This window comes from Macaca nemestrina, chromosome 6, assembly GCF_043159975.1.
Source record: "Macaca nemestrina isolate mMacNem1 chromosome 6, mMacNem.hap1, whole genome shotgun sequence".
Classification (NCBI taxonomy): domain Eukaryota; kingdom Metazoa; phylum Chordata; class Mammalia; order Primates; family Cercopithecidae; genus Macaca; species Macaca nemestrina.
Window position 1 is genome coordinate 32,582,259 of NC_092130.1, and position 287,480 is coordinate 32,869,738.

Below are 287,480 nucleotides of genomic sequence, written 5' to 3' on the forward strand. Positions count from 1 at the left end.
TAGGGAGTGGAGAAATGGGTCTGCATCTGCAGGGAAATGTGGAGTCAGTGGAGGGTTTGGAACCTTCCAAACCATGTTTTTGAACTCATGTTGGGCAAAGAGGGAGAAACTGATGATGCAAGAAGGTAGGGGATAATTATAGATGTAATATGACCAGGTTCGATGACTAGAAAGTTTAATCTCCCTAGAAAAGCTTTCGTGTTACTTATCTTATTTTATTTTATTTTATTTTATTTTATTTTATTTTATTTTGAACCAGAGTCTCACTCTGTTGCCCAGGCTGGAGTGCAATGGTGTGATCTTGGCTCAGTGCAACCTCTGCCTCCCAAGTGCAAGTGATTCTCCTGCCTCAGCTTCCCAAGTAGCTGAGATCACAGGCCCCCACCACCACACTCAGCTAATTTTTGTATTTTTAGTAGAGACAGGGTTTCACCATGTTGGCCAGGCTGGTCTCAAACTCCTGACCTCAGGTGATCCACCCGCCTTGGCCTCCCAAAGCGCTGGGATTAGAGGCATGAGCCTCCGTGCCTGGCCTCATGTTATTTTTTAAAAAAAAAGCTTTCAGAAATGACACTGTAAGCATGCACAGAAGCAGTGGATGGTACGTGAGCATGTGGCTGGGACTCCAGCAGCACCTACTGCTATTGCTCTGATGCTCCTCCCTCAAGCATACACCTGTGGCATCACCTGAAATTCTTTAATTTCAGTTGACAGAGAAAAAAATAAAGGAGGTGTGATTACAGATGGCTTTGCATATTGTGCTGGAGTTAGACTAGAAATGCACGATGCAGAATTACAGCCCTATTAAAAGCTTTTGTGTTATAAAATGAAGAAAGGAGTCTGCCCTTTAGAATATCTTCTAGTGGTATGTTTGTTTTTTCTACTTTTTCTGGATAGAGTTGGCTCAAGTTACTAATATATACTACTTCATGGTCAGTGTATATAATGGGCTGGCCAGATCATCAGATGCTTGGGAAGAACACAGCTGAAGATTTGGTAACAAGGAGAGATCTGGGGAGAAAGTATATCAACCTTCTCAGAATGAATATAGGATAGGAGGATATTTGTGATCTATGTGAATACTCACTCAAGGGTACCCACTGCAGAGGATGTTCTCAGTAATCACATGGACAATGCTATGCTCTGCAGATGTCAGCCAATCTCTTTCCCCAGGCACCCTAGCAGTCACTCAATTCAATCAGGTAAAAATTGTCCATGGTAGTAGGGATGAAAGCTGTGCATTGGCTCAACAACATGGATTTCACCAGGGCTGACCTGGCTACCACCACTGCTGAATATCCATCTGATCATAGCAGGTGTTGATGCTGAGTCCTCTCCTCAGGGGACCAGACAGCTACTTGGTGTTACATTGATTTTACTAGACCCCTTTCCTAATGGTAGGAGAACAACTTATCATCACTAAAATACATAATTATTTTGAAAATAGATTTCCCATTCCTGCACACAGTGCCTTCATAGATACTCTTGCAAAGGAGTTATTTGGAATCTTCATATTCCACAGAACATTGATGCTTTATTAGTTTCCTATTGCTGCTATAAAAAATTACCACACACTTAATGGCATTAAACAATACTGTTTTATTCAGTTACAGTTCTGGAGGTCAGAAGTCTAAAATTATTTCATTGAACTAAAGTCAATGTCAGCAGTACTGGTTTCTACTGGAGTTGAGGGGAGAATCTGTCACCTTGCCTATTTCAGTTTCTAGTGGTCCACCTGTGTTCTTTGGATTGCTACTCCTGTTTCCATCTTCAAGTTCATCATTCCAGCCTCTACTTCTGTCATCATGTCACCTTCTCCTCTCCTGTAGTGGTACCTCCCTCCGACCGCCTCTTATAAGAACACTTGTGACCAGGCGTGGTGGCTCACACCTGTAATCCTAGCACTTTGAGAGGCTAAAGCAGTCAGATTGCGTGAGCCCAGGAGTTCAAGATCAGCCTCAGCAACGTGATGAAACCCTATCTCTATGAAAAATATGAAAATTAGCCGGCCGTGGTGACATGTGCCTATAGTCTCAGCTACTCAGGAGACTAAGATGGGAGGATCGCTGGAGCCCAGAAGGTGGAGGCTGCAGTGAGTCGAGATAGTGCCACTGCACTCCAGCCTGGGTGACAGAGCAAGACCCTGATTCAAAAAAATAAGAATAATAAAAATAAGAACACTTGTATCATTAGGACCACCCAGACAACCCAGTATATTCTCATCTCAAGATTCTTGGCTTAATTGCATATACAAAATCTCTTTTGCTATATAATATAATACATTTACAGGTTTAGGGGATTACTAGGTAGACATATTGGGGCATCACTGTTCAGCCTACCACAACTGGTGACCAATGAATGTATTCCGTAGAAAACAAAGTGGGTCAATGGGCTGACACTCATTAAATGTACTGATCTTGCCATGTGCTCCATTATCCAGAAACACTCGGCTCTGCAGAGCATTAGAATGGCCTACTGAAGATGTAGTCATACTGCTTTCTGACTGAAAACACTCCCCAACCAGCCTGGAAAACATAGTGGGGCCCCTGTCTCTACAAAAATAAAAAAAACATAGGCGGGCATGGTGGTGCACACCTGTAGTCTCAGCTATTTGGGAGGCTGGGCAAGGGGATCACTTTAACCCAGGAGATCGAGGCTACAGTGAGCCACATGTGTTCCACTGCACTCCAGCCTGGGTGACAGGGCAAGACTCTATCTCAAAACAAACAAACAAACACACACACAAATAAACAAACGAAAACATCCTTCAAAGACAAAGATGTGATGCTGTCCCAAAGAATGTGGTATATTCTTTGAACCAGCAGTCAAAATATGATGCTTTTTTTTTTAATGATTGCCAGATTTCACAGTTATGGAAATCAGGAGATAGAAGTATACTCAATGACCAGCTTGAAAATTTTCAATTTCCTGGCCCTATAAATTTAAGCTCTGCTTCTTTTAAGGTCTTAATTCCAAAAGGAGAACACTTCTACCACATGACATGATGGTTTCATCGATCTAAAAGATAAGACCATCACCTGGCCTTTTGAAGAATCCTCATGTTACTGAAGCCACAGGCAAAGTGAGGTGACTGATCTCTATTAAGGGAAAATACAATGTTCTCCACAATGGGACATGGTTGACAACATATAGAACCCAAAAGATTCTGTGAAGTGCCTCCAATAATAAAAGTTAATGGAAAACTACAGCAACTCAACCAAGAGTAGAATGGGAGAAAGGGCCACTGTCCATTAAAAAAGAAAGCACACATCAACAGAGGCAAGGACGTGGTACTGGGAACTGATGCCTATTGGTACCCCCTGCTTACAGTGTAGAATGGTGATATAACAGAGCTTCTCAAGGGCCAGAGCAGAGGAACACGTAAGGCATGGGGAAGCAAGCATAAGCATCAGGGCAAGTCATCTTCAAGAAAAATATTGTCACTGTTCTCAAAGATATCATCCCTGTGGTACAGTTCTCAGTCGTTTCACATCTCTATTCCCAACACGCTTCCAAAGCCTGCCCCAGTGTAACATATGCAATTACTTCTCTGCATCAGTCCTGCTTTTCCCTATCGAGTCTTACCACATAAAGCTACAGTTCTACTGCAAGAGAGGGAAGCACATCTCTACAGATTGTGTCTTTAAGAACTAACGTGAGTATTTCACCCATCTGACTAGGAAGGAGGAGGCTTATCAAGTGATAGCTTTAGAAATCTAGATAGAATTTTTCTCCCAAACATTCAGAGTCAAAGGCCAGAAGTTACTTACCTAATGTAAAGTACTTTCAATTAGACATACTGGAGAGAGACTTGTATCAATGATGTTAAGTTGTGAATGACAAAAGAGAAATAATTCAACCTCTTCTAAGGAACATGTGTGACACTCCCTTGGAGTGTCACCAAGCCAGGCTAGGACAGAGAGTGAGGCCTCCAAACGCCTAGGTAGCACTTGCTTTCTTGAGACAGCATTACCTGGGGATCAGTTTCAGGTGGTAGGCAAAAAGTTAAGGAAGAGTTTGCCACTATGGCAGAATTAGTTTAGCAGTGGGAAGGTCTAATGTTTTGGTCTCAAGAGAGGAAACTGTGAATTTACCTAGAAAGGGTGAAGATTTACCCAGCAGATAACTCTGCCTTTTCCTGTAAATTTACCTAGAAAGGGTGAAGTTTACCCAGCAGTTAACACTATGGCCCATGTAACCTGGACAGCCCTGTATTGCCCAGCACAAAGTTACTCTTAGAACATAGAAGACCTAGGCAGGAAGACCTGGTGGTGTTTATGAGGCCCACTGTGGCCTTGCCACCAGCGAACCAGAATAAGAGATTTTTAGGGACTGCTCCTTTTTCTCTCTTCGAAAAGGAAAACAGAATATTGGGCATCGATGGAAACATCAGCCTCTGTCCTCCTTGACTTCTGATGTCTACCCTTGGACATCCACAAAATCCCAAGCTGTCTAATTCCCCTTGGAAATGAAAAAGTAGAGAGGGGTATGCACTTAAGTTTCTCCTGCATGATGCCTCCACCACCTTACAGGAACTGGTTAAACATCCCCAGGACAATCATCAGCAATTGCCTTTGGATGCATAAGGATTCCTAGAATCAGTTGCTCCCCCTGAACTTGGAGAGATGACTTTACGTGTAAGAAAATGAAAAGCACACAAATAGGGGCATTGAGGACAACATTGGACAGAAAAAGTAAGGTAAAGGACCCAGCAAAACAAAGAAGCATTCAGGTAGGATTTTCCAGGCTCAGATCATACTCACATCAAGGTCAAGGCCATTTTTAGTGTTCCCTTCCCTTCATCTCAGCTAAGGTCTGTAATTCTCACTGCCAAGTCCCAGGTTAATTTAGGCATGCACTTGATGCCGCTTCTAAACTCTTATCTTTACCTGTTCATCTTGCTGTTTTCTCAATATTTGTGGCTGGATGTATCTGCTGTCCCAGGCAGACCAAGTTTAAGACACGTACATTGGTCTCCCAGATCAACTTAATTTAAATGGGTATGTCCTCCTTGCCACAAACAAGAGGATTTTGAATTGATAATCCAGGAAAACTGGAGTCACTTCTCCTAGGATAGAGCTCTGCATTTATTTCCTAAAAGCAACTGGTAAAGAACGATGCATGAGCCAAGGTTTTCATTTCACCATATGGAATTAAAGGAGTTTGCATTCCTTGTTGCTATGTCTCTCAGTCTGTAGTCAACGGAAAATATATTTCATTAGAACAAGAGGGAGCTATTTAAGTTACCTCTTTGATGTTACTATTTATGTTAGATCACAAATTAATCTAGTCTTTGATATAAAATCTAATATTTCTAAAGCCATTACGTAAATACAAAATTACCAATTTTCAGTACTTAAACCAGGGATGATGCATCTCTCCTAAAACATACGAGAATTTTCTTTTTATCAGAAATACTGGTTCTCAGGCCTTTGAGATTACTATAAATATGAATGGGAGACTCTGACTAAAAGGCTTCTTTTTAAAGATTTGCGTAATGTTGTCTGGATGGTATTGCAGAACCTGGATCCTGTAATCTGCCCCTATCTTTAACTTGTTCGCATTGTGTTTGCTTGCCTTGACCTACTGGTTAGTCTTGCTCTCACTGCCATTTTCACTGGAGTCTTTCTTCCCATGTGCTTATTTGTAGGAAACTCTTCTCCATTCCAGACAACATATTCTAAATGCTCTTTACTGCACCATACTTGAAGAATGCTCCTTTTAGCATGGACTTTTCTAAAAATTATATCAGTGCCAATGCAGTAAGATTTATAAGAGGATGGAAAATGCAGAGTCTGGTTGTTTTTATACTCTTTTACGTAAGTAGGCTCTACAAGACATTTGAACTATACTTTACTGAAAATAATTACATCAAAATTTGGTCAACAATGCAAATTGTTGCTGGACCAAGTCCAGTGCTAAGATGATACCCCAGGCATTCAAAAACTCATCTGAGCACTCTTGTCACATACGAGCCATGAAGCAGGAGCGTCAAAGGGAGAAAACATACATCTCATCTCTTCTAGCGCCTGCTTTACTTATTTACTCTTAACTGTGTGCATTTTCTTTATTCAGTCATTTATTGGCTGCCTTTATCTTCCTGGGGGAGTTAACCAATTACAGAAACAAAACTCTTATTTTATCTGATTAGAATCAGATTATGCATTTTGGTAGAAATACCTCAGAAGTGATGCTGTGTCTTTTTCAGTGCATGATGTTAAGGAGACACAGGGCCGGGCATGGTGGCTCACACCTGTAATCCCAGCACTTTGGGAGGCCGAGGCAGGTGGATCACCTGAGGTCAAGAGTTCAAGACCAGCCTGGCCAACATGATGAAACCCCGTCTTCACTAAAAATACAAAAATTAGCCAGGCGTGGTGGCGTGCACCTGTAGTCCCAGCTACTCAGGAGGCTAAGGCAGGAAAGTCACTCATCACTTGAACCCAGGAGGCAGAGATTGCAGTGAGCCAAGATCACACCACTGCATTTCAGCCTGGACAACAGAGTTAGATTTTGTCTCAAAAAAAAAAAAAAAAAGAGAGAGAGAGGATGTCTGTTCATTCTACTCTTGGTGATGTTAACTTTGATCACTTGATTAGAGAGATACAGTAGCCCCCTCTATCCCCTAATCCGGGGGATATGTTCCAACACCCTCAGTGGATGCCTAAAACTGTAGAAAGTACTGAACCCGATATATGGGCATACTTCAGGGATGTTACAGGTTTGGTCCAGACCACCACAATAAAGTGAATATCAAAATAAAGCAAGTCATATGAAGTTTTTTTGTTTCCCAGTGCATATAAAAGTTATGTTTACATTATACTATAGTCTATTAAGTGTGCAATAGCATTATGCCTTAAGAAAACAATGTGCATACCTTAATTTAAAATATTTCGTTGCTAAAAATTGCTAATGATCATCTGAGCATTCAGGAAGTCATAATTGTTTGCTTGCCTCGGTACTGATGCTGCTGACTGACCACGGTGGGAGTTGTTGAAGGCTGAAGTGGCATGGCAATTTTTTAAAGTAAGACAACAGTGGAGTTTGCCACAACCATTGACTCTTCCTTTTATTAAAGATTCCTCTATAGCTACCAATATTGTTTGATAGCATTTTACTCATAGTGGAACTTCTTCCAAAATTGGAGCCAATCCTCTCAAACTCTGCCACTTGTTTATCAATTAAGTTGATGTCATACTCTAAATGCCTTGCTGCCATTTCAACAATGTTCACAGCATCTTCACCACAGGTAGTTTTCATTTCAAGTAACCACTTTCTTTGGTCATCCATAAGATGCAACTCCTCATCTGTGAAAGTTGTATCATGAGATAGCAGAAATATAGGCACATCTTCAGAGTCTACTTCTAATTCTAGTGCTCTTGCTATTTCCATCACAACTGCAGTTATTTCCTGCAGTGAAGTCTTGAACCCTCAAAATCATTAATAAGGGTTGAATCAACTTCTTCAAAACTCCTATTAATGTTGATCTTTTGACTTACTTCCATAAATCTTGAACGATCTTCATGGCATCCAGAATAATCAATCCTTTCCAGGAGGCTTTCATTTTACACAGATCCTTCCCAAGAATCACTATCTATGACAGCTATAGCCTTATGAAATGAATTTCTTAAATAATAAGACTTGAAAGTCAAAATGACTCCCTGAACCATGGGCTGAAAATGGACATTATGTTAGCAAGCATGAAAACAACGTCTCCTTGTACATCTTCACCAGAGCTCTTGGGTAACTAGGTACCTTGTTAGTGAGCAGTAATATTTTGAAAGGGATCACTTTTTTTAAGCAGTAGTTATCAATATTGGGCTTGAAATATTCAATGAACCATGCTGTAAACAGATGTGCTGTCATCCAGGCTTTGTTGTTTCATTTCTAGAGCATAAGCAGAGTAGATTTAGCATCATTCTTTAAGGGCTCTAGCATTTTCAGAGTGGTAAATGAACCCTGGCTTCAATTTCAAGTCATAGCTGCTGGCCCCTAACAAGAAAGTCAGTTTGTCCTTTAAAGCTCTGAAGCCAGGCACTGACTTTTCCTCTTTAGGATGTTCTAGGTGGTATCTTCCTCTAATAGGACGCTCTTTTGTCTGCACTGGAAATCTCTAGTATAATATAGCCACCTTCATCAATGATCTTAGCTAGCTAGGTCTTCTGAGTGTTTTCCTGCAGCTTCTACATAAGCCCTTGCTGTTTCACTTTGCACTTTTCTGTTATGGAGATGGCTTCTTTCCTTAAACCTCGTGAACCAACTTCTGCCAGCTTCCAACTTTTCCTCTGTAGCTTTCTCATCTCTTTCAGCCTTGTAGAATTGAAGACAGTTAGGGCCTTACTCTAGATTAGGCTTTGGCTTAAGGGAGTATTGTGGCTGGTTTGATCTTCTATCCAGACCACTCAAACTTTCTTCATAATAACATAACAGTAATAAGACTGTTTCACTTTCTTATCATTTGAATTTTCCTCAAGCACTTTTCCTTTGAATTCACAACTTGGCTAACTGTTTGGCATAAAAGAACTAGCTTTAAGTCTATCTTAACTTTTGGCATGCCTTGCTCTCTGAGTTTAATCGTTTAAGTAGAATAAGAGTTACTTGAACACAAAGACTGCAATACCGTCACAGTTGATCTACTAACTGAGAGAGCTACTAAGTTACTAACAGACAGGTAGCGTATACAGAGCAAACATGCTGGACAAAGGGATGATTCATGTCTCAGGTAGAACAGAGTAGGACCATGAGAGATTTCATCATCCTGCTCAGAATGGTGCACAATTTAAAACTTATGAACTATTTATTTCTGTAATTTCCCACTTGATATTTTCAAACTGCAATTGATTGCAAGTAACAGAAACTGTGTAAAGCAAAACTAAAGATAAGGGGGAACTCTGGTACCAACTAGGTTTCTTCACTGTAAAGTTATTGCTTTTCTCAATATGAAGAATGGGAGGGACCTTGTGGAGATATAGTCTGAGACTCTATAAATATCCTCTTCCTCATCAAACATTCACCCATTAGTTTTAGCATTCATTGATGATTCATCCTTAGAATATTACTATGATGTTTGCTAAATGATGATTTCCCAAATGATGGGTCATTCCTTTTATAGTTATTAGTTGGCATTTTGCTGTAAGAAAAAGCTTTCCTTTCCTCCCTGTTTATTTCATTTTATTTATTTATAAAAGAATGGAGTCATGGATTCTAATTTTATTATATGGTTTATATTCCATTACTATATTATTATTCTTTTTGATGCCCAAACTCTTTTAGATTTTGTGAATGCCACTCCTTTCAAGTTGATTCCTTTGACTTTCGAAGTGTTTCCATCTTTCTTTAAGTACTTCTTTACTTTCTACAATAGCAAGGTGTTCCAAGTTCATTTTATCTTTATTGCCACAGCTCTGGAATCAACCATTTGTCCAATGAGTCCTGATTTATTTCCTTTTAATGAAGTATGGCCTTTAGAATTCATGCTCTGGATATTGTTGTCTCATTGCTACCAGGCCCTCTGAGCAGACAGAGCTGTCATATACATGTCAGCAATCTCTGTCTCTCTCACTCGCTCTGTCTCTTCCTCCTTCATCCCCCCATCTCACTACTGACTTTTGTTCACACAAGCGATCTATGAGTATCTGTTCCTCCACAATCTCAACAGAAGCTGTTTTTATAATAATCCGATCTCATAAGACAATTCCCAATGATCTGTTCTAGTCATGAAGGCCAGACTCACACGGATCTGGGAAGAGGCAGCAATCACTGCGCCGCATAAAAGTGGAGGCACAGGGTGACTAGATGTCACCAAAGGGCTCCCCTCAGTGTGGCAAGTTATGAGTGAAGTTCTGCCTATAGCTTTTAAGAGAAGACAGGCTGAGTGTTTCCCAGTAAAGTTTGTCCATCTGCCCTAATGCATACGGGAGACATAAAAAGAAGGGTCAGCACAAATCAGAGTACAAATTCTAAGATAGACATGAACTCTTGTCTCAAAGACTGGTCCCTGATAATAAGCTTTGGATTACTGACACTTCCTCCAAGCATGTCTGCAGTGCTCAAAGGTGGCTCAATGGAAAAAAAAAATCTCCCTTTAAAGACTGCATCTTAAAATTTTGCCACTAAGAAAATTTAGAGTGGAAATGGATCTTGGAGAGATGAGAATGTATATGATATAAAGCAAATGGTTCTATTATTCCTCTGTGGTCTGTCTTCAGTGAGATGATTCTTGGCCACCGTAAAGGTCCCGTGAGAAGGCATGATCTGAAAAGATCCTGGCCTTGATGGTTAGAGTTACAAAGTTCTGGGGACAGTATTGGGAGAGGTGAGACTCAGCATTTCATTGATTAACTTTTAATTGAACCAAAACTGGAGAAAAGAGTTAAATGAGATGTCTTCTAAAGCCTTTTCATTGGGGAAGAAAGGTGCAATTCTAGGTTCCAGTTGCAGTTCTCATCCACATCCAACTGCAATTCCCCAAAACTGAGGGTTTTACAGAAATCCTGATAACAGTCATGGAGCCACTTCTCTATTGAAGGTGTGGATGGAGGAGAGGACAGTAGGAATATCAGTGACACATTACTCACATATATGTTAAACAAAAAGGAGAGGAATAGCATTAGGATTCCCCTTTAAGTTTGGTCCCTCATACTAATCCCTGGATTAAGAAATTACTATGAATTATCTTAGTAAGATGTTACTAAGAATTATCATGTACTTGGAATCGTTAGTCTCAATCATCATCATTTTCTCATTCTCTGTTTTATACGTGGGTTTGTCTGATCTGAGAATAGGGTCAAATAGAGGAAAGTATGAAGGTTGAGGACACTGAATGAAGCAAAGAATTAGTTTGTAATAGATTAGTTAAGGCTTAGATTTTTTAAAAATGGGAAGCACGAGAGATGTTAGTAGCCTAAGCCTGAAGCTGCTTTATCTTGGTCTCATACAATCTGCTTCTAAAATCTCATTTATAGCACCTTATTCAGAATAATCCATGGGACAGAGGCTCAAAAAACAGAATTTAATATTTATTACAACCTTTTATTCAAGAAATAGGAAACATTGTTATTATGATCTATAAAAGGCCAGGCCTTTGATTTGGTCTAATTTGGTCACGGAGGCCATAATTAGGTATAAATTATTCTTTCTAAGTCTGATATCCCATACTTAAGTCTAGGACATGAAGACTTCTCCTTCAGGAAAGGTACATAAAACAAATGTACTCTTGTCTCCATACTTATGATCTCTGCATAAAGTCAGACCCAGGCCATTTTCCAGAAAATTCTGGGAAATTGGGACATTGTATAATGCAAAGCACTTTTCTCTTCTGTGACTTCTCTATGCTATAATATCCCAGGGCCAAGACAGAGATGGTTGGAAAAATGGAGAAAATATTAGGAGATCCATTGCATCTGATTCACACTGTGTCTTAATTCCAATAATTAGATGTTTGAACCAGGTAGTCATTAGTCACACTGTTGTATCAAAAGGAAGAATAAAAATATACTCCTGATTGTGAAGGCCAGCAAATCTTTAGAATTACAGTGGAATTTACATGATTCTCAATATGCTATATCTTCTTTTGCTCTTATGTTTAAAAAATTGTTCCATCTTACAAAGGCAGATCACAGCTTCTGAGAATCTGGGGGAAATAGTAATGAAGCCATGTAACCTATTCTTCCTTTCTGGGTCTCCACTTACTCAGTGACTATATGTAAAATAAGAAAGGATTGGAAATTGAGCTATTTGGAAATGCAGAAAGCAGTGACGTTTTTCTCACTCAGTGTTAATTTGCTCCTAATGTAGTGACTTTGAAAGCCTCACCTAGAATAATACGGTAGGCTGAAAGGGGAGGGTAAATTCACTATTCATAGCATTATTACACACCAGAACTTTCAGGGGATTTATTACACACCAGGCCTTTCAAGAGATAAGAAGATGGCATAATAACAGAACAGTTGACCGAACGCAGTGGCTCAAGCCCGTAATCCCAGCACTTTGGGAGGCTGAGGTGGGTGGATCATGAGGTCATGAGATTGAGACCATCCTGGCTAACACAGTGAAACCCGTCTCTACTAAAAATACAAAGAAAATTAGCCAGGCATAGTGGCATGTGCCTGCAGTCCCAGCTACTCAGGAGGCTGAGGCAGGAGAATCGCTTGAACCCGGGAGGCAGAGGTTGCAGTGAGCCAAGATCGTGCCACTGCACTCCAACCTGGGCAACAGAGAAAGACAATGTCTCAAAAATAAATAAAAATAACAGAAGAGTCTTGAATTTTACCACTGATACTCTGCTCCCATATTGAAAGCCAAGTATTCAAAACTCTGGAAAAGGGCCTGGCTCACTTTCCTACATCATAATATAAAATCTCCATATACAAGGAGTTGGGATGATGTAAGTGACTCCAAGAGTTTCTCTGTGGTGTAAAGTCTGCTGATTCTCTGCGTTGCCCAAAAGCACAATCATCATAACTCTGTGGCGAACAATGACTACATAGTGTTAGGCTTTGCAAGAGGAGCTTCCACTGAAGGGACCCTGGAGAAGCAGGATCCGCAGAGTTTACAGTTCTGTTGAACAGAGGAGAAGCATGAAGTTCTGAGCACTGAGCTGTGAAGGGCTCTGCCAGACAACTCTAGACAAATCAAGGGGAATTTGTGAAGCAAACATTTCTCTCTTTTTCTTCCCATTTCAAGAAACTCTCTTATATGAAGACAAACCATAGGATTAAGAGGAAATACAGGCATGAACAAACCATACAAATAAAACCGTCTGTATTTTCTACCACTGTCCCGCTGCGCTCTAATGTAGAGGCAATGAAGCACGAAAAGTAAAATGATAGGGATGTAGCATGGTGCTGCGCTGTGTTTCTACAGCACGCTCGGCTTACCTGTTCTCAAGGAAGATATGAAAGACTGGATAAGGAATTTAACAAGAACTATTTGAGTGGCTCACACCTATAATTCCAGCACTTTGGGAGGCCAAGACGGGAGGATCACTTAAGGCCAAGAGTTTGAGACCAGCATAACCAACATAGTCAGACTCCATCTCTGCAAATTATTTGAAAACTAGCCAGGTACGGTGGTGCACACCTGTAGTCCCAGTTACTTTGGAAGTTGAGGCGGGAGGATTGCTTGAGTCCAGAAGTTCAAGGCTGCAGTGAGTTGTGATTGTGCCACTGCATTCCAGCCTGGGTGACAGAGAATGACCCTGTCTTCAAAAACAAAAAAACAAAAACCCAACTATTTGCTATGTAACCTCGTATCTCAAACCCTGATTCATCTGGATGAATGAAGAAGCTATTCACACTGAAAGACTACATTCCTGTTGCATATATTCCCTAACTGCCCTCCACATCTTCCACTTCAATGTGTCTCTTAAAGTCCCCAAGAGGTTTATTATACGAGCTCAAGAATCAGTGTATCAGCCTCTGGCCTCTGCATGTAAGGACCTGCCCTTCATCAGCGCCACCAAGCATGCAGCTGCTGTTGCTTCTCAAGCACCTCACACATGGTCTGCTGGGCATCCCGTCATCCTGCAGGAGTCCTCATATCCTCCGTGGCACAGTGGTCGTCATATTCACCCAGGCCACCAATGTCCCCAGTCCTTGTCAGATCAAAATGCTTAGCAGTCTCTTTCAAGGTAAAGAGAATTCACTCTCACCTCTACTTTATGCTGTCTTAGAGAAGGAGAAAGCTCTTTCCTCTGTATGTTAACATTTGTGAGTGAGGTAGGAACAATCCTCTTCACCTTCTTCTAGAAGAGTTGTCAAAGCAGGATCTCTTGGGCCCCAGTGTGTGTGTGTGTTAAGTAGAAGGGATCTTTCAGTTTCCACATAGAGTACAGCATGCCTCACACCCCCAGTGTCACTCAGTCAAGAGTGGCTCAGCGTCCAGTGCGTTGTCTACCTGAAAGCATTGTTTTCATCCATTCTCCTTTTTTGCTCTCTATATTTTGGTTATGTATCTCTTTGTTATAAATGTATAGCTGTAAGATGGAAGGATATTGTGAGAGATGAAGACATTGCTGAAACAAGAACTCCAATATGTAACTTTGGCCATACTGTGATTCAGCAGATGGGTTTAAAACACAATCTGGCAAGACCAAGGAAAGTTAGGAGAAAGGGTATGAAACTGTATTTCTCCGACTTCAGGATCAGATAATAGTGTCCTTAACATCCAGCGTGAGGTCTTTCACAGGTATAAGAGACAAATATTCATCAATCTGTTGATTCAGGTGATACAAAGACTGGCTATCATGACCTCAAAAAGTCAACCACTGGCTTAGTTTATTCAAGGTCATAAATTAGATCACTCGTATGTATAAAATTTTATCTCAAGTTTGAAGTCCAAGTGAGTTGTACAAATAAACCTGCTCTTGTCCTCTTATTTGTACATTTTCTATAAAAATCTAATTTCTCAAATGTACTTTGGGTCAGTTTTAACACCTCATTAATTAATTAATAAAATTATTGACGTGAGTTCATTTTGTATTTGCCTAAGGATCTTGGTATTGCCATTTTTTTTTTTTTTTTTTTTTTTTTTTTTTTTTTTTTTTTTTTTGAGACAGAGTCTGGCTCTGCCGCCCAGGCTGGAGTGCAGTGGCCGGATCTCAGCTCACTGCAAGCTCCGCCTCCTGGGTTCACGCCATTCTCCTGCCTCAGCCTCCCGAGTAGTTGGGACTACAGGCGCCTGCCACCGCGCCCGGCTAGTTTTTTGTATTTTTTAGTAGAGACGGGGTTTCACCGTGTTAGCCAGGATGGTCTCGATCTCCTGACCTCGTGATCCGCCCGTCTTGGCCTCCCAAAGTGCTGGGATGACAGGCTTGAGCCACCGCGCCCGGCCGGTATTGCCATTTTGAGAATTATACTTCAGCCAGAGTTAAGAGTTTAATAGATTCATTTGAGAAACGGATTGGAGTTTTATTAAGAATTGAGAAATGTATTAGAAGGAGAAATGGATGGTGAGAAACAAGAAGGAATTTGGACTTAGGGTAAAAGAGGTTTACAAGAGTTAATATGAGGAAATCTGCTGCCCTGAAGTCTAAATCCTTCTCTCTTGGCTTGGCCCTGCCTTTCTTCCAAATCCTTCATTCAGGATTAAACCCACTAGTTTCAGGCATCTCAGGAGAAAGACCTTCAGCTTGTAGCAGTAGCTAAAGCCAAGGACATGTTAAGCAAAATGTCCCATGAGGAGGCAGTGGGGTAGTAGCAGACACAGAGATCTCAGATATTAGCTCACAAGGTTTTGTGTCCTTGGCAGGGAAAAGAAAAACAACAACAACAACAACAACAACAACAACACAAAACACAAAACTCAAACTCCTTCATTGTGCATTTTTTCTAACATGGAAGTGTTGGCTCCCAATTTCACACTTCGGATCAACTGTAAGAATGAAATCAAACAGTAATAAAATGCAAATACAGGATATCAATATTTAAAGGAAGCTGGCTCATAAACATGTGAGACAGATCATGAAATCTGTAAATGCCACATTCCGGCAACCCTTTTGTTCATCAGTCTCTCTGTACCTGGCATATCTTTCACAGGAAAATAAGTACTTAGCTGTTTGAGGTACCTAAAAGATTATTTGGGGGTCTTGAGGTGGGAGGTATTAGGAAAAATGTTCGAACACTTGGGGTCCTGAAGGAAAAGACTAGGGCCTTCAAGGCTTTCATAAGAAAGATTCAGATCTGGGGGAGGGAGTTATATAATAGAACAGCTGGAACTAAAGAGACCCTTCTACATGCCAGATGTGTGCTCAGGCCTTTACAAACATAATTCATTTAAATCTCCACTTAATAGCAAAGGCAATTATTATCCTGGCCTCACAGATGAGGACAATGAGGCACAGAAGATATAGTTACAAGGTCACATATTTAGAAGGTAACAGGATCAGGAGTGTGATCGAGGAAGAGGCCAAGTTAGCTGTGGGAGAAAACGCGTTCTGAGTAGATAGAGGAAGGCCGTTTCCTATTGGCAACCCACTTCTAAGGTCCTTGGGAACATTCTGAATGAAAATCCAGGGCCTCACCTGCCCTTTTTAGCCAAGTTGCTTTCATTGCAGCAGCGTAAGTTCAGTGATGGTTTGCCTGATCCACTGACAAGTTGTTCATGCCTAATTCACAAAAGCACTAAACCTGGGGAGGCATGAAGAGGAGTCCCACAAGTTGAGCATTTAGAACACCTTAAGTTTCCTCACATTTTCCCAGAGCCAGAGCTCTGAGGCCTTTCCTCATTACAGAAGGTAATAACTGAACCTTGACAGTGTATCCTTTCAAACGAAAGAAGTTAGCTGTCTACTTAAAAGTAATCCCTGACACCTCCCTCTCCCTCAACCCCAACATCCAAACCCTCAGCAATCCCCAGAATTCTACCTCTAAAATGCATTTGAAACAGTCCAGTTTTCTCCATATCAACCCTAATCTAACAAGTATCATCTCTGGCTTAGATTATTGTAGTATGCTAACTGCATCCACTTTCACCCATCACCAGTTCATTCCCACAATGCTTTAACCCAAATTTAAATTCTGCAATGGCTGTTCATTGCAATTAAGAAACTCCAGTTAACTTACAGTGGGCTTCACGGTGCTGAATAATTTGACCCCTGCCCACCTTCCAAACTTCCCCTCATGCCAATTTCACCCTTACTCACCATATTTCAGCCTTCAAAAGTATTTCTCATTCCTAACATTTTCTTCAGAGTTCATCCATCCACATGAAACTCTCTTTTCTCAGCTCTTACATGATTGGCATAATTCAAATGTCATTTCTCAGTTTGAATGTCACTCCTCAGTCCTTCTTCATCCTTTCTTTCCTTGCTTCATAGTACTTGTGAAAATTTGCTACTATTTTAGTGGTTTGATTTTTGTTCTTTGGCTATCCCACACGTTTGACTCTAAGCTCCACAGGGGAAAAGCTATGTCTGTTTTTTCTCTGTGCAATGACGTGTTTATTGTACTCTCTGGCTCGTGTTCTCTACTCCCAGTGATGTAATAAGACATTTTGAGTTCCTAAGCACTGTAAAAATTATGAAAATTATGGTGCTTCCCATAAATGACTAAAAATAAAAACTAAAGTTACAATAAAACTTATACATATACTGAAATTAAACTGGCTTTTATTTGTAGAGTTGCTGATTGTAAAATCTTGGAAAAGGTCATTGAAACAGAAGTTTTCTCATTTCTTTGGCGTCCCTGATTTTTTGGTAACTTAAGCCCATGTATTATCTGCCATGGTAATATACAACTGTCCAGGACCTGAAAGGGAAAAACTCCTTCTCATTTCAGCCTCAGAGCAAAGGTTTGTATTATCATGTAAATCTCACTTAATAAATCTGAAATGGAGCAGTAGTTACTGTGAGCATCATACCTCTTTTTTCTACTGTTAGAAGAATTAATCCTTTGGCCTGTTTTCATTCATTCTTATCTCATACAGCTTGTCCATTCCATAGCTATTGACAAGCCCTAATCCCCTTAGTAAATTAACAGAAGAAAAATGGAAGAAAGAAGTTCTGTGTTTACGTGTGTTGGGAGATGGAGAAGGCAGATTTTTTTGACAAACATGTAGGTGGCACATAATGGGTGCCATGTTCTGTGCTAGGTATTAGGATTAAACAACATTTGACCAGCATGCCATGTTCTTTCACATATCAGGACCTACATGCATATTCTAAATCACCTGCTCCCATTTCACCCCACAATCTCTCCAGTAATATCTTCCCTGGGATTCCAAACTACATTATACTTTTATTTTATCTGCTGTCAGAGCTGCCTGATTTTCTTTATTGTAGTGCTCAACATAATTTATTTTAAGTAATTATATAAGCTCTCTTTCCTCTTAGACCATAAGCTTCATGAGGGGAGTTCTCATGTTACCTGACTCACAGCTACATCTTTGGTACCTAGTAACAGCACATGATAGCAACTAACAATAAACATCTCTTAGATTGAGTAACAATAAATGAATGGATGAACTTTAACCTTGACCTCAAAGGCCTTGCACTAAAATAAGAAGGAAAGACAAATAAAAGAATATTTACCATTCACCATGTAAGTGTAGTTAGGATGTGTCACAGTACAATGGGAACCCTAGCTTCAATGCTAACCCTCGTATCAGTGAAGATACCCTGAAGGAGTTAATGGATACATTTTAAAGGTTGAAGAGTTGAGGCAACAAAGGAACCTCAAGAGGACATAAACTGAACAAACACAAAAGTGTCTACTTGCTATGCAGGAAGTCGTCTGCAAGATCATCGGCCATGAGAGTGTAGAGTTCATAGGAGAGTTCTTCTAATATATTTGCTTACTGATACTATTGATAAAGGATATACAATGAGGTCAGAATGAGATCCTTATTCTTAGCAAACTCAAGAAGATCCTTACTGCTTATATTTAATGTTCTCTGTAAATGTATAATATATTAATAATCTCTCATAAAGAAGGCAGGGGACAAATAACAGTCACTTATGAATGCCTTTGTTTTTGCCCCCTTTTGGGGGAAATCAGGCTTTTGATGAAGTGTGACATAAGCATCTCCAGAATTCCTCATTATCTCTTGATAGCTGGTCTGCAGCCGTAACAGCAGCTTTTAGAATAACCCCAAGTGATCTGAGTGCTTTGGAAACATCCAGAAAAATGTGCTAGGCATAACCATAGTTAATAAAATTGTGTTTATAACAATACTGATATGATTTATCATTTATTACATGCCAGGTACTCCTTAATATTTTGCACACATAAACTTCAAAAACGACTCAATGGGACCAAAGACTTCCAAGAACCCTGGGAGTGAGTCTGGACTCACTGAACTCAGTCGAGGCTTCATATGAGACAGCAACCACAGCCAACTGTTTAACTACAACTCATGACAGGCTGTGAGCCAGAAGCTCTGAGCTAAGCCACTCCCAGATTTCTGCCCCGCAAACACTATGAGATAATAAATGATGTTTCAAGGTGCAAACAAATCCCACAGAACAATAATTCAGTGAGGTAGGTATTGCTATCATGTCCTACAGATAAAGAAACTGAGCCATGGAGAAATACAGCAACTTGTCCAAGGTCACTCAGAAAAGAAATTGTAAAGCCTGTACTCAATCCAGGAAGTCTGTCCCCAGAGCCCACACTTTGCAGCTTTCTCCCATTATGCTGTGGTATCTCCTGAAATTTTAATGCCACTTTTGGAGCCAACACCCATACCCTGTACTTTTTCAGACATCTCACGGAATTCAGAAGTCAAAGTTGGAAAAGTCCCAGGAGAGACAGACAGTTTGGTCACAATTAGTACTATTGACCAAGAAGCTCTTAGAGGAAAATCAGTGTTGCCCAAAGAACACCATGCCTACCCACTGAGGACATGTTAGATGACTTTGAACATACGTGAGCAAACATTTTTACTTTCATAACTGTGTAGTTTTAAAATCTGTGCCAGATAAACATTACGTTAACATGCATGTGTGCTAAATAAGGTAATTAGCATAATTATCTAAGTAATTAGAGAAATACCAACAATATATCTGAACAAACGATACTATATGTATTATTATATAATTATATGTATAAATGATAGAGCCATGATTCAACGCAGAAAGTTATTCTTTTATTTATTTACTGGTTTATTCTTCAACAAATATTTATCGAGCACCTAATAGGGCCCAGACACCACTCACAAACAAACATGGAAATAAAAATCCCTGCCCTTTCATAGTTTATGTTCTGATAGGGAGAAACAGATAAAGAAATTTAATAGCGCCGGGCGCGGTGGCTCACGCCTGTAATCCCAGCACTTTGGGAGGCCGAGGCGGGCGGATCACAAAGTCAGGAGATCGAGACCACGGTGAAACCCCGTCTCTACTAAAAATACAAAAAATGAGCTGGGCGCGGTGGCGGGCGCCTGTAGTCCCAGCTACTCGGGAGGCTGAGGCAGGAGAATGGCGTGAACCCAGGAGGCGGAGCTTTCAGTGAGCCAGGATCGCGCCACTGCACTCCAGCTTGGGTGACAGAGCAAGACTCTGTCTCAAAAAAAAAAAAAAAAGAAATTTAATAGCACCAAAAAAACAGTATATCACTAATATATAATATAGTACACATTATAGTATAGCATACTACATTAAGCAATGTTATATTATAATATACTGTATTATATTATCATAGAATATATTATTAATGTTAATTTTCTATACAGTTATATAGAAAAATAGAGCATGGTAAGAGAGGGGATGGTAATAGAGAGGTGTGAGTTTTAATCTTTCTTTTTAAATTAAAAATTATTATAAATAAAGCTGAAGTCTTTGTTTTACTAAAAAATTTAAGAATTTGTTTTCATTTCCTTCCCATGGGTCCATTATCTTTACCATAACAATTTTCATTTATGTTTTGCTGAAGTCACAGAAACATTTCATTTAAAAATGAATAAATGGCAAATCAAGTAAATCATAATTAAAATAAATAAGGGAAAACTATCAATAAATAATGATAACAGTGCTGCCTGGATATGACCAAAAACAAATGAGTAAGTTGTATTTGAATGGTTAAATTGGAGATTTCTTCAAATAGGAAACACCAAACTTTTCTCTCACCAGTTGACCCTTGACCAATTGTTTTATGTTGATGGGAGGAGTGGAAAAAACTAGAATCACTTACCCCTAGCCATTTAGCTCCTAGCACTAAGGACGAACCATATGGTTATAGTTTATTAACTATAACCATAGTTAATAAAATTAACTATTTAATTAACTAGACAGTGTGGAGGGTTCTGTCATCTAGTATGTCACAACTTCTACAGCCTTCAGCTCCCTGGTCTGCTTGCTTACAAGACCATCTCTGCGGAGAAAGCAGAAGATAAAATACAGGAATACTGAAAGAAGAGAGATGATCACATCCCATTCCTTTATGTTACACGTTACACATAGGTGATGCTGACTTGGAAGTGTTTGCAGGTTGTGTGGCTGCCGAGGCTTTGACAGAAGACAGGGGACACTAGCTGCACAAAGGAGGTTGCAGGCTTTCCCACCAAGTGGATGGAAAGCCAGTGTCAAATGCTGGGGAAGTGCTGCAACTCTTTCCCTCATCACCTAGTTATCTTCAAGCCGGTTTTATTAGAAGAAGCCCCTGACATCAAGAATGACACTATGCAGGAAAAAGTCTTCTCACGTTTTAATATTAGTTACTTACAAATGAGTAACAACTAACCGTAGCTACATCTATTGAACATTTCCTATCTGCTAAACACTGCACATTTTACACACATCATCTAGTTTAATTTTTGTAATGACTCATGAGGTTCTGTGATTATTTCTTTTTACAGATGAAGAAATGTAGATTTGAGGAAGTTAATAAATACGTTCCAAATTATACCTATAGTAAATACTGGCACTAGGAATGGTGCCTAGGTCGTCTGACTCTGGAACTTGTGTTAATTCCATTTGAACCTGTAAATAACTCTGTGGATTAAGAAAAAAGATTATTTCCATTTTATGGAGGAGTGGCAGAAACGTGTAGTGGTTAGGAGAGCAAATGTAAGTGTTAGAAGAGCCCATTTTGGGGAGGCCAAGACGGGCGGATCACGAGGTCAGGAGATCGAGACCATCCTGGCTAACACGGTGAAACCCCGTCTCTACTAAAAAATACAAAAAACAAAACAAAACAAAACAAAAAAAACTAGCCGGGCGAGGTGGCGGGCCCCTGTAGTCCCAGCTACTCCGGAGACTGAGGCAGGAGAATGGCGTGTACCCGGGAGGCGGAGCTGACAGTGAGCTGAAATCGCGCCACTGGACTCCAGCCTGGGCGACAGAGCGAGACTCCGTCTCAAAAAAAAAAAAAAAAAAAAAGAAGAATTCATTTTGATTCTGGCTCTGTCGTTTATCAGTTGTGAATTTGGGAAATGTATCTAACTCCTCTGAGATTTACAATGTCCTCAAATATCAAGATGTAGAGAACACTTAATCTCTTAGGGCCTCTCTGTCTTTGCCATCATCATCATGGTTATTACATATTTTGGGTTTTCTCACCTTAATTTTTTCTCCTACCTGAAATTGCCATGTTATTCCCCTTAAACCCTTAGATTAAGAGGTGGCTACAATGTACTACTATGCCGTTAATAGTAAATATTTATTGTACACTTACTACATGCCAAGAGCTTTTAGCGCATTATCTCATTCAATCTTTACAACCCCTGCACGAGATAAATACGGGTGTCATCTATAATTATGGTTAGAAACAGAATTCGCCTACAACTGGACATTGCTGACCTCACTTCCCCTTTTCCTGCCCACCACCCTGACTGCCAACTGACTTTGGAACTCCAAAGGGGCATCCATGAAAACGACAGGAATTGCCTGCAGGAAAATGAATGCTCTAGGAGTTTGACTCTAAAAGATTGGGAACTGTCCACCAGCTGGTGCTACTGAGAATAGTGGTTGTTGAAAGGAATTTCGGTCTCTATCCCAACTTACTTTTCCTCAGGGAAGCGTCAATTTCCTCCAAGTCCTCTTCAGAAGGGTAGCTGGAAAAACAGTGAAACCAAGTAACTTACCTGAGAACAAGCCGGGAGTAGTGCAAAGGAATCAACCAGATTCTTAACCTATTACAAAGTCCAGGCACTCCGTTTGCTTTCTAATAACCTTGTTGCCTGGTATTGAGTAAAAGATGCTATAAAGCACGAACACGTTTGGAAGTAATAATAATCTGCTGTTATGTGACATAATTTTCTCCATATTTGTTATTATTTTTCTGATAATAAATTTCATACATTTTATTGGAAAACCACAGAAAATGCAAAAAATAGCTAAGCTGTTACGTATGTTTCGATCTAAATTTCAATTAAATTTTAATTATTCTCTCCCCGTGCCTAACCACCCTTACCCCATTTTTTAAAAGACCTGGAGTCCAGGGTAGGAGAGATCAAGAGCGTCCCAGAGGGCAGCAGCACAAATTCTCTCTCCCCTCCAGACCCTGCAGCTTGCTTCGCCCATCTCCCCTCCCGCTTAGCTTGGTCGCTTATCATTGGTCATTGCCATGGCAACCAGCAGCTGCCGGGCCAGCAGCCTCTACCGCAGGAGGGGTGGGGCACTGGGGGAGGGGGAGAGAGAGAGGAGGAGCCAAAGGAGGTGTCTGCTGCAAGTTCCTGGCTGCTTCCGAGCTCACCCCATCCTCCGAGAGGGAGGAGGCCCAACTGGTGATGCTGCTGCTGCTGCCGCCGCCGCCGCCTCTATTGCTGATACTTTAGCGGGGCTGGAAGGGTGGTTCCTATTCGCACCATCGCCAACCAGAGACAGAGGGGGAAAAAAAAAAAACCGGCAGCCGCTGCTGATGTTGGGTTCGGAGGCTGCATCCGACTCGGTCACAAGGAAAATGGATTCAGTTTGCATCTCTCCCTCCTTTAAACAGCTTCTCCGGGTCTCAGCATGGTGAGTAGGAAACAGTAGGGCTCCCTTCTTGGTTTAGCGTGTTATTATTTGACCTATGTATACATTTCTGGCCTGAACTTGAACAATGACTCCCGTGCCACAGACTAGAAGGGGGAGATGTGGAGACAGAGATGAGGATGGAGGGAGAGGAACGTTGCCAGGAAGAGAGAAGTGAGAAGGCAACCGCTTGTGTTTTAAAAAAAAAAAAAAAAAAAAAAAAAAAAAGGTGTTCTGATTTTATCTCTAACTGGCTCAGAATGCAGACTGAGCCACTTGGTGCCTTTTTCTCCTAAGCTTAGCAACAGCATCAGGGGTTGGAAAAAGAGCTAACAACAAGAAGAGGGTGTTATTGAAAGGAATCATTTCATTTGCAGCTCTCACATACAGGGTTGGGCCTTCTTCAGAAATACATTTGGTGTCTCATAAGCTTCTCAGACTCATTATAAGGTGGTTTTGCTTATTTTATTGATTGCTTAGAAAAAGTGGCCCCAGAATTTGACATTTTATTTTGTACTCTTGTTGAGAAATCATTTGCAAGACCCAGTTTTATTTTATACGTAGATTTGATTGTGAACTTACACATGTATATCTTATGGATATATATATCATATATACACATGTTACTTAGCATTTATATTGCATTTATGAAGCATATTTATATGTAGGGTGTGCTTTGCAGTCATTTTTATGGTTTAGATATGTCCTTGCATGCCTGGAAGTACTTGCATGTTTTTGAAACTATGCTTCTGGTTTATATTATTATTCATTGGCTTTATTTGGATTAATGTGAAATTTACTCTGGTTATTGTCTCTTAGTTTCATTGTGACCAATTGGAACAGATGCCTATGATTTGATCTGTGTCACAGAACTAGATGCAAATTCGTAGCCTGCCTCTTTATTTTTAATTGGGTTTGTGGGGGATGATATTGAGGACTCCGAATTTACAATGATGGGAAAGGGAGGTGGCTTGTGGTATTATTTTGTATCTAGCATCTTACCAAATCAATGTTGAAGCAAATCAGTTTTCTTGAAATGCCACCCCAACCTTTTCATGTTTGTGCCTTGTATCCCAGGAAGCACAGCTGAGCTGGCAGGTGAAATGCATTCATTTTATTTAATAGTGCTGCTATCTGCTGTTCATTCCTTCAGTATCCAGGAACCATTTTACAGTTCTCTCAAATGTTGTATTAAGGGTCTCCTTCTGTAAATAAGAAAGTAGGAAAGTAGGATTGTTTTGAAAATCTAGGTATTCCTAAGCACCCTAGCCCAGCCGTTTCCAAATTAGTCTGCTTATACAATGAAATGAAACCAGGGAGTGAGCAAAGCTGAACAGGAGAATGTGTGGCTTGTAGCTGAATTGGGCTGGGGGGGGAGGTGTGGGGGGGGTTGGGTGGGCTATTGTAATTTACAAATGCTTACTGGGATCTGCTTGACCTTTTATTATGTCAAGGTTTTAAAGCAGCTCAGGAGACTAAAGATCCCTGAGATGAGGAGGTTCCATTCCCACTCAGGATAATGGATTTCATTGAATTAAAGCCAGAAAAAAATATGTAGGTAGAGTGTATTAGTAGTATTACATTTACCACATGGGCTATTATAGTTTTATCCATTAGTCTCTTCTCTAACAATATCATTGTCAGTACAGACATTTTTTACAATGTAAAATGACAATTATTTGGGGCTTTAGTCTGGCATCTGATTCTACATACTCCCCCCACATTTATAATTTTCACATGTGTTTGAATCGGGTTTATAGTTTAATTTGTCTGAGAATAATTGTTCTATTTGGCTTATACATGAGAAGGGCCCTTGGGGACTTAATTGTGCATGTCCTCATAGCATGTCATATATTATAGATCCACAGCTTTGTAAACTCATGCTACTTTGTGCCTAATTGTAACAACTATATGAAATAGGGCAAGAAAAGAGGTACTGGGCTTGTATGTTATAACAAATTGTATAACACATTGCATCCTGAATCTTTTAGTGATAACACTTGACTTCCAAAAATCAAAATGTTAGATATGTCTATTGTACACTTAAAAAATTAAGATTTGTAAAATTAAGATTTGTTGACCCCATTTCATGCAATGAAAGCAGATATCCTGTGGCTTTGTTTTTGTTTCTTTCTTGTTGAGTTTTCGTTTGGAGGTGGTTTTATAGGCAAAGTTGGTACAGTTTGAACAGAGGCAAATCCCTTAGGTCATGTGCTTAAAACTCCTTGTAGATAGCCTGTTTCAGCTATGTGTCTGCTGTTACCCTGATAGAAATACAGGTCTAGCTTTTGACCCCAGTCTTTAAGACAACTATATGACCTTTGCTAAGGGGCCGCTGAAAAGTGAACTGTGTTTCAAGCACTAGAAGTTGAACTCTCTGCGGAAAGATTTTTAAAAGCTAGGATTCGTATGTAACAAATCTGCATGTTGTGCACATGTACCCTAGAACATAAAGTATAATAAATAAATAAATAAGCTAGGATTATTTCATTTGGAGAAGAGAACAATGAAATATGACAATCATTTGTTTCAGATAAGCTGAGCATGGGGCATAAGCATAGGACATTGCTTATTGCTATTTTTTGAAACTTCAAATGTGGTCAATGGGCTTCAACTTTATGAGGAATTATGAAGATTAGAAATATAAAAATGTAGAAGTTCCTCATAGTAAGTGTGAGTAGTCAACTGGCTAATCAAATAAAGCAATGTACTCTTCTCTCATCAAAACTGCCAAAAGTATGACCTAGATATGCTTTTGTCTAGGATGGACTAGATTTCCTTCTCAAGAACTTCTCTTGCTTTTTCTAGAGTGAGTCATTTATTTAAGAGAGTACATTAGTTGTTTAAGATCAGGCACTTCTAGATTATAACAGTAAGACTCCATTTTGTAGTTGGCTTCTAAATTACAGGATCTAGGTATTTGTAAAGAAATCAACTGATCATCTTCCTAGAGAAATTTACATGTAATCCTGCCAGAATTCAGGAAACTGAACATTTACCTGTTCATAAGAGCCCTTCTTTCTCAGCAACTTTATGGAGTGTGATGTCAAATACCTATATTAAAATTATCTCATATTGTATAGTTAATTTTGAAAAATGTAATGTGTCATTTAATGGGGTCTTTATACAAAATAATTCAAGAGCCATCAAGTTGTTTTTTTAAAAAAACAAATTATATGAAAGATATATACAAATTAATGCTTAAATGTGCTATTTAACAAACTAATCTTCCACTCAAACACTATCTTAAAAATGTCATTCATGTTAGAATATTAAAGTTAAATATTTTGATTGATATGTAAGACTTTAGTAAAACTTGTTTTAATTAAGACACACACTAATTAATTTCTCACTTTGTAATAGGACGTTTCTCATTTCGGGTGACATCAGAACATGTTTTGATTTTATGTACCTGCTGCAAGTCGGCTTCAGGATGACTTAGACAATATTTGCAGAGTGAAACAGTTTTCTACATTTCTTTTTGGTTCATGAAAAGTCAATACTTTGTTTCTCATGGTTGGAGCTTATTGTGGAAGTTTTAACATAAATAACGCAATGATGGTCTTTTACTGAAAGAAATACGTTAGGTTTATACTTGGTTGTTACTCTGTGAAGTGTGTTACAATTCCCTCTGTTTACACATTCCACTATTTTTCTATCAAGGGAAAATGTGCTTTCAAACAGGATAAATTAATCAATTGACTAACAACTATTTGTAGAGCTTTCATATGACTAGCAGAATTTGCATGTGCTAGCAAAAAAGAATTTCCTTGGAGAATATAAGATATACATCCATGAAACAGTTAGTGTTGAAAACAATATAGTTGTAATTAGTACCATCACTTCACCATATATTAATACAAGTTTTCATAATTCTGTCATTTTTCCATTCTTTTTCATTTTATATTCTATCAATTTCAATTTATATGCTATCATTTCAATTCTATCATATCAGCAAAGCTAGTGTCATAGTAATTCTTTAAAATAAGTGGAAACAGATTCAAGGAGGTTAGAATTGTCCAAATTTGTGTTTGGTAAATGGTGTAACAGGCTGGATCCCTAGTCTCATAAGTACAAGCTACCATAGTAGAAAGGTAGCGAATTATCTTACCAACTTGAATTTTAACTAATCTGTGTTGTGTGGCTCATTTTATTTGAATATTTCAGGTACCAAAATTTGTTCTTTGGCCATATCAAATTGCCAAATACACTATGTGCGTAGGGTATCAGGCAAACAAACAAAAAATGAAAACAAAACAAAACAAAACGGCTCACACACACAAAAAGAGTACTTTAGAGAAAATCTAGGCTTTTTGATATATCAGAAAAACCTAGAAGCATTTGTTTGGGTGAAAATCAGAACTTTATTGGACTGCTATGCATTTATTTTATAAATAAATATTGTTTTTATTTTTAATGACATAGAGTTTGGGAGGTGACCATTGTTTTCTGTGTTTAGGATCAGATTAAAATTCCTGTAGGTCCTGAATCTTGAAAAAATTATGCCACCTCCTACCTATATGTCCTAATTATCTCTCTACCTACACATTCTTAAAAGTAAAAATGATGTTGTTATAAAATAAGTGTACATCAGTTCAACAACTTTCTGGTATTTTCTCTGAACAAATGCTCCTACATTTTTCTGAAATATAAAAAATATTTATTTGTTTTTCAAATATTCTAATTTTCTGGTGTATCTTTTTCTTTATTAATTCCCTAGGCACATACTGGTATAAGTATTTGGTAATTCAGCTCTGGCCAAATAGCAAATTATGGCATTGAACCATATTCTACATTTGGAAAAAGAGTCCTTTATAATTAATTAACTTGCAGTAAAAATGAGACCTGTCACACTAAAAAAATTGTTCTTTAAATCATTATTCACTACTACAAGTAAATTTTGTTGCTTCAAGTTTTTTTATATTTAAAAATAATACATCCTCATTATGGAAAAATGATAATACAGAAATGTGTAAAAGGAAGATGAGAACGACTCATAAGCCTACCATCAATAAATCATTACTGTTAGCATTCTGGAGTATTTCCTTTTAGATCTTTTTGTATATACACACAGAAACACATGCAGACACACAGTTTCATAAATGGATCATACTCTATGCATTGTTTTAAATTGCTTTTGCTTTATGTATAGTGGCCATCTATCCATGTCAACTAATGTGTCTCTACTGAATTTTAAATTTCCGCGTCCATTTTTCTTGATGATTCAAGCTGTTTTTTCCCCCACTTGGGAGTCTTCACACTTTACTTTTAAATACTTCTTATGATGCAGATAGATCCTGCTTGATTTAAAGCAGTCATGAGTCAGGCATTATATTCAGGAAATATGAACTCTGTTACCCTGACCTGCCACTGCATCTTACAATTGGTATTAAATTAACCTTGGTCATTCCTTGTCTGCTAATAATGAATGAAGTCTGAATCCAAGGCAGTGAAATCCCTGTTTGAGGCACGAGGAGTTTCACCAGGTACATGCATCAGCAACAATTAAAAAACAAAAACAAAAACACATCTGTTTCAGATTCATGTTAGTTTTCCCCAGTGTTGTAGTTGTATGTCCTGTAGTTTTATTTTTTAATTTTTAATTTATTATTATTATGATGATTTTGGAGATAGGGTCTCACTCTGTTGCCCAGGCTGGAATGCAGTGGCATGGTCTTGGCTCACTGCAACCTCCACCTCCCGGATTCAAGTGATTCTTGTGCCTTAGTCTCCTGAGTAGCTGGAACTACAGGTGCACACCACCATGCCTGGCAAATTTTTGTATTTTTAGTAGAGATGAGGTTTTACCATGTTGGCCAGGCTGGTCTTAAACTCCTGACCTCAAGTGATCTGCCTGCCTGGGCTTCCCAAAGTTCTGGAATTACAGGCATGAGCCACCATGCTCGGCCTGTCCTGTGGTTTTAACCTTGGTTAAGCAACTCAAATCCTTTATGGGAAGATATTTAAATGACTTCTTGGAATAAACCAAGTGTATTAGTTCATTCTCACACTACTATAAGGACATACCCAAGACAAGTAATGTATAAAGGAAAGAGATTTAATTGACTCACAGTTCTACAGGGCTGGGGAGGCCTCAGGAAACTTACATCATGGCAGAAGAGAAAGCAAACATGTCCTTCTTCACATGGTGGCAGGAGGGAGAAGAATGAGAGCTGAGTGAAGGGGGAAGGCCTTTATAAAACCATCAGCTCTCGTGAGAACTTACTCACTATCATGAGAATAGAATGGGGAAAGCCACACCCAAGGCCCAATTATCTCCTTCTGGGTCCCTCCCACAACATGTCGGGATTATGGGAACTACAATTCAGGATGAGATTTGGGTGGGGACACAGCCAAACCATATCACCAAGATGTAGTTTTGCAATTTTTTTCACTATATTCATTATTTCATAATGAATTCGTGTATATCATAGTTTTCAAATAAAACCCCAGTCATCTGACTCTTTCTCCTTTTTAAAATATGAATGGTTGACTCTTCTTAAACGTTAAGTGTGAGTTTTAAACATAATACCTTGGAGAAAATTCTTTTGGTATATCTCCCATTTTACTCTCTGCAACCTGTGTGTTTCCTTCATAATACATATCTAAAGTTGTAATTACAGAGCTATTTATTTGCTTTCCCTACTCTTCACTAGAATGTAAGCTCCATGAGGGCAGAAAATGAAACTGTGTTGTTCGCCAGTTGTAATGAATGCCTTGGTACAACATGCATGCTCAATAAAGACTATTTGACTGAGTGGCTGAATGAATAAAAGAATGAGGGTCCCCTAAATGGCTCCTGGCGTAAGATTGTAGAAGAGACTTCAACTAGTTGCTCTTTCGACTGTGATTCTCATTCTTTTAATTTGACTGTAAAAGCAAAATGAATTTTATTCATATCCTCAGGATGTTGTTATGATTTTGATAAGGCAAAATCAGATTCTTAAAGGTAATATATCACAACACTTAACAATCCTTCATTAAAGACTGCTCACTACATGCTGTAACATAAGAAAGATTATGAACACTTCCGTGGATCTTTTTATTTTCTTTAAAAAATTGAATTGCAAGTCAGAAATAACAAATACCTTTTATTTCACTGTAATTTATTAAAATAAGTTAGTAATTTAATTATTATAAGCAGCACATTATATGGTACACACTCACAGCTATTGTGCTATTTTAGAAATCTGCTCTACCAAATTCACTAATCATAAACAAATCATTCCATCATATCTCCATCCAAATATTAAGTTGAATCAAAAATGCATCTCACCCCAAAGATAAGTTAAGGCAGCATCTGCTTTCATGAGAGTTTTGAAATCAAATATAAAAAGAGTGACTTGAACAAGAGGGTTAGCTTGGCAGACACATGGACATGCATTTGAACCACTGAGGACAGCCATTTCTATGGGTGTCTAATCTGCTGATATGCTGTAACTTAAGTATGAGGAAAAAGCCTTTGTTGCCTTTCTTTGTTTGGCATCTAAATCAAGATCATGGCACTTACTGCAATTCTTGAATTTCTGGAGTTCAATTTCGGTTAGAATATGCATGGAAAACCAAATCTGACAAATTTTAGCTGACACTCTGTGGCCAGAAAACCACTCGATATTATTTTCAATAAAGGAATTTTGCTGAGATAATTATGACTCTAAAAAAGCCTCTGAGCATGTGCTTAGGAGAAGAGGGTGATATTTTCATCATGCCTTCTTTTCCAAACTGGAAATGTTCCCCTGCAAAATGCTTATAACCACAGCAAAAACCAGGCAATTGTTTTTTACTCACATTTCTTACCTGGCTCTTTCTTATGCAGCACTTCATGGAGAGAGGTACATTCCAAAAATAAACTGAGCTCTTGCTCTGTAGTCATCACTGATGTATATTTAAGGTCCTTAACCTACTCATAGGTCAAGCTTACCTAATTTGAACCTAGTTTCCAAAATGAAATTATTAGGTCTTTTAAATGCAAGAATACTCATGAAAACAGCTCGACAATATTTTAAATAAGTACCATTCTGTAAAATCTAGGCTATTGTCTCATTCTACCAATAAGCCAAAACAGTCAACAAATTTTTATATGATGATAACCAATTTGGAGAATTTCTATTTATATTAAACAATCCATGCTGAGAATTCACGTGAGAATTCACAAGCTGCTAATTCTGCTAATTGACATTGGCAACAAAGAGAGAAGGACTTAGATGTTTTGAAGATATTATAGGCCCTCAACTTGCTTTCTTATGGATTTGCTAGGTAATTCAGATTATGAAAATGGGTACTCTGGAATTACAGGGGTTTCTCCATCATCTGCTCAGTTCTAGTTTCCTAAACCCAAAGGAAGGAAGTATTTTGACCACTGGCTCAGTCTCTGTTTCCTGTTGTCTCTTAAGGAGTAAATTAAGTTGTAGTTAATTAACTATGAAACGGGTTTTGTATTTTGGAGAATATACTATTTTTAGCTATATTATGGAAAACATTAGAATTTTGACTTCCTTTTAAAGCACTTCATTAAATAAAATCATCTATAAAATTTAGAATACAGAGTATTTTGAGCCAGATGCTTAAGCCATTTAGCAATAATGAAAAATAAGTCTCAGCTTTTTAAAAATTGAAGTAACAAGGAATACCTTCCTCCAATCAATTTTACATAGAAGGAATGCTTTACCTGTCTTCCTCTCTTCTTAGCCAGATTGTCCACATTTTTGACCTACAGGGTGCAATTCCACACTCTGAAACAAGAGAAAGGAAAGTATTAGCCTACGACAAGAGAAATCGATCATTGCATCTGAGTGTGACCTTTGAGTTTTTGCGCTGTACAGGTTTAAAAGAGTTTAATATCCAAATGCACACTTAAACATGACTGTTTCATACTAACACTCTTATATGGACAGTATGACTACATATATACTGTTTAATCTCTTTTAACTATGGTATGTGATTTTATATTTTTCTCCTTTCATCCTGCATACAATTTTTGAAATCAAGCCTACATGGTTTAGTCAAGGCCCCTGAAACATAGTAAAGAGATAAGATTAATATTTCTAGCCAGTCACTGGTCATTTGCTAACTGAACTTTCACTAACATATGTATAGTTTGAAAACAAGAACTATCTACATTTATTTTGCATAATCCTCTTGCTTTGAAACATTGATCTTTGGCTGTGTAGTCAACTGTAATCTAAGCAGAATCGATCATTTCTCAGTTCACGTGGTGCCATCACTAACCATATTCTTGGGGTGCTTAAGTGCTGTTTGACTAACGAAAGGATCCTTATGACAGAGAGTAGCTGATGAAGCAGTGGAAAAACATTTCGTTCAAGACAGACTTTTGCCAAATATGCACTTCCCCCTGGGTAAATTTGAAAATTTTTTCAGAGTTGATGCTGACTCATCTTTACTCTTTAGAAGATGTAGCGAGACCCACAGTTTAGAATTTTCTTTATGATTCAAGTAAAACGATTTATTCCAGTAGTTAAGGGTTAGCGCTGACCTTCCTAATAACAAGGACATCTGATATGCTCTGAATATAACAAGTATGAAAGGAACAAAAAAAAAGCAACTTCCTTTTTAAAATTATCCAGAAAATGAGAAGAAGATCTAAACTCTTTGAGCATCTGTTATGCATCTAGTATGCTGAATATTTTCATCCATGGCTGTTTTTGCAGTTCTCACAGCAGGCTGGTGAAGTAAGCATTTTTCTTCCCATTTTGCCAATAAAGATGAAGATTTGATAGGTTAAATTTCATACCCAAAGCCATTCAATTAGCGATTTTTGAACTGAGATGAAAATAAAGTCTGTCTGATTATGCAGCACAGTGGTTACAAACTGGAGCCTTGTGGACTGGACCCAGCTCAAGAAAAGTGTTTGTAAACATGAGTAAAATGTTAGTACAAAGCAATATATGCTCCTAACACAGTATTTTTTAAAACATACTTTTGTCCAAATTTTATAATTTTGACATTTCAGCAGATATTAGAATATCTCCTCCTCTTAGAAAAAAAAGAAAATCTGGCAACACCAGGCCACCTTTCTTCAAGGCATCCAGAGTTGAACTGTGGGTATTCTGGATGGATATTGTGCTACTTCAAATCCCTACCCTGCCCCCCACCACCCCCTCACAATTGATATTTATTGTTCTTCAGGTAGACATTCAGGTTTCATTCATATAGAGGCTGAAAATCGTGAACACAGGAAATAATCCTGCAGACAAACATTTGCTAAAAATGAATTATCTGTATGAAATTTAATGCTTTAGGTCTGGTTTGTGGGCAATCCCAATGACATTTCAACAGTGTAATTTACAGCTTTAAATGTCTCCCCTTATGTCCCATTAATTATTTATGTCTTTCATAATTAGTAGACTAAGGCATTTTTTTCACAATTTACATATGTTTAATACTTTATTTTACAAGTTATAAAAAAACTTTTAATAATTTACATTCTCACAAGAATAAAGGTGGGGTAGATACTATATATTAATATGTATATCTTAGGTCATTTGATTATCCTCATCACATCTTTCCATTCACATGTATCTGTCTCAGCAAATCTATGGTTCCCGTATGTGGAAACGGCAAAATAAATGAAGAACTTTTTCGTTTTGGTGGTAGGGGGAGGAATATGAATAGATAGTTCCTGCAGGTATATTATTATCATCATCAGCAGTACCACAAAAGCTTCATTGAAGACCCTCAAAATAGAAAATATTTACAGGCTTCCAATTGTTAGCCCTGGTCCCTGTCCAAAAGGAACCTATGTTTTTAAAAGGATAAAGGGCCAAATAGAAATGGAATGTTAATGCATGTAACAATTACAGGAGAAACATAAGTAGCACTGCAGTTCCCTGTCCAAGTCTTTATGTGTGTGAACTGTAACTAATGGGCCTAAACTACGAATGCATAAGGTGATGAGAATGCTTTGAATCAGTATTTAATCCTTCCTTTCTTCTCAACATATATCTTTCATTTGATGAATCAAATATAATAACGTTTACATTAGTAAATAGGAACTATGGAGATGTGTCAGTTTACTTTTTGGACTAAATCCAGGTTAAAATATATCTAAGGGTTTCCTTCAAAACATATTTGACATTAATGCTAGTTTTTGTTTTGTATTGGTTTTTATTTTGCTTTACTACTCTTACTAGATACCAGCATTGCACTAAATTTGTTGCCTACCTTATACCATCACACTTTGAAAAAAGTGATTCTATTCTTATTTTATTCATAACTAAATTAAGGCATATTGAGGTCAAGCAAATTAATACTTACTCTAGATCATCCAACTAATGACTGACGGAACCAGATTCTGACCTTAATTCTGTCTGACTGCAAAGTTGCTCTTAACAAATAAGCTAAACTACTTTCCCCTTTTAATGAAAACTTGATTGTGATTCTGAAAATTAAAGTAAATGAAGAAAAAGGCAAATATATTTGAATGCTATTGTTATTGTTCAATATTCATCAAGATGCAGTTCTTGCTAAAAAGGACAGCAACGCTCCGCTTAAGTCTACATTCAAGAACAAAGCCCACATAAACACACTTTCCTCAGTGAAAAAAAGAAAATAAGGGGAGAATGAATCCCAGTCCAAATAGAAACCATTCAGAGATTTTGTGTTTAAATAACTCTTAAGAGACTTTGTGTGAGTTCTGTATATTTCTACAGTATAATCCAGGATTCACTTTTTAAAACAAAAATTTAAATAGGCTTTAAATATATATATTTTAAAAATTATCTGATTTTCCTTCCTACTTTTTTCAAGCAATAAATAAGAAAGAGAAAAATTTTGTTCTGTATATTTGACAGTTCTTTATACTATAAACATTTTCTTTTCCTCTAGATCCAGAGAGCAGTTTCATGGGAATTTCACCTCTGGATAAATCCCCAACTGCAAAGTAGACTGAGCTGTACATATTTCAAAATTTAATGCATGAACAATATAGTTTCTGTGGTCTTATCATTTACATGGTGTAAATTCATGCAACTCAAGACTTTTTTGTTTAAATTTTTGTTTACAGTAAACCGCAGGAATTATGGCAAGAATAGGTTTGGATGAGAGACTGAAATTTTGGTTTGGTTGTCTATCTCTACACCCAATGGGTATTTTGTGTAGACAGCCTGGATTCTATTGTCCTTTCTTTTCCTTTTTGCTCTGGCTCACCAGAAATTGTGTTTGTCTACGTAAACCCATTTAGAAACTCTGACCCAGGTGTAGCAAAACTTTTATTTTTCAGAAGTCCTGTGGAGTCACTGTGGATAGTCAAATATACAGATATATGGATCACATATATGTGATAAGTTAATTGTGACCTATCCCAACTGTGGAATACAATGAAGCCCTTTAAACACTATGTTATAGAAAAATGTTTAGAGGTATAGAAAAAATATGTAAGATTTGTCTAAGTTTTAAATAAGTCAAAAATCAAAAGATAGAATTTAATCCCAATTCTGTGAAAATAAAATTACACAAACATATATACATATGTTTTAAAGGGCCAAAATAGTGCAAATGAAAATATTAAAAGGAATTTGTTCTAGGTGGTAAGTTTATGAGAATTTTTTTCTTTGAGTTCTCTGATTTCCAGATTTACTAAAATGCATTTTACTTCTTTAATTAACAAAATGTGATAAATATTTTTAAGGAAAGATGTTGATATCAAAATGTTTAAATCATCTACAAACCCAAATATTTGACTATCCAGTTTTGCTCCACCTGGGTCAGCAGTTCCACCTGGTTTACAGAGACAAACACAGTATTTCTGGTGAGCCCCAGACAGAAGGAAAAGGCAAGGAGGATAGGATCCAGGTGCTCTACACAAAATACCCATTGGTTTCCTAATATTTTGGAAAAAAAGAAAAGATCTTGTCTCAAAATAGTTTGAAACCCAATAATATAATTAATGCAATTGACATTCTTGTACCTAATTTCTTTAAAAACTAAAAATTTCAATTCTCTCTGGGATATTCAGCATCCTAGTTTCATTAGTCTATAGTGGGTTTAGTTCATAGTAATTATTTGAATACATGGTAATAAGACAAAAATCCAAGTTTAATACTATGTGGCTCAGTCATAATCCATTTTTATTGAAAAGCTCCAACAAGGATTATTACATGACAGAACAAAAATCCGTACACAATCTGCAGAATTCTGAGCTTTTTCCCTTTAGGAGGTAGGCACAGCCATCCTTATCATGAAGGACCTGCTTACACTTTTGCTGCCCTCTCTGTAGTTTAGGTGAAACGAAATCTTTCTCTTCTTGGGCCTAATAATCATGATGACGGTAAGGATGATGGTGACATCTCACACTTTGAGGGTGGGTTCCAGAGGGGCACAACTCTAGGGAGGACTGTGTGAGTGGCACTGCCCTGAGTTGTACAAAGGAGGAGTATTGAATGAACACCTGCTGTGTGCTGGGCGGAGTTCTGATCATTTGACAACCATAATATCTTTGAGGCAGGAACTATTGTACTCCCCTTTGAACCTCTGTATTTGAGGAACTAAGAGAAATGTTAAGGAGTATGCCCAAATTCAACCAGCTAATAAATGGTTAGCCAAATGGCTTCTTCATGCTTGTTTTCACACTAGGTGTATGGGATAAAGATCAGAATCCCATTTTCAAAAGCCTTATGTAGGAAGACCAGTATATAAACAAAAAAGTTAACAATAAAACATTACAAACATTGTGACAGTATGTGTCTCCCCTTCAGCCACAAAAGGACAGGGCCTCAAACAAAATTTTAATACTTTAACGTTTGCCATAAAGATACAGTCTTATTTAAGTGAAATCATCTTTGTTCTTTATTGGGGAAGTAAAAGCTGAATGTGAATTATTTTATAGTGCCTACTTCCTGATGCTGTTTATTACACATTGTAATGTTGTCCATTCAATAGTATATTTTAATACTGTCTGACCAAACCCGTCTCAGTGATTAGTGTTAAAATAACTCACGTCTTATTTTTATGTAAATTATTACCAAAGAGTATCTGTTTTTTAAAATGATGTCACCTAATAAACCTGTTCAATTAGGAACCAGAGACATATTTGAACATTTTGAATGGAAACAGAACTGAAAGTTATATTTTAAGTTGAATGCAAAAGGTATTCGTTAAATTTGTGGCCTTGATTGTAATACAATGAATAATTAAGTTTAAAAATAATTCTAACACCTACGATGGCTTCTTCTAAGTTAGGTGTATGTGTGCGGGAGTAAGTAGTGAGTAGGGAACCTACAAAGATGAATAAAACTGAATCCTAAAAGCACAGTAAGCTGTAAGCCTTTAGGCACTAAAATTTTGGTGAGAGACCCAGAGGCCTTTGTCAGAACATAAGAACATATACAAATTGAGTATCAAATATGTAAAAATCTATACAAGAAAACTAAAGAACATCAATCAAGGCACATGAATGAAGAAAAACAGTAAATTCATGAAAATTGAGTTTACAAACCTGAAAGTGTGTGTGTGTGGGTGTGTATGTGTGTGTAGGGGTTTTGCAACCTGCCTTGCCTTAAAGTTAAGGAAGGATGTTAGTTACATGGAATCAAGCCATGAATGGTCATGATTCAGGGAATAATGTGAGAAAATGGATTTTTAAAATAAAGCGAACAAAACAACACAAAACAGATCACTTTGCAGAGTGAATGGTTTGCTGTGATCAATTTCAGCATGCTTGAAACTTCATCACTTAGGAACTATTAGAAAACAGAATATAAGACTGAAGTAAGAAATTACTATTAAATGCTACAAGGGAAATTATGAACTACTTTTTAAAGATTTTTTTCCAATTTGAAGCATTTCTTGCATGTGAATCTAATGAGGGCATATGCATGATAAATATTGGAAAACACATTAGATACATTGATTTCAGTTACAGTCAAGGCACTCTTTCATTATTTTTTTTTCTCTATTTAATACATAAAAATCAACCCAGAAAGTGAGAAAAATATAAACCTGGAGGGAAAAAGGTCACCAAGTACTTAATGAGAGTATTGATTCTGATTTGCTTGCCTTCACTTTGGATTTTTCTTCTTTGAGCTATGATTATCAGTACTCCAACCCTGGTATTTTTTGTTGTTTTTTTTTTGTTTTTTTTTTTTTTTGAGACGGAGTCTCGCTCTGTCGCCCAGGCTGGAGTGCAGTGGCCGGATCTCGGCTCACTACAAGCTCCGCCTCCCGCAACCCTGGTATTAAATAATCTGTAAACTCTCTTTTGGTGTGTGGTCAAATGCCACTGAGCCAGAAACCTGTACAACTATTGCAAATCCCTTAAATTCTTTATTTTTCTTTAAGTAAAAAGGAAGTCTTGAGATGGATTATCTACAAGGACTCTTCCACCAATGTGTTTATGACTCGGTGACTGTCCATTACATTTTCTGTCAGTCGTTTGTCATAGTAAAGCTTCCCAAGGTAATAAGGCAATATCAGCTTTTTGTCATTTTTCTCTTTCACTCTGTGTGTGTGTATGTGTGTGTGTGCGTGCGCGCGCACGTGTGCATGCGCAATGCTGCCATTCAGTTTAACAAACAGGTCATTACATTCAAGCTATACATCAAACGGTGCATATAATGTGCTATGCTGCCAGGCTAACTATTCAGTCCAATGCATAAAGGAAGTGACTACTTTTTTCTCTGCTGCAGCCCAGATACTGCATCCTTAAGGCCAATGTGCAAGCACAAGGTGAAGGATTGATTGGCAGATCTCATTGAGAGGTTTCTGGTTTATTTAATGGCTTTTGTCAGTTTATGTTACGGCCACTTTCCACTCAGCATTATGAATCTGTGTTAAGTGGACCCCCAAGGTAAGAGCATTCTCTGCTCTGCAAAATATTTGCACTTGCACATTCAGGAAGCCACTGTCTAGCTTTCCCTTTTTAGAGGCCATGTTGGAAGCCAGCTTACCCATATGTGTGATATTTTAATCAAAGGATGAATATAGCTCTCCTTAGAAGGAAAAATCAAATGAAAAAAATAAAAGCTTATCTTTTTCCTTCTCTCCCATCTCTCAGGGCATGTACCGCTGTTGTATAGGGAGTCAGAAGAATATCTCATAAACAGAGAATCCCTTGACTTGACAAGTGCTCTTTTCCCACAGTTGTTATTTTGGTACCAAATTCACTTATCCCAGCTCTGATTTGTTTAGAGTAAATCATTGTGACACAGTGGAAAGGCACAAATTTGGGAATCAGAAATCAGAGTTTAATATTTGTTCAGCTACCAGCTGATTGTATGACATGAGCAGGCATCCTGTCCATTCTTAATTTTTGTTTTGTTAATTGTTAAAAGAGAGAGGTAAAAGACATTACTTATTTTTTTCCTCCTTTCTACAGAAAGGTCTCTTAATTCCTTTGCCTTCAGATATGTAGGCATGTTTGCAAGGTGATTGAAGAAATCCTCTACTGAATCCAAAGTCTTTTTATTTGCCAATGGTAGTGATTACAATTACTTATGGACTTCACTTATTCTCCCATTAGCCCACAGTGTCTCTTTGAGGGAAGTGGGGCAGAGAGGGAGAAGAAGAAAAGATGGGGGGAAAAAACCCTAAGGAATAGATCATAACCCAAGATTGGGTGAGGGAATAGCAGATGCCTCAAAAATGCATAGTCATTTAACCTCTAAGTTTTTAATATCTAGCTACAAAGTATAAAACTGCATAAAATTGCCTTGACTGGTTGGAATATAATGAAGATATAGTGAGAGCATCACAGGATGGACATGTTATAAACGTTTAAGAAATTATCACAGATTAAAAAATTGCAGTGAACTACAAAGATGTTTAGAATATATTGAATGAAAATGTAGATTTGAAAACACTATGTCTATTAAAATTTGTTTGTATGTGCATAGAAAAAAAGACCTAAAGAAAATATAAAAATATAAAAAGTGTTCAGGTGGTGGAATGACAGGTGAATTTTATTTATTTATTTTTCATTTTGTTGACTTGCATTTCCCAAGATTTTTCCAATGAACACATACTACTTGGTTAATATGAAAAGGAACAAACCAAAAAGAACTTTAAGAAGTTGTCTTTACCTAAACATTAGGAAGTCCCTGATGGATATTAGGTAGGGCAAAGTGAGGCTCATATATTTTCCACCTTTAAAGCGAGTGATTCCTTTGTTCCCTTGGTCTTTTTTATTTTAATGTGAGTGAATTAAAGGAATTCACCATAAAGATATGCAGGAAATGAAAACCTTAGGATTTAGACATGTGAAGACCAGCAGTGCTGTCCTGCCATGATTAAAACTGTAATGATACTGAAGGGAAAGCCATGGTGTCATGTCAAGTGGACCAAAGTAATTACATCATCACCATCAGTCAGAAAAAAAGCTTTCTTCATGTCCTATCTACTAATCATCATACAAATTAATACTGGGGTCATTTCTTTTTTGGAAAGTGTGACCAATTGGTTTATATTCCCAGATCTTTTTCTTGTTTTGCAAATGAATTGTGATAAACCATTATTTTCATCTATTAGTATTTATTCAGTACATGCTCATACTGTAAAACTTCTTAGTCATTCCAATTTTTTTAAATGTATCTATTATGAGCATGAATTGCCCCTCCTTCCTTCCTTCCTGCCTTCCTTCCTTCCTTCCTTCCTTCCTTCTTTCTTTCTTTCTTTCCTTCCTTCCTTCCTTCCTTTTTAGACGGAGTCTCGCTCTGTCTGTCGCCAGGCTGGAATGCAGTGGCATGATCTTGGCTCACTGCAACCTCTGCCTCCCAGGTTCAAGCAATTCTCCTGCCTCAGCCTTCTGAGTAGTGATACTACAGGTGTGCGCCACCACGCCCAGCTAATTTTGTATTTTTAGTAGAGACGGGGTTTCACCATGTTGACTAGGATGGTCTTGATCTCGTGACCTTGTGATCCTCTTGCCTTGGCCTCCCAAAATGCTGGGATTACAGGAGCATGAGCCGCTGTGCCTAGCCAAATTGCACTTTCTATAAATTATGGATCGTTTGAAAAGCTTTTTAAATCTCTTTTACTTAACTCATTATCCCTACCATTTTTTGTGTCTTTGCTCCAGCATCCCACCTCCACCCCGCGCATTTTCAATATCCTCTTTCCACAATTTGCTTCTCTAATGTTGCTTTTCCTGGAACCCCAGTATCTATGACCCAACATTTAGACGAATCTTTCACTGGCAGAGTAGCCCAGCACACTCAGACCTCCCTTGTCTGAATTCCTGTCATACTTGTGGTCACTATGGTACTGTTCAGTGCATAATTGTTCTCCTTGTTTCACATGTTCTCATTGGAACATCGAGATTCCTCATCAAAATTGAAAGGCCCTTGAAAAATCTGCAATCCTCCTTCTGTTCCCAGAAGCGGAAGGGCACCTCTGTTTGAGGAACAAATTCTGTGTGCCATGTACTGTGCTAGGTGTTTGTGTATTCTCTCATTTAAGCCTGACAATTACTCTGCTAAGTTGGTATTAATACCTTCATATGTCATGAGAGGAGACTGAAACAGAGAGGTTGTGAATGTTCCAGAAGCTGTGCAGCTGCTTACTCACAGAACGATCCGTCTCTTGGTCTCTAAGTATTTTCCATTCCTCCCTGATGTCTGACTGGGTGACACTTAGGTGACTTTAATGTGGCAGCTCATTTACAACATGATTTAGTTTTCTACCTTTCTCTATTCTTGCTTGATTTAACATAATTGAGGTAAAATCTTGTGGTAGTAAACATTAAGTATAACCAACTCTTGATTATTTCTTTTAAATGACCTTCCCCATTCATGCCAAGTTTTCATTCTTCTCTTGGTATATTCCCGAAGATAAAACTACATTACAGCTCAAAGTGCCTAATTCATTAAACTACTCCTCTATCTCCGAAATTATTATTAAGCCCTCTCCATTCCCTGGGTGAACGAACCTGCCTTCTCTCTATTTCAGTTTCAGATTCCTCTCCACCTCTAAATTAAAATGTTTACCCAATTGTGGAAGTACCAGACTCCAGAGACAAAATGCAAAGAAGAAGAAGCAATGATTCCATATTTAATGGCCTGCAGTGCATCTAGGATATTCAAAAGCCTGTAGTAACCTGACCCCAACAAGAGACAGCAGAACAGAGTTATTTATGAAAAGAATGCTGAGTAGGAAAAGGCTGTCCTTCAACAGTGTGAGCATAGCCAGAAGAAAAAGAAGACAGCCTATAGTTGCCCCTAAATGAACCAGAATATTCCCTGTCTTCTGTCTGTGTTTCTCAATGGAGTGAACTGGGAATTTTATCTTCCCATTAACGCCATGTGAAGAACTGAAAGGGGGTAATTTAGAATATGGAAAACAAAGACTGTCTGAACAGTCTGAACTCATCTATCCAGGCTATTCTAACTCTTCACCTTCCTTTCCAATTTCTCCTCCACTCCCCCAAAATTCATATGTAACTCAGGAGTGAACAAACTGGCTGCCTGTGGTCTGGTGTTTGGAACTGGAGTAGTCTCAGGCTACTGACCCTTTGTTGTAGGTAATCAAGAGGTGATGGCTTGACCAAAGATTTTGTTCAGGGTTAGATAATTCTACACCACATGTATATTGTTCCTTAGAATGGTTGTGTTTTCATTCTCAAACTCTCCTGGCAGAAGTTTAAAGGGAAAAATCTTTCCAGGAGATTTTTGATGTGAACTTGTCAATTCATAACAAAAGTCTTAAAATGACACACCCTTTGGCTGAGCAATCACATCACACTGTTAGGATTACATCCGTGGGAAATAATTGGATAAAAATCACTTTATAATTTATCATCAAATGATTTATACCAACAGAAATTAGGAAACAACCTGTTATGGACTAAAATATGTCCCTTTACCCCCAAATTCATATGTTAAAGCCCTAATCCTCAATGTGACTGCATTTGGAGACAGGCCTTTTAGGGAGCTAATTAAGGTTAAATGAGGTCATAAGGTTTGAGTCCTAATCCAATATGACATGTGTCCTTATAACAAGAGAAAGGGACACCCAGATTGTGCACCACAGAGAAAAGTCATGTGAGGACACAGCAAGAAGGTAGCTGCTGTCTCAAAGGCAAGGACAAAGACATCAGGGGAATCTAAACCTTCCAACACTTTGACTTGCACTTCAAGCCCCCAGAACTGTGAGAAGATGAATTTATGTTGCTTAAGCCACTTGGTCGAGGGTATTTTGTTATGGTAGCCCTGGCAAACTAATATACAGTCCAATCATTAAACAATAGGAGAAAATTACATCAATAAGAGTACAATCTAACATTAGTATATGATGTAACTATAAAAAAGGGTTTGCATCATGTTTGTTGCTATAGAAAATGTTCTCAATATGCTTTTAGTTAGAAAAGGAGGTAACTAAAAAATATACATAGTATGATCCTGTTTGTATACAAATGTATTTATCTGTGCATGTGTGCATATGTGTAAGTGTCAAGAGTTACATGCAACAAACCCTCAAATCCTTCCTAAATATAGTTTTCTTCTTTCTTCTCACCTTCCCTCCTTTCCTTCCTTTCTTTTTTCACTTGTCTGTAAAGCCTATTTTTTCCCAATGAACATGAGTTATTTTTGGAAATATTCATAAGACATAAGTATTTTTATCCCATGTTTTAAAAGTGCCTTTCAAATGTGATAAAACTTATTCAGATTATAAAATTCTTGAGCTTACTAACTACCAGCATCTTATAAACCCATGCTTATAATATCATTAAATGTTTAATTACTTTTATTATCATTATAATTTACCTATTTTCTTTCCCATGACTAAAAGGTCCATTTTTATACCATTTGTCGTATTTATTTAGCATTTTTGAGTGACAAAACATGTAACATTTTTACTGTCTGCTTCTAACACCTAGTCTAGTGTTAAGTGCCGATAATACATACTTACAGAAAGATCCAGTTTGAATATTTGCCCAGTCACTTAGCCACTTGAGAAAGTCACCTAACTTTTCTAAGTGCCACTTTTCTCAGCTGCTAAATATAGAATAGTTATATTTTCTTGTAAGTTTGTTGTAAGATAAAGTTAGATAGTATATCCAAAATAGTGGAGAGGTTAAGGGCAAGGAGTCGGCCATTAGAGTGCCTGGGTTTGAATCTCAGGTAACTGACTTGCTGTATGGCTGTGGACTTAAGGTACTTAACCTCTCTGTGCCCCAGACTCCTCATGTGTGACATGGAAACGGTGCTGCTCCCTACATAATCAATATCATTTTCATTATTAAATACATTATTTATAAAATTCTTATAACAATTTTGGCACATAGGAAGACTATGTAGATACTTATTAAATATATGAAGAATTAATACAGGAGCTGGATTACTATCAGAAGAACTACACGGTCAAAATATAATAGCTCAGGTGTTTTGTATATTTTCAGCACTTTTCTTGTACAATTGGTGGGAACACCTTGATTTAGAAGCATTTTTGAGAATCCGTTACTTTAAAAAAATTCCATTTGGTATAAAAGCAGACACTAAGAGACACTAAAGGAAAGAAGATTCACCCTGCGTCTTTATTTAACATGTTTTTAATTACTTGTGTTTCTTTCTAGCCTATCTAATACAAATATGAGGTCATAGAATTAATGTGTCTTGGTATAGGAACCTAATACTTTTCCCAAAGGGAGAGTGTCCCTGTACCTTTCCAAACCAGCAGGAACCCAGGGGCTCTGGATCCCACCCCTCTCACCTCTCAAGGTCTTTCCTCCTGCAATTATTTGCTCATTCTCTGGAATCATCTATTTCTTCCTCTCAACTGTATCACTCACATCAGCATATAAATAGGCTGTCATACCTCACATCTTAAAAGAAATTCTTTGAGCTTAACATACCATTCAATCATTATTCCATTTATGTTCTACCCTTTACAGCAATATTTGTTGAAAAAGTCTTCTCTCAAAGGTGTCTACACCTACTCACTGCACACTTTCTCCACAGCTGCCCTAGTTGGGCTTCCATTGTCATCATACTACAGAGATTGCATCTGTCAAATCCTTAAACTCTGTCCCTCGATGTTTAATTCTAAAGTCATTTTTTTCTTTCTTTTTCTTATATTGACCTCTCAGATAAGGCTGTTGACCACCCTTTTCTTATTAATGGCTTTCTCTTCATGGTTTTGATAACTACACACTGAGTGATTTTTTTTTTTTTTTTTTTTTTTTTCACTGACTGCCTCTTCTCTTGTCCCTGTTCTACTTTCCATCTCTAAACATTTGGGTTTACCAAAGCTCAGTGCTTGACTTCCTTGTTTTCTAGCTACATTCTCCCCAGGTAATCTCATGCATCCCCATCTCTAGGATAACACCAGTCTGCAGTCATGACTTCCCCTCAGAAGTCCAGGCTCACGCTCAGTTGTTGATTTAACATTTCCACTAATGTGTTTACAAGTCTTTCAATCTTCACAGGGGCAAAGTAGACTTCTTTACTCATGTGCATGCTCCAGCCCAGCACAAACTTGTCCTTCTTTCTCTCCATCTTAGCAAATGGCATTCATTTTTAAAGCCAATTTGAAGAGCTGTCCTTGATTTCTTTCTTTCTCTTATAACTCATTCAATCTGTTAACAATCCTGTTGCTTTCATCTCAAAACATTCCCTAAATCTGGCTACTTTCCCATCTCTATTACCACCTTCCTATGTAGGGCTGCCATCTTCCCCTGCCTGAACCACTTCAGTAACCCACCAGTAAGATTGCCTGCTTCTCTTCCCTGTATGGTAAATTCTTCTCACGTAGAACACAACGACCCTTCTAAACATAATCCTTGTCAAAATTTACCAAATTCTACTAATTGACTTTGCAGACTTCTCTCCTGATCTCTTCCTCATGTCTTCCTCTTCCTGTTAATCAGACACACTTTTCTTGACTTACACTTCTCCTTACCTCGTTAAGTTAGCTGCTTCTCGTCATTCAAATTGCAGCTTAAGTGTTCTGCTTTTTTTTTATTATCATTATACTTTAAGTTCTAGGGTACATGTGCACAACGTGCAGGTTTGTTACGTATGTATACATGTGCTATGTTGGTGTGCTGCACCCATTAACTCGTCAGTTACATTAGGTATATCTCCTAATGCTATCCCTCCCCCCAACCCCTCCCTACAATAGGACCCGGTGTGTGATGCTCCCCTTCCTGTGTCCAAGTGATCTCATTGTTCAATTCCCACCTATGAGTGAGAACATGTGGTATTTGGTTTTCTGTTCTTGCGGTAGTTTGCTGAGAATGATGGTTTCCAGCTGCATCCATGTCCTTACAAAGGACAAGAACTCATCCTTTTTTATGGCTGCATAGTATTCCATGGTGTATATGTGCCACATTTTCTTAATCCAGTCTGTCACTGATGGACATTTGAGTTGATTCCAAGACTTTGCTATTGTGAAGAGTGCCGCAATAAACATACATGTGCATGTGTCTTTATAGCAGCATGACTTATAATCGTTTGGGTATATCCCCAGTAATGGGATGGTTGGGTCAAATGGCTTTTGTGTTCAATTACGTTAAACCTTTTCTTTGTGATTTACTGTTTTTATTTTCAAACATTTGGAATTACTGCCTCTTTAGAGATCTGATAGTCCATTTTCAGATAGTTTTGTTCTATGATTTGAAGGTCGTAGTTAATTCACTAAACAGCCTGAAGTTTATTTTGTTATATGGTATAAACTACAGATTAGGTAACTTTTTCCAAATTATTTTTCTTTGTTCTATGTAACATTCAATTTGTATTTTAAAAGAAGTTATTTTTACCTCTCCTAAAAATTAGCCTTCATTTGCATTTAGCAATTACTATGCCTTTTCACACCGACAGAAATTATTTAAATTATTTAGCTGTGACATTGCCACAGACTTTTCTGTAACTGTTTACATAAAGTTGTAAAATTGGAAACTAGTGGACAATATTCTGATTACTCTAGTGTGTTCTACATGTTCTCATTAGAGGAATTAAACCTCAGAGACCTTCATTATTTATTTGAATCTTCACTAAACTGTGTGTTACTACATTTGACTATTTTACCTAAAATAAAGTCCATGATGAATAACCTTTTAATAGATAAATTTTGCCTTTGTAAGTTAAATAGCACATGATACAGCTTATGCGTGAGTTTAAAAAATGTCATGGCTCATATTTTGAAGTTAAAAACAGGTTAATCAATGTTAGTACTTGATACATTCCAAAAGACAAAAAAAGAAGAAACAGAACATGTGGATTGAAGTTGATTCCATATATGTCAAATTTTTCACCATATTTCTGTCAAATACCACCATAATACTTTAAAAATTGTGTGGATTGATGCGGAGCCTCAGGTGCAACTGCATTATCATCTCAGAAGTTTTTAAAAATCGCTACCAACATCAATTAATATGTGTTAAATTCTTACCATGTCTGACATTGTGCTAAATTTCCACATGCATCATCACATTTCATTATTACCACGACGACTCTGAAAGTCGGTTATTCTACATATCATTATGATCACTCATTTCAGAAATAAGGATACTGGGGTCCAGAGATAACATAACTGGGTTCAGGTTAAAGGGCAGAGGCTGGATTCACACCAAGGACTATTAGACTCCAGAATCAGTGAGATCCCATCCCTGACTCAGTTGATTTGAGTAGCTCTCTTGTCTCATGAAAGCTATTACTTCTGGAAGGTCTTCTTTAGATATTTATACAAATTTAAGGACCACCTTTAATCCTGTGGATGGAGAGTAAGAAGAGTTTTCCTAATGCCACATCATGGTCTCAGCTCTGCTATCAGCATCAAGAACTAAGTAGTGACTTCACCTGTGAAGAGTTCTCCCTTACCCTTGATAGTCCGGTTTACTAGAAAAAAGGTTTGCAGGAAAGTTGCATTATTGGTTCCAGTGGCTACCTCTATCCTTTGGGTTCTTCATTTTTCATAGTCATATTTTCTGTGAATGGCATGGGTCCTACCTGGGTGTAATCACTGTATGGACCTTGTAATGTTTACAATGACTATGACCACACACCATGCCTTCCTTTCCCTTTATGCCTCCATGCATGCATACATTCATTTCTTTCATTATCAGCAACATTAATTCACAGGGACTCTCTTCCTTTTCTCTACCAAAAAAACAGTTTGCTTTAATTGAATGGCATAAATTATGTGAAGGGGAAGAAAATAAGCATTTATTGAGCACCTACTATAAAATATGACAGCATCTAGCACAGTTTACAGAACACAGTACTTTGTAATTGTTGATTTTTCATGTCTTCTGTTCTTTGCCTCCCTACTCTGCACTTCTGGTGTTTTGTTCTCTATTGTGCACCTGTGTTAACAGATGGTAAATCTAGAAACAGCAGCTACCACATGGGAAGGGTAGAGCACGGGCTGTTTATATTAACAGGCCCCATAGGAGGATAAATGTGAGTAGCTCTGCACCTCCATGGTGACTTTAGAGATCTGTGGCTACCCATCCACCCTCCTTTTCTTCTCTTAGTGTCTGTTCTCCCTTTACCTGTCCCAGTCTGCGTTGAGTGGAAAAGAATTCCCATGAGCAACCATCTTAAAGAGATTTACTTGATGTTGTTTGTAAAGCTTTTTGAATTCCTCAAACAAAAGGAAATATAAATACAACACATCATGCCAAGCAAGGTCTTTCCTGTTTAATGTTTTATAACCCTGAGAACTTTTCATGAACAAAGCCTTTTTGAATAGCTCAGAAGGTAACGTCTGCAATAATTCTAAGACTGGGTGGTTAGAATGCTCTAATCTGTGTGTACCAGAGTAAGGGGTGAGGGCAGGCACCTCCCTGTCATTTTTTTTAAAACTGACCTTTACTGACTTAAATGATTTCTCCTGTAAAGTCAACACAAATACGAATTGTCTTTGATAGAATTCTTCTCTCTGATGCTTCAGTCACGACATGAATCTATAAGGTGCTTTGAAAAGAATAATAATTCTTTCAAATAATTGTACTTCCATTTAATTCATTATATTCAAACTATTAGTAGTCAAAGAGAATATTCCTTTTTGAAAAGAATGTAAATATTCCTATTGGTCCCTTCCCTTTGCACTGATATGCTCAGTTATTTCTCCTACTTTCCCATGGATATTTGCAAGTAACCTGTGTTCCTTTTTGTTAGAGCAATACAGGATATACATATATATGCAGAATAAATTAAATGATCTCAGTTTTCACTGTGGCTCTTCAAAGGGAATGTGTTTAATTGACTTATATCCTAGTATCATGGAATGCTCAGATACCCCTAGTCATTCATTATTTGTATAAGAACTAGTTACTTTCAAAAAAGAGCCATGGTCGTTGGCATGGACCAATAGTCTCAACTGCACTGGTAGCTGAGGTGGGAGGATTGCTTGAGGTCAGGAGTTCACTATGAAGTGCACTATGATTGCTCCTGTGAGTAGCAAAGCACTCCAGCCTAGGCAACATAGCGAGATCCTATCTCTAAAAAAAATTAAAAATAAAAGTTAATCTGCCTTGGTTTGTTTCAACCAATTAACAAAAACAAATTACAGAGTTACTCAGAAGAATGGTGCCTAACATTAAATTAAATGTTATTGTTAACATCCATGTATCACTGTTGTGGGTGTTGCTATTGTGTCTGAACCCAAAAGTATCTGAGACAGGCATCAATCAATTTAGAAAGTGTATTTTGCTGAGGTTAAGGATGAGCCTGTGACACAGCCTCAGGAGGTCCTGATGAAGTGTGCCCAAAGTTTTTGGGGTATGGCTTGGTTTTATACATTTTAGGGAGACATGAGACATCATTTTATACATTTTATACATTTTAGGGAGACATGAGACATAAATCAATATGTATAAGATGTACATTGGCTCAGTCTGAAAAGGTGGGACATCCTAATCTTCTTTGTCCTCACTGCCAGTATCCTTATTTAAGAGTGTTGTCTTTTGTCTGGATTGTTTCAATAACCTCCTAGTAGATTTGCCAGCATTTAGTTTCTCCAAAGCTTTGTTCAAAACTCTTGGATTTGTCTAATGAGTTCATTCTTGATCTTGTTACTCTGATTCTTACAAGCATCCCAAAAGTCCTTGCTACCTATGGAGTAACACTCCAACTCTATAGTCATAAAATCTGCACCCAGTTTACTTTGCAAGCCTTACACTGAAATATTCACAGCTCCTCCTCATGTGCACACCTACCCCCAATGCTCCTTGATGCATTCCACTCATAATGGCCTAATCTCTAGTCCTCAAACCACAATATTTTATGTCCACATGTTGCTTACCCTACCTTGTGATAGCGTTTATTGTTTAAAAGCCCAGGCTTTCAAGTTATATAGACTTGGAATAGAAGTTTTCACAATTAGCTATAAGGCCCTTGATAAATTACTTCACCTTTCTGGGCCTCACTTTCTTGATATGAAAAGTGGAGACTGAAAACCCAATCTTAATTGGGTTGTTGTGAGGAATGAGTTAGGAGTGCAATCATATCTCACTCGCGGTAAACTTTTAGTGGCTGTTTGCTTGTAAATGCACCCAAAATGCAGCTCTTACAACTTGAATTCTGAAACTCTAGTCATCCTTAAAGTGAGAGCTGAGTTGCAACGTTTCCTCTGTAGCTTTCCTTAAGCTAAACTTCTCTCAGCTCTGCCACCATGTCCTCATTGTTCATCATCCTTTTATCTTAGTTCCCAGGGTATTTTGTAATCCTTCTACTGCAGCATGTGTCTCGATATATTATTTTTATGGGGCTTCCTCCTCCATTGGAAAGATAGTGCTCCTGGGCGGAAGCAATGGCTTATTCGTTTTGTATCCTGGGGCCCAGCACACATCCTGGCATATAGTAGTCATTCATTAATTGTTCATCAGTTTGGGTTTGTTGGACACTTCAAACATCCTCTTGCTTTAAATGTTTCTCCTTGTTACAAATTAGAGGTTGTTGTGCTGAAAACTGAAAACATAAGCCAATGATAGCATTTTAATCTTCCTTTTATGAAATTGTTTTATGTTGGAACCACCAATAGAGTAACCTGTCTCCATAAACCGAAGGTAGTAACAAGAATTGAATCTTTAAAAAGGGGGAGGAGAAGCATTTAACATCTTTAATTCTAAAATCGCATGGTTTGTTGGCACAGTGACGTCAGTGTAGTTGCATCATTGCATTAGGAGGACTACGGGAATTCATTAGCCACTCAGATAATGTGATTTGGAGTTTCACTCTGGTCATCATCTGAAAATGCCTACAGTGTTCCAGACACAAAAAGTAAGTGCCTAGTGGAACCTTTAGCTATTATAAGAAACATCTTTAGCAAAAAAAAAATGCATTCTGCTGAGCACATAGGCACAATGTGTTACACCAGACTCACCAATAATATTTACTAAGGGGTAGATTAGCTTTTCTACCACAAGGAAGATGGTTAGTACACTGAGGAATCTGTGAGAGGTAATTACTAAGACCGAATTCTTTAATGCCTGCTCTAGAACAATGAGCAGGCATTAAAGAATTTATTTTATGTTTAACTGAGAAACTTCATATTTATAAAATAAACCGGATTTTCAATTTCTCTTGAAAAATCAGACTTGACAATATCGTGTGGTTGCATTTGCACAGAGCAACACTCAGTGGCAGCTGAGGAGCCATTACTCACTTAGGGAAGGTCGTTGCCTTGCCAGTCACCATTATTCAGTACATGGTCCCCTTCACCCACTCATATTTCCTGACTCAACCCTGTAGGGAAGGCATCTGTGCTTTTCATCCTTTCCTCTAAGCCTCAGTTTCTAAATCTGTATGTAGAATTAGTATAGCAGCAACCAGCTTGAGGAACTCTTGAAAAGATTAAGTACTATAACTTGTATTAAGTGCCTTATTCAGTTCCTGAGCCATTGTAAGTTCTCAGTAAACAGTTACTATTTCTTCACTTCAAAACCAATATTTATTGAGCTTCTACTATGAGTCAGGTGCTGGGGTAGAGACAGAAATCTAATTTTGAGCAATTAGAGGCATGGTCCCTACCTTGAAATAGTTTGTGGTTTAGCATCCAAGGGCATGCCAGCTATAATGCCATTGGTCACACAGCTTTTGTTTGTGTTATAGAACAAGGAGGAGATAAAAGTCATTGGGTTGCTTTGCAATTTCTTGTGCTGGACTGAGAAAATAACAACAGAGAGGCCCTATAAAAAGGCATTTCAAACTGAACATTCTCCAACAGTCCTTCGTTTTCACTCTTCCCACAGAGCTGCCCCTCCCCCAGAACTCCCCATCTCAGCAGATGGCCTTCTTATCCACTCAGTTGTTCTAGCCAAAAAGCTAGAAATATTTTGAGTCCTCTCAATCCTCTCCTCTATCTCCCTTGATGTTTAATTCACCAGCAAATTTAGTCGGCTCTTCTTGCAAATCATGTCCTAGATCTCTCTGTCTCCCCATATCTATAGTGCCACCCCGCGGCTTGGTCCAAGCCATCATCACCACCATCACCTCCACCAGGGATAACTGCACAGCCTCCTGCTGCCACGCAACCAACTTTTCCTCCAAAGGACAAGTAGTAAATACTTTAGGTTTTGTGGGCCTTAAGGTAGGTCTCTGTCACAACCACTCAACTCTCCCTTTGTAGCACAAAAGCAGCTATAGACAATATTTAAATGACTGGACACCGCTATGTCCCAGTCAAACTATTTACAAAAGTACGCTGCAGGCTGGATTTGGCCTGTGGGTCATTGTATTATAGTCAGGGTGATCCTTGTTAAAATGAAATATGGTCATGTCACTCACTTAACTCTAACTGCTACAATGATTTCTCAGGCACTAAGTTTACAGTACTCAGTTTGGTCTGCATAGCTCTGTTGATCCAGCACCCCTCTTGGCCCCAGCCAGTCCATACTTCATCAATATTTTTAAACCAAACAAGGTAATTCCATTGATGGGGCCTCTGTACTAATTGCCTGGAATTCGTCTTCCCCGTCTCGGCATGACTGATTCCTCCTTATGTATCAGATGTCATCCCTGAGAGAAGCCTTCCTGATGCCAGTGCAGACTCACTCCAAATGACAACTTATATTTATCCATTCCTCTATCTTATGTTCTTTTCTATAGTACTTCCCATCATCAGAAAGTCTCTTATTTGTTGATTTGGTTGCTTTTATATGGTAGTCTCTATTTTCATACTAGTTTATAAGCTGAGGGCAGACTTTGGCTATTGTTTGACTGCTCTAACCCAGATCCTCAAAAATACTGTTTGGAAGGGAGAATAAATAGATGAGTACTCTCTATCAGTGTAAGCCACAGCAGCACTTAAGCCTGCAGTCCTACAGAACCTCATCCGTCAGGGCAGGCCACAGCCTTATGCCCCCCTCCTTGCCCAAATGTACCAAGTGTGGCTGGCCTAAGGAGATGAAAAAATTTTTCAACCAGAAAGAATTTCAGAAGGAAAAAGAGTAAAATTCCTCTAACAAAGAGCCAGTGTTATTGCTAAGCACACACTGCTTTTGGCTGTGTGGCTGATCTTTGTCTCCCTGTGGCCCTATGCCCGTGCTTAATGTCTAGAAGGAGGTACTTACGGAAGAGACTCCTAATAAAGACACTTTACAAAACAAGGGATATGTGAGGGGGGCAGGGGGAGGGGAAGTAATTAATTTTTCTTTTTGTCTAAAGTGGGGAAGCCAAACTACATCTCCCAAACAGACCACTTGACTTGAAAGAGACACACAAATCCTTTCTCTTAAAAGTCATCCTGGCCGGGCGCGGTGGCTCATGCCTGAAATCCCAGCACATTGGGAGGTTGAGGAGGGTGGATCACGAGGTCAGGATATGGAGACCATCCTGGCTAACACAGTGAAACCCCATCTCTACTAAAAATACAAAAAAAAAAAAAAATTAGCCGGGCATGGCAGCACGCTCCTATAATCCCAGCTACTTGGGAGGTTGAGGCAGGAGAATCGCTTGAATTCGGCAGGTGGAGCTTGCAGTTAGCCGAGATGGTGCCACTGCACTCCAGTCTAGGTGACAGAGCGAGACTCCATCTCAAAAGAAAAAAAAAAAAGTCATTCTGACTCTTAACCAGGAAAATATAACCATCACTTTTATAGGTGGATGGGAAAGAATTTAATACAAATGTTAGTGGATAAGTCTACTTGGGCTGCCGCAATAGAAAACCACAGAATGGGTGACTTAAATAGAATTTTTTTCTCAACAGTTCTGTAGATTGGAAGTCTGATGTCAAGGTAATGACAGGGTTTGTTTCTGGTGAGGCCTTTCTTGCTGGCTTGCCAATGACCTCCTCTCACTAGGAGAGAGATCTCTGGTGTTTCTTCCTCTCTTGATAAGGTTACCAATATTATCAGACTAGAATCCTACTCTCAAGACCTTCCTTACCCTTCATTACCTTCTTAAAGGCCCCATCTCCAAATACAGCCAGATTGGGATCGGGGTTAAGGCTTCAACGTGTAAATTTTGGGAAAACACAATGCAGTTAATAATAGTCAGAAACTTTCAAATGCTGCAATTTCATGTAATATAGGCTTCGTGTGTGTGTGTGTGTGTGTGTGTGTGTGTGTGTGTGTGTGTGTGTATTTTCTGGCACCACGAGTAGTATCTTCCTTGGGAAATGGGTGTGCTTACTCATTTTTTCTTATTGGCTCTCAGATTTTACACCAGTCTTAATCTTGCAGCTCTTAACAAATTAGAGACGAGAGCCTCTAAGTAAGTGAGTATAACATGTGATCTCTCCATGAGAGTGGAGAACAAAGGAAAACCCTCCCCATGGGACCTTTGTCACACATCTTAACAACACAAAGGCGTCATATGGGGAGTGTGTCCCTTGGGTTAAGAACACAGCTGTTTACCACAAAATGGCCTCCTTCCTGCCGTTTCTCACACACTTGGCCCTTTCAGGGCACCTTTCCCAAGTGAGTGTTTTATTTTCTCTTCCCTCATCTTCACTTAAGTTTATTTCACAATGGTTGTGACCTTTCCTGAGGAGGATATTAGATCTAGGCAAGCAATTACCAGGATGATAAGGAGCTATTCTGTAATTATTTTGACTTTTTTAAAATAAGTTTTTATTTATGAAGCAAACTTTGCTGAGTACTTACTTACCATGTATGAGTTATGATCCCAAGTAGTTTTTGTGAATATTCTTTTAATTTTATCAATAAACCTAAAAGGGAAATATTATTCTTATCTTCTATTTATAGATGAGGAAACTGGTTTGGAATGGATAAGTCAAACCAACAAACAAAAACATTTGTAAGTGTGGGGCAAGATAACCAGCTCAATCCAATTTCAGGGCTGAGCTTCTTAACTATTGCAACAGTTTTTTCTCATTCATTATTCATCCGTAGAGAAACTGGACTCAAGCCTCTTGTCATTATAATTTAAAGTGTTGGCATATATGCAAAATATTTTCATGCACCATTTGATTCTTTATAATCCAACTTCCAATGTGACGTTAAATTCAGTCCAACATTTACTAGGCATCCACTACTTGGAAGACATTTCTGGGTAGGGGATGGTGTACAGGGCAGGGTCCTACTCTTCAGGTGACCGACAGGTTGACAGGAGTGTGTGATATATGCACAACTCACAGAGTATCAAGTGACATAGAAGTAGCTATCACTAAGAGAACTGGAACAAAAGAGGACTAAGGGAATAACTTCCACTAGGCAGGATGTTGTTTTAGGTAAGAGCCATGGTTTGACTTCTAGCTCTGTCACATGTAAGCTGTGTGACTGAACACGGTCCTCTAAAGCAAAGTTTCTTCCTCTATAAAATAAGGATTAAAAAGGTTTCCTTTTGCTAAATCTGCTGTAAGAATCAAGTAGGATAATGCATGAATAGTGTTGAGTACTACGCTTGACACATAGTAAATATTCAATAAATGCTAGCGAATATGTTTTTTTTTTTTTTGCTGTTATTGTTTAGCCTGAAGGAAAATTCCTAGATCAAAAACAGACAACTAGTCTGTCTATATTACAGAAAATAAGATAAGAGGCTTCAAATTGACAAATTTATGTGTGTGTTCTAGATGTCACATGTCAGCTATGTAACTTTGGACATGTTTTCAACCTTTTTAAGCTACGGTTTTCTCATCTCTTAAGTGGGAATGAAGCGGCATCGTTCATCTGAGGTAATAACTGAGGTTCGTTGTCTCATGCCAGGAAACCAAGGATGCAGACACATGAAGAGTGAGGTTAAGAGTGGAGGCTTAATAGGCAAAAGAAAGAGAAAAGCTCTATCTTGCAGGGAGAGGGGTCCCAAGCCTGGTCTTCTGGTTCACAGCAAAACGCAAGGGGTTTTATGGATGAGCTTGGGGAGGCAGTGTCTTGTTTAGATAGGACATAAAAGATTGGTCAGACCAAGTGTGCTATTTGCATAAGGTATGAAAAACTGGTTAGGGCTAGGTATGCCATTTGCATGGCCACCCCCACCCTAATCTTTTATTTTGCAGATGGGTTCTCTACCTGGCCAGTGTCATGTTGCCTGTTCCTTTACTGTATGTGTGATGACAAAGAAAAGAGAAGACAGCATCTCCATGTTGAACGTACCTGGCCCTCGGGTAGCCCTTTTCTATTGGCACAGCTGCTGGTATTCATCTGTGCAAGCTTCCAGCTTGCTTATCTACATCTGCAGCTCAATTTTTCAAGCTGCTCTTTGTTAGAAAAGAAATGATTTGGGACTGCTTTTTGTTAAAAGGGAAATTCTGCCAAGGATTCTTTTACCCTCATTATCTGCCTAAATAATTTCTTTCTACCTCCTGTGTCAGGAATAATGAGGACATCTACCTTGTAGCATATTGTGAGGTACTATAATAACAGCATCAGGTATTTATAATTACAATTGGCCATAAACTGTTCTGTGGAATTTATATATATTATTTCACATAATCCTCATAATCACTCTATTTGGTATTAGCTGTATTATAATTATCCACATTTCACACACTAAGACACAGAATGTAAATAAACTCCCAAGCTCATACAGCCAATAAGAAGGAGAGCCAGGATTTGAACACTGGCATTCTGTACTCTACAATACAATGTTATACTTCTCTCATTTTGTGAGACAAGTCTATGAAACCTTTAGCAGAGTGCTCAGTATAGTCTCAGCATTCAGTCATTCAGTCAATGTTCTCAATTATTGTCATCAATAATAAAGTATGGTAAAATAGCCCCTCAGAAAAGGCAGCAGATGAGATGCACCTTGAAGAATATAGGCCAGCAAGTAAATAGTTAAGCAAACCAAAGTTTTGAGAGGATTTTTGTGTTTATACATTCTAGACAGAGTAGATAGCTTGTGCAAAGATACAAAGGCAGGAAAACACCGGACATGTAGGAGAGAACAGTGGGAGTTCAATTTGGCTAGAACATAGCATGAGGGAAGTAGTCTGGGACAATAAGCCTAAAAAAGATAGGCTGAGGTTAAATGCTGGGGCGGTTTAAATAAAATGTAAAGAATCTGGTTAGAGGATATCACTTAGTGATTCTGAGTGGAGAGTCTCTCAGGTAGTAGTTTTGATGGCACCTGGAAGATGGTCTGTGGGACACAAGAGCCTGGGAAGGAGAAGACTAGTAGCAGGCTATGGAATTTGTTCATATGACTTATAATGGGGTCCTGAGGTAGACCAAGTGGCCCTGAGACTGCATCAGCTCAGAGTCAGCTTCTTTCTGTTTAGCTATATCTTTGATAATTACCAATTGTTATTGCCTGAATCCTCATGTTTTCAGGCCCAGCTGTGCCCAGTATTGTAATTTTTATTCTTTAACTGGTTTAATTTACCCTCAGAACAGAAACTCTTGCTGGCTAGGTAGAAGTGACATTTTAAGCACTTTTCTTGCAGGGATGTTTATATGTGTGATGATTTCCATCGTTATCCCCCACTGAGAAATGCAGAACAGATCATTTCTGTGGGTCGATTGCCTGGCCAAGCTCAGTGGAATGGCTTAGTACTGGTCAGCCTTCTCTGGTTGCACCATGGCACTGCCAGAGTTTAAAGGAATCTTGGTTTTTCAAAAAAGCTCCTCGTGACTCGCTGGGTTAAATAATAATAATAATAATAATAAGGCATGATGGTATGTAGGAGAGTGGGGGGAAGACATTTGAGCTTACCTGATCATGAGTAAGCATTGGACATTCTCTGCATGGAGGGTTGGTCCCAGTGAAGACTTTAGGAGAAAAATTCACTCTCCTGCTTTAAAGCACTAACTTACGGGCACTGACTTATTTGGTGACTTCATGTTTTAATTAGCACAATAAATAGTTTATCAATGTTCAAAGACATAGGAATCATTAAACAAACTATGTTAAAGGAAACCAGTGGACTACTAGGTCACCAATTATAAAGTTAAATATGTGAATAGTAGTAATGTTTCCAATGTTATGTATATGAGAATTTCTCAGTAATAACCATTTTTAGAAAAATGAAACTGTGTATTTTAACACTAATAAATGAATGAAGATACTGTGTAAAAATAGAGGAAAACACAGAGCTGTATAATCGATTGACATTTTGGTGAGTATTTAATTCTGCAGTAATGGAACGAGCTATGTTTCTGGAGTACTTTCCATGTTTCAGACTCCATGATAAATGATACATAAATAGAAAATTTTATAAATTATATATTTTATTTTACATATTTGCTATTTACATTTTCTATATTATATTTACATATATTCATTTGTTTACATATAAACTCTAGTTTATAATGCATAAGGGAACCTAAAGTCTAAGAAAGGCAGTTGGCTACAGAAAATTGTTCTGAAGTTCTATCTTTGTGTTAACTCTATTCCCATCTTTCGTGCATGAGTACAACCCAGGTCATCGAGCTTTTTCTAGGAGAGAATTTGATGAGGGAATACCTCTAGTTGGCATGTGTGAATAAAAGGCCATTAAGCATTTCTGGAAGTATGGTAAAGCCCTGCTATGCCAGCATAGCAGGGATGCTCAAAAGAATCTTAAGAAAGTATACCTATTTCCTCTGGCTAAATCTGATGCATGCAAAAGTCTAGTTCTTTCTAACTGCATGTTTACTCTTGGAGTTTTCCAACTTGGATCCTATTCTCTCAAAATTACAAACTTTGATCTCATCTTCCCGGAATTCAGCTGTCTGGAAATTTCTATTTTCAACACCACTAATAATCAGAAATGATAATAATTGTAAATACTTGTGTATATTAGTTAAGTATAATTATATATAATATTGTACTCCTATTAAACCATGACATCTATTTCTATTACACTATATAAAATACACTCATCTTCACCAAAATTCTGTGTATAATTTTATGGATGAAGAATCTGAGGCTTAGAGAGTCTCTGACAAAGTACAAAAATAAAATAACTAAAAATCAGACATTGAAGTTAATGCCCTGTATCATATATTCATAATAACATTGTCCTAAAGATGTCTGCGTCTTTTTCTAAGACACAGCCAACAAAGTTAATTCTTTAATCTTTAATCTCCCAAGAAATAAGAAAGTGCAGAGTGGATGAGAGTCTATTCTTTGCAGTCTCAATGGCAGATGTGATAAATATAATTGCCGATAACAAAGGAGGAGAGTACAAAAGGCCATAAAAATCAAACATGAGAGCTAAAACCTCCATGGTGGTCTGGAGTGATTAGGGCAGGACGGGTATCTTTGTCCTCCTGGATAAATCCTAAGACAATCCTAGGTAAGTGAAAGCAAAGATAATCACTAGTTCTTGCAGTGATGACACAGAGATAGCAAGTCAAGATTTTGTTACTGTTGGCATTCTCTGTTAATAAAGCAAGGAGTGGTTAATCAAGCAGAATCCAACAAAACTCAAAGGTTTGGAAACCTAAAATAATGATCTTGAGTTCTCCAAATTATTTGAAGACAGCTTAGTCTTAAAATAAGATGTTCTTGCACTGGTTAATATTTTGCCGATATGCTGTTCTCAGATCACTGGTAAAGTGTTTGTTAGTGTAGATCTAAGTTGCATCTGCCAAGGTTGGTTTGTTTATGTTTTCCCTTAGGATCTGGTGTTCAAGAAGTACTCAATGACATCTTACAGAATCTACAATAGGTGCTGAGGCCAGACCTTATTTCCTAACTTTTTAATTTTTTTTTTTTTTTTTGAGACAGAGTCTAGCTCTGTCACCAGGTTGGAGTGCAGTGGCATGATCTTGGCTCACTGCAACCTCTGCCTCCCGGGTTCAAGTGATTCTCCTGCCTCATTCTCTTATGTAGCTGGGACTACAGCCACACGCCACCATGCCCAGCTAATTTTTGTATTTTTAATAGGGACAGGGTTTCACCATGTTGGCCAGGATGGTCTCGATCTCTTGACCTCATGATCTGTCTGCCTCAGCCTCCCAAAGTGCTGAGATTACAGACATAAGCCACTGCGCCTGGCCCTAACTTTTATACTATATCCACATAAGGATCTGGGTACACTCATAGAGATATTGTAACAGGACTGAAAGACATCCATCATCCATCTTAAATCTTTATATTTTTGTACCAATCTTTAAATTTTGTACCATTAAACAGCTTATAGTAAACTATGATTAATTTTATATAATAAATATTGTAATTATTTTTGTAAGGAGCACACTGATATTGCTCTGCATCTTTGCTTTAAAACAGTATTAATGGGTTTAATAGGTTTAAAATATGTAACAACTTTCAGAGAATTATTTTGGATTTTTATTTATTTTTAATGCAGCTGGAGGCTCCAAAATAGAAGTGGCCTAGGCCTTACTTGGTCTTGGAGAATCTTTGGCAATTTAATTATTAACCTCAAAGAAGTCCAATGAACTTTTAGGAGTCTGGGTGTGATCTTAATGATGTCACATAAAGGGTCATGTCAGAAGCTGGTGGCTTCTTATAGACATAGTGCCCCCGTCATCATGAAATATGATGCAGCTGGCCAGATAAGACTTGTTTTCTTTTGGTAAGCACAGCTGGGAAAATAATTCAAGAGCCATCCTGGGTCCTCTCCTCAATACCTCTAGCTGCCCTTTGGAAACAGGCCAATTTGCTGTGTTGGTTCATTTATTTGATATTTTTCACTCTAAGAAACAAATGAAGCAACTTGCTTTAACAAGAGAGTGAGAAAAATGGAGGGAGGGAGGGAGGGAGGGAGGAAGGAAGGAAGGAAAGGAGGGAGGAAGGAAGGGAGGGAGGGTGGGAAGGGAAGGAAGGGAAGGAGGGAGGGAGGCGAAAGAAAGCTGGCTAGCTAGCTGAATGCTGCAGGGGAGGGTTATTGGATTCAGGCTTCTGATTAGCCTTGGAAAAATGCCATCCTCCACAGAGGAGCATATTTTTCAATTCTGTTTTTCAAGGCTGAGCCTTTTGGAGAAGAACACCATTAAGAGGTTAAGGGCTTCAAGGGCCTTCTGGTAGCTCCGGAGAATTCACAAGGAAATCAGAGCCAACTCAAAACATGATACTCTAGACCAAAAACAAGAGAAGGAAGACAGATCTCCTTGGCAGAATCCTTACACTCATTAGGATATTCATTATGGTGGAGGATTCACAAATAAAAACTCAAAGTAGCGTTGAACTGTCCAATCAAGCAGCCTATCTGTGAATTATTTTCTGGATAATGGAGAAACAATAAGGATAAATTACTAATCCAGGTTTCTGCTGTATCAAACCTCAACCTAATGCCATTAGTGAACAGTAGATATTTTTAAAATAACAGGGCTATAAGTTTCCTTTGAGATCAAAATCTAATGCCCGTATTTTATTATGAGGGATGCACAGATTCTAATTAAAAGATTTCTCCTCCACAAACACCCACTCAAATACTACTATTCAAGTACCATCAGCAATTTTTGTATCTTTAGCAGGTTAACCAGCCTTCTACAAAAAATGTCACTTCAAATTAAGTGGATAATATGAGCTTTATTTAGATAATGTGTGTGAGAGTGATCATTGGTTTGTCTGAGGTCAGACAGCCTTGGCTTGAAGCCTGTCGCACCTCCTGCAATCCAAAAAAAGAAAAAAGGATCCACATGAGTACTTCTCTCAGTGTCAGTGTAAGGATTCATAAGATGATGACTTAAAGAACTAATACGGAACAAATTCACTTATTTCTCATAATAAGTACTCAGTAAAGTTGATTATGATTACAATTACTATTTGGAATGTTTATCACAGGGAAGAAGCCAAACATTGCAGATTAGGAAGCTGTGTGGAATTCTGAGGGGAATCAAAACTCAGTTCTATTTCAGGTTTCCAATGCTGTAAATCAAGGAGCCTTGTAAAATATCTACTATGTGCCAAGTATTGTGCTAGACTTCTTTTTAAGTCATTAGTACTTACATTTCAATAATTTCTTCAATTCTAACACCGAAATAGTGTAGGGATGATTAACAACTCAGTAAGTTAAAAAAAGAAACGCCTGGAGGAGGGACTAACATCATTTCTTGAAGGACCAACTGACATAACAAATGTAGCATTATGTACAGCTGTTCATTCACATACGTAATAAGCATTTATTGAGCACCAACGATCTACTTTCTTCATCATACCACATAAATTAACCCCCATCTCTCTATTCCCTTATCTTGCTGGACTTTTTCTTTTTAGCTCTTGTCACCTGCTAACCTTCAAATTTATTTAATTTATTTTTTGTCCTTATTGCCTGTCTTCCCTCACAAGATTGCAAACTTCATGGGAGCTAGACTTTATTAGTTGTTTCCCATAGACCTGGCACATAGTAAATGCTTAACAAATATTTCTTGAATGATTATGTAGGAAGGTAGGAATGAGAACAACTTGCTCCTTGCCACAGAAGAGCCCAACAATGAGTTGACTTATAAAGAGAGCACAGTGTTAGCGTAATCCTGGAAGGCAAGTATTGAGAGGGGGCTATCCTACATGTTAGTTGCATTGAATAAACAAGCATCAGGGATTTTGTGACAGCTCAGGATGTCTCTCGTTATCTTAAGGCGCATATTTCAACTCAGCCAAAGTCCCACAAAAAATCCAATGAAAGATACAGTACAATAGTAATATATATGATCCACAGGGCTAATGGGGAACAAAGAAAGAAGGTCACAGATAAAGCAATATCAAAGTAGCAAATAATAGTAAACCATTATATATAAAGTATATAAATAATAGTATACTAATTAGCAGAGTGGTTTTATAGTGGCAAAGCTTTTGTCTTTTAATATAGAGATCGTGTGTGTGTGTGTGTGTGTGTGTGTGTGTGTGTGTTTAAATAAAATCTTAAGCTGGAACTTCTGTTTGTCCAGTATTAATACTATTGTCCCCTTTATTGTTAAGGTGAGGACATAGAGCAGCAAATGGAGTCCATCTTGAGTTCTGTTTTTTTCCAGCAGTTTTGCTGATGCTTGTCCCCATACTTTATGAAGGCTCAAGTATTGATTATACTGACCACTGATTCTAAACTAGTAGCATTAATTCAATGCTTAATTATAGTTTACAGGCTTCCCTTAGAGCTAGAAAGAAAAACACTTTCTTGTGCTTTACTGAAGGAAAATTTTTCCTTTAGTTAAAACCTAGAATGAATATTGCCCATATTTACCAGTTTTCTGTTTAATTATTTTCTTTCATTGAGTAACAAATGTGTTACCAAGCTCCATGGATAAATCAGAGTAAAACAAAGATTTCTTAATATTCTGGTGAATTTAAAAGTGAGCAGAATTTCTTGCTTCTAGGAAAAAGTATATACTTATACCTTTTACCTTCTTATATATTAAACAAGTTACATATATTCACTTTAGAAAAAAGTACTGCAACTGAAGGGAATAGACATATAAATAAATACCACACGATTGTACTCTCTCAAAGAAAGAGTATTTTAGTATATCACATTCTGAAGTTGGAAAATTTATTTTTTTGAAAAGTATGTATCTGATTTTTTTTTTTGCAATGCAGTTATCATTGGAGTTATTTTAAATGTACTCTGTGCAACTATTTACATTTGAAGAAGTACTGAAATTATTTTAGTATTTAGGTAAAAGGTAAAACAATTTTTTCATCAAATGGTATCTTACCACCTAATTTAGCTTAGCGAGCTTATATTTTAGTTGATCAGGGTTTTGCAGCAGGATATGTCTGTAATACACTTCCCACTTCCAGACCTGAAGGGACAGGGATGATCCTGTACTGATCAGCTTCATCCCAAGAAACTGGGCCTGTATGATATGAGGCGTTAGTGGTCTAGGACACGGTGAAAGGCTGAAATATATTCTCTTATTGGGCCTTCTAGCTCTAGCGATCTATGATCATATTAAAATGCCTCCCCAAGTAAAAGAAAGCCACAGCTTATTTTGGAGACAATATTCCTCTTCACCAACCCTTTGTGTGAGGTTTGCTCTTCAAGATGGATTGCAGTAATGATAATAAGACCCTTTCCCCCACCCACTCTATCATTTATCAAGCACATACTAAGTGCCAATTACTATGCTAAGCTTTGGTTTTGAAGACAAAGCCTAACACTGGAGTTTCAAGTTTAGTTTTCATTATGCCAGGGGATTCCAGGAAGATGAGAGAAGAGCATTCACGACAAAGATGACAGGCTTGCTGAGACCCCTCCACACTGCTTCTAAGTTGTCCAAAAGTTTATGGAAATTCAAGTGTGCTGAGCAGCAATGGGGAAGGCCCTTGGGTTGTAGGGTAGGTTCATCAACACAACTACCGGGTTCCAGCCTGGGCAAGGCTCTTAATCAACTCTTAAAAGAAATTGCATGAAATCAGGTTGTCCTTTAGAAACAAGACTATAACCAATCCTTTTGTCACAGCTCCCTAATCTCTAGCAATGTGCAGTCTGGCTGATAATCAATAGATTTTTGTCAGGTATGTAATGGCAATCAGTCCCCAATTTCTTCTTTATATCTGTGATTAGTGTATGTCTTGCATTCTGATTCTATAATTAGACATTACATCTTATTGCTGCCTACATTCCCACTTTACATATTGTTTGGCCTTACATAACATTGGGCTGGGTGTGTCTAACAAGCACTCCTGGTGGCATCTAGCTAAAGCCAGGATGGCAGGTGAGAAGTGTGAATCAAAACAAGGTACCATTTGCTTGTACAAATAAGGGTCTGGTGTCCAGCAAGTGAGGTTCCAGTTGATTTAAAAAGGAGAGAGAGCTGTTTATACCAATAATCAGTTGTACTTTGAACAAATTCAGCTCATGGAACATGAGCGAAAACCCTCTATTTTCATTTTCCATTGCTCTGTTTAAAATGTGCATACTAGACATAGTCTTTCTATGACCCTAGGTGGAAAATGGGCAGGGGCTGTGACTTCTCTGATCAGTCTAGAAAGTCCTGCAATCTCTTTAAATCACAGTCTAAGTTCAGAAATGAGGCTGTCTAGTCCCAGAGGATGATCAGAGCTCATAACTTGATTTAAGTGGGGAGGGATGTCTTCTTGTCTTTTTTTTTTCACCCTCTAGCTCCCTCACTGAAGTTGGAGCACTGGAAAGGGAAGAGGCACAGTAGGACCGAGAAGGTGTTGCTTGAACTGATGCTGCTTCAAGAGGGCTTCAAGCTCTCTTCTGTGAAGCTTCTGTTGCCCACATGAAAAACAAGTTCAAAGCTGACTCTTTTTACCTTGTGTACATTTTGTGGGCTCTTCAGAGGCTCCTCTCTGGGTCTCTGTTCCTCTCATGCACCAGGCAACGTCACTGTTTGGCCAGCCACTCCTTGCTCCGCCGCTGGTTGTCTGGGAGAACACTCCACTTAGATCCTTATGGATAAAGTCCCATTGCCCCTTCCAGGTGGTAGTTTTGGGCATAAGTTAAAACACCACTAGGCCAGCTTTTCTCCTCCTGTGGCATAAAGGTGTGGGGAACCTCACATATTCTTTGACCCGCTAGAGAAATGAGAGCAAATGCAGTTACCCTGCAGATGCTGCAGCACCTTGCCTCCACCGTCCCAGGAAAGCAGCTCGTGCATTTCCCTGACGCCCTCTATTTTTCTTGGTGAGAGTCTGACTCAAAGTCTGTTGCCTTTAAAGTTCTGGGAGACCCATATTAAGCTTTCCCCAGCAGGCTCATTCAAGCCCCTCACCAGGCTTCTGTGAGCAGAGCCCCTTCCCCTTGGTGAGGGTTAAGGAGCAGGTGTGACTTACCATCCTCCAAACTCTCTTTCCCCAAATCACTTAAACAAAACCCTCCTCCCTTTCACCTGCAAAAATGTTATATCCTATATCTTGTTTAAAGATCCTTGGATGAAGAGCCCAAGGGTTATGAAACTGGTTCTCAAAACATTTTAATCCAGTTTCTTTCTTCGATTTACAGAATCTGTTATATCTTGGATCTTAGTAAAGACCTGTGATTATCTCCTGATCTCATTAAATCCTAGTGACGATCATGTGAGGTAGCTGCCACTCATCACTGTTTTTCTTACGGGAAGATAAAAACTTAGTAGATAGATGGGGCAAAAGTTTGACTAAACTTCACCTTTTTGTAGTTTCACTTTTTAAGTTATATTTAGAATATATTGATAGATTATACATTGATTGTGAAACTTTTTTCTGAATCTTTTCAACATGCTTTACTCAGTTACATGAGTATAAAGGATATTTTCAGTCTTGTTATCTTCAATTGCAGTCTTTAAAAAAAACGCACCCTGTTGTTCTACTTGTTATATTTCCATTGACACAGTAAGTTCATTTCAAGGTTTATGCCAGAGGGTATTATTGCTGCTTTTTGGAGTTGAGGTGAACCATCCAGGAAGGTCTTGTTAATGTTATGTTCATCTACAATGGCAAAGGGGAAATACATATATTTTTTATATTGTAAACATTTGTACCAAATAACCTTTCCCTCCCCCATGCCACAACAAAACTGGTTGAACAGCAGATGAAGATATGGAATTCAAAGCTCTGATGGACCTTTTAGAAGAGAAGTTGTGGCTTATGTGGAGTTTGTTTGGGCCTCTGATGGAAGAAAGCTAATATGTTTAGTATTTGTGCATTTTCCTAAAATGGCAGCTTAAAGTTGTGTATCTGCTATTGTGATGCCAATGCCGGTGTTTTGAGTGGGAAAAAAAAATGAGCTCTTTGCTTTGTGCTGTGTACACAAGATTTCTGGAAAAGTAAATAAAAACCCTTTTTATGGCTCACACAGCTTAAGAGTAGCTGTCTCTCAAACGTGTACTTACGGCTGAGCTGCTTTTGTTTTATTCTAAATAAATTGTTTCTTTTGAGGAAAAAAAATTTATAAAAGTAACTGGTTCAAGCTCACACACCTGTTAAGTGGGAGGACCAGTATCTGATTCTGGGCTTCTATCACTCCAAAGCCCAAGCTCTTAATCATCAACTTCATATTTACTAAGACACTTACCATCTTAAATCTAACGTTCGGCATAGGAAGCTCTAAGGTAGTGTTCAGAACTAAATTTCCTGAACTATACATTAAATTTCCATGCTTTGAATTTCCTTATAAAGCACACATTTCGGATTTCTTTTGTCTGCAAGGTAGTGATACTTAAACCCATTATAACATTTTGAAAAAGAAGTATATCTATATATTGCACTCAATAAGATACTTGTAACTCAGACACTTAAACCACCCAACTTAGTCAATCTAGAATTCTGACTGCCTTAGTGAGAATGTTATTTTCCAATAATATTATTTTAAATAGCTAAACCTGGAGGTCTATCACAGCTTGATTGCTTTCGTTGTCAGAATGTATACCTTAAAGATTACAAAAGTAGGAGAGTTTTGGGAAGATCCCACTCAGTGTAACATTTCCAACCTTTGAGGACTTCAACTCTAAATATATATCATCACCATTTCGGTTGAGGAAAATAAAAATCTCAGTGCTATTTATTAGTAAGTGCTTTCTTCATTTCTGTCTATAGGAAAAACTACTTGAATATCTTGGTCTAAAACTGAAAAAATAAAAATTTACATCTTTATTTATAGTCTTGATTTATAACACTGCAAGAGCAGAGTTATAACAAGACTAGAACGGGGCACAAAAAATTTGTGATAATCATATGCTTCTGCTGTATAATTAGTTTTATTAAGAGATATTTTGACATTAAAGTGGGAAGTATTTTCATTCTGCCACATCAGGCAATACTTAAGTCTCAGGAATTAAAATATTATAGCATTCAAAATTTCTATTACAATAAATATTTCTGGAAATATTCTGATTTTTTTCTCTAAATTTGTGTTCTTGAATGGAGATTACTGGGCCTGACATCAGGTAGTCAACCTTGCAGTAAGAAGCATATGTGAACGTTTGTGATCTTATAAATCATATATCTCATGCATGACTAGTAACTAAGCACATCTCAAATCATTATGCCTATCAGGCACAATGTCTATTGTAGAAAACCTCTCTCTTCTTCTCTAATTTGGGAACTCAGTCGGGAAAAAGTAATACTCAGCAAATATATGTGAAGATTGACCCTAAATCCCCTACATTGCCGTAAGTTACCTGCATATCTTCAGTATTGAAACAATACAGGGTTCACTTAAAATTTGTGTAAAAGATACAAATAAATATCTGACCTCATGAAAGTACAGGGTTTTGATTAAATAAACTCTATGATACCCCCTAAATAGATAATGTTCTTTAAATGATATGGATTAATCTTCCTAAAATGCTTCTGGCAATGATTGAAACAAAATTTTGATTTTTTAAATTTTTAATTATTTATTTATTTTTTGAGGTAGAGTCTTGCTCTGTCACCCAGGCTGGAGTGCAGTGGCGCAGTCTTGGCTCACTGCAACCTCCACCCCCCAGGTTCAAGGCATTCTGCCTCAGCCTCGCAAGTAGCTGGGACTACAGATGTGCACCCCCATATGCAGCTAATTTTTTTGTATTTTTAGCAGAGACAGGGTTTCACTATGTTGGCCAGGCTGGTCTTGACCTCCTGACCTCAAGTGATCCACCTGCTATGGCCTCCCAAAGTGCTGGGATTACAGGTGTAAGCCACCGTGCCCAGCCCCCAAATTTTTAATTTTAATTAATCAGGAAATAGATAAACTAGAAGACCCCAACTCTTGAGAATTATAGGCGAAAAACAGTTCACTGTGTTTTTTTAAGCTGGTTGAGAAATGAAGGGTAGGAAAGAGTGTTGATTTATGGGCATTGCCTTAATCTGTCCTGAGGTTCAGAGAGGAGAATGACTTGCTCAGAGTGGTAACAAGTTGAATGACTTTCTCAGAGTGGTAACAAGTTGCACTCCAACCTGAGACCAGAACTATCAAACTACTCACTTCAAACCAGCATTCATTCTAGTCCACTGTGCTGACTTTGTTTCCTAAAGATAGAAGCTACACTGAGCTACCAATAGCAGTGTTTGCTAGAAAGTACAACAGCTAAAAAATATGAAATACTATGCCTAATAAATAGAACTTTGAGCTGGCCAATTATGAAGGAAGACTAATCATTAACAATACATCATTCATCATCCAATTGGTGGAAACTTTTGAAAGATGATGCCTGTAGTAATAAGTGATATGGTTTGGCTGTGTCCCCACCCAAATCTCACCTTGAATTGTAATAATACCCACGTGTCAAGGGTGGGGCCAGGTGGAGATAATTGAATCATAGGGGCAGTTTCCTTTAGTGTTCTCATGGTAGTGAATAAGAATTATGAGAGCTGATAATTTCATAAACCGGAGTTCCCCTGCACAAGCTCTCTTTCCTGCCACCATTTAAGACTTGACTTTGCTCCTCATTTACCTTCCACCTTGATTGTGAGACCTCCCCAGCCATGTGGAACTGCGAGTCAATTAAACCTCTTTCCTTTATAAATTACCCAGTCTCGGGTATATATTTATTAGCAGCCTGAGAACAGACTAATTCAATAAGCAACATTTGAAGAGCGCTTTACCATTTGACAATGACTTTCACATTCTGTAAGTTGTCTCACTTGAATTTCACATGACACACTTTCTTTAAATGAGGGAACTAAGACAGTTTAAGTAATTTGGCCAAGATCTTATTGTTGGCAAAGCTAGCACCAAAACTGAAGTCTGGCAGGAGAGAAACAAATAGAAATAGAGATACCTCAATAGCAGAGATATGACCTAGCATATGCAGATCTCAGGAATACCATTTTCAGGTGTCTCCTGTCTGACCCTGTGTTTGCATTCTTGCAAAACTACTGAAAGAAGGAAGTTTACTCCGCTTCCTGCAGTAGTAGAGCATTTCACTCTTAAATTGGTGTCTACAAGGGCCTCGGGGTACCCCCTCCATCTGTCCACTTTACACAGAGAATAAATCAGACTTTGTTTACAGCCCACTAGAAATAGAAGGCAGTTTATTAGCAGTTTGTTATGATCTACGTGTAGTTTGTAAATCTTACCCCCAAATCAATTCCTGTTGTCCTTCTTGGAAAGCAATCACTTTTGTCAATAACCTTACATGCAAAAATCCTGAAACAGCAATGGTAAATGGAAGGATGGAAAGTTTATCACAAATAAATAAGAAAACAAAAAGGCGTTCCTTTTTTCTTTTTTTCTTTTTTTTTTTTTTTTTGTATTATAGTACAAGTTCTGGGATACATGTGCAGAATGTGCAGGCTTGTTACGTAGGTATACATGTGCCACAGTGGTTTGCTGCACTCATCAACCCATCATCTACATTAGGTATTTCTCTTAATGCTATCCCTCCCCTAACCCCCCACCCTCCAACAGATCCCATTGTGTGATGTTCCCCCACTCTGTCCATATGTTCTCATTGTTCAACTCCCACTTATGAGTGAGAACATGTGATGTTTGGTTTTCTGTTCCTGTGTTAGTTTGCTGAGAATGATGGTTTCGAGCTTCATCCATGTCCCTGGGAAGGACATGAACTCATCCTTTTTTATGACTGCATAGCATTCCATGGTGTATATTTGCCACATCCTGTTTCTCCACATCCTCTCCAGCATCTGTTGTTTCCTGACTTTTTAATGATCACCATTCTAACTGGCATGAGATGGTATCTCATTGTGGTTTTGATTTGTATTTCTCTAATGACCAGTGATAATGAGCTTTCTTTCATATGTTTGTTGGCTGCATAAATGTCTTATTTTGAGAAGTGTTTGTTCATATTCTTCACCCACTGTTGGGAGGGTAATTTAGTTTAACCATTGTGGAAGACAGTGTGGCGATTCCTCAAGGTTCTAAAGCCAGGATATACCATTTGACCCAGCAATCCCATTACGGGGTATATACCCAAAGGATTATAAATCATTCTTACTATAAAGACACATGCACATGTATGTTTACTGTGGCACTGTTCACAATAGCAAAGACTTGGAACCAACCCAAATGCCCATCAATAATAGACTGGATAAAGAAAATGTGGCACATATACACCATGGAATACTATGCAGCCATAAAAAGGATGAGTTCGTGTCCTTTGCTGGGACATGGATGAAGCTGGAAACCGTCATTCTCAACAAACTAACACAGGAACAGAAAACCAAACACTGCATATTCTCACTCATAAGTGGGAGTCCAACATGAGAACACATGGACACAGGGAGGGGAACATCACACACTGGGGCCTGTTGGCAGGTTTGGGAGAGTAGGGGAGGGACAGCATTAGGAGAAATACCTCATGTAGATGATGGGTTGATGGGTGCAGCAAACCATCATGGTACGTGTATACCTGTGTAACAAACCTGCACATTCTGCATATGTATCCCAGAACTTAAAGTATAATAAAAAAGATAAATATTTTTAAAAATTGCTTTCTCCAAAGGGTGAGTAAAGTGCCTGACCAGAACCATAAAATTATATAAAAAAGAAGGCATAAAGAACAAAATGGAAAATGCCAGCACAAAAGGATAATAATTAGGAAAGGCAAGAATGAGGCAGTGCAATAACAGCATAAACATTATAAAGACATTCTTTGTTCTTTCCCTCCCTTGTTGAGCACAGCTCAGCATGGACTGAAGTTGTCCATTTCAGCTTTTCTATCTGAGTTGCTCTCACATCTAAAGTGAATTATATTATCACGAGTAATGTTTTTGTCTATTTTTTGTCCACATTTACTCAATAAGCATTCTTTGATGACAACTGCCTGTCAACTATTGTGCTCATCAATGAGGATGAAATGATTGATACCGTCTCTCTCCTTAAGAATTTCAGAGTTTAATGGATTGAAAAAATCCTCACCTAAACCATGAGTTAATTATAAGTTGTTTTGCACGGCCAATCTCTATCAATTTAAAATTCTGTAAGCATTATAAGGATCTTAATTTTGGATATTTCTTTGAAGGTGCCAGGCAGACAGAAGAATTCTAATACAATGCTTTAAGATCAAATGGCAGAATGGTGTCAGACATGTCAGGACATCATACCATAAAAGATAAACATCACAGCATGAAATTAAGAGTAAAATCAAATGCCAGAAAGACCTGGGTTTAAATCATGTGATCCCAGCTGTGGAACATTGGGCAAGCTAGTCAACCTTTGTAAGCCTTAGTTTCTTTACTGAAATAGTATAGTGATAGCACTTACATCATGGGGTTTTTGTGAGGATTAATGACATCGTGCAAATAAAGTTCTTTGCACCTAGTAAATGTTCAATACACAATTGCTATTATTTTAATAGTAGTATTACCTCATTATTACTATCTGAATACAATAAGCCTTATGTTTTCTCCTATATCCACCATTGAGGCAGACAAGAAGAAATAGCTGTATTTAAATTCTAACACACTCTGTTACAAGAGATGGAGCCATCTCTGTTTTCTGTGTTGATAATTAGCAGCTGTGAATAGAACTCTGGCAGCTCCACAAACGCATGGTAAAAGAGAGGAACGTTAAGAATCTATCCAGCAACATGGGGGAAGGGCACAAAAATGGCAATTATTGTAAATGAAGCCACTAAACATTTTTATAGTTATTTTGGGCATTATAAGAAATACATGGATTCACATGGGCTGCTTTCTTAGATGCCATTTAACCAAAGCTTTATGCAGAGTCTATTAAGTGTGCTGAGAATAATTCACTAAACATAGACTGGAAACCTAAAGGGATAAAAATTTGGAAGGGCAAACTGGGAGTCTGTATTTACCACCTTTCTTAGAGGAAAACTCAGGGATAGAAAAGAGATCACCCATGCAGATTAGAATTTACCTTGCAACTACTTGGCAATATTTAGTTTTAAAAACCCAGGTAATAATACAACATGTTCCAAGATTTTCTGTAGTGATGTTTTGTATGCACAACACACTGATTCTAATTGAAATGCTGAGTGGTTTTCTTCTCCGAGGCTCGAATTCTTGATACATCGTCTGAATATCAAATACCCAGAACAATGCTGCAACACTGGGAGATGTGCAAATAAATGTGTTGTGTCGGGTTTCTGCCATGATACCAAGAACAGCTAATCATCCTCAGCCCCAGATGGCTGGAAACAAAATAGTTTTGAAATCTAGGTGACCTGTTTTTCAAAACTTTTGTTGCAATTGTCTTGGAAGAAAATAATCTGGATAAAAGGAAGAAGGAGGCATTGCTGTGCTTGCTGAGACTAAATCCAGAGGTCTTCCTGGGTAAATGTGACCATTAATTTAAGGGAAAATAATCTAGATAAAAACAATAAGGCATTGCTGTGCTTGCTGGGACTCTAAATCCAAAGGTCTTCTTCCTAGAAAAACATGACAATTAATTTAAGAGATCACAAACTTAAGTATGTTTTTTGAGAAACTGCTACCTTCACAACTTCTGCAAAAGCCTCATTGAGAATCCCTCCAAACAGTCCTCATTTATTCCCAAGGCTTCAGAAGTAAGAGAATTATGTATAATTTATTGTCCAGATCTGGGCACTTTTAGAGCACTGCTAATATTTGTACCAGGACAGCAGGTATAAAGTTAGCCTTTCCCGAGCTACTTGAAATATTACCATTGCTTTACCCAGAAGTGTAAATTACCTCACACCCCGCAAAGGATTTATTTCATCTTTTATGATTTCTTTTTCTAAAAATTCCAAGCAGTGCCTTGTATGGGCAAACCAGATTGTCGTGGTCACATTGAAATTCCTCCCCTTGTCCATCCAAAATAGAACTGACATGGCCCTTGTTTCTGCATCACATTGCCTCTGTGAATCTGGCCTGGGACACTCACCTTCATTTCCTGCCCTTTCATTTTGTTCCAATCTAACAACTTTCCTCAATTTTATTCAGTATCATCATGTTAAGTATAGGGACCGCTGCGACAGAATCTAGCAGTGGGGGAGAGAGATTGAGCTCACCTCCTAATACAGCATGAGCAAGTGGGAATGTATAACCAAGAAGCAGAGTGTGGGTTAGTAGAAGGAAAATTATCAACAGCAAACATCAGCAGTAAGGGAAATTCTGACTAAACTGAACTAATAGGATTCTGGCTTAAGATAGGACAGGAATGGCTGGGTGTGGTGGCTCACGCCTGTAATCCCAGCACTTTGGGAGGCCGAGGTGGGTGGATTACGAGGTCAGGAGTTCGAGACCAGGCTGGCGAACATAGTGAAACCCTGTCTCTCCTAAAAATACAAAAATTAGCCAGACATGGTGGTGTGTGCCTGTAGTCCCAGCTACTGGGGAGGCTGAGGCAGGAGAATCACTTGAACCCGGGAGGTGGAGGTTGCAGTGAGCCAAGATCACGCCACTGCACTCTAACTTGGCAACAGAGCCAAGATCACGCCACTGCACTCTAACTTGGCAACTCAACCTCAAAAAAAAAAAAAAAATAGGGTGGGATGATCCGATATCACATGGGAGGCAGTGGAGGATGAGGAATCTAATCATATATTGGGGGTGATCAGATATTGAGGGTGGAGGCTCTTTGCCAAATTGACTTAGTAGCTTCTTCTTTGCTAAAACTGAATTTTATAAGGACATACACAGATGGACTTAGGACCTTGATGAAAGTTTGGCCAGGCAAAGAATCTTTGTCAGGTTCTAAAACATTGAATCTGCTTACATTCTTTATCAACCTTCTAACTGGCCTGAAATGACTTAGGCTTCACCCACAGTTAAACAAATATAAGTGTATTGGTAGGAAATCACTGAGTGTGCCAGGCTCTGCAGAGACCATTTATTGAGCATTTTCTATGTTCCAGGAACAATGCCAAGCTCTTTGCTTACATTATTTTAATTTAATAATTGGAATCATCATGTCAAATGGCTGTTCTTCCTATTTTACAGATAGGAAAGTGAGGTTTAGAAAGGTTAAACAACTTCTTTGGTCTTGTAGATAATGAATGGCCAAGCTCATTTCAAACCAGGCAGAGCTGACTTCAGTGTCTGCTTCCTTAACCATGACACTCAGCTGCATCTTCTTTGACTCTTGTGTTTCCTCTGTTTTGTTCAGTAAGTTTTGTGGGCAATAAATATTTCACGGAACAAAGCTTTTTATGTAACAACATCTAACCTTGCTTTAACCTTTTGAAATTATAACGGTTTAGAGACATAAGGCTTAGTGATTTTTCTGTCCTCCCCAACCCCACACCCAGGTTTTCACTGATGACACCTGAGCATCTTCTTTTAGTTTTCAAAGAGCTGTCTCCAGCATCCTCTGATTTTATTCTCAAGAAGTGAGGAAGAGACTTAGGCAAGGTTGGGAATATGACTTTATAAATGAGAAAACAGTCACGGAAGAGCTAAATTCTTAGCCAAGGTCATGCATCTGTGACAAAAACCGATATCAGCCAACTCAACTCTTAATTCAGGGACATCCTAACACTATTTAAGAAAGAACTTCCTCCATCCCTTCCCTTCTTCCTGCCTTCTTTCCTCTTCCTTCCCTTCTCCCTTACACACCTTGCATGTAAAACTGTTTCTTCAGGAGTCTCAATTACATCTTACAATGTTAACTCTTAACAACTGTTATTTTTGGTGAAAAACTTGGTAAGCAGGTGATTCTAATTATGTACCAGGTGTGGCACCTAGGACACCAGACAGAAGTGCAGATAAGGTCTGACGCTTTCCAGCATTGCTAGGGGAAATGGCTAATTCCACATGTCCCCAGACTGTATCTAGGATCTAATGGCTCTAAAGCAGGTAAGCTGAAAAATTTTTGAAAGTCAGAGAAGCAGTTTATGACCTTAAACCATTTAGCAAACCAAATATCTGACCTGCATAATTTAGACCAAATGTCCAAATTTTACCAATAATCTTTAAAATTGTCTTTATTTCCCAAAGATTATTTAAGTCATGTGAACTAAAAGGCATTAATTTTTGTTTTCCTGACAATATTTGATTTAAGCACTTATTATTTTTCAGTCAATTAATCAGAGCTCTTTCATATATAAACATCACACACACAACACATATAAATACACAGACGGAAATAGACTCAGTACTTGTAAGATTTTTTTCATTTGCCAGTTTTTAATGTTTCTCTTTAAAACACACGGTTTCTAGGACCTAATAATTTGGCACAGCTGGAAGGCAAAACAGATCCCCCAAAATTAAGGATCCCATTTTTATATTACATCTTGAATCCCAAAAGGACACTACAGAACAAGACAGTGCGAAGATTTTACCATGCATTTTATTGCAAGGCAATGCAAAACCAATGAACTCATTCTGTGATCAGCCCACCCTGATGGAAGCCTTATCTCTCAGTGGAGGGGTGGAGACTTTTCCATACCTGCCAGGTGGCCAAGAGCATGCTTCTCCGATCCAAATGTGCAAAGCGCCAAGTATCCTCTCATAACTGCCATTAGCCACCCCTAAAAGTATATTTCCTACCTAGTTATTATAAATCAAAATTCTCACATAATGCAAAGTAATTTCTGAGACCCCTAAAAAGTCAAAAAATGTCAGATAAGGCAAAGCAAAACAGAGCAGAGCCTTAGATTTTAAGAGGGATCTGTCTGCTTTTAATTCCTGGGGTTTCTTGAGGAAAATAGACATTTTTCCCAAAATGCAGTCTGTGGCTCCTCTTCTGTTTTTCCCAAGCAGTCCCAGGTTGTGTTGTCTTAGGTCCTCTCATGTGTGCATCAAGAGTGGCAAAAAGGCAAAATGGAGAAAAACCATTCAGTCTACTGAGAAGAAAAAAAAAAAAAAAACTTTTTTCCAGAAAAACACAATCCAAGAAGACAATAAAACATAAAGGTCTTTAAAATATACCTATAGCTTGAACATCTGCTTTTAATTGAGCTGACTTTTAACTATAGTACTCCTTAAAAATAAAATCCTTTTAAATCTCTTACTATCCTATGAGATGTTTTGGCTCTATGTTGCCACCCAATTCTCACCTTGAATTTTAATCCCCGTGTGTTGAGTGAGGGACCTAGTGGTAGGGGATTGGATCATGCTCTTCTCATGACAGTAACCTCTCACGAGATCTGATGCTTTAAAAGTGTTTGGCAGTTCCTCCTTCATTCTCTCCTGCTGCCATGTGAAGAAGGCTCCTTCCTTCCTCTTTGCCTTCTGCCATGATTGTAAGTTTCCTGAGCCCTCTGCAGCTATGCCGAACTGTGAGTCAATCAAAGCTATTTCCTTTATAAATTACCCAGTCTCAGGGAAGTTCTTTGTATCAGTGTAAAACCAGACAAATACACCCTACTTTAGCTGAGCAAAACAGCCAATATTTCTGGCTTTTAAATTTTACCGAAAATAAACTCACAGGTGAAACCAATAAGGCTTAACTAAGATTATGACTTAACCATGAATGGACAAGGTCTTTTCAAAGGAGGTGGTTAGCAGTTTTTACAAGATTTAGAATCTCCACAGGTAGCTCAGAAAAACGAAGATTCAAGAAATGAAGCCAGAAGTTGTTCCTGGAGGAGAATCAACAAACGGTAAAGGTCACACAGATATTAAGCCAGAAAGGACCCATTCCCTAAGCTGGGAATTGAACCCTGAACCCAGGCCGTCACTGTGAAAAGACAAAGCCTTAGCTACTAAGCCACAGCACTGGGCAATTTCCATTGCTCTTCCCGGAAGGAATCTGGAGCAGCCAATTTTGAGCTTGCAAAGGCTTTTAACTGCTTGAGGTAATTTTTTGGGCTAACTACAACATAAGTCCCCAAATTCCTGTCCTCTGGATAAGCAGAGACTAAGAGAAAGTACTGCCATATGGTCACAAGGTCAGGCTTCCAAGGACATAAAACAAGGCGAGAAGGAAACTCCATTCAGTTGTTTTTGTTTGTTTCAGGGACCTGCAGCAAAGTTTGTTACTGACCAGCTTGCCAGGCTGGTTTTAAGAGTGGGTCTATGGGGTCCTAAGCCCATGTTCTATCCTAAGGTACTCCTCTTTATGACAGAACAGTACAGGAAGATAAATTTGTAGCACAAAGTACACCAGATTTGCTACAGCTTAAGATGCACCTCACAAATTCTTTTTCCCATTAATCAAAACTTTACAGAGGGGATATAAAGTTATTTTTGCCATTTATTCAACTAGTTTGCACACAGGGAGGCCCAAAGCCTGACTGATAAGAAATTCCTACCCTTTTGCCAGCATACCAGGCTTCTGCGTTCCCTTTCCTTGGGTGGCCCTAGTGACCTGGCTCGCCACACCACAGCTCTGGAGACCAAACCGCTGCACAAAGGAAAATCATCTTTTTCCATTCTGAGCAGAGCAAAATACGTGTGCCAAAACATAGACATTAGCCACTCCACTTAGCACCCAATATTGAACTGGCCAGGCTCAAACTTGCCCCCACTTGGGCCTTGTCATCTTTGATCCACTCAAAGTGGAGTGGAATGATCTTTCCGACCAAGTGTTTCAATATGTGGTGTCTGGACAAGATGGTCACCCTGAGTAACAGAAAAGATATAAAAGGAGAGAAAAGGAGAAAAGCATTGCCTGTGGCAGGGTGGGGAAGGCGAGGAGCTCAGAGAGGCCAGAGAAAGACCCACTTATTGCAGCAACACTGAATCAAAAGCTCAGGTCGCCACTTGTCAGTAGTGAAGGAATCTTCACTACTGTCCCATCAGCTCTCAAGTTTCCCCTTTCAGGAGAAAAAAAAAAAAATCCCCATGTCCAGTTATCCTGTCCATGCCTAATCCTGTCACCCATAGCTGTCAGCAAAGAGTGCAAGGCAGATTAATCCAAAGAGAATAGCAATTAATATCCCATAATGCCAAATCCATTTTTAACAAAGAGGGACTTCACTGAGAGAGGCCTTTAAACCTCTAAATCTTAGGAAGGACTCTAACCTTCCTAAGTTGGGGCTCGAACCCAAGTTTGGTCAAGCATCCTTGCCTTTTATTAGGAGGGGCCTTTAACCTTCTCTGTCTTAGGAGGGACTCTAACCCAATACCATGCTTTACCTGGGTAAAATACACCCCATCACTTATCCAAAGTCAGCCAATTGGTTTCCTTTGGGTCAGGCATCTCCTCAGGGTAGTCCCTTCGCGGTTGCCAGGAAGATGTTGCCAAAAAGGAGTCCCAGTGCAGACCCCAAGAGGGGGTTCTTGGACCTTTCATGAGAAAGAATTTGGGATGAGTCCATAGAGTAAAATGAAAGCAAGCTTATTAAGGAGGTAAAAGAATAAAGAATGGCTACTCCATAGGCGGAGCAGTGGTGTGGGCTGCTCACCTGATTATACCTAAAATTACTTCCTTAATAATTACATGCTAAATAAACAAGGGGTGGATTATTCATGAGTTTTCCAGGAAAGGGGTGGGCAATTCCCAGAACCGAGGGTTTGTCCCCTTTTTGGACCATATAGAGTGACTTCTTGATGTTTGTTTGTGAACTATCATGGCACTGGTGGGAGTGTCCCTTAGCATCCTAATACATTACAATTAATGTATAATGAGCAATGAGGACAACCAGACGTCACTTTCATCACCATCTTGGTTTTGGTGGGTTTCAGTCAGCTTCTTTACCACAATCTGTTTTATCAGCAAGATCTTTGTGACCTGTATCTTGCGCTGACCTCCTATTTCATCTTGTGACTTAAAATGCCTAACGTCCTGGGAATGCAGTCCAGTAGGTCGCGGCCTTATTTTACCCAGCTCCTATTCAAGATGGAGTTGTTCTGGTTTGAATGCCTCTGACATCTTCCTTCCTTCCTTCCTTTTTTAAAAATATGTCTATCAAGACAGTGATTAAAAAGAAAAAGAAAACATCAATCTCCTGATCTAACTCCTTTAAAATCTGTTCAAACTTACCCAATTTAGGAAGACTTTGTGAAGGAAGATAGGTTGGGTACAGTACGATCTTCCTTCTGTATCACCATTGTATTTAATGGACCTGAGTTTGAGTTTGAGTTTGAGCTGAGCCTCCTTTTAGCCTGGTTAACTCAAGGGATTTAGTGTGTCACTTTGAACCAGAATTTCTTCTCATTACATTAAAATGATAATGGCTTTTATTTGATAAATTTGTAGAGGATTTCAGGGACAATACCTATAAAGCACTTAGCCCCATGCCGGGTACAACAAGTACATAACATATTACAGTTTGTCTTTTTATTGTTATTGTATTATTGAAGAAGAGCAAGAAAGACGTAAGAAGATACTTCTATATAACACCTTGCCATATTCTATCAAGCTGCAGGTGGGATCAATTAATAAGAGGAAGACAACAAAAATAATGGTGGTAGAAAATGTATGTTTGGAATGTTTACAGAGGGCATCATTTGTAAGCATATGGCACCTTAGATGGTAGAAGAAAACTACCTTGCATTATAAGTACTCTAGAATAAAAACAAATTTAAGGTCTGGTGCCTTGTATCCGCAGGACCTAACTCAGTGCTTGACAAATAGTAAGTATTCAAAAATGTAGATTTATGAATAAAAGAATTACATAATTTGCTTCTTATCTGTGTAGCCCTATCCTCTTTCAGTGGCACAAAATAAGTCCTCACTGAAGTGTCTGGTTAAGTGAATTACTCTTTATAATAAATAGCATCTTCTGAATATTGAATTTGATTGTATTAAAGCCCCTCTGGAGATGTGAGAATACTTTCCCACGGGTAGTGAAAAATTATTAGGTCTTTTCACCATAGTATTTTCAGATATGTTATACATCTCTGTTTGGGAGTTTTAGACCATTCATTATATTTTGTAAAGCATTAATGTGTCTAGGGTTACTCTCCCTAGGCTACTGTAAAGAGACAGCCATGGCTGGTGGATAAGACAGAACGAGTACTTTTTAAGCCATATGGCTTTCTTTCCTGTAATGTCTAATGATAGTTATACGGACTTCATAGTAAATGAGACAAAAGGCAGAGCTGTAATTGCTAAAAATAACTATGTCAAAAGACACGGAGTGTAGGAGAGTCATCTTGTGAATATTAAAGAGGAATACCAACTTTTTCCTACATTTGACCAATGATAACCTGTTCTAGAAAAATTGCCTTTGATTAGACACTCAGTTTTGAGAGAAAAGAAGTGGTTTCTTTGAAAAGTAACCAATCTTCCCCTCATAGTATTGCACAAAATTCATGTTAATAGCCCAAACACAAACTTGTAATAGAACATACCATCCAGAATGTGCAAAGTCATTGTGTTAAACTTTCCCCCTATTCTCTTTGAAAAATGTCTTTAATCATACAAATGTTTCTTATTTTTGGAAGAGTTATTTGGCATGATCTCTACATGTTAGTTTGAAAAGTATTTTATTTAACATATGTGAGAGGGCTAAGATACCAAATGCCGTGTAAATCAACCTGTTTACAAAAATATATGTGTATCTAGATTTTTCTGTATCTGATCATGTAGGATATATGGTATTCTCTCTAATCTTATGTTAAAATAAGATGAACAGGACATAAAGGCCAAGTAGCTTAGGAAAGCCAACCCTACTAGTGAAATGCAAAATATATACAGTATTCTAACTTTTCCACTATTTCCTTTAGTTGCAATACAGTGTTAATGATGCATGGTTAAATTTTTAGAAATTCAAAATGTAATTAATAACATGATATTCTTATTTTTCATCCGCCAAAAATGCTTTGCTGATGTTGTGTAACTATACTAGTTTTGTAAAAGCAATGTATTCTCTCCTGCAATAACCACGTGAAATGGGGTTGCAGAGGGATTTAAAAAAAAAAAAAAAAGAAGATAGAATGGAAGTGAACTTTCTTTTCTATCTCTAATTTTTTTAAGTGAGATAACTTTTTAAGAACATTAATTACCTTGGCATCAGTAGAACAGTAAATGATAGGCAGTCTTGTTTCATCGAACAAAACACCAAACTTGTCATCTTCAGTATCAGATGATTTAGTTTCTTCTTCATTTCATTTCTAATAATACCAAAATATTATCACCTGCCTTCTACGACTGATATTGTCCCATGCAACTCTTTCATTAGCTACACTTTGCTGGGGCTGGTCATGTATTTTTAAAACCACAGCTCAAATACTCTTCACTCAATGAGACAAAATATAACTAAACTTTAGCTTGTGACGTTTTGGAACTCGTTGGTGCAAATCCTCAAGGATTTAGACATTTGAGAAATCATAAGAGGAATTTTTAGGAAAAAGCTGCTACTTATACACGGAACCTCCCACGTACAAAGCAGGTAATCAGAAACAAAGAAAAAAAGAGTGGAGAAGGGGAGTTAAAAGGAGAAAAGACAGGGAGAGGAATAACTAAAAAGAGCAAGAGACAAACCTGAATCCTGTGATAGCAAGTTATGACAGCATCCTTAAATGATTGCACAGGTATTTATAAAATCATCAAGGTGAGAATTGCAACAAGAAGGAAAATACTAAGAGTAGTCATTTGCAGCAAAGTCGGGGAGAGATTACAAACAGCAATCAGTTGATTTTTTTTTAAATGTTGCAGATACAGAGAAGCCTTTAGGAATCATTCTGTTCCTTGTCTTTAAAATGTCACACCACCAAATACTTTTGTATTGTAAATTATTTATGAACACCCAGAGTAAACAGGAGTGACACCTTTTGAAAGGAAGTAAGTATTTCATAATTATTTTGAAGTACTCTAGGGAAACTGCTTCCTAAGAGGTCCCAGCCATGGGAAACTGTCAGGAAGGTGATACCCATATATCCTCCCACACTTTGGTATGAAAGAAATATGATTTTAAAACAATATCATTAGATATGATATGATGTATGTTATGTCTTGTAGGGTATATGTTTTACTCAGAGATGAATGTTTTAGAAAAAACCTCCTAGTAAGACTATGGACTTGTCTATTTCTCTTTATAATTTGATCAATTTTTCCTTTAAGTTTTTTGAAGTTGTATTAATATATACATACAAATTTAGAATTAGCATGTCTTCCGAGGGGGAATGGAATTTTGTCATTATGAATTATCCTATTTGTTCTAGTAAAATCTTTTTTTTCTAGTATTAATACAACCACCACAGGTTGCTTTCAATTTTGTTTTTATATTATATATAATATAGTAACATGAATAATATATATATTTAATTATTTTATATGTGTATATTAATAGGAAGGCTCTTTAGAGAACATATAATTTTATCTTTCTGTTTACTTATTTTTTTCCCAGTGTGCCAATTTCTATCTTTTAATTGGTATATTTCATTTATCTAAATTTAATACAATTACTGATTTTATATTTAAATCTACTATCTCATTATGTTTTTTGTCTGCCCAAATGGCTCTATATTAATTTCTTTCTCCTTCCTTTATTGATTTATTTTGAATCAACAGGAAATTTTTTAATCATTCAATTTCTTCTATTAACTTAGAAGTTACAGACTAATCTTTGTGTTAATTCTAGTAATTATAACATATTCTTCTCTTATCAAAGAATAATTGTAATACACACATTTATGTTCCTTCCAGCCCTTAAAACCACATTTACTGTTCTTGAATTACAGAATTAGATGCTATCACTTTGTGATTATAATTATACATAAGATATGTTCATATTTTTTAATAATCAATGTTCTTTTACATTTGCCCAGATACCACTTTTCCTCATTCCTTATTTTTTTCTGTATCATTTTCCTTCTGTCTAAATAACATCCTTTAGATTTTTCTTTAGTGCGCATCTAAAACATCTTTGTTTCACCTTCATTCTTGAAGGACATTTTCAGTGGGTATGGAATTCAAATTTGGGTAGTTACTTTCTTTCAGCATATTAAAAATATTCCACTGTCTCCTGCTTCTTATGTTGCTGTTGAGAAGTCAGCTCTCAGTTTAACTGTTTTTTTTTTGTTTGTTTGTTTTTGTTTTTTGTTTTTTGTTTTTTTATAGGCCAGTCATCTATTTTTCTCAGATAGCATTTAAGATTTCCTTCTTGTCTGCAATTCTTGCTGGTATTCATTGGGATTCTTGACTCCATGTACAGATATGTTTCATCAATTCTAAAAAAAATTTAGCCTTTAGCGCTTCCAACATTGCCTCAGCCCCATTCTGTCTCTTGGATTCTTTTAAGGCTCTACTGAATATATGACAGACTTCCAGGCTGTGTTTTGATGTCTTTTACTTTCTTTCTTTTCTTGCATCAGTTCCATCTTTTGCTCTTTCCATGCTTTCGACCTGTTTTTCATTACCTGATTCTTTTTTCTGTTACATCTAAATTCCAATGAACTCATCTATTGATTTCTTAATTTTGGTTGTTACGTTTTTCTGTTTTATAGCTTCTATTTTATTCTTTCCCCAATTTCCTATATCATATCACTTTTTCTATTTTCAGGTTGCCTTTCAAATTTTTCATGCCTGACTTTTATCCCCTGAAGTAGGCATGACTGTTTCACAGAACCTTTGTAATGGCTACAGTATTTGAAGTCTTTGTGTATTTCTGTTGTCTTTTGGTTCTGCTGGTTCTTACTCATGCTGTCTCATCTCCTCACGTGTTTGGTTACCTTTTATTAGGTGTGGAGTATGGTGTTTCAATTATTGCTAGTAGAAGTTATTTGGGTGTCCCAAGTCAGTTGTCTTTTGCTTTTTCCACGCTTGTAGGCAATAGCAATCTGGAATTACTTTGATCTAAATAGAGGGTTTCAGATTGTCTAGGTCACCCAGATGACTTACAGTCGGGCTGCAGTTGTTATGAGTACTCATTTACTTTTGCTTTGCCTTTGCCATTAGAATGTGGCACTCTGAAGTCCCAGTCCAAAACAAGAATAATAATCAAGCCTACCTAGACACCACCTTTTTCTGTCTAGCTCCCATTAGTCTATCAAAACCTCAGTTCAGCCTCTTAGCCATCTCTCCTGGATCAGCAAATATCACCAGAGCAAAAGTCCCAGAGTGCTCTATGTTCTTGGCTGCGGTCTCTTATTTACCCTCAGATCTCAGCCTGGTAATTCTTTATAATCTCATTTGTTCTTTAATGCTTTTTAAAATTTGCGGTTTTTCTCCTAGGCTTTTAAATTGTCTTTACTGGTTGGCGATTGTCCAGAATTACCCAGTCTGCCATTAATTAAGTAGAATTTCATATGTACTTAAAATTATATCATTTCCTACAGCTTTATTACTCATTAAGAAGGGGGATTACCTGTTTCATTAGGCTGTTTTAAGTAAATTGATCCATTTAAAGCCCCCAGAATAGTACCTGGTATACAGTGAATGTTCAATAAAGTTTAGCTTTTATTGTTTTTTCTAATACTGTCACTTTTTGTTCAAAAAATGTCTCACATAAAAAATGGAACCTTGATGTTAGTGAAAGGCTCACATTTACAAAAAAGTCTTCCTAGTTTATAAACTGCCAAAGAAATTAAACAAATGTTAAGCAATTTTGTATTCATATAATTAAGGTATACTAATTCTATGATCCTTGAAATTAAAAAAATATCTGGTCTAGCTGCGTTGTATCATTGCTGGCTCTAGATATTTGAAACATAAAATGTATCTCATGAATTTTATACAATATATTATTAATATTCAGGATGTGGTTTATTTATGGAGGTTGCTGGTTTTAGCAGTTCCTTTTACTCTTGCTTCCCTCCCTTTCCCTTAACATATTTTTGAATCGTTACCCATATTCCTTAAAGGAACCCTGACTTACTAGAATTACTTGGATTTATGAACTCAACAAAGAATTTATTTCAATTCTTAGCATTCTCTAAAAGGTTACTAGTTAGGCTTTTACTTGAGAAAGAGGATGAAAAGTGTCTGTGTTTGAAGTAAAATGTATGCCCTTCCATTTTTGCTTTTAAACATTCATAGGCATAGCTATTCTTTCCATCAGAGTGGAAGGGGTGGGTGCTGGGTGCTGGGTGTTTATGATGTCAAAATTAAGATGGATGAGGGAGCAACCAAGTGAAACATCCAATTCCTAGTTTTAAAATATCCCCTCCCCCGCCTCCACTAAGCGATATTGGCAAAGCAATTTTATAATGTGTGAAAGCCACACAAAGAGATGAGAACGCAGCGCTCTGTAATATTGCTAGCGGAAGGACTCTAAAATTTGTTCCCTGGCCTATTTGCTGCTATTTTTTCAATGGGTTTCAGATGATTTTAGAAGAGTCCTGTATGTAAAATGTCATCATTTTCACACCAAAATAAATCTTACAAAAACAAAGAGAAACAGAAATTTATAAAACAATGGATTTTAAAAAGGCACTGTCACATTAAATCCTGTCATTTAATGAATGCAGAAACTGAGACTTAGAGAGGGTAAATTGCTTTGTTACAAAAAAGAAAAAAGAAAATTGGCTGAATCCTTTCCCTGGGCTGAAGAACTCCCATGGGAACCTTGATCAGGTGGCCTGTGCAGTTATTTCCTGGAGTGGCTGGAAATCATGACTTCTGTGAGTGAGTGTGGGTCGTAGACAAGAAGGGCAGACCAGAACAGAAGACAGGCGACAAAGCCAAGGTGAGAATGTGGGACATTTGGATCTGAAAACAGAGTTCAAAGTACAACATGGCATAAATATTCAGATTCTAAGGCATGAATAAAGCAAGATTCCTTGTAGAATGTTCTAACATGGCATTAAGACTATTTAACTGGTTTAAAGGTGTATAATTGATAAAGATATCTTTATCAACACCATAAAGTCTACATTTCTTAGAAATTTACTATGGGCTGGGTGCGGTGTCCGAGGCAGGTGGATCACCTGAGGTCAGGAATTCAAGACCAGCCTGGCCAACATGGCAAAACCCTGTCTCTACCAAAAATACAAAAATTAGCCATGTGTGGTGGTATGCACCTGTAATCCTTGCTACTGGGGAGGCTGAGGTCGGAGAATCGCTTGAACCCAGGAGGCGGAGGTTGCAGTGAGCCAAGATAGCTCTACTGCACTCCAGCCAGGCAACAAGAGTGAGATTCTGTCTCAAAAAAAAAAAAAAAAAATTACTGTGGGTTACACACTATGAATCTTCTCAAAGACCCTTGAGATCAGTGATGACACTACTCTGTTTTTATCGATGAAGAAACTGAGGCTTAATAAAATTAGGTTGCCCCCAAATCCCATAAGTGTCTCTCCCTTTAGGCTATCTACACTCTTAACCAATATACCCCCTTTGCCTTCCTATTCTTTAACATTTGTTTTCTCTGCCTGATGGAAACATCTGGCAAGAAAAGAAACCTATCCCTGTAATTCACTACTGAGGTCTCACTTCCAAGCAAAGTACCCAATGCAAAATAAATACTTGTTGAATGAACTAGTAAATGAGTAAATTAATAGAGTAAGTCATTTTACCATCACTCCTGTGGACTTGCCAACTACCTCATTATGACTCTAAGAAGCCACAACTACCTCATTATGACTCTAAGAAGCCACAACTACCTCATTATGACTCTAAGAAGCCACAACTACCTCATTATGACTTTAAGACTCTGGGTTAGATGAATGTTTCCCCTTATACTAGACACAAGCATCTGTTTCTTGGCAGTAATGGTCATATTTGATTTTGCCATTAAGTCCTTGTTCTCAAAGTTTTCAGGAGAGTAAAAATTTAAAAGTTAATTTTTAAAGTAGATCTATTCATGTCTCTGCTATTGCAAACTACTGTCACTTAACATGTTATCTGTTCAACAATAGGAAATAATGTTTAGAAAGATTTAAAAGCCTAAGACTTTTGGCTTAAATAAGAAATAGTAGAAAGATTTTTATTCCTCTATCTATTGAGAAACATTCATTTGTTACCTAGACACTTTACTACTTGGAATGCATCCCTATAACTGATTCAGAAATCTGCATCAAGATGTAAAATAATATTGCCTCACATTTGCATAATGTAATTAAGATTTCAGAACTGTTTCCCATCACATCTATCATTTTACGTTTCTCTTTGGCAGAGCCTTGGTGAATTTTGAATTCATTGTGCCATGACAATATATAGTTTAATGCCATTAAAACATTGGTATTGAGGGGTAAAACTACAACCTTCATTTATACAGCACTATATAAACTGCTTTCACATATATTAATGGACCTCACAACAACCCTGAGAAGGAGATAAAGCAAGTATTATAATCTTTATTTTACAGACCAGGAAATGGAGCCTAAGAAGTTAATTGATTTATTTTTGAAGGTCACTCAGCTAGTAAGTCGTAAAGTCCAGACTAGATTCTAGGACTACTGATTTTACAAAGCCTGTGCTCCTTAAATCTTTTTCTTCTCCCTGACATTTTGCGGTATATAAAATTTATACCCCCTGATTTTAGTCTTAACTTTCTTTTTTTGATAGCTAATACATTTGATGGAAGCAGTGATAAAACCATATGTTTCAGCAGAATCTATATATCACAATAATGTTATAAAGCATTCAGAATATGAAAAAAATTTAATATGTGAAACAAAAAATCTGTATGATACCTTGAAGAATAACTAAACCCACCCTGTAATTGTAAGGATGAGTACACTGGATTCCAAGTAAATTAATGATTTGCCCACGTTCAAGAAGGTATTTAGTAAAAGAATTCATAGTGTTGTTCATATTTCCTGACTCATTTATTCATCAACACTCCTTTGGATTTTAAGCCTCTATTACAGGCTGATCACTCTATTAGGCATTGAAGAATTCAAAGACAAGTAGAACATCATTGCCTTTGTATAATTTCCAGCCTAATAGATACATGAGGCATGTACATTGATAAATAAAATGAAATGCAGAGGACAATGGCACCTTAAAGAAAAATTACGATTAGGAGAACAAAAGAAGAAAGACTAGGATGATTGTCTTTTTGTTTGTTTGTTTTTTTGAGGAGTCTCGCTCTGTCGCCCTGGCTGGAGTGCAGTGTTGTGATCTTGGCTCACTGCAACCTCCGCCTCCCGGATTTAGGCAGTTCTCTGCCTCAGCCTCCTGAATAGCTGGGATTACAGATGCGCGCCACCAGTCCTGGCTAATTTTTGTATTTTTAGTAGAGATGGGGTTTCACCATCTTGGCCAAGCTGGTCTTGAACTCCTGACCTTGTGATCCACCCGCCTCAGCCTCCCAAAGTGCTGGGATTACAGGCGTGGGCCACCCCACCCAGCCTAGAATATTTTTACCGCTTGCTTTCTTTATACTCACTTCAGAGTAAGTCATTGATATACAAAATACTTAATTCCGTTTTTTAAATATCTTAAAACATATATACATCAGTATATATACCTATACATATTTATATAGGTACTTTTATAGATCCTTGTTATTATATATAGAAATATTTTTATATGTAATTGTCGGCATGTATTAAGTATAGATGTGCACATAAATATTTTTAAGTGTGTCTGGATTTACATACACAAATACATGCAAGTATGTATAAGAGTCTCATAATACAAACCAGTAACATTCTCATTGGATACTGAGAGCGTCTCAATTCCACTACTGTAATTTAAGTTTTCATAATACAGTTATAAAATATCACTTAAAAACTGGACAGCTCCATAAATCTATTTATGTCATTTATTTAATAAATATGTGAACAAAGCAAGCAAAATTTATTACCACTGTTCAGTTCCTTGAGTTATTCAAAGTACTTCCTTTTAGATTAAACTATCATGCTTAAACATTTTCACTTCTGTCACCAGCACTAACAATTGGATGCATTGAGAGGATGATTTTAACAAGGAAACAAAATGTGCTGTTGAGGTGTAGGTAGTTGTTTACTTTGGGAGAGTCGCTGCATCTCTAAAGTGTAAGGCCAGCTTGCCATGGTATGTAATGACCTGTGTTCACACCCAGGAGGTAAACTGAGCTACATACTGGCTTCAGAGTACTCACAAATTGAACCCAGGAACCCACAATGTTACAAATGGCTTCATGGCTTTGAGGTCTCTCGTAACTGTTGAATTTCTTTGATTAACACATAATTCATTGCATTTTGTAACATTTATTTACTAACATCTTTTCAGGAAAAAACATACATCAGTTTTAAAAAGCATCTCAATTTCAGGAACATTGAAATGTGGTAGGGGGAACAGAAAGTTAATATTAGAATTGAATAAACAGAAGTTAAAACTGTGAATGAAAAATAACAAGATTATAGAACTATTTATTCTGTAGATTATTAAACTAATCATAATTAACATGTAAGTGTTGGTAATTATAATTCCAACCTGTTTCTCCTCCTACATGACTAGCTGTTAATTAAGTCAGTGTTTTGGAATGTGGTGTGCATCAGAATGACCGGGGAGCCTCCTAAAAATGAATGGATGGCTAGGATGCCTAGTCCTCACCTCAGAGCTTCTAGTTCAGATTTATATGGGTAGAACCTAACTGCTGCATGGTTCACAAACTCCTCGGGTGATATGGATTATCTTCAAGCTTTGAGAGTTAATGTCTGAAACTCAATGCTGAGGGAAATATGAATCTTTCTTCAGTCCACATTTCTTTACATTTTTTGTTTTTCATTTTTTGATAGCTTTATTGTTTTGACAATTTTCCATTGTCACTTAAATCTTAGTTTTGTGGAGTTTCACCATATGAATTTAAATATGTAAAATAATTTCATACTCTTTGACTCAATAGTTACATACTTCCCAGAACGTCTCCTAAGGATATCTTTTAGAAAATAGGCAAACATTTATTGATAAACATAAAATAACAATTTAAGTTGCCTTCTTCTCTCACTTACAATCTTTGGAGAAAATGCCAGGACATCATATCCAGCTTAAGCTCTTTTCTAACTGACTTTGTTCAGACCAGTTGATGTAGCCCACCTCAAAACACCTATGTTCTATCCTGTGGAAGCAATTGGTTCAAATCATGGCTCCTCCCTAATCTCCTATTTCAACTCATTTTGCTAAGAAGACTGTGTACTTACTATTGCCGATCTGATTTGCATATCAGTCATTGACTCACCATAAAATTAGTATCAAAACCCACTGTTGTGCATTACATCTACAGTCAGTCAAATGTTTAGGAAGGGTGGTGCATGATGGAAAATGAATATATCTATCAATTTCGGAGCAGGATATGTTACCAGGGAGAGTGTACCAATGTTAGGGATACACTGGTAGCTACATATTTCAGTTCTGGGAGCAACAACATCACAAAAGTTAAGAAAGAAAATCTTATGGGGCCTAGGAGGGGGCTGTGTCACTCTGAGACAATGTGGTATTAATCTAGTATTTCCCAGAGTGTGATGTTAGATGGCACATGAATGGATCTTCCCACATAGTAATATGCTTATTGTAGCATGTACTAGAAAATATTACTGACATATCACAACTTTTAACAGATATGGTGTTTAGGCTGAGGCTAAAATAGCTGGACTTTAAGGAAAAGAAATGAGTTAATTTAAATAGAAATGAATTAAGTAATGTTAAGTTATCATGTGGATATAGTGAAAATTGCGAGGATGCTACAAAAATGCCTAAGGTTTCAGAAACACTGCACTTATTAATAAGTACTAATACTTATTACTACACATCTAATATGGGTCCCAGGCATCACTAAGAGCACGTGTTCATTTCTGTCCCTTCTGGGACTCAACATGTTGACTGCACTTGGTGAAGACTTAACACAGTTAAGTACTTAACACAGTACCTAGAATTATTTAATAGATATTTACATTATAGTGCCTTTTTAACTGCCTGTATTAAAAAGTTCATGATTCATAACCATCAAAAAAAGGCCTGGAAAGTATAACACACAGGTAAACACATCAGCTTTGACAGCAGAAATAAGTACTAATTTTAATTCCTTAGTGACTATCATTCTCTGGGCAAATCATTAAACTTCTCTGTGTCTGAGTTTTCTTATCTGACCAACGGAGACACAGATTGAATATCCCTTACTTGAAATGCTTGGGACCTGAAGTGTTTCAGATTGTAGATTTTTTTTTCAGATTTTGGAACACTGTATTTGCAGCATATTGGTTGAGCATCCCTAATCCAAAACATCTGAAATCTGAAATGCTCCGAAGAGCATGTCCTTTGAGCATCATTTCAGATTTTGGATTTTCAAATTAGAAATACTCGATCTGTAATATTTGGGTAGATCATAATTTTTAGGATAAATGATAGAATATACAAAGATTTCTAGTGATGCTTCATAGTAGGTACTCAATACTAAAGTATTATTGTTATTATTTCCTTTCTTTTTTTAAGAAATGTCTGTTAAACCAGATGACCACAGAAAGTGTTAAGAAAAGAATTTGTAGCTGGGCACAGTGGCATGTGCCTATAGTCTCAGCTGTTTGGGAGGCTGGGGCAGAAGGATTGCTCGAGTCCAGGAGTTTGAATATCTCAATATTTCAGCCAGAATCCCCATGCATCTTCCTTGCCAACCTTGACTAAAAAGCATTGCTGGTCAACTCTTTGTTAGAATGCAGTTGCTGGTTCTCCAGTCTTGGGGAAGATGGAAAAAACCAGCATCCCCTCTCATCCTCTCTTGAATCAGTGAACCAAGGGAATTCACTTCTGTAACAGTCTTTCCTTATTAATATATTTTACGGTTTTCCTGTCAGATCTAAATTTTACTTTCCAATATCTGCATGATATTCCACTGCAGAGTTATTCCGTTATAGATACTAACATTTAGGTTATTTCCAGCATTTCACTACCTGAAGCAATACTATATTTGTATAATGCCATATACAAAATTATTTCACACATGTTCAAATATACCTATAACATAAACTCCTAGCAGAGTGCCTAAATCAAAGGCTATGTACAGTTTCAATTGTTAAATATGTGGCCAGATTACTCTGCAGAAAGCTTGTGCTAGTTTATACTCCCACTAAAACACAGAAGTGTTTCCCCACATCCACATCAAAACAGTCCATTTAAAACACATTATTCATTTTATACATAAAAAATAGAACTAGAGTTTTAAATTGCAAGTCCTTAATTATGCATAATGTTAAGGCTTTGCTTTCTTTCAATGCTTTATGACGAACTGCATAACCAGTCTCCCAGCCATACACTTTATCTGAGGATAGAAGGTCAGAGCACTTCTGCCCTGGAAGTAACCTTATATTTCACTTGCCTTGCAGTTCAGAAAGGTGACGCCCAAAGTAGAGACGGTGGGATGTTGCCACAAGTCACACAGGACCTCAGACTTTTTTGTTTTTGTTTTTTGGGGTTTTTTTTTTCTCTCTCTGTGTGTGTGTGTGTGTGTGTGTGTGTGTGTTGTTTTTGTTGTTGTTTGTTTTGAGACAGGTCTCACTCTGTCACCCAGGCTGGAGTGCAGTGGTGCAATCTTGGCTCACTGCAACCACTGCCTCCCAGCCTCAAATGATTCTTGTGGCCTCAGCCTCCTGAGTAGCTGGGATTACAGGCGTGTGCCACAACACTCGGCTAATTTTTGTATTTTTAGTAGAGAAGGGGTTTCTCCATGCTGCACAGGCTGGTCTCAAACTCCTAGGTTCAAGCAATCCATCCACCTCGACCTCCCAAGGTGCTAATGCAGGCATAAACCACCATACCCAGCCTTATTGTTTACTTAACAACTGACCATTCACTATCTCTGAGTTAAGGGGTTCCTGGAGTTCCCTTCCTGACTCCAATAATCCACTGCTTACGATGCAGAAAACAAGTGACTTTGTTAGAATTTGATGGCTCAAACTCAGCTTGATCAACACAGATTTTTCACACACTCATAATGGGTTTAACTGGTGTAAAAGGCATTTTAAGAAACCGGAGGAAAATTATTCTTAAAAGCAAAGAACATTCTGTTTTGCAGCAACAACGAACATATTCCAAAGAGATTTCACTCATGTATCCTGAGTGTGGCTTCTGATGAGGTAAAATTATCCTGGCTGATTTGTGTGCAGATGTTTGCCTATACCTTGTAATTCATACTCTGCTACATTATTAGTGCTATTTTCTCTTCCTGTAAAATGCTGCATCCTTCAGAAAACAGCTCCAGTGGGTCTATCACTACCTGCTTTCAAACACAGTCAAATAAAGTGCTGCTTTGGAGAAGCTTCTTCCTAACTTCACCATACAGCCTTTCTGCAAAATCAGAATAACGACAGTATCAAGTAGAAATGATTATTGACAGCCAAAGATATTTACAAGTTAAGGAAGTGAAACCTCTGCTTGACTTTACTTTTGAGTAATGACTGGGGAAATTGATTACCAGAGGGAATCCAGTTGACTTTCCATGAAGAAGCTGACTATTAATGGATGATTTAATCTTTTGGGAGAGCGAATCATTTCTCACTCCCTGGTTGTCTTTCCTTTTACCTCGCTCTGCTTCTAATGTTGGAGCCTCCTCCTCTCTTCCCTAACACCAAATTTCCCAGTAAAAGGAGGACAGGAGTGAAATGGAACATACAGCCATGTCCCAAACAATGATGCTTCTGTATGATGTTTCTGTCAAAGATTGACCACATCTACCATGGTGGTCCATCCCGTAAGATTATAATTGCGCTGGAAAGTTCCTTTTGCTTAGTGACATCATAGCAGTTGTAACGCTATAGCACAATGCATTACTCACGTGTTTGTGGTATTACTGCTGTAAACAAATCTACAGCATTGCCGGTCTATAAAATATATCATGTATAATGATGCACTGTATATATTTGATAATGATAATAAAAGACTATGTTGCTTATGTATTTACTATACCATACTTCCTTGTTATTTTAGAGTATAGTCCTTCTACTTATATATAAAAGTTAACTGTAAGACAGCCTCAGGAGGTATTCCAAAAGGCATTGTTAGTATAGGAGATGACAGCTCCATGCATGTTGTTGCCCCTGAAGACCTTCTAGCGGGACAAGCTGTGGCGACGGAAGACAGATACTAATGATCCTGACCCCTGACCCTGTGCAGGCCTAAGGTAATGTGTGGTCTGTGTTTGTGTCTTAGCTTTTAACAAAACTTTTAAGAAGTAAAAACAATTGTTTAATAGAAAAAGTATACATAATAAGATATAAAAGAAAATGTATAGCAGTACAAAAATATTTAAAGTTTAAAAATTTAAAAGTTTATGAAGCAAAAAATTAAAAATTAAAAAGTTTATGAAGTAAAAAAGTTGAAGTAAAAAAGTTTATGAAGTAAACAAGTTACAGTAAAGGCCAGGCACAGTGGCTCATGCTTGTAATCCCAGCACTTTGAGGCTGAGGTAGGAGGATTGTTTGAGTTGAGGAGCACAAGACCAGCCTGGAAAACATAGTGAGACCTTGTCACTACAAAAAAAATTAGCTGGGCATGGTTGCATGCACCTGTGGTCCCACCTACTCAGAAGGCTAAGATGGGAGGATCACTTGAATTTCAGAGGTAAAGGCTGCAGTGAGCCATGACTGCACTATGCACTCTAGTCTGGGCAACAGAGCAAGACTCTGTCTCAAAAAAAAAGTTACAGTAAACTAAGGTTAACTTCTTATTGAAGGACTAAAACTTTTATGTAAATTTAGTGTAGCCTAAGTGTACAGTGTTTATAAAGTCTACAGTAATGTACAATGATGACTAGGTCTTCACATTCACTCACTACTCACTTATTTGCTCACTCAGAACAACTTGCAGTCCAGCAAGCTGCACTCACAGTAAGTGCTCCATACAAGTGTATCGTTTATTTTTATCTTGTATTTTATTGTACCTTTTCTAAGTTTAAGTATGTTTAGATACATAAATACTTATGACTTAACAATTGCCTACAGTATGAAGTACAGTTGCATGCTGCACCCATTTGTAGCCTAGGATCAATAGGCTATTACATATAGCCTGGGTGTGTAGTGGGCTCTACCATATAGGTTTGTATAAGTACATTCTATGATGTTCACAGGATGACAATATTGCCAAAAGATACAGTCCTCAGAATATATCTCTCTCATTAAATCACACATGACTGTATATTATTATCTCTTCTCGAGAGGAGAAAAGTATAGGAGACCTGGATTTTAGCACTAGATCCACTACTCACTCACTATGGGACTTGAGGCAAGTCAAAACAATCTCTGAGGTTCTTTACTTCTTTGAAATTCTAGGATTTTTAATGTCTTGTTAAATGCCTATTGGAAACAAAATTCCATTTATTGCAGAGTTTCCCAAGTGTTTTTGTGAGGAGTCTTTCTTTTGCAGTTTGCCAAAATACAACTCTAATTGACATAAGCAGGAAAGATAATTTATCTCATGTAAATGGAAAGTATAGAAAGAGCCATGCTCAAACATGTTTGGATCATCACTTTCTGTCTTGCTGCCTCTCAGTCTCCTTCCTCCTTGGCTTCTGCTCTTTTCTTTCTTCTTTCTTTTTCTTTTTCTTTCTTTCTTTCTTTCTTTATTTCCTTCTTTCTTTCTCTCTTTCTTTCTTTTCTTTCTCTCTTTCTTTTCTTTCTTTCTTTCGTTCTCTCTCCCTTCTTCCCTCTCTCCCTCCCTCCCTTCCTTCCTTCTTTCCTCCCTCCCTTCCTTCCTTCTTCTCTCCCTTCCTTCTTTCCTTTCTGTCTTCCTTTCCTTCCTTTCCTTTCCTCTTTTCTCTTTCTTTCTTTCTTTTTCTTTCAATTTTTCTTTCTTTCTTCCTTTCTTTCTTTCTCTTTCTTTCTTTATACGTAAGTTCTTTAATGGTGATTTCTGAGATGTTGGCTCACCCATCACCCGAGCAATGTACGTTGTACTCAATGTGTAGTCTTTTATCCCTCACCCCCCTTCCACCCTTTCCCCCTAGTCCTCAAAGTCCATTGTATCATTCTTATGCCTTTGCATCCTCATAGCTTAGCTGCTTCTTCTGTGTTGGTTCTTCCCTTGTGTTAGCAAGGTAGCCACTAGCAGGTTCAGATTAATATTCCATCAACCCCAGTAAAATAGTTCTATCAAAAGTTCTAGAATTGAGTTTCACTAGACAAAATTGTGTTTGCTGTAAGCAATTGCTCTGGATTATGTTTCGACTTTTGTGCCAGGCAGTTAGGAAAGAAGCAGAAGGGAAAATGCAGCTGACTCTACTAAAATCACATGGACTGAGTATGAGGAGGGATGGTTCACCAAAGGCAGTTCTGTTATCAGAAGAATGGAGAGAGAATGTGCAAGCAAAATGAGTGGTCAGTAGTGTCTTAGTCCATTCTGGCTGCTATAACAAAATACCTTACACTGGGTAATTTATAAATGACAGAATTTATTGCTCACAGTTCTGAGGCTGATAAGTCCAGGATCAAGGAACCAGCACATTTGGTGTCTTGTGAGGGCTCATTCCTCATAAATGGCACCTACTTGCTGCATCCTCACATGGCAGAAGGGGAAAACAAGCCTCCTTGGGCCTCTTTCATAATGGAACTAGTTGTATTGCCTATTCAAACATGGTGCTGTATGAAGGAGAAAATTATTTTCTGGCATGGATCCTCAAGTTATCCTTCATGGTGGTGTGTGACCTAAATGTACACTATCTATGTTAGTTGAAAACATATTGTCTGAAAGGCCAGTGCTCCCAATGATCAAAGATTGATGAGGGTCAAGCCTTTGTGACCTATTCACCTCCCAAAGGCCCCTCCTCTTAATACTGTCACTGTAGGGGTTAGATTTCAACATATGAATTTTAGGGAGTTAAAAGCATTTAGACCATAGCAGGTAACTTTTGCTCACAAGAAGATTCTTTTTCAAGTAGAGGCTGCTTTTCATCTTACTTGCACTAACTATGAGGGTAAGGAAAAGGAATCAGCACTCTCTTTATCTTTAAGATATTCTGTCTCCACTAGTCAACCACAAACCAATATCTGATCACAAAGTAATTTAACTTCTTTCACTGCCTCTGGATCCATCCTTCTTGAGTCTAATCCCAGGAAACCTTCTTCCCTTTCCAGGATCATATTCCTTTTATTTATCTTGTTTCTCTTCTTTGAGACTTCTTCCTTTATGACATTGGTCTTCAGCATATTTTGACCTTACAGCTTTTTTTACAAAACAAATTCTTACCGTAACCTACAGGACTCTACATAATCTCATTCCCAGCTACCATACTTTTCTTTTCATACCTTCCTCCAGCCACATAAATATGCCAACCAAATGAATATGCTCAAATATCAAAGACACCATCCTTAGTTTCCACTTTCTGCTAGAATGAAGTAGTGCATGACAGCTCCATGCTTCCACTGAAAACAATTTAAAAAGCCAGATATGTTACAAAAAATATATATTAAAGGCATCCAAGAGCTACAAAAGAAAGGAAGATTAGGGGGACTAAAATTCCAGAAAGGCAAGAAACTTCCAGAGATGATCTGAAGATCAGCTGTTGCTTTTTCCCTCAGAGATTTGCTAATTCCTGGCTATGGTTAGGGGCTGAGAATCTGGACTTGGTTCTGATCAAAGCTTTTAGTAGTGGCAATATGGGGAAACAAATACACAGCTGAATTTCTCCCATGAGACACTTAAAGACAGCTAAATTCTAAAGCTGCTGTTATATCTCCTCAAATATTAGTAAACTTGTCCCAGGCTTGCCTATTTTCTCCTCCTAGAAATTGCATGAGATATATTTTAGCCTTTCTCACTCTGATTTCCATTTGTCTTAACCATGCATATATATTTTAAATATCTGTGATTTTGTTCCTACTATTGAATAATTTCTTTTGGTCTACTTTCTAGTTCACTAAATGTCTCTTTATCTGTATCTAACCTAATGTTTACCATCCATTTAATTTTCAATTATAATTATTTTTTCTCCTTACTAAAGGTTTGATTTATTTTTATAGCCACGAGTTCTTTGTTTGTGTTACTTATTTTATTTTTAATATTTTTCATATTTTTAACTATTTTTAGTATACTTTGTGCTCTGTGACTAATAATTTCAATATTTGAATCTCTAATGGTCTGATTTTATTTCTGTTTCCCTCCACTCCATGAACTTTTCCACTTGAGAACTTTATCTGGGGAAATGTTTTGAGGTCTGTATTAAAAGGGTGTTTCTCCAAAGAGGTTTTGAATTTGCTTCTCTTTGATCACTGGGGTCACTGGCCTTTCAGCCAGTATGTTTTTAACTAACATGGATAGCGTACATTTAGGTCACACACCACCATGAAGGATGACCTGTGACTCCATGCCAGAGAATAATTTTCTGCTTCACACAGCACCAAGTTTGAATAGATAGTTTTCCTTGGTGTTCTTCAGGAAGGGCAGGCTGATTTTAGTTCTCTTTGGAAACCCAATTTTATGCAAGCTTCTTCATACAAAGAAAGTCCTACTCTTGAAACACTAGCGTTTGTTGCCTATCCCCAGTGTACAATAGGCATCACATTTTAGCTGATGCTGTAAGGATAGAGCCATCTGTGCTGTTTGTATTTCTGGAATTCTATTTTTGTTCTGTGATTGGCTTTTGCTATTGTTGTTAATCCAGAAATTTTAGGGTTTTTTTTTATGAGTAAGATGTTTAAGAAAACTAGTTCATTTATGGCTGGGGTAAAAAATGTTTCTTAGTTCCTCTCTATTCCCCAAGCCACTCAGCCCTCATCGACCTCACTTGCCTCTCTCCTACCCTCTTTTCTTGTGGTCTTGCTGTTATTTAAAGGGTCCCTCTCTAATTGTTTTTTTCACCAATGTAAACAACTTCCCAAGATCTTTCAATTACCTTCTTTTACCCTGGAATTCTCTCTACATCTGTTCTTCACCATTTCCACCCAGGCTAGAGCCTGATTCTGTCTTATTTAATGATTGTACAAGTTTTCTTACTGTAACCCATGTTGACTTACTTGAACACAACTCTGCTCATGTCAACACCTACTCAAGCCAGCAGCAGTTCTTTCAACCTACCAAATCAGAACTTTAACTGCCATTATTTTCTTTAAATTTTCTTTACCCTACAGTTCAAATGTGATATGCTTTAGTGTTTTTCCTACCATATGTAATAACAGATGGGTGTATATTTTCTCTTTTATTGATTAGATTCATAGCATGAGCAAAGGCCTGGGGGATAGAAGAGCATAGACCAATTACAGGAAAACGTAGGCAGTGAATAGATCTTACATAGCCAAATCTTAGATAACATAGATTGTGATAAATGAGGTTCGCGCCGGACTGTGAAGAGCTCAGAGCTGAGGAGGTGGCATTATTCTATGGCCCACAGAGTACCAGTGAAAATCCAGATTATTTTGGTACAACCACTTTCCACTTTGAGCAACTCTAAGAAGCTATATTAGTTCATTCTCACGCTGCTATGAAGAAATACCTGAGACTGGGTAATTTATGAAGGAAAGAGGTTTAGTTGACTCATGGTTCCACATGGCTGGGGAGGCCTCAGAAAATGTACAATCATGGCAGAAGGAGAAGCCAACACATTCTTCCTCACAAGGCAGCAGGAGAGAGAAGTGTTTTTTGAAGGGGGAAGCCCTAATAAGACCATCAGATCTTGTGAGAACTCACTCACTATCATGAGAACAGCATGAGGAAAACCACCTTCATCATCCAATCACTTCCTACTGGGTCCATCCCACAACACATGGGGATTGCGGGAACTACAATTCAAGATAAGATTTGGGTGGGGACACAGCCAGACCATATCATTCTACCCCCATCCCTCCAAATCTTGTGTCCTTACATCTCAAAACACAATCATTCCTTTCCAACAGTACCCCAAAGTTTTAACTCATTCCAGCGTTAACGCAAAAGTCCAAGTCCAAAGTCTCATCTGAGACAAGGCAAGTCTCTTCTGCCTATGAGCCTATAAAATCAAAAGTAAGTTAGTTCCTAGATAGAATGGGGGTACAGGCATTGGGTAAATACACATGTTCCAAATGGGACAAATTGGCCAGATCAAAGAGGCTGTGGGCTCATACAAGTCCAAAATCCAGTAGAGCAGTCATTAAACCCTAAAGTTTCCAAATGATCTCTTTGGACTCCATGTCTCACATCTAGGTCACACTAGTGCAAGAGGTGGGCTCATGGCCCTGGGAAGCTCTGCTCCTGTGACTTTGCAGGATACAGCCCCCCTCCCAGCTGCTTTCACAACTGCCATTGAGTGTCTGCAGCTTTTCCAACTGCACAGTGCAAACTGTTGGTGGCTCTACCATTCTGGGGTCTGGAGGACAGTGGTCCTCTTCTCACAGCTCCAGTAGGCAGTGCCCTAGTGGCAACTCTGTGTTGGGTCTCTAACCCCACATTTCCCTTCTGCACTGCCCTACCAAAGGTTCTCCATGAAGACTCCACCCCTGGAGCAAATTTCTGCCTGGACATTCAGGCAGTTTCATACATCCTCTGAAATCTAGGCAGAGGTTCCCAAACCTCAGTTCTTGGCTTTTGTGCACCAGCAGGCTCAACCCTAAGTGAAAGCTGCCAAGACTTAGGACTTGCATCCTCAGAAGCCATGGCCCGAGCTGTGCCTTGGCCTCTTTTAGCCACAGCTGGAGCAGCTTGGATGCAGGGCACCAAGTCCCCAGGCTGCACACAGCAGGGTGGCCCTAGACCCGACCTATGTAACCATTCTTTCCTCCTAGACCTGCAGGCCTGTGATGGGAGAGGCTGCTGTGAAGGTCTCTGTCATGCCCTGGAGACATATTCTCCATTGTCTTGATGATTAACATTTGGCTCTAATATGATTTGGCTGTGTCCCCATTCAAATCTCAACTTCAATTGTATCTCCCAGAATTTCTACGTGTTGTGGGAGGGACCCAGGGGAAGGTAATTGAATCATGGGAGCCGGTCTTTCCTGTGCTGTTCTCATGATAGTGAATAAGTCTCATGAGATCTGCTGAGTTTATCAGGGGTTTCCACTTTTGCTTATTCCTCATTTTTCTCTTGCTGCCACCATGTAAGAAGTGCCTTTCACCTCCTACCATGATTCTGAGGCCTCCTCAGTCATGTGAAACTGTAAGTCCAATTAAGCCTTTTTTTCTTCCCAGTCTCAGGTATGTTTTTATTAGCAGTGTGAAAATGAACTAATACAGGCTCCTTGTTACTTACACAGATTTCTACAGCAGGCTTGGATTTCTCCCCCGGAAAATGGGTTTTTCTGTCCTATTGCATCTTCAGCCTACAAATTTTCCAAACTTTTATGCTCTGCTTCCTCTTGAACACTTTGCTGCTTAGAAATTTCTTCTGCCAGATACCCTAAATCATCCCTCTCAAGTTCAAAGTTCCTCAGATCTCTTGGGCAGGGGCAAAATGTTGCCAGGCTCTTTGCTAAAGCATAGCAAGAATCATCTTTATTCCAGTTCCCTACAAGTTCCTCATCTCCATCTGAGACCACCTCAACCTGGACTTCATTGTCCATATCACTATCAGCATTTTGGTCAAAGCCATTCAGCACGTCTCTAGGAAAGTCCAAACTTTCCCATATTTTCCTGTCTTGTCCAAGCCCTCCAAACTGTTCCGACCTCTGTCTGTTACCCAGTTCCAAAGTTGCTTCCACATTTTCAAGTATCCTTATACTAGCACGGCACTCTCTGCAGTACCAATTTGCTGTATTAGTCTGTTCTCACACTGCTATAAAGAAATACCCAAGACTGGGTAATTTATAAAGGAAAGAGATTTAGTCAACTCACAGTTCTGCATGGCTGAGGAGGCCTCAGGAATCTTACAATTATGGCAGAAGGGGAAGCAAACACATCCTTCTTTGCATGGCGGCACAGAGAGAAATGCCAAGCAAATGGGGAAGACCCTTATAAAACCATCAGATCCTATGAGAATTCACTCACTATCATGCGAACAGCATGAGGGAAACTGCCCCATGATCCAATCACTTCCCACTGGGTCCCTCCCATGACACATGGGGATTATGGGAACTACAATTCAAGATGAGTTTTGGGTGGGGACACAGCCAAACCATATCAGAAGTGTACATGAATGATATCTCCTGAAGTTTTGCAAAATGTTGGTCTCAGTAAACCTTATAGAGAGCAATAACTTAAATATGGTTGGCACTCAGTATATGTTTACTAAATTTTGTCCAACCTCCATAAGGGATATGTCTTCCTAACTTTTACTGAGATAAGGAAAGTTAAGGCTGGTAGAAGCCTGTAATTGGGAAGATCTCCATAAAATATTGTTGTATTTTTGTCTCTCCTTTAAAATGAAAGCAAATATTGTAATATTATGTTCAGCAGATTTTAAACACTTGATCTTTTTGGGCTTTAAAATGTATAATATAATAGAACTATGTGTTATTCTATATAATTTTGCCAGAAAAAAAAGTTTCTATTGTATATAACTTAGTTCTCAGTCTAAGTCAAGCAGTTACATCAAGAGTCAAATCTCAATTTCTATAAATCAGTATATAAAAATTAGTATGGGGGGAAACGTTTCTGAATTTGATCACTTGTTCTCTCTTTCTCTGTCTCTCTCTGTCTCTCTCTCTCTCTCTCTCTCTCTCTCTTTCTCTCTCACACACACACACACACACACATACATACACACCCCTACCTTTCACTTGCATAACAATAGAGGAAGAAATGAGAAAAGCAAACCTTACTTGCTTGCTTGTCAGAAGCTATGGAAGAACATATAATAAATATCTGGGCCTGATGCCCATACTAGGGATGCTGCTATTGGAGAAGTGCCATTGCCATTCAATAATGCCCTAAGGAGGAATCCTATTCATCTGGCTCTCTCGAGACAGGAAATGTGGGAACTGATATAGCCAAGCTGCAGACTAACAGAAGCCATTAATCCAGTGTCCGTCATAAACCTCATCTATCTGGAGTCTATGAAAGGGAAGTCTGGATCCTTGAGAGTCTTCTACCTCGGAGGTAGGTGTGGAAGGAAGCTGGGCAATTGGTGCCATTTTGCTTTCCTTTTTTAGCCTCTCACTACTAAATAGGTTTTTCTTTATTTAAGCTTGTATTCAAGAGCACTTAATTTAGTTGGATCATTGGCAACTGTCTATAAACTGCCAAACTTAGTACAAAAAAAAATCATTCCATAAGAGTCCTGGGTGTTAATACTTAACGCATCGTTAGTTTGTTTTGAGTCTAGCTTGATCATGAATACTCATGCCTAGCAGAAATTTGAGAATGAAGGGAGAAAATCTTTCTGATCCTGCATCTTAAATGGTTACATATAAAACAAATTGGCTTGCTTGCATGTGCTTTTATTATCCTGTGCCTCCAAGTTACTCAGCCTCCAGTGTAGAACCTTAAACAAACACAAAATTTGTCACAATTTGATAAGCTCTGAGCCCATATGTGCATAGTTCTATCAAAAGTACAACAGACTTAAAATTTAATTTCTATGCCTGACAAAACAGTTTAGTTCTCTGTGTTTTATTTTCTTCATGTGACAGTTGTTTTTATTTTCACAGTAAATTTTTCAAAGATAAATTCTGGCTATTCAACAGTAAAGAAGAGTGAATCTGAACAATACCAAGAGACAAGTTTGAGAAAGATGCAGCCTCAAAAGTAGAAGTGACACAAAGGCACATTCAGGGAGACATGAGAGGCCAAATTACACATCAAATTGTAAAAGCTGCAGATGGAAATTGCCAGTCACCAGGAGGGAGGGAGAGATAGGAAGGGAGAATGCCAAACAGCAGCTTTGACAAGCATAGCCTATCAATTTCACCAGACAATTATAGGATCTGTAGGAATCTTGTTGGCTTGTTCATTTTCCTGTACGCCCTCTTTATTTCTCAGGAAGTCCTGACCTGGGGTGATGACTGCTTGTAGTGTAGACAGCCCATCAAGGAGTCCTGTTCCTATTTTAGTTGCCCATGGTGTGACTGTGACTCCACAATCAACCACAAAGACAAGATGAGAGACACCCAAAAAGAGCACAAGCTTCTGGCATCTCCCTGGAAAGTCTTTATCTTCTCTAGCCAAAATGGATTATTAAAGGAGTTTTGTTTGTTTGTTTGTTTTAAACTTGGTATTTTCCCAGTGTAGGCAGTAGTGATTTCCAGCAGACAAGTCAACATTAAATCTGAGGTTGAATGAGAGTGATCACATTTGACACCAGAAGAAGAGCTAGGTTCTAGCCTGGCTATTCTTACACCAATTTAAAAATATTAATTGGCTGTCTTGGGAGAGGAGATGTGGGAATTGCTGTAGACGAGCTGCAGATGAAGAGAAACTATTAATCCAGTGTCCATCATAAACTTCACCTATCTGGAACTTCAAAAACCAAGTTCTTGAAATAGTAGAAAGGATTTATTTGAGAAGGGGCCACCACAGCAGATATGCTTAATTACTTTGATTTTATGAAATTCTATTTATCTGATAAAAAGTTTAACCCCCAAATTGATTGTAATTCTAAGGATTTAAACCATTCAGTTAACCTAAGATTTTAACAGTCGTTTGAAATTTTGACTTGACAGGACTGAAACGAAAGTGCAAAAACTTGAACTTGAAAATCTACCATAAAATAAATTAATGCTTTCAAAAGAAGGAGTTTAAATTCCAATTTGTTTTTTTTTTTAATTTTAACATTTTATTTTGTGCCTCTTACTCTCTTGTCACAAATTAAAACATTATGTTTTCAGCCTCTTTTTTTATTAAAAAATGTGTTTGTGATATCTCTTTGCCACCCTTAATCCCACACATCACTCACCTATTTTGTTCGTTGCTTTCTAATTCTTAAAGATGAAAAGGGAAAATGATTTGTAGTGTGTAGTTCTGATGTAAGTAGGTGAGAAGAGCTGAATGACTACTCCCCATGATCTCATCAAATGTCACGTCTGATAATATTAATGGTGAGAATGTATGGAGGTTTACAATGTGCCAATTACTTTTGTATGTATTTACATGAACAGTATTAGTTTATTAGATGCATCCAAACAACTGCTCTATGAGGCAGAAATTAAAAGCTGGACAGGGAGACGTTAAGTAACATGCCCAAGGTCACACAGTTAGTAAGAGATAAGAGCTGGCCTTTAAGCCTAGGGTCTGACTCCAGAGTTCTTGTCCTTAAGCATAAAGCAACATCATTCTTCCAGCAATTTTTGTGATGTGTGAATATCATATTATATTTATAAATAGCTAACTTTAAAGATAGGGGAAAAGGGTATGATTTTACTGTTTCCCTCAAATAAAAATTGTTTGCAATTTTAGATCATATACAGAATTGGTGGCACACATAATTATGATTGTGCTGTTTGATAATAAGATATAAGATAAAAAGCATTCATTTTCTCTAACAGAAATGATTTGTTTTCATTTTTCACAGTTTTACAGTAATTATCTCAGTGTTAGTGTTGACAGTTTCCCTGATATTATGAACTGTTTTGTCAATCTTATCATTACCCATAGACTTTTAAAAAGACCATTGTTCAAATCTAAATGGAGAAAGAGAGAATGAGCTTTATTATGCTTTCAAATGGACCGTTTCCGCATGTCCCCAGGCCAAAATTACAAGTGCTGCACTCTCTTCTTGTCATTCATCAATCCATTCATTCATTTACTCTTTCTTTCATTTAAAAAATGTGTATCATACTGTTTTTATATTAGTCGTATGAGCAAACGCTCTCCCTACTTTCACAAGTCTTTCATTTTAGTGGTGGAGATAAATATTGATTTTAAAAAATCAACTTTATAACCACAAGCTGTGATACATGTTATTTAGAAAAATAGCTGATATTGTGAAAACATGCACCCGAAGAACCTGGCCTGGTCTGAAAATCTCAGGAAGGTCTGTATTCATTTTCCAGAGCTGCTGTAACAAATTACCACAAACTGGTGGCTTAAAACAACAGAAATGTATCCTCTCACAGTTCTGGAGGCCAGAAGTCCGAAACGGGGTGTCAGCAAGCTTGGTTCTTTCCAGAGCTCTGAGAAGACTATTCCATCCTCTCTTCTAGCTTCCGGTGGTCACTGGTATTCTTTGTTGTTTTTTGATTTGTAGACACAATGCCCCAATCTCTGCCTTCATTTTTACATGACATTCTCCCCTGGATATATCTGTATGTTTGTGTCTAAATTTTCCTTTTTAAAAGGACATCAGTCACCTTGATTACATTTGCAGAGATTCTATTTCCAAGTAAGGTAACATTCCTTGGTACTGGGAGTTAGGACTTAAGCATATCTTTTGAGGGACACAACTCAACCAACAACAGCTTCCTTGAGTCAATGACACTGGAACTGAGATGATTAGAATCGAAGGAAGACAGGACTTTGCAAAGGGAATGGGACATGTAAAGGCCGCAAAACAGGAAGGAGCATCCTGTTTAAAGACTGGAGAGAAGGTCACAGAGACAAACACATGCACAGGGAAACACAGGAGCAAAGGTCTCAAGGAGTCACCCATGGTGCTGCTTATCCGCTCCCACACAGACTCCCCTCCATGAGGCATGGGCATCACAAACCTAATCGCCTTTGCTCCAGGTCTGCCTCCACTGATCAGCCAGCACCCTCATGTGCCCTTGAGTCAAAAGAGAAGCAAACACTCCTCTTCTGGGCTAGACTTTAGGAGATAAAGTCTATGTGATAAAGAATCCTTCAGGGCCAAAGCTTGGGTTGTGCTACGTGAACACAAGGTTTGGGAGAAGGCTTGTGTTAAATCATAGCTTTGTGCAGCCTTGGGTAAGTGCACGATTCTGAGCCCCAGTTTTTTCATATAAAAGATGAGGTGATTATAGCGTCTGCATAGTATTCAAGTACTTTGTAAATTTCAACAATAAAGAGAAAGAATGCTGCTTGGAATAGGGAAGATGAAAAATCCTTGGCCTTTTACGCCTAGCATAGTTCATCCAGATTACTTCACAGTAACAGAAGGAGCTGGGCAGGGTATGCGGGGAAACTATTAATAGCATTCCCCAGTCTGTGTACCGTGGAGGAGGTGAGAAGGTTAATAGTAACAATAACATTTCATCTGTGCACAATAGAGAGAGTGGGAGAGCAAATATTAATCATTTTAATAATGGAATATGTTTACAGTGGTTTATGGGTAACAGTGTTTTCTCATATACAATCTTATGCAATGCTTGTATCTCCTATCCCACTTTTAAAATAAAACTCATGTATTTAGGGGATGAGAGAGTTTTAAAATACCAATCTCCCTATCAGCTAGCACTTTGACTGGAGTAGTTCATCACATTAACCAATCTGGAGAAGGCTGAATGAGTGGGTAAGATGATAACCCATGAGGAGGAGACCAGAATAGAGCTCCAGGCACCTACCCCCAGGAAGGTGGTGGAGACAGGGGAGAGAGGAGAAATCCCATTTTCACCCAGGACCCATCCTGTGTACCCAAAGGGTCTCAGCATTTCCAGAAACAGATTCAGGTACATAATTTGTCAGAGTTATGGTCAAAGTTAGGTTTATCCTGCTGAGGGCCACACAGTGTGCATCACGCAACGGCCACAAAGCGCTGGAGAATGAGCTGCACACTCACCTGAGACACATTCCCCAGAGGGTTTGCAATGAACCATATGAGGCATCCAGGAAGATTTTTTGATCCCTCAATGAGATGGACCCTGTTACCTCATATATCTTTTCAAAGGGTTTTTATGCATGTATGTAAATATAGGTCCATATAGATATGTGTGCATATGTGCATATATATATATATATATATATAATCTCTTTAGTTTTTTACATGAATGACATTATACTTTGGACTTCATTCGTCATCTTGCTCTTGAAATGTTTTGAGATACAACTAGCCTCGTTGGTTCATGTACATCTTCCTATGTGTTTTTAAACTCTTGCATGGTAATTTAAAGACTGGACATACCATTTTATTATGCTGGTCCCTTTTTTTATTTTAGTTTTTTAAGTTTTTTTTAGGGACAAGGTTTCACTCTGTCACCCAGGCTGGAGTGCAGTGGTGCCATAATAACTCACTGCACCCTCAACCTTCTGGGCTCAAATGATCCTCCCACCTCGGCCTCAGAAATACCATGCCTAACAATATTTGTTTGTTTGTGGAAACAGAGTTTCATAATGTTGCCTAGGCTGGTCTCAAACTTCTGGTCTCAAGTGATCCCCTCGCCTCAATCTCCAAAAGTGCTGGGATTACAGATGTGAGCCACTGCGTCCAGCCCAAGCTGTTCCCCTGTACATGGACAGTGCATTGTTTCTAATTTTTCACTATGACAGTGTTGCACAGGTGTGGTCAAGATCGTCATGAAGTCTCTCATTATTATCTTTTAACATACTATATAACTTACATAGTTATCTTGCTGATTTTTTATTTTCACTCTGCTAGAGTATAAACTCCAGGAAAGCAAGGATGTTTGTTTATTCTATCCTCAGCTTTATCTCTAGCCCCTAAAACTGTGTGTGCAGTGAATATTCATTGAACAAATGTGCTATAGCCATACTCTGCAGCCACATAAAGTTATGGTGTAACTATTATCCTCTTAATAGGAGGACAGCTCTCTGAGGGCATGGACACCCTCAGAGTATTTTAGCTGCAGTGCCTGGCACAGTGCCCTGCTTAGAGTGGGAGCTTTATACATTTTAGGAACAGTAACATGTACTGTTTAATACATCATCAGATCAATGTGGCTCTGCATCTCAGCTCAACTTACTGATCCCATGATTCTGACAAACATCTACCTAAAAAGGATTACCATCAGCTTGTGTCTAGTCCTATCACCACCTCCCTTGCTTCCACTCTGGTCTAAGCTGCTACCATCTCCAAGCTGGATTTTTGCAGTTTTCCAAACCAGTCCACTTAATTCCACCCTTATGCTCAGTCTTCTCCTTTTACTAGAGAACTCAGAGCAAAATGTTAAAAGCTAAGTCAGATCAGGGCACTGCCCCTCTCAACTCCTCCTGTGGCTTCCTACCCACTCTGAGTAAAAGCTTAAATCAATGCAAAATGGCCTAAAAAGCACAGCATGGTCTGCACACAACGCCCTCCCATTAATGTCTGCCCTCTAGTTGGCTGCTGTCCTAGCTCACTCATTCCTCCAGCCTCCCTGGCTCCCTGAAGTTCCTGGAACTTGGACGTCTCTGCTCACTGTGGAGCTCTTATACTACTTCCTCACTACCCTGGCACGCTTTCCCCCTAGGCATCAGCCTTTAATCAAATAGCAGCTACTTAGGCTTTCTCGGATCTAAAATCATAACCCCACCTGGATCCTTCCTGTCGACCTCTGTTTGGTATTATTATTTCCCATAGCACATTATCATATCTAGCACAGTGTATTTACTTAGCATGCTTATTGTGTGGGTCTCCAACTAACATAATAGCTCCCTGAGCCAACAATGTATGTCTGTTTTATTTATTCACCGCTGTATCTTCCATACCAAGTACAGTGCTTGGCAGCTATGCAGCGTTCAATACATATTTGTTGAAGAAGCTGATTTTAGAACAGAGCACTTATTTGACACATATCATGCTAAACACTTTACCGGCCTTATTCCATGTATCTATCGCCACCATCCTTTAAGGGTGGGACTATAGTGATATGGTTAAGAGAATGGGTCCTGGAGTCTAACAGCTTAGATTAAATCCTGTCTCTGTTGCTTACCAACACTGAGCAGAAGGTCAATCATTTATCTTCACTAAGTCTTTGTTATGTGAATGATTAAAAGGGAAATATTAATGATTATTATTTATTATTAGTTGCATTTAATCAGACTCTATGAAGCAACCGGTGCAACATCATAAGAAACTTTTCAACCACAACACTAGATTTAGGCACGAAATCCCCTCTTATTTAATTATCTATCTCATGTGATCATTTTACGATGTAATAGTTGTGTTGTGCATACGGTTTTGCAGGATTAAAGCACTCCCTTGTCTGAACCCTATTTCACATAGGAAAAATATTAACTGCTAGTTTATAACCACCCTAAGAAATGGGATTTCTAAGTGAAAAGCTCTAAGCGATTAATTCAATCAGTGCTCAGAACATTATGACAATGAATGATACATAGCCTTGTGTTAAATCTTAATAATGCTCTCTGGACAGCAAATGTGTTTAATGGCCTTACACTTTGTCTTCTAGAGAACATGTCTTGTTTGTAAGCCATCTGAGGGTTCTAAAGGCAATAATAGGTATGAAAAAGAGTGTTGTATTTCTGGTCCTAAGGGAAAGACAAGGACCATGCAGAGGTTAAAACAAATGTTTTGGAATCAGGTTGAACTGATTTTAAATTTTGTCAGACACATCACAGGCTCTCAAAAAACATTAATTGAGTCAATTAATGTCTCCTAGGCATACAAGTTGCATGACATTGGGCAAATTTAAAAGTTTTAATTTTCTCTTTTGCGTAACTGAAAAATGATATCTACCTCATGAATTTGTTTTAATCAGTTAATACATGTACAGTGGTAAATACTGTGCTTGGCATGTAGAAAGATTGCAATAGAGTTATTATTAAATAGCTTCTTTCCATTCTACAGTTCAGAAAATAGAACAGACTTCTCCCAAATTAAATGTTTTACCTGTCATGTGAGATATAAGAATAGACCAGTTTAATACCAGTTTTACATCAGATAGAAAAATGAGCACTTTCTAAATTCTCTCCTCTTTCTGCATCTTACCTCTAACTCCAAGCTAATCAATAGTCTTGATACATCCATAATTCTTACTAAATTTTCTTACATAATATTTACTCAATTCTTCTTTATTGCCAGGACCACAGGGCAAATCCTCTCTCATCTTTCAAGACTCAGCTTAGCCATCCCTTCTGTTAGACACACTCTCTGTCCTTCCCAGGGAGTTGGAGCTCCTCCTCTAAGCACCAGTAGTGCCTGGTTTGCTTTTCTGTTGCAGCACTCATTACAACTTCAGGCCTGCAGTTCGTTATGTACATGTTGGTCTCTCCCAGTGGGGAAGAGTTGTAGAGAGGATTCATAAATCATATATTCAGGGCTGGAAGATGATTTTTAACACTCACTTCAGAGCATTAAAAAGATAATACATGTAAATAGATTTGCACAGTGACCAGCAGTAGTAAATGGTCAATAATGATAATTATGATGATGATTAGCAGTAGTGGCAGTATTCATCTGTCACGGTAGGAGGTGAGTAAGTGGATGAAGAATAGTAATTATCTTTACAAATGCTATGATGATCTAGAATGTTATAGGCCGGGACTCCAGGGCTTTGGAATATCAAAGATTGCTTACTATACAAAAAGAAAACAATGGCTCCCAGAATCTTCTGAGATTTTAAGATATGTAAGAAAAAATTATGAGCCCTGGAGAGATTTGTTTTTTCCTAACAAGGTGTCTATAGACATAACTTAAAATGAGAAATTATAATTCCTAGTTTCCTGTGCCAGGTAATAAAGAAAATGCTGGGAGGAAAATGTGTTTCTCAAATATACATTTCTTACATTTGGAAATATATTGCTCAATTTTTAAGTATATAAATACAATTAATATACTACAGAGTATAACGTCGATAGAACAACATTTGGTTAACTCAATGATAAGTGACATGTCATGCTGTAGTGGTCTATGCTTTGGAAAAACAATATTAAAATTTTGTGGTTTTATCAGTGACAGACTGGATTAAGAAAATGTGGCACATATACACCATGGAATACTATGCAGCCATAAAAAAGGATGAGTTTGTGTCCTTTGTAGGGACATGGATGCAGCTGGAAACCATCATTCTTAGCAAACTATCACAAGAACAGAAAACCAAACACCGCATGTTCTCACTCATAGGTGGGAACTGAACAATGAGATCACTTGGACTCGGGAAGGGGAACATCACACACCGGGGCCTATCATGGGGAGGGGGGAGGGGGGAGGGATTGCATTGGGAGTTATACCTGATGTAAATGATGAGTTGATGGGTGCTGACGAGTTGATGGGTGCAGCACACCAACATGGCACAAGTATACATATGTAACAAACCTGCACGTTGTGCACATGTACCCTAGAACTTAAAGTATAATAATAATAATAATAATAAAGAAGCCTGAATTTAAAAAAAAAATTTTGTGGTTTTAAGGAGTTCTTTACACTTGCCAATGATAATTTCATTTTGGCTCCATTCAGGTACGCCTTCAGCAAACATTTTAGAGTTCCTAATATGAGGCACTGTGCTAAGTGCTGCGGATACAGTGGTGAGCAGGACCAGGGAAATCCCTGCTTCTACAGAACATACGTGATAGAGACATTGAAGGGGAAAAAGCGAATATTACAGGGTATCCAATTTATTTCCTTGAGTGATTTGTACCCTTGAGTTGGGTAAGATATGCGTGAGAGAGGCTGGCTTCCCTGAGAAAGGTAGATTTGAGGGAAAACAGTGCCCCCCAATTGATTTCCAAAAAAAATGATTTATTCAAGCTCCAATCTAATTGACTGCACAGTCCCTTCATGAAAAGAGGCTGGCACACATTCAGAAGTTTGTTCTGGCCTTGTTGATTCCAATTAAGTCAGGTTTTGCAGAGTGGACAATTGTGCTGTGACTCGCTGTGACTAATGGCTGGTTCTCTGTTTAATGAAGAGGAGAGGCACTTGAAAGCCTAAAGCATTTCAGATTAGGAACGAGGTCCCTATGTTTGCATTAATTCCAGCTTTTCATGATGTTATGTCGAAAGCAAGGTCATTGTTTTCCAGTCTCACTCCTAGCTTCGGCTGCTTGTCTACCCTTATTTTCCCTTTGCTCCACTTTACTCACTGAATTCTTCTGTGTTGCTTCCCACCATACCCGCCACCGTGCGCCATTGCCAGAAACATTATTTTATTCTGATTACAGAAGCTATACAACAATTATAGAAATCCTAAGGAAAAGAAAAGCCTCAATTATTTTAAATTAAGATCTCTGATCATCTGCCATTCAAAAAACAACTACTGCTATTTGAACAACTATCTTTATATATATAAACATATATGCTATCTACTTTAAATGCCTTACATCACATTATGTTGAAGTTTATTTCTGTAAAGTGCTTAGAAATTGCTTTCAAATAAGGTGTGGAATAAACTTTTTAAAGTAGGTAAGTCAATAAATAGTAAGAAGATGGTACTGCTTTCCCTCAAATGTGATTTCTCTAAAAGCAAACTGAAGTATTTCTAGTACAGTGTTTCTGGTACAGTTGGGCTTACAGGCTCTGGAGTAAGGCTAGCCATGTTATTATGTACTGCCTTTGCTATTTACCACCTATAGCTTTGCACAATCTGCATTTCTTCTTTTTCCTTAATATAATAGTTAATATGAATCATTTACTATAGTGCCTAGCTTATATTAAGCCCCCTGAAAATATTACCTTTGTTATTTTGAAGCACATGGATGACTCCATTGATCTTACTGAGTTCATTGATGTTACCCTACATTTTTCCAATGTACCTTACCAAGAGTTGGGTATCATCTTCAACCTTTCCTTCTCTCTTTGACTATTGCCCAGTAATGAGCACACTATATAGACTTTTTCTACCTTACATACTAGCTTGAGAGAAGCACTAAGAAGCTTCAGGCTCAAACACATCCTAATTATGTCATTTTGCTAGCACTGTGACTTTGCGTAAGGGATTGACCTCCTATGACCTCGAGTATCCCATCTATAAATGGGAAGTAATAACTCCATGTATCTCATAATCTTGTTTTAAGTATGAAATGGCAGGATGCACATAAATTGCTGCACTGTACAGTGGTCAGCACACACCAAGTGCTCTCTAAAGAGAAAATGTTGAATGATGAAGAAAATGATAATGGTGAGATGAATAAGTTCCTTTAGCTTAGGAAAGAGAAAAACTCTTCTACTCTTCCATCATAATCCAAGCTTCACTTTTTATCTCTGAACATTTGCAATAGATTTCTATCAGGACCTACGGCCTTAATTTCTTTCTCTTTCATTCTGCTCTGCATATAACTTCAAGATTAGTGCTTCTTAGAAAAAAATAGAGCATGCCTCCTCTCTTAAAAATATTTATCACATTCCTAGTAATTATTAAACCAAATGCAAATTCACTACCTAGGCAGGCAAGACATACATAGTTTGCCTTCAGTTTATTTTTCTAACTGCACATCTATTGGTTTCTCAGATTAAACTTCCCATACCAAACATAGTAATCTACACTTTATTCCTCACATTTATCTCCACTTGTCCTACCTTTTTAACTTTCCTCAATCCCTCCTACTCACCCTTCATTTCCCAGCCTTAACCACAAAATCTTCTGTTTTGGTGAAATCATCTATTTATTCAGAAGTATTTTTTCAGAATTTACCTGTGCCCAATACTATATTAGACACTGAGATTTAACAGGGAGCCAGATATAGTCTTGGCCTCATGATACAATTCCTCTTGTTCTCAGTGTGTATGTGTGTGTGTGTGTGTGTGTGTGTGTGTGTGAGTTCTTTGGCACTTAGAATATGCAGGCTTTTTTGGTAGTACATATCGTATTATCTTCAACTGTACCACAATGCCTTGCATATAATTATGGTCTAAAAGATAGTTGATGGTCTGATTCCTGAAGTGATTTTCCTATGGAATTTGGCCTATGTGGATAGGTTGATTACCTTTCATTTGTCAACCTAACAGTCTTGCTTTGAAGATCCCATCAACTGAACAGAAAATGTAGGTGAGCACTGACCCCTGGGACAAAACTCAAAAAAGAATCCTCAGTGTTAACAACAGATCTGTATTGCTCTGTAATTCATTGCTATATTATGTATACCATAGTATAACATAGGGAAAATACTAATAGCCACTTTCTGTTATGTAAAGTATGGAAAATTAAATGCAATTCTTTATAATAGAAGTATATAATATATCCAAAAGCTATTTTATCCAACCTTCATGTACTTTTACTTAAGTAATATTAATCAGTATACATCTTTATATTGAAATTGTTCTGCCTGTTTTAAGTAGCAGGCACACATTATTCACCTATATATAGACATTTCTGCTCATGTCTGACACCTTGAAAAGGTGGCTTTATGATAGCTTTTTTTTAAAAATTCAAGGCTCTTAAAAACAGTCACCAAGGAAACAACAGAATAGGTTATATATGTTTCACTTATGCCTAAAACAGAAAATCTTGCCGTCAGTTATAAATATGTTCTATGAAAGCCACTCCCTCCAATAATTTGGGTATTTTCTTTAACTTTACATGCTAGGGTTTGTTGTTGTTGTTATTTTGGTTTTGTTTTGTTTTTAAGACAGAGTCTTGCTCTGTTTCCCAGGCTGGGGTGCAGTGGTATGATCTGGGCTCACTGCAGCCTCCGCCTCCCGGGTTCAAGTGATTCTCGTGCCTCAACCTTCCGAGTAGCTGAGATTACAGGCATGTGCCACCATGCCCAACAAAGTCTTGTATTTTTAGTAGAGATGGTGTTTCACCATATTGGCCAGGTTGGTCTCAAAGTGATCTGACCTCAAGTGATCTGTCTGCCTTGGCCTCCCAAAGTGCTGGGATTACAGGCATGAGCCATCACACCTGGTCGCCAGATTGTTTTTAGTAACTCTGCACATATACAGCAATTGCCTGCTTTAGGTGGGAGCTCTGATGCATGCTTCTTGCTCTGCCTGACCTTGAATACATAATTGCTTCCCGCTCTGTTTGAGATTTCTCCCTCGTGTCCAATGAAGTTGACACTTCTTACTCTGCAACAGCTGTAAAATACTTTGAATTCAGAGAAAAAGGACAATAAAATAAGACTATATGACACTTAAAGACTTACTTTGTTAAATTCATCCTAGCAAAAGCCTTCTAAATCCAGACAAAAGAGTACCAATACAAGATGACTTACCCAGTGCTGAGGAGTGAAATTAAGCTTGAGACTATGATGGATAGGGGCAAGGATTAAGAAATGTCAGCACATGGCTTAAAGAATAATACATTTAATTTTATTGTTTGTTCCAGTGTTACATCAAGCTTTAACTTTTGCCTGAAATAGCCGTTCAAGGGCTCCTGCAAAATAAAAGAAATTTCCCATAATAAAACTTATTACAAATGGTCTCTGTAGAAATTACAAAACGTATCATTCAATCTCGTGTTTTCCTTGGATCTGGATCAATGTTAATTAGACTGAACTTCATGATAGTCATTGTTGACAGGTACAATGAGCACAAAGATGAATAACACACAGTTTTACTCTTAACTGGGACTTAGTCACCTAAATAATAACTATTGAATAGTTATCGTTCTGTATATATACTGGATTATGGCCACATTCTCCTAACTGTTCTTTGTATACCTGTGTTCACCTTCTTAGTTCGCTCTACCTTCTACTGCCACAGGACTATTATTAAAACCAACATGTCATCAAGTCACTCCCCTATGTGAAATCCTTCAGTGACTACACATTGATTTGTGGATGAAGTCCATATCTTTGACATAGTTTAGACTACACTCTACCATCTGCCACTGCTTACCTCTCCAAGCTCACCTCTTGCCATTTTTCTATTCACTCACAAATCTCTTGCCAGTATTTCTCTCCAGAACATCATTCTTACTCTCTTTTACCTCTAGACCTTCATGCTCAACATTCCTTCTGCCTAGAATATTCTTCTTTCCCACCCTAACCTTCTGCTTGCTGGTTCCTTCCTTCTTATTTTACAGATCTCACTTATATATGTCACTTTTTCTTTTTCTTTCTTTCTTTTTTTTTTGTTTAGACAGAGGTTCATTCTGTCACCGAGGCTGGAGTGCAGTGGCATGATGTCAGCTCACTGCAACCTTGACCTCCCAGGTTCAAGTGATCTTCTCACCTCAGCCTCCCAAGTAGCTGGGACTACAGGCATTTGCCACCGTGCCTGGCTAATGTTTTGTATTTTTTGTAGAGATGAGATTTCTCCATGTTGCCCAGGCTGGTCTAGAACTCCTGGACTCAAGTGATCCACCTGCCTCGGCCTCCCAAAGTGCTGGGATTACCGGTGTGAGCCACGACACCTGGCCAGTATGTCACTTTTCCTAAGGAATCTTTCCTGACTCACCGAGATTCCTGTGATGCCCATCTCTTGTCCTCTGGGTGATTATCACACTGTATTAAATTGCTGATTCCTCCTCTAGGGTGGGCAAATATGCTGTCTCTCTTGCTTAGCACTCACATGTCCTCTACCAGGCACTTCATGAATATCTGTATTTTAGTGAGTTAATAAATTGAAGAATCAGTGATGAATGCTGTAAGAAATATCTTCAAAGTGTAAATGAAAACCCAGGTGAAGGAATAATTTATTCCACCCAGGGTATGGTGAAGAGGTATGAAGAAAAGTGATATGACATGACATTTGATCTAGCCCTTAAAAGATGAGTAGGATGGAGTTCACCAGGGAGTTGAGGGAGGAAAAGGGAAATCAAACAAAGAATTCCATGAGCAAAGTCAAGGGTTTGCTTAGTAGATCAGTTCTGGATGAATACTACTTGCTTTGGATCTCAACTTAGACATTACTTCTACCAAGCCTTCCTGACAGTTCCCCTTAAAGAGGTTGGATGTCTCTTGTATGTGTGCTGAGTGCTTTCTCTCTGTACTTTATGAAACGTATTTCAAATGTGAAGTTTTAAGCCTGAGATCCAAATTATTTATCATGAGTAATAACCTTTTGGTTATATTTATATAGCATTCTTTTCATGTGAAAAAGTGTATTGACTTTAAATAATGTGTAACAACAACAACTATTAGGATGATGTGATAAAGAGAGCGATTTCATACACTAGGAGAGAGAAGACAAACAAAAAGACATACAAATCTGGAAATTTACAATCCAAAAGATGCAAAATTGCTACTGTGCTGAATGTGGATATTTCACATTCATTTTTCTCTAACTGACATGTAATGGATTAAAACTTTTTGACCCTATAGCCATGCCACCACATTCCCTTTATTATGAGAAGGTAGAACTTCAAGGTTGGACTGGCGTAAACAGCAGCCCTCTCTCCTTTATATTAAATTTTTGTGTCAAATTTATGAATACACAGTGTGACATTTTTCCTGCATGGAGAAGGGTTTAAAAAGTAACAGGATGTCACTGCAGGTGACCAGGAATAAAGTATGCAAGTTTACCGCATTCATTTTAAGCACTAATAGCATCTCATTGAAAAACATCATCTTTGGAAAAGAAGGGAGGCTTAGAGCAACTACGAAGGCTTTGTTAGAATTGATATATCCAAATATTAATTATAGAAAAGGGTTGAAGCATTTAGCTTCATACATGTGAACGTTAGCTATTTTATGTAACAGTTGCTTTCACATCACAATGCAGTGGCAACAGCCATATTGGAAACCTTGAGATTAATAATGACTTTATTCAGCTTATAGCTTGGGGCAGAACCAGCTACAAAGCCAAGACCCCTGGGAATACTGACCCTGTCAATGTAGGTCCCATTTCCGCAGAAGCAGAAGCATGAATTTCTTTAGTCTCTTCAGGGATCTCTGCTTTCTCTGCCCTGTCCTTTTAACACAAAGAGGTGATAAATCAGTTTCCTATTCCCTCTCAATTTAAGATGATGTTTAGTGGATAATTCGGTCATAAAAAGAAAATATAACAATGATAATAATAACTTGCTAGTTGTTTTACATACTTTAACTCATTTATTCCTTGAAACAACTCAATGAGGTAAATACAGCACTTTTCCTATTTTACGGTGAGGAAATAGAAGCTTAGAGAGTTTAAGCAACTTCTCAAGAATGTACAGCTAGGAAATTTTATTCAAAGCCAGTTTTTGATTTCAAATGCCAAACTCTTAACTGTTACTAATCACCATTCTATTTTGTAACCCCAGCTGACACCTTTGCCACCTCTGTAGCCTACCGGCAACCAGAGCTGAATCCTGCCCTCTCTTTAGGAAAATGTTATATCTAAGCCGCTTTGGAGACTGGCATGTGCATTTGAGTTGCAGCTCTGCTATTTCTTAACTGTGTAATTTTTTACAATTAACCTCTTTGAGCCCCAATTTCCCTATCTAAAAAATAATAAAAGTAAATGTCTGCAAAGTTTAATTGGAATAGTTCAATGAGTTAATGCCATTGCCTGGCACAGAGTAGGAGCTCCATTAAGGTAGGTAATATCATTCAGGCTCAGCTCAGTGCCACCCTTTTTATGAAGTCTTCATGCTTTATCACTCCACTCTGAGCTACATTCATAGTATTTACTATTCCCTGCTTTGTAGAATTAGTTTTCTTTTTGCAGGTGTTTGTCTCCTCTTTAGGTTGGAAGTCACCTAAGGGTAGGAATGACGCACTTTTTAACATCTACCAAAAGTCAAGAAGAGTGCTCAGTAAATAGTGGCCATATTTTCTTGACCACATGTGGCTACATTTCTAACAAAGAATTGTGTGGTATTTTATGATGTGAGAGTCAGTAGAAAATGTAGTTGGAGGCTGGGCATGGTGGCTCACGCCTGTAATTCCAGCACTTTGGGAGGCCAAGGTGGGCAGATCTCTTGAGCCCAGGAGTTCAAAACCAGCCTGGACAGCATGGAGAAACCCCATCTCTACTGAAAATACAAAAATTAGCCGGGCATGGTGGTGCATGCTTGTGATCCCAGCTACTCGGGAGGCTGAAGCACGAGAATTGAACCTGGGAGGCAGAGGTTGCGGTGAGCCAAGATTGTGCCACTGCACTCCAGCCTGAGTGACAGAGTGACATTCCATGATTGATAAATAAATAAATAAATAAGTAAATAAATAAATAAAATATAGTTGGACATCAGAACAGTATTTCTAGGATATTTTTACTTTCCTGGACAGAGTATACAACCAGGATTATAACCTAAGATCGATAGCATGAATTCATTATTTTTTTTTCTTCTGAAAAGTTGTTTTTTAATTTTCAATTTTTATGGGTACATAGTAGGTATACATATAAATGAAGCACATGAGACATGTAATGTGAAATAAGTACATCATGGAGAATGGGGTATCCATCCCCTCAAGCATTTCTCCTCTGAGTTACAACTCAGTTACACTCTTAGAATCATCATTTGTAAATACTTATAAATTTATTTGATGTTTTCAATTTCTTGATTTTAATACTGCAGTGTTTGTCGTTAAAAAAGAATAATGCTATTATTCACAATAACCAAGATATGAAATCAACCTCAGTATCCATCACCAAATAAATGGATGAAGAGAAGGTAGTATAAAGTACTATTCAGCTTTTGTGACATGGATAGCCCCAGAGGACATTACATTAAGTAAAATAAGCCAAGTACAGAAAGACTAATAGTGTATGATTTCATTTATATGGAAAATCTGAAATGGTCATACTCATAGAGTAGCAGAGAGTGGAATGGTGATTAAGGGGGCCGGTGGGTAGCCAGGTGCGGTGCCTCACACCTGTAATCCCAGCACTTTGGGAGGCTGTGGGGGGTGGTTCACGAGGTCAGGAGTTCAAGACCAGCCTGACCAATGTGGTGAATCTTTACTAAAAATACAAAAATTAGCCGAGAGTGGTGGTGCATGCCTGTAATCCCAGCTACTCAGGAGGCTGAGGCAGAAGAACCGCTTGAATCTGGGAGGCACAGGTTGCAGTGAGCCAAGTTCGCACCACTGCACTCCAGCCTGGGCAACAGAGCAAGACTCCATCTCAAACAAATGAGCAAAAAAAAGGTGGGGAGCAGGTGGGAAGGGAAGAATAGAGAGACGTTGGTCAAAAGATACAAAATTTCAGTGAGTTAGGAGGAGTAAGTCTGGATGGAGATCTGTTGTATAACATGGTGAGTGTAGTTAATAACAATGTGTTCTATACTTAAAAGTTGCTAGGAAAGTAGATTTTAAGGGTTCTCACCACAAAAAAAAATAAGTATGTGAGTTAATGCATATGATAATTTGCTTGATTTAGACATTCCATAATTATACATATTTCAAAACATCATGTTGTACACCATAAATACATACTTTTGTCAATTAAAAAAGAAGAATGCTGAATGGGAATTTTTAGACCTGAAAACTTGTTTATCAAGATTGGATCTGGAAGCTGCCTAAACACTAAAAGATGTGAAAGGACTTTGTTGGGAGTAGATGATTCAAGATGATTTCAGATGGGGCATCCCACTCCTGGTCTCCAGAAGTAGTCTGCCAGGAGAAACCTTGGTGAGGAGGGACAGAGGCTGCGTTTTCCTCTGCTGATGTCACTCCTTTTCTCTCAGTGGGTTCTCTCCCTCAAGAGTTTTCTGCCAGTTCCTAAATAAAGGGCTCTTTTAATATATAAGGTCTCTGTAAGTGCAGAACTTGAGTTATCAATAATTTTACACATCCCCTGTCATTCTTATTCAATTTACGCATCTTGAAGACAGAGCTTACAGGGTATTTTATTTCCTCCACTGTGGCTAACAGTAGAGATAGAAAGCACTCACTAAGTGGTTAGTTCTTGTGTCATGAGCTGTGCAAGAGCATCACTTACATCCCTTCATTTAATTGCCAAGCAATCCAATGTCATAGATACTACATATCTCCATCCCTCCAAACCCCATTTGAAAGATGAGGAATATTGAGACCTAGAGAATTAAGTGATTTAAGATCATACAGCTACTAAAGGCGGAGGTGGGAGTTAAACAGGTGTGTCTGACTCCGTAGCCCATACTTTTAATCAAAAGTTCTCAAAGATGCCTGTGTATCTGAATCATGTGCCAATTACTACATCAGAACCTCCAGAAGTGGAGCTTCTTATCACTAGAGCTCTCAAGTAGATTTTGATGTAAACAGACCAAAGATTCAGGAAGCCCTCCTCTAAAATACTACACTATATTACCTTCTCAGTAAATGTCTGTTAAATGAATGAATGATGCCTGTAATTCTTTCACTAATAATCCATTCCTCCATAAAGGTGTGCTTTTAAGCAATGATCTTCAAAATGCAAAACTTTCTAAGAGGCTGTCTCTAACTTCTCTAATATCTTTATCAGAGACAGAAACCATTACAGAGAAACTCAGCCTCGGGGGCTGTAGGAGGTGCCTGATTAGGGATAGTGGAAGGCCTGAAGAGTAAGCTAAAATTCAAATATTTGATGCCTCACAGTGTTGCCTGGGGATACTGCTGCCTGACCATGCAACTAGGAGCTAGAAACGTAAGGCTCACTTAAAGTTCCCTCAAGTTTTTTATGTTGTAAAGCTCCCACAGAGATTGACCCTTAGTGGAACAAGGCTCCTATCCTTCCTCCTGATAATCTGGTGGGTCAGACATCATCAGTGGCAAAGACCTTGGGGTGTCCAGAAACATTCCGCCTGTGTGCAGTGATACCTTCAGGCAGCCTCTTTTTTTGCACTCCTTCAAGAGTGATGTCCCTTGTCATGGCTGACAGCTTCTGTAGAAGCCTGGCCTTAAACCACTTACACAAAGGCAGCAAGAGTATCCATCAGGCAATGAATGAATACATAAGATGCAGTTGATCCCTACAATAGAATATTATTCAGCAATAGAAATGAAGTATCAATCCATGCTACAACATGGATGAACCTGGAAAACATTATGCTAAAGATGTCACACACACACAAAAAAAAACATGTCATATGATTACACTTATACAAAACGTCCAGAATAGACAAATCCATAGGGACAAAACTAAATAGAGACAAAACACTAAATGGACTTAGTGGTTGCCTAGGGCTGAGAGAGCTGGGTGGAATGACGGCTAATAGGTATAGAGTTTCTTTTGGGGATGATGAAAATGCTCTAAAATTGATTGTGATGCTGTTTATGCAACCTTGTGAATATACTAAAAACCACTGAACTGTACATTTTAAAAGTGTGAATGTTACAGTATGTGACATATCGCAAAGAAGCTGTGAAAAGAAAAAAAAAGCAGCACAAGGAAACAAAAGAGATGCAGTAGAATTAGACTATGAGAATCATGAGATTGCTAGGCACCCATTACAACTGGAGAAGGGTTTGGAAAGTTCTCCTCCACCAGAGGGGTGTATAGGACTGTGGTTATGAAGTTGCTCACCTTAAGGCACCCATAGGCTGATGCTATCAATAACTTCCTGTGATGCTTTTTTCTCTTCTGAATGTGCATCTATTTTTTTTTCACCTTTTCCTTTTCCTCACCCTTTGTGGAATTAAGTTCACAATACTTCCCAGGCTAAAAATACATAAAGTCCAGCACATAATATTACATTTTTAAGTAGAATTATAAATAAAGTTGTAAAATGTATCTATTATGTCTGTCCCTTTGCACATTTTTGCTACAAGCAATTCTGTAGAACTCATAGTCGTTATTTACAATGGGAGAGAAGAAGGTTCAAACCAGTAGTAATGTTTAAAAATTGGGCATAATTCCGTCAATGACTCCATGTGTCAAAGTTGCCACTTTCTTTTTATCTCTTGAGGGTTGTATTACCTCTCACATGGACCATTAAAGCAGCCTAACTGACTTTCTTCCACCATCTTCCATAATACTGACAGTTACCTTCCTAAAATGCAAATACAAGGCAGTCCAGTCCGGAGAATAAGAGCTTGGTTCCCAGTCTCAGATTGCTTAGATTTGAATCTGAGCATCACCACCAATCAACTTGGTCAATTTAGGCAAGTTACCTAATCTTTCAGTTCATCATTTTTCCCTAAATTTTGTGAGAATTAAGTAAGAACAGTATGTTAAGCCCTTAGTCCAATGATGGACTCATTGTGAGCAGTCACTAGCAGCTCTTATTATTATTACATGTATGTTCAAATGCTGCCATGTTTCCTCATGCCTGTAAAATCCACTCCAAACTCCCTAGCTTATCTTGCAACAACCTTTGAAATCTCACCTCAGTCTCTCTTCTTCCATTTCACAACCTTTTCTGAATATACCAGGCAAATTTGTGGCTTCAGGTTTTTGCTCAAGTTCTTTCCTCTACCATTTCATATCTGCATTTTGAAAAGCCTGTTCTTCATTCAAGAAGACAACAATGAAGGGACTATAATGCTATTCCCAAGCTCCTTTTTTCTCTGTATTCCAGCAGCACTTTAGAGGTTTGAGGGAAATTGGCCAAAGAGGGTCATATTTTATAGACAAAGCAAGCAGAACTTCTTAGTGAACTGAATAAAAGACACAAGGAATAAAATAGAAGAAAATATAATTTCTAAGTTTGTATCTAGGACAACTGGACATGTGATTTTGCTATTCAATGATCTAGGGAAACCTGAGGAGAATAAGGTTTGGGGGTACTAATGTAATAAAGACATCTGTATTAGTTATGCTAGGTTTGAGATGCCAATCAGATATTCAAGTGGATTTGATAAGTAAAGTGTTGTATGTATATACAAGTCTGGTGTTTGCATAATGGTCGGGGCTATCGATATAGAACTGTGGGTCATAACTATATAGGAGGCCAGTGGAGGTCATCTGGAAAAGGCCAGAACAACAACAACATTTAGAAATCAAATACATATAGAGAGAAACCTATTTTATATATATATATATACACACACACACACACACACACACACACACGTGAATTTACTCACTACCTACTTGAGCGTAAGTACTATCTTATTTATCCTTATGCCTATTGGTGCTTGTCACACAAATGTTCAGTATGTGCTTGCTGAATTCATTCCAAGACTAAAACCAGAAAAAAAAAAAAAAAAAGATGGCCTCTCAGAGACCTCGCAGCCCTGCACTTTAATAATTTGGCCAGATTTGCAAAGGAAGCATGAAGGACAACTCCAGCATCTAGCACAGGATGGAATGTGGTGGACAGTTCTATGACTGCTGCAGACAGTCTCATCCTTCCTATCTCCTAACCTCTCCCTGTCCCCTTCCCCTAGGGACATACTTCAAAGAGCACAGCTTCAGTGCTCATGAGCAGATGGCACAAAGCCCAGGGTCCCAGCATGCTTGTCAGTGCTAGATACAAGGGTCTTAAGAGAGTAGCAGCTGCTGGAGCATATGGGTGGTCAGCAGGAGTTCCCCTCAGCTCTGGACTGAAGCTCCTCAACACACACAGTGCCCAATTTTCTGAAAGGTTGCACGGGAAGCTTTCTCTAGGATCTTGTCATGTTTTTCCCATTGACTTTAATGATTTAGTGTTCCTATTCTTCTGGGCCCCTTATTCCTATGAAGTATTCAAGAATTTGTTAATCAAATTCTTGATTAACCTACCCCTACCCCTTTTCTCTCCTCTTGCCACAATTCTGATTAGGCTTTCATCATTCTTTACCTGGACAAATTCAGTTGCTTTCTATCTGGTCTTCTTGCATTCATTCTCTCTCCATTCTGCCACTAGAATAACCACACCAAAGTACTGCTCTGTTAGGGCACACACCTGCCAAGAACTTCAACAGCTTCCCCATTGCTTAGTGAAAAAAAAAAGCTTCCAACATTCTAAGCTTGAAATTCTAGGCCTCCCCGCCATCTATCCTTTCCAGGAAACCTTTCCAATATTAGTGCCCATCAACCACATTTGGGGGTGTAATTAATCAGTCCCTATTTCTTCCCACAAATAGTCACTGTGATTTCTCTCTGTTGTGTCTCAGCACCTGCTTTTTTCTTTGCCCAGGATGCTTCACCTGTTTCTCCATCTGTTATCATCTTACCCAATCCTCAAGTTCCAAGCCATTGGTGTCTTCTTCAGTGAGCCTTTCTTATTCAACCCAGATGGAAAGAGAGGTCACTATACTTCTGAAACAATTCATGCCTATTTTTTAAAAAAACATTTATCAGATTATGGATAGTGATGTAAATAGATAGATAGGTGATTGATTGATAGATAGACAGATAGATAAATAGATAAATTTTTTCCCATTGGAACTCTGACTTATTTTTCTATTTCAACATTCTATACCTAGCACAGCATATGGAAGGAGCTCTAACAATATTGACTGATTGAATGAATGAATGAATATATGAGTGACTCAGTTAATCCAGTGATTCATTTATAGTTATTCTCCACTTCTCACAGTTTAGCTATTACATGTAATCCTGTCTCTATACATTGGGTTTGCTTAAAGTTGGGTCTCTCTGCCTTTTCTGGTCAACACATAGGTGACTTCCTTTAACGACCACGTTCCTTATGGTTGGAGTATGAGTGAGTGACATGGAGGAGATAAGGATAGAAGAGGAAGCAGTTTCAGGTAAAAAGAACGCTCCAAGGCATGAAAGAGATATGCTTACAGGTGAAGAATTTTAAGCAAGATATTGACATAATTAGATTAGCTATTTGAAAAATATCACTCTAAATTCATGTACAAGTGAATAGGAGATACTGAGGATAGGAGAGCCTCAGGAGGAGGCTCTTACAGGTAACTCAGGCTGAGAGTAGACTGACTGGCACTTAGACCAGGTCTTTGCCAAAACAATAACTACTATCTCTGCCTCTTCTCAGGGCTTCCAGGGCAGCGGTTGAGGAGACCTTACCAAGGAGCACCACACAGTAGATGCTGAGACATCGTACTCCAGGATAAGAGACAGTAACATGGCAGCACCTGCTTGAAAGAAATTAAAAACCAACAGACTCCATTTAGAAAGGAACAATGTCCAAAAAAGGGCGAAATAAGGGCGAGAAGCCCGAGGCACTCATTGTTGCCCTTCAAGCTGCCAATGAAGACCTCAGGACCAAGCTCACAGACATTCAGATAGAGCTGCATCAAGAGAAGTCCAAGGTGAGCGAGGGCTACCTGAGGCCGTGGCCTTAAGAGCAGCTCTGACTGTCCACATGCAGTGAGCACAGCTCTGCCTGCTGGCCCACCCCAGTGGACTCCCTGCCCTTTGCCAGAGAGGGCAACATCCCCTGTACACATGGAGAGCTTATTGTATGTGGCAGGAGGGAACTGAGCACAGGACACACAGAAAGTGAGAATAGCATGCTCACTTGACAGATCTCAGCCTCCTCTGGAAGCGTGGTTCAGGAAGCCAGATATGAAAATTCAGACAGTGTCCCCCTACCACCGCCAAGCACTTAATAGTTGCATGACCTTGGGCAAGTTCCACTCTTGCCCTCCAAAGGTTATACCTCCCAGAGCATTCAAAGCAGTCCTTCTGAAATGTACCACATCATGTTACTCCAGTGCCCAATACCTTCCACTGGCTTCCTATCTCTCTTAGAGTCGAAGAACTTTCTCTACCATTACAGGATATTAGCTCCGGCCCCCTCTTTGACTCATCTCCCACTTCTCTCTCTCTTGATCACTCTGTTTCCTATTTTTGCTGGATCGAGAGAGAGACCCCAATCACATTTAGGGCCTTTGCACTTGTTCTTCCTGGACAGCTCCATGCTCCTTCACTCACCTCCTTCAGATGTCTGCTCAACCATCAAGTGTCTGACCACAGTCTCTAAAACATATCACTTCCCCATCCTCAGGTCCTCCCCATAGCCTATTCTTGGCTTATTTCATAGCAGTTTATACATTTGCTTTTTACTTGCTTAGTGCAGTCACTCCTCAATCTCTACAAAAGCAGGAATTCAGTTTACTTAGCGTCCCTAGAGCCTAAATAATCTCGAGAACTTAAAATCTCAGTATGTATTTGTTGAATGAATAGAGGAATAATTTAAAGATGATGCATTTCTTATACCTCAGTTTCTTCATCACATCACAGCTATATTGAGGTATGAATTAGACACGTATATAATGTGTTTATGAGGATTGAACAAAAAAATTTATGTCAAGTGCTCAGAGAGCTGCCTGACACATAATAAACTTGCAAAAAAATTACAGCATTGGTGTTCTTTTTACTATTCTCTAGATTTAAGTCAGTTGCTAACTAGACTTAGAAGTCTCTTTACTTCTCTCAATCCCATCGCCTAAATGGACAAGCAAACACACATCTCACCAAGGTGGTGTGAATATCAACTAGGGTCATGTCTAGGAAAGCATTTTGAGATCTCCAGCATTCATAAGATGTTTTTGCTCCCTGCAAACCAGAGACCACAATGACTGCGTAAAGTTGCCTTATTTAGATAATTATAGAGTAAGAAAACATTCTTGATCAACAAGCAGTAGTCACAAGCCAACAAATATATGTATTCAATTTTTATCTACCTCTTCTTCCTTGACATCATTATTAAATTTTAATTTGTTATTTCTCCCCAAATCTATTTCTCCTCATTTTAACAATAATAAGTGTCCTTTGGATCTGCCAAAGCCTCTTGCCCCCTGCCTAAGCTAAACCTTGACCTTAGATAGAGACGGTAATGTAAAATCTGTGAAGGAAATTTTTTAGTTTCCATGAAGCCAAAGGGAACATGATGTCATTTTAGAATAGCATTTGTTTGAGAGTCAGAAGATGTGGGGCATTATTTGTCTTTATCTCTCCTTGGAGATGAATTTAAATGTCTCAGTGTCTCTATCTGTAATTCAGATGACTGAATCTGCTTCTCCATATCTGGGCTTGTCAAGCATCACTGCACAATGGTATAACCTGGGGGACCTGATTAAATATTAAGATTCCTGAGCCCACAATCCAAGAATTCTGATAGAGTAGTCAGGTGAAAACCAGGACTTGTATTCGGTAAAGCAGCCCAGGCAATTCCGATGCACTACAGATGCAGACGACTTCCAGGCTTCGTGTTGACAAACACTCCGCTGTAAGATTCCATCCAGGTCTGACAATCTGTAAACATTTCATTGGCCCTAACTCTCCCTGCAGCAACATCACACTTCAAGGGAGGCAGACTCCTTTAATTGTAGTTACGACAGAGAGGCAGACTCCTTTAATTGTAGTTACGACAGGATGACAATCTACATTCCTAGGAAGAAGCTTGTCAATCTCGTGACTGGGAACCCTAAACTGCTGCTGTTTCCAGAGAACAAACTGATGAGATTCCCAGAAACAGAGACTCTGAGGACTTCAACACTGCCAATACGCCACATATTCAAGCCTTTTAAAATGGGTAACTCTCAAGTTTGAACCAGGCTGCCTGTGTATCTTGGGCCTGGCACTGTTGTCTAAGCCCTCAGGCCAAGCATAATCTCCCCTTCCTCTGACGATTGACTGGCAGCCAGCCTCTTAAATGAGCGCACACAGCCTTGTCCTTTTCTCTGCTGGCTGCCCCTGGATGGCTACCTCTCCTTGGCAGTTAATTACAGTCCCAGCCCAGGAGCTACAGCAAAGTCTCATTGCCTGTCAGCATCCTTCCCCAGAGAGCAAAGGGAATGTAGAGGGCAAACAAGTCATAAAGCACTTTTATTATAAATAAATGTGATTGTGTTTTCAAAAGGGCCAGGTTTTAAGAGAGAGAATATGAACAATGCCTAGATGTGAATTTATACTCTCAGGTTGGCTCTGAGGCTCTGATGACAAAATGACACTTCAGCTACTAGGGAATGCATAAGTTAAAAAGTGGAAACCTTTGGGGCAATGGGGCAGTATTCATCTATCCAGCAAGACAAATAATCCCACTGATATTTACAGAACAGCCATTGTGTATAGAGCCGAATCTTAAGACCTTTGGGCTGATAATATAAACAGCTACAACGTACTGAATGTTTACTATCTGTCATGGGCTGATAAGCGCATTTCATCCTGCCAGAGTCCCAGCTGCTTCACTAGCACCTGACTGGCCTGGAGAAGGTTATAAAACCCCTCTGTGTTCTTCATTTGTCAAATGGGACAATAATAGTATCTACCTTACAAGGGTGTATGTGTGAGTGTTAATTTTTGAGCAATTAGTTTGTGTCAAGCGTGTTAAGTGCTTTCATGCCATTATCTCATTTCATCCTCATTTCCACCTGCTGAGGTGGGCATTGTTATCCCTACTTTACAGATGAGGAAACTTCCTGGCCTATAGGAGGTGCTCAAAATTACTTGTTGAATGAATTTACATGAGTTTTTTTAAACAGCTTTCCCCCAAACCTTGTGGCATAAGTATTGTTATAGTACTCACTTAGGTGAGAACTCTAGACTTGGGTAGAGAAAGGATTTCCAACCATGTTTGTCTGCTTCTTGGAGCAGCACCCTGAGCCACTAAGTTGCGGTATTTGCCCTGTTTGTCTCTTCTGTGGACACCATGAGTGCGTGATCCAATGGTTAGTGTGTATGAACATGCCAGGGGCTGCCCCAGGACTCTTTAACTCTCCCTCAGAGATAAACTATGGTTGCGTGAACAGCATAGGCACAGTGACAGAGGGAATGAATGGACAGGAGCAGGGAATAGGGTTCTCAGGGCAGAGGCAGCAGGGCAACAGGTCTGGGTTGCAAGGTTGAGAAGAATCAGCTCCAGACAGGAGCTGTCCCATTGGCACAGCCCTTCAGACTGCAAAGCATTTTCACACCAAGCCTCACAACCATCAGAGCAGGCCCGTGACAAAGACAGGGTGCAATTACTATTCTGCCTTCACTGAGGAAGAAAATGAGGTTCAAACTGTTTAACTCATTGAAGAAAATGAGGTTCAAACTGTTTAACTCATTTGCTCCCAGAGACACAGCTAGTGGAGGAGCCACGATGGGAATTCCTGTCTTCTGTAAGATGGTGGTGGTCAAGGTAATGCTCACTCTCTGATTCCATTGCCCTCTATTGCCTCTAGGGCATTCTCAGAAAATCAGCCAAATTTCTCTATCCTCGAGTGACTGTCCCCACAGCCTCCAGACACAGGTACCAAATTTGGGATGGGGTATATTTTCCTGTCTACTCCTTTAGTTCTGTTTTCAGGAAGCAAAAGTAGCTGAAAACAAGAAATTGTAAAGATAGAATCCTTTGCACTGAATTGTATAAGGTTGTATAGGATTTCCCTTGTAAGCAACCTTCCTAGAGCGACTCCTTCACATCTCCTCTCTGAGAGTTACTTTGTGCCCCTGACAATCCCTGCCAGTTTACTGTGTTCCTCCAGGAACATCCAATGCAGATAATCCAGGCCAAAGTTTATGTTAGCTTAGCTTGCCTTGATAACCTCTCAACCTTTTCCTTACCTTTGACTGAGCTGTCCAATTTTTAATCCTAGATTTCTAAGATCACTTTTAAAGCTCAAATCATCACTATCTTTCTCTTGGCAGAATTTACATTGGCATTTTGCAAAGGCTAGGCCAGAAGTAGGACAGAATAGAAAAATACAACATGAGATCTATGTAAGATAGTCATACATTCTTTTTTCTCTGTCATAGTGTAACCTTTCCTTGGTAGGATTAAACTTTCCTGATGACCTTTTTTTTCCCATAGAACCTCTAGGATAGAAGGGATTTGGAAGCCTATCATTCAGAGCCCTACCGAGCGCTCTCCCCTTCACCCTGCCCCACTCTGTACCATTCTTTATCACTCTTTAGGCCCACATGCACCCCAAGTGTCTTCCACATCAAGATTAGATGCTGCCAATGCCAGAGAACACAATACATACTGAAGAAACTCAGTTTTATCTTTGAACATCTCTTTCTGTTGGAAAAACAGTTACCATCTTAATAATGTAATATAGTAATGTTAGTCTTATCAAGATGATATGGAGACTTTTATATTTATGTTGCTAGTATTACTATAATAGTGTATAATATAATATTACTATATACACAATATTTATTAAAATTAATATTGTAATATCCACCATGTATTAATAGTTATTAATCTCTTATGTGTCCTAGCTTTTCCACAGGGCTTTTGATCCATTGCCTATGTCAATCATCACAATAGCCATATGAGAATGATATCGACAACCCCAGTTTACAGATGAGAAAATTGAGGCTGACAGAGGTGAAGCAAGGTTTCAGGTACAGACACAAGGTGTCCAAGGCTTCAGAGCAAACAAGGAGGTGTAGGATCTGACCTGGAGCCAGCTCCTGGCCCGCAATGTATTTTAGTGAGTCTTGTTTACATTATTCTTATGTAAAGACTGTTTCTCACTTTTCTCATCACCAATTGTGATGAAACAAAGACTTCCTACATCACAGAGCTGCCCAGGAGGTTAAATGTACTGATGTGTGTAAAGCCTATTTAGAAAGGTGCCTAACTCATATTAAACCCTCAATAAATGCTAACTATTATATGGTTGAGCTGAAATTTTTCTCCGTAAAACATATCCATGTATCAAAATTGGTTTCTTTATTCTACTAAATAATTTTCTTCATTTCAAAGTATTATCATCTTTATAATTTCATTGTTACTCAGGAATGGTTCATCATTTTGTATATTCATTTTAAGAATTATATTACGATATTTAAATCTATATCCTTAGCGGTACCATCTGCACTGCGAATAATTTTCAGAAAGTTTTTATTGGCTTTCTTACCCCAAAATTTCAATCACATTGTTTGACTTTTCTTCAGAATAAAACACTTCTTCCAGACTTAAAAAGAAGCCATACCTAGAAATCCTGCAAAAAAAAAAAAAAATGTCAGTTTTCATGACAACCAAAATAAGTAAACATAAAAAAAAGTCAAATGTTACTCAATTCATTTGAATTTTCTTTAGTTTTCATGGATTATTTTAAGGAATAGACAGTATTTGTTTTTGTTTTTGTCTTCAGTCTGGAATATATGTTTCATGCACCTGTATTTTTACTTTTTTAAAAACAATTTTCTTCATCTCCCCTTCAGACCTCATGCAAAAGCTTTGAGTTAATAATTTGGGGTAAATGACAGAATTACAGGAAGATACAATATGATGCCTCCAGAGAATTTGACATAAATAATTTTAGATCAAGGAGTATCTCCTACTATATCCAGTAATAATATTACCTTACACTTCATAGTACTTTACAGTTCAAGGTACTTTTCCATACACTATCTAGTTTAACCCTAAAAGTAACCCAGTTACAGACATTTTTAAGTGTAATCAAAAATCCTCAGAAGGATAAAGCAACTTTCTTAGTGACAGCAAATGGTGAAACAGGAATACAAACCCAGGATTTCTTACCCTTTGTCCATTTTTACTACAGTTTTTCACTGTTCTCAGAAGAATGGCTAAAAGTTTCCCTTGTTAACCACCAGCTGTTGCAGTCATGATACGGTTCCAGATGCCTAGTATAAATGCATCCTGCAGAAATTGAAGATGACTAAATTCCTATCACTTGAGCTAAAGTAACTTTCCCAAGGTCTTCTATGGAAGGCAAATTATCATAGTTTCTAAATCAGTAGAAAATAAGGCTTTTCCTTTCAAAAAATGCATTATCTAGAATAAGAATCAGTAAACTCTGTGAACAGCAAGATAGTGAATATTTTAGGTGTTGTGGGCTAGACAATCTCTGTGAAACTACTCAACTCCATTGTAGCATGAAAGCAGCCTTAAGCAATGTGTAAATGAATGGCATAGCTGTGTCCCAACAAACTTTATTTATAAAAACAGGAGCAGGATGGATTTGACTCTTGGGCGGTAGTTTGCCCACCCCAATCTAGATGATGCCCACTTCCGCTCTAGAAAGATGGAGAGTAAGATCTAGATCGTCCTTATTGAAGCACCAAGAGAAGCACCTAGCAGAGAGAAGTGAATATTCTTATATGTTAGGGTTTTGTTTTGTTGTCATTTTATACTGGGAAGGGGTTGAGGAGGGGCTGATCTGGTAACCCTGCAAGTCTGTATTCTCTAAACTGTATGACAGAAAATATTATTCTTGCCTCTGGCTAGGGGGCTAGCCAGAGAGAAATAATGGCATACATCCTTTAATTCCACACATGCCACCTGGTTTCTTCTATTTTGTTCTAGGAGCCACTGGGTACCCAATGATGAGGATGGCTCACTGGCAACCTTCTAAAAGTTAACAGTCTCGGGTAGGGGTAGAAGAGGAGGTGATGAGGACAGACAAGTGGGCAAAAAAAAATGCAAAGAAAACTGTGAAAACCACTAGTAAGGAGGTGTTTCAAAAGTATACTGAGAAGACAAAGGCAGGAGAAATGAGCTTTATCCTGGGTGAGTAGGGTGGCATGACAGGAGAGGATGACATCTAGCCAGGCCATGAGGAATGTAAGGATCCCAAAAGGAGCTGATGGAAGCATAAGTCAGGAAGAAGAAACTGTCAGCATATGGGAATGAGATGCAGGGCATGTGCAAAAAATAATATAACCCCTCTCCTACCTACAGCACGGGACAGGTTAGGAGAAGGAGAGGGAGAAGTAGGAGTTGGAAATCCAACCAAACCTTCCTGGGAGCCTGAAAGGTGAAGCTGAGCTGTTAGATTTTATTCCACAACACAAAAGAGCCTGGGTGGTTTTGAGCAGACACATAAGTAAGACCAGAACTGAGCTTTACTAAGAGAATATCACCAGTAGCGTGGGGAAAGCTGGGCTCACCAAATGAACGTCTAAGAACTCCAGAGCAATGCTGTCCAAGAAAAATATAATGTAAACCACAAATGCAAGCCATATCTGTGATTTTAAAATTTCTTGTTAGCTGCAATTTTAAACAGTAAAAAGAAACAGAATCAGTTGTAATAATATCGTTTAGTATAATTTATCCAAAACATTATAGTTTCAATGTGTAATCAATATAAAAGTGATAAGTGAGATATTTTACATCTTTACCTCACACTAAGTCTTCAAAATCCAGAGTATATTTTATATGGAGAGAAAATCTCAGTTCAAATTTGCAGTATGGTAACTAGCGGGTGCCACATAGGACAGCACAGGTCTAGAGCCTAAGAGAGAAGAGGCCTCCATGAAGGGACTATAGGTGTAAGCTGGAGGTGAGATCAGAGGATGGTTGTTTGAGGATGCCTGGCTGCTTAGTTCACCAAGTCCCCTTGTGCCCCAACCTCTTTTAGAATAACCATCATGGGAATAATTGCTGTGCCTTTAAAAATAAACTGTTCATAAAATACTATGCAAACTTAGAAAATACTGTTCTAGCCAAAGGTAGGTAAACTATTAAGGTGAGTAAAATCTCAGACACTGTATATTAGTCAGGGTTCTCCAGAGGGACAGAACAAATAGGATAGATGTATATATATAAAGGGAGGTTTATTAACGAGTATTGACTCACACGATCATAGGGTCCCACAATAGGCCATCTGCAAGCTGAGGAGCAAGGAAGCTAGTTCGAGTTCCAAAGCTGAAGAACTTGGAGTTCGATATTCAAGGGCAGGAAGCATCCAGGACAGGAGAAAGATGTAGGCTGAGAGGCTAAGCCAGTCTAGTCTTTTCACCTTCTTCTCCCTGCCTTTATTCTGGCTGCACTGGCAGCTGATTAGAATGTGCCCACCCAGACTGATGAAAACAATACTTTTCATCTTTCAATCCAATCAAGTTGACACTCAGTATTAACCATCACAGACACTTTATATTACAATGTTTACAATATGGAGTCTCAATCTTAAGATTTTTCAACGGGAGAGGTTCTCAACTATTATTTTGTGAAACCCTCCAATTTTGCAAATGGTGGAGACTCAATATCACTCAATTAGCTATTACTCCTGGGACTCCCCATTTTTCTTCCCTTTCTCTTTATTTTTATTTTTATTTATTTATTTGAGATGGAATCTCACTCTGTCTCCCAGGCTGGAGTGCAATGGTGCAATCTTGGCTCACTGCAACCTCCGCCTCCTGGGTTCAAGCGACTCTTCTGCCTCAACCTTCCCAAGTATCTGGGACTACAGGTGCCTGCCACCACACCCAGCCAATTTTTGTATTTTTAGTGGAGACAGAGTTTCACCATGTTGGCCAGGCTAGTCTCGAACTCCTGACCTCAGGTAATCCACCTGCTTCAGCCTCCCAAACTGCTGGGATTACAGATGTGAGTCACTGCACCTGGCCCCCTTTTTCTAGATTACTCTGTGTATGTGTGTGTGTGCGTGCGGGGGTTGTGTGTATGACAGAGAGAGGAGACAGAGACAGAGACAAGCAGCAGAGATGAAGTGGGGGAGGAGGACAGCAGAACAGGATCACGGAGAGGCTTTTTCAAGACACAAATATCTGGGCTCCACCCGATCTACTGAATCAGAGATTCACATCCAGATTAGATCAATAGGCAGTGCCATTGCTAATCAACAAGGAGGCCTATATTATCACCGGAAATTTAGCAAACCATGGAATAGTTTTAAACCAGAATTCCTGAGAGGTAAAAAGCTCATTTGAAATATTTCACCAAACTACTTGGAGTGTTGGCTTGCAGGGGCAGGAAGGGAGGAGGAGGAGTGAGAGTGAAAAGGGACTCAAAGAGACATTCATGGCGCATTCAGAAATAACAATGATCACTAAAGTCCTTCATCAGAGAGAGGACCCAATGATCTGCAGTTTTGTTGGTGGTGGTGGTGTTTGTTTGTTTTTTGTTTTTTGTTTTTTTTTTGTGTGTGTGTGTGTGTGTGTAAAATTTGGGGATGAAACTAACCTGCCATACTAACAAAGGTAAGGTTGAGGCTATTGTCAACTGTTTTCATTTTTCACCTCCTCAGCAGCAGCAGCAGCAGCAGCAGCATCCTTTCAAAAAAAAAAAAAAAAAAAGAGGGAGGGGGATGCTCAATAATATCACTTTAGGCACTAATTTATTAGGCTGATCACAATATCAAACTGTGAGCTATTCTAAGACACACATTTATCAGTTTGGATCTAGCTAGGGTTGTGTAGTCTAAAAAGTTCTCCAGGCGATCTGCATTGCAATCTTCCCCGTAAAGGGGAAAACCATGACAGTGATACTTCCTAATATTAATGTGTATACCAGTCGCATGGGCATTTGTTAAAATGCGCATTCTGAGTCATAGATCTGGGGCTAAGCCAGGGATTCTGTGCTTCTAGCATGCTTTCCGGGTGATACCAAGGCTGCTTGTCTGCAGACCACACATTGCATAGTAAGGCCCCAGAACATCAAATATTCATCTGAACAAAGTAATTTAAATATCCTCAGGTAATTCCGCCTTTTACACACTGTATTCCCAGCTTCAAGGCCTGTAGTTCTTTTTTCTCAGAGGGCCTGGAATTGGAAAAGAGATGAGGAATTAAGAGATCACAGCGGCCTGAGCTGCAAATCCTGCCTAGGAGCACACCTGTCCTTTGAGGCTCATTTCTCTTCATCCTTTTGCCTCTCTGTTTTTAGGTATCAAAGCTTGAAAGAGAGAAGACTCAAGAAGCGAAGAGGATTCGTGAGCTGGAGCAGCGCAAGCACACGGTGCTGGTGACAGAACTCAAAACCAAGCTCCATGAGGAGAAGATGAAGGAGCTGCAGGCTGTGAGGGAGAACCTTATCAAGCAGCACGAGCAGGAGATGTCAAGGACGGTGAAGGTGCGTGATGGAGAGATCCAGAGGCTCAAGTCTGCTCTCTGTGCTCTCCGTGATGGCAGCAGTGACAAAGTAAGGACAGCGCTCACCATTGAGGCCCGGGAGGAGGCCCGGAAACTGTTTGATGCAGAGCGTCTTAAGCTCTTACAGGAAATTGCGGACCTGAAAACGGCCAAGAAGCAGGTGGACGAGGCTCTGAGCAATATGATCCAAGCAGATAAAATCAAGGCTGGGGACCTTCGGAGTGAGCATCAGTCCCACCAAGAAGCCATCTCGAAGATCAAGTGGGAGTCGGAACGGGATATTCGGAGGCTGGTTAGTACAGTAATCCCATCAGACCCATGTAGAACCCATCTCTTCCAGGTTTCAGAGTGCTGTGGGATTTGCCTCTTCGTGTGTTTTCTTGTCAGTGGATTGTAAACAATGCCTACCTTTTGTCCAGTGCTCTATCCAAGATAGCTCAGTATGTCGGTAGGTAGATCAATAGAGAGATATGCTCCGGCCAAAATTGATATTGTAAAGTGTAAGAGATTTTGGAAATCACCTTTCTCATAAAAACTGGATTCTCCAAGGACCATATATACAGAAAGTATCTCCAAGGACCATATATATGGAAAGGACTCCTGTTTCCTTAGATATTTATAAAAATATTATAAATCATGGATTCTTCTAAAGTCAGCATGTTTTTGTGGGCTTTTCTTTTACAGAGTTTTATGGTTTCTTTGTTTGTTTTTATAGAGGGTAGGAGAAGTTTCTATGACTTTCATGATGTCTGAAAACGGCAGCTACTGAGAACATCTTGAGTCTTTTTTTTTCCAAAAACCGTGACTGAAAAAAGATACAAAACTATAAAATCCCTAGTCATTTTAAACATAGATATTTTTCCCAAAGTATACAGGAGTCATTTAAAACAGGAGGCATTATAATTTTTAAATTGTCATCCCTAAGTAGGTTGTTTGCTATTTATAGTTTCTAAGACTTACCTCAGCCCCTACAGAGTTGGTCTTTCCTTCTAACATGTTTGACCAAAAACCAGATAGGCCTCTCACTATGCTTAACTATAATACAAATATAATTATCACATGAAAATTAAATGTCCTAGGTTGACCTGGTTTAATTATTTTAGACCAAAAAAATTTATGTTCATCTGCATTCAGATGTTTAGCATCTGTTACATCTTACTTTAATGTTATCACATCAACTATCACCTGTTAGAATGTACTTTATGTTTCTCTGGAAGTAAGGTTTTTTCCATGAAAAACTACACTTTTACTTTTTTGTCTTCCAGTTCTAAGCAATTACTTTCTGAGAATTCTAATTATGTTCCTTGGGTGATATCTCTAGGCTTTTAATTTTAAGTTCAAAGTGGTTACCACAGAGCATTTTTAAAAGTTAATGCTTAATTTTCTTTGTACTGCAATACAGTGTAACTGTAAAATATTGCCTTTGCCACATTTTCTGAATTCTTTATGTCAACTCATTCTATTGCACTGTTTGACAATAAAGACCAAACACAGTGCAGAAATATTGGTCTCTGCCCTGCCTTTGGTTTTTGAAACGACAGTGGCTGATGAAGAATCAGGACTTCGAACTCTGGAGCTGGCAGGTAAGTATCCAATGAAAAGGCAGCTTTGCATTAAGTATTTTCATTTGTTGACGGTTTTCAATATAAAGTCTATAAGTATATCCACTTGATCTGCTAATTTTTTCCACGACTTCCTTTCACCGGCATATTGCCGAAGTAGGCATGAAATCCCTCTTAATAGCAACGTGAAGGGGAGGGGCCAAGATGGCCGAATAGAAACAGCTCAGGTCTGCAGCTCCCAGCGAGACTAACACAGAAGGCGGGTTATTTCTGTTTTTCCAATCGAGGTACCAGTTCATCTCACTGGGACGGGTTTGGTAGTGGGTGCAACCCACAGGGAATGAGCAGAAGCAGGGTGGGGTGTCGCTTCATGTGGGAAGTGCATGCAGCCAGGGGACCTCCCTCCCCCAGCAAAGGGAAGCAGTGAGAGACTGTGCTACCTGCCAAAGGTACTACGCTTTTCCCATGGATATTTGCGATCCACGGATCAGCACATTCCCTCATGAGCCTACACCACCAGGGCCCTGGGTTTCAAGCACACATCTGGGCAGCTGTTTGAGCAGGCACTGAGCTGCAGGATTTTCTTTTTTTCATACTCCAGTGGCGCCTGGAACTCCAATGAGTCAGGACCACCGTCCAATCTCCTGGAAAGGGGGCTGAAGCCAGGGAGCCAAGCAGTCTCACACAGCGGGTGTCAGTCCCACTCCCATGCTCCCATGGAACCCAGCAAGCTAAGAAACACTGGCTTGAAATTCTCACTGCCAGCACAGCAGTCGAGTCAGCCTGGGATGATCGAGTTTGGTCCGGGGAGGAGTGACCATCATTACTGTGGCTTTAGTTGGCAGTTTTCCCCTGACAGTGCTAACGAGACTGAGAGTTTTTTTGGACTGGGTGGAATTCACCAGCGTGGCTGTGACCAGACTGCTTCTCTAGAGTCCTCCCCAGGAGGCAAGGTCTGTCTGCAGGAAATCCAGCAGCTCCATTCAGGGGCTTACAGACAGGACAGTCATCTCCCTGGAACACGGCACTTGAGGGGAAGGGCGGCTGTGGTAGCAGCTTTGGCGGATTTAATCTTTCCTGCCTGCCGGCTCTGAAGAGAGTGGCTGATCCTGACAGGGGAGATTCTCCCAGCACAGCGCACCAGCTCTGCTAAGGGACAGTCTGCCTCCTCAAGTGGGTTCCTGACCCCTGTGCCTCCTGACTGGGAGAGACATCGCAGCAGGGGCCGACAGGCACCTCACACAAGAGAGCTCTGGCTGGCATCAGGCCAGTCCCCCTCTAAGATGAAGCTTCCAGAGGAAGGAGCAGGCAGCAATCTTTGCTGTTCTGCAGTCTCTCCACTGGTGGTACCTAGGCAGTAAGGGTCTGGAGTGGACCTCCAGCAAACTCCAGCAGACCTGAAGAAAAAAGGCCTGTTTGAAGAAAAACAAATAACAACAAACAAAACTAAAAAAGCAACATCATCAACAAAAAGACCCTCCCACAGAAACCCCATCCAAATGTCATCAGCCTCAAAGATCAAAGGTAGAGAAATCCACAAAGATGAGAAAAAAAACAGTGCAAAAACACTGAAAATTCCAAAAGCCAGAATTCCTCTTCTCCAAATGATCACAACAACCGTCCAGCAAAGGCACAGAACTGGATGGAGAATGAGATGGACAAGTTTACAGAAGTAAATTTCAGAAGGTCAGCAAATAACAAACACCTGTGAGCTAGAGGAGCATGTTCTAACCCAATGCAAGGAAGCTAAGAACCTTGATAAAAGGTTACAGGAACTGCTAACTAGAATAACCAGTTTAGAGAGAAACATAAATGACCTGGTGGAGTTGAAGAACACAGCACAAGAACTTCGTGAAGCATACACAAGTATGGATAGCCAAATTGACCAAGCAGACGAAAGAATGTCAGAGTTTGAAAACCGTCTTGCTGAAATAAGGTATGCAGACAAGATTAGAGGAAAAAAAAAGGAATGAACAAAGCCTCCAAGAAATATGGGGCTATGTTAAAAGACTGAACCCACAATTGACTGCAATACCTGAAAGAGATGGGGAGAATGGAACCAAGTTGGAAAACACACTTGAGGATATTATCCAGGAGAACTTCTCCAACCTAGCAAGACAGGCCAACATTCAAATTCAGGAAATACAGAGAACACCACTAAGATCCTCCATGAGAAGATCAACACCAAGACACATAATCATTAGATTCTCCAAGGTTAAAATGAAAGAAACAATGTTAAGGGCAGCCAAGGGGAAAGGCCAGGTCACCTACAAAGGGAAGCCCATCAGACTACCAGCAGATCTCTCAGCAGAAACCCTACAAGCCAGAAGAGAGTAGGGGCCAATATTCAACATTCTTAAAGAAAATAATTTTCAACCCAGAATTTCATATCCAGCCAAACTAAGCTTCATAAGTGAAGGAGAAATTAAATCATTTCCAGACAAACAAATAGTTTATCACCACCAGGCCTGCTTTGCAAGAGCTCCTGAAGGAGGCACTAAATATGGAAAGAAAAAACCAGTACTTGCCACTGCAAGAACACACCAAAATATAAAGACCAATGACACTATGAAGAAACTGCATCAACGAGTGTGCAAAATAACCAGCTAGCATCATAATGACAGGATCAAATTCACACATAACAATATTAACCTTAAATGTAAATGGGCTAAATGCCCCAATTAAAAGATACGGGCTGGCAAATTGTATAAAAATTCAAGACCCATTGGCGTGCTGTATTCAGGAGACCCATCTCATATGCAAAGACACACGTAAGCTTAAAATAAAAGGATGGAGGAAAATTTACCAAGCAAATGGGAAGCAAAAAAAAAAAAACAGGGGTTGCAGTCCTAGCCTCTGATAAAACAGACTTTAAACCAGCAAAGATCAAAAAGACAAAGAAGGGCATTACATAATGGTAAAGGGATCAATTCAACAAGAAGAGCTAACTAACCTAAATATACATTCACCCAATACAGGAGCACCCAGATTCATAAAACAAGTTCTTAGAGACCTACAAAGAGACTTAGACTCCTACACAATAATAGTGGGAGACTTTAACACCCCACTGTCCATATTAGACAGATCAATGAGATAGAAAAATAACAAGAGTGTTCAGGACTTTGAACTCAGCTCTGGATCAAGTGTGCCTAGGATAACAGAACTCTCTATTCCAGGTCAACATTCAACATAATAAACATTCTTCTCATGCCGCACTTATTCTAAAGTCAACCACATAATTGGAAGTAAAACACTCCTCGGCAAATGCGAAAGAAGTGAAATCACAACACACAGTCTCTCAGACCACAATGCAAACAAATTAGAACTCAGGATTAAGAAACTTATTCAAATCCACACAACTACATGGAAATCAAACAACCTGCTCCTGAATGACTACTGGGTAAATAACAAAATTAAGGCAGAAATCAGGAAGTTATCTGAAAACAATGAGAACAAATAGACAATGTACCATAATCTCTGGGACACAACTAAAGCAGCATTTAGAGGGAAATTTGTAGCACTAAATGCCCACATCAGAAAGATGGAAGGATCTAAAATCAACACCCTAACATCACAATTAAAAGAAATAGAGAAGAAAGGGCAAACAAATACAAAAGCTAGCAGAAGACAAGAAATAACTAAGATCAGAGCAGAACTGAAGGAGATAAAGACACCAAAAAAACCCTTGAAAAAATCAATGAATCCAAGAGCTGGTTTTTTGAAAAAATTAACAAAACAGACCACTAACTAGACTCATAAAGAAGAAAAGAGCATGCCAAATAGACACAACATTCCCTTTGAAAACCAGCACAAGACAAGGATACCCTCTCTCACCACTTCTAGTCAACATAGTATTGGAAGCTCTGACCAAGGTAATCAGGCAAGAGAAAGAAATCAAGCGTATTCAAATAGGAAGAGAGGAAGTCAAATTATCTCTGTTTGCAGATGACGTGATTCTATATTTAGAAATCCCCATCATCTCAGCCCAAAACTCCTTAAGCTGATAAGCAACTTCAGCAAAGTCTCAGGATACAAAAATCAATGTGCAAAAATCACAAACATTCCTATACACCAACAATAGACAAGCAGAGAGCCGAATCATGAATAAACTCCCATTCACAGTTGCTACGAAGAGAATAAAATACCTAGGAATACAGCTTACAAGGGACATGAAGGACCTCTTCAAGGAGAACCACAAACCGTTGCTCAAGGAAATAAGAGAGGACACAAACAAGTGGAAAAACATTCCATCCTCATGGATAGGAAGAATCATCATCATGAAAATGTCCATAATGCCCAAAGTAATGTATAGATCAACACTATTCCCATCCAACTACCATTGACACTCTTCACAGAATTAAAAAAAAAAAAACAAAAAAACAAAAAAAAATAGTTTAAATTTCATATGGAACCAAAAAGAGCCTGTATAGCCAGGACAATCATAAGTAAAAAGAACAGAGCTGGAGGCATCACACTACCTGACTTCAAACTCTACTACAAGGCTACAGTAACTAAAACAAGATAGTGCTGGTACCAAAACAGATATATAGACCAATGGAACAGAAGAGAGGCCTCAGAAATAACACCACACATCTACAACCACCTGATCTTTGACAAACCTGACAAAAACAAGCAGTGAGGAAAGGATTCCCTACTTAATACATGGTGCTGGGAAAACTGGCTAGACATATGCAGAAAACTGAAACTGGACCCCTTCATTACACCTTATACAAAAATCAACTCAAGATGGCTTAAAGACTTAAATGTAAAACCCCAAACCATACAAACCTTAAAAGTAAACCTAGGCAGTACCATTCAGGACATAGGCATGGGCAAAGACTTCATGATGAAAACACCAAAAGTAATTGCAACAATTGGCAAAATTGACAAATGGGATCTATTTAAACTAAAGAGCTTCTGCACAGCAAAAGAGACTCGCATCAGAGTAAACAGACAACCTATAGAATGGGAGAACATTTTGCAATCTACCCTTCTGACAAAGGTCTAATATCCAGAATCTATAAGGAACTTAAACAAATTTACAAGAAAAAGCAAACAACCCCACCAAAAAGTGGGCAAAGTGTATGAACAGACACTTCTCAAAATAAGACATTTATGTAGCCAAGAAACAAACAAACAAAAAGCTCATCATCTCTGATTATTTGAGAAATGCAAATCAAAACCGCAATTAGATACCATCCAACACCAGTCAGAATGGCAATTATTAAAAAGTCAAGAAACAGTAGATGCTGGTGAGGCTGTGGAGAAACAGGAACACTTTTTGCACTGTTGATGGGAATGTAGATTGGTTCAACCATTGTTGAGGACAGGGTGGTGATTCCTCAGGGATCTACAACCAGAAATACCTTTTGACCCAGCAATCCCATTACTGGGTATACATCCAAAGGAATATAAATCATTCTACTAAAAGACACATGTACATGTATGTTTATTGCAGCATTATTTACAATAGCAAAGACATGGAACCAACCCAAAGGCCCATCAGTGATATAGACTGAATAAAGAAAATGTGGTACATATACACCATGGAATACTATGTAGCCACAAAAAAAGAATGAGTTCATGTCCTTTGCAGGGACATGAATGAAGCTAGAAGCCATCATCCTCAGCAAACTAACCCAGGAACAGAAAACCAAATACTGCATGTTCTCGCTTATAAGTGGGAGTTGAACAGTTGGAACACATGGACACAGGGAGGGGAACATCACACACGGGGGCCTGTCAGGTGGTGGGGGGAAGGGGAGGGCGAGCATTAGGACAAATACCTAATGTATACGGGGCTTAAAACCTAGAGGACTGGTTGATAGGTACAGCAAGTCACGATGGCACATGTATACCTATGTAACAAGCCTGTACATTCTGTACATGTATCCCAGAACTTAAAGTAAAATTAAAATTAAAAAAAGTAAAATCTGAGCCACCTGATGAGTAGTTCACAAACTGCATGAACACAGAATAACGTAGGAAACCTTTTCGATAACACAGATATACTCGTCTTCATTTTTTCCTTCTTTTTGCTCTGTGACTACCTCTACCCCGAGCTCCATTTTTGGAACCGAAAGGGAGAGAAATGGGAGTTGTCCTGCCTAGAAAATTTCCCCAGAGAATTCTGGTGTATACCCTTTCCCATCTAAGTCGGGCTTTGGTTGATTTTCAGTATTTTGAGATCAGAGTCCATGCTCATAACCACTGTGCAATAAAGCTTTCTCAATACTAATTAATATATATCCCACAGGAAACCACTTTGGGAAATGCTTAAAATATATGAACAATCTTAAAGCCAGTACAGCATAGTACCTAACAGAATGGGCTCTATGGTTAGATGATTCCATTAAAAGTAAGACTTCACAACTTACTAGCCATATGACTATGACCAAGTTTTCAAGCTTTCAGGTCTTCACCGATCACCTGTAAAATGATGACGACTGAACCTACTGAATAGGATTGTTATAAAATAAGGTATATTAAGCTCTGAGTATAGTACCCTGAATACAGTGAAAGATCAATAAATTTCAGCTATGATGATGGTGATGATGAGGCTGAATGTGGGCAGTAATGGGATGATTTCTCAACAAGTTTAGCAAGGTAAGTACATAAAAATCAACTAGAGCTATGTTAACTCATAAAAAGTAACTAGAGCTATGTTAACCTGCAAATAAAAGCAATGCTCCAGATGACAAGTCTGACAAATGAACATGCTTCTCAGTTAAGAAAAACACTGGTCTCAAATCTTCTATAAGGAGACAGAAACCAAAGACAATGCTATTATTCCCAGTTAACAATAATAATAATGCTATTATTCCCGGTTGATTTCTTACCCAGTTATCAGATGATATTACAATATCATGCAGAATTTAGCCCAAAGTTCTCTCAAAATTGACCTAAAATTTAAGCAAGTGACTCGAAGGCAATAGCTCACAGATATTTAAATGGAAAATACGTGACTGTAACACCATTTCTATTACAAATATTTTTTTGTGGCCTAAGAGCACACAGCAAAGAAAAATTTATACAAAATTATTTGTTTTGCATAAGGAGACACTTTCAGAAAAAGCAAAACAGCATAATGTTGTCTGTATTAAATGTCTTTTCCTTATCTCCATTTTGAATGTACACACAGAATATAGTGAAATGAGAAGAAAGGTTTCACCCAATGGCTATGCTTTCTTTAAAAATTGTTTATAGACATTCACTTCATTAGCCCTCATCCTAGGATGGCAAAAAGGTTTCATTCCAAGAGAACTCAAATCAACTGGTAGTGAATGCCTATAGCCTTTAGTAGAGAAATCCTTCTGAGGCCATGCCCAGGCTTAGCAGAAATGCATATTGGGGTCAATAAATATATCCCACACCTGTGGGAGGGAAAGTAGTGGTTAATATTGCCAGATATTTTCTATTCCTGTTAATCCCAACCATGATTTTCTCATGGTAATGGTAAAATGGTTGCTAAGAACTGGCTGCTCTGAAATACAAGTGAGGATATAAAGAGATACAACACATGAACCGTGGAAGGACCTCCCTCCAAATCCATCACCTGAATGCAAGCATGTTAGTCTTGGAAAATGACTAGGTCACTGGGAAGTCTGAATTTTCTTCAGTTACAAATGACAAGCTATTAACAGCAGCAACAGCTATTTTGATTGAATTTGGATACCCATTTGCCTAAAGAAGAAGTGACGTAAAAAAATGTCCTAGGAAACGTTATATGGAATATTTAGTGTTCATCTTTATTAAAATGAATGGCCATTTTAAAGTTAGACTTTCCTTTGTATATCTAATTAATCCAGACTATTTCAAACAATATATTGAATCGAAACATCTTCACAGGATATACTAGAGAGAAAAAAATTACTCTCCTTGACACCTGGTTAACCCAGGATATTTCTTCACTACACAGTGTTGCCTCATCTTACTTATGAAACCAATGCACTTGTCATATCCATGATTTTTTCTGTATCAATCAGATGAAAAAAGTTAAACTCATACCATTGTAAAAATGTACTTCTTTACAGCATTGTTAAATAAAATGTCCTGGGTCTCATTTAATTCAGATGGATGAAATCAAAGCCAAGGACAGGATCATCTTTTCCCTGGAAAAGGAACTGGAGACCCAGACAGGCTATGTACAGAAACTCCAACTTCAGAAGGAGGCTTTGGACGAACAACTGTTTCTGGTCAAGGAGGCTGAGTGCAACATGAGCAGCCCAAAACGAGAAATTCCAGGAAGGGCAGGTGATGGTTCCGAACACTGCAGCAGTCCTGTAAGTCCTTTCTACTTGAAGTTAAGAACACATAAGTCATCTTTTATTTAGCTCCCAAGTTTTACCTTTTACTTAAGCTCTTTTCTTGTTTACTACAAAGAAATCAATCTACCTCCTACTATAAAATCAGCTAGTGTCTTGGGAACAGGGTTTTCTAAACTCATAGACGACTAAGTGGTCTGCAGTACATTAGCAGATCACATGAGACAGATTTCTTTAAATCCTTCCTAGAATTTTTCTAGCCAGGGAATACCTATCCAAACTTAAGTCTATTATGAGAAACATAAATTAGATGAAAATATTTTGCCTCTTGCCTACACTGGTAATTTTCCCTTTTGTGAACAATTGGGTTGGAAATTGATAAAGATGATTGTCATCTACAGGGGTCAAAATGTATAACTGCATAAAAGACAAAACCATGTATAATCTTCATCTGAAGACTTATTGTCTGATAGAACTTACCACTTATTTCCATGGGTTTTCATCATTTTATATGAGAAATTATTTTCAGAAGTGTGGCAATAGAAATGGGCTTATATGCAGTTGGCTATAACTCTTATACCTTTCCAATTATTTAGCTGCTATAATGATGGAAATGTATTATTTAGGAACAGAGGTGGGTTCCAAAGTACTACTTAGAACTAAGTAATGAATAATTTATGAATTGATATTCAGAACAAGTATATATATATATACACACACACATATATATGTATATAATCTTAGTAAGTGGTGCAAAGAGTACTTATTTAGGATTTAGCAGTTTCTGTAAGTTTTAGTTCTGACACTGACAGGTACCCACAATATAGAATACTTGTCAAGAGAATGGGCTCTAGACTCAGACTCTTTGCTTCAAATCCCTAATCTGCCATTTACTGTGTGTCCTTAGGCAAACCACTTCACCATTCAGTTTCCTCATCTGTAAAATAGAAGCTATTGTGGTACCTCGTAAGGCTGGTCTAAAGATTAGAAGAGATAATATGTAAAATGTTGAGCATGGTGTCTGGCACATAGCACTTAATACATATTAGTTAATGATCTTTTGACATTAGCCACAAGACCTTAAAGGAGTTATTACCTACCTGAATCTTACCTGTTCTGCTGAATCCTTTAGGGTATTATGAATGTAGGAATATAACGTGTTCAAAACTACTTTGTCAACAGTATAGCATTATCGAAATGTAAGATGATCATGTAATTGTTGACATATGATAATAACAGTCCTATATAATTCTAAAACATGAAATTAAGCCATGAGTGCCCTGTGTAAGGTAATTCATAGCCATTCTGCCAGTGGAGAAGCCAGTTGCATTGCACAGAATATACTAGCGAGGTCTATCCTATAAACTACTGCTCTTTATACATGAAGGTAATACACCATTTTCTCACTTTGACCTTTTTCTTCAGGAGTATGAAGAAATTGACAATATTCATCCCTACCTCCTAATCTCTCCCCTCTGTGGCTAATGGTAATAGCAGGACAGCTATGTAAGCTGTGGGAAGCAAAGTGTGGCTATGACACAAGGGATGCCCTTTGAACTTGATGTAATCACAGCATGACCTTGGTCTCGTAGCACACAGCTCTGATAAGTTGATCCAACCCTCTACACTCTCCCTGCCCTGAGTCCTGGCTCCAGGGAGTATCTGCCACATGGAATTCATTTGCAATTACAACCTAGCGTGGTAGTCAACCCAAGTGGTGAATATTGAGAGTTATAAAAGGGTAAATATTATTATATTCTCTTTGGATAAGAGAAGATTTTATTCTGTCTTCAGGAGCCAGATAAGAGAACTGAGGCTATTACTTTTATGAATAATAAGTGATATTCCCAAACTTTGTGAAAAGTGTTGTTGAAGAAATCCCATTTTAATTTTTCTTTGTAGGATTTGCGAAGAAATCAAAAGAGAATAGCTGAATTGAATGCCACTATAAGAAAATTAGAAGACAGGAATACCTTGCTTGGAGATGAACGAAATGAACTGGTGAGATATACTAAAAATTTTTATTGTTGTTGTTAAGTATTATGTTACAGAATTACATACTATGTTATAGGTATGTGCCATAGTAAAGTGTTCAAATAGTAAAGATATCATTCAATAGATATTCACAAAGTGGCACACTCAAGAAACCACCATCCAGATGAATAAATGGAAGAATACCAGCATCTCACACCCCTGCTTCTTGTGACCCCTCCCAATCAGCATCCTATTAAACTTACCACTATTCTGACTTCAATCACCGTAGATGTCTATCACCATTTAAAATTTTTTTGTAAATGAAATCATACAATCTTTTCTCCTTTTTGTCTGACTTCTTCTGCTTCTTTTACTCAGCCTTGTTTGTGAGATTTATCCATTATGTTGCATGGAGAATTCATTCATTTTCATTTCTCTATAGCATTCAAATAATATATCACAATATACTTATCCCCATTATTGTTAATGGACATGTATGTTGTTTCTTAAAACTTCTGAGCTGTTTTGAGAAGAACAGTGCTTCTACATGTTGTTTGTAAAAAAAAAAATAGGCCCATTTCTGGTGGAATATACAGAGGAGTAGAATTACTGGATGTTAGAGTATGGATGTCGTCAGCATCAATAGTTACTACCAAACAGTAAGTTGTCACAACTCCCACCAATAATGAATGAAAGTGGTAGTTTCTCCATATCTTTGCCAACATACAAAGATAATTGTTAGTCATGTTGGTGGATGTAGGGCATACTCTTACATCTTACATTATGGTTTTAATTTTCCTCATTATTAAGAAGGTAGGGTAACTTTTCAAATATTTACTAGCCTTTCAGATACAATTTGCCCTTAGCCTTTTGCCAATTTTCTGTTATGCTGCCTTTACTGTTTTAGTTACTATTAGGATTTTTTAAATCATCACTTGTGGTACATTTGCATATAAAATATCTTGCTCTATGGCTTACATTTTTGTTTTTAATAGAGCTATTCATATAAAAGTTATTTACAGCCTTTCCTTTTTTTCAAATACATGCATTTTAGGCTGTAATTGACCCTCTAAACCTTGCTTTAGTTTAATATATTGTTATTTCATTCAAAAATTTTTCTAATGTCATGTAATGTTTCCTTTGATACATGGGTCACTTAGAAGTATATGGCTTAATTTCAAAACATTTAGAGATTTTTTAGTTATCTCTCTGGTATCAATTTCTTCCTTAATTCTACGATAGTCAGAGAATGTATTTTGTATATTTCATTCCTTCAAGATTTGTTGAGATTTGCTTTATGACCTCAGCATACAGTCAATTTTAGAAATGTTACATGTTTACATGAAAGGGAGGCATACTCTGTAATTATCAGTTACAGTTTGATTGAAGTTTGTTAATAATCTTGTTTAAAATTATCTCAATTCTTAACTGATATTTTTGTCTGCTTCTTTTCCCAATAGATTTGTCTATATCCTTCTGAGTTCTTTCAGTTTTACTTTATATATATAGAACAATAATATATATTTATAATATATAATATATTAAAAATTAGGTTACTAGGTGAATATAAATTATTGTTATTAATTTGTTATAAATTATAACAAATTTATAACAATTATTAATTTGTTAATGATTTGTTATTAATTTATAACAAATTAATGATTTGTTATTAATTTTTTGTGTGTATTGACCCTTTAATCATTATGCATTTTTTTCCCTCTGGTAATACTTCTTGGCTTAAAGTCATTGTTATTAGTTGAACTGTATCAGATTTTTGTTTTAGTGTTAGCCTGAATATACATGTGTATGTGTGTGTATATATATGTATTTATAACTATATAGACATACATATATGCATACATATTTACACATATGTATATAAACACACAAACACTGTTTTTCAACCTTTCTGTGTTTTATTTAAGGTGTAGCTTAAAAGGAACATTCTGTTTGGTATTGTGGGACTGTGGTTATTGATGTATGATGTGATAGAATTATAGATATTTTCTGTATGCATATCTGAATTTTCTATGAATACTATTAATAAGTAAATATAAATATTTAAAACTCACATAATTGACCTTCAGAAGAGACAGGTTAAAAAAGTGAACCTAGTAGAATAACTTATTTTCCTTTTATGTATACAATATTTAATATTAATGCTTCAGGCACTAAGGACTAAGGCATTAATGCTTCAGGACTAAGTCAGATTATTTATAAAAATGAATCCAGTTTTGGCGTTTAATATGAAATGGAGTTCTTAAATTGAGATTGAGATGGATTTGTGGAAGTGCTGCTTAAGAATCATAAGATGAGATTTTACTATTATTCATAATTAGCTAAATCTTCTACCTCAGCACTTCCCAAAATCTTAGACGCTCAAGAACGGAGTGAGTACTTTTAAACGTCTTCTCAAATATTTCTGATACAGCCCTCCTTTTTCCTTGCTCTTCTCCCAATACATATTCACATTCAGAATCATTAGTAAGAAAAGAATAAGCTAATCATGAGAAGCTGAAAATGAAAATCTATTATGTATAGGATAATCATGAAATATACAAAAAGGAGAATTTTAAGAGTAAAGGGGAGGACTATTAGCAATCCCCTCAAGACAATTTTCATAAACTTAGACCAGTGGTTCCCAACTACAGGCGATCTTGACAGTATCTGATGTTTTTGATAGTCACAATTAGCAGAGTGTTACTGGCATCTAGCAAGCAGAGGCCAGGGATGCTGCTAAACATCCTCCAATGCACAGGACACCTCACATCAAAAAAAATCTGGCTCAACATGTCACGGATGCTAAGACTGAGAAACCCTGCTTTAGACTAACCAAGCAAATGAGCGTATGCTCACTCTTAATTACGGGTGGATAACAATACAATCATACTTTACGAAGCTTGGGGAGAATTCGACATCCTTACACAAACATCCATAGAGTTTCAAACTTACGTGTGGTTTTTTCCTCAATAAAATTTCTTTTAAACTAACAACCGTAGTGCGAGTCAGGAGATTTCCACAAGGTCTCTGGAAGAACGACCTTTGGCGATAACCAGGCTTGGATTCAGGTCCTGGCCGCATTACTTAGTGACCGTGTGGTCTGAGTGAGCTCCTTTATCTCTGAGCTAATGGAGGTCATTCCAGGTGCAGGGATTGCAGCTGAGCATGGTGGAGTAACAGGTGAGGGTAGCGAAAGAAAATAAGGAGAGCAGGTCCTCCCGAGCATTTCCAAAACCAGTCTCTTCAGTACTTTCCTTAGGACAGTGGATTGATAGGAGGTCATGAAGGCTGTGATGAAAAGCCATTAGAGAAAACTGAAAAGAAAGCAATCAGTCTGTTGAAGGATTGAAATGTCAGTGGTCAGTCCTGAGCCACATAGTGAAGCAGACAACACTGGCTGCAGAGGTGCTTTCACTCCCACCCGTTTACTCCCCTGCCCCCATGTCCCCCAAACACAAGACACAAATCTTCACTATTTCTTCCCAGTTAAAACGCGTGCGGGAAACCGAAAAGCAATGTAAACCTCTCCTGGAAAGGAACAAGTGCCTCGCCAAGAGAAACGATGAACTGATGGTGTCCTTACAGCGCATGGAAGAAAAACTAAAAGCCGTTACCAAGGAAAATTCAGAAATGGTGTGTATCACAGACTCTGCAAAACTGCAGCTTCCTTGATTGTATTACCCTAATAACCTGACTTATTGCCATTTCTCAGCTTATTTTAAAAATGCAATGCTATTTGGATTTTTCCTTATGTAAGCAAGGAAGCCTTAACGAAGAAAGCAAGAGAAGGTTGCTGGCTCTGAGTTTTATGAGGTTTCTATATTTGCAAAACTGTAGGAGTGCTTCCAGGAATTTGCACGCCTTCCAAAAGCTCGGAAATGGATAAGGAAAGCTTTGATATAACTTAGCCACAGAAACCTTCCACGACTTCACTAACATGCTATTTACAGACCTATACCCCAGGCACACTTGTCTTCTAAGATCGTGCATGATAGTTGGGAAATACATACCATTACTTGTGTTATATATGGACAAGTGAAATGCTAATGTACTCCTTAATAGACTTTCAGTACATCTATAGAGATCTTCAGATAATCCCCAATGATATTGACTTATTATTGCAGATAAAATGTGCTTGAGGATTTTGTCGGTGTGTGTGTGTATTCAGGCTGGGCAATTTCCAAATTTAGCTGGAGCCTCATAAACTTTCTACAGATATTTTATGTTAACAACCAAAGTTGGCGGTTTTTAAAGTCTCCACCTGTACTTTCTTCTTTTCCTATCCAGAGAGAAAAAATAACATCCCATCCACCCCTGAAGAAATTAAAATCTCTGAACGACCTCGACCAAGCTAATGAAGAACAAGAAACAGAGTTTCTAAAACTTCAGGTCATTGAGCAACAGAACATAATTGATGAGCTCACAAGGGTATGTGTCAATCAATCTGTAAACCCTAAGTTGTTCCCAAGGACAAGTAGCCAACAAAATGTACACTGAAAGCAGTTAATTTTAGATTAACTCCAGAGGCCCAAGTTCATATGTTCAATATGTAATTTTGTTCTAGAGCCTGTATTCCAATATTTTATATTGTTCAACTGCTTTACACCTTTTACATTATAATCCTTCGTTAACTAATTTGGTAGCACAAATAATAACAGCAAAACACATTAAAAGAACTTTTAAATGCATTGTTGTATAAGTTTGTAGGTAGGTTGGGTGTGTCTTGTAATTGTCTTCCAGTAGCAGGATCCTGAAGCTCAGAGATTTAACATGTTGTCTATGCTAACAACATCACATATACATCTTGTTTCCCAAGTCTCAATTCAGTATCTAGCACATAGTTACAGTTTAAGAAATATTTATTGGATAAACAGCAACAAAATAATTACATAACAGAGCTAAAATTTCAGCCCAGATTTTCTGATCATTACTTCAGTACCTGCTGAGTGGGTAGAGCAGTTATTACTTCCGTCAGAGTTTGGCTGAGGCCGGGCGCGGTGGCTCAAGCCTGTAATCCCAGCACTTTGGGAGGCCGAGACAGGTGGATCACGAGGTCAGGAGATCAAGACCATCCTGGCTAACCCGGTGAAACCCCGTCTCTACTAAAAAATACAAAAAAATACCCGGGCAAGATGGCGGGCGCCTGTAGTCCCAGCTACTCGGGAGGTTAAGGCAGGAGAATGGCGTAAACCCGGGAGGCGGAGCTTGCAGTGAGCTGAGAGCCGGCCACTGCACTCCAGCCTGGGCGACAGAGCGAGACTCCGTCTCAAAAAAAAAAAAAAAAAAAAAGGATGCACTGAGACCTCTAGATGCCTTTGGGTTTTCTTCTTTGCCTCTCCATGTTTGTTCTGTGAATGACATCATTGGTTGCTCTCACTTCAGGACCAAGTCCAGATCTAAAGAGTTGAATAGCAAGGAGGGAGTTAGGCAATAGTCTCCAGAGTGGGGTGAGAAAAGTGATTCACTGCCACTGAGAGAAAGAAAGGTTATAGCTTCTGTTTATAATTACTTCTGATTCATCCTTTTAAAAATTTCTATGTTGACTATATGTTATAATGAATACACTAGATTAGGAGGGTAATTTAAATATATAATTGTATTAGGGTTCTCTAGAGGGACAGAACTAATAGGATAGATGTCTATATAATGGGGAGTTTATTAAGGAGTATTGGCACACACGATCGCAAGGTGAGGTCCCACGATAGGTCATCTGCAAGCTGAGGAGCAAGGAAGCCAGTCCAAGTCCCAAAGCTGAAGAACTTGGAGTCTAATGTTCCAGGGCAGGAAGAATCAGGAGAAAGATGTAGGCTGGGAGACTAAACCAGTCTAGTCTTTTCACGTGCTTCTACTTGCGTTTATTCTGGCTGTGATGGCAGCTGATTAGATTGTGCCCACCCAGATTGAGGATGAGTCTACCTTTCCCAGTCCACTGACTCAAATGTTAACCTCCTTTGGCAACACCCACATAGACACACCGAGGAACAATACTTTGTATCCTTCAATCCAATCAAATTGACACTCAATATTAACTGTCACAATAATATGTAAATTGTAAAAGTCTCATATGTAGAGGCTGCATTTTTACTTATAAAGGTGAAAAAATAAAAAAGCCTGAACACCACTAGCTTAAACCAGATTGCTTATTAAGCGTGGTCTCCCTGTTTTCTTCATTTCGTTTTCACATCCTAATAACTCATAAATTTTACAGATTCATGAGCCCAGGAATTTGCCTGGCTTTGAGTATCCTGAGATTAAGCTGTAAATTTTTTTATAGAATTTTGGGCTATTTAGGCACACTCATCAGACTTTCCAAAAGACACTCTATCTAGTTTAAATTTTTACAGTAAACACATGGAGTGCTTAGTGAATAAACCCCAGATTCCCAGGATATCTCCATTCACAGCAACAATAAATCATGAAATCGATCAATATTTCTAGGCATTCTTTGAGATTCCCAGATAATTTTTTAAAAACTGAAAACAAAACAGAAGCACTAAATGACTCCAACCCACTAGCGACTCTGTTCCCTGTCCTATTTTCAGGGACTGCAGGTGAGAACAAGGATCCAAAAATAGGCCAAAGACAGCTTTCTATGCATTTCAAATGACTAAATGAAAAGAATACGGTTTTACTTTATTGTGAAATTATATATTTAACACAAATTTAAAGTAATTTTGGATGTAGCAGGACTAAAGTACTGTACTTTGGACTAAAGTACAGAACTAAAGTACTAAATGTACAATACTAAAGTACTATACATTTTTTAGAAGTCTAAAAATGATTCTGTTGTAAATTTTAACCTGAAAGTGTTTGTTTTAATATGACTTTCTCTAAATGGAGATACCCCTAGGTTTGATGTAGAAAGGATTACCTGACGAGTTGGAGAGTCATATTCGAGAAATGTACATGATAAGTACATGATAAGTAACTATTTTCATAGCTACTTGATGTTCAAGTATAAAACAAAGAATTCTGATTAGGAACACAGTACACTTTCTGATCATGAGGCTCCTTGTTCCACATAAATCATCAAGAATAGTTGTAGAAGATTCTTATTTTGAATATATTTAAGTATCAATCCCAAAAGTTGCCAAAATTTAAAAAACAAAGTCTTATTCTATTCCAAATATAACGCCTTATGGGAAAAAACACTCTGTCTTTGCAAAAAACTATAAAGCAACATCTACCAATTCTGGATCTGAAAAATATTTCAACTGTTTTCCAGGACCGAGAAAAGCTCATCCGTAGGAGAAAGCATAGAAGAAGTTCCAAGCCAATTAAGGTAATAAGAAATCGAAGTTATCAGGCACTTGCTACAAGCAGCCAGAGAGATGAGGCTTGGCATGGCATCTTCCTGCAAGGGTGTGATGAACCAGGTGTTCCCGAACTGTCGCAGCAAACCATGGGCTTCATTTGCTAGAAGAAAATCTTTTCTGTTGACATTTCTTCGAAGTCTAAAAATGATTCCGTTGTAAATTTTAACCTGAAAGGGTTTGCTTTAATATGACTTTCTCTAAATGGAGATGCCCCTAGGTTTGATGTAGAAAGGATTACCTGACGAGTTGGAGAGTCCTATTCAAGAAATGTACATGATTTTGATGTCTCCCACTGAATAGTATGAGAATCTGATGCCCAGTTTATGACAATTAATATATTTTTATTATTCATTCAGACAATATTATTGATAACAATGCTCCCAATCCACCAATATCTCTATAGCCTCTTACAATCCACAAAGTTTTGTTTTCAGTTTGTCTATTTGATTTTTAATTTTGTTTTTACCAAGTATACCATTTGTTTTTAATGTGGACTTGGATGACAAGACTTAAGATTTGATCATCTCTATCACCTGAGTTTTCGAAGTCCTTTGGTCATAGTTTAAATACAGGAAAGAGTAAACCATATTTGCTCATCATGATATAAAATGTAATCTAAAAGAGGCTTCAGTGTTTCTATGAAAAAAGCTAAATATTAATGAATTTTCCTAAGATGTCAGAAGTGAAATAATATGGGAGAAACACTTGTTGGAATTATTATGCTTGTGCCTAATGTTTTTATTTCAGCAAAGAAGCGTAAAGGATCCGTGTGTTCTATATTCACTTACATGTATGCCAGTTGACAGTATTTTAACATTCAACTTTCCCTACTGTTAGCTGTGTCAGTAAATATGTATTTTCCCTCCATGTAGAGGCCTGTTTTAGACCCTTTTATTGGCTATGATGAGGACTCTATGGATTCAGAGACATCATCCATGGCCTCATTTAGAACAGACAGAACACCAGCTACTCCTGATGATGACTTGGATGAAGTAAGCATTTCTACTTCTCTAGCCTTGGGTGATATTGTCACCAAATATTTTATTTAAGGGGGGAGAAAAAGCATTTCACTCTTCATCTCCTTTATATAAACAGCACAAAGTGGCCCCATAATAGTAACCAATTTTGAGGCCGCACTTTGTTATCTCTTGAAAAATAGCTTCACTTACAGCAGGTAAACCTTTTAGAAATTTCTCTCCAGTTCAACTCTCTAATTGGAAGACTTCTTTCAAAATAAAAGTTACTTTCCAAAATTCTTTATCTAGGGGAGGTAGGAACCCAGGAGGCCTTAGCAGGTTTTTGGATGTGGTCTGAGAGACTGTTGAGTGAAGTGTGCTCTGTGGGCCACCCTCATCAGAATGATCTAGAGGCCTCAGTTACAATGAAAATTCGGGGACCCTACCCATGCAACGCCTGACTCGGAATCTTAGGAGTGAAACACCCCAATCTATATTTTTTCCCAAAATTCCGTGTTGATTATGTTATGTCCAGAAGTTTAAGATGTAAAGCAATAAAACAACTTTTATGATTTATCCAGGGGGAAAAAACAAGTTGCTGGAGATGAACATACTGAAAAGAAATAAGAGTAAAATTCTAGGGTATCATTTCCTCAAATTGAGGTCCAAAATCTGGATATGACTTTTTCTTATTTGGATCCAAAATTGACTGCATTCTAAGCCCAAATCATTAACAATGAGAAATGTATCACATGCTAAATGCTTCTTTTACTAAAATAAATATTTCTGCAGTGTCCATCTTGAAAATATTACAGTATTTGTGCCCATATATACACTTCAGAGCTAAAAACAAAATCAAATAGACTGTTAAACAACATTTTACTTCTTGTAAAAAGTGGGCAAATGTTAATATTTCACATTGAACACGCGACTTGAACATAACACAATTCTTTTGGGGCTTTTTTTCTTAACCTCAAGAGTTTAGCAGCTGAAGAATCTGAACTAAGATTTCGACAATTAACAAAAGAATATCAGGCCCTCCAAAGAGCATATGCCCTCCTACAGGAGCAGACGGGAGGCATCATTGACGCTGAACGAGAAGCCAAGGTTAGTATGGATCTGTGACAGTGTACTGAATTAGCATGCAGCAATCACAGCATAAAAGTACCCTGGCGGATCACGAGGTCAGGAGATCGAGACCATCCTGGCTAACACGGTGAAACCCCGTCTCTACTAAAAAATACAAAAAACTAGCCGGGCGAGGTGGCGGGCGCCTGTAGTCCCAACTACTCGGGAGGCTGAGGCAGGAGAATGGCGTGAACCCAGGAGGCGGAGCTTGCAGTGAGCTGAGATCCGGCCACTGCACTCCAGCCTGGGCGACAGAGCAAGACTCCGTCTCAAAAAAAAAAAAAAAAAAGTACCCTGGACATAAAAATATCAATAGGACAGCTTTCCCTGTACTTTTCTCTCATCTGCAGCTTTTGAATTGTTATAGCTTTTATGTCAACAAACCTTGAATCTAGAAACATTAGAACCAGCTTAGATCAATGCTTTTGTTCTTTCAAAGATAGTTGAGTACATAGTTCTTCTTCTTGCTGTTTGAAAACGTACATTTTCAAAGCTAGACAATATTGGATTTTGTTAAGCCATTTTTTCATTTCTTGCTTAGAAAAAGAACTTTTTTATCTTTCAAAACCTATAGTGAGCCAGTGTCTTCTCTTCGTTAATAAGTGCACAGCATTTACTTTTACAGCTTACCAGAATTTTCACAGACAATATCTCATTTAACCCTTGGGACAGCCCCCTAAGGCAGGTATTTTATAAAAGAGAAATTTGATACTCAGAGAGGTTAATTGAATTGCCCAAAATCGCACAAATAGTAAATGGCAAAGCTGATATTACAACGTAAGTCTTACTGGGTCAAATGTTCTTTCCTTTATATCATAATCGCCTCTCATGAGCCTATTTCAACAAAAAGAAAAGATAGACATGTACTATACTACTTCTTAATATTTATTGAGTGCTTGCTGTGTTCCAGGCATTGTGCTGAACACTTTACACACATTATCTATTTAATCCTAAAACAACCCTAGGAGCTAGATATGATTATTATCCTCTTTCTACAGAAGAGGAAATAATAGCTTAGTATAAGTTCAATGTAGCTTAGTGAAGTTAAATTATTTACTTAGGTTTACCTAGGTTTCCTAGCCTTGTGACTTCATAGTCATAATCACCAGGCTATAATTGCCTCCTAGGTAAATTTACTTGAGCCAAAAGGGAGCATGACCACCCAGACCACCCAGTGATTTCATCCTACTTTCTTTCTGGAGAGTCTACAATGCACTGAGGAGTTTTGTAGAACTACTGTTTTTCAGTGGGAAAGGGTAGATATAACAGTTACACATTTTTAAACAGTAGCATGCATACACACATATATTAGTAAATATGCAGGTTTTTTAAAAACACAGATTTAGAACAGGCAAGCAATCATTACAAAGGAATGTGCCTGTAGGCTGTCATGTATATGTCCTAGTGCTATAATATTTGTGTTTAAGTGTTCCTACCAACATGGATTGGGGAGTTAAAATAATAGCATATTATTTTATTTTTATTTTTTGGAGATTCCTCCCAAAAAAGGAGACTCCTCCTTTTATTTTTTGGAGATTCCTCCCCGTTTCACTTAATTCTTCTATCTAAATAAAGGTTTAGCATTATCTCTGGCCATTAAATTCAGGAAAAGTTACCATTCTGAGAAAAATCATCTAAAAGAAACAAGGATGTTAGAAAAAGAACAAGAGAGTACATTTAAAGAGACTGGAAATTTAAAAATAATACAGATGAAAGCATCATTGAAAAAAGATAAAATTAGATCCAAGAAAAAATAGGTTACAGTCAACATCAATTCACAGTTAAAATAAATCTTAGTAAAATTAATTATTTTGGGGGCCTGATAAAGGTAAATGTAATATTTAATAATCAAAAGAATTATTCTCACAGTGAACAAGGATAGCTATCATTGCTGTTTTTATTCAACCCTGTACTAAAAAACCTATCCATATTGTAAAACAACAACAAAAATGGGTTTACAGGCAGGAAACAAATTACTAGGCTAAATCACATAGGACAACAAGGTTGCTCCATACAAGATTAGTATTCAAAACTACTTATACACACAGACACACAAAATATGATATATAGAGAGAGACAGAGAGAAATTGATTTGGGGACTTAAATTTAGGCACAAAGTTTGCTCTGAAAGAATGGAAAGGCCGGGTGCACTTTGGGAAGTGGAGGCGGATGGATCTTCTGAGGTCAGGAGTTCAAGACCAGCCAGGCCAACACAGTGAAATCCCATCTCTACTAAAAACATAAAAATTAGCTGGGTGTGGTGGCAGGTGCCTGTAATCCCAGCTACTTGGGAGGCTGAGGCGGGAGAATTGCTTGAACCCGGGAAGCAGAGGTTGCAGTGAGTTGAGATCATGCCACTGCATTCCAGCCTGGGCAACAGAGCGAGACTCTGTCTCAAAAAAAAAAAAAAAAGAAGAATCGAAAGAATTTGGGGAAGCAAAATGGAACAAGGCTTTTGTGAAAGGGAAATCATTCAAATAAAGAGAAGAGTGGAGAGTTACAAGGCATATTTAGGAAACAAGAATTATGTCAGCAGGCAAGCGTTTGACTCTAGGTTGGTGAGTAGTAGGAAAATATTGGAAATATAATGGGAGTTCTTGAATGCCAAGCTAAAGAGTGAATATTAACCTGAAAATAAAGAATGCTACAGGGAGTTTTAAACAAGAATTTAGATCAGAAAGATTCTTTTGTCATAGAAAATTATTCTTTTTTTCCTCTCTCTCTCTCTCTCTTACTTGTTGAGTTCTAGTCAAGAAAGATATTGAATAACCATTTTACTTGCTGAGTTGTGGAATTTTTATTTCACCAGGCTCAAGAACAGCTTCAAGCAGAGGTGCTAAGGTATAAAGCAAAAATTGAAGACCTGGAAGCGACACTGGCTCAGAAAGGGCAGGTAGGCATTTGGTTGCTAGCTCTTCTGCAGATGCAGACAATTCAATCTGACCTTTCTCTAGCTCACCTGTGCATGGGCCGCACCCAGGACACAGCTTGGCTCTCCACAGTGATCTTTCTCAAACTGCGTTAGAATGTTCAACTCTGTACTTCTGTCCCTGGTGTTTTTCTGGCCAGAGTATGAACCCAGCCACAACAGTGAATGAGGTTGGGCAAGAGAAAGAATGCCAGAGGAAGAGGAACCCTGTACAAATAGCCTAGAGTTGTCTTAAGCTGCTAAGACCAAGACCCACCCCTCTAGCTGTGTTCTTTGCCTCTATGCTACATTTATGGTTCTGCATTTTAATGTTTTCCATCCATATGTATCTAGCCTGTGTGCATTCTGACCCTTTTCACTTTTTGCCTTTGTGGTCACTTCTGAGTCCCCAGAAGGCTGGTCCTGGATTATTCAAACTGGAAAATACAGAAATAGGAAGCGATGATGAAAAGGGGGTTAAATTTTCCTGGCAACTTTGGCCCCAGTGTCTTTGAAGGAGCTGGCAGGGGTGGGTTCTACTTACCAGTCTTTGGCAGGCAAACAAACAGGGTGGGTAGAAGGCAGCTCTGGCAAAGTGGTTTGACGACACAGGCTCTTTCATGCCACTCTGAAATGCTGACTGCGCGATATTCTTTGTCAAACAGGATTCACACTGGGTAGAAGATAAACAACTTTTCATTAAGAGAAACCAGGAGCTTTTAGAAAAGGTATGTTGGGCACAACACCCTAGCGGGGCAAAGGAGAAAATCATGAGAGATCCAGGAGCAGCAGGGGGTGCTCTCAGGAGTGGCACAGGGGCCAGGGGAAGGGGAGGCTTTTTCGGCGCTGCTCTGTCCTCGGCTGCGTGCTCAATCGCATCCCTGTCACCGCCATCACCATCAGTGAAGTGGCACGTGTGCATGGCTCTGCGCTGGGCATTGTGCAGACTTGAAAGGATGTGATCCCTGAAACCTCCTGATTTGCTAATCATATATACATATATACTGTATATATACTGTACATATATACACACACACACACACACACACACGCACATGCACATCTTGTATGATTGTTTATCTACAACAAAACCTCTATGAGGGCCAGGGGCGGTGGCTCACGCCTGTAATCCCAGCACTTTGGGAGGCCGAGGTGGGTGGATCACCTGAGGTCAGGGATTCGAGACCAGCCTGGCCAACATGGTAAAACCCTGTCTCTGCTACATACAAAAACTTAACCAGACGTGGTGACGCATGCCTGTAATCCCAGATACTTGGGAGGCTGAGGCAGGAGAATCATTTGAACCTGAGAGGCAGAGGTTGCCATGAACCAAGATTGCGCCATTGCACTCCAGCCCAGGCAACAAGAGCAAAACTCTATCTCAAAAAAAAAAAAAAAAAAAAAAAATGAAACAAAACAAGCAAACAAACAAACCTCCATGAATAGAACTTGTTATTTTGTGTGAAGAAGTGACAGAGTATGACTCCAACACCATGCCGAAACCCAGCATAGGCTTCGATTCTCACTTTGTCTTTTTATTAACCTTGAGTCTTTCTTTTTTTTTAAATGAAAGATTTTTTTTAGATGAATACTGTTTTTAAAACATAAAACAGTATTCCAGGAAATTACTCAACAAATTAAGAAACAAAAACATGGTTTAGGCTTGAATAGATATAATTAATTTTGGTTATCTGAACATAGAGGCAATTAAACATAATACATTTTCAGTTCAAAGGTGGCTTTTCGTTTGATATTTACCTTCTATAAATCTAGTGAAAGATTTCTCTCTCTCTCTCTCTCTCTCTCTCTCTCTATATATATATATATATATATATATATATATATTTTTTTTTTTTTTTTTTTTTGAGACGGAGTTTTACTCTTGTTGCCCAGGCTGGAGTACAATGGCGCAATCTCTGATTGCTTACTGCAACCTCTGCCTCTCAGGTTCAAGCAATTCTCCTGCCTCAGCCTCTCCAGTAGCTGGGATTACAGGCATGTGCCACCACACCCGGCTAATTTAAATTACAGAAAATCTTATATTATGTTTGACAAAAACAGAAATCAAAAGCCCAGTTGTGTAAGGGAAATAATTGTGTAGGTCAATCCAAAGGTATGCAGAAATTATTTTAGAATTGTTTCTATGAATATTTCTTATCCTGGACAAGTAATAAAAATTAACCACAACATCCTGGCTGGCAAGCATGAGAAGGAGAAAAAAGATGCTTATCCTACCTCCCCTCTAGTCTGGCAAAGTGAAGACATCCTATCTCTTGCTTTGCATGCTGTGAGGCAGAGCTGATGTTCTCATCACTTAGATGTATAGATGATGTATACGTCATATACAGAGTGGGCAGGTATTCAAAAATCGAGAACTGTTGTTTTTGGGAAGGTTAAGGGACCCTATAAAGAAACTGTTGGCATTGAATGAATTACAATCTGTGAACCACTGATCTAATTGTTTCATTAACCACTAGAACCAGCAATCTCCCCAAATATTGCACCATTGATTCAGTAGAAGATTCTAGGAAGTAGAATCTCCTTTATAATCTTAAGTTAACTTCTACAAACTTTTGAAAGTTTACTAGGCCACAAATATCTAGGGTAGAAAACTTGACTACATTTATTAATGTCACATATTTCTCACTATTTCCCTATCTTTCTTTTCCTATTAGTTTCAGAGATGCCCAGTAATAAGTGTTCTTATATTTCTTTATCATAAAAAAAAAAAAATCCCATTGTGTCTTCTATCTGATTTCTGTTAGTCTTAATCTCTTTGGGCTAAAGGAGGAATTTTTATACTCAGGCTTCTAAGAATAAAATAAGTAAAATAAAAGGATGGCAGAAGTGACAATGAAACTAAATATTTAACTGCAAATGTATATACTTGGGAAAGTAAGATTTGTCCTATGTTAAAAAGGCCCTGGGTTTGTATTTCTAAATTCAAGGTTTTAAATAATTGCTCTTCATAATGCCCACCCACACAGTTAATATCAAGGGAAGCTCAAAATCCATTGTACTTCATAAAGATTTTCTAATTCCTTAAAAGCCAAAGATGACGGCTGGGCACAATGGCTCACGCCTGTAATTCCATCACTTTGGGAGGCCAAGGAGGGCGGATCACCTGAGGTCAGGAGTTCAAGACCAAACCTGGCCAACATGGTGAAACACCGTCTCTACTAAAAATACAAAAATTAGCCAGGCCTGGTGGCAGGCACCTATAGTCCGAACTACTAGAGAGGCTGAGGCAGGGGAATTGCTTGAACCCAGGAGGCAGATGTTGCAGTGAGCTGAGATTGCGCCATTGCACTCCAGCCTGGGGGACGAGAAAGAGACTTCATCTCAAAAAAAAAATCCAAAGATGACTCAGACAGGAACCCTGTCTATAGGGGAAGGTGCATTTGTACATAACTAACTGAAATTCATGCTTTCTCAAGTTATACTAGAGGTCCTATAAGAAAATCTAGAGGAAAACAAAGGAGAGGTATCACTTCTGAATGAATTGACTAGGGAAGGCTCTTATGGACATTAGAGCTTATTTAAGCGCTAATGTTTAAGAGCTTAGCTTTAAGGTGTTTAAAGAAGTGTAGGATTTTCTCACATAGCAAAGGAGATAAAGTGAGCCATTTTCAGGCAGAGCTGAGTAGATACAGAGTTCCTGGAGTAGTCAGTTCATTGGGTGGGCCACAGTTTCTAGATTCTAGTGTTTGCATGATCACGTGTGAGTGTGTTTGTACAGAGATGACAGTGATAATATTTAAAACTGGAAAGCTAGGTGATAATCTCATTATTAAGGTTTTTGAATTCAGTGTTAAAGAGCTGGCTTTCTTCTGTAGTAATTGAAATTCAGCAAAGTTTTGTATATGATGAGAGCTGTTAAAAAAATTTCTGTAACAAATATAAGTTGAGAAATGAGAAGTATCAGTCCCCTTATGTATACTATTAAATTTGGTTCTAGTAGACTGTCTCTAACCCATCACAAGGGCAAAGTGAGTATTCTCAGATTCACTATTCACAGAATTCCTAGATTTTAATTCCAAGGAACAGAGACGTCTTCTGGCATTTTTCTCTATGACTCAAAAAACTCAACCGAAGGATAACTAGAAAGAAAGCCAAAGACTTATTTTATTCACATCTACTTGGGAATTTTTTTCACGGTCTGGAAGACTTATTCACTGAGTAAACTGAGCACTATTCATGCTTGCTTTGCAAAGTTGTAGATGGTTTTTGCAATGCTTACCTAACTTCAAGATTTACTTTATTAGATAGAAAAACAGGAGGCAGAAAATCACCGGTTACAACAGGAACTACAGGACGCCAGAGACCAGAATGAGCTGCTGGAGTTTCGAAACCTAGAGCTAGAAGTAAGGAAATGATGATGATAATAATAAAAATAATCATAACTATTAACATGCACTGAGCACATTGAGGAGCTAGGCACTGAATTAAGCATTTCAGATTCATACTCTCATTTGGACCTCATGATCACCCTCAAAATTATATAGTGGAGGCAACTGAGATCAACTAACTTGCCTAAGTCCTGTAACTAGTAAGCGGTAATGCTTTGAGGCAACTCAAAACTGTCTTTAGTTACTGTTCTTTTCAGCACTACTATCTTTTATAAGCAAGACTAATAAATAATTTTTAAGTAAGTTTAAATAATAGATTTCAACCATCCTCAACATTTCATTGTTTTTAAATACTCATGTCCATCCTTAATTAAATGTTGACTCATTAAAACATGTTACTTCAAGAATTGTATTTCAAAATGTGCTATATGAAAAAAGTATTTTGTAGGTAAATGTGAATTTATAAGTAAACGTTTTAGTCCCTAATGCATTTACGCAAAAAAAAAAAAAAAAAAAAAAAAAAAAAGGCTAAGAAGCAAGGTAACTTGTCTTAGAAAATACCTTGATTAATCTGACCAAATTTCAGGTGTTTGTTTTTACTTTGCAAGTAAAACATAGAAACATCAGATTTTGATTGTATCCTGCAGAATCTGACTTAGGATCTGGTTTAGTGTGTGTTGATATATAAAAGTTTAAGAAAAATTCCCATTTGATTTCTGTTATTTTGCCAGTTATTTCTTCTTTAGGCTATTTCAAATTAGGTCTGGATAAAAAGTTAGGTGTTAGTAGGCTTCAGTGAAGAAGAGTCATTCTTTTGTAGCCCACATATCTTACTCATAAAGCTTGAATAGATTGAATATGCAAAAGGCTGTTAGCGGCCATAAAACTTCATGGCAAGACCACGCTATGATATTTGAAAGCTCTAAATATTCATACAGTTTAAACTGGAGCTCCACTTCCTGCATTTCCCTGACCAAAAAATTTGCAAGAATGGATGACACCATCTTCTCAATCTCTTAGTTGACTAGTCAGTTTTTTCCATCACATTTAATCATGAACATCCTGAGTTTGATTTTTTTTTCTTTTTGCCAAATGACATTAATAAACTGCTGAAATAGCATAAAGAGACCACTGGTTTAGTGTTTAATTAATCAGTTTTGTTTTTAATTTCCGTATATTCTTCACTGTATTTCAAGGAGAGAGAGAGACGATCCCCTCCATTTAATCTCCAAATTCACCCATTCTCAGATGGTGTGAGTGCTCTGCAGATCTACTGTATGAAAGAAGGTGTTAAGGTAGGCAGATATTTCATTTTTTATGTTTGTAGAGATTAGAAAAACTGGGAGTTGGAAAAGGGGAGGTTGCTAATGACTATTTTGTCTTTCAGTCACTGGATGTCATCATTTTGATGCAAACTATGTAGGAATTGAAAGTACTCACATCTACTAGAAAATTAACAGAATATTTTTTAATGTGTGACGGATACATAAACGGTAACAGAAAAAACACAAGCATCCGTGATTATTTAGAACAGAGTCATATGAAGAAAGATGCAGCATCAAAATTAGCCTTAATTACCTGGGAGAAATGTGAAATCAATTTAATACTTCAAGAAATATATTTCAAGTCTGCCAGATAGAAAAGCTGGAGTCCCTTCTTTGAGCCATTCTAGGTGCTATGGAATTCATAATCATGGAATGGCAGAGTTAGAAGAAGTTTGAAGTCATCTAGTCCATCATCTCTTTTGCTGTGTTTAATTTAGGGAGGGTTCCTCTTTTGGAAGGGTTTAGGGTTCATAACAGATTGCATATTAAATAGCATATAATTATCTTTTTAGTGCTACTGGATATATTTTAAGTATTAGAGTTGAATTGAGTGACTCTGTTCCCCGGGAAAATACATTGTCCTTCAGAGTAGTGAAATCACCTTGTGAATATCTGTTCCTGGGGTAAAGCTGGGATGCTGCCTGCTATTCCTGGTCTCTCCTTACCTTCTGCATGGCCCTTCCTGCTCCCACTCTGAGCTGCAAAATATACTTGCTTCAGTTGCCTTCTCTGTACTTATGAGATTGAGCTAGACTTTCCCTTTCCTGGTGGTACGACTCTACTGTACTGCTGTTTGAACATGAGTAAGAGGAGAACGTAGTACTAATACAGTAAAAAGTGGGAGAAAACTTGGGTAGTAAAGTTGTGCTTCCTTGCCTTCCATCTTAAACCATTGTCCTGGTGTTTAAACTTCTGGTTTTCCTGGGTGGCATGGTAATTTGTCAACCAAAGCAATTTTTGAATTTCACTGTAATTAAATGAAAACTATTTTCTTTGCCTTTTCCTTCGATGCTTTTTTTCTCAGATAAATCACAAACAGCCTAATCCAATGAACTCTTTCAAATGGAGTTCAGCTGCTTCAAACTGACTCAAGGAACAGGAGTAAAAAATAAAAGATGAAATTAATGCTAGCTACCTTAAAAAAAATAGTGCTGCACTATAGTTTTCTACATGGCAGTCAAAATTCAATCAGGTCAGAATTTTGCTAATTAGAATGAAATTGGTTGATGCTTTATATTTATTACCTATTACTTTTTTATACCTGAAAGTCTATCACAACTGAAAAAAAAGGGTTGGTAGTCATGAGAAGAAAGTTAATGAGAATATTCCAAGTCCTTTACTACATGCTAGACTCTTTCACACACAGTCTGTTTATCCTGAAGATCAGCTCAGACTATGAAGTAGCTATTTATTATCTCCATTTTGCAACTAGCAAAATTAAGAATGATCTGTTAAGTACCTGGCCCAAGTTCACACAGCATGTAAGAAGCAAAATTGAAGCTTAAAACTAGGTGTGCCAGATTGAAAACATCCCAAGGAAGTTCAAGCCCTGAAATTTCTTCCTCTAAATTCATGTTCAGGCACTGATGGAATAGTAGGCTACATTTGTCTTTGACATGAGTTTCTGCTTGATTTTGCAGGATGTGAACATCCCTGATCTCATAAAGCAGCTTGATATCTTGGGCGATAATGGGGTAAGTAAAGAATTGATTAAGTATAGTATAGATATGAATTTGCCTAAACAGAGGCAAGAAATACTTAACAATGCATCATGTGTAAAGTAACAGCACTTGAGATGCCATGTTCACTTAAGGATGTTGCTCCTTGGGAAGAATCTACAATTTATCAAACAACTTGGCTAAGGGGTTGTAAGGATCTCTGGAAGGTAGTAGCAGAAATGAGACCTGTAAAGTGCTTTTTGTGGGCAGGTTTCAGGTTTGAATGCCAACCACATCTCCAGTGAGTAAAGCTAATTACTGTCTGACTCTGGCTCTAAGGCATCCAGTGTGAAATTAATCAGTCATGCATTTGCAAAGGCTGCTAAATACTAGGGCTGTTGGCAGTGCCATAAAAATGGACCAGAAAGCTATAATCCATTTTCTTTCTAAAAACACCTTCCAGACTGGGTCAAGGCACGTTAATTCAGCAGGAGGACCATTTATTGTGATAGTAGGTGAATGGTGCTTGTAGGTTGAAGTAATCACCATTTTTCCCTTGAAAATTTATCAAAGGAGAGAACGGAATTAGTAAAGTTACATCAAAACTTCTATGAAGAGACTGTTCTTTATTCTATTTTGGTTTCTGTTTTTCTCATAACATGACTATTAATAAAATATGCCTCCAGTGACACAGAAATCAAATCAGTGTTAAGGAGATATAAAAAAAATCAGGTTTAATATACTTCTTCCAGGTTTTGATTAACTCTTTGTTCAGAATTATTACTAAACAGAATAGGAATTTGTTAAGCTTCTATACAGGCTTATACAGAATGCTCTGTAGCAGTCAGTCAGACAGTATTTTCTTTGGGATAAATAATATCAGTATGTTCAGCTTATGGCCTTTCTTATTTTTTACAGAATTTAAGAAATGAAGAACAAGTGGCCATAATTCAGGCCAGCACTGTGCTGTCCCTGGCAGAGAAGGTAATGAGTCGTACAAACATTTCAAATCATTTCATTAATACTGAAAGAGCAGGCTAGGGTGTGAAGGACATTCTCTCTGCATATGACTTTGTGTGTGAATACCTAACACACGTTTTATTTTTAAGGGTGGTACAACCCAGATAGAATGAGAACACCCAAAAGAAAAGTCTATACACTGATTCGGGGTGGGTGGATAATTTTTGCTTTGAAGTTCCTTAAAGATATATATAATTCTTTAAAAACAGAAAACCTTCTGGATTACATTATTTACACAATCCCTACCAAGCTAGGAAACCACCAGAGAAGAGTATTGTAGGGTGGTGATAAACTGGAGCATTGCTCTTGTCATAGACTTTTCCTGGGGTGTGTACACACCATCACTCCCAGCTGATCTTAGGGCTTAGTAGTGGCTCATTGCTGTCTCATTCAGAAAGCCCGACAGAGAGACTGTCAGGAGAAAATCAACACTGACTGTGCTCTGGCTCCACCTTGTGTCTAAACCTGGTAAATGGCCAGATAAATTAGTGTATTCAGAGTACTTCATGAATCAGTGCATAAAGCCTGGCTGGGTGGCATGTGCCTATAGTCCTAGCTCCTTTGGAGGCTGAAGGAGGAGGCTCACTTGAGCCCAGGAGTTTGGGGCTGTAGTGTACTATGATCATGCCTGCGGGTAACCACTGTACTTCAGCCTAGGCAACAGAGTGAGACTCCATCTCCTTAAAGAAAAAAAAAGTACCAGTAAATACTTGAGAGTCACGTGCACATGGTTGGATGAAATGAGAACAAGCAATCAGCTCTCTCCAATCTGAAATGAGGGAATTCTACAGGTCAAATGACAGTCAAGTTACTCAAACAAAAGAGTGAAATAAAGAAAAAACAGGGAGAACAAAGAAGAAGTATAGCTATGAAATAAAAAGACACTTAACCAGGTGTTTTTTAAAAAGGACATTTTGTTGACAACTGGAGAAATTTAATGTGGACTGAGTATCAGATGACAAAAGTAATTAATGTTAATTTTGTAAAGTGTACCAATAACCTTGTGGGTTTTTTTTTTAATAGAAAGGCCTTATCTGTTAGAGATACATATTGAAGTATTTACATGTGAAATAACATGAAAGCTGGGATTTTTTCTTTTAAAGACACTTCCTTCCTTCACAGTTTAATTACAGACCTGATCACTTTCTCTGATCCCTCCCCAGCAAATGCCGCATTATCTCTAACAGACGGTCCAAATTTAGAATTTGGCATACAGACCCTCTGGGATTTGAGTCTTATCTATTTCTCTAGCGTTTCCTCTCCCTGCTCTCCCTCCATTCTCTCTCTCTCTTTCTGCCTCCATTCTCCACTCTTGGTCCTTTATACTGATCTTTTCACCTGGAAGATATTCCCATCTTGCCTTTCTACCTCTGCCTGGCTAAATCTTGATCATCAGACCTCCCCATACATGAGGAAGCCTGCCTGTCCACTCAAGCCCCCTTAGGTGTTCCTGCTCTATGTTCCCACAGTGGCCTGTGCTACTGCTCCCAAGACTTTTGACAATTGCATTGCACTGTCCATTTGCATTTGTCATATTGCCCCATCTAACTACCACTAGACTCTAAGGCCCATGAGGACAAATAGTTGTGTCTCTCCTTTCCCTACCCCCTGTTTTTTGCCCTAGCTTTTCACACCAGTCCAGCACATGTACTAAGTGATGAATAAATGTTAACTGAAGGAGCAAAGGTGTGAATTTGTGAATGCTCACAAGACACCATTTCAGTGACAACACAAAGATGAAAAAAACACAGTCTGTGCCTCCAGTGCTGCTATCATCTGGCAATGATAGCCAGAGAGCCTCATTCATCTGGAATCATGAAGGGCTGCAATTCTTTATTGCAAGAAAAAAAATCGCCTTGGTTTAGGCTACAAACAACACATAGGCTGATTCTATGGAAGATGAGGACTGAGGAGGTGAAAGAAAGGAAATACAGCCTTGTGTGTCTCACATTTACTGAGATTGATGGCAGAAGTATCTTCTGCTCCCTGGCTGTGTGGGTGCAGTACAACTGTACTTATCAGAACCAACAACTGTACTTACCAGAATCAACAACTGTACTTATCAGAATCAAGACTTGCGCAGTCCTCCTTTTGAGACAGGCACTTTCTAACTGCTGACGACTCGGTACTATTGTGACCTTTATTTCACACAAGGAATCTGAAGCACACACACAAAAAAAGGTAGATAACTGCCTAAGGTCACACAGCTTGAAGTTGATGCAGTCAGGATTCACACCCAAGCAGTCTGGTTCCAAAGCCCATGATCTTACCTCTTGCACCTAACTCCTCCTGCAGGAAATAGGCTTTGCAGACCCCATGTGAGCTGGGCTGTCAGAGCTGAGGCAAATTAGCCCATGCCTCTACTTACCTTTTTGGCAAGACAGGTATAGGGACCAGCTGAACAAATACAGGGTGATGACTCCATGCTTAGCACTGTGGTAGAAAGCTGGGAACCAGATGAACAAGACACAAGCCTGCCCTAAAGTGCTCACGGTCTGTTCAGCTGCCTTTTGTGCAGACTTTCTCAATGCACAGATTAAACTTACCTCTTGTCTGCGGGATTCACAGATAAAAGTTTCTACATCCAAGTAATTCTAAATATCCACAATGAATTTTTGAGACTACCAATTTGAATAGCACTCTATTATATGGGAGTATGATCTTTAGCCAGAGTTTGAGCCTAGACAAAATTCCAACAAGCAAACCCAATTGTCACTTTGTAATAAAAATATTGGCAGTGACCTTGAGTGAGAACATAGTGGAGGCTGGACACTGCACTCAATGCCGTAAGTACATTATCCCACTGTTCCTTACAACCATTCTATAGCTGCCATTATTTTTTAATTTGTATAAATTTAAGGAGTACAAGTGTACTTTTATTACATGGATACACTGTGTACTGGTGAAGTCTTGGCTGTTAGTGTATCCACCGCCCAAATAATGTACATTGGGGTACCATTGTTTTTATTTTATACATGAGAAAACTGAGGCTTGGGATATTCAGTAACTTGTCCTGATTACACAAGTAGGAAGGAACAGCAACCAACACACAAATCTATATCTAATGCTCATGATATAATGACTTTAGTTCACAGTACTCTTAAAAACATGATTTGTAAAAATATGTTTCTTGATAACAAATGGACAGCAAGCAAGCTTGATGAAGGATTTTAGGTTTTGGATGGGTACAATTGCAGTTTGAGTCTATTTACACAAAACCCATGACTGACTGAAATTTGTTTCAAGGAGAAGCCATGTGTATGTACAAAGAACTGAGAGATTAGCACCTCTCCAGCCTAGTCATGCCTCTTTCGTTTCACCATGTTCCCCATAGCCAAGGAGTAGTTAAACATGGTATCCCCTTGTAAGTATCAAGACTGTAGTATATAGAAATGCTCGCTAGGCTGCATAATTTGTCACAGGTAACCTAGAAAGAACTATCTGGTGCCGGGCGCGGTGGCTCACGCCTGTAATCCTAGCACTTTGGGATGTCGAGGTGGGTGGATTGCCTGAGCTCAGGAGTTTGAGACCAGCCTGGGGAACACAGTGAAACCCCATCTCTACTAAAAATACAAAAAATTTAGCCAGGCATGGTGGTGTGCACCTATAATCCCAGCTACTCAGGAGGCTGAGGCTGGAGAATCGCTTGAACCTGGAGGTGGAGGTAGCAGTGATCTGAGATCCTGCCATTGCACTCCAGCCTGGGTGGCAGAGCGAGACTCTGTCTCAAAAAAAAAAAAGAGAGAGAAAGAAAAATAAAACAAAAAGAAGTATCTTGTAGTGAGATACCACTAGTACATGCAATACCCAATGGATATTGCCTCATATTATTTACTTCCTTAATCTTTACTTATTATTAATCCCATTTGACAGACAAGAAACTTGAGACTTAGAGAAATCAGGTAACCTTTCCATGCCACCCACCCATAAAAAGCTGGAATTGAAATTACTGTCCAGGTAGTTTCAGAACCCACTTAATTATTATGCCCAACTGCTTCCCTAAAATATAAGCTGACATTTAACTTGCTAGAGATGCATTATAATAATTTGTTCTATAAAAACCTGTATATGGTAGGGTCACATATTATTCAAAGTCTGCATTCAGAGTGTTTATCAATGCTAACATAAATATCATATATTCTGAGTACTGGGAAAGATAAGTTTTTATGTGATTTAAAACACCTCCACTTCACAAAAATAATTCTTCCCCACTTTGCTGTAATCAGTTTTATATATTGAAAAAGTACCGTTGTCCCAATTCTCCAGTGTACCTGGCCTTCTTTCTCTGATCCTGCTTCCTCCAACAATAGAACTATTGGACATGATGTCCCTTCCACTTGGAACTTCCTCTTCATTTTTTCCCAGTCATCTCTCACCCATTCTTTGGAGCCCAGTGCAATTATCACTTACAGGAAAGCCTCCCATGGTGTTCTCCAGTAAGAGCAGGAGTCTTGTTGATCTGGTTCACCACTGCAGCCTTAGGACCTGGTACATCACCTGATACTTGCTAGTCATCTATAAATGCATTTGTTGAATGGGTGAATGAATGAATACAAGGAAGACCGTAGTCTTGTTTCTGAACTATGAGATAAAAATGTGGGCCGGGCGCGGTGGCTTGTGCATGTAATCACATCACTTTGGGAGGCTGAGGCAGGTGGATCACTAGGTCAGGAGTTCAAGACCAGCCTGGCCAAGATGGTGAAACCCCGTAGAGCTGGACGTGGTGGCGGGCGCCTGTAATCCCAGCTACTCGGGAGGCTGAGACAGAGAATTGCTTGAAACCGGGAGGCAGAGGTTGCAGGAGCTGAGATCACACTACTGCACTCCAGCCTGGGCAATGAAGCAAGACTGCGTCTCAAAAACAAAACAAAACGTGTTGTTTTTGCTTCAGTTTTCAATCTGCTTCCTGACATATAAGGGGAGGAGACTAAGCACCTCATGGGGGCACACAGATATACACCATATCAAGCAGCCATGTCAAACACTTTTGTCTTGTTCACCCCTTAGTGGATCCAGCAGATTGAAGGAGCAGAGGCTGCCCTACACCAGAAAATGATGGAATTGGAAAGTGACATGGTAAGTACAAAGATAAGATATTGTAAAAATTAAGAAAAATCTACAAGGCAAATGGAAAATTAAAGTTGCCTCTACCAGTTTTATTTGGCACTGATGAAAGTTTGTCATCTTTCCATTATTATTTTATGTACAGAAGATGGAAAAAAAATTACCAGAAGTACCAAACAATTTCAGGCTATATTCTCCCCCAAAAAATGTTAGGTTTTGGAAAATATCCAAAACTAATGCTGAAGAAACTTGAGTTTTCTTATGTTTTCTTTGTTAGGCTAAATAATTTTTCCACTGTATTTAATTAACAAGTAAAAATTACAGAAATGGAGGGTGTAACTCTGATTTTAAAAATCCCTAAGCCACCTTACATCCATTAGAATAGCTCTCATCAAAAAAAAAAAAAAGTAGAAAAAAAGACCTAGTATAGTGGCTCACACCTGTCCCAGCAATTTGGGAAGTTAAGGCAGGAAGAGTACTTGAGCACAAGAGTTCGAGACCAGCCTGGGCAAGATAGTGAGAGCCCATCTCTACAAAAAATAATTAGCAGCATAGTGGTACGTGCTTGTGGTCCCAGCTACTCGGGGGCTGAGGCAAGAGGATCATTTGAGCCCAGGAGGTGGAGCCTCCAGTGAGCTGTTTTTGTACCACTGCATTCCAGCCTGGGCAACAGAGCAGGAAGACCCTGTGTTCCCACAATCAAAAACATAAAACGAGTGTTGGCAAAGATAAGGGGAAATTGAAACCCTTCTTCACTATTGATGGGAATGTAAAACTGGTACAGCTACTGTGAAAAAAAAGTATGGTGGTTGCTCAAAAAAAAATCAAAATAGAATTACTATATGATTCAGCAATACCACTTCTGGGTGTGTATCCAAAAGAATTGAAACCAGAGTCTGGAAGAGATACTTATACACCCATGTTCATAGCAGCTTTATTCACAATAGCCAAAAGGTAGAAGTAACCCAAATGTCCATCAATGGATGAACAAATAAACAAAAGGTGGTGTATACATATTATGGTATATTATTTAGCTTTCGAAAGGAAGGAAGTTCTCATACAAGTTACAATAATGATGTACTTTCAGGACACTGTTAAGTGAAATAAGCTATTCACAGAATTATAAATACTATATGAATCCACTCATGTGAGGTGCTAGATTAATCAAACTTAGAAACAGACAGTAGACTAGTTGCCAGGAGGTGAAAAGGGGAAACATAGAGCTGTTGTGTAATGGGTATAGTTCAGTTTTGCAACATGAAAAATTCTGTACATTGGTTGCATAAGAATGTGAATATACTTTGTACTACTGAACTGTACACTTAAAAATGAGTTTAAAATAAGTGAGGTTGTAAATGTTATGTGCATTTTACCACAATTTTAAAAGTTTCTTTTTAATTGCCAAGTCTAAAAATTGGTTATTATTAACTTACAGCAATGCATAGAAATTTATAACAAGATTGGGCTGGGCGCGGTGGCTCATGCCTATAATCCCAGCACTTTGGGAGGCTGAAGCGGGCAGATCTCCTGAGATCAGGAGTTCGAGACCAGCCTAACCCACATGGAGAAACCCTGTCTGTACTAAAACTACAAAATTAGCCAGGCATGGTGGCGCAGGCCTGTAATCCCGGCTACTTGGGAGGCTGAGGCAGGAGAATTGCTTGAACCCAGGAGGCGGAGGTTGCAGTGAGCCGAGATCGCGCCGTTGCACTCCAGCCTGGGCAAGAAGAGCGAAACTCTGTCTCAAAAAAAGAAAAAAAAAAAAAAAAAGAAAGAAATTTATAACAAGATTATTATTAGTGTTATCATTATAACTAGAAAACATGTAGTGGATTCCTATTGGACAGGGAATCCTATAAAAACAACTTGCATTTGTGTAGCACATTATAGCTTATAAATTATTGCTTATATTTTATACAGTGCTCACATTTTAGTAAGAGGTTAGGCTCCAATGTCAAAGCATATAAAAAGAACAGCTTGTTATTATTTTATTTTATTTTATTTTATTTTATTTTATATTTGGTCAAGAAAGCTTTCCAAATGAACAATTTGTCTTCAAAATTACCCTTGAATGAAAGTGCTTTAAAAACACAAATATGAGTTAAGCGATTAGCCTGTATCAGGCAGTGTTCTAGGTGCTGGAATTCAGCAGTCACCAGCAAAGTCAACAGCAAAATTGCTCCATACAGATATATGAGCTCTCAAAATTCAACACCATTGAGTTTTTCTTCAGAGTGTGAAGAAGTCTTTGTTCCTTCAGTTAAGCACCCAAAGAAACAATTGACTTGTGCTTGGGACTGTGTTGCACACAGGGATGCAGTTTTAAGTGCTAATGGCAAGATGCTGGTAATATGAGAAGCACACAGAAACTAAGAACGAGAGAGGGAACATCAGATTTACTTTTCCCAGTGCACACTGGCTTTATGGCAAAGGCAGACACCCACTCATTAAGCGGCAGTGTGGATGGAATCACTCCCACTCTTTAAATTGCTATTTTTGTCCTTGCGTTTTCTAGTTGTACACAGATGAATTTGCATAAGTTAAACTTGTTGATTATGCAACCTGGCTATGTTACATCTTATCACATTCTTACAATATATTATCATAATACATTTACCTAGATAGGCTTATTATTAAACACTAGTCAAAATCTATACTTAATCACGTGCTCTCAGATTAAAACTCTTTTAGAGCATTCTATGTGGATTTTTCATTGTATCTTTTATGCTGCTTTCCATTGATTTTCACATTCCTTGTGTGGGACTGTGAGAGTTGAACTATTTCCGTAACACACAAAATTTATGACTCTACAAATACTAGTGATTTGTCTTATGGTAGAATTAGAGGAAACATTAATCAATACAACTTGTATGTCACTTTCTAGTTAACTAAGCTGACTCTATCAATATGGCCCTTTGTTATAGGAACAGTTCTGCAAAATAAAAGGCTATCTGGAGGAAGAACTAGACTACAGAAAACAAGCTCTTGACCAAGCATATATGGTAGGTACAACAAGCGATAGAGACACCCGGAGTATTTACAGTTAAGTACTGTGAAATGAAGTATCCTATTTAATTTTCCATGCTATGTGCTTGAATAGATCACGACATGCAGTTTATTCATTGACTGGTTTTCAGTTCTAATTTTAGAACAAATACATTCCTAGCTCTTTACTTATTCTTGTAAGATTCTTATAAGATATTCTTATAATATCTAATAAATATTCAATTATACTTCATTTTTTAACAATTAAAAGGCCAGACATGGTGCCTCATGCATGTAATCCCAGCACCTTCGTGAAACCAACGTGGGCAGATCCCTTGAGTCCCGGAATTCAAGACCAGTGTGAGCAACATGGTGAAATCCTGTATCTCAAAAACAAAGATAAAAATACAAAATACAAAAATTACATGCACCTTGTAGTGCTAGCCACTCAGGAGGCTGAGGAGGGAGGATTCATTGAGCCTGGGAGGCCAAGGCTGTAGTGAGCTGTGATCATGCCACTGTACTCCAGCCTGGGCAACAGAGCAAGATCCTGTCTCAAAACAAAACAAAAACAATTAAATATATGTTGTGGATAATATATAGATGAAGAACAGATTGAATGGCAGTGTAGATTAAAGAGAAATTTTATTGAATCAAATTCAATCATTTGGGAGGCGGATCTAGTAGTGGAATAATGTGTTTAATGTTTGTTATGCATATTTTTAATTCATTTATCTCTTACAACAACTCTGTGAGGTATAGGTAAGATTATTACGATTATTATTCATATCTCACATATGAGGATAGTAAGATTTAGAGAATTTAAGGACTTTGCCCAAGTTGATAAGTGGGTAGTGTATAGATCTGACTCCAGATCCTGTGGCCTACCATAATCCAGCCACAGCAACTGAGGCTTCCATGGTAAATGGGCTGTGCCATTTGTCTCCCACAGAAGATTATGCTGATTAAGGGCCACATGTGATCCATTCTCCTCTACCAAATTCCTATTACACAATTCTTCATACTGAACTATAGCTCACATTTCTTCTCTCCTTATGCTCTACTGTACATTAATTCATGGTTATAAATCAAAAGAAAAAGAGCAAATTAAAGGAACATTTCAAAGAATTCCTAGCAGAGGTTTTTATAATGCTTTCCTGGAAGCAGCTTGAGTCACTTTTGGGGAAGGAGTGAAGTACTTAGTCCCTGCTTGTAACAAAGACGAACTTGTCTTTGCATTCCAAAATGAGTAAGAGATTCTGAGCTTGTTTGATGGGGAAAGAAGAGAATGGGCATTCGTTGCTAATTAGAGACAGAGAAGGAAGTGATTTTTGCTTCACTTCTACCTTTCACCCTTGCCTCTTCCACCTGTACGAAATTAAGTTGTGTGTTTATGTGGCTCCTGAGACTACTGAGTACTCATTCAGAAAACCATATTTATCCTTAAAAAGATGAGATCTGCTTAGCCCCAGGACAAGAGCTAGGAAAATATTTCTCACCAAAGCATGTCTGGTCACTTCTGTCAGACTTAGTAGAGATAAGATTGTAGATTTTAGCAACAGTTATTTGAAGCATATCAAAAAAGAAAGAAAAAGAAACAGATATAAGAGGCAGTGGATCCTTCATCTACAAAAGAAAGACTCAGAGAAATATTATAATGAGAGCAGCCATAAATCTCAGAGAACTTATAAACAGACCAATTCCAAAACTTTAGGACATTTTTGGATTTTATTTCTCAATATTATTTCAAGAAAAAAATTTGGAGACCATAAAGCCATCTTCAAGTACCAGAGGTTTGTCATGTATTAATAGAATGGGGGCGGTATTTTGTGCACAAAATATATCTCCAATTTTAAGTATTTTGTCCTAACTTAGACTATTTATTTCTAGAAGTATGGCCACTATGGTAGATGTCCTTAAATATATGAAGAGCTCTCTTGTTTTTAGGGGGGGTTTTGTTTGTTTGTTTGTTTGTTGTTTTGAGACGGAGTTTCACTCTTGTTGCACAGGCCAGACTGCAATGCCCGATCTTGGCTCCCTGCAACTTCCACCTCCCAGATTCAAATGATTCTTCTGTCTCAGTCTCCTGAGTAGCTGGGATTACAGGCACACACCACCATGCCCAGCTAATTTTTTATATTTTTGGTAGAAATGGGGTTTCACCATATTGGCCAGGCTGTTCTCAAAATCCTGACCTCAGATGATCCACCTGCCTCGGGCTCCCAAAGTGCTGGGATTACAGGTGTGAGCCACCGCACTTAGCCAAAGCTGTCAAGTAGAAGTGAGGGCCGGGCGCGGTGGCTCAAGCCTGTAATCCCAGCACTTTGGGAGGCCGAGACGGGTGGATCACGAGGTCAGGAGATCGAGACCATCCTGGCTAACACAGTGAAACCCCGTCTCTACTAAAAATACAAAAAACTAGCCGGGCGAGGTGGCGGGCGCCTGTAGTCCCAGCTACTCGGGAGGCTGAGGCAGGAGAATGGCTTAAACCTGGGAGGCAGAGTTTGCAGTGAGCTGAGATCTGGCCACTGCACTCCAGCCTGGGCAACAGAGCGAGACTCCGTCTCAAAAAAAAAAAAAAAAGTAGAAGTGAGAACACACTTATTCTCAGCTACTCTTTAGGAGAGGAAGTACAGTTATTATAACAAAGTGAGGGCTTTCTAAAAAGGAAGAGTATATAAAATGGGTAGGGTTCCAAGAAAGAACAAATGTTCCCTCACTAGAGAAGTTCATGGATTGGATAGATGACCCTTACGGAATCTCATAAAAGGGGATTTTCAGAAGTGTAATTAGGCTAGAGAAGCTTTGAAATTATTTTCTTGCTAAGATCCTTTAAGACTAAAGTTGACGGCCATACACATATACATACATAGCGTACACTCCCACACCGCATATCAATGCCAAGTTCCAAAGTTAGACTTTTCTAATTCTATTTGCCAGAGAATCCAGGAACTAGAAGCTACTTTGTACAATGCTCTACAGCAAGAAACTGTTATCAAGTTTGGTGAATTATTAAGTGAAAAACAGCAAGAGGAGCTGAGGACGGCAGTAGAAAAGTTACGGCGGCAAATGCTGAGGAAGAGCAGAGAGTATGACTGTCAGATTCTTCAGGAGAGAATGGAGCTCTTACAGCAAGCCCATCAGGTGAGGACTGAGTCACTGCCTCTGCGTAGGGTTAGTACTAGCAAATGGGACTTAGTACTAAGTACACGGTATTGAGTATGGGTATGTAGAAGCCGAGGAGATACAAGTTATTTTCAGAGAGTAAAATAAATAACCATTGTTTTCTACCTTCATGCACATATAAAAATGACAGTTTTATAATAATTCAATCTTGAGAAAATTGGCATTTCAGAAGGACTGCATACTGCTACTATTTTTAGAACTACATTTTCATGAAATATCCTTTGAATTTCATGGAGTCTGATTATCTACATTATGCAGGGAAGCAGGACACTCTCCAGGGCAAAAATAGTGCTTTCCATTTATTGCTCACTCCAGTCCGTAACCAAGGCTGATAACAATCCGAATAGTGTAAAAGAGAACAAGGATCGTTCACATTACAAACATCACCAACAACAAAGCCCGGCAGCTGCTGTTTACTTACTGACATTTGCTTTATGTCAGTAAGTAAACTAAGGAATCTACTTACATCATTTCCTTTAATCTTCATAATAGCCCTATGAGGTAAGTATTTTTATTATCTCAGTTTTGGAGATAACAATACTAAAGATAAGAATGTTTAAGTGATTTGCCCAAGATGACACAGATGGTAAGCAACAGTCAGGATGACAGCCTAGGTCTGCTGAACTCGAAGGCCAGTGTGTCTGAACACTATTATACCATCATCCATGACTTATGTGATTCATCAGCAAGGCTCAAAATAGGTACCCAATACTAATTTCCAGCCAACATTTTTTATTGCAACTCTCTATTCACACCATAGCTTGACAGTTGAGGGCTGAGATCCTGGTCAAAATACAGATTCAATAAGGATTCCACAACTGAAAGTGTCAGGTTATAGTATTAAATCCTCAGAAGCTATGAGAAGCAACTGGTACAAAATCCAGATGGTATGAATAAGCAGTACGAATTGTGTGGTCATCAGTGATCACGGTAAGTGGAAAAGAAGAAGGGGTTCTTTTATGAGGCAAATCAAAACAATTCATGGGGGACATGACACTTAGCACACTTCAGATGCAGGCAGGAGCTTTGTGGATTTTATAGGCTAACAGATTACCGGAGTAGGTGGAGAATTCTGAAGTCACGCGTCCCAGAAATGATAAATACGTACATGTTCCTATTAATGCCCCCTCAGATTCCATCACAAAGGTTTGGGTTTTGACCCATGGAAAGACTCAAAGTCTTTAATAATAGACTCTATGGCATCATTGCATTGCTTCGTGCACTTTTCTTCTAGCAGGGGATAAAAATGTTCCCTGCACAAATTTCTTGTGCTGCAATAGCATGTAATTACTTTCAACAAATTGGGAGTTATGTCATGGAAACACAGAAGTGTTTACTTTTAAGATGGACTAATAGTTATCTAAATTTATTTATGATAAAAACCTTTATTCCATTTGAGTATTTCTTTAACCATTTAGCTAGGATACTTCACTCCTGAAAGAGTGAAGTTTAAGTTATCCAGTAGCGTCAGTAGTATACTGCATTTCTGAACCTCAGAGAGTTTCGCTGACGTTTTCCATCCATCTCCTAAACAAATGTTCATTAGAATATGCCTTTCCCAGTTATTTCTTACTCTTCTTCTTCCCTTTTAATTAATAGCTGAGTTTCATAGAATTATTGCAGAAGATATTGGCCAGGATTTTTCACATATAACTATGTAATACACTCTAACTTCTAAAATATAGCACTAACCATTTATTACACAGTTCTGCTTGAATATTTAAGAGTGAACTGGTGAGTTCTCATCCTTACTTCTCTTCTCTCTCCCCATCTGCCTGTCTTAGTCAGTAGAATTACCATATCTCAAATCACTCTGGCTAGAAACACTGGAGTCTTCTCTGTTCTTTCCCTGTAAGCATTAATATAGCACCGCATCCAACTGGCATTTCCCCTGAAATGTTTCTGATACTGGTCCATTTTGTTCATTTTTGTCACCCCAGGCATGTGCAGGGCCTTTCATTATTCGACCAGCTTCCAGGTACTGCCAAATGTTCTCTATGTGAATCTGACTCCATCATCTATGCATTTATTCAGTCAAACCTTTAAACGTGTTTCCTAGGTGATAAATACTGTGCTGACAGAGAAGGCACCATGGACCCTGCCTCCACAAAATGTAGGATCCATAGAAGGATATAAAATGATTAACACAAAGAAAAATAATTATGATATATCATAATAAATGGCATTTTTAAAAGCACATGCAGGTGCCATGGGGCCTAGTTCTAGCTCTCCTTTTTTCAGTCCACCACACATCTCATCTCAGATTTTTCTCACTTTAACTCATGGTACATTCTTGCCCCAAAGCCTCCATGGTCCCAATTTCCAGTTGAGTAGAGTCTTATGCAGGTCTCTTCAGTTCCTTCAGTAGCTGACTACCCCTCCCTCCAAAACCAGATTTGACCCAACCCCAGAGCATACTTCCCTCTCCACTCATGCAAAACATCCTGGTCCCACTTGTGCTGTGATTTTCTACCTCTAAGCCCCTGTTGCATAATTGCTCATCCTAACATGTCCATTAGTTTTCATTGCATTCATCCAAGTGTTCTCATTTTTCCAGTCCCAGTTTAAGATCCAACCCCTTCAGGATCCTCTCCGTGATGAAAATTTTTAAAATGAACCACGTACTGCTCAAAAAAATCTACACTCTATATTCTGTTATGCACTCATTCACAACCATTTATTGAGGGCCTGCTGTGTACCAGGTGCTGGGAGTGTAATGGTAAGCAAAGACATACAGATCACTACTCTCATCTATGTCACAGAGGGACAGGGACAGAGCCACAGCACAAATGAACAATGACTGAGGCAATTTCTGAGAGTGGCAATAAGTGCTATGCAGAAACGTATACAATGAATGTGTGTGTGAGTTTGGGAGTAGGATTGGCCACTTTAGGCTGGCTGGTCACAGAAGGCCTCTCTGAAAATACCTAAGATCCAAGAAATGAGCCACACAAAGATCTTGGCCAAGTGTCCCAGAAGTCAGGAACAACAAGGGCTAAGTCCCTATCATCAGAATAAGTTTGGAATAGTCAAGGAACAGAGCAAAGGAAGGCTAGAATGTTAGGAGCACACTCAGCCAGAGTGAGGTTGATAGGAGGAGACATCCGAGAACTAAGAAAGGACCACATCACATAGGGCTTTGCAGGAGTTCGAGTTTTATTCTGAGTACAACTCTTCCCCACCCACTTCAACTCAGGGGACCATGGAGATCATTTTTACATTCTGAGAGTTCACAGTGGCTGCTATAGATGAATGTAGTAAGGTCAAAATAAAAGGCGGGAAGAGCAGGTAGAAGCTGCCACACCAGTCCTGACAAGGGAAGACAATGACTTGGTGAACTTGGTATCAGTAGAAATAAAAAGAAGTGGGTAGAAAAGGAATGTTTTAGATCCAACAAGGTTTCCTGTTGGGTGGATGGCAAAGGGATGGGAAGCAAAAATAAATCAAGTGTACATCATATGATGTAGCATAACACATTTATTTAACAACAACAAAAAAAATGTGTGGACACCTTCTTCATGCTAAACACTACACTAGGCATTGGAGATGGGTGATAAAGTTATTCAGTTTTTTCCATTGTTTACCTTTTCTATTTAATTTTGTTATTCCATCTGGATCTGATAGTTCTTTGAAATCTGGAACTAATTGGTGCCTTATCGGTATTGTCCATTACATTCAGCACAGTCATGAGCGTGTAAGGAGGTGCCCAACAAGCGTAGACGTGGTGCTGAATGGATGCTGCAGTAATTTTACATATTCATGATTTTGTCCATATAGGACTGCCTGCATATCCAGCAGACATGCCAAGGAATTACTTGAACACTCAAGGTAGAAATATCTAGCCAATTTATTCTTTTACTGTGTAGCTATGGAGCACTGACAGCACTATGGAAATACACACCAGCACACACATCACATATGTATACACACACCATCAACATTCCAGTCCCATCCCTTTCTCCAGCATTCATTATGGCATAATTTCAAGGTTAACCTTTATGGTCTCACTCTGACTAAAACACACCATCTCTTCTTGCACAAACCTTAGCCCCCTTACTTTAAAGAAGAGTTTCTCAATCTCAGCACTGCTGAAATTTTGAAGCAGATATTTCTTTATTATTTTTTAGGGGGAGGGGTGGCTGTTCTGTGCCTTATCAGATGTTTAGTAGCATTTCTGGCTTCTACTTGGTAGATGCTAGATGCACATACTCCCAATTGTGATAATACAAAAATGTCAAGACATTTAGATAATGGTGATGGTTGCACAACTTTGTGAATATACTAAAACCACTGAATTACACAACTTAAAATAAATGAACATATTAACTAACCTTAAAAAAATGTGCAGAACTGCCAAATGTCCCTGACTGGAGCAGGGAGAGACAAACAGTTGAGATCCACTCTTTTAAAGAGAAGGAGATATGCTTTCCAAGTTCAAGTACCCCTTGTTCTAGCTTCCCCTTTTTTCTCCTACCACTGCATTATAAAAACCTCTCTATATTATCATCCCATTTGGCTTCTAGTGTTTTCTTCATACACTCCATTTCTCTATTTTCTAATTATTCCCAGCAGAGGTATTAAATAAGAAGCCTGCATTGTATAACCATGTACATGAACACAAAAAGCCTTTAGATTGCCAGATATAAATGTGAAGACTTTATTTTACTTGTAAATAATTGTATGTAATGTTGATTTCAAATACTTGGTGTTTAAATTAGTGGAATTTTGCTACATAATTGAGAGGTAAGTTCAAAGACAGTCTTGGAACTTTTCGTCTTTAGGATTACTTGTGTTATGTTTGTTATGTTCTGGTGTTTTCCTAATTTACCAGTTCCCTCCTGGGAATGTTTGTTGATGTGTAATCTCTACTTTGTTTTATGAGAATTTACCAATTCTATTTTGTGAGAAAATTCTATCCTGAAACAAGGCTGAAATAGAGTTAAGAAAAAAAAAAGGTTAAGAAAGAACAATTGGATTGTTTACATCTATATGAGTCAGCCTCAGCCATCTTTAATGTGGTAACAAACAATCAAAATCTCAATCCAAATGGTTCATAACAAAGCTCGTTTCTTGCTCTCTAGTTCTGAGACATACTACACCCTCTATAAGGATTTGATATTCCCAAATCTTATTCCAACTCGCATTCCACTGGCCAAAACAAGTCTCTTTGCCAAACTCAATATCAGTGGTGTGGAATCTACACCTCACTAGGAAGGGGTGTCTACAGGGATAGGCCCAGTAGAAAGGGTAGCAAATATTTTTTGAAAAGAGAGTCAGTAACAATGATTTTCTACCACAAGCATAGATAATTTCTGAAGCATGCAACATGTTTTTGGGTGGGGAAAAACATAGATGTGATGTTTCCAGCTGCTTGTACAAATATTCAGGTTTGTATAGGAATGTTCATGTTTTCGTTTGGTGAATTATTTTTCTGCACAACTTACCACCTACTGATGCTTTCTTTCTTTTCTTTTCTTTCTTCAGAGAATTCGTGACTTAGAAGATAAAACAGACATCCAGAAAAGACAAATAAAGGACTTAGAAGAAAAGGTATGTGTCAGGTTCAATAAGTATCTTATTATTTGTTCAACCAGAAAGCAGTATTGATTTTGCTCACTGTATTTTCTTTCTGGCTTCTCAGTTAATTTGTGTGTCTTACAGAGGCAGGTGTAGTTACAGTAAACCTAGCTTTCACCTTCAGTCAGTCAGAATACCAGGAAAGAGTCTGCCATCAGTAACCTAGCCTTCACGTGTTTGTCTTTTGTGTTTCTTTCCTATTTTTTAATGTATTTTCTTTCCTTAGTTTCCCCTTCCTTATCTTCATTTCCTTTGCAAAAGTTTCTTCTGAATTTGGTTACCCTACTTTGCTCTGTTTTTTTAAAAAAACCTTTTAGCACCTTTTTTTAAAACTTTTTCCATTATCATTCATAAAAAGACCTTTCATCCTTGTGCTGCAGTTTCACCTTAACAATCAGTTCAGAAATTTGGATTGATATGTGATAATCATGTTGTCCTGTCACACCCCAGGGATCTCAAAGAGTGGCTGCTTCCTCCAAGTCGGCCAGTGTTTTTGAGGGGTATAACAACGTGGCTCTAACAGAGGGCACTTGGAAATGCATGTGGGGTGGGAGCACAGACAGAGCTCAGGCTGGGATGCTGAACAAGCTGCAGTGAGCTACACAGGCTTACACAACAAAAAAAGTCAAAGCCTGGAATTCCCGAGCAAGATGGCCAAATGGGAACAGCTCCGGTCTGCAGCTCCCAGCCAGACCAACACAGAAGGCGGGTGATTTCTGCATTTCTAACTGAGGTACCTGGTTCATCTCATTAAGACTGGTTAGACAGTGGGTGCAGCCCACGGAGGGCAAACCAAAGCAGAGTGGGGTGTTGCCTCACCCAAGAAGTGCAAGGGGTCAGGGAACCCCCTCCCCTAGCCAAGGGAAGCTATGAGGGACTGTGCCATGATGGTGCACTCTAGCCCAGATACTACGCTTTTCTCATGATCTTCACAACCCACAGACCAGAAGATTCCCTCAGGTGCCTACACCACAAGGACCCTGGGTTTCAAGCACAAAACTGGGAGGCTGTTTGGGCAGACACTGAGCTAGCTGCAGGAGTTTTTTTTAATACCCCAGTGGCAGCTGGTATGCCATCAGGACAGAACCATTCACTCCCCTGGAAAAGGGCCTGAAGCCAGAGAGCCAAGTGGTCTTGCTCAGTGGATCCCACCCCCACGGAGCCCAGCAAGCTAAGATCCACTGGGTTGAAATTCTCACTGCCAGCTCAGCAGTCTGACGTCAACCTGGGATGCTCGAGCTTGGTGGAGGGGAGGAGTGTTCACCATTACTGAGGCTTGAGTAGGCACTTTTCCCCTCACAGTGTAAACAAAGCCCCAGGGAAGTTCAAACTAGGCAGAGCCCACCACAGGGCCACAAAGCTGCTGTAGCCAGACTGCCTCTCTAGATTCCTCCTCTCTGGGCAGGGCATCTCTGAAGGAAAGGCAGCACTCCATTCAGGGGCTTATGGATAAAACTCCCATCTCTCTGGGACACAGAACTTAGGGGAAGGGGCGGCTGTGGGTGCAGCTTCAACAGACTTAAACGTTCCTGCCTGCTGGCTCTGAAGAGAGCAGTGGATCTCCTAGCACAGTGCTTGAGCTCTGTGAAGGGACAGACTGCCTCCTCAAGTGGGTCCCTGACCCCCATGCCTCCTGACTGGGAGATACCTCCCAGCAGAAGTCGACAGACACCTCATACAGGAGAGCTCTGACTGGCATCTGACTTGTGCTCTTCTGGGACGAAGCTTCCAGAGGAAGGAGCAGGCAGCAATCTTTGCTATTCTGCAGCCTCCGTTGGTGATAACCAGGCAAACAGAGTCTGGAGTGGACCCCCAGCAAACTCCAGAAGACCTGCAGCAGAGGGGCCTGACTGTTAGAAGGAAAACTAACAAACAGAAAGCAATAGCATCAACATCAATGAAAAGGACAACCATGCAAAAACTCTATCCAAAGGTCATCAACAGCAAAGACCAAAGATGGATAAATCCATGAAGATGAGGAAAAACCAGCACAAAAAGGATGAAAATTCCAAAAACCAGAATGCCTCTTCTCCTCCAATGGATCAAAACTCCTCGCCAGAAAGGGAACAAAACTGGATGGAGAATGAGTTTGACAAATTGACAGAAGTAGGCTTCAGAAGGTGGGTAATAACAAACTCCTCTGAGCTAAAGGAGCATGTTATAACCCAATGTAAGGAAGCTAAGAAACTTAATAAAAGGTTGGAGGGATTGCTAACTAGAATAACCAGTTTAGAGAAGAACATGCATGATCTGATGGAGCTGAAAAACACAGCACGAGAACTTCATGAAGCATGCAGTATCCATAGCTGAATCAATCAAGCAGAAGAAAGGATATCAGAGATTGAAGATCAACTTAATGAAATAAAGTGTGAAGACAAGATTGGAGAAAAAAGAATGAAAAGGAATGAACAAAGCTTCTAACAAATATGAGACTATGCATAAAGACCAAACCTACATTTGATTGGTGTACCTGAAAGTGATGGAGATAATGGAACTAAGTTCGAAAACACACTTCAGGATATTATCCAGGAGAACTTCCCCATCCTAGCAAGACAGGCCAACATTCAAATTCAGGAAATACAGAGAACACAACAAAGATATTCCTCAAGAAGAGCAGCCCTAAGACACATAATCATCAGATTCAGCAAGGTTGAAATGAAGGAAAAAATGTTAAGCACAGCCAGAGAGAAAGGGTGAGTTACCCACAAAGGGAAGCCCATCAGACTAATTAGTGGATCTCTCAGCAGAAACCCTACAAACCAGAAGAGAGTAGGGGCCAATATTCAACATTCTTAAAGAAAATAATTTTCAACCCAGAATTTCATATCCAGCCAAACTAAGCTTCATAAGTGAAGGAGAAATAATCCTTTACAGACAAGCAAATGCTAAGGGATTTTGTCACCACCAGGCCTGCCTTACAAGAGCTCCTGAAGGAAGCACTAAATATGAAAAGGAAAAACCGGTACCAGCCACTGCAAAATCAACCCAAAATGTAAAGACCATCAACACTATGAAGAAACTGCATCAACTAAGAGGCAAAATAACCATCTAGCATCATAATAACAGGATCAAATTCACACATAACAATATTAGCCTTAAATGTAAAGGGGCTAAATGCTCCAATTAAAAGGCACAGACTGGCAAATTGGATAAAAAGTCAAAGCCATCAGTGTACTGTATTCAGGAAACCCATCTCATGTGCAAAGACACACATAGACTCAAAATAAAGGAATGGAGGAAGATTTACCAAGCAAGTGAAAAGCCAAAAATTTTAAAATGGGAGGTTGCAATTTTAGTCTCTGATTAAACAGACTTTAAACCAACAAAAATCAAAAAAGACAAAGAAGGGCATTACATAACGGTAAAGAGATCAATGCAACAAGAAGACCTAAATATCCTAAATATATATGCATCCAGTACACGAGCACCCAGATTCATAAAGCAAGTTCTTAGAGACCTACAGAGAGACTTAGACTCACACACATGAATAGTGGGAAACTTTAACACCCCACTGTCAATATTAGACAAATCAACAAGACAGAAAATTAACAAGGAAATTCAGGACTTGAGCTCAGCTCAGAACCAAGCAGACCTAATAGACATCTACAGAACTCTCGACCCCAAATCAACAGAACATGCATTCTGCCTAGCGCCACATAGCTCTTATTCTAAAATCGACCATATAATAGAAAATAAAACACTCCTCAGCAAATGCGAAAGAACAGAAATCATAACAAACAGTCTCTCAGACCACAGTGCAATCAAATTAGAACTCAGGATTAAGAAACTCACTCAAAACCATACAACTACATGGAAACCAAATAACCTGCTCCTGAATGACTACTGGGTAAATAACGAAATTAAGGCAGAAATAAATAAGCTATTTGAAACCAATGAGAACAAAGACACAACATACCAGAATCTCTGGGACACAGCTAAAACAGTGTTTAGAGGGAAATTTGTAGCACCAAATCCCCACAGGAGAAAGCGGGAAAGATCTAAAATTGCCACCCTAACATAACAATTAAAAGAACTGGAGAATCAAGAGCAAACAAATTCAAAAGCTAGCAGAAGACAAGAAATAACTAAGATCAGAGCAAAACTGAAGGAGATAGAGACACGAAAAACCCTTCAAAAAATCAGTGAATCTAGGAGCTGGTTTTTTTGAAAAGATTAACAAAATAGATAGACCACTAGCCAGACTAATAAAGAAGAAAGGAGAGAAGAATCAAATAGATCCAATAAAAAATGATAAAGGGGAGATCACCACTGATCTCACAGAAGTACAAACTGCAATCAGAAAATACTATAAACACCTTTATGCAAATAAATAGAAAATCTAGAAGAAATGGATAAATTCCTGGATACATACAGCCTCCCAAGACTAAATCAGGAAGAAGTCAAATACCTGAATAGACCAATAACAAGTTCTGAAATAAAGGCAGTAATTAATTGCCTACCAACCAAAAAAAGCCCAGGACCAGACAGATTCACAGCTGAATTCTCCCAGAGGTACAGAGAGGAGTTGGTACCATTCATTCTGAAACTATTCCAAACAATAGAAAAAGGGGGACTTCTCCCTAACTCATTTTCTGAGACCAGCATCATCCTGATACAAAACCTGGCAGAGACACAACAACAACAACAACAAAATTCAGGCCAGTGTCCCTGATGAACATCACTGTGAAAATCCTCAATAAAATACTGGCAAACCAAATCCAGCAATACATTAAAAACCTTATCCACCACAATCAAGTTGGCTTCAACCCTGGGATGCAAGGTTGGTTCAACATACGTAAATCAATAAATATAATCCATCACATAAACAGAACCAATGACAAAAAACACATGATTATCTCAATAGATGCAGAAAAAGCCTTTGATGAAACTCAACGCCCCTTCATGCTAAAAACACTCAATCAACTAGATATTGATGGAACATATCTCAAAATAATAAGAGCTATTTATGACAAACCCACAGCCAATATCATACTGAATGGGCAAACGCTGGAAGCATTCCCTTTGAAAACCAGCCATCTCTCACCACTCGGAAGTTCTGGCCCGGAATATCGGGCAAGAGAAAAAAATAAAGGGTATTCAAATGGGAAGAGAGGAAGTCAAATTGTCTCTGTTTGCAGATGACATGATTGCGTATTTAGAAAACCCCATTGTCTCAGCCCAAAAACTTAAACTGATAAGCAACTTCAGCAAACTCTCAAGACACAAAATCAGTGTGCAAAAATCACAAGCATTCCTATACACCAATAATAGGCAGACAGTCAAATCATGAGTGAACTCCCATTAACAATTGCTACAAGGAGAATAAAATACCTAGGAATACAATTTACATGGGAAGGACCACTTCAAGAAGAAATAAAATTCACTGCTCAAGGCAATAAGAGAGAACACAAACAAATGGAAAAACATTCCATGCTCATGGATAGGAAGAATCAATATCATGAAAATGGCCATACTGCCCAAAATAATTTATAGATCAACACTATTCCCATCAAGTTACCATTTACTTTCTTCACAGAATTAGAAAAAACTATTTTAAATTTCATATGGAACCAAAGAAGAGCCCATATAGCAAAGACAATCCTAAGCAAAAAGAACAAAGCTGGAGGCGTCATGCTACCTGACTTCAAACTCTACTACAAGGCTACATGAACCAAAACAACATAGTACTGGTACCAAAACAGATATATAGACCAATGGAACAGAACAGAGGCCTCGGAAATAACACCACACATCTACAACCATCAGATCTTTGACAAAACTGACGAAAACAAGCAATGGAGAAAGGATTCCCTATTTAATAAATGGTATTCAGAAAACCAGCTAGCCATATTCAGAAAACTGAAACTGGACCCCTTCCTTACACCTCATATAAAAATTAACTCAAGGTGGATTAAAGATTTACATGTAAGACCCAAAACCATAAAACCCTGGAAGAAAACCTAGGCAATACCATTCAGGACATAGGCATGGGCAAAGACTTCATAACTAAAACACCAAAAACAATGGCAACAAAATCCAAAATTGACAAATGGGATCTACTTAAGCTAAAGAGCTTCCGCACAGCAAAAGAAACCATCATCAGGGTGAACAGGTAATGGGAGGGAATTTTTGCAATCTATCCATCTTACAAAGGACTATTATCCAGAATCTACAGGGAACTTAAACAAATTTACAAGAAAAAACAAGCAACCCCATCAAAAAGTGGGCAAAGGATATAAACAGACACTTTTCAAAATAAGACATAATACGGCCAACAAACAGATGAAAAAAAGCTCATCATCACTGGTCATTAGAGAAATGCAAATTAAAGCCACAAAGAGATGCCATCTCACACCAGTTAGAATGGCTATCATTAAAAAGTCAGGAAACAACAGATGCTGGAGAGGATGTGGAGAAATAGGAATGATTTTACACCATTGGTGGGAGTGTAAATTAGTTCAACCATTGTGGAAGACAGTGTGGAGATTCCTCCAGGATCTAGAACTAGAAATACCATTTGACACGGCAATCCCATTACTGGATTTATAACCCAAAGGATTATAAATTATAAACCCATTACTGGATGTATAACCCAAAGGATTATAAATCATTCTACTATAATGACACATGCACACATGTGTTTATTGCAGCACTATTCACAATAGCAAAAACCTGGAACCAACCCAAATGCCCATCAATGTTAGACTGGATAAAGAAAATGTGGCACAGGGCCGGGTGCAGTGGCTCATGCCTGTAATCCCAGCACCTTGGGAGGCCGAGCTGGGCGGATCACAAGGTCAGGAGATTGAGACCATCCTGGCTAACACGGTGAACCCCATCTCTACTAAAAATACAAAAAATTAGCTGGACGAGGTGGCGAGCGCCTGTAGTCCCAGCTACTCGGGAGGCTGAGGCAGGAGAGTGCCGTGAACCCGGCAGGCAGAACTTGCAGTGAGCCGAGATTGTGCCACTGCATTCCAGCCTGGGCAACAGAACAAGACTCTGTCTCAAAAAAAAAAAAAAAAAAAAAATGTGGCACATACACACCATGGAATACTATGCAGCCATAAAAAACAATGAGTTCATATCCTTTGCAGGGACATGGATGAAGTTGGAAACTATCATTCTCAGCAAACTAACAGAAGAAAAGAAAAGCAAACACCGTATGTTCTCACTCTTAAGTGGGAGTTGAACAATGAGAACATACAGGCACAGGTTGGGGAACCTCACACACCAGGGCCTGTCAGGGGGTGGGGAGCAAGGGGAGGGAGAGCATTAGGAAAAATACCTAATGTAGATGATGGGTTGATGGGTGCGGCAAACCACCGTGGCACACGTATACCTATGTAACAAACCTGCACGTTCTGTGTGTGTATCCCAGAATTTAAAGTATAATAATAATAATAATAATAAAGTCTGGCCCAAGACACCAGGAACATTCTGCTGAGGGAAAGAGCAAGGATGCCAAATAGGTTTTTCTCTGGAATTCCAGTGAGATTGACTGAAAGTAGCTACCTGAATCCCTGTATGTAAAACGATATTGCTGTTTTATAATAGCTTCCATAGGCACACAAGAAGAAAATAGCAAACTATCTGCCCTTCTGCAACAGTGATTAGAATTTGGTTCATCCCAGATTGCTTCTATAATTATCTGTATATGTGAGGTTAAAGGGAGTTGGTAGGCTCAAGTAGCCAGACCACCAGGCATCCAGATTTCTGTATAGGGTGGGTCTTCAGTACTCATTTGACCTTAGGTAAATAACTTGACTTCCTCTGTCTAAGCCGTATCTCTAAAACAGGGATGATAACATTTGCCCTTTCCTCCTCCCTTGGGTTCCATGAGGAAAAAATGAGATCACTTATGTGAAAAAGGAAACACTAAAAAGTATAAGTCAAATTCTAAAAGTGTAATTTTAAAAATTCCGACCCAAAGTATACGTTCTCTGCAAAATTTTAAATTTGAATTTCTCACATTTCAGAGGGGGCTATTTAGTTCTGTGAGATTGAATGAGGCAACAATAACGTACAATAAATTTCCCAGTGATTGGCAGGAAGCCTCACAGAAGGCGGGGGTTGCTTTCAGCTTCCCTGTTTGTCAAAGACCACACTTAATATCTTCCATTTTCCATGCTTTTGAATGGCCAGTGCTTAGCTATCTCTCTGCTAATTCATAAGCTACCCTAGGGCTGGCTCAAGGAAAAAGTCAAAGTTAAGGCTATTCTGCCCCCAAAACTTGACGATACCCATTCAGTTCCCGTCCAGCTGAGGTTTAAAAATAAAAAAACAAAAAGAGGAGGAAAAAAAAATCTATCAATGTCATCACCCTAGCCATTCTCTAAATAAAACCCTCAAAAATTTTGGAAGAAGGGAGATTAAGATCATGTTCATTGTTGGAATTCAATGTAAATTTTTTCACAATTCTTTTGCTCTGTACACTTTACAGGTCTGAACTTCCTAAACTTTTATGATAATGGAGTAATAACCTTACTTCAAAGAAAACAAGGATCAACAATATACAGTGTATTTATCAACACTGCATATTTCACATATGGTAGCAAATTCAACCACTTCAAAAACAATCCAGTTGACTTCTAATTAGATATTTGATTAGAGATGAGGTTTACGATTCACCTTCTACTCACTGGACTTCAGTTCTCCTCACCCTTAAGTCTAGTAAAAAGGCTAAAGATCCTTTATGCCAGAGATACTCTTCATTCTTCCCTTGTGGTACTTGAACACCCACTCAGGGTACATGTAATATCCCTTCTTTATTGTTTATTTCAATGCACACAGTTAGTATGAATCAGGTGGCAAGAACAAACCTAGCAAAATTGCTTCAGCTGTGTGCAGCACTTATCTAGAGCATAATATCTGTATGCATCATATCTAGAGCACTTCCACTACCATCATTTCATCTGATTCTCATAATTACTCTATGAGACAGACACTACAGATGTTATGATCCCCTTTTATACAGATAATAAAACAATGGCTCAAAGAAATTAAACAACTTGCCCAAAATTATGTAGCCAATTTACGGCAAATCAAAACCAGAGGTCAGGGTTTCTGACTCCAGATGGCATGATCTGCCCACCACACTGCAGGGATTAAGACTGTTATTACAGATTAAGTGATGGGCATCTCCTCATGCCCAGAGAGGTAGCTCTGATGTCTGATCTTCTCATAGGAATATTGGGAATGGGAATTTGCCCATTACTCTCCATTCTCCAACTTCTCCTGCTATAAGTTTACCTTCAAAGAATGAAAAAAAAAGCAACAGTTTTTGCTTTTCAGAATAATAGACTAGCCACCAATATATGCCTCTTAGAGCCATACTCATAACTTGTTTATAGAATTTAGCCATAGTGAAGCAAGAACCTTATAAGCAGTAGCATTAAAGGAAATATGCAAATAACATTCACAATATGAGAATGCCAAACATAACCCTTATTCACAGATGTGTCTAACAGTGTGTTCCTGGAGTGTGATAATCAAGTAAAAGACTTACTCTGTAAAAGAAAACCACCAAGAAAATCAATTATTTTTTAAAAACTGACCTGACCCATGGCTTTTTATAGTTAGTATACAGTTAATTATATACCTGTGCTACACAAGCACTGTTTGTCCACCTAATTATCTGTTTCTCAAGTGAAAATTTTTGGTGAAGAGAAACAAATCAGATTCCATTTAACTTCCATGAGTCAAATAAGAAGTCGTCTATCTTGGAGGCATAACAGCTGGAACAACATCACGCATTTATTATCTGAAATGCCCATTGATGTAGAAGCAGTTCTTATACCAATAGCATGATCAGACATCCCCACTTGCCCAGGACAGACCCAGTTTTTACCCGTCAACCCAATGTAATTATTAACAGTGTCCATTTATCTCTCTGAAATGTTCCACTGTGAGTAATTAAGTATATATTTAGCCTACAGATTAATATTCTCCCGGCTGTGCCTTAATCCTAAAACCTATCATATTAACCAAAAAGATAGCACTGAGTGATTAAGTGTACATTCTGATCATATTTTGTGTTTTTGAAATACCCTCTCATGCATGAAAGATAGAGATGGTGATATGTAACAAAGTAGGATTCAGGCTAGCTAAGCTTTAGCCCTCACTGTGCCATAAAATTGTATGAAATTAAACTATTGATTTACTGCTCTGCACTTATTTTTCTTAAATATAAAATTAGGAGCTTAGACTAATTGTTCGTAAAACCACCTCATGATTCTAAAATGTATGAATCAATGTTAGTTGAACACTGATACTGTCAGTAGCAACATAAAAGGTGTGGATTTTTTTAAACAAAAAGGTGCTTGATGTTCATATGTGAAGTGATTAGACTTGAGCAATGTGGAAAAGCTGAGGTTTTGTACTACCTGAATGGCACTACAGAAATTCAGATTTACATAATCTTCTTCTTTTTCTTCTGCAGTTTCTGTTTCTATTCTTGTTCTTCTCTCTTGCCTTTATTCTATGGCCTTGATGTCAAGGTGCCTCTTAAAGGTAAGATTCCATTTAATTCTCAAAATGTGGTTCTAAGAGGTATTTGATAAAAAGGATGTTGCCTATAGTTACTATGCCTTTCTTTAGTTTTTTGTTTTGTTTTGTTTTGTTTTTTGAGACAGAGTCTTGCTCTGTCACCCAGGCTGGAATGCAGTGGTGCAATCAGATCATTCACTGGCAGCCTCAGTCTCCCAGGCTCAAAGCAATCTTCCAACCTCAGCCTGCTGAGTAGCTGGGACTATAGGCATATGTCACCATGCTCAGCTAATTTTTTGTTTGTTTGTTTTTAGTAGAGACAATGTCTCACTTTGTTGCTCAGGGTAGCCTTGAACTTCAGAGCTCAAGCAATCCTCCTGCCTTAGCCTCTCAAAGTGTTGACCAAGCCATCAGGCCTGGTCTATATTTTTTTAACTATGCTATATTTTTAAAAAGCAAACACACTTGCTTTGGTTAGCATAAATGCCATAAATTGAGAAACAGATCCAGTCTATTTGGGTGATTATTAGAAAAGTGAAGAAACTAAATTTTCTGGGAATCAAGAATTTGTTCCAGTTAACTGTATTACTTCGGGAAGTCACAATGTCTGTGGATGTTAGTATTCCCATCATAATCTCCCATTATGCAGAAAGTTGCATCTACATCTGCAAAGTGAAGAAATAATGACTTTATCTTTAGTGTTGCATTCAGCGTGAAAATTCTGATTCTGCTAATCTAACAAGCTAATAATGACTGCTGTTTTTTTCACCCCTTGTCCCCGGTAGAGACTAGGGAGTTCATTAAAACTCAAGGAAGCAGGCTGAGTAAAATTGGATCTTGTTTTCAAATAAGTTATTCTTCAATGTTAATACAGAAAATAAAAAGGAGAGTTTTATAATTACTATTATCAAGTCCACGTCTCATGAATACATGCATAAATAATCTTAGTGATTCCCAGTGCTGAAAAATATAGATTTTTAAGCCCCACCTCAGACTTGCTGAATCAAATCACTGGAGATAGAGGTGAGATAGAGAGAAGGCAGGAGAGGTGAGAGCAAGGACTGGTCTGTATTTAACGAGCACGCTATGTGATTCTGATGGCCAGCCAAATAGGGAAACCACAAATCTCAATACCATTGTTAAAAAAGAAGAAGGGCCAGCGGCTATTCTAAATCCATTTATCACACTTCATGTCAACTCTGATTATCCTATTAAATTATAGTAGCCTGAGCTCTTTCCTAGACCTCGGGTGATTTAACATTTTCTACAGCAAGTTGGAAAATAGAAGAGAGGCACTTTCTCCCTCCATAGGTATGAGATCTGTTACCTGGATATGGAACACACAAGTAAAAGTGCTTTAGAATAACCTGACATAAGCAAAGAGTTAAGCACATATGCTCAGAAAATGTATGAACTCGTAACTCACTCTCTGGCTATATTCTTTCTTCCAAAATATTTTCTTTTCAGACTGACCACTGTCCTTTGTCTGTCAAGAAAGGTGATAGCCTTGTAGGATGGAAAGAAGAGGATTGAGTCTCTTAAATTGAATGGGAATATCCAAATTGAAGTGGAAGGAGATTCTCTAGTAAAGGATCAAAATGACCAGAGTATCAGAAAACAAACAGCCTCCCCCCACCAAAAAAAAAAAGAAACAGTAAATAAATTTTAAAAGTAGGGAAAATAAATTTCAGTAAGAGACAAGTAACACATGGTGGTGTAGAGAAGAAATATCAAACCTCCTAAGTACTAGATAGAAAATGTGTAGGCTTCAGCATTAACATCAATGCTGGCCAAAGCTGATTATGTCCTGGGAGCTGTTCTAAGTAATAGATACATCTAATCCTCATGAAATCCCCTGTGAGATAGGTATTGCTTTTATTCTCAATTTGTAGTTGGAGAAACTACAGCGTGTGACTTTCCCAAGACCATACAGCTACCAATTTGTACCCAGGCAGCCTCAGCCCAGAATCCACTTTTAACCACCAAACTGCCTCACAAATTAAAAAGGGCCTTTCTCCCATGTTTCAAACAACGTTGGTTTTCATATGTATCCTCATGAGAAGCATCATTTGTTTGTGTTGTACTACTTAGCTATTAGCTTTTGAAATTACAGTGTGTTCTCTCTGTACCTTTTCCCATTTTGTGTAACTCCTTGAGGGATGTACAAGATTTGATGTTTTTCCTCCAAAGTAGCACATAAATGACACTTAGCAATTGTCTGTTAAGTGAATGACTATAATGATAATTAATAATATAGCAAATGAATGTGACAGTGAATCTGGGTGATGTAATATAATGCATATGCAGTAAAATGGCTGAGAGGTTAGAGGGCACAGCTTACAACTCAGATATACTTTTAAGCTTGAGTCCTGCCATTTGCTAGTTGTGTGGAGATAGGCGGTTTATTTAATCCACCCAAGATTAGGTTTCCTATTCCACAGAATGGTTATAGTCATGTTACCTACAGCAGGATGTTATATTGAGAGAATGAAATGATGTTATGCATGTCAAAGGCATAACAGTGCCTGGATAATCATTAATCAGTAACTCGTAGCTATTATTCCATTTAAAATTTAGCTACCACATTTACTGAATTCAAAACTATACTAAATTATACTGGTATTCTAGTATACAAAATTACACTAAATTCAAAATTATAACCTCTAGTACTGCCAAGTAGTTTACAGCCTAAACCCAAGCAAGTAGTTGCTTTTTCATCTCCTCTTCTCAGGGAATAATCTGGTTTTAAATAATATTAGGGAATAAAACATCACTGAAAACTGATTAATGCTACTTATGTCTCCAAAGTTGGCAAGAGAGAAATAGGAATAAGTAAGGGAAAAGTGCTTGTTTATTGGTAGGTAGTGAAAGCTTACTGTAAATTATCATATTTTTTTTCCATACTAAATTAGTGATTTGTATTCTGTTCATAAACCCAAGACTAGCTTAAATTACAAAGTCCTCCTTAAAATAGAGTGACTCCTACTTCTTTTCTTTTAGTAATTGCCTAAGTCATTATTGTGAGTAATAATATAGAAGCCATTGAACGCTCTCTAGAAGGCACCCTTTCTGGACTCAGTGTTGGCTGACTAAATAACTGCATGGATTATATTAGAACTTTTACTTTAAACAAGGGGACTCCAAGTAGTTCCAGAAGATATTATCTGGCTATGCATTCTGGTTTTCCAAAGGAATAGCATATCAATGTATTAGTCAGCTTTCTCCAGAGAGGTAACCAATAGCATAGATAGATAGATAGATAGATAGATAGATAGATAGATAGACAGACAGATAGACAGATAGATGAAAATGAGAGGGGCTTTATTAGGAGAATTCACTCACCTGGTTATGGTGGTGGTGAAGTCCCATGGTAAGCCATCTGCACACTGGAGAAACAGAGAAGTAACATGGCTCTGTTCAAATCAGAAACCCAAGAACCACTGGTGGCTCACGACTGTAATCCCAGCACTTTGGGAGGCCAAGACTGGCAGATCACAAGGTCAGGAGTTCAAGACCAGCCTGGCCAATATGGTGAAACCCCGTCTCTACTAAAAATAAAAAAATTAGCCAGGCGTGGTGGCGGGCACCTGTGGTCCCAGCTACTGGGGAGGCTAAGGCAGGAGAATCGCTTGAACCTGGGAGGTGGAGGTTGCAGTGAGCTGAGATCACACCATTGCATTCCAGTCTGGGTGACAGAGTGAGACTCCATCTCAAAAAATAAAGAAAAAAAAAAAAGACCCAAGAACCAAGGAAGCCAGAGGTGTAACTCTCAGTCAAAGGCCAAAGGCTTGAGAGCCCCAGGAGGCTGCTGGTGCAGGTCCCGGAGTCCAAAGGATGAAGGACCTGGAGTTACTAGACGTTCACTCCACCTTCATGGCTTCTCATCAGGCTCCAACTCCCAACACTGTTGCATTAGGGATTAAGTTTCTAACACGTGCTTTGTGGGAAACACATTTAAGCCATAGCAACCACTCATTGTTTCATATTACATGGTTACACAGGGAGACAAAGGAAAGAAAAAAATGAGAGGAATACAAAAATAGCTATCACCAGATTAGTTGCTACACCCAGGTTGCAATGACCCATTGAAAATCCTCCTCTTCTGAGCAGGGATGAATTAATGAAGAACATGACAGCACCAGTTTTGCTCATTATCAAGTTGGGAGGACCAGAGAACAGGTGATCGTGATTCTTTATCCATATAAACTGGTCTAGCTCATTTTTACTGTCCCCCACTGAACAAATTTTACATGCATTTGGATATATATATATATATATATAATTTTTAATGATATTTCTCCAGTGTTAACCATATATTTTTGAACTTGACAGCCCAATACTTTTACTTCCTGTCTAGTAACATAAAAAATGTTAAAAGGCACATAATACTGTGTTATTTTCTAATGAAAAAACTTAAGAAAAGTTAAATACTGCATTATTTGCTAAAATGTGCAAACATTTACTCAGGTAGCCTGGGGAAAACTAATGGCCACATGACCAGTCTCTATTATATTCATCATTTAAAGTATTAGTAGGATCAGCCAGGCGTGGTGGCTCACTCCTATAATCCCAGCACTTTGGGAGTCTGAGGCAGGTGGATCACCTGAGGTCAGGAGTTCGAGACCAGCCTAGCCAACATGATGAAATCCCATCTCTACCAAAAAAAAAAAAAAAAAAATACAAAAATTAGCCAGGTGTCGTGGCCCGTGCCTCTAATCTCAGCTACTTGGGAGGCTAAGGCAGGAGAATCACTTAGAACCTGGGAGGCAGAGGCTGCAGTGAGCCAAGATTGTACCATCACACTTCAACCTGGGTGACAGAGTAAGACTCTGCCCCCCCACCAAAAAAATAAATAAACAAATAAAGTATTAGTAGGAAAATTTTACTCTTTAGTTTTTGTATGGATAAGGAAAGCCTATAAGATGACTCATTGTATGCCAGTTAGTAATTCCTTTTTATGTAAATGTATCCATTAGCTTTATCCAGTCATAAATAAATTGTTTCCCTATTTGTCTCACAAATTGTACTAATAAAGCATAGGGTAGGAGTTATGTTTTATTCATCTTTGTATTTTTAGTGTCTATAACAATGCCTTATCTATCCTAGGTGCAGAATAAATTACAGATTGACAGATGAACTGAGAGGCAGATGGATGAATGAATAGCTTGGAAAATGAATATGAAAGCAGATTTGGGATATGTTAGATCAAAGCCATGAAGAGCATTGTCATATCTTACAAAGATAACTCATATTCGATTTTTTTATATACCATTTGAAGACTACCTTAAAGAATGCATTGACAAAGGAAAGAGGACATAAACAAATGTATTATCCCCTCCTCTGTAGCTGAAATAGCCCACTAACTGGGCTCAGTGCTTCCACTATAGACATTCTTATAACTCATTCTCCACACAGCAGTTAGTCAGCTTTTAGAAAGGCAAACCTTACCTTGACCCCCTCCTAGGAAAACATCACTATTAGGATCAAGTTCCTTCAACCAATCTACTGATAACAAGTTTAAAAAAAAAAAAAAAAAAAGATCAAATTTGAATTTTTTAATTTGGCCAACAAAACCCTGCATGGTCTAACCACACGGGCAATCTCTCAGGCTTCCTGTTGCTCCAGTTTCTGTTAATGAACCACATGCCTTCCTGCCTTCCACAGGGTTTGCCCAAGCTGTCTTGGTGCACAGAATGCTTCCCTTCTGCTTTAACTAGTAAACACCTACTACTCACCTGTCCTTCGGATCTCAATTCAGTTGTGATTCCCACAAAGACATCTTTCTCAACTTCCCTTCTGGACAAATTTTCCATACATTGGGGAAATATATATAAATATTTTAATTAATGTCTCTCTTTCTCATTGTAAATTAGCTTCGTGAGGATAACGACCATATAATTTTGTTCAGCTTTGTATACCAAATACCTAGCACATAATCAACAGTGTCTAGCACGTAGTCAACAATCAATAAATACTTTTAAAATAATATTAATGATATTTCAATAAGGAAGAAGGAGATGATATCTTGCTTGACAGTTCAAAAAGTACATTTATATTTATCATTTTATGTAATACTTACAACAATCCTGCATAATAGAGACTGTTATAACTCTCTTAGTCCATTTGTGCTATTATAACAAAATACCTGAGACTAGGTAATTTATAAGTAATAGTAATGTATTTCTCACCATTCTGGAGGCTGGAAGTTGAAGATCAAGGCACCAGCAGGTTTGGTGTCTGGTGATGGCCTGGTCTCTACTTCCAAGATGGCACTTTGTTGTTGCATCCCCTGGAGGGGGCAAAGCTGTGTCACAGGACAGAAGGGACAGAGGGGCAAAAGAGCCTAAGTTAGTTCTCTCCAGCTCTTTCATAAGGCACTAATCCCTCATCCATTCTGCACTCATGGCCTAATAACCTCCTAAAAGCCTCACCTGTTAATACTCTTGCACTGGGGATTAAGTTTCAACATGAATTTTGGAGGGGACACAACATTCAAAATATAGCACTCTCCAAACGTTAATTTCCTAATATAAAAAAAACTGGCAAGTAATAGCACCCACTGTTTTTCTGAGGATTGAGTAATATTATACAGGTAAAGCAATTAGTTTAGTAGTTGGCACATAGAATGGCTCATTGAAGGTCAAGTTTGTAGACATACCAAGAATTCTGTCTTGAATCATGCCTTTCAAGATGTGCTTCCATCTTCCTGGACCACATTTCCCACATCTTGATTAAATGGTTGATACCCATTCATCCTTCCCACCTCAGTGGAAAATCAAGGAAGTCTTCCCTGATCCTCCAGCTTCAGTTACATTTCATGCAGTATTATTATGTCTTCCCTACCAGGATTTTTATGGACCAATTATTTAATAATCTTCAGTCTCAGTGTCCTCATCTGTATTGTGGAGGTAATAACAATAGCTACCATTTATTGAATACTTTATGATAAATTGCATATAAAGGGTGAGGAGTGGAAGGTGTCAGAGATGGCCCTTGTGTTCCTGGAGGATGTAACTGGTTAGATGGTGGTACCCTTACAGATGCTACAACCACCAGTCAGAAGTGACATCACCATACTCAAGACTTGGAGTTTGTGGCATTAGCTGGGCACAGTGACTCTGTAATTACAGCACTTTGGGAAGCTGAGGCAGGTGGATCACTCGAGCCCAGGAGTTTAAGACCAGCCTGGGAAACATGGCAAAACCCCATCTCTACAAAAATACAAAAACTAGCTGGGCATGGGGGCACATACCTGTAGTAGCAGCTACTTGGGAGGCTGAAGTGCAAGGATGGCTTAAGCCCCAGAGGTTGATGCTGCAGTGAGACAAGGTTGCACCACTGCACTCCAGCCTAAGCAGCAAAGCAAGACCCTGTATCAGAAAGAAAAAAAAAACGAATTTGTAGCCTGTAGTAAAGTCTCCAAAATGGTAGCAGCAATTGCTGTTTTCCACAGATGAGGAAACTAAAGTGCAGCACTGTTAAGCAACCTGTTAAAAAGAACTCCTGGGGCCGGGCGCGGTGGCTCAAGCCTGTAATCCCAGCACTTTGGGAGGCCAAGACGGGCGGATCACAAGGTCAGGAGATCGAGACCATCCTGGCTAACACGGTGAAACCCCGTCTCTACTAAAAAAAAATACAAAAAACTAGCCGGGCGAGGTGGCAGGCGCCTGTAATCCCAGCTACTCGGGAGGCTGAAGCAGGAGAATGGCGTAAACCCGGGAGGCGGAGCTTGGAGTGAGCTGAGATCTGGCCACTACACTCCAGCCTGGGCAACAGAGCAAGACTCCGTCTCAAAAAAAAAAAAAAAAAAAAAAAAGGAACTCCTGTTACCCACTGGGTAACTGCAATAATTCAGAATGCTAATTTGAATAAATCTGGCTTTACTATAGAAATAATAGTTCCTTTTACAAGTACTTCTCAATTCATAGAAACTTAACATTCTAGGAAACTGCCTGGACTGCCTGTAAGTACATTGATTTTTAAAGCCAACATGTGTTTGCTTAAATGAGGGGCTGTACCTCAGCTCTGATAGGTGGAAATGATGCATACATGCTTTGACACAATATATAAGATTTAATCTTTGATACACTGTACATTGAAAGTTTGCAAGTAAAAGACTTTTTGTGTTTGTATATTTATTCTATATTTAAAAACACACAAACAAAAATACATCCCTGAAGATTTTTTTATATATATTCAGATCAACTCTCTTCTTTACCATGGAACAGGAGAATGTTATATTTGTAACTAGTTATTTGGGGCTCCCATCCCAGTGGACTGTAAATATGATCTTGATCTATTTTCTCAAATCATAGCTTTCTTCACTCAGGCTCTGTCTTATTTCCCTCTTTCGTCTTCTAATTAAATAATAGGTGAGTCCCCCAACTTCTCAGTCACTTTCAAGCCTCAAAAGTCTTAACCCAGTTTAAAAGTTCAATTTCAGACTCTGTTTTATTCTCATTTCTTCCCTTATCCTACCTTAGGCATGAGCCAAGTACCCCCATGGAGCTGTAGTTCAGGGTCTGACTCTAAGAGATCTCTTCTTCTTCTCTGCCTCTTCAAGGCTCAGCTGTTCTGGAGAGCAGGAAGGAAGAAGAGGGAAAAGGATTATCCCTTTCAACTCCTTTGACAGTGATTGCAGATGTTTCTCTGGCTACTATTGTCCAACACTTGATATCTTTTCTATGAGAGGTGACCAAAGGCTGACCATTCTGGGCAACATGTGTGTGAATTCTTCAGAAGGCTGTGCAGAGGATGCCCACTGCACTATTCCCAGTCTGGCCAAGGCCCAGCCTCTTCCACTGCCTCACTGGCTCCCATTGTTGGTGGTACAACCCACAGCTTTTTGCTGAGGAGGTAGCTTTTTGATGAAGTATGGGACAAAGAGACAACTATGCTGTGGCCCCTGTCTCTGCCATGTCATTACTGTTCAGTTCTCTGCTCACATATAGGCAAGGGAAGATGAGAAACTCTATGTCTAAGTAATAGAAGGCAAGTGTGCCTCTGTGACTCCACCATCAATCTCTTTATGCCTCTTTGTACCTCCTCCTCATTCCCTCAGTGTGATCTCTCCCGGACCACCGTACTTCCTTCCCACAGGTTCTCCTCTGTGACTCTGTCACTCTTTCATCCCAGTCTAACCTTGTCTTGGGAGCAAAATGGCTCCGTAAATATGCCTTCATGGCAGGAATTTCTTTGGATCTTTAAGTTGCCTCTGGTTGATAGACTAGAAGTATCCTTGGGGTACTAAGTGCCTCCTTTTCCTCCACCTTGGATTGTGGTTTTAACATTTAACTTTGGATTTAATGTTTCTGGAGTAATAGTAAAGTCCTTCTACAGAATCAGTGTCCTTATTTTATAGATGAGGAGATTGAGGCTTAGAGAAGTTAAATAACTCATCTTTGGGCATAAGCAAGAAAACAGAAATCCCTTTTTCTCTATCCATGTTGTTCAGACCCTAAAGGTCATTCCCTTAAGTAGCACATGATAGCACATCCTCATAGCACATCTTCTGTGCTATTTCTGACTTTCATTGGAAGACAGCATTACGACCTAGACTTCTACACAAGTGAAAACTCAGACATATGGACTTACAGAGCAACAGGGCTAGGAGTCCTGACTGGCGCATCCCCAGAGTAGCACCTTTTCAGGGACATCTCTGGGCCAACCGAGAAACCTGTGTGGAAGAATTCCCAGGGAGTTCTTCAATCAGGACTTTCGGTGGAGACAACTTGCCAATGGCTACAATTTTGTTGGGGAGGAAATGTGACAAAGAATTAAGTCACTGAAGGGAATAGACAAGTCTGCTATTAAAATAACATATTGCAGAAATAGTAGCTACTGGAGACTCCAAAAGTGGGAGGCAGAGAAGTGGCAGGGTTTGAAAAACTACCTATTGGGGACTATGTTCACTTTGTGTGATGGGGTTCAACAGAAGCCCAGACTTCTGCATCATGAAATATATCCATGTAACCAACCTGCACATTTACCTTCTGAATCTAAAATAAGTTTCAAAAATAAAATAACATCTTAAATGAATATATTGGGGCCTGATGATTCAATTTAACTTCTTAAGCTATCACCTTGGAAGGCCTTAGAGGAAAAGGCAGTAATGATAATATTTCAGGCAACTCACTCTGAGACAAGAACCATTAATAGTTTTATATGCATTGTGTTGCAACAACCTTTGAAATACAGACTTCTATTTTCTCACTTAAAATTAAAGTAACTAAGCTTAGAGATGTAACTTGCATAAGATCATACACATCAAAGCGGTGGTAAAGAATAAAACGTGTGTGTCTTTTTTTAAAGTTTGTTTTTTATGATTCAGCTATTAATAAAAATGATACATAAATAATTTTTTTTCCTCTGTTTTACAGAGTAACCGAAAACATGGATAAGATCCCAGAAAGACAAATGCTTCTAAACCTTCAAAGATGGCAAAATTGTTTACACCAGTGAGAGGGAGATCAAAAGCTAAGAACTACCCTGTAGCCAGGACTACAACTGTGTATTTTAAAGCCATTATTCAAGGTTTCTTACTTGACAGTTCCTACACAACTCTGTTGAAAATCTACAATATATGCTGCATTTAATGAAACATGTAAATGTCAAATCAGAAGAGAAGAACTATAAACATATATTGTGTAAAGAAAAAGTTCAGCAATGGAACTAGTTTCGGCAGATCAAGCAAAGATGTGTCTTGGGCATGGAACCAAAGTTACAATGAAACATTCAACCCCTGCTGTGCAGGGGGGTCATTTTAATGTAACACCACACCCCATGGAAACACTAGTCCTGATAATAAACATCATTTTAAAAGATCAAAACAAACAAACAAAAAAAAACAAGGGTGGGTGGGGAGTGAAGCACGAGGAATACCTATGAAGAGCTATTTACAATAAAATGTTTCATTTGAAAAGTCTGGTTTCTTACTACAGGGATTTGCTTTTCTGTCTTTATGATTGTTTTAAACTCAGGAACAGAGACATCCGCATCGTGAATGGGAAGAAAAACACTCTTGTTTTTTGTTTTTCTGCAAAAGGTGGAGCTTGTGGAATTCATTCCACAGACGACAGATGAGAAGTGGATCACAGTGACCATAACAAAACTGGTAACCAAGTCAAAGGACCTGGGCGAATGTAACATGCGAAATAAAAGCAGATTCGATGCTTCCTTGTCCTCCTCTCACATCTGCATCCCTCCATCAACAACGGACTGATCTCATTCATACTGAGAACTAAGAAGATGATACTGTAAATCACATGCTCCCTGACTTAGTTCTGTTTAGAACGCCAACATCTATAGGGAACATGGGCCAGAGAGCATCTCTGAATCTTTCGTTTCCAAAATACTGGTTTTCAAATGGCTGCTTAAAATTGCCTGCAAATGAATATGCTATATATGATCTGGGCAAAAACACAACAGAATCAATGAGTACATTTCTACCAAGAGTCGGGTTTGCCACAGAGATGTGAATATTAAACTAAACTATTATTTTTTAAAGAATCCTTCTATGCCTAGAGCATTCTGACCTCTTCTTGTTTAGAGTGATAACATTTTTTCCCAGACAGATGACAGCAACAAGATAGCTCTACTTTTTTATATAGAAATAACATTATGTTACTGACAAGGTCATTTTCTACCAGAGACAATTAGAAGACTGGTACTTTTCCTAAGTTGTGTATTACTGAGTCTTGGATTCATCTCTGAGAGCAAATGTATGTTCCTGAAAAACTAATTTTACACCTCATTTACTGTAGATAACAGAACAACCTCAATTTTTCAAATTTTCCAAGTTTTATTTATGGGGCTAGAATTCCCATGCATAGAGAATATGTGTAGGGAGCCAGAAACTCTTTCTATGAAACGCTATACAAATCTTTCCATATGTGGGTTCAGTATCATCCTTCAGTTTTAGCACTGGCATTTGCAAAGCCAGAACAATAACTGAAGAATGTACAATAAAAATTAGAATGCTGGGGTCCCACTTTGTGTTCTTACATTTACTGCTGACCCAGGTATCTTTGGCCCAGTCACTTAACCTCTCTGTGCCTCAGTTTCCTCATCTGCAAAATGGGGTTAAAATGCTTTTTCATAAAGTTTTATTTGCAATTTTAGAACAAGAGGTGCTTAAAGTAGCACAATGTGCTTTGTAATTATTACAAGTGCTGTATTATTTGACTTTCTTGTGTTGTTGACAAAAAGATTCCCTCATGTAATAAAATAGTGCTTCGGTTTGGTTAAATTTAAGCACTATAGCACTGAAGCTTGCTTATCAAGCTACTTGGGACATTATTAGCAATAAAAATTGAGAGATTCAAAACCAGGATCTTTAATAATCTATAGCAAACAGATCATCTCATGCTATTGAACAAGATAGAAGAGTGTGTCATTTATATGATAAGTATCTCCCAGCTCTCTTGATTGCATATGCATGCCATCATACAGAACTCTACTTTTATCACAGGAGAGCCAATCATCAAAGACTTGGAGCAAACTGACAGTATCACATAATTAGCTTGATAATCTTTTATTCTGGAGGAAAGTCAGATGACATGTCCTACTGGGAAGATACAAAACAGACCATCCTACTGGATTCTTTGTTGTTGTTGATGTTGTTGTTTTGTTTTTTGAGATGGAGTCTTGCTCTGTTGCCCAGGCTGGAGTGCATTGGCACGATCTCGGCTCACTGCAAGCTCCGCCTCCCAGGTTCAAGTATTCTCCTGCCTCAACCTCCCTAGTAGCTGGAATTACAGGTGCACACCACCACGCCTGGCTAATTTTTGTATTTTCAGTAAAGATGGGGTTTCACTATGCTGGTCAGGCTGGTCTCGAACTCCTGACCTCAAGTGATCTGCCTGCCTCAGCCTCCCAAAGTGCTAGGATTACAGATTTGAGCCACCATGCCCGGCCTCCTGCTGGATTCTTTATTCAACTAGGTAGGTTCAAGATTAAATATGAGCCATAGGCTCATTAGGCAAAAAATGTGAAAGAGGATGCCTCTACAATGTTGGTGACCCAACCCTAGCAAACTTGAGTCAGAAAATATGGAAGAGGATAAATTACTCTCACATATCTAAGACTTCCATTTTTCTTCATTTTCTGTTCCAGGGCCCATATGAGTAAATCTATATTCCATCTGCTCCAACACACACCTTCCTTCTCTTAATTTTGTTTTCCCACCCACCAAGAAATTTGTAAGTCAAAATTTATTTCCATGAACAAGCTATTTCTAAATGATTGGAAATATTTGCAAATGTGGTATGGTTTATATGCCTAATCGGCTTATCTGCTGTAAATCATATGAGAACAACAGCTAGGATGATTGTCCAAGCAGCTTTAGATGTGTTTAGGGTCACGCAAAAGAAGGTTTGTTTTTTCTTTGCTTAAGATCCAGGAGATTAGCAAATTTCTCTAGACTATAGGCTGAACTGTAAGTTTTACCAAGTCTTGCTCATGAGCCTCAAAATTAATATAACCTTGAATAAGGTCTAAATATTTCAATAGATACATCTCTCTATTATCCATTTTCACAATTATAAAAGCATCAGCAAAATCGTGGATGTATGTTCCAATCACTCATGGGTCCATGGAAATGGACCATGTTTAAATGAATACTTCCCTTGGATAGGATGTTCAGCAATAGCAAAAATAAATAATAATAAATAAAAATAAATAAAGTTATCAATTACAGTGAGATTTCCTGTGGCTCCACTTCTGCATCTGTACTACCTAGATGCATTTGGCTAATGAGTTTGCAGCAATCAGAACAGCGTTCTTCAGGGTTCATTAACTTAATTTTTCTTAATAAAATATTCATACCCTGGAAAATAAACATAACTGACTACGAAAGATAATTTGAGATAAACAAAAGCCCCAATTTAAATAGTTATTCAGGATAGAAAAATTTCATGAAAGGGGAAAAACATGGAGAGACTATCTTCAACTATCATACTTAAAAAGCATCTATCACTAAATTGAATGTCGAACTTTTTGTTAATGCCTCCCTACTTTTAGGAAATAGAATTTGCTGAAAAAAAGTGACATCCCTTCTGACTTATGCCATATAAATTAAATTATTGCCAACAGTTAGGTTTTAGGGGTGGAATCTTGCTTTAATTTTTTTTTTTTTTTTTTTTTTGGCCCACAAATAACTGCTCATAAAGGTCATGTGTGTCTTCCCAAGTGAATAAGGTAGAGCTGATATAGAACGCCTGGGTTATCACTCAGGTAGAGAGGAAACGTGTTCTCCACTAGTAATAGGAGAAATAAAGTTTGCCAAATATTTTTTGCTACAGTATTTTATTTCAACTTTGCTTTAAATTTTAAACAAATCTCTGGCAAACTTGTTCCTTTTTGTCCATTGATTGTCCAATTTTCCTGTAAACCCATTGTGTAATTCTTATGTTTGCTTTAACGTAAAACTATTCACAAGTTCATAGTTTTAAAATTAAGCATGTCTTTTTAACCTGCCTAGGTTTTTGTAGAAACTGTAAAAAGAATATTCATTGGTTTTGTGTTGATGTTTAAATAATTGGATCGTCTGTGTTATATTACATCAAGATAGATGGACAGCATAGACATTTTATTTTTAAAATATTTAATTGCATTATTTCAGTCTGTCAAAGGGTGGCACAGAATACACAAACACACACATACACACACACATACACACATACAGCATAGAAATTTGCTCTGTAGTTTGGGAGTTGCATTGCTTGTTGCCTTTTGTGAAATTTTCATAACAGTGTTTTGGTAATTTAATGACAGCTTTTGGCAGTTTAATTCTATCACTTTACTAATTTAGATTTGTCTATTATGTTGAAAAAGTTCAATAGGACTTTTGAATGATAAGTAATCAAAGCAAATCTTAGATGACTGTTTATGTCATAAGTTTATGCTTCCAATATGGACCCAAGCCCCTATTTAAGCAGACTTCTAGATCTTAAGTGAGGAAAGCTGTCATTATGTTCTACTGCCTTGTCATTTCTATATAATGTACTATATTGAGAGTTAATTTCAGGCATATTGGCAAGAGGATTCAGACATAATGGAAGGTTGGAGCTAATCCCTGTAAGGCCTCTTTAAGTGCCAAATTCTATGATTCCATTTCAGAATGGGGCAGGGCAGATTCACAATCCTTTGCTGTCTTTAGTTTGGTGGTTTAGTTCTTCCTAAATAAATCTGTTGCTGAGAGTCCAAGTCCAATGTGTAATCAAAATTCCTAAAGATAGCTCCTCAGAAGGCTAAGGTGGGAGGATAGCTTGGGCACAGGAGTTTGATAACAGCCTGGGCAACACGGTAAGACCTCATCTCAAAAAAAAAAAAAAAGAGCAAGAGGAAGAAAATTACTGAAGATATACTTATAGGGCAATGTAGCAAAAATAGGATTATAATTTGCTATATTCAAACTAATGTGTCAGAGGTACACATGGTTGATTTGGTGAGGGTTCCTGTTTTTGTTTTGGTTTTTTCTGCATTAAGGTCTTTGTACCCCTGCTTATATTTTCATCCTTGTTATATGCAAAGTTCTGTAGGGTGAGAACAGTAAGGTTAAACAACTTTGAGCCCAATTTTGCTTACAATCAAGACCCCATGAACTTACTAAAGAATGGATGATGCAATTTTCCAACCAAAAGCAGATCCCCAGCATCTGTTAGTAGCAACACTTCTATTTGACTGACATCTCACAGACTGTGCCTATACCCCCCATTAACCATAGCGACTTCCCACAATGAGGCAGATCAAAATCCAAACATTTTTATAAATACGTGATGTAAATATACGCACAAATATATTCTGTACATAGTACGATGGTGTGAGCGCTTACTAAACGTGTACTTCTGTTCTAGGATGCAAGACTTCAAGAAAGGTTTTTTCTGCTGCTGCTGCTGCTGCTGCTGGAAACTCATGTTTTTGTTGAGCATTTAGTGTCTGAACTCTTCCCGTCCTTGACTACCTCTTCTCTTCTTTACCCCACCTTCTCTTCACTACTATTGTTTCTGACTGTTGACTGAGGCAGAGACTACTTGGTTTTTCAATTATCCAGGCCCATAAACCAGCAAATAGGTTTTTTTATTTGTTTGTTTAGTTGGTTGATTTTTTTTTTTTGAAAGAGCAACAGAAAGCTCACCACAATCGACAGTATTAATATTAACCAAAAGTCCTATATCTTTATTGGCTAAAAATTCCATCTCAACAGGGTTCATGCATGTTTTAACCTTCAAGATCCAATACTTTGGGGACTCAAGTATAGAGTTAATGTGTTTGAATACATAATTCCCCAGGTGTTTACGGTGTTAATGTAGCCAAGGGTCCAATTTCACAGAGCTTTCATTCAATCAACTGCCTCAATTGGGGTTCTTTCTGTCCATCTCATTAACATGACTCCATACATCACTTCAGTGCTTGTTTATTAATGAAAGAAAAATTAAAATTGACTGAGTTTCACCAGAATGATCCTCTGAAGTACACCGGATATGTACATGTACTGTATGTATTACCATAGAGATTGGAATCAACTTACTGTATGTAAAGTTTTATGAATGGTTATTTTATAATTTATGTATTTAATATAGGAATCAATGAACTCTGGTGTTTTAGTTTATATAAAAATAAAACAAGCTGCATTTTTTTAAAACTTTATCTTGCATTGTTTATAGCTGTTTGTTTAACTGAACCCTAGTCCACTTTTTTTTTCTGAGACAGCCTTGCTCTGTTGCACAGGCTGGAGTACAGTGCTGCGATCTCGGCTCACTGGCTCACTGCAACCTCCACCTCCCACGTTCAAGCGATTCTTCTGCCTCAGCCTCCCCAGTAGCTGGGACTACAGGCGTGCACCACCACACCCGACTAATTTTTTTGTATTTTTTAGTAGAGATGGGGTTTCGTCATGTTGGTCAGGCTGGTCTCGAATTCCTGGGCTCAAGCAATCCACACTCCTCAGCTTCCCAAAGTGCTGGGGATTACAGGCATGAGCTACCGCGCCTGGCCTCTAATCTACTTTTGAAAAACAGGGTGAGGCAAATCAGGGCTATCAGTGTAATGTAAGGACAGTAAATAGATTTCTTCTCATCTTCCCACTCTGCACTTTTTACTGTATGTGCCATGGGCACTATGATAAGGAAGCCAACGCAGAATTTACACCCCTGGGGGAAAAAATATCATCATTAGCATCTCTGTTCTGAACATACTTTGGGAGAGAATCTTGCCTGCTATTTTCCATCCTTATTCTTAATGTTACTTCTCCTACTCTATCCCTCTACCTTTTTTTTCTACGTTGTAGACCCACTAGATGTAACAAGTTAACAGGTGTGTGTTACGCAAGCATTGATCATGTGCACATTCCTATGGCCTATGTTCGTGTGGATCTACCCTCAAAGAGCTTACAGTCTCATGTGGGAAACAAACCCTGTATCCATGAATTAAATAAGAAACCAATATGACACAATAGAGGTACAATTTTGTAAGTCACCATGAAGAACTGTGAAAAATAGGCCAGGTGCAGTAGCTAACACCTGTAATCTCAGCACTTTGGGCAGCTAAGGCAGGAGTATCCTTGAGGCCAGGAGTTCAAGATCAGCCTGAGCAACATGACAAGAATCCATTTCTACAAAAATTTTTTACAAAAATTTTTTATATGCCATTACCTGGCATGGTGGCACCTGCTTATAGTCAGAGCTACTGGGAGACTGAGGAAGGAGGATCACTTGAGGCCAAGAGTTTAAGGCTACAGTGATCTCATCACTGCACTTTAGCCTGGAAAAGAGAGCAAGACCCCCAACTCTCCAAACAAAAAAGAAGATAAAGAACTGTCAAAAGTAATATTAAGCAGGATACTGTAGCTAACACTTGTAGTACAGTGCTTTGGAAGGCTGAGGTGGGAGAATCACTTGAGGCCAGGAGTTTGAGACCAGCCTGGGCAACACAGCAAGACCCTCATCTCTACTAAAAAAAATAAAAATTAGCTGGTCATGGTGGTGAGCGTGGATATTCCCAGGTACTTGAGAGGCTCAGGTGGGAGGATCACTTGAGCCCAGTAGTGTAAGGTTACAGTGAACTATGATCATGCCACTGCACTCCAGCCTGGGCAACAGAGAAGGCCCTGGCTCAAAGAAACAAAGAAAAATTAGTATATTGGAATATGCTCAATAAGATCCATGTTAAGAAGGTTTCCTCCTTTAATTGTAACCTCTTCATCTTTGTTAGAAAAAAAAAAAGTCACTCATCAGTTTGTTACAATGTTCTGTCACTCATTCATAGGAAGCACCTATATGCCAGGAGCTATATCAAATTCTAAACACAGAGAAGAACAAGACATAGGCCCACCTCTCAAGACATTGCAATTTACATTTTTTGATGATGGTTTACAGCAATTGAGTCTCTATGACAAAGGTAATTTACATATCAGCATGCCATAAAATAGGCAGTTATTATGGGATCCTGTATAACTTTATAAAAGAAAAGGTCTATTTTGATTAACTCCAGTTTTAGTATATAATTCAAATGTATTATGTCAGCAACTCAACTGACCTCTTCCAGATCCAGAGAAAATTACCCCAGCGTTTTCTGGAGAAGCTAAAATGGGCGGCGGGCACTTCCTTCCACAGTGCTAGTAAGATGAGGAAACATTTACTAGGCCCACACAAAACCCACAAAAAGGAATTCCTCCCACCAGCTCATGATGTAGCCCTGCTTCTGACCTACAGGTGCAGTCGCAGAAGTGCAGAGATACAGTCAAATTCCTACCTACCCCATGGGTTAAGATTTGTGCCAAATGGCTGATAAAGAATGCTCATTTTATTTAAGCAACTTTGTAGCTACATATGAAATATAAAAGTAAATAGTGAAGCCTTTGTTGCCTCATTGAAAATCCTCTAGAGAAAAAAAAAAAACTGTTTTTAACCCAAAACATGTTTGTGCATACACATATTTATAAACATCAAGTAAATTTTTGGTAAAAAAGTTCTGTAACAAATAGTCATTGGTAATTTGTGCCTGTAATTACCATAAAAATATTGAAAAAAAAGGGCTACGACATCTGTGTCATTTATATGAAGCCCGACATGACACTTTCTTTTAGAATTTAGAAGAAGAAAAACAAAAACAGTAACAACCACCTCAGGAACCAGATTTTTCTTCCCTTGTAATAAGAGAAAATTTACTGTGTTCCCATTTTGCCCTGACTGCCTACAAATGCAAAAACATATCTATATTTAATCGTGGCATCTAATCAGTTTTTCTATTTTCTTTGTTATTTTATTGTTATTTATGTATTTATTTTTTTTGAGATGGAGTTTCGCTCTTGTTGCCCAGGCTGGAGTGCAACGGCACAATCTTGGCTCACCGCAATCTCCACCTCCCAGGTTCAAGTGATTCTCCTGCCTCAGCTCATTGCAGGCATGCGCCACCATGCCTGGCTAATTTTGTATTTTTAGTAGAGATGGGGTTTCTCCATGTTGGTCAGGCTGGTGTCGAACTCCCAACTTCATGTGATCTGCCTACCTCGGCCTCTCAAAGTGCTGGTAGCTGTCGCCCAGGCTGGAGTGCAGTGATGCAATCATAGCTCACTGCAGCCTTGAGCTCCTGGGCTCAAGCAATCCTCCCACCTCAGACTCCTGAAGTGCAAGGATTACAGGTGTAAGCCACTGCACCCAGCCTTTTTTATTTTATCGATCCTATTGTCAATATTTGCCTTTCTTTTGCTTTGATTTTGCCTTTAATTTACATTACCTCAAATATTTTTTGTACAGTCATAAGGTATGAATTCAATATAAAAATGCACATTAAATATTCTTAGAGCCACCACAGAAATGTGTGTAGAAAAAAAAATTCAAAACTTAGACATAAGGCAAATAAGAATTATATGTCTCCATAGTTTCTCTATAGTTTATAATATTCCAATTGGGGAAATACGATGATTCAAGAGAGCTCAGAAGTTTTACAATTCTATAAAGGTAGAGGCTAATTCATAGAAAAATGGTAAAGTATGATGCATTTTTCAAGTTGACAGAAAAATAAAACCAAGCAAATAAAGATTGAGTTTTTGTCCTATAAGCACATTAACTACTTTTGTTTCTAACACACTGCTTTCCTTTCATTTCAGCAGGTCTTTCCCCATTCTTCCACTCCTTCTCAAACCAGCTCAGTCATTCTACTGGTTCCTTTAATTAACAAGCTATATAACATTTGGATACATGTTTGTTCATGAACGATATTTTTAATAACTTAGTGAGTTATTTTTCAAAATGTATTTTAAGGAATATTGAGATAGAGAAGACTTAGTCCTTGCTCTCAGTGACATTACAGTAAAATAAGACAGACAACGCTGTAACAATGAAGTAGAACTCAACACAGGATAGTGAAAGCCATAAGGATATCACAAGCTACTAAGTACCCTGAATGAATCTTTCATTTCAGACTGGCACCTTCTGCTACCTTCCCCAATTCACTGAGAGATGTTACATGGAAATATGGTGGATTCATGAACTTAATTCTCATCTCCTTTTTTTCCCTCACCCTCTACAACTATTCCTTCCAAAGTCCTATTGATTTTAATTCTGCAGTCTATCCTCTATTCTTCTTCACTTCATCGCAAAACCAGCAAGTTTTTATTTGGGATTTTAGAAGGGTAGGGGGTTTACAAACAGGGAGTGAGTCACAAAGATGACATGTTTCAAAGGGCAATATGATCACGAGGCAAGGCAAAATGAGAATTACTGATGAGGTTCTATGTCCCACTGTGCATGCATTGTCTTGATAAACATCTTAACAGGAAACAGGGTTCAAGAGCAGACAACCGGTCTGACTAGAATTTACCAGTCTGGAATTTACCAATCCTAGTAAGCCTGAGGGCACTGCAGGAGACCAGGGCATATTTCAGTCCTTATCTCAACCTAGTAAGACAGACACTCCCAGAGCGACTGTCTGTAGACCTACCCCCAGGAATGCATTCCTTTCCCAGGGCTATTCCTTGCTGGGAAAAGAATTCAGTGATATTTTTCCTACATGCACATCTGTCTATAGGCTTTCTGCAAGAAGAAAAATATGGCTCTATTCTGCCTGATTCTGCAGGCAGTCAGACCTTATGGTTATCTTTCCTTGTTCCCTGAAAATCACTGTTATTCTGTCCTTTTTCAGGGTGCACTGATTTCATACTGTTCAAACACACATGTTTTACAAACAATTTGTATAGTTAATGCAATCATCACAAGGTCCTGAGGTGGCATACATCCTCAGCTTATGAAGATGATGGGATTAAGAGATTAAAGTAAAGACAGGCATAGGAAATTATAAGAGTATTGACTGGGGAAGTGATAAATGTCCATGAAATCTTCACAATTTATGTTCAGAGATTGCAGTAAAGAGAGGTGTAAGAAATTATAAAAGTATTAATTTTGGGAACCAATAAATGTCCATGAAATCTTCACAATTTATGTTCTTCTGCCACGGCTTCAGCCGGTCCCTCCATTCGGGGTCCCTCACTTCCCACAACACACAGGTTACACTGTCCCATCTTCTCCAACACAAACAGACACACACATACACTTAGACCCTTGGCGGGTCAAAAGAGCTGGTATTTATGCAGGCTTTGAGGCAAATTCATGCTGTGGATTTTTTGCTATATGCTGCTGTTTATGTCTAGAAATGTTTTTCCTATTTTTTTATCTAGATAAATCTTTTTTTTTTTTTTTTTTTTTTTTTTGAGATGGAGTCTCATTCTGTCGCCCAGGCCGGAGTACAGTGGCACAATCTCAGCTCACCACAACCTCCACCTCCTGGGTTCAAGTGATTCTCCTGCCTCAGCCTCCTGAGTAGCTGGGATTACAGGCATGTGCCACCACCATGCTTAGCTAATTCTTGTATTTTTAGTAGAGACAGGGGTTTCACCATGTTGGTCAGGCTGGTCTCAAACTCCCAACCTCGTGATCTGCCTTCCTCAGCCTCCCAAAGTGTTAGGATTACAGGCGTGAGCCACCATGCCCAGCTACCTGGTTAAATCTTATTCCTACTTAAAGACTTAGCCATCATCTTCTTTAAGAGCTGGACAGAATATCCTTTGTTTACGCACTCTATGTGTACCTATCAAGCTATTTACCATGTATATTAAAGTTACAGGCCAAGCACAGTGGCTCACACCTGTAATCTCAACACTTTAGGAGGCCGAGGCAGGTGGATCACCTGAGTTGGGAGTTCAAGACTGGCCTGACCAACATGGAGAAAACCAATCTCTATCAAAATCACAAAATTAGCCGGGCATGGTGGTGCATGCCTGTAATCCCAGCTACTCGGGAGGCTGAGGCAGGAGAATCGCTTGAACCCGGGAGGCAGAGGTTGCAGTGAGCCGAGATGGTGCCATTGCACTCCAGCCTGGGTAACAAGAGGGAAACTTTGTCTCAAAAGTAAATAAATAAATAAAGTTACTTGTTCTGTCCCTTACCACTTAATGCCCAATGAAACCTAAGTTATTTGAGGGAAGAGATATTCCTTTTTCAGCTTTTCATTCCCAGCACCTAGCACAGGTCCTAGCACCTAGCAATGTCTTGATATATTATTCGAATTCTGGTGTTTATGTATTGAATTGCGGAGGGAGAAATCACTTCTTGTTTGAATACTCAGAGAAGGCCCCATGAAAGTGGAAATAGGTTAACTGGGCCATTTTATTGGAAAGTAATTTTGTTGTTATTCTTAGTTTTTTATTTGCTTTGTTATTCTTTCCTTTCTTTCTGCTGTTCCTTTTTTTTTTCTTTCTTTTCTGAATGAGTTTTTTTGATAAGCCATAAGCTCTTCAGAAAACATTTACAAATAGATCACCACATTCCCTGTTCAATTTCATCTTATTTTCCCGGTCAAAGTTCTCTGTTGTTCTGTACTCTACTGTCTGACCACAGGAGGGTAGCATTTTTCCAAAAGTCCAGGGAAAAAAGTGTGAGCTCAAGGAAACTAAAGCTGATTTTATGTGATATTTTGATGCCCCTTAGTTTTGCGTTTCGATTTCCCACATCCATATGAAAGTAATAACCTAAACATAAGCATTGCTTTGCCCATTCCTCTGGCGTGAGTGTTCACTATCTCGGGTTTTGTAGCCTCTCCTTATTTCAGGGAGGCTGGATTGCTGTCTTCGCCGCAGGCAGCAAATTCATTTCCAAACACAAAGACCCAGGGAAACTTAGCGACCTCCAAATAGTTTCAGACTTGCTCAGACACCAGACAAAAGAAGTCAAGGCAGTTCATCAGACCCACTCCCTAATTCCCCACCTCTGAAATAAGTTTCCCCCAGAGAACAGACAAGCGAAGGTATGTTATTGTGTCTAGAGTTTTTCCCATTGTGTGGATGACCTTGATTTTTTTTTTAATAATACTGTTAATGTTTTAAATATTTTTGCCAGAACATTTTATGTTTCTTAAAGGGATTTTTAGAGGAAAAAAAAGACAATTTAAAAAAAAGTTACCTCCCAAGAATCCCAAGAATGAAAAAAAGAGCAATAATTTCTTGTTGTTCTTACAAAACATTAGCTAGATAAGCTTTTATTTCATTAGTCTGCCATTCCTAACCATAAATGGCATTTTATAAGTCACTCGGTAATTGACTAAGTATCCCTCCTTCTTAGTGCTGTACCTCTTCAGTTTTTAGGGGCTGCTATGGGAAAGCACCATTCAAAATAAGCCAGGTGCTTTAATTTTATTTTAATTACAAATGGAAATAAAGCAGAGATCCAGTGATGCTGGCTTTTACTCCTTCTGATCTATTTTTCTTTCTACTCTGTTACAAGAGGCAATATGTATATAGGAGACATGCGAACTGGGTCCTAATTCTATCTCTGCCACTAGGTATGTGTCATTGAAGAAGCACCTTGAGCATTTTAAATCTCCCCCCAAATGGGATAATAATACCATTTACCTTGTCAGGCTGTTGAGAAAATTAAATAAAATATGTAACAGGATTCACACAAAAAGTTGCAGTGTGTGCTATATAGTAAAGGCTCAGTCAATCACATTTTTATTAATTACGTTGTTCAGTTCACCTGTTAGTATAAAGGGATAAAGGGCAGAAGGATAATATGAGCGTATAAAGCCTGAAAGAACAAGAGCATGAAAGGATGTGTCTTACCCCAGACACCCTGCCTTCATCATTCTCCCCTGACTCCTGGTGCTCTCTAAAACAGCTAACAAAACATCTTCACCAAGAGCATTGCGACGTGAAGTAAATAAGCAGTGATTTATTTAAATAACCAAAGGAAAAAGGCTTTCTGTTCAGGATTGGGTTAACAGGTCGTAGAGGAAGAACAAACAAATCTCCGGCAAAAATGCCAAGAACCAGGCACTGCAATAGTTAGCCCTCGCAGTACTCACCGACACCACAGGGGGTCGCTGTAGAAAAACCAGCTGCGGTTTGGGGCGCCTCTCAGACATCACTGACAATTAACTTTTCATTTGATCATCAATTGTTTAATTTTTAATTTTTCTTGTGTGTATATCACAAGAGTCATTTTTTAAGACCTGAAACGGACCTTAAGAATGTTCATTTTTTATTCGTTTTGTGTGTGTGTGTGTGTGTTTTCCAAATATTTATTGAACAACTACAATGTGGCAGGCATGCCTGAGTATGAATGAGAAAACTGTGTAAGTGGGCCAGGCGCCATGGCTCAGCCTGTAAACCCAGCGCTTTGGGAGGCTGAGGCAGGAGGATCCCTTGAGCTCAGGAGTTCGAGACTAGCCCGGACCAGCCTGGACCAGCCTGGCCAACATGGCAAAATCCCGTCTCTAGGCATGGTGGCAGGCTCCTATAATCCCAGCTACTCTGGAGGCTGAGGCAGGAAGATTACTTGAGTCCGGGAGAGGGAGGTTGCAGTGAGCTGACATCACACCACTGCACTCCAGCCTGAGCAACAAAACAAAAACAAAAACAAAAACAAACAAAAAAACGGGTACGGTGGCTCATGCCTGTAATCCCAGCACTTTGGGAGACTGAGGCTGGTGGGTCACCCAAGGTCATGAGTTTGAGACCAGCCTGGCCAATGTCGTAAAACCCTGTCTGTACTAAGAATACAATATAGTACAATATAGTGGTGCAGCCTTATAATCCCAGCTACTCAGGAAGCTGAGGCCAGAGAATTGCTTGAACCCGGGAGGCGGAGGTTGAAGTGAGCCGAGATCGCTCCATTGCACTCCAGCCTGGGTGAAAGAGTGAAAACTCCATCTCAAAAAAAAAGAGAGAGAATACTGTGTAAGTGACTTGCCTGTTGGCGGAGCTACTAAATGATTGAGCCAAGACCTGGATTAGATCATCTGACTTCCAGTTTAGTGAACTTTCCCTAAAAATAGCAATATAATTATTTCATTTAATTAATTTATGTTATACAATCCAGCCGGGCAAGGTAGCTCACACCTGTAATCCCAGCACTTTGGGAGGCCGAGGTGGGCGGATCATTTGAGGTCAGGAGTTCGAGACCAGCCTGGCCAACATGGTGAAACACCTGTCTATACGAAAAATACAAAAATAAACTGGGCATGATGGCGGGCACCTGTAGTCCCAGCTATTTGGGGGACTGAGGCACGAGGATCAGTTGAACCCGGGAGACAGAGGTTACAGTGAGCCAAGATTGCACCACTGCACTTGAGCCTGGGTGATAGAGCGAGACTCAGTCTCAAAAAATAACAATACTAATAATAATTAATGCTTATTATATAATCCTATACAATATAGCTTAATTATCAGTATAACTAACATATAATTCATTATATATTAAATAAATAACAATATAACAATGACTGAGCCCCTACAATGTATAAAATTTTTTTCATGCATTTTAAAATTTGCTATATGGCCTCTAGAGTGGTCTGAAGTTATAGGCTTTAGAATACTATGTTTGAATCCCAGCTCTGTTCCCCATTAGCTATGTGACCTTGATCAACTTAATGAACATCTCTGAGGCTCAATTTTCTCATCCATAAAATAAAAATAATACAATCTGGGCTTATGGTAAGGATTGAATTAAATTAAATTAAAACATTATTTAAAATATACATAAAATGCCTGGTACAGGGTAGAAACCCAATCATCATCATTCATGCTCCTAACAAATTTGCATTTACTAAGGAGGAAAGTAACACATAAAAGTTTAGTAACTTGCCCAGGTTTATTCAGCCAATAAGTGGCCAAGTCAGAATCTGAACTCAGATCTGATTCCACAGCTTATGTTCATTTCATTATTATGTTGCCAGTGTGATTTTGTCTCCAAACATAAATGCCTTTAACATAAATGTCTTTAATAAATGTCTTTAGTATTCCTCCACGCACCTGGAATAGGCTGCACCTGGAACAGGCTACACATGCAAGAGCTAATCTACACATGTCTATTAAATGTTAGCAACACTTTTAGACAAGGGGAGGATAGAGAATAGGAACGTTTTGTATTGTTTTTGTTTTCCTCTTTTTCTGTTACAATTAATGTACTAAGGATTAAGAGGGAACATAGCTCAGTTCCCTCTTTTTCACTGTTCCGTATTTTTCATTAAAGACAAAAGGATATGGCGCTTCACTATGTAGAAGCTTGTGAATCCACGCTGCTATCCGCAAAGAATCCCTGTGGTTTTTTACTTCCTTTTCAAGTTTAAACCGATGTTCTTTTCCCAGTTCCCATGATCTGCCTCAACAGAAGGGACTCAGTGAGTCGCTGCATTTCTAGAAGGAAAGTGACAGGACCAGGAGGAGTGAAAGCCCCTGAGTGTGCATGAGATCAACAGCTGCCTGCTTGGTGGGAACTGAGAGGGCTGAAAGGATTCTGCCCAGTTGCTACTCCCACAAACACACACATATGCTCAGATGTCCTCTTGGAGTTAAATATGTATCTATATTCCAGGAAGTCCCTGGGCAAAATGGAGGTAATTTACCCAGAAGGATCGTATAATAAGATATCAGAATCCATTAACAGAAAACCTTGCCTTTTTATTAAATTATTTAGCTGCTCTATTTGGCAACCCTGAGGGGAAAAAAAGCATCATGTATGATAAGGGAATGTCCTACTAGGAAATTATGTTTTACTGAGAGACCCAGATGAGAGGCACATGGGGAACGAGGATTAACCACAGCAACCTGTGAATGTTGTACCAAGCGTGTTGTGTTGGTAAACAGGATCTAGGATGCGAGGGCGGGGACTTGATTTATACTCTACAGATTTCTTCGAGGTAATTATTTCACCATAGCTGATTTCAAACTACCAATGACAAAATTGCTAAATACTTAACAAATGGCCAGCTTAGGCACATCACTACCAATAATTTTGGAAGGATGAGGTTACTTTCGGCCAATGACAGACAGTGTGGCTTTTCAAAGCTGGTGTGTGTTTATCCCTGTCAAGTTCAATATGCTCCTTACCCAACCCCACCCCTCAAGCAGGGTTATAAAGGAATACGTAGAGTTAAGGTGGAGTAACAGCACAAATGAGTGCATGGAAAAACTGGTGAAATCTGAATACAGGCTGCAGTTTGCACTGTACCAATGGCGGTTTCCAGTTTTGCCATTTTACCCTAGTTGCTTAAGTTGTTACCATAGGGAGACGCTAAGTGAAAGGCACACTGGTGCACTATGTGCTAATTTTCCAACTTACTGTAGTTTATCACTATTTTAAAATAAAAAAGCTATATTAAAAAACCCTCAAGCAATATAGGAAAATATATAGATGACAGCAAAGTTTACCCCAAAATCATACCACACAGAAATAATCATGATTATCATCAGGTGGACATCATTCTAGACATCTATTGGTGTACATATACAGTTAGAAAAGGGAAGAGTTGACACTACTTTTAGAGAAATAGAGTTCCAAAATGGATCCTATTTTTAAGTACATGTAAATAATTTAATTGAACTTGAACTTAACAAAAGAACCTGATATTAAACTGTAAGAATCAGTAAACTTCAAATCACACACACTCACACACACACACACATATATTTATACCCATAGAATGGAGTATCAAATTTCTTAGATGATGAGACCAGAGTCTGTGGGACCATTTTTTGGCCCTAAAATTAAGGCCTTTAAAATTATAAGTTGAGTTACTGTATTTCCTGTTCTCAGAGACCATAGCGCTAAGAAAGGAGGCATTGAGAGATTCAGCCCACCAAGGTTTCAGAAAAAAAATGCAAAAACACTGAACATTAACTTCAAAATGCCTTAGAACTTTGATAGACAACTAGGCTTTTTATATTTGACTTCCTGCTCTGTTTCATTAGCTGAAGCTTTTGACCACACTGTCCTCTTTTTATCTATATCTTGAGGCCACCAATATGATGATACAGTGTTAATAGAAAATTAAAATGTTAATTTTGATATTTTGTCATAGGGTTTACTTTGCTAAGTATTTCAGTCATGTGCTAAACCACATTACAGATCTAGCCAGCTTTATAATTTTAAAAGTTCAGCACAGTTTTTATGTTCTTTGAGTGTCATAGCAATCTGAACAACAGTCCAGGCTGATATTTTACCCATTTTGGGAGTGGTGAAAGTGAAGCTCACAGAACGTGGGTGGCATGCCTACAGCCATGGGGAGGAAGTGGAAGGGCCATGGGATCTCACAGATTGCTGGATTTTTGGTATTTCTATTATCATATGTTAATAGAAGTCTGACATGGCTTTAGAACCTCCATATGTCAGATGTAATTCAATGCAGTTTGTAACACACTCAGGAAATTAAAGCTTAAAAGGAATTGAAATCTTCCCTACTCCCACGAAAGAAAAATATTTCAAACCTACTAAGAGATTAGTAAGGATTTTTTAAAAATCAGATTAGCAGTTTATTTCATTTCATGCAACAAGAACTAAAGGAATGGACCACACAACATATAATTGTGGTCCTGGATAGGAAAAATAATAATAGCTAATATTTTTAATATATCATGGCACTATGCCAAGTGATTTATTTTTATTATTTAAAATTCATAATAATCCTTTGAGGTATATATTATGATTATCCTGATTTTGCAAAAGAAGAAACCGAAGATTGAAAAATCAGGTTAGAAGATCTAGAATTTGAGCCTGTGTTTGTCTAATGTGAGGCTATAGTAGACTCTCTGGAGAACAGGGGAAGGCCAAACCAACAAACAAAGCCCAAGAGTAATTAAAAATATAACTGAAAAGAAGGAAAATTAACCTTTAGGATTGTCATATATTCTCTACCTTTTCCTCCTAGTCCCCTTCTCCCCTCCAACTATAAAAGCCAGTGGATTCTATGTATTTCCAAATCCAAAGTTGCTCTCTAAAAAGTGTCTGGATCTCACTTATGGTAAAGAACAAGTAACTCTTCACAGTGTTGAAAGCCATTGCCCCTGGAGCTTTAGATCAAGCTTTAGCTAATCATTTGGAAGGTTCATTTATTCGGTTCTCTGGAACCAGAAATGTGAGATAGGAAAAAGCAACTATAAAAAATATAGCACACAGTCAACTGACTGTTGACAAAAGTGCCACGACAATCAAACGGGGAGAAAAGAGTCTTTTCAACAAATGCTGCTGGGACAACAGGTACCTACATATAAAAGAATGAATGTGGACATCTACTTTACATTCTATACAAAAATCAACTCACCATGTATCACAGACCTAAATGTAAAAGTTAAAACTATAAAACTCTTAGAAAGAGGGCCTAAATCTTCATGATTGTGGATAAGGCAACAGTTTCTTACATATGACACCAAAAGCAAAAGCCACAAAAGAAAAAAATAGATAAACTAGACAGCATTAAAATTAAGATCTTTTGTGCTTCAAAGAACACTACCAAGAAAGTGAAAAGGCAACCCACACATTAGGAGAAAATTTGGAAAACCATATATCTGATAAGAAACGTGTATCTAAAATACATAAAGAACTCTTGGGCCAGGTGTGATGGCTCATGCCTGTAATACCAGCACTTTAGGAGGCCAAGGTGGGAGAAACACGAGGTCAGGAGTTTGAGACCAGCCTGGCCAACGTGGTGAAACTCCCGCCTCTACACAAAATACAAAAAAAAAAAAAAAAAGACTGGGCATGGGTGGCAGGTGCCTGTAATATCAGGTACTGGGGAGGCTAAGGCAGGAGAATCGCTTGAACCTGGGAGGCAGAGCCGGCAGTGAACCAAAGTCACGCCATTGCATTCCAGCCTGGGCAACAAGAGCAAAACTCCGTTTCAAACAAAAACAAACAAACAAAACAAAACCAAAAACAAAAAACTATAATTAAGACATCACTACATAAAAAATACTGACAATACCAAATGCTAATGAGGATTTGGAGAAACTGGGTCTTTTATACATTGCTGGTAGCAATGCAAAATGATATGCCTCCTGGAAAACAGTATGATACTCTCTTAGAAGGAAATTTTTATTTATTTATTTTTGAGACATGGTCTGGCCCTGTTGCCCAGGCTGGAGCACAGTGGTGTGCACATAGCTCACTGCAGCCTTGACCTGTGTAGCTCAAGTAATCCTCCCATCGCAGCCTCCTGAGTAGCGGGGACTACTGGTTCCTGCCACCACACTCAGCTAATGTTTTTTCTTTATTTTTTGTAGAAACGGGGTCTCACTATATTTCCCTGGCTGGTCTTAAACTCCTGGGCTCAAGTGATCCTCCCACCTTGGCCTCCTAAAGTGCTGGGACTACAGGCAGGAACATACCATGCCTGACCAAAAGGAAAGGTTTTATATAAAGGAAATCATGAAATATGTGGTCTTACATTCTTAAAAGAAAATACACTTACCATACAACCAAGCACCCACACTCCTGGGCATTTATCCTAGAGAATAAAAACTTACATCCAAACAAATTTTGTACATAATTGGTCATAAGAGCTTTATTTGTAATTTCCAAAAATGGAAACAACAAAAATGTCTGTTCAACAGATGAATGCTTAAACTAACTGGTCTGTACCATAGAACATTATTTGGCAATAAAAAACAGTGAACTGGCCGGGCGGTGGCTCATGCCTGTAATCCTAGCACTTTGGGAGGCAGAGGCAGGTGAATCACATGAGGTCAAGAGTTCAAGACCAACCTGGCCAACATGGTGAAACCCTGTTTCTACTAAAAATACAAAAAAAAAATTAGCCCTATGTGTTGGTGTGCACCTGTAATCCCGGCTACTTGGGAGGCTGAGGCAGGAGAATCACTTGAACCCAGGAGCTGGAGCTTGCAGTGAATCGAGATGGCGCCATTGCACTCCAGCCTGAGCAACAAATATGAAACCCAGTCTCAAAAAACAAATAAACAAAAAACAGTTAACTGCTGATACATACAGCTTGGTTGGATCTCAAAGGCATTACGCTGAGTGAAAAGCTCCAATCTCAAAAAATCACCAGCAGTATGATTTCATTGACAATAACGTTCTCAAAATGACAAAAATTATGGAGATGGGAAGCAAATTGGTGGTTGCCAGGGGTTATGGAGACTGGAGGGAAGGGATGAGTGTAACTATAAAGGGTAGTGGGGATATGTATATGTATAGATGAACAAGAACGACAAAAAAATTCACTCACATTAGGCCCGTTGCTGCTCAGACTTCTCAGACATAAGCACCCAAGATAAAAACCAAGAGGAATTGTGCCACTGCACTCCAGTCTGGGTGACAGAGCGAGACTCCATCTCAAAACAAACAAACAAACAAACAAAAACAAGAGAAATAAATCATCTTCTGGAGAAGTTGTAATTCCTTAGACATCTTGTCTACATTGAAAATGTATGTAAATAAATGATAAATAAACATGACACACTCTCTAAATTTTGCCAGCTTCTAAATATTCATCATAATGCTGGATTTTAGTCTCTGGAGCTATCTAAATCATGGCTAAGATCCCCCAGTCTGGCAGATAGGCTATGTCATCACTTCATTTTTTTCCACAGTAATTTTCTCCTTTCAGGTTCTTACACATAGAGAACCCCCTCATCTTTCACTCCACGGGGCAGCTGGTTTCCAGCCATGAAGTAAATGGAAACTTCATGGTTCAGAACATGCCAGCAGCTGCCAGAGGATCCCAATTTTTCAGTTCCTGGACTGTTATGAAGAAGAGTTTTCGGCCAAGGTCATCAAAGACCGACTCCACTACTCAACAAGAGCCACACAGGCAGGGCCAGGGTAGAGGGCTTCCCCTTGAAGGCCAAGCCCAGCTTCTCATTGGTACAACTCATTTGTCAGGGTCTCGGCTGCATGAACCTCATTCTTCACTTGGTCATATCCCTACCCGGCAGGTGTAAAAGTACAAATCTCTATGTACTTGACAGCCAGACACATGCTAGGACCCTGCATCACTAAGGTTGCCCAGGCCCACCAGGCCAGACGGACTCAATAAGGAAGCCTTTCCCACACTGGAGCCCAGATACCTTCATGCCTCTCATTACAGCCCGTCAAGCCTTCCACCCAACTCTGAACGCTCCTCCTCAACATCCTGCTTTACTTCACATTGTGATTCATTTTCTCCTCTTCTGCAAAGAGTCTCATACAGCCCACAGCACAGTCCAATTACTATCGTTAACATTGTTACTGACAGACACCCTTTCACAAGAAAAAAACTTAGTATGTTTCTGGGACTTTGTATACATTATATAATTGAATCGTGACAACCACCATAAAATTAGGCACAATGATTATCCTGATTTTTCCAAACAAACTAAAAACATCAGCAATAATAACTGAGGTCTTTATAGTTCCAAGGTCCCTGTTCTTAACGTTTCCACCATAAAAGGCTTCCTGGCTCTGCTAAAGGACTTGTATTTCCATAATCAATACTGTGACCTTTGGAAAATGAGACACCTGGATGTGAACCTAGCTAGGTGACTCGCTTGAAAAATGGCACTTGCAAATCAGATCGCCATTCAAGTCTTAGACCCTCGTTTGTGAAAATTAGGGATGAAAATAATGCCTGCTTCGCTAAACTGTTGTGTCAGTTAAATGAGATAATGAAGTATTTAAAGTACTCAGCATGATGCCTAACAAACAATGAACCCCAGTGAATGCCTGTCAAATGAATTAAGAAATGAATCTGTAACAGTTAACATGAATAGGGGAAAGAAGAGACAGAAAATGCCAGTGACTCACAGGAGAGCAGTAGTGACGTGGCTTTGTGACGTGGTCAGAGACATCTGGATAAGAAAATTCCGTGGCTGTCTACCGGTTCTACTGGCTGTTGCCATCTGCAGGAGCTCAGTGCTAATGAGGCCCCAGCCAGGCGGTCCTCACCCTTGGGCAATACACCTTGCTTGGTTCCACAGGCACCAATGGCATTTATAAGGCAGCCATTCAAAAACACTGTTTTTAAGAGGAACCGGCACCAAAAATAGTTACAACTGAAGAGGGCTCTCTATCTTTGTTGCTAGACAAACAATTGCAAACCAACATGCCACTGACATCAAAAGAAGGATAACTTCAAAAAGATAGCAAAATTCACAAGAACACTGACTCACATCTGTGTGGGGCCCGGTATTTCTGTACCATCGGCTCACTGGTTCTGGGACTTTGTGGTTTCACTTACTAGTAAAATAGCGGGAAAAAAATAGGGAAAAAACTCAAAGAGGTATTTATAAAGTACACATTTTTTAACAAAAAGAATAGAAAAAACATCCACTCCCCTCCCTTTTTTTTTTTTTTTTTTTTTTTTTTTTTTTTTTGAGACAGAGTCTCTCACTGTCACCTGGGCTGGAATGCAGTGGCGCAATCTTGGCTCACTGCAACCTCCACCTCCCAGGTTCAAGCGATTCTCCTACCTCAGCCTCCCAAGTAGCTGGGACTACAAGCGTGCGCCACTCTGCCCAGCTAATTTTTGGATTTTTAGTAGAGACACAGTTTCACCATGTTGGTTGAACAGGATGGTCTCGATCTCTTGACCTCGTGATCCACCCACCTCGGCCTCCAAAAGTGCTGTGATCCATTTTTTTAACTGTGTAAAACTTAACACTCATCACACTGATCTTATTTTTCTTATTTTACTACAGGCTCATAAAAACTTTGTTATGGGCATAGTCCAGTATACAGATACACACACATACACACACACTTACATACACACACACGCACACATATATATATGATAAGTATTGGAGAATGACTTCATTATACTATTTACTTCATAAAAACCCAGAAACAGGGCCAGGCGAGGTGGCTTATGCCTGTTATTCTAGAACTCTGGGAGGCTGAGGTGGGCGGATAACCTGAGGTAAGTAGTTCGAGACCAGCTTGACCAACATGGAGAAACCCTGTCTCTATTAACAATACAAAATTAACCGGGCCTGGTGGCGCATGCCTGCAATCCCAGCTACTCAGGAGGTTGAGGCAGGAGAATTGCTTGAACCTGGGAGGTGGAGGTTGTGGTGAGCTGAGATTGCATTATGTTCACATTTATTTGATTAACACTGGATTATGTTATTTTCATAGAGGCCTGTTCAGTACCTTTATCCAAATGGTCATTATGAATCTCCAAATATGCTGAGTCTTTCAAATGTATTTGACCAAAAAACTCTTTTTACAGGGTTTAGAGAGGCAACTTAAAATAAAAAATTCCTAGACTATTGCCTGTGGATCTCTGTGGTTTGGGAAATTATGTTCAAGCCTCAATATGCTAACCAGGATAGCTTACTTGAGACATTTCAGATTGGCAATTTTATTTATTTATTTATTTATTTATTTATTTATTTATTTACTAACTTTGTACCCTAAAGTGAAAAAAAGATAAATTGTAGATTTTTTTTTTTTAATTCTCCAAAGCCATGACTCCCTGGAGTTGGGTCTAACACATTCTGTCATTTTTCTCCTTTTCAAGACCCAAAGTCACCTCCCCCTATAAATCCACTCTCAACTACAATTATAAAAGTGAAAATTTAATAAAAGTTCTAAAGTGTGCCAATAAGCACAATGCATGCAATCTTTCATTTAATCCACAAGTCAAAGCTATAAAATAACTATGATTATTATCCCCCCTTGCAGATAAAAGATCTAAGTCTTGCTAGATTAAGGTGTTTTTCGAGATCACTCGAATAGTCACTGGAACCGAGGCACACTGTCTGCAGAGCCAGCATCTTTCCACAACTATTCCTTCTCAGCTGTGTATGTCCTAAAGCCTACTCTTGTCTGTCCCTTCTTGATGCTTTATCATACTTGGGCATGTATAAATCCTGCACATCACTCTACTCCTCCTGCCACAGTGCCTTAACACTGTGTTGGGTATTTTATTAGCACTTTTTGATTTGAATAGAGACAAAAAAAAAAAAATACCCAAAAGGATCAAGACATCTCCAGGGGGAAAGGGGGCTGACTGAATGTCCCTTTCCAGACAAAGGCTGTGTCCATCTCTTTCCTTTGTGAGCTGTTCCACACTTGAAGGATCCTCACGAAGCACAAAAGACCTGTGAAAGGGGAAGACTAGTTCAGCTGACTGATAGAAAGCCTTCTCTGTGTCCGGCTCCTCTGACTTGGACCCCAGTGAATACCATTTGTTTAAATAATGATCACAACATAATAGATACGATGAGGTTGCCAAGAGGCTGATCATTCAGCTTCTGCTTGGCTAAGAGGGAAAAAAAAGAAAGAAAAAAAAAACCTGCCCTGATATGGCCATGGCATGGTTCATTGGGCTCACATTTCCCCACTCTGAAGTTTGAACTGAAATCCCAAGATCTATCAATTTTAGAGAACAAAAAAGTTGGCAGACAAACAGAATCTTCCCTTCATCTCCAATAAATAAATACATTTTGAAAAGCAGGATGGAGAGGACTGCTAACCATGTAGGAGTAATGATCAGAACTGCAGATCTTAGCAACATTCCCATCCTGTTACTCTCCCTAGTTGGGAGTGGGGGCGAGTGATGTATTTTGGAAAGGCACAAGTGTGCAGCAGTAAGGAACGGGACTTCTGCTGTTATTAGATTGAGGTTTGAGGCTTAGCTCTTCTTTGCTCACATTATATGCCCTTGATCAAGTTGTTATTACTTCTCTGAGACTTGTTTTTCTCAGCTGAAAAAGTGAAGAAACTACAGCCCCAAGTTTTATGAAGATTAAATGACTTACTGTGCCTAAGGGCTGTGGAAGTGGAAAAACTTTGTTCATCTTTGGAAGCCAGAATCTTCACTATCAAGCCATGGATGATGCATTACTCTCTTCCCATCTCCGCTTTTACCCAAGAGCCTTAAACTCTCCTTCTCCCTGCTTTAGCCATATGCCACATTAAAAAAAATAAAATAAAATAAAAAAACCAGGAGCATGTATTGCTTAAGATCCAGTATAGTAGTTGCTACTGATCCTGTATCAAACATGACAACTATCCCTGTTGCACGTGGATGCCTGACACTCTAACTTATAGAGGCATAAACATACTTTCCTGGCCTCCAGCAGAAAGAACTTGGCAGAGAAATCTCAGGACTAGGCCAGGCACGGTGGCTCATGCCCGTAATCTCAGCACTTTGGGAGGCCCGAGTGGGAGGATCACTTTAGCCAAGGAGTTTGAGTCCAGGCTGGGCAACAGCGGGAGACCCCATCTCTACAAAAAATAAAATAAAATAAATTAGGCAGACATGAGGACATCCACCTGTGATCCCATCTACTTGGGAGGCTGAGGTGAGAGGATCACTTGAGCCTAGGAGCTTGAGGCTGCAGTGAGCCATGATCATACCACTGCACTTCAGCCTGGGTGACACGGCAAGATCCTGTCTCAAAACAAAAGTAACATCCAGGCACAGTGGCTCACGCCTGTAATCCCAGCAGTTTGGGAAGCCGAGGTGGGCAGATCATTTGAGGTGAGGAGTTCGAGACCAGCCTGACCAACATGGTGAAACCCTGTCTCTACTAAAAATACAAAAAAAAAAAAAAAAAATAGCCAGGTATATTGGCACATGCCTGTAATCTCAGCTACTGGGGAGGCTGAAGCAAGAGAATCTCTTGAAGCCGGGAGGTGGAGGTTGTAGTGAGCCAAGATCGTGCCACTGCACTCCAGCGTGGGTGACAAAGCGAGACACCATCTTAAAAAATAAAAATAAATATACTCAAATTATTCTAAAAAGTATTTGGGTAATCTCATATTAATTTAAATTAACACTAAACCATACGTCTCCAACACACACACACATACGCGTACACAATTATTATATAAAATCAGGAATCTGAGAAAAAGGTGACTAGATCACAACAAAGAAACCCTCCCTCCTCTCCCGTACTCTATTGCTGTGGGTATGCAGAGAAGGATTTGCTGCCCTTACCCTAACAAGCCGTAGACTATTGGAGGCTCCATGGGAATCAACAAGGAAATTGCAACAAAGTGAATTACACACAACTACCAAAAAATACCAGTAAAGGAATACCAGCAAATGCTCATTAAATATCTGGACGTGTAAATCTCAGAAAATTTACATTGGCCTGATTTGAGCAATAAAGTAAACTATATTCTTTTCTTTTTACTTTTTCTTTTCTTCTTCTTCTTTTTTTTTTTTTTTTTTTTTTTTTTTTGCGTAGTCACAACTCTCTACCCTCAAGCTAAGCCCACCCAGGGTGGTTTTTCAAGAGAACATAATTGGGGAATTTTGGTCTCAGTGTGAGGCCTTCAGAACTTAATCACAGGAGTCCAGAATCAAACAGCCCTTAAAAATCAGTTCTTTCAGTTTTTATACAAAGAACTTCCTGGAACACAGGGAAGCATCATACTGGCTCAACCCAGCATCTACACCCTCTGACAGAACTAGACTAACTATCCTTGCCTCAGGTGGCTCCTCAGGCAGTGGGCGAGTCCTTTCTATCAGTCCTTTCTCTCATGGTTCCCTGTGTTCCTACCTTTGAAAGAGAAATCAAGCTGAGTGATTAAGAGTCTGTCTTTGTGAGAAAAGAAGTTGGGAACTACAAGATGATGTAGCTGGCAACTTCCCTAGCTGAAAAGAGAAACACTCAAGTCTAATTCTTATGCTCTTCTGCATTTGAACCGCAGTTTTTTAAAAAATCAAATAATAATAATAAGTCAGGGAAAAAGCAAAGTCCCACTGGACTCCTGGAAAGGAGCCTTTTTGTTGAGCAGGGAAATGCATATAAAGACATGAATTAGAGGAGCCAAGAACTGAGAAAGGGAAGGAATGTGGAGGGATCCAGAGGGGAATACTGTTATCCAGGAGGGAAAAGAAGTTGAAGCCAGCAAGATGGGGAGGCCATGGAAAGGAGGATTGGGAGAGAGACAGACAGTGTGTGTCTGGCACCTAGACAGCAAAAAAAAAAAAAAAAAAAAAAATTGAAAATTAACAGAAATAAGAAAAGTAGATTTCTTAAAGTTTGGACATATACTTGAGATGTTCATGTATTTGTAAAAGAAACGAATCAGCCTTCAAGCTGCTGCAGAGCGGACATAGACAGCTAGGGGATCCTGTCCATTAGGATTATAGTTCTTTTTTTATTTAATGCTTTGAAAAGGCAAAATAGATCAATTTCCCTGTCTAAATTCAGTACCTTGGATTTCTTTAGCAAATAAGCTATTTAGTGAGCTTTCTTTCCTGTTCTGATGGCAGATTTTATTCTTTTGCTGGAATGACAGGGGAGAATAGGGGTTATGAGATAGAATTCTTCTTTCCTCAACTAGTTTTTCTCTCATGACTGAATTTCAGTTCAACTATACCTTAATAAACCCATATTTTGAGCTTAGCATTTTCAGATGTTCATGATTCCTTTTTCTATATATAAGACAACTAAGGTTAAGAGGTTTAGAAACTTACCCCAAGTTCCAAGGCCAAAATGTAAAGACATGTTTTAATTCCTGGATTGGAGTTCTTTCCACCACATCTGTCACATGTGTATTTCTCAAAGTGTGGACCGCAGACCAACAGCATCCACATCCTCAGAGAGCACAGCAGGAATACAGCATCTTAAGTCCTACCCTAGACCTCTTGAATCAGAATCTGCATTTTAAGCAAGCCCCCAGGTAGTTCATAAGCACGTTTTGGTTTGAGAAGCTGGCATTCCACCATACTGCCTTCTCCAGCTAGAGGGCATTCCTCTCTAGCCACAGCTTTACTCTGGCTATGAAATAGCTGAGAGAAGCTCTGTGTGAACTTGGAAAAAATCTATGCCATTAAGACACTACAGAGGATAAAAAGCAAACCAGAGAACAGTGGGTACAGAATAATTCTATTTTAAGATATATATTTTTTGAGATGGGATCTCACTCTGTCGCCCAGGCTAGAGTGCAGTGGCACAATCATGGCTCACTGCAGCCACAACCTCAAAGTCTCAATCAATCCTCCTACCTCAGCCTCCCGGGTAGCTGGGACCACAGATGCGCACCACCACGCCCGGCTAATTTTTGTATTTTTTTAGAGACCAGGTTTTGCCATGTTGCCCCGGTTAGTCTCAAACTCCTAGACTCAAGCGATGCACCAGCCTCGGCTTCCCAAATTGTTCCAATAAATTATACATATAAAATAGGTCTATATATCCATGCAGAAAATAAAGACTAGAAAGATTTAGGAGAAAATGTTCTCTCTGGTGATGCGATAATAGGCAATCTTGTCTCCTTTTTTTTTTTTTTTTTTTTGGTTCTAGTTTTCTTTTAGAAACACCTGTTAATTTTGAAAATTACATTTTCTACAATAGTCTTTACTAAATCTGGCTTGTGAAGGGGTGAGAAAAGTAGTGCATAAGAAATCTGGGAATTGGCATGAGTGATCCCAATAGAATGCCACTACTGAGATTTTCTTGGATATTAATGGGCACATAGGGCTCACAGTGTTTATCAGCCTCCTGCACCCAATCTACTCACTTCCAGGAAGGGGCTCATTCTTCTGGCCCCCAGGGGGCAGTCCTCCATAAGTTTACAAAAGCCTACTCTTTTCTCCCACAGTGTGAATAATCAGGAGTCGTATTGGCCACAACTCAGCTACACCAAGGTCTGAAAGATTCTGGGCACTTTAACAACAACAACAAAATACTATAGACACCAAGAGATAATATTTTATAAACAGAGGCAAAATCCCCAAATAAACAGAAAAGAAACAGAACACAAACCACCCACACTGCTCAGCCATAGCACCAAAAGATTTCTATCTACAAGAACATTCTTGTGTTTGGGGAGGGAGGGCAAAAGTCAGAAGGATACACACAACAAAGACACTAGACAAGGTTCAGATTGCTTAAGAAAAGGTCCGCTTCTATTAATACCTCCTACTACCTGTTAAACCTTGGGCAAGTCACTTAACTGTTCTTCTCCTCTATTTCGTCCGTTGTCAGTTTCTCAATCTGCAGCCTTGAAGATTTTCTGAGTGCTTTAAAAACCGTCAAGTGTGCAAAGGTAAGTTTCCTTGTTGTGCTGGTTGTTCAACATTTTCCCTCTAGATCCCTTCTAAACCCTTCTCTGAGTTAGTCTGTGCCTTGAGATGCTGATGTTTTTGGATTGTGTCATACAGGCTCTCTGTCCCTTTGGCATCTGTTGGGAAGTAACAATAAGAGATTAGACAACAGGAGAAGACAGAAGTAGAAACTTCCTTGCCAGATACCTATGTTATATTAAAGAAGCCCTAGGAGCTTAGCACTACCAACTTATTATACAATGTTGACGGCTAAAAGACATTCTTGAGATTTTAGAGGTGTTTGTGCTAATTATTAAATATCAGGTTTTCTTATTCACCTTGTTGCCAAATACTGAATAAATCTCAGAATGTTAGAATAGGGTGCAATTTGGGGTATTAGCTTAGTAGTTTCCAAACTATGAGTGACAGTCATCTGGTATCCAAAGAACTGTGGAACAGAACACCAAGTGTGTGTGTGCTTGTCTGTGGCATTGTCTGCAGATGGAATAAATCATGTGTCACATACAGAAACTTCCTGTTATTTTCCAAGGATAGGGGGGTTGTAACTCATTGCATATTTTTTCAATAAGCAGTAACTAAAAGGGCCATTTTTTGACCAGGCACGGTGGCTTACGCCTGTAATCCCAGCACTTTGGGAGGCCGAGGTGGGTGGATCACGAGGTCAGGAGATCGAGACCATCCTGGCTAACACGGTGAAACCCTGTCTCTACTAAAACTACAAAAAAACAAAAAAAAATTAGCCAGGCATGGTGGTGGGTGCCCGTAATCTCAGCTACTCAGGAGGCTGAGGAAGGAGAATGACGTGAACTTGGGAGGCGGAGCTTGCAGTGAACGGGGATCGAACCACTGCACTCCAGCCTGGGCCACAGCATGAGACTCCGTCTCAAAAAAAGGCCATTTTTTCAATATAAAATTTTTGGAAACAACTAAGTTCACTTCTAATGAAATTAAACTTTTTATTGTTTTTGTTCATCATTTCAGGTAAATTATTTTCCCTTACTGTGATTCATTCAACAAAAACTAAGTGAGATCCTCATATATGTTTAGCATTGAGCTAAAAACATTTGTATTTCTTCCAAAAGTGAAAAAAAATCAACTCATTGACCTTACGTTCTAGTGACAAAGGAGTTCATCAGACAAATTATTACACAAATATTTGCTTAAATTAAATTTGTGACAAATGCTATGAGTCAAAGTTATAGGCTGAGAATGTAGACATACCAGGGGATATAGCCCATTCTAAAGTGTTAGTGAAATACTCCCTAAGAAAGAGATACAATATTTAAGTTGAGACTTACTAATACCCCTGAAGGAAGCCACTTTGCCATAACTTGCTCTTCACTAAGCCAGTGGACACCACCCAGGACTTCAACAAGTGTGTCCTGCAGCTGGTGTTATGCAAACTGCTCAGAAACTTCCCAACGTCTTGCTCTTGAACTTACCCAAGAAAGAACTCTAAAATGAGCATCTTAAAAATATCAATATATTCCTTTCTTTCTTTCTTTCTTTTCTTTTTTTTTTTTTTTTTTTTTTTTTTTTTTTTTGAGATAGAGTCTCGCTCTGTTGCCCAGGCTTGAGTGCAGTGGCCGGATCTCAGCTCACTGCAAGCTCCGCCTCCCGGATTTACGCCATTCTCCTGCCTCAGCCTCCCGAGTAGCTGGGACTACAGGCGCCCGCCACTACGCTCGGCTAATATTTTGTATTTTTTAGTAGAGACAGGGTTTCACCGTGTTAGCCAGGATGGTCTCGATCTCCTGACCTCGTGATCCGCCCGCCTCGGTCTCCCAAAATGCTGGGATTACAGGCGTCAGCCACCGCGCCCGGCCCCTATTTCTTTCAACTCTTGTTAATACTGGGCATTTCGCTTCTTACCATGCATGTATTTTTCAAGATGCTCATCTTAAGGCCCTTCATGGGCTGGGCGTAGTGGCTCACACCTGTAATCCCAGCACTGTGGGAAGCTGAGGTGAGCAGATTACCTGAGGTCAGGAATTTGAGACCAGTCTGACCAACATGGAGAAACTCGTCTCTACTAAAAATACAAAATTAGCCAGGTGTGGTGGCAGGTGCCTGTAATCTCAGCTACTCGGGAGGCTGAAACAGGAGAATCGCTTGAACCTGGGAGGCAGAGATTGCGGTGAGTCGAAATTGTGCCATTGCGCTCCAGCCTGGGCAACAAGAGTGAAACTCCATCTCAAAAAATAAAACAAACAAACAAATAAAATAAATAAATAAAAGCCCTTCATGCTAGATTGTAACAAAAGATGGTGAAGTAGAAGTTTTATTATGATGAGTAGTATTTTTCCTTACTATTGGAAAATTAATCCAGAGTGGATGAAGTTGAATGTATTTGCTTAGTTTACCTTTAAAAATATTTTGGACTATAGTTGAATAAATTAATTAGTCTTTGCTTCTTAGAATTTTTTCTTCAGATTTTAAGTGTGTGTGTGTGTATATATATACACACACATATATAGTGTTGTATACATACAAGTGTATATATGTGTGTGTGTATATATATACACATACATAGTATTGATTCAGAATCCAGTTTTAGCATGTGCTGTGGATAAGGTGATTTTATGAGGTCAGATTGGGGGAAGGGAGCTCTTATTCTCTAAAATTATGGTTGTCAAGGCTGCGAAGTTCAATTAAACATACTTGGCAAAATCCTTGAAAACTTCTAATGCTTGGGGAAAAGAAAACTTTGTGCATATCAAATAAAGTAAAGTAAATCAATATCAGCAAGGACCTTGGCAATACCCTAATGAGCCCTAAGGGAATGCAATCATGGAAACAGTAGAGAAGTGGTAAAATAAGACTCAGCCACCGCAAAATTTCCTGGCAATTGTTGAGAGAGGGCTGTACGTAAAACAAAGGTCACACTGGAAAACTGAGGGTGGGCTGCTTAATTCCTAAAGAGAATGCTTCTCTGCTACCTGCTATGCTGGGAATAATTTTAGAGAGATATTTGGCCTAAGATGTTAAGGACTAATGGTGGTTTAATTCTTTGTTGTTGTTGTTGTTGTTGTTTTCTTTTTGTTTTTTGTTTTGAGATGGAGTGTTGCTCTGTCACCCAGGCTGGAGTGCAGTGGCACAATCTTGGCTGACTACAACCTCTGCCTCCCGGGTTTAAGCAATTCTCCTGCTTCAGCCTCCCGAGTAGCTGGGATTACAGGTGTGCACCGCCACACCTAGCTAATTTTTGTATTATTAGTAGAGATGGGGTTTCACCATGTTGGCCAAGCTGGTCTCAAACTCCTGACCTCAGGTGATCCGCCTACCTCGGCCTCCCAAAGTGTTGGGATTACAGGCGTGAGCCACCGTGCCCGGTGGTTTAATTCTTATTTCATCGTTAACCCCAAAGAGCACACTATTCAGGCTCTGCTATTTCAATATGTCAGTGGCTTTTCTTCTTGTTCCTCAAATCACACCACACCTAATACCATAACAACCTGTCAATCTCCATGCCAGACAGTGAAACCTCAACTTCCTCATTTATAAGATTAGGATAATACTAACTTTCACCAATTGCCAGAGGTTTTAAGTGAGGCAATGCATGTAACAGATTTAACCACAATTACATTTATGTAGCAAAGATTTTTAAATACCAGCCATCATTACTAGCACTCTTTTGTGGTAGTTAGGGAAGGGGTCATTTACTCATCACTATATTCTTAGCACAATTACAGTGTCCAGTGCATAAAAGAGGTTCAAAATTTATGGAAAGAATGAGTAAGAATATTATTAAAAATCGAGGATGCCCAGGGTTTAGAATTCAGAATAATGAAAGATGTCTTTTTGTTTTTCACTCATCACATCAAAAAATCAAGTTAGACTTCACAAGCTTACTCTGACACTGAGAAAAGTGAAAAATTCAATGGTTTTATCCTAAACAACAAGCACAAATAATGTGTTTCCCATTAGGGAGAAAAATACCTTGACCACCAGTTTCCAAACACTGACTTCCTGATAGAAATTAGAAAAATCCAAATCTAAATAAAAATCTGCAGCTTCTCCAAGACCCACGCTCCGGGCCATATCAACTAATATTCCGGGAGGGAGTAGTTTCCGTCCACCAATGGAACTAGCTTCCCTTTGCAAAGCCCCTTTTATAGGCAGAATTCCTTTTCCATTTCCTTGGGGTTTTATTTCACTTTGCGGGCTGTTTGCAATATTCTGTCTTGAGGGAGTAAAAGGGAAAGAGGAGGCATAATGCAGGGTGAGTTCCTCCAAATGTCAGGCTGGGTAGTGCCAGGACAGCTGGGCCTGAAACCCTGTACCTAAGGAGGGGACTGGTGTGGCCGAGAAGAATGTGAGCTCAGCCTCATCTGGTTTCTTTTAATGCTCGAAGCAAAGAGCCTGAGTTATTGCATTCTTTCTCAATGTCTTACATAAAATCAGATTATTAAGTGCAGAGACAGTCGACTGTTCTCTGTCCTCCTGGCTAGCTTTTAGCATCCCCATAGCAACGTCAATAAACAGAGAAATAAATGAACTTCTGAAGAACAAGTCTGTTGGCTTTGCTGTCTAAATTATTCTCACTCTCCCTGCTTAAAGACACACACACACATTGTTATTGTTCTCCTTCCTAAATCTATGTGCTTTTTTAGCCCAGTGATGACAAGTTTGAGCTTTTACGTTTAGATTTTGATCCATTTTGAATTTGGTTTCCGTCACCCCTTTGTTTAAAAAAATCTTCAACTACTCACTATCATCTACAGAATTAAGTCTGTTTCCTTTGCACAGTATTCAAAGTTCACTTGATCGTTTTTCTTTTCTTCCTTTGTTTTCTTTTTGAGACAGAGTCTGGCTCTGTCGCCCAGACTGGAGTGCAGTGGCGCAGTCTTGGCTCACTGTACCCTCCGCCTCCTGGGTTCAAACAATTCTCCTGCTTCAACCTCCTGAGCATCTGGGACTGCAGGCACCTGCCACCATGCCCGGCTAACTTTTGTATTTTTAGTGGAGATGAGGTTTTGCCATATTGGCCAGGCTGGTCTTAAACTCCTGACCTCAAGTGATCTGCCTACTTCGGCCTCCCAAAGTGCTGGGATTACAGGCATGAGCCACCATGCCTGGCCTCACTTGATCTCTTTCAAAGCCAGTTGTCCACCATTGTCAATGACACCTTAAGCTTCATTCGAGGGAAAAAAAGCTTAATTTCCTTATAAGACACTTTCTCATCTGACATTAACACCCCTGTCCACGCTCCCAGCTATGATACTAAAAAAGGGTATTAGACCATGCACAGTGGTTCATGCCTGTAATCCCAGCACTTTGGGAGGCCGAGGCAGGTGGACCATTTGAGGTCAGGAGTTTGGGACCATCCTGGCCGACATGGTGAAACCTCGTCTCTACTAAAAATACAAAAATTGGCCGGGTGTGGTGTTGGGCGCCTGTAATCCCAGCTACTCAGGAGGCTGAGGCATGAGAATCGCTTCAGCTCAGGAAACGGAGTTTGCAGTGAGCTGATATTGTGCCACTGCACTCCAGCCTGGGTGACAGAGTGAGACTCTGTCACACACACACAAAAGAGGAAGGAAGGAAGGAAGGAAGGAAGGAAGGAAGGAAGGAAGGAAGGAAGGAAGGAAGGAAGGAAGGAAGGAAGGAAGGAAGGAAGGAAGGAAGGAAGGAAGGAAGGAAAGAAGGAAGGAAAAGAAAGAAAAAGAAAGAAAGAAAGAAAAGAAAGAGAAAGAAAGAAAGAAAGAAGAAAGAAAAAGGATGTTAATGTCAGACAAGAAAGAGTCTTATAAGGAAAGCAATAACCTAAGCAAACTTCAAGTCCATCTGCAACATGGAATCCCAATCTGGCTTCTACTGCCGCCAGCCTGGATCAAGCAATCCCCAGGGCCAATCTGGATGATATCTGCAAGAGCCTCCGAACTGGGCTTGGTGCTTACGCTCTTGTCCTGCATGGTCTGTTTTTTGACACAGCAGTCAGAATGATCTTTTAAAAACATAAATCGTATTAGGTCACTCTCCTGTTTAAAACTCTTCAGCGACTTTCCTGGCACATAGATGAATTCCAAAGACCTTCTAATGCCTATTGGGTCCTAAGTGTCCTGGCCTGTGTTCATTTATCTTATCTGATTTTGTATCTCTTCTCTCATCTCTGGCTCTTACTCTCCAGAATCACTGGCCTTATTTCCATTCCTTAAACGTGTACAGCCCTTCCCTGCTTCTGGCCTTTGCATTTTCTCTTATCCTTCCTAGCATAGTTTCCTCTGATTTTATAGGGTTGATACCTTCTCATTGCCATTCAGGCCTCAGCTCAAATGTTTTCTCTAAATGTTTCAGAGAATTTATTGACCCTCCTTCTGTAGTTTCCTTACCCCATCACACCTCGGTATGCTATGAAATTGTTCTATTATGTTTCCTTGTTATCTTGCTTATTTATTTGATAACTTCATTGTCTGAGTGTCTCAATCACAGTATAAGGAGGGAAGTAATCATTTGTGATTGGCTTACCACACAAAGACTTGCTTGGCACACAAAAGGAAATCAATAAAAATATTTTTTGAACGAATCAATAAATAGATCCCATTTTTTAAGACCCAGTTTGTATTTGACCCCTCTGGTGAAGCCTTTGTCGCCCATTACTAGAAAGTGCCTCTCCCATGCATATCTCCTGCACAGAGCTGATCATTTCTTTTAGAGGACTGATGTGCGCAGTTGCCATACCTTCTCTATTAAACTATAGCTTCTTAAGCAATGTCTGATCCATTTTATTACCTACCACCTATATCTTTATATATCAGAGATGCTCAACTAATGAATATCACTGTTTGGCTTCTTACCCGTGCAATAGTTCACATGCACAGGCCTGGCCCTACAGCTGTCCCTCTACTTAATGTTTAAGCAAAGGAAGTTTATTTCTTGGTTACTAATTATAGCATACCTTTTCAGTGGCTCACATCACAGTTCTCGGCCAGCATCTCATGTGTAAGCTATTGAGAACAGTTCTTTGTGAGATGAAGCATTGTTGCCAGGTATATTAGTCTGTTCTTGCATTGCTATAAAGAACTACCTGAGACTGGGTAATTTATGAAGAAAAGAGATTTAATTGCCTCACGGTTGTGCAGGCTGTACAGCAAGCATGGCTGGGGAGGCCTCAGGAAACTTACAATTATGGTGGTACATGAAGGGGAAGGAGGTGTGTCTTATATGACCAGGCAGGAGGAATAGGGTGAAGGGAGAGGTGCTACACACTTTTAAACAACCAGATCTCATGATAACTCAGTCACTATCTTGAGAACAGCAAGGGGAGATCTGTCCCCATGATCCAGTCACCTCCCACCAGGCCCCTCCTCCAATATGGAGGATTGCAATTCGATATGAGATTTGCACAGCGACACAAATTCAAACCATATCAGCAGGGTCTCTAGGTGGGTATAAGAGCCTCTTTGGAGTAAGAGCAGACCACTCCACCACCTACATCCCTCCCGCCACACACACATACCCTTCAGGAGGTGCCAGAGAGCTAACACTCTACAAGGGTAATGGTCAACCAGTGGAGACAGAAACTGGGTGTAAGTGCCTCATTTTTCTGGTCTTTAGCTGGACCAATTTGAGACACACTCTAGAGCGTTTTCAAATATTCTGGTAGAACTAAGCCCCTGTCACCTGTGGCAGTGACCTTCACAGTGGACCTTCCTGAAATTTTATCCTTTTGCATGCTGTTCTCTCTCTCATTCTTTTCTCATCCTATTTTTGAGATCACCTCCCAAATAAACTATCTGTAAATAAGTTGTCTCAGGCTCTGCTTCAATGGAACTCAAATAAGACATCAAATTTTTCTTTAAGAATATCCTTTGCTTTCAAACAAATAATGTTGGAAAAACTGGATATCCACATTCAAAAGGTTGAAATTGGACCATTACCTTATACCACATACAATAATTAACTCAAAATGGACCACAACCTAAAAGTATGAGCTCAAACTATAAAATTCCTAGAAGAAAACACAAGGGTAAAACTTCATAACATTGGATTTGGCAATGCGTTCCTGGATATGACACCAAAAGCACAGCAACAAAAGGAAAAACAGACAAATTATACTAGTCAAAATATAAAATATCAGGGACCAGGTATGGTGGGTCATACCTGTAATCACAGCACTTTGGGAGGCAGAGGTGGGAGGATCACCTGAGGTCAGGAGTTTCAGACCAGCCTGGCCAACATGGAGAAACCCCATCTTTACTAAAAATACAAAAATTAGCCAGGCATGATGACGTGCACTTGTAATCCCAGCTACTCAGGAGGCTGAGGCAGGAGGATCTCTTGAACCCAGGAGGTGGAGATTGCAGTTAGCCAAGATTGTGCATTTGCACTCCAGCCTGGGTGACAGAGCAGGACACTGTCTCGAAAACAGAAAAATTTATAATGTCAAAGGTTGATATCAAAAGAATAAAAAGGCAACCTGTGCAATGAGAGAAAATATTCAAAAATCATATATTTAATAAGGGATTAACAGTCAGAATAGAGAACTCTTACAACTCAACAATAAAAAAAAAACAATCAAATTAAAAATGGGCAAAAAACTTGAATGGGCATTTCTCTAAAGATGCTGCAAAAATGGCCAATAAGCAGATGAAAGATTGAAAGATGCAAAATTACTACTCATTAGGGAAATGTGAATCAATACCACAATGTGATATCACTTCACATCCATTAGGATGACTATTAAAAAACAACAACAGAAAATAACAAGTGTCAGCAAGGATGTAGAGAAATTGGAACCATGGAAAATAGTACAATGGGTCCTCAAAATATTAAAGATAGAATTACCATATAGTCCAGCAATTCCACTTCTGGGTATATACTGCAAATAACTGAAAGCAAGATTTCAAATAATATTTGTTCATAGCAGCATTATTTTCTTTAGCCAAAAACAAGTGTCTATTGACAGATGAATAGATTTGTAAAATGTGGTATATACGTACAATCGAATATTATTCAGCCTTTAAAAGAAAGAAAATTCTGATATATGCTACATGGATGAACCTTAAAAATATTTCGCTAAGGGAAATAAGCCAGTCACAAAACGACGAATACTATATGATTTTAGTTACATGAGATATTTGAGTTGTCAAACCCACAGAGACAGATCATTTACAGCAATGTGTATGCAACTATTGACAATGAGGTAGTCAGTTAAAATTAGTTAATGCAGAGACAGAGAGAAGAAAAGGAAAAAAGGAAGGGAAGGGAAAGGAAGGAAAAAGGGAAAGGAAGGGAAGGGAAGGAAAAAAGGAAGGGAAGGGAAGGAATAAAAGAAGGGAAGGGAAGGAAAAAAGGAAGGGAAGGGAAGAAAAGGGAGATGAAGGCAGGTAAAGGGAAGAAAAGGGCCTCAGCTGGGAATGATAACTCACGCCCATAATCCCAGCACTTTGGGAGGCCAAGGCAGGCAGAGCATTTGAGGTCAGGAGTTCCAGACCAGCCTGACCAACATGGCAAAACCCCATCTCTACTAAAAAATACAAAAATTAGCTGGGCAAGATGGCACACGCCTGTAATCCCAGCTACTAAGGAAGCTGAGACAGGAGAATCACTTGAACCCAGGAGGCAGAGGTTGCAGTGAGCTGAAATCATGACACTGCATTCCAGCCTGGACAATAGAGCAAGACTCCATCTCAAAAAAACAACAAACGGAAAAAGAACTCCTTTGGCTTCAAATCTGTAGAAACAAAGTAGATTAGTAGCTTCAGTATGCAGGGGCGGAGGAAAATAGCAAGTGATTTCTTTTTTTTTTTTTTTTTTTTTTTTTGAGACGGAGTCTCGCTCTGTCACCCAGGCTGGAGTGCTGTGGCCGGATCTCAGCTCACTGCAAGCTCCGCCTCCCGGGTTCCCGCCATTCTCCTGCCTCAGCCTCCCGAGTAGCCGGGACTACAGGCGCCCGCCACCTCGCCCGGCTAGTTTTTTTTTTTTTGTATTTTTTAGTAGAGACGGGGTTTCACCGTGTTAGCCAGGATGGTCTCGATCTCCTGACCTCGTGATCCGCCCGTCTCGGCCTCCCAAAGTGCTGGGATTACAGGCTTGAGCCACCGCGCCCGGCGCAAGTGATTTCTAATGAGTATAGTGTTTCTTTGAGGGTAATGAAAACGTTTTGAAATTGATTGTGGTGATGGGGTTCTGGGCATACTGCCACTCAAATATGACACCTTGGCATTTGAGAAACTAGCAGAAGCAGGAAGGTCACTCTCTCACCTTCTCCTGCCCTTCTTCCCTGAAGCAAGTCACAAGACCCTCATTCCAGAGGTGTCCTTTCTATATGTAGAGAAAAGGAACATCCTTATCACAGAAAGACACGAACACAGAAGAATTTGAACAAACTGCCCTGCTAAGTTCCCTCCAGTTTATTACCATTAGATCATACCCTCTTTGTCTAATTATATTTCTCCACTATCAGCAGAACCCGCTCCCGATGTTTAATGTGGGTTCTTTTCTATTTCCTAAGTTTCTTGGCTGGGTTGAGAAATAAAGGGAAAGAGCACGAGAGAGAAATTTAAAGCCGGGTGTCCAGGGGAGACATCACATGTGGGCAGGATCCGTGATGTTCCCCGAGCCGAAAAACCAGCAAGTTTTTATTAGCGATTTTCAAAAGGGGAGGGAGTGCACGAATAGGGTGTGGGTCACAGAGATCACATACTTCACAAGGTAATAAAATATCACAAAGCAAATGGAGGCAGGGCGAGATCACAGGACCACCGGATGAGGCGAAATTAAAATTGCTAATGAAGTTTTGGGCATGCATTGTCGTTGATAACATCTTATCAAGAAACTGGGTTTGAGAGCAGACAACCTGTCTGACCACAATTTATTAGATGGGAACTTCCCTCCTCCTAATAAGCCTGGGAGCACTACAGGAGACCGGGGCTTATTTCATCCCTTCGGCTTTGACCATAAAAGACGGCACACCCTTCTGAAGAGGCTGTTTATAGGCCTACCTTCAGGGCGCATTCTCTTTCTCAGGGATGTTCCTTGCTGAGAAAAAGAATTCAGCGATATTTCTCCTATTTGCTTATGAAAGAGGAGAAATATAGCTCTGTTCCGTCCGGCTCACCGGGGGCCAGTTCAAAGTTACCTCTCTTGTTCCCTGAACCTCACTGTTATCCTGTTCTTTTTTTTTTTTTTTTTTTTTTTTTTTTTGAGACAGAGTCTCGCTTAGTCGCCCAGGCTGGAGTGCAATGGTGCGATCTCGGCTCACTGCAAGCTCCGCCTCCCGGGTTCACGCCATTCTCCTGCCTCAGCCTCCCGAGTAGCTGGGACTACAGGCGCCCGCCGCCTCGCCCGGCTAATTTTTTGCATTTTTAGTAGAGACGGGGTTTCACCGTGTTAGCCAGGATGGTCTTGATCTCCTGACCTCGTGATCCGCCCGCCTCGGCCTCCCAAAGTGCTGGGATTACAGGCGTGAGCCACCGCGCCCAGCCTATCCTGTTCTTTTTTTAAGATGCCCAGATGTCATATTGTTCAAACACACATGCTCTACAAACAATTTGTGCAGTTGACACAATCACAGGGTCCTGAGGTGACATTCATCCTCCTCAGCTTGCAAAGAAGATGCCGGGATTAAGAGATTAAAGTAAAGACAGGCATAGGAAAACACAAGGGTATTGATTGGGGAAGTGATAAGCGTCCATGAAACCTTCACAATTTATGTTTAGAGATTACAGTACAGACAGGTGTAAGAAATTATAAAAGTATTAATTTTGGGAAATAATAAATGTCCATGAAATCTTCAAAATTTATGTTCTTCTGCCACGGCTTCAGCCAGTCCCTCCGTTTGGGGTCCCTGACTTCCCGCAACACTCCACAACTGTCTACTCTTCATCAAACCTAAGCATAAACATACACATTCCCTTTTTCTTTGGATTATCATTTCCAAAGCTTCTCATATCACATAAAGCTCACATTACATAAATTTGCATGCCTTTTTCTTGTTGATCTGCCTTTTTCTTACAGGTACCTCAGCCATGAACCTAGCAGTGGGTGAGGAAAATTAATTTTTCCTCCTGTACAGTGGTGATGTTGCATTTTTCCTTGTGTGTAATGGTGACGTTGCATAACTCTGAATACACTAAAAACCAATGAATTGTATACTTTAAATGGATGACATATGGTATTTGAATTGTATCTCAAAAAATTGTTATATTAGAAGAAAAAAGGAACCTCCTTTCCTTTGCCTTTTGACAATCCCTCTACTTAGGCATGTAATCAATAATCTTGGCTATCCATAACATTCTTTCTCATTCTGTCCAAAAATTCACATTGCTTTCTTCTTCCCCAACTATCCCCTATCCTATTTCTTTCTCATTCTGCTGTCTTGAAACTAATACAGTATGCATCTATATTTTTTAAAGGCCTAATGACTATCTCTATGAATAAACATATTAGGAAAAAAAAATCTCTGCTACTTGAATAAGCAAGGTAATGTGTGAAGTTCAGAAAATCTGGCAGACTAGTAAGGAGGATATATTTAGATAACTGTCACAGCAGACACACCAAATATTGTCCATCGACTCTTCTCTTTAGCTGCCGAGAATAGAAACCAACAGTCACAGGACTATGTTTACTTTCCAGAAAGGAAAAGTGGAGAAAATGGAGCAGTTTTCCAGCAGCCTGAGTCGTTGGACTCAGCCAACTTGATAGCAGTAGTGTTCCAGACTGATTTTGGTGTCCCACAAGATAATGTCCTGGGACTCATTGTGAGAGCTCAAGATTAGAAAGGGAAGCCTTAATCTAGCTCTTTTTAACTGTGCAATCCTGGGTGAGTCACATATCATCTCTGACCCTTCAGTTTTTAGGATTGAAATCTAATTCTTCCAAACCCAGTACCTCTTCCAAAATCCTACCCCTACCATAAATACTTTATTTATCTATTTATGTATTTATTTAGAGACAGAGTTTTGTTCCTGTTGCCCAGGCTGGAGTGCAATGGCACCATCTCGGCTCACTGCAACCTCCGCCTCCTGGGTTCAAGCGATTCTCCTGCCTCAGCCTCCTGAGTAGCTGGGATTACAGGCATGTACCACCACACCTGGCTAATTTTGTATTTTTAGTAGAGACGGGGTTTCTCCATGTTGGTCAGGCTGGTCTCGACTCCCGACCTCAGGTGATCTGCTCTCCTTGGCCTCCCAAAGTGCTGGGAGTACGGACATGAGCCACCACTCCTGGTCCATAAACACTTATCGTACTAAAAGCTAAGGGACTTGCGTTTGATTATCATCTCAGTACTTGTCAGCTTAGACAAGTTAGGTAATCTCAGAGACTGTTTCCATACCCTTAAAATGACAACAAATGACCTTGACAAAGACTAGAGTTTGTGGGCTCTTGCTTCATTGCATTTTCTTGAATATTTCAAAAGTTTATAAAATCCTAATGGGATTTTTATTATTCTGTGAGGTAAAGTGAAAAATTTTAAAGAATTCAAATATCTTTTCATAAAAGTTAAGTTAATGGCATGTTCACACAACAGAATCCTAAGAAAAACATTAAAAATAGATTTTTATAATAGATTTAGAATAAAGGCCAGGAAACATTAAATGAGAAGAAAAATCAACTTGCAGAACAGGATTATTAATTAGATCTCATTTAAATTTTTACTAAATAAAAAAAGCATAACTAGTATATGAATATGTGCATGCACGTATGTATATATACAAAGATAAAAGCTTGGTAGGATACAAACTACACTCATATGCCTGGATTGTAAGATAGTGTGTGTTATATGCGTGTGTGTGTGTGTGTGTGTGTGTGTATGTGTGTGTGAGGGAGTAAGGAATGAATTAAATTTAACATTAGAATTTATCAATCAGGATATCACTTTTCCCATTATAGAATGGGCAACTTTGGGCCACACTGCTGTACTAAGTATTTTATATTCAGTAACTCACTTAATCATCCAAATACCTGAAGGGTTATTGCTATTATTGTTATTCCCATTTTATGAATAAGAAAAGTGGGGCACAAAGAAGTTAAGTAACTTACTCAGAATCTCATTTTTTTCTTTAACCAATATTTAGCTTCTTAGCTAACTGCCTTTGAAATAAAAAAAAAAAAAATTATCAGCAGAGTAATCTCTAATCCTAACATGATTGTTCTCTCTTCATCACAAAGATACCAGTCATAGATTTCTACATTTTCTATTCAATATGGGGAAATATTTCTCAGATAAAAATGCATATAGGTGAAGGAACACCTGTCCATATTGTATTAATATTCAGAAGTATATTTGTTCTTTCCAACTTGCAGTTCAAACTATCCCTTGTTTTCTCTACCTTTATAAATAGTCAATAAATTGAGTGAGGGGAAAATGTCACTAGCTAAGTGACAAAAACATTTTACTCCTTATTTGCATCTACTTATTGCTCCTTTCTCTAATAACATGAAAAAAGAGTAAATGTCTGTAGATAAATTGTAGCATACTCATAAACTGAGAAACTCAAAGCCTAAAAGTGAAAATGGGAATGAACTGGCTGACAAAATTTTCAACTGCTTGAAGACAGAAAACATAGTTTAACTGGAGCAGAATTTGCCAGTTATCCAGCATGCTCCAAATAAAAATAGTTTTTAAGTACTATAGGAAATTGTCAACTCCATCTCATGAACCTCTCTTTGACACACCCAAGCAGCTTTCTCAGCAAAGAGCATGAAGGTGGGGCTAAGCAACAAAAGAGAAAGAGGGCAGTGGCGGATTAAGCATAACACCCCCAAAACATACATACACACACACACGCAGGCACGTATGCGTGCATGCACTCACACAGCCATGGTGCTTAGTGATTATAGTGATTACTGAAAATAAACAAGGAAGTTCAGATTCTCGTCCAACGTTCCTTTATATCATGACTTCCACCTCTTTGAAATTCCTATTTCTCCCATTAGGTGAAATGGCATCCTTCCTACTTCATCTCTCACAGGACACAATTGCAAAGTATTGATTCTTTGTTGAGTGACTTGAACATGAAGGATTTATAAATAGAAGACATTATTAAGGCAAAATAATACCTTGGGGTCAATGATGCAGTAGGCTGCTTTTTTCTTCTTCCCTTTTTCCTCCTTCTGGTCCATATGAGCCTTCACCCCTTGCTTCTCCTCATCTTCTGGTTTCATTGCATCTGAAACCACCCAATACCTATTTTATATGCACATTTCCTCTTCTATGATTAAGTGGAGAGTTTACTGATGTATCAAAGTGACAAAAAATACTTTTGTTTCTGTCATTTTGGCCTAAGAGGGGAAGCGAGAGGTGCCCTAATTCACAACAAGAGAGAAGAGAGTTTCATACTGCTCAGGAGCAGAGACAGTGCTCGGCAGATGCATTTCTTCTTCTTCCTGAGCCTACAGTCAGAATATGTTTCTCAGCCCGGCTAGTGCTTAGGTGTCATTAGGTCATAAAAAAATCTCCCAAATGTCATTCTTTATGCTCTTTCTCCTTCCCCTGACTCGATGCTAAAAAAGCACAGCAACCTTAGAAGCCATCTGATGAAGGCAGCAGAGTCATGGAATGGAAGGAACCCAGGCATCTACATGGCCCTGGGAGAAGAATGGCCCATCAATCAAAAACAACTATTATTATTTTATATGGGCAAGAAATAAACTTCTCTTGTATTTGAGCCACTGTGTGTTTTGTAGGGTGTTTGTTACTGTAGCTATTTTCACTGAATTTATACAAGTATTCTTCCACTAGGAAAGACACTAATATGAAGTAGGAAGTAGGTCATGGCTAAGAATTTCATCAGGTTAATACCAGACTATAATGTCAAGACAACACTGTTTTTCATCCATTTTGGTTGAGAAAACAGAAGTGTTAGGAGATAAACTGAATGGCCAAGAAATTAGAACAAAAGAACTAAATCGTTGTGCATTATAAAACAAGAAGAGTGTTTAAAGTTTTCTGGAGTAATTCAAGAGTGTTGAAGAGGTTCTTAAATATACATATTGGGGTTCAGTATATAGACTGGAGATATAAGATAAAAGTACTGAAGATGAAGTGGAAGAAAACAGCAACATGAGAGGCTGTACAGATAAATCATCCAGTGACAAATGTTCAATGGTTGGCTGGCAGTAGAATTTAAAATCATAAAAACATTGTATTAGTTTTCATGTCATTGGCTTTATTATGATATGACATATCTCCCTTCAGTGAATGTGATACATATTCCTTTCATTGAGATACCCTAAGGAAATCAAGGAAAATATGCTGTGGGCTCATCTGGGTCACACCCAGCCTAGAGGAGAAGAATAAAGACAGATAGAAGGATGAGAATGACTGTTAAAAATTTATCAGGAAATGAGGAAGTCAGCAAATGAGGAAGAAATAAATAGAAAAAAATGTAAGCCTATAAGCATCTCTGGAGATAATAGGAGAGTGCTAAATTTTCTACTCCCTGTGGATATGTAGTAAAGTATTCTTATACTCTGGCTCTAAAGTTGGGCTGCCTATTACTTAACCCACATATCACCAGTTACTGTGTGACTTTGGGCAAGTTAATTTATTTCCCTGGGCCTCAGTTCTAGACCCTCTAAAAAGAAGAATACTAGAACCTATCCCCTAGTGATGTTATGAGGAATAAATGATTTAAAAGGTGTTAACAGCAATGGATGGTATCTGGCATACAGTAAGCCTTCAGCAGACTTTTATTGATAATTATCATTATTAATACTATTATATGTGGAATTACATGTATTTGGTTATTAAAAACTCTTTTTTTTTTTTTTTTTTTGAGACGGAGTCTCACTCTGTCACCCAGGCTGGAGTGCAGTGGCCAGATCTCAGCTCACTGCAAGCTCCGTCTCCCGGGTTTACGCCATTCTGCCTCAGACTCCTGAGTAGCTGGGACTACAGGCGCCCGCCACCTTGCCCGGCTAGTTTTTTGTATTTTTTTTTTTTTTTTTTAGTAGAGATGGGGTTTCACCGTGTTCGCCAGGATAGTCTCGATCTCCTGACCTCGTGATCCGCCCGTCTCGGCCTCCCAAAGTGCCGGGATTACAGGCTTGAGCCACCGCGCCAGGCCTAAAAACTCTTTACAAGGATATTTATCACAGCTCTCATCTTAATATCCTCAAGACAGAAACAACCTAAGTATCTATCAAGTGTAGAATGTATAAATAAATTGTGCAATATTTGTACAATAGAACACTACATAGCAAAAATTATTTTATTATACTATTTATTTATTTACTGAGACAGAGTTATACTCTTGTTGCCCAGGCTGGAGTGCAATGGCACAATCTTGGCTCACTGCAACCTCCACCTCTCCGGTTCAAGTGATTCTTCTGCCTCAGTCTCCCAAGTAGCTGGGACTACAGATGCATGCCACCATGCTTGTCTAATTCTTGTATTTTTAGTAGAAACGAGATTTCTCCATGTTGATCAGGCTGGTCTCAAACTTCTGATCTCAGGTAATCCACCCTCCTCGGCCTCCCAAAGTGCTGGGATTACAAGCATGAGCCACTGTGCCCAGTCAGCAATAATAATTGTCAAATGAGCTCCTGCTATGCATAACATGGGCAAACCTCACAAAAATAATGTTGAGAGAAAGAAGCCAGACATGGAGGACTAACTACTGTATGATTCATTTACATGCAATGAATATATAGTGTTATAAACATATAGTGTTGAACACTCAATAGTGAGATGCATATACAGTGTTCCACTTCAGGGCCGTAATGACCTTTGACAGGCAGGAGTAGTGATCCAAGCAGGATTTTTGGTAACATTCTTGTCTTTTCCCTGGTAAGTTGTTGCACTGATGTGTTTACTTTGTCATAATTCTGTGAATACAAAACACTTTTGATTTGTGCTCTCATACTTCAGTATGAAGATTTTTTAAAAAGAGGATTTTTGATAAGTTTGGATTTAGAGTAACCTCTACTAGATCCAAAGTAGTCCTTGCTCTTTACTCCCAGGATCACAAATTTGAAATCTCCATCAGTGGTCTGAGATTAAACTATGGAAGAGACTCTGGCCTTACCACAAAATGACCTAAAAACATAGACATTTCTTGAAACAAGTAAGCAACAAAATCTCATATTACAGCAGGTACCCCACAGGCTAAGCTGAGCTGCTCCCAGGCTTAAAAAAACTAAAAAAGACCTTCCATTTTAACATGCCTATTTGTCTTACCATTTTCATTGCTTTGCACATCAGGAATTTTTAATCTTTTTTTTTTTTTAATTAGCTACTTGAGATTCAATGTTGAAATGTATTTGAATAAGATTATTTCAAGAAAATAGTAAGCACCAGGTACAGTGGCTCATGCCTATATCCCAGTACTTTGGGAGGCTGAGGCAGGAGGATCACTTGAGGCTAGGAGTTAAAGACAAGCCTAGGAATATAGTGAGAACCCTGTCTCTATAAAAAATTTAGCTGGGCGTGGTGGCATGCCTGCAATTGAGGTTGAGGTGGGAGGATCTCATGATCTCAGGAGTTTGAAGCTGCAGTGGGTCATGTTCACACCACCACACTCCAGCCTGAATGAAAGAGCAAGGCCCTGTCTCAAAAAACAAACAAACAAAACAGTAAGCAATGTGTAAGCTTTTATGTAAAAAGGATTGAAGTTTAGTCACCAGTCATTTCTGTATTTGGTGATGCCATTTGCCCTGAAAATATTTATTAGTTTAATAACCAGAACTCACAACAAAAAGACCTCATCTTCATTGCTGCTTACAACTTGTAGTCATATATATATTGTGCATTGGCTCCTTTAATACCCTTCTCACTCATGAGACTTAAGCTTAATTAGGCCAGGGACTACATCTTTTGTTTATTCATTTTCTATACATCCAGCACCCACAAAATGTATGAATAAATAAATCACTAAATATTTCTGTAATTTTCCAATGCTAATATGTTTTCAAATATTTGAAGGAAGGGAGCAGCAACAAATAAAATCTTATGAAGATCCCTGATGCATCAAATATATAAAAATGGAGCTATAGTGCATGATTGTCTTCAGGTATTTCTATGCAATCCTTAGGGTCCTCAGAGTAGAATATGACAGCAATCTGACTACTTATATAAGTAACTATATAGTTCTTTGTATTGTGTAGAACTATTCACATATTCATCTAGCAGGAAAGTTTCTGGATGTCTCTAGCAGACCTACAAATAAACAACAATAAGGCGAAGTAGAAGCTGTAATGCTGTGAAACCATTAGCAGCAACCTCATTAGTGAACCTAATTCTCTTATTTTCTGTCGACTCTCTCTTTACGTCTCTCAGCAATTTGTTCAAAGCTCTGGAGCTGTCAAGTACTATAATAAAAGCAGATGCTATTTACTGAGCATTTACTCTGTGCTTGTGCTGTACTAAGCGCCTTATGTACATTATCTTGTGTAATCCTGCTTATTGCTATTTTGCAGCTGAAATAAATTGAGGCTAAAAGAGATTTAAAAAACTAGACAAAGTTGGCTGGGCACAGTGGTTCACTCCTGTAATCCCAACACTTTGGGAGGCAGAAGTGGGAAGATCACTTGAGGCCAGGAGTTTGAGACCAGCCAGGTGAAACCCTACCTCTACCAAAAAAGAGAAAAATTAGCCAGGCATGGTACTGCCTGTAGTCCCAGTACCAGGGAGGCAGAGGTGTGGAATCGCTTGAACCTGGGAGGCAGAGGTTGCAGTGAGCCAATATCATGCCACTGTACTCCAGCCTAAGGGACAGACTGAGACCCTATCTCAAAGAAACAAAAATAAAAACCAAACCAAACCAAAACAAAACAAAAAAACACTTGACAAAGTCAAACATTTACTAAATTGGGATTTGAATAAAGATCATCGGTTCACACACTGATTCAACAAATGTATTTGGAATGCCCTACCTTGTTAGATATATCTCTTGTCTGTACCTAAACAATTCTCCTATCCCACCAATAAATAAGTGATTTGTGTCTACCTAGCGTCTTAGGAAATGAGAAGGCTGGGCTTTATATCCCCATATCATCAGTCATTGGATGTGAGCTACCTTGAGAAGGGTGGGAAACCTTGGATGAGGTGGCCTACATAAGCCGAGGCAGTTCCTGAAAGAGACTGACAGCTGAGGGCCAACTGCCAGCCATACTCCCAGCAACTGAGGCTATATATATGTATACACATATATATATATATATATTTTTTTTTTTTGAGTCAGGATTTTGCTTTGTCACCCAGGCTGGCATGCAGTGGCAAGGTCATAGCTCACTGCAACCTTGAACTCCTGGGTTCAAGGGAATCCTCCCCCAACAGCTTCCAGAGCTGCTGGGACTACAGACACATGCCATTGCACCCAGCTATTTAAAAACAAAAATTTGTATAGATGGGATCTGGCTTTGTTGTCCAGGCTGGTCTCAAACTCCTTGGCTCAATTGATCTCCTGCTCCAGCTTCCCAAAATGCTGGGATTACAGGCATCTGCCACCATGCCTGATCTGTTCTTCATTTTTAAAGTGGGATCTGATTGATAAATCACAGTGTTTACCACAAACTTCATGACAGATCCCAAGAGAGAACTACTCAACTAAGCCTAGTCAACCCACGGAAATATGAGAAGTAGCAATAAATTGTTATATTTAAGGCTGAGATGGAGGGCAGTGGTACTAAACATCTATCTGTGGATAACCAGAACAGAAGATAGAACAACTGAGCTTTGGGACACCTTGACGTTGACAAGTTAGGGAGAAGAGTAGGAAGCAGTGGGAAGACTGAGAAGGAACAACCAGTAAAGTAGGGGATAAAGAAGTTAGGCCGGGCGTGGTGGCTCATGCCTATAATCCCAGCACTTTGGGAGGCTGAGGCAGGTGGGTTATTTGAGGTTAGGAGTTTGAGACCAGCCTGGCCAACATGGTGAAACCCCATCTCTACTAAAAATACAAAAATTAGCTGGGCAGTAGTGGCGTGTGCCTGTAATCCCAATTACTCGGGAGGCTGAGACAGGAGAATCGCTTGAGCCTGGGAGGCAGAGGTTGTGGTGAACCGAGATCATGCCACTGAACTCCAATCCGGGCAAGAGAGTAAGACCCTGTCTCAAAAAACAAACAAAACAAACAAACAAACAAAAGAAGTTCGATGTGTCAGACTTGGACCTGTCCACCCTCAACCTATTCCTCATCCTTTCCTCACTGTGGTCTGTTCTGCTTTTCCAAGACTCTCTTGTTAGCTGGTTTCCAGCTAGAATTCGTTTACTGAGGGCAGTGACTAGAAATAGGAGAGAAAAAGAAAAGGATAAACCAGGGGCTCTATCTCTCCCTCTCTGGGGTAGTATCTCCAATAGTAGTTGTATCTCTTCCCCGGCTCCATCTTCTGCCAGCCAAACCCTGCATAGTTCCAGCTTCTGATGAGTCACCCCAGCCCATGGACTCTGCTACCAGCTCCTCTCCTCTTTGTTCTCCAGCCTAAGTTGGTATTGTGTTTCTGCTGTTACCAATGTCTGCCTCACTATGTCCCATTTGGCTTTTTAGCTCTTTTGTCGTCTGTGTCCTCAAGACTCTGCATTAAATTCCCCCTGGTCAAATACTAAGAATAGTTTATGGGGTGGTGGTTGTTGTTGTTGTTGTTTTTGAGATGAGCTCTCACTTTGTCACCCAGGCTGGAGTGCAGTGGTGCAATGACATGATCTCAGCTCCCTGCAACCTCTGCCTCCCAGGTTCAAGCGATCCTCATGCCTCAGCCTCCCGAATAGCTAGGACTACAGGTGCCCACCACCATGCCTGGTTAATTTTTGTATTTTTAATAGAGAGAGGGTTTCAACATGTTACCCAGGCTGGTCTGGAAATCCTAGAGAGAGGGTTTCAACATGTTACCCAGGCTGGTGTGGAAATCCTGACCTCAGGTGATTCACCTGCCTCGGCCTCCCAAAGTGCTGGGATTACAGGCATGAGCCACTGTGGGCAGCACCTTCCATTTTCTTGATGAGGTCCTGAAAACCAAGTGAAGGAAATATATCCAAGAAGAACATGTAATTAACTTGGCAAATACTATTAAGAGGTTAAGATGAGAGCTCAGAACTGATTATTGGATTTAACAAAATGGAGGTCATTGATGACATGATTGGAGCAGTTTCAATGGAGTGGTGAGCAAGGGAAGGACAGATTAGATTCATCAGGAATTACCTCTAGAGCTGCTGTAGGGCCGGTTGCCCAAAGGACTGACACAGGGAAAACAGAATGAATGTGGGAAGAATGTGGGAAAATAACCACAACATCCACTCCCACCAGGAGAGAGGCAGAGACTAGGGTCGCAAGAGGGAATTCAGTTAGGTGGAAAGAGCTGGAGATCAAAGTCAGATCCTTGTAGTGAATAAACTCAAGGACTTAGGTACATGACAGAAACACATGCCAAAGCAGAGTTAAACCCATTTCAGAGAAATTCAGAAACTCTGGTTAAAGCACCAGAAAACTGAATGCTTGTAGGGAACAGTGACTTTCTGCTTTCCAAACTTCATTTTGGGCATTGGACAAACCAATTAATAGTGTATTGTGGGCAAGTTTATTGCAAGAAGTCAGTATAAGCCGATAAAATATGTTTACTTGCAATAAACTTTAGAATACAATATTTTTGAGCAGGAATTCCACTTGAGAAAAGCTAATCCAAAGAAAAAATTCTAAAAAGGAAATGTTTGGGCATAAAGATGAATACAGAATTATTATTCATTAGGATAGAGCAGTTGGAAACTCCTTAACTGTTTAGAAATACAGGACCAAATAGATAAAAGAGGAACATCCACTCAAAAGACTATTAGGAAAACCATGAAGAGTTATATTTCTACACACAAATAAAATTCAGACAATTTAATGTTCAGCTTTTGAAATGAAGGATGTAGGCCGGGCATGGTGGCTCAGGCATATAATCCCAGCACTTTGTGAGGCCAAGGAGGTTGGATCACTTGAGGTCAGAAGTTGGAGACCAGCCTGGCCAACATGGTGAAACGCCTGTCTCTACTAAAAATACAAAAATTAGTCAGGTGTGGTAGTTCATGCCTGTAATCCCAGCTACTCAGGAGGCTGAGGCAGGAGAATCGCTTGAACTCGGGATGTGAAAGATGCAGTGAGCCAAGATTGTGTCACTGCACTCCAGCCTGGGCAACAGAGTGAGACTCTGTTTCAAAAAAAATTTTTTTAATAAAAAATAAATTAAATGAAGGATGCAGTATTGATATGCAGAACATTATTATAAGTAAGTGGAAGTGTGCTAAAATTTAAGTAGTGTAAGAATGGTGAGACCCTGGGTGATTTTTCTACTTTTTTATGTTTTGTTCATTGATCACATATAATTTTTTCCTAGTAGAATTAACAAACTCTTGAAAAGGGAAGAAATTTAAGGTGATAAAAGACAGATCATTCCCTATTGCAGAAATTCTTTATTTAAATAACAGGCACCATATAGATGGCTTATTTTACTCTCAGGGCAAACCATGTCCTAGCTAATCAAAGTCTTTATCTGAGTTTTACTTTCTATTGTTGCTTGTAATTAGCAGAGTTTTTATACTTGTGTCAAAGCTGCTACCCTGGTGATCTTTCTTGTTCCATTACTGAAGCTATTAATCCACATCATAACACATGCTTAAACCAACAAAACTGCATGTATTCAGATGTCATAGCTAATTGATACAACTTTACAGGATCCTAATGATATGAACAAAAGCTTTCATTGCATGCAAACAAATTGGAATATCTTCACTGAGACAAGAACAGAAAAAAAAAAGTATGCTATATTAAAAATATTTTTAACATAATCCCTTGGATTTAAGGGATAAAAAGTATGGGGAATTGAGTTTGAGGTAGATTTAATGCCTTTCAAACATATTATGAGTTCTCAGACCCAGATTTAGGAGAATCTATCCAAATTTCTCCAGCCAGAATCAACATACTTTTCAAACTACTTTGTTGTTTTAAAACCTAAATGGATAGCGTGCTATGCTTTCTTTATATTATTGGAGAATATGTGCTAACAAAAGATAAAGGAGCTCTCAGACATTAAATTAAGCTCAGAAGAATGTCAGTGAAGAACCAGAATCATAATTCCAACAAACCCACAAACAAAGAAATATCTTGGATTTCATTGTAAATGAGGAGAATCTAAGAATTTCTTTTTGCTTCTTTTTAAGGTTAACCAAGAAGCAGCAACAAATATTATCCATTTGGCTTTGATCATAACAACAAAACATTCCAGATATCTTGTGCAGACAAGCAGTAAAGGTCTAAACTTTAGTTCTTCTCGTACTCCTCACATTATTTTAAAAGATAGATAAACAGTAGAGATGTTGTTTTGGTAACGCAAGAGATTTCTAATCAGGTATATAAGTGTCCTCTTCAAAATTTATCATTCTTCCTTCCCCTTGGATCAGGTACTATACTTTTTTCTACTCATACTAGTTCAAATTCCTCTTTGCCCACTCCTAAATTAGTAATGAGTCTAGTATTTTCAAGTCTTAATGGTATGTTGGGTCAAAAACAAGAAACTGTATAAAGCAATGGACTCAGCAAAATTTTAAAAGCATGGACATCAAAGTTCCTAGTTTCAAATCCTGCCTTTCTCGTGTACTAGGTGAGTGACCTTCGGCAAGTTGTTTCACTTCTCTGAGACTCAGTGACTTCACTCATGAAAAAAGGATAATAATACCTCCCTTTAAAGATTATTGTGTGTCTAAACAAATTAATACACTTGAAGCACTTAGAATGGCACTTGGTATACTGGGTGTATTTAACAAAGTGTTAGCTGTAACTATAATCAGTAACCTTTGTGTCCAGCTCCAGGAAATTCTTTGGAGATGACTATACCCACCCTTCAAGATAAGAGAGTTAATCTTTCTAGCTCACTTAACTGAACATCTGGTCAAGTTTTCATTCTAAACAATATTAGTAGGAATGAGTCAGCCAGAACATGACTAAATAAGGCAAACATTCTGTAATTCTACTGTATTGCAAACCAAAAATGTTCTCCCGCTCTGCTGAGGGCCAGAAGCAAAGTTAAGGTGGTGTGGTAATTCATTTTGTTTAACAGACAAGGAGTATTAAAGCTAAATGCATGAACTCCAAATGCAAATATCTGGATGAAATTTTTTTAAGGGCAGAAACTTTTGCCATTCATGTACTTTAGGAATTTATCTGTTAAATTCTAGTTATTTTTTGTGATAACTCCTCTCCCATGGAGAGGAAAGAGGGAGCCAACGTTGACTGATCTAGAAATGACGATCTTCACCAAAGTTACACACTGCTCTGTAAAATATAACTCCTTGTCCACAAAACCTTTATGCCTCAAGGATTCTTTTTTGAGATGGAGTCTTGCTCTGTTGCCCAGCCTGGAGTGCAGTGGCCCAATCTCGGCTCACTGCAACCTCTGCCTCCCAGGTTCAAGCAATTCTCTGCCTCAGCCTCCCGAGTAGCTGAGATTACAGGCGCCCATCACTGCGCCTGGCTTATTTTTTGGTATTTTTAGTAGAGACGGGGTTTCACCATGTTGGCCAGGCTGGTCTTGAACTCCTGACCTCATGATCCACCCACCTCGGCCTCCCAAAGTGCTGGGATTACAGGCGTGAGCCACCACGCATGACCACCTCAAGGTTTCTTAAAATGGCACAGACCCTTTTGCTACATAAGAATTATAAAGATAAGAAAAGCTTTGAGGTTTTCTATTGTTCAACCACTATATTCAGAGAGGAGATAATTTAAAGAAAAAGAAAACTGACGTATTTAAGGTCATAGAACAAAGTTTGAGACAAAACTGGGATCAGAATGGAATCACCTAACTCCTAAGGCAGTGCCTTTCTTAAGATCTTCATTATTCCCCAGACTCTACTGCCTGCAATTACAGAAAATGTCTTGGCACACTGACTTCTGGAGACATATCAGCCTGGATTTCCAAATATAAGTCCATTTGCAAATTGAAAAGTGAAACGAAAGTTTTTTTCCATCTTGGCCATCTGGACACCATATGGAACATATTTGGCACTTTTTAAGATAAAACAAGTTGTGGGTGTGGCCCAAAAAAACCCAGTAATTGATCAAAAATGCATTGTCCCTAGGATGATTTTTAACTGTCTATTGAAGACATAAGATGGGGCAGGTCTTGGGCTAAATTCTTTTTAGGAATTATTTCATTTACTGCTCGCAAGAACTCTATGATGTAGTTAATATTATTACCACTCTTTGACAGATAAAAAAACTGACGCTTAGAGAAGTTAAATCAATTGTCTAAAGTCACAAAGTATGAAGTGTCAGAGTCTAATTATAAACTTAGGTATTCTTACCCCGAAGCCTGTGGTTAACCTTTATTCTGATTTGGGGCTACTAAGGCCATTGGCAGATTTACAACTGTCTCTCCTTGTTCTGCTTCTTGCTTAAAGTTCACAAACCTGAATGCACTCTAGGTTTGCTGGCTGGATGTTATTGTTTTTTTTTCCAGTATTCTGTTTATCAACAAACACTTATACAACAGTGGTGCATCAAGCATTGTTCTAACAACATATGTTTATTACATATATATTTATTTACTCTTTACCACAACCCAATGAATGAGGTAAAATTAATATCCTCATTTTATAGATAAGCAAACTTAGATATTTGCCCAATGTCACATAGTTCGTAAATGGCATACTCTACATAAAGGTTGCATTATTTAATGTTATCCTTTTCTTTTTTTCTCCTCCTACTTGTTTTTTAAGCCCTATTTTCAAAAGGAAAATGAAAGGAGAAGTGCTTTAATTACAGGATGATTGGGTAGTCCTGGATTCCTCTCCTCATCACCCTTACCACGGTAACCTTTGGGGCACATCAAGCATCAAAATTAGAAAATTACCACTTTAGCACATGTTTAAATGAATTTTTTCTCAATTATTCCACATAATTGTTGCCTATTCTCAAACCCAAAGGAATTGTATTGCCACAAGCAATAATTTGTAGATGATTATGCAACCATTGAAATAACAATTATAAGGACTATGTAATAGCATGGCAAAGAAGCAGTAATATTAAGGGGGAAAAAGGAACACAAAACTGCATGCATTGTATGATTATACCTGTGTAAAAATCTTTATGCATATACCTCTTGGAGTGGCATTCTTAGAGCAGTGGAGTTATAGGTGATTTTTTCTGTTTTAAAAATTCCACCTGAGGCTGTTCTATCATCTAAATTAAAAGCAACCCCAATAAAATACCAAAACAAGGAAATAGTCTCAAGGAAGTATTCATTCTTTAACCTAAAGGAAAGACTTTTGTTGTAGGTTAACTATGAGGACAGTGATTCTTTATTAGATTATATTTTGGGGGCATCTATCTCATAATGTTCTACCAGCATTTGGTAGATTATTTTAAGGGCATTGTTCTTGAAAATTAGTCAAGAACCTTGTCGAATGAACTACATGCATCCTCTTTAAATATCATTTTGTCATTAAAATAGCTATTTGTGACGGGTTTGTCATGACACAGTGATGTTTATATTACAATGGTGAATTTTTTTAAAAGGTGAAATGTAATGTCGTATACATAGTATAATCACAGCTATATTTATATATTTTTAAAAAGCAATACGTAGGAATAATGTAGAAAAGAAATACACCAAAATATTAAGACTGGTTGTATTGGAAGGTAGTTGGTTGGATAAGCTTTTTCTTTCTTTTTAAAAATATTTTTCAAATGTTTTGAAAAGTAGGAATTATTTTATAATAGAAAGTTATAAGCTTCAACTTTTTTTTTTTTTTTTTTAAGTCAGGAACCTAAAGTAAAGAGCAAGAGAAGGCAGCATTTTATTTGAGGCTTCTGAGGGAAGGAAGTTGTTTAGAGTTCTGTTTCCCATCTCTCTCTCTCCCTGGGAGATGGGAAATGCGATGAAGTGGGAGAAAGATCATCCAGGTTAAATGTAGACCCCAAATTTCCCAAAGCTCCATAGGTAGCTAATGTTTTAGTCTTTGGTGTCTTGGACAAATGCCCAGTTTCAAAAGAGTGTGTACCTTGTAAAATGTTAAGACTATAGCAGGCTCTCTTCTTAAAGAAGCCATTATTTTTGTTTTTAAATATAATTTAACTTTGGAGATGTTACAATTTTTTGAAAAATTGTATATCAGTTGCATTTTCCATTTGAGATGAATCCAACAATTCTATTTAGGAACTCCTTGCACCACCTTAGAAACTCCCAGATCTGGCTGGCTATCAGAACAATCTGAGAAGCTTTTGAAAGTAATAAAATGCTGCCTGGGCTTGCGGGAGATTATGACTTAGTACACAAGGGATGGAAGTCTCCTCTGGTTTGCTTAAGCAAAGATCTGTAACCAGGCCAAAGAAACACCATTTTAGGATGATCAACCTTTCTGATTTCCCTTGGTCTGTCCTCAAGTTAGCACTGAAAGTCCTGCATCCCAGGAAATCCTTCACTTCTGGGCAAACAAGGACAGTTTGTAATCCTAAATCATCTCTAGGTTCCTGACAAGGACATACACTTAAATCACCATTAATCATGGTACAAACACAGAGAAGTAAAAACTGAAAAGAGTAGAGTGAATACAAATCATTTCTTTGTGGAGTATTGAAATCATCAAAATGGTCATATTTTAAAACGGAAAAACCACTTAGATTTTTAATCTTCTAATTTCCTGAATGTTTCTCTTTCCCAACAAGCATTTAACTTAAGAGAATATAATAGGGTTTCTTAGCTGTTATGACTTTATTTCAAAATGCTCTTAGGAAAAGGCCAAAAGAATAACAATATTATTCAAAATGTAGGTTCAATTCCCAGCCATCTTGGGTAAACATTGCCTTTATTTTTGTTTCTTTCTTTTTGACTTTCCAATGGTAAGAGAGTAAGCCCAAACATTAATGAGAGGGCTTTCTTTCAAGTTTGGACTAGAATTAGAGCGTTTGGGTCAGTTGCTTCATCTGTTGAAGTTGGAATTGGGTAGGGTATAATTCTCAGATTGTATTACTGTCTTCATCCTTTGTTCAATAGCAATACAGTTGGAGGTATGAAATATGGAACTTTTGAGCATTAACAATGGGATGAAATGGGATGAGTAATATTTGTTATTATTAGAGATTTAGCCTATTATGATGAGCACATATTGAACTGCAAGAAGTTTTATAGCTTTAGACAAATCTCTTTAAATATAGTGATGAATGACTTCTTGCTTTTTCTGCACCAAATCATTTTTTGGAGCAAAAATTGAATGAAAGGTCCTTTTTCAATTCTTGTCCCAAATAAGGCTATACTATTTTCCTAGTGAAAACAAAACTCTGTTGTTTTTACCTTTCTTGACTCTAGGTTAAGGAGAAGAAAATTATATGGAAGTTTACAAAGATATCATTTCATAATAACTCCTTTTGATATTCATCCCCAGTACAGAATCTTGGGTAAAGCTTGCTTATAAAATTTTAATAGTTTTGGTTATGCTTTCAATGTCTGTTTATTTTAACAATAGGCTTCCTGTCTAGGATCAGAGAACAAGTACTCTATTGCTAAATCAACGTGTCATCCTAGCTGGGGCAAAGGAAAATCAAAGGATGGCCACACTTTGGAGGAGCTAAGATGACTCACATGTAGTAGGCTGGCAGTATTGTGTAGTGACTTACACACTGTCTCTGGAGACAAACTGATTGTGTTCAAATCCAGGCATTATGTTTTACTAGCTCTGCAACCACAAGCAACATTTTTATTTTATTTATTTTATTTTATTTTATTTAAGAGATGGGGTCTCACTATATCACCCAGGCTGGCCGTGAACTGGGCTCGAGGCATTCTCCTGCCTAGGCCTCCTGAGTAGCTGAGATGACTAGCATTCACCACTGTGCTCAGCTTAAGACATTTTAAGTTTAAGCTTTAGTTCCCGTCTATAAAATGGAATAATGATACTGACCCCATAGAGCCTTCGTGTGGCTTGAACGAAATAAGCAAAGCACGTAGCATGGTGTGAGCAGTGAGGTACGTGCTTAGTAAGCCCTTGGTATTGATTTAATTCTCTTCTTCATTCTCTGCGCTGCAATCCCAGAGGATTTATTAGTTTTTAGAATGGACCACATGTTTGATTTCAACCTTAGGCCTTCACAGGTGCCATTTGTCTTAAAGAAAGTGCTCCTGTAGCCCTTCATCTTACTAAATTCCAGCATCCTTCCAGTCTCTGCTCTTCAGAGAGGTCTTCATTTATCACCTAAACCACAGGCTGATCATAAAGCCTCCCAGAACTTTCCCTTTATTTGTGGGGACTAGCATATAATAGGCATTTAACAAAGGATCATTGTTATTACTAACATTATTATTTTAAAACCTAAAGTCATAAATCAAATAAATGAGGAACAGAGAGAGAGCTTTACAAAGTAATGGTGTTTGTAGCCAATGAATTTTGCCACCTCTCACTGCAATTAACCAGGATGTATCATGTAGCATTTGCCAAATTTCAGTAATCATATTAACTTCATGGTTTTTGTCCTATCTACACAATATTCCTGCAACTATTTTCCCAGAGTTTTCCTTATATTGGTTCACTTCTTTGTTTAATTTTATTTGAGAAAATGTTAAATCACAACCATTAATGGGAAACCAATCTCTGAGAACCACTGATCTAGTTTTACCCTTTCCTTTTCCAGTTCAGGAAACTAAGGACCACAGAAGAAAAAGAACTGATCCTCAGTTTTATACCAAGTATATATCAATATATCAATAGTGTATCAATGGCAGCGGTTCAGGTTTTTTTTGTTTTTTTGTTTTTTGAAACAGAGTTTTGCCCTTGTTTATTGCCCAGGTTGGAGTGCAGTGACATGATCTTGGCTCACTGCAACCTCTGCCTCCCGGGTTCAAATGATTCTCCTGCCTCAGCCTCCCAAGTAGCTGGGATTACAGACAGACACCACCACGCCAGGCTAATTTTGTATTTTTGGTAGAGATGGGATTTCACCATGTTGGTCAAGCTGGTCTGACCTCAAGTGATCCACCCACCTCGGGCTCCTAAAGTTCTGGGATTACAGGTGTAAGCTACTGTGCCCGGCCTTTTTTTCACTTCTTAGCAGACATTTTTTTTAAGTACTGCACACAGCCTCATGTATGCTTTATTCCAGACAGGGCGTGTTTTAGTTAGGTCAACACATTTAAAAGGGCCTGACAGAATAATTCACTCTTATTTTTGATGACTTGTAATGCTAACTAAGGAACCACGCTGGTGGTAACTGATTCTTTTTTTCTTTTTCTTTTTTTTTTTTTTTTTCTGAGATGGAGTTCCAGGATGGAGTGCAGTGGTATGATCTCAGCTCACTGCAACCTCCACCTCCCGAGTTCAAGTGATTCTCCTGTCTCAGCCTCCTGAGTAGCTGGGATTACATGTGCACTCCACCATGCCCAGCTAATTTTTGTATTTGTAGCCCAGCTAATTTTTGTATTTGTAGTAGAGACGTGGTTTCACCATGTTGGCCAGGCTGGTCTCGAACTCCTGACCTCAGGTGATCTGCCCGCCTCAGCCTCCCAAAGTGCTGGGATTACAGGCATGAGCCACTGCGCCTGGCCAGCTGTTTCTAACAGAAAGTTGATGCCCTAATTTAAAGGAGTAATTAATGTTTCAGAAACCGCAACAAACTAGTGACCTTATTTCTCATCTCTGAAGATCACACCACAGCAGCTTCTACCTACTTTCCCAACAAGTAAAAACAATACATTTAATCAGAACCAAATTTTTCATTCCAATAATTGTCATAATAAAGCTGCTTATTTATGAACAGCTTTACTGAGATTAATTCATACTTCACACAATTAAAGTATACAATTTAACGTTTTTTCATGTACTCGCAGGCTTGCGATGGCTGGTGCAACTATAACAATACAATTTTAAAACAGCTTTGTTTTCCCTAAAAGAAACTGATATCCATTACCAGCCAATCTTCACCTCACCCTCCTTTGTCCCTACTCCTACTTCCTGCAGTGCTGAGCAATCACTAACCTACTTTCTGTCTCTACAGATTTGCCCATCCTGGACATTTCATATAAATAATCAGACAATATGTGGCATTTCGTGTCTGACTTCTTTTATTTAACATAATGTTTTCAAAGTTCCTCAATACGTTGCTCCTTTTTATAGCTGAATTGTTTATCCATTCATTGGTTGGTGGACATTTCAGTTGTGTTTACTTTATAGCTATTATGAATAATGCTACTCTGAACACTTGTGTATAAGATTTTGTGTGAATGTGTGTTTTCACTTCTCCTGGGTATATATGTACATAGGAGTTGAATCGCTGGGTCATATGGGCGGTAATTCTATGTAAAGACTACTATTTTACCTGCTCCAAATCCTTCACTATCTAGTAACAGTCCTCCCCCATCCCCATTTAGTTGCATAATTTCTCCCTCTTCGGCTAATCTTGTAGAACTATTAATCAACTCATCAGGATCTTCTCTGCCTAGGGGGTGAGCATGTGATCCAAGGCCTCCATCAGATGCACTCTTCCTGGAATTAGAATCTTTGGAAAAGGGACATCTACACTGAAGGGAGTCAGAGCTCATTCATCCCACCCATTTATTTTCTACTATCTACATACCAGAATGGCACTCACACTTCAACTTTTTCTTTAAGGATTGAGTTAAATGATATCCCTCCAATAAGTTACCTAATTTTGTTTTTTCCTTAAGTAGGCCAAAGGTAGCTTTGTTGTTTACAACCACTTCTAGTCACATCTTGGACACTTTCATTGAATAAATATAAACACATGCCTATTTATCACTACAGCCTGGCCTTTCTGTTGATGCCATAATTTAATCAGCTCAAATCTTTTTTCCCTAGCCCATGATCCAAGAGAGAAAGGAAAAACAGCCTCCATTATATGCCTTATTCCCCAAAAAGAGAAGCTTCAAACAAATCCCTGAACTTGCCCGGTTTCAAAGACAAAGATGCACACATGCCAGAGCCACCAACAATAGTTCTTTCTTGGCCAAGTTATAATCAGAAGCATTTGCATCAGTATGGTCCCTGCTCTTTCATGTGTATAAAAAGGACGCAGTTAAAACAAATTAAGGGTTTGCTTGTCTTTATGTTGTATTAATCCACAGAAGGGTTCTTCAAGCCCGGAGATTGGGTCTTGAACTCCCTTCTTTCCAACTGTGAAAGACAAAATGCATGGATGATTAAAAAGATGATTTTATTCAGTATATTATAATAAGAAAAATGTTTATTAATGAAGACTATTTCAAAGAAAAGGAAGGGGCCCATGGTGTTACAGAGAAAATTAGACAAGGGAATCATGAGGCTGAGTGGAGCTGGGCCTCCACTGATCACAAGTGAAGGATGGTTCTTTGTAGTGAGCACTTTCCTGAAACAGTAAAGCTTGGGAAATTTTGGTGGGGAGGGAAACAGAGGGCCTAGATAAAGCTAGATTTGGTTCCATACTTCATTTCTTTCTTCCTTCCTTCTCTTTTCCATACTTTGTTCATATAGGAAATACATATTCAGTATCTATTTTTATGGGACCAGGGCTCTGGCTTTAAGAGACAAGAAGGTCCTGCTTTTAAAGTCCTTGTCAAAGGAAACAGAAAGTAGTAGGTACCTTGACCTGTGTAGGCTCAGGGAGCACTTGGTTTTGAGGCAGACTCTTCTTCTCTTACTCCCTCATTCTTATCACTCCCATTCTAAAGTTGCCTCCCTTCTCTTAGTCTCTTTATCTTGGATCAAGATGCCCCTCTGTCTTGAAAGCACTTTTACATTTTCCTGCTACCTTCCAAGTCAGCCTAAATGTCATTTCCTCTAAACAGCTTTTCTAGATTTCAAGGGCAGTACACAAGACAGCTTTGGGAGAGTTTTATGGTCTCTGCCAAACCCAATCCCATTCTTTTAAAAAGAGAGTCTACACTCTGTTAATTTTATGTCAAGTGGTGTCTGAAAGCAACTTCAGGATAGCTTTCAGCCCCCTCTTTCAACTCAACTGCCTCTCCTAAATGCCCCTTATACAGAAATTCCAGTAGGTCGCCGGAGCTGAATGAATTGCTCCTTTCTTTATTATATTCTTAAACATTCCGCCTTATTGAAAGTATTTATATATTTCTGTTCTGGTAGTTTTTAAGATATTTTTTGTTCATGGCTATCTCCCCAAATACCTTTTATACTTAACAGGTATAGAAGTCTTCCTGAGTTTAAGGAGCAAGGGAGAATTACAAGTATTGTAGGGAAAAATTTGCACTTCAGTGAACAACTGTGCATTGTCTATAGCACATCTTTCTCGTGTTCTCCTTTTCCAATTCTATGGGAACTACAATTCTGTAAGCTGTAGAAAAATAATAGCAATGTCAAATAATTCTTGTCTACAGACAGGCAAATTCTATTCAGTAGAGCTTCAAATGATTTCCATCTTTCATTGTGGGAGAGTCCACTTTTGCCTATATTTGCACATTCATTTCAATATTCCTGATCTACAAATGTGTCTGTTTTATGATTTTACTGATCTTAACACATCTCTATTTTTCTCATTACTTTGTTAAATACAATTCTTAAGACATATCTTTTTTTTAATCTATGTGAGAATCATGATTTTACCTGTTTTTGAAAATTATATTTTAACAAGGCTGAATTACTTTGAGTTCCTCAGTTCATCAAAGTACACAGAGGAAAATCCCCATAGATATGAGTTCAGGAAATAGTGTAGTAGTTAAGAATAGAAGTCTGGAGTCAGACACCCAGGTTCAAGATCTAACACTTTTTTCCTCCCTAAGCTCTATGACCTGAAGCATACTATGTATCCCTTTTGTACTGCAGAGGAGATAATGCTACTTATTTTACAGGGATGTTGTAAGGATTACATGAGTACATCAAATTATATGCAACATACAGTTTTACAGCAGACACACCTGACAGCAATAATTTAAGCATACACTGAGAATAACCCTGTGATCTAAGAAGAATGTGCGTTTGAAGTGCTGAGCTAAGGGATCCAGGAGTGACCAACTGGGAGATTCACTGCCAATCTATGAAGGACATCCAAACCCCTGGCCCATATTTTTGGAACGCAGGCCATGGAGAGAAATGGGTCTCCTTGTTTTGGGTTGAATGGTGATTGCTAGGTGGAAGTTGCTGAATGAAAATGCTTTATAAATTGCATCTTTTTTACAAACGGTAGTGGTTTTCCTGTCTGGGTCCTCTGTTCCTGGACCTCCCTGTATGTAAAGTCCTCAATTGATCCTATGTCTTCTTCGCTGGCTCTGGGTTTCTTTGGCCCCTGGGATATGGTGCCATCCCTATTGGAGTCAATAAGGGTCTGGCACAACATTAGTAAGAGCGCAGTAAATATTATCGATGTATATTATTAATCAGTAAGGAGACATGTAAGTAAATTCTGGAACCCATTAAATTCTAGCGGTTAAATACAGCAAAACTTTACGAATCATATGTATCAAATTCATAACCATGGTTTAATTTATAGGAGAAAAGGTTGAGCTGATAAAAAGGAGTAGAATCTAGCTTACTTGAGATATTGTTCTGCAATTTTTGCCCCACTTTGCAAATAAGGCGTTTAAAGGTTCACCCTGGGATTTTCAAACCAAGGATCTTAATTGACAGACAAGTCCATCTCGTCTCTTTATCTCATTTTTAGACATAACTCCTCCACTTACACCCCACTGCACTCTCCCAGGATTTCTTACAAATGTCTTCTTTGACACCCAATATAGAATGGGACTGAGGCACAAATATCAGGGACATTTTTGTCTTGGGAGATCCATTTTCAAGGTATCAATTTGAAATCCTTTCTAGCCAATTCCTGCTAGTGTATTTTCTGAGTCATTTTGGAGTCCTTTGTAACCTCACATTTTACCAGCTATGTGTTTGGCCAGATGATAGTAATTTTCTTTATGGATATCTCTGATTGGTTGTCTGGAAGATAAAGATAAACAAGAGAATAAAGAACCCAGGAAATAGAGGCAGAACAAGGAAGCATCAAATTCACATGGGAAGCTAGAATAGGAGGAACAAGGTTTACCTGCATTCACACTGCTATTTGCGGGTTATGGGCAGTGGAAAGAAGTTATATTTCAGGGAAGCGATCACAGTGCTTGCATTCTTTATTCATAGGGGTGATAGGTTGTTTTGCTCTGTTTCTGTTTTCTGGATTTTTTAGACTGCTTTTGTCTTGTCTAAATCAGAACAAATGAAAAAAGATTTTAATGCATAATTTCACTTTTGAATGATCTGTTTTATCTGCTCATATCCATAGGTAAAAGATGAAAATCATATTTTTTTCACATAGTTTCAATTTTCTTTTTTCTTCTCTTTTCTTTTCTTTCTTTTTTTTTTTTTTTGAGACATGGTCTTGCTCTGTTGCCCAGGTTGAAGTGCAGTGGCACAAACATGGCTCACTTCAGCCTCAACCTTCCTGGGCTCAAGTGATCCTCCTGCCCCAGCCTCCTGAGTAGGTAGGACTACAGGTGTGTGCCACCACACTCAGCTAATTTAATTTTTTGTATAGACAAGGCCTTGTCCTGTTGCTCAGGCTAATCTCAAACTGTTGGGCTCAATCCTCCCACCTTGGTCTCCGAAAGTGTTGGGATTACAGGCGTCAGCCACTGTGCCAAGCCCTCAATTTTCTTAATTATGACTTCATGAGCCCAGAGAGGTCAAGATAGCTAAATGTTTAAAGCATATATATATATATACACACACACACACACACACTTTATATATATATATATACTTTATATAAAGTATATATACAGTATATATATAAACTTTATATATATACTTTATATATATATATATCTTAATAAGTTCTTCTAGTTACTTTACTTTTGATAACTACATAAAAAGATTTAGGATTATCCCAATTTTAAGACTCACTGTTTTAGAAGATTTAAAAAATGGAATAATTATCTCATCCCTTCCAGTCATTGAGCTATGGAGGCACTTGAATAAAGAACCAATTTTGAGTCATCCTTTGTTCTATCTCTGCTCCAAGGCTAGCACTTGACGTAAGTAAGTACAATTGAGGGAAAGAGAGAGAGGGTGATTCGAAGGAGCTACAGGAGTGTATGATCATTGCAATTTTACAGGACAACAAGAGACCACTTTTCAAAATTCTTGTCTATTCAGTGATGTAAAAAATCAAGATAAATTGGTTCATCTTTCATTTGGAGAAGTAAGCCTCCAAGGTCAACTGGTTAAGTGATGTGAACCAAGTACATTCAAGTGTGAGATAATGTTCTGATTATTAAGAATGTTTGGAGGGATTTGTTCTCTGATGAGGCTAAAAAGTCACCACAGTAAGGCTATCAATGACTCATTATAAAGGTCAGGGGGGAGAAAAACTATTCCCCCCTCCCCCAATATGGCATAAATAGTTGGATTCATTTTCCCTGCTTTTAACCTGTTTCTCAAATGCCCTGAACTGACTAAAGCAAAGGAGAGAAAAAAGATCCATTTATTGTTCAATTCAGTTTCCCAGTTCAGCATATTCATATTGAAAATGTGTTCATATTGAAAATGTTTAACTCATATACATAACAAGCCTTTAAAAGAGAGGTTGCTTTTGACCAAGGAATGTCATATTTGGGAGTCGTTTACCTCTGAAAACCTCGATCAGAACATTTAGGAGCAGCCCCTGGGTTTCAATAGTTGTAAAAAGTTCTAGCGATTCTAACGTGAGAACCATTGGTTAGAGTCAGAAAGATCTGAATTTTTACACCATTTCATGTTCTTTAGAATAATGTGGTTCCTTTGTAATTCACTTCAAACTCGAAGCCTGTTTTCTTGTCTATAAAGTGGAGATATACACCAAATATTATATTAGGCTTTAATAAATATGGAAAAGAAAAAAAAAGGCACAGTCTAAAAATTATATGTTAATCCTTTTCTGTCCTACAACAGACACCCTCCCCCACAAAGAGTTATAAAAGTGACAAATGTCTCATTACCATATTCAAATGTAATGAATTTAAAATAACGGTTTTTTAGATGATTAATTCTGACCAAGCATCTTTTCCTCTTTGCTGAGTGAATAATAATAATTAATTTACAGTAAGCAGGTGATTCACATTCTACTCACACACAGATTTCCTGGCTAGACCCAATGAGGAGGATCAAGCCATCTTGGCTGGCTGCCTATTCATCCATGGGATTATTCTTCTTTACAAACAGACCCGCCACAGCAAGATGAATTCACATCCAGCTGAGACAATTGTCCTTATCACCATGCGTCTTCTGGGAATGTTCCCCAATCTCCACCACATGTCCTCTATCTACTTTTGTAATCACACGAGCAACCATTTTGCGTGCTTTCTCTGCACTAGCCAATTTGTGCTAATTATTTCACATATATTATTACATTTAACCCTCACAACAGCTCTGCAAATGAGACATTATTATCTTCATTTTACAGATGAGAAAATGAGCTTAGAGAGGTTTTAAAAACTTGCCCATGGGCGCAGAACTAATATTTAACACCTGGATTTGAATCCAAGTCAGTCTGGCTCTTAACCATTACATCAAATTCCTTCTTGACCCACAAGACAAATTAAGTCCCACCCAGATTTTGCTCTTTGTTCTAGATCAAATCAGAGAGCAAATAAAGTATCCTATCTCAGAAAATCTAAATTTCGTACTTGCATTACTAAAATAGCTGACATTTATTGAGGAATTACCAGGCACTGAGTACTTTTATGCCTATTGTTTCCTTTGTGAACCACCTCTTCTAGACTTTTCACATTTTTTTTAAATTTTTAAACTCACACAATATTCTTGCATGTTCAAAATTATGTGTACATACTCACCTACATATATCATGTCTATTCCCTGTACTCTTCACACTCTGCTTCTTCCACTCTGCTCATAGGAAAGTATTTGCAATTCTAAGAACTAGTCAAGCTATTTCTTGCCACTGGTGTTCTATATAGAATCTTGTTTTCTTCTTTTCTGTAGTGTGCACCTTCAATACCACTTTTCTTCTCCCTACTCATTCTTCAGAAGTCACTTTCCCTTATCCTCTAGAGATGGCTTTATGTGTCTTATGTCTGGGCTGACCCTTTTGGTACTGTTTAGCAGGCTCTATTTTCATTTTCATTTCATTTATTTGTTTGTCTCTTCCACGATGTTGAGAGCTCCTACAATGACTGACGCATTAGATGTGCATAACAACATGCCTACATAGGGTGAATCCATATAAAAATCTCTTTTAAAATACTGTACATCTGATTTCTATAATCCTGACTGGACCACCTTGATTACACCTCATGTGAATTCAAACCTCTGAATTGTCAGCTTCCATGAAATGGAACAAAAGTTGTTTGGTACAAGATGGCAGAAACATATAGACTGTTTTACTTAACAAGTAACTTTCTCTTTTCTTTGTCATTTATTAGCCTTTCCTAGGCATTCTCAAACTTTCCCTTTGGACAAAAAGGAAATATTAGCTAAAACATCAGTTTGCTTCAGATTTGGAAACAGGGAGCAACTGGATAAATTAAATTGCTAACCTCAGCCTAGATTGTATGTATGTCCTTTTTTTTTTTTTTTTTTCTTTTTTTGAGCCAGGGTCTCTCTCTCTCTCTGTCACCCAGGCTGGACTACAGTGGCATAATTGCTGCAGCCTCAGCCTCCTGGGCTTAAGCGATCCTCCCACCTCAGCCTCCCGAGTAGCTGGGACTACAGTATTGCACCACCATGACCAGCTAATTTAAATTTTTTTTTTTTTTTATAGAGATGGGAGTCTAACTATGTTGCGCAGGCTGGAGTATGTCCTTCTAAACACAAGGAACACAGTTTAAACTCTCTGGAATTAACATTGAATTTTAAAGCAAAGTTTTCCAACTTAAAAAACAATAAAACTAAGACAAGATACTATACAATAAGAACTATGTGTAGAATATGTTTCCTCACTGTGAACCTGTAAGTTTTTGCTTCTCAAAGAAGGGTCAAAACACACTCTTCAAGGAAAATTTAAAAATCTAAAACCAGTCTGAATATTCTGATGAAATTAAGACAAATCCAAAGTTGTAAGATTTGCAATCAATATGAGGCTATTTACCATTTAAAATAGAGAATTCTGAGTTCTAACGATTTGCTCTTTGAAGAGGGACCCATAATTCCAGACTGCATTCAGGTGTGTGAACTGCTTTCAAAAGGAGCTGAAGGTCATGGTGCTGAAAGAACAGTTCCTTACTGAAGATACTTCACCTACACCAGCACTAGCAGGAAAGCGTGACCTAGGAATCTTCTCCAAGTTAGGAAGCACCAATAACACGTATTGTAAAATGATTTTCAACAGAAAGAGTCTCAAAGTAGAGACACTAGAAAACATTATTTTTCAGTATGTGGTTTCAGAACCACCTGCAGCAGAATCACCTGAAGGATGCAAATTAACTTGCAGATTTTTTGAATATGTTAAGGCCTTTGATATCTATTGTCAAACTGCCCTCTAAAAGTGCTGCAGCCATGGCCGGGCGCAGTGGCTCCTGCCTGTAATCTCAGCACTTTGGGAGGCCAAAGCTGGCAGATCACCTGAGGTCAGGAGTTCGAGACCAGCCTGGCCAACATGGTAAAACCCTGTCTCTACTAAAATATACAAAAATCAGCTGGGCATGGTAGCATGCACCTGTAATCTCAGCTACCCAGGAGGCTGAGGCAGGAGAATCGCTGGAACCCGGGAGGCAGAGGCTGCAGTGAGCCGAGATCATGCCACTGCACTTCAGCCTGGGCAACAGAGCAAGATTTCATCTCAAAAAGAAAAAGAAAAAAAAAAAAAAAAAAAAAAGGACTGCAGCCATAAACATGCCCAGAGGTGATAGATGTGAGAATCTATTTTACTACACAGACACCAAACTGTATACACTGCAGATCAAGGGTTGGAAAACTTTTGCTGTGCTGGATCAGACAGCAAATATTTTCAGTTTTGTGAACCATATATTCTCTGCTGATATTATTCAACAACTCTGCTGCTGTTGCAGGTTGAAAGCAGCTATGGGCAATACGTAAACAAATAGATATGACTGTGCTCCAATAAAACTGTTGGGACATTGAAATTTGGAAACTTTTGGCCCTTCATTCAGGGTGCCCCACATTCGAGCTCTTATCTAATCTTCCTGGCCCTATCCATTGCTACCCTACAGCTACAGCATTGTGCTCTCCAGCCAAGCAGGCCTGCTCACTGTTCTCCCAGCATTTCCCACTATGCCAGGAATGATGACATCCATCTTCCCCTGTTAAAATCCCACTCATTCTTCATCGCATGTGGTTTGCTTTGATCTGTAGCTCCCTTTTCCTCTTGTGACAACACGTATTACAGTCTGAGCAGCATTGTATTGGAATACTTATCTATTGTATCGTAGACTTCCACAACACCTTGTATATTCCCTGGCACAAAATAAGTGCTCAATAAATATGTAGCGAATTGACTAAATGGCCTGTTTCCCTTTTGTTATTCTGGCAGGGTCCTCCTCTCTTAGCTGGGAGAGCTTGAACTTGGCTCAGCATTTGGGGAGTGTGAACTCGGCTCGTTAGCATTTACATTATTTTAGGACAAAAAAAACACAATTAGTCAAACACCAAACTACAATATATATTTTTGTAGGCACAATTTTTAGAGCCAAAAAAATTCCTTCTTCACAACGAGTTATTTTGTAGTATATTATTTGAGTGCAAGGTAATATTGAAGTTTTTATAAGAAATAAGTGATTTAACAAGTTAACATTGTACTTTAAGTATTAAAACAATTTCTAGTAACCAACCAACATTAAGAATTACTAAGTAAATTGTTAGATATCACATAGTCAAAGCTGAGTATTTTTTTAAGAGAGGCTGAATAAGGTTAATTCAAAAGTTCTTTACAAGAACACAGTTCTTTACAAGAACAAATTTATAAGTGGTTCTTGGATTTTATTCAATGTCTTCAAAGGAAAAAAACAAATAAGCAAACTTGATTGCTATATCATCAGGTATACTAAAATTTGGGGAGAGTTTTATTTTTATAGTAGATTTTAGCCAAAAGGGAAAGAAGCAATGGGAAAGTTACATTTTTAATAAAATTAGATCTATTTTCCTCATGGGAAATTTTCATGTATGCTTTTTCCTGAATTAAAGACTTCTCAGAATCCAGATGTAAAAATTACTGGTTGTAAAAATCCAGATGGTGAAATTAATCATCATTATATGATTTATGATTATATTTCAATTACAGATTATTGAATTTTAATAAGTAATTATAAACTTGCCAGCCAAGGTCAACAATTATATCCCTAACAATGAATAATCCATGTAACAATATTATATTCTTATTTTATTTTGTACAAGGGTAATTGGCAAGGCCTATATCCACCAGACTTACTGCAAGACCATAGATAACTTATAAATCCTATTCCCATCTCTTAAGTCATTCAATTTTTTAGTTTGAGAATTAGTATTTAGTTATAATTTTAAAATAAAGATAAATTTTTTTTTTTTTTTTTTTTTTTTTTTTGAGACGGAGTCTCGCTCTGCCGCCCGGGCTGGAGTGCAGTGGCCGGATCTCAGCTCACTGCAAGCTCCGCCTCCCGGGTTCACGCCATTCTCCTGCCTCAGCCTCCGGAGTAGCTGGGACTACAGGCGCCCGCCACCGCGCCCGGCTAGTTTTTTTTTGTATTTTTTAGTAGAGACGGGGTTTCACCGTGTTAGCCGGGATGGTCTCGATCTCCTGACCTCGTGATCCGCCCATCTCGGCCTCCCACAGTGCTGGGATTACAGGCTTGAGCCACCGCGCCCGGCCAGATAAATTATTATATTAAAGATAAAACACTGCACTAGACAAATATTCCAATATAATATTTGCATAGTATTTAACCCTAGGTTTTCTATTAAAAAGTTCCTAACATATATTCAATACATGTTTGATTTTATGAATTTTAGATTAGTCAGATCTTAAAATGCTCTAGTTACTCCAACAACTGATTAATCAACCTATTGCAAAAGACTGCAATGTATATTTTCACAGGTGTAACATTTATAGCCAAAAATTCCCTTCTGGTATAACTAATCATTTTGTAGTACATTGTTTGAGTCTACGGTCATATTGAATGTTTTTGATAAAAAATAAACACTTCAGCAAGTTAACACTGTACTTTAAATGTTAAATGTTAAAACAATTCCTAGTGGCCAGCCAACATTAAGAATTATTCAATAAATTATTAGACACTGCATAATCAAAGCTGAGTAAATTCTAATATGAGTTCTGCTAAAAAATAATCTTTTAAAAAATACATTTGTATCTTATTTTTAGTATATTTTATGTAAGTTTTATACATGCATTTGGCTACATCTTTTGTCTAAGGGTTTCTTCAGGGGACAAATGTCTAAGAGTTTTATGATTAGAAGAGAAGGTAATCTGATTTGGTTTCCCAAAATACATTTTTAACTTTGGTCACACTTAAGACTGATTAGTAATCATTCCCTACATACTACATAGAGTTCTACCACTGAAAAACAAAAATTCCCGATAACACTAATTCAACATGTGTTTATTGCTTAACTGTTTATTGCTCACAGAAATTGGGGCCAGGTACTGAAGCAAATAAAACAGTATTTATAAAGAACAGTTACAATCTGGCATAAAACATCTCACTTTTTTTTCAGCACCACAGCTTTTTATTTTCATTTTGTTGATAAGGGAAGAGAAATAAAGAGTTTGTGTAGTTCCCCCAAATTAACTCAATTCATGGTGGTCCCAAAATTGTGGTCCAGATTTTCTGACTTCAGATCCCAGGCTTTTCTCATTCATTCCACGTAAATACTGTGCTATCTCTTAATAAGACATGGACAATGGAGCTATACGATTGGACTAATTGTCTGTACATATTTTCTTCATTTTTCCAATATAAATTATTCTAAAAGCTTGGAAACATTGAAGGGATCCTGTTTCCTATCCTTTCATCTTCATTAGGAAAGATCTGGAGGAATAAGGCATTCCAGGGAACTGCCTGGACAGGGAACTATTTATTAACCAAAAAATAAAATCAGACAAAAGCATTGGGTTAAAAAGGCATTATCAATGCACTTACGTTTTCTGAATATATGCATAACCAAAAAATTCTCAATGAAAGAATTATTCACCATGTTTCAATTTTTTCTTCTCGTATCTTTCAGTATTTGTCATTTGTACCCTGGCCTGTTTGTCACTTACATTGGAGCCAGGATGTGCCCTCGTCTCTGGAGTCAGCAAGTTTCTGTCTGGAATGAAAGGAGCTTCTTTTTTCAGACTGTCATCTTACTTGACTACCTTTCTTTGTGCATTACTTAGTTTAGTCTCAAGGGAATACTAAAATCAAAGGTACCCTTTGAAATGTTAAGTCTAAGTTTCTTGAGCCACTTAAGCTTCACAGTAACAACAATATTCCCAATAAGAGAAAAATAGTTGATTTTCTAGCCTGTCTCAAACACAGTATTGATTGATTAAGAAGCACAGAGTTTTAGAATTTGGATTGAATTTCTGCCCTGATATGAATTATGATTACTTTTATTTTAGGAGGGGAAAACCTAATGTTATTGTTGTAGCCTCAGCTTTCCAAGAGTGAAGGACTTTTGTACATCATTATTGGCTAAGGGTTATTCTCAAATGCAAATAATTAAACTAAGACAATATTTTATTTGGTAAGAAAACAAGCTTAAAAATCCCAATTAAAGGATCAGTTTCCAATAGAAAGCAAACTTTAGAAGAATATGAATGATTAATATAGGTTAGTGGTTGTTATTCAGAGAGAGCAAGAAAAAGAGAAAAGGAAAGGGATACCAAGGATATCTGAACTCTGTAATATTTTATTAGTTAAAAACATATGAATAAAATATGATGAAAAGTTGACTAGACTGTGAGTACATGGGCATTTGCTAAATTACTCTCTGCTTTTCTGGACTTTCAAATTTTCATTGAAAAGGAAGGAAGGAAGGGAGGGAGGGAGGAAGGAAGGGAGTGATAAACAAGGAATATGTTATTGTTATTTTTATCTTTGAACAGTAAAAGGTAAGAGAGAATCATTTCATTTTAAATAATCAGGATGAGATTGTTATAAAAATAATGTAAAACCAATAAGAGTATTTTGTAAATGGGCAAAAACATAAAGAGTAACTGGAAAAATAATGGTACATTTAAAAAATCTTGGAAACATTGTGAGCAAGTTTGACTGGCAAAGAGGTGGGGACAAGTCATAGGCTTGGCTTTTTTTTTTTTTTTTCCCTGTTACATCCTGTAACTCACTTTATCGTCTGGCCCTTACTTAGAGATTTTCATTTAGGAGATTAAATTGCACCTGTGAGCCTGCATCAAGGAAACTAGAGGATTAGAGCATTTGAAATGAATATCTCTGTTATCATATTGGTCAGCAAATACTTTAAAATTTATCTTCTTCCCACTTAGGGCCAAAGAAAATTCTGTTTTTGGAAGTGGCTTTTGAACATTTGAGAATATTAAAATCAAAGAGAGATGCTCAGTGTATGAAATTGGGAAGGAAACCCCAACAACTCCCCACCAGGAAGGTGATTATGTCATGTTCTATTAACTAATCCTTTGGTGGAAAGGATTCACCTCGAGGACATTTGTAAGCCCTCATTTCACCCTCCCACCATAATGATCATTTTCCCACTCAGCTGTCCAACTGCTGAAATACTTTGCATGAGGTGACAATTTGACTTTGATGAGAGGCCTGATTTTATTTAATTTTGTTTTTCACTTTAGATAATATATCTGCCTAATAGAGTAGGGAGATAAAAGCTTGCGTCAATAATTTTCCATTGGCAATTTTCACCATGCTCAGTAAATATTTTTCTATCTAAAACAACATTCTGGACACATATTTAAAAATAACATTCTTGGCCGGCGCGGTGGCTCAAGCCTGTAATCCCAGCACTTTGGGAGGCCGAGACGGGCGGATCACGAGTTCAGGAGATCGAGACCATCCTGGCTAACACGGTGAAACCCCGTCTCTACTAAAATACAAAAAAAAAAATTAGCCGGGCGAGGTGGCGGGCGCCTGTACTCCCAGCTACTCGGGAGGCTGAGGCAGGAGAATGGCGTGAACCCGGGAGGCGGGGCTTGCAGTGAGCTGAGATCCGGCCATTGCACTCCAGCCTGGGCTGTTACTCCGTCTCAAAAAAAAAAAAAAAAAAAAAAAAATTCTTTATGATTATAAATATAACTCACACTTACTATAAAGATTTTGAAAAATATAGAAATGCCTGAAGGAAGAAACTAAAAGTTACCTGTAATCCTATGAGTTACACACTGCTAATATTTTGATATATATTATTGCAGGTTTTTCCCCTACATGTGTATATTATTGTAAAAGCAGATGTTTTTCTGCATGTACAATTAAGATTGTTGAAAATATTTTATAACCTTGTTTTAACATTGTGTATATATTTGAAAACAACTTGTTTTTAGGTTTTAGGTTTGTAACTATTGGCTTAAATGTGGCTTTGTCGGAATTAACACTTCGTTCACCAAATATTGAGCTGAAATTAAACAGTGGCCTGCCCGGAAAATTCATAGGGTATGATGGAGGTATATGGAAAAATTTTATTTTTTATTTGTATGTCATTTTTAACATACATATCCAGCATTATTACAGTATCAACTTGTTCCATAAAATCCTGCAATGTTAAAGTTACAGGACACCATCAAGCTCATTGCAAAGTCTCTGTGATATTCATAATATATCTATACGCCTAGGAAATGAGAGACTAATATTTATTGGGCACCTACTGTGTGTCAGGCAGAATGCTGAACATTTTGCAAATACTGCCTTATTTATATATGATTTATATATGGCATCTCTCTATGAAAAATTGGATTTCTAACCTCTATGTCCATCAAGATCAGGACAAGATAATGTAGGTTCAAATTCCTGCAACTCAAAGAAAGAAAAGAAGGAGGGTAGGTTTTGATTAGAATTATTTAAATTAACTGATGAGTCAATATACGTATTATTAATTGTATAACTCCTCTATTTTCTTCTTATTTTGAGAATAGAGGCATAACTTTAGTGAGAACTAAAATTTTATCTTCTGTTTGGTAGACTTTGCCTTATAAGAATGCAATGTGGCTGGGCGCAGTGGCTCATTCCTGTAATCCCAGCACTTTTGGAGGCCGAGCAGGCGGATCACCTGAGGTCAGGAGTTCGAGACCAGTCTGGCTAACATGGCAAAACCCCACCTCTACCAAAAATTAAAAAATTAGCTGGGCATGGTGGTAGGCGCCTATAGTTCCAGCCACTTGGGAGGCTGAGGCAGGAGAATCGCTTGAACTTGGGAGGTGGAGGTTGCAGTGAGCCGAGATCAGACCATTGCACTCTAGCCTGGGTGACAGAGCAAGACTCCGTCTTGGAAAAAAAAAAAAAAAAAAAAAATGCAATTTATTTTTGCATAAAATGTATTCTGTGTGCTGCCATATAAGTATTGCTTAGTGCATATCATTGCTTTCTGGGGAGGAGTTTCTGCCTTCTGCTGATCTAGAGGTAAAAGAAGATGCCTGTGGAATACATTTTCCTAGAGTTATAATCAGACATGCTATGTGCTCACATCACAAGTCATCTCAATACAAAGTGGCATATGATTTACTTCAGTTACAGGAAATGAAAATTTGATTTGGCGTGTGACAAGTTCAAAGCTCTATTTTCTTGCTCACATTACAGAAATAGTTTGCTGTTTGTACATTGGTTTTGGGTAACCCCTTCCCTGGGTGGTCTGACTTACAGTATCCATAGACATACTGTTGCTCTTATGTTTGTGATTGTCACAAGTAATGTATCCTCTATCTTACTAGAAAGGGACATGACAAAATTGCCATGTGTTCATGGGGCTAATGCTTTTGCTTAGAGTCAAGTGGTCTGATACTGTTTTTATGTGAGTGTTTGCCTTAACCAAAGTTAACTTCTGTCCAAGAACAACTGGGGCACTTAGAGATATTTCATTCCATAACACCTTAATTTTGGCCTTCCCATTTATTATTTCTCTGGATCCTCATGACAGAGCTCTATTATTATTTTTGTTAAGAGCACAGGTTCTGCCTGAACCGGCTAGTGGAAGGTTTGAATTCCAGTTTGAAGTACTAACTGATACTTCAGGGAAAGAACTGACCTTCACGAAGGCTTATTTTCTCCATGGATAAAATGGAAATAATCATCACTTCAGATTTATGGGGTACTTAGGAAGGTTAAGGCAATGTTTATGAAATTCTTAGCACAATGGCTTGCTCAAGGAATGAAGTCCATCATAATCCTCTTCAGTGGGAGGCCAACATGAAGGAGAAAAACACAAGTAGGTTGGGCCAGACATTTGCCTAAAGCCACATAGTTGCAGAACTGGAGTCAGATCAGCCATTCCCATTTTAGTCTTTTTAAAATTTTAATAGGCTGCTGTACTTTCTTAATTAAACACATATGTGTACATGTAACTGTTACTTTTAAATGTGAGATTTTGTCAACAAATGTAATTATCGTGACTATACACTGCATCAGACATAGTGGTGAGGCAATGCAGCTCTAACAATGGGGCTCACGTACAACTACAAAGTTCTGTTTGCATGCCCATGCTCCCACGCAAATATGTACATAAAAGTGTGCGTCTACATGCAGAACGTGCCCTCTCTCAAAGTAAACAGACTCTGCACATATCCTGCTTCAAGTTATGACTCTTTTATAACTTGGACATTTATTCAGAGCCTCTGCTTCCTCATTAGTAGAAAATAGGTAATAGGCCAGGTGCAGTGGCTCACTTCTCTAATCCCAGTACTTTGGGAGGCCAAAGTGGGCAGATGGCTTGAATTCAGGAGTTCAAGACCAGCCTGGGCAACATGGTAAAACTCTGTTTCTGCAAAAAATACAAGTTTAGCTGGCCATGGTGGCACACCTCTGTGGTCTCAGCTACTCAGGAGGCTGAAGTAGGAGGATTGCTTGAGCCCCTGGGGTCAAGGCTGCCCTGGACTGTGATCTGGCTACTGCACTCCCGCCTTTCCCATCTGGGTGAGAGAATGAGATGCTGTCTCAAACAAAAAGAAATGCTAGTACCTGACAGGTAAGGTTATTAAGACTAATTAAGATACTGCCTGGATGTCCTTAGCGCAGAGCCCGAAACTAATAAAACCTGGCTAAGCCTTGACTGTAATTGTTCTGAAGCAGCACTTACAGGAAATTCTGAGTCCATCACCAACCAGCATTTAAGAAGGAGCACCTGCCCAGAGGAAGTCAGCTTAAGAAGTTGTAAATAATTCTGATGGAGCACAGGCAGTTTAGCAAGTGGCTATCTCTTCAATGGGGATAGGGTTTTGTTGTTGTTGTTGTTGTTGCTGTTTTGAGATGGAATTTTGCTCTGTCACCTAGGCTTGAGCACAGTGCCGCAATCT

At 38.6% G+C, this 287,480-nt stretch overlaps 1 protein-coding gene and 1 long non-coding RNA gene across 14 annotated transcripts; one reads left to right on the forward strand and one right to left on the reverse strand.

Moving 5' to 3' along the window:
- Positions 1-23,079: 23,079 nt before the first annotated feature.
- On the forward strand, positions 23,080-214,569 carry LOC105466912 (janus kinase and microtubule interacting protein 2). 13 transcript variants are annotated; one of them, XR_011624591.1, is made up of 23 exons: positions 23,080-23,392; positions 127,403-127,679; positions 137,957-138,454; positions 147,797-148,006; positions 149,891-149,989; positions 153,449-153,595; positions 154,250-154,390; positions 157,188-157,244; positions 158,151-158,270; positions 159,213-159,341; positions 162,172-162,255; positions 162,936-162,998; positions 166,536-166,634; positions 167,816-167,914; positions 169,585-169,638; positions 170,521-170,586; positions 175,630-175,698; positions 178,611-178,688; positions 181,612-181,815; positions 187,342-187,407; positions 197,876-197,946; positions 203,029-204,830; positions 208,302-210,174. XR_011624591.1 is itself a non-coding variant. In XM_011716101.3 (23 exons), the coding sequence occupies exons 3-22, from the start codon at positions 127,551-127,553 to the stop codon at positions 197,924-197,926; spliced, it is 2,463 nt and encodes an 820-aa protein (XP_011714403.1). In that variant the 5' UTR covers positions 23,081-23,392; positions 103,928-104,061; positions 127,403-127,550; the 3' UTR covers positions 197,927-197,946; positions 208,302-210,174. The 13 variants fall into 13 exon arrangements, 10 of the variants coding, with proteins under 10 accessions (XP_011714409.2, XP_011714410.1, XP_011714411.1 ...); XR_011624589.1 differs by lacking the exon at positions 203,029-204,830 and adding an exon at positions 211,036-214,569 and having other exon boundaries at positions 23,081-23,392; positions 208,302-209,642; XR_011624590.1 differs by lacking the exon at positions 203,029-204,830 and adding an exon at positions 213,777-214,569 and having other exon boundaries at positions 23,081-23,392; positions 208,302-209,642.
- On the reverse strand, positions 172,583-204,182 carry LOC139363740 (uncharacterized). Its single transcript, XR_011624592.1, has 3 exons — positions 204,111-204,182; positions 201,265-201,308; positions 172,583-172,780 (listed from the first exon to the last, which is right to left on the reverse strand). It is a non-coding gene; the product is annotated as an uncharacterized lncRNA (long non-coding RNA).
- Positions 214,570-287,480: the final 72,911 nt, after the last annotated feature.

Bases quoted from the DNA above. Each gene is read 5' to 3' on its own strand.
- LOC105466912 (XM_011716101.3), top strand. From the start codon at position 127,551: ATGTCCAAAAAAGGGCGAAATAAGGGCGAGAAGCCCGAGGCACTCATT. The intron at 159,342-162,171 runs GTTAGTATGGAT...TTATTTCACCAG, and splicing joins ACGCTGAACGAGAAGCCAAG to GCTCAAGAACAGCTTCAAGC. The intron at 178,689-181,611 runs GTAGGTACAACA...TCTATTTGCCAG, and splicing joins CTCTTGACCAAGCATATATG to AGAATCCAGGAACTAGAAGC.